We start from the raw sequence: 288358 nt of genomic DNA, 5'->3' as shown, positions 1-288358 counted from the left end.
CCCAGGCCTTACTTATCAGTGGCGTGCGGTGAGGTCAGAGGCTGGTGAGGCACTACAGCCAGAATGTCCGCAGAATCCTGCCGATGACCCCTACCGCCGCCAAGCCAATGCCCGCTACTGCCACTGAGCCGATGCCTGCTGCCACCGCCAATGGCTTACAAACTCGCCCACCATCAACTGACCCAGCCCTCCGCCACTAATTTGCACCTCAGTCCGATGCCGCCAATGCCTGCTGCCTGCCTGCTCATCATACTTGTGATATATTGTACATTTTTATAGAAAAAAAATAAAAATTAGTGTTTGGGAAGGGAGTGGGAGGAGGACATGAATGCAATTTTGTTGTCCAGGGCTTCCATTAACTTAATGGAGAAGGGTCTGAATGGGTTAAAAAATGTAAAAAAAAAAAAAAATGCGTGAGGTCCCCCCTCCTAAGTGTAACCAGCCTCGGGCTCTTTGAGCCGGTCCTGGTTGTTTAAATACTGGGAAAAAATTGGACAGGGGTTCCCCATATTTAGACAACCAGCACCGGGCTCTTAGACCGGTCCTGGTTCTAAAAATACGGGGGACAAAAGATGTAGGGGTCCCCCGTATTTTTAAAACCAGCACCGGGCTCCACTAGCCAGGGACATAATGCCACAGCCAGGGGACACATTTATGTAGGTCCCTGCGGCCGTGGCATTACCCCCCCAACTAGTCACCTCTGGCCGGGGTTCCCTGGAGGAGTGGGGACCCCTTAAATCAAGAGGTCCACCCCCTCCAGGCACCCAAGGGCCAGGGGTGAAGCCCGAGGCTGTCCCCAGCACCCCTGGGCGGTGGGTGCCAGGCTGATAGCCATAAGTGTGTATGAAAAAGAATATTGTTTTTTGTTGTGGAACTACAAGGCCCAGCAAGCCTCCCCCGCTTGCTGGTACTTAGAGAACCTCAAGTGCCAGCATTCGGGGAAATAACGGGCCCGCTGGTACCTGTAGTTCTACAACAACAAAAAATACCCAAATAAAAACACAACACACACACCGTGAAAGTAAAAATGTATTAAAACACACTGACACACTCACACATACTTACCTACATCCCACGCCGGTCACGTCCACTTGTCCATGTAGAATCCAATAGGTGGTTCCTGTAAAAATGAGAGAGAGATTACTTACCTACATCCCACGCCGGTCACGTCCACTTGTCAAGTAGAATCCAATAGGGCCGCTACCTGTAAAAATGAAAATTATACTTACAAACGAAGTAATCCACAGGAGGAGAGAGAGAATGAGAGAGAGAGAGAGAGAGAGAGAGAGAAATGAATGAATATTATGCACTCGCTGACGCGGGAAGACGTTAGCACAGACAGAGGAGAGTGCTGCTGCTAACTGGGAGGATGGAGCAGGCTCCCCCAATAGTTGTGAGCCTAGTAGCTGTACCCCTAGTAGCTTTGCCCCCTGTAGCAGTGCCCCGAGTAGTTGTGACCCCTGTAGTTATGCCCCCAGTTGCTGTGCCCCCTGTAGCTTTGCCCCTTGTGGCTGTGCCCCCAGTAGTTGTGACCCCTGTAGCTGTGCCCGTTGTAGCTGTGCCCCTTGTAGCAGTGCCCCTTGTAGCAGTGCCCCTTGTAGCTTTGCCCCCAGTCGCTGTGGCCCCTGTAGCTGTGCCCCCAGTCGCTGTGCCCCTTGTAGCTTTGACCCCAATAGCTGTGCCCCCAGTCGCTGTGCCCCTAGTAGTTGTGACCCCTGTAATTGTGCCCCCAGTTGCTGTGCCCCTTGTAGTTGTGCCCCCCCAGTTGCTGTGCCCCTGTTGCTGTGCCCCCCAGTTGCGGTGCCCCTGTTGCTGTGCCCCCCAGTTGCGGTTTTGCTGTGCCCTCCAGTTGCGGTGCCCCTGTTGCTGTGCCCCCCCTGTTGCGGTGCCCCTGTTGCTGTGCCCCCCAGTTGCGGTGCCCCTGTTGCTGTGCCCCCCAGTTGCGGTTTTGCTGTGCCCCCCAGTTGCGGTGCCCCTGTTGCTGTGCCCCCCAGTTGTGGTGCCCCTGTTGCTGTGCCCCCCAGTTGCGGTTTTGCTGTGCCCCCCAGTTGCGGTGCCCCTGTTGCTGTGCCCCCCAGTTGTGGTGCCCCTGTTGCTGTGCCCCCCAGTTGCGGTTTTGCTGTGCCCCCCAGTTGCGGTGCCCCTGTTGCTGTGCCCCCCAGTTGTGGTGCCCCTGTTGCTGTGTCCCCCAGTTGCGGTTTTGCTGTGCCCCCCAGTTGTGGTGCCCCTGTTGCTGTGCCCCCCAGTTGTGGTGCCCCTGTTGCTGTGCCCCCCAGTTGCGGCGCCCCTGTTGCTGTGCCCCTCAGTTGTGGTGCCCCTGTTGCTGTGCCCCCCAGTTGTGGTGCCCCTGTTGCTGTGCCCCTGTTGCTGTGCCCCCCAGTTGTGGTGCCCCTGTTGCTGTGCCCCCCAGTAGTTGTGGTGCCCCTGTTGCTGTGCCCCCCAGTTGTGGTGCCCCTGTTGCTGTGACTCCCAGTTGTGGTGCCCCAGTTGTGGTGCCCCTGTTGCTGTGCCCCCCAGTTTCGGTGCCCCTGTTGCTGCCCCCAAACACAAACACATTTGAAAAAAAAAAAACACACACACACACACATACATACTTACCGCTCCTGCAGCGCTGTCCTCCGTCCGTCCGCCGCCAGCTCGTCTCTTCTGTACTATGGGAGAGACGTCATGACTCATGACGTCTCTCCCATAGTAGCGGCGCTGGCTGCAGCGGGCGCCCACACAGGCCACGGCGCCTGCTGCAGCCGGGAAGGGGGTGATTGGACAGCGGATCCAGCACTGGATCCGCTGGGCCAATCACATCTGGGGCACTGACAGGGGTGTGCATTCATCGCACGCCCCTGTCATTGCGGCACCAATATAGGTGCCGCTTCCCCATTCATTTTCAATGGGCTTTCACAGCCCATTGCTGCGCCCCGCCCCCTGCCCGCCCCCCGCTGCCCGGAGTTTTAATGTTAGCAGCGGGAGGCACCTCTCCCGCTGCCGCCCACCCTCACAAGCAGCCACGGGGGGCAGGGGAATTATTAAAATAATGAAAAAAAATATTTATAACAGACTGTTATAAATATCTTTTTTTTATTATTTTAATCATTATGACACTGCCTCCCCTGCCTCCCCTGACTGCACGTCCCTGTTACTTATCCAGTGCGATAGAATCCTGCTGATCGGGGCCGGAGCTGACGTCAGACACCCTCCCTGAATACGCTTGGGCACACCTGCGTTTTTCCAGTCATTCACTGAACACGGTCAGTTGCCTCCCACAAACGGCCTCTTCCTGTCAATTTCCTTGCGAACGCCCATGTGAATGGATCATTTGCACCATGCAGTTGCTGACCGCCGTTGCCCGTTGTAGCTGTCTGACGCGCCGGCGCATTGCGGCACATATGCATTCGTAGTTCAGATCTGATTGCCCGCTGCGCGAAAACGCACAGCAGCGATCAGATCTGATTTAGGCCCATAGTTTTTACCAAGGTGCAAAATTGTACTGTCCCCTCACAGCCTCTTGCCATGAGGGGGCGAGGCCTAATGATGCAGATTGTTAGGCCCCACCCCCATTAGCCGCGATTTGCATCTAGGCTCCTCTCAGAGGAGATTATAAAAGCCCGCAAGCATGCTCATAACCCTGAATGAGACCCTTACAGCACATGTTGATGTGGTCAACTCTATCTCATGTATGGCCACATTAAGGGCCCTATTCAGAGTTGTATGCTAATCCTGTTGCACCTGTGTCTTTGTATGCAGATATTTTGCAAAATTATGCAAATGTAGCAGCCGCTGGGATTTGTATTAGGCCGCCCACCGACAGCTTTGCAAATCCAGGAGATTGCAAACAAAGCTTCTGTAGCAGATCAGCTGATTATAGAAAAAGTAAGACACCAGAGCCTCTGTAACTGTGTGCAGGATTGCAGTCACAGCCTTAAGCAACTCCCTAAAATGTTGTGACACACCTGCACTTCTGGCGCCGTTCGCCATTATCAGTCCCAAACAGGAAGTCACTTTGCAAATCCTGTCTGCGACCATCATCGCAGGACCGCCATGGCAGATGTGTAGTGCGTGTTAGACGTATGCACTGGGGCAAATAAAATCGCTCTACTGCGTACTAAAGCGACATCGTGTACAGCTCAGAGTCAGGCTCTGTCTTTATTCAGGCCGCAATTGTGCCTTTCTCTAAATCAGGCCCAGAGTTAGCTTCAGTGGGCGGGATGCAGCAACGCTAAACATGAGGCCAAACCTCTGAAAATGAAGTTTTCTGAGGTTTAGCCGCTTGCCGCATATGCACCAAGCTCCGGAATGTGATACATAATTAGAGATGTGCGGCGAGCACTTTTCGTGTTTTGTGTTTTAGTTTTGGTTCTGGTTCCAGCCTCGTGTTTTGGATCTATGATTGGTTTTGCCAAAACCACCCTTTCGTGTTTTGGTTTTGGATCTGGATGATTTTTGGAGAAAAAAAAACACAAAAACACTAAAATTCCAGAATTATGGGGTCATTTTGATTCTACGGTATTATTAACCTCAATAGCATTCATTTCCACTCACTTCCAGTCTATTCTGAACACCTCACAATATTGTTTTTAGGCCAAAAGGTTGCACCGAGGTGGCTGTATGACTAAGCTAAGCGACGCAAGTGTGCGGCACAAACACCTGGCCCATTTAGGAGTGGCACTGCAGGGGCAGACATGATGGCAGATTTAAAAAATAGGCCCCAAACAGCACATCATGCAAGGAAGAAAAAGAGGTGCAATGAGGTAGCTGTATGAATAAGATAAGCGACACAAGTGTGCGGCACAAACACCTGGCCCATCTAGGAGTGGCACTGCAGTGTCAGGCAGGATGGCACTTAAAAAAACTAAGCCCTGAACAGCACATGATGCAAAGAAGAACAAGAGGTGCAAGATGGAATTGTCCTTGGGCCCTCCCACACACCCTTATGTTGTATAAACTGGATATGCACACTTTAACAAACCAATCATTTCAGCGACAAGGTCTGCCACACGACTGTGCCTGAAATGACTGGTTTGTTTGGGCCCCCACCAAAAAAGAAGCAATCAATCTCTCCTTGCACAAACTGTCTCTACAGAGGCAAGATGTCGACCTCATCCTCCGATTCCTCACCCCTTTCACTGTGTACATCCTCCTCCTCACAGAGTATTAATTCGTCCCCACTGGAATTCACCATCACAGGTCCCTGTGTACTTTCTAGAGGCAATTGCTGGTAAAGGTCTTCCCGGAGGAATTTATAATTCATTTTGATGAACATCATCTTCTCCACATTTTGTGGAAGTAACCTCCTACGCCGATCGCTGACAAGGTTACCAGCTGCCATAAACACTCTTTCGGAATACACACTGGAAGGGAGGCAACTTAGGTAAAATAAAGCCAGTTTGTGCAAGGGCATCCAAATTGCCTCTTTTTCCTGCCAGTATACGTACGGACTGTCTGACATGCCTACTTGGATGCTGTCACTCATATAATCCTTCACCATTCTTTCAATGGTGACAGAATCATATGCAGTGACAGTAGACATTTACGTAATTGTTGGCAGGTCCTTCAATCCGGACCAGATGTCAACATTCACTCCTGACTGCCCTGCAAGGGCAAGGGGGGAAGGATGGTTAGAAGGTTGGAGGAGATTTTAAACTAGGAGCCTGGGGGGAGGGTTTAGCTAGAAACTATGGGTCATGCAGTGAGAATAGTGAGGATGGCGGTAGTAAACGAAATGGGGGAGAAGTTGGGGGGAGGGTAAGAGCAGGCGGTAAGGTTACTAACATGGGTACTAAAAGAGATTTTACCAAAGCACTAACCAATGACAATTACAGGTCATCATTGCTACATAAGGTGAAAGATGTCCCTAACGCAAGGGAAAATACTTATCTTAGTTGTATGTATGTAAACGCCAGAAGCATTACTGGTAAAAAGGGTGAACTAGAAATACTTGCAGCAAGCAAACAGTATGATATTATAGGCATTACTGAAACTTGGTGGGATGAATCTCATGATTGGACAGTCAATCTAGAGGGCTATACACTGTTTAGGAGAGACAGACTAAATAAAAAGGGTGAAGGGGTGTGTCTTTACGTAAAGCCGTTTTTAAAACCTGATATACGGGAAGATATTCAGGAGGGGACTGTAGACACTGTCGAGACATTATGGGTAGAAATTGCATGCAGGGAAAAAGGAATAAAAAAGTTAGTATTGGGTGTATGCTATACGCCGCCTGGTATCAACGCATCTGATGAGGAATTGTTACTAAAGCAAATTGAAAGAGCAGCAGGAGTAGGAGACAAAGTAGTGATGGGAGATTTTAACTATCCAGAGATAAACTAGAAAAACGATTCATGTGATACTGCTAGGGGCAATATGTTTTTAAACACACTTAATGATAACTACTTAGTCCAACTAATTGAGGAACCAACTAGGTACAATGCAATCTTAGACCTGGTATTAACAAACAATGGGGATTTGGTATCAGGTATTATAGTAGGGGAACCCATAGGAAACAGCGACCACAATATGGTCACATTCAATATCAGTTTCCATAAACAGCCCTATACTGGCACAACTAGGACTCTAAATTTTAGCAAAGCAAATTTTGAAAAGATGAGGGTATTTTTCAGGGATATTGAATGGGAAGGTTTGTTTTTAGGAAAAAATACTACGGAGAAATGGGAGGTACTAAAATTCCTGCTAGCTAAAAATACACTCAAATTTATTCCTATGAGCAGCAAAAAAACGAAAAAAAATCATAAACCGATGTGGCTTAACAAAAAGATTAAGGAATTTATGGGCAAGAAAAGGCGAGCATTTAAAAAATACAAATCTGACGGGGAAGCAGAGTAATTTCAGCACTATACGGAATGTAACAAAATTTGCAAAAAGGAAATAAGAGCGGCTAAAGTAGAAACTGAAAAACTAGTAGCAAAGGAAAGCAAAGTGAATCCCAAAAACGTATTTAAATACATTAATAGCAAGAGATTAAAGAAGGAGAGTATAGGCCGTTTAAAAGACAAGTTGGAAGGGAGGAGCAAAAATGATAATGACATAGCGGACACACTAAATGAGTTTTTTTCAACAGTATTTACTAGAGAGGACCCAATTCAGGGACTGACACACAATCTCAATAATGAGAATATCCCACTGATAGGTACTTATTTAAGCGAGGAAGTAGTCTGTGACCGATTAAAACATTTAAAGATTAATAAATCACCAGGGCCCGATGGTATTCACCCAAGGGTTCTAATGGAGCTTCACTCTGAACTGGCAAAACTGCTATTTTTGATCTTTAAGGATTCAGTTATATCAGGTATGGTTCCCAAAGACTGGCGTATAGCGGAAGTAGTGCCTATATTCAAAAAGGGAAGTAAAGCTGAACCAGGTAATTATAGACCAGTTAGTCTTACATCTATAGTGGGGAAAGTATTGGAAGGTATTCTAAGAGATAGTATTCAGAAGTTCCTTGAAGTCAATAAGGTCATTAAAAGGAATCAACATGGGTTTATGAAGGACAGATCCTGTCAAACCAACTTACTTGGCTTTTATGAAACAGTAAGCGCAAACCTAGATCAGGGTAAAAAGACGTGGATGTAATCTTTTTAGACTTTGCCAAAGCGTTCGATACTGTACCACACATGAGACTTATCTACAAGCTACAAGAATCAGGGCTAGGAAGCACAATATGCACTTGGGTAAAAAACTGGTTAGATAATAGGGAGCAGCGCGTTGTGGTTAATGGATCTTTTTCAACTTGGACTGAAGTACTAAGTGGTGTGCCGCAAGGCTCAGTATTAGGACCGCTATTGTTCAATATTTTCATTAACGACCTAACAGAAGGTCTAGAGAGCATGGTGTCAATTTTTGCAGATGATACCAAATTGTGTAAGGCTATAAATACAGAGGAGGATGCCGAGTCTCTACAGAACGACTTAGTTAAATTAGAAGCATGGGCAGCCAAATGGAGAATGCGCTTCAACACAGACAAGTGTAAGGTAATGCACTGTGGTAACAAGAACAAAAATTACACCTACCTACAAAATGGGGTAAAATTAGGGGATTCTGTACTGGAAAAGGACTTAGATGTCCTCATAGATAGCAAACTAAGCAGTAGTACCCAAAGTAGGACTGCAGCAAAGAAGGCTAATAAGATATTAGCATGCATAAAACGGGGTATTGATGCTAGGGACGAGAGTATTATACTCCCGTTATATAAATCACTAGTGAGGCCACACCTTGAATACTGTGTACAATTCTGGGCACCGTACTACAAAAAGGATATCCTGGAGCTAGAAAAGGTTCAGAGGAGGGCGACCAAACTAATTAAGGGCATGGAGACGATGGAATACAAGGAAAGGCTTGAAAGACTAGGCATGTTTACATTGGAAAAGCGGAGACTAAGAGGGGATATGATCAACATCTACAAATATATAAGGGGACAATACAAAGAGCTTGCGCAGGACCTGTCTTTGGTTAGATCAACACAGAGGACTCGTGGACACTCGCTCAGGTTAGAGGAGAGGAGATTCCGCACAATACGGCGTAAAGGCTTTTTCACGGTAAGGACAATACGTGTTTGGAATTCCCTGCCTGAGGGAGTTGTAATGGTGGAATCTGTCAACACCTTTAAGAATGGATTAGATAAATTCCTAATGGATAAGGATATCCAGGGGTATGGTGCATAGTCATGCATTATAGTTACTATAAATAGGGATAAAATGCAACGGCTGACATCAGCATCAGTCAGAAATTTTAGTCAAATCATCATGTATAGGAGACCACAAATAGGTTGAACTCGATGGACAATTGTCTTTTTTCAACCTCAGATACTATGTTACTATGTTACTATGCATCACCGCCAGCGGGTGGGCTAGGAAATCTTATCCTTTTCCTCGCAGCCCCAGTTGCGGGAGAAAATGAAGAAGGAGCTGTTGACAGGTCACGTTCCGCTTGAGTTGACAATTTTATCACCAGCAGGTCTTTGAACCTCTGCAGACTTGTGTCTGCCGGAAAAGAGAGATACAACGTAGGCTTTAAACCTAGGATCGAGCACAGTGGCCAAAATGTAGTGCTCTGATTTCAACAGATTGATCACCTTTGAATCCTGGCAAAGCGAATGAAGGGCTCCACCCACAAGTCCCACATACTTTGCAGAATTGCTCCATCTTAGCTCCTCCTTCAATTTCTCCACCTGCTTCTGCAAAAGCCTGATGAGGGAAATGACCTGACTCAAGCTGGCAGTGTCTGAAATGACTTCACATGTGGCAAGTTCGAAGGGTTGGAGAACCTTGCAGAAGACGGAAATCATTCTCCACTGCGCTTGAGTCAGGTGCATTCCCCCTCTGTATAGACTTGAATGGCCTTTTGCCGCTCCTCCATCCTCTGAAGCATATACAGTAGAGTGTTGAATTCCACCTCGTTACCACCTCTGGCAGGGCAGGTTCAGGAGTGTTTGATGGCGCTCCAGTCTTCGGCACGCGGTTGCTGAATGTCGAAAGTGGCCCGCAATTTTTCAGACCTCCGACAGCATCTTCTGCACGCCGCTGTCATTTTTCAAAAAATTCTGCACCACCAAATTAATTGTATGTGCAAAACATGGGACGTGCTGGAATTTGCCCAGATGTAATGCACGCACAATATTGGTGGCGTTGTCAGATATCACAAATCCCCAGGAGAGTCTAATTGGGGTAAGCCATTGTGCAATGTTGTCCCTTAGTTTCCGTAAGAGGTTGTCAGCGGTGTGCCTCTTACGGAAAGCGGTGATACATAACGTAGCCTGCCTAGGAACAAGTTAGCGTTTGCGAGATGCTGCTGCTGGTGCCGCTGCTGTTGTTGCCGCGGGAGGCCATACATCTACCCAGTGGGCTGTCACAGTCATACAGACCGTAGTCTGCCTTGTTTTACTTGTCCACATGTCCGTGGTTAAGTGAACAGTGGGTACAACTGCATTTATAAGGACACTGAGGACACTTTTTCTGACGCCTCTGTACATTCTCGGTATCGCCTGCCTAGTGAAGTGGAACCTAGATGGGATTTGATACCGGAGACACAGTATCTCAAACAATTCTCTAAGTCCCACTGAACTATGGGCGAATACCGGACGCACGTCTAACACCAACATAGCTGTCAAGGCCTCAGTTAACCGCTTTGCAAAAGGATGGCTGCTGTCATATTTCATCTTCCTCACAAAGGACTGTTGGACAGTCAATTGCTCAGTTGAAGTAGTACAAGTGGTCTTCCAACTTCCCCTCTGGGATGACGATCAACTCCCAGCAGCAACAACAGCAGTGGCAGCAACAGCAGATGTACCACTCAAGAATCCTCCGGAGGAATCCCAGTAGGAGAGGTCTCCTTAGTATTGCCAGTGACATGGCCTGCAGGACTACTGATGTTCCTGACTGAGGAGGAAGTTGATGTTGAGGGAGTTAGTGGTGTGGCTTGCAGGAGCTTAGGTACAATAGGAAGAAGGGATTTAGGTGTCAGTGGACTGCTTACGCTCTTACCCAAAGGTTCACAACTTGACACTGACTTCTGATGAATGCGCAGCAGGTGACGTATAAGGGAGGATGTTCCTAGGTGGTTAACGTCCTCACCCTTACTTATTACAGATTGACAGAGGCAACAGATGGCTTGACACCTGTTGTCCGGATTTGTGGAGAAATAATTCCACACTAAAGAGGTGGCTTTTTTGGTATTTTTCCCAGGCATCACAATGGGCTTATTCATCCCATGGACAACAGGTGTCTCCCCCCGGTGCCTGATTTAAACAAACCACATCACCATCAGAATCCTCATCGTCATCTTCCTCAGCGCCAGGAACACCCATATCCTCATCCTGGTGTACTTCAACAGTGACATCTTCAATTTGAATATCAGAAACTGGACTGTGGGTGCTACTTGCAGCACTTGCAGAGGGCATGCAAGTGGTGGAAAGAGCCACCTCTTTTCGTCCAGTGTTGGGAAGGTCAGGCATTGCAACCGCCGACACACTTGGACTCTCCTTGGGGATTTGTGATACCATGTTAGAACGCACAGATCTTTGCTGCACTTTTTTCAGCTTAACACATATCATTTTTCTAGCAGTAGGATGAGGGTTTCCATTGTCGTGTGAAGCTGAACCACTAGTCATGAACATACGCCAGGGCCTTAGCCGTTCCTCTCCACTCCGTGTCGTAAATGGCATATTAGCAAGTTTACGTTTCTCCTCAGACCATTTAAATTTATTTTTTTGGGTCTTTTTACTAAACTTTAGCTTTTTGGATTCTGCATGCCCTCTACTATTACATTGGGTATCGGCCTTGGCAGACGACGTTGATAGCATTTCATCGTCTATGTCATGACTAGTGGCAGCAGCTTCAGCACTAGGAGGAAGTGGTTGTGATCTTACCCTATTTTATCCTCCAAATTTTTGTTCTCCATTATTTTCCTGGAGTTCTATAACAGTAAGCGGTACAGGAGAGCATACATCTTCACCCACAGGGCAAACCATGTGAAAATGATTTGGATTAAATATTAATAACCCCTTTATTTGGAGTAAATAATATACAGCACAGGACAGCACCACTGAACGTATATATGGCAGCACCACTGGACTGGACTTATACTGCAGTACCACTGGACATATATGGCAGTATCACTGGACTGGATTTATATGCCAGTACAACTGGAATTATACGCAGGAAAACTGGAATTATATGGCAGTATCACTGGAATTATACGGCAGTACCACTGGATTTATACGGCAGTATCATTGGACTGGACTTATACGCCATTACCACTGGAATTTTACGGCAGTATCACTGGAATTATACAGCAGTACCACTGGAATTATACGGCAGGATCACTGGAATTATATGGCAGTACCAATGGATTTATACGTCAGTACCACTGGATTTATACGGCAGTACCACAGGACATATACGACAGTATCAATGGACTGGACTTATACGCCAGTACCACTGGAAATATACGGCAGGATCACTGGATTTATATGCCAGTACCACTGGAATTATATGGCAGGATCACTGTAATTATATGGCAGTACCACTGGACTTATACGGATGTAAAACCTGACATATTCGGCAGTATCACTGGACTGGACTTATACACTAGTACCACTGGAATTATATGGCAGGATCACTGGAATTATATGGCAGGATCATTGGACTTATACAGCAGGATCACTGCAATTATATGGCAGGAACACTGGAATTATACTTCAGTATCACTGGAATTATAAGGCAGTACCACTGGATTTATATGGCAGTACCACTGGACATATACGGCAGTATCACTGTACTGGACTTATATGCCAGTACCTCTGGAATTATATGGCAGGATCACTGGAATATGGTAGGATCACTGGAATTATACGGCAGTACCACTGGACTAGATTTATATGCCAGTACCACTGGAATTATATGGCAGGATCACTGGAATTATACGGTGGGATCACTGAAATTATATGGCAGTACCACTGGACTTAAACGGCAGTACCACTGGACATATACGGCAGTATCACTGGGCTGGATTTATACGCCAGTACCACAGTAATTATACAGCGGGATCACTGGAATTATACGGCAGAATCACTGGATTTATATGGCAGTACCACTGGATTTATACGGCAGTACCACTGGACATATATGGCAGTATCACTGTACTGGACTTATACGCCAGTACCACTGGAATTATACGGCAGGATCACAAGAATTATACGGCAGGATCACTGGAATTATACGGCAGTACCACTGGATTTATACAGCTTTACCACTAGACATATTCGGCAGTATCACTGGACTGGATTTATACACCAGTTCAACTGGAATTATACGCAGGAACACTGGAATTATATGGCAGTACCACTGGATTTATACGGCAGTACCGCTGGACATATACGGCAGTATCACTGGACTGTACTTATACGCCATTACCACTGGAATTATACGTCAGTATCACTGGAATTATACGGCAGTACCACTGGATTTATACGGCAGCACCACTGGACTGGACTTATACGCCAGTACCACTGGAATTATACAGCAGGATCACTGGACTTATACGCCAGTACCACTTGAATTATACAGCAGGATCACTGGAATTATACGGCAGTACCACTGGATTTATACGGCAGTACCACTGGACATATACGACAGTATCACTGGACTAGATTTATATGCCAGTACCACTGGAATTATACGGCAGGATCACTGGACTTTTACACCAGTACCACTGGAATTATACGGCAGGATCACTGGAATTATATGGCAGTACCACTGGATTTATACAACAGTACCACTGGATTTATACGGCAGTACAACAAAAACAAGAGTCCACCTTCCGCTGCGCTATCCGTAAGTCCTTAAATGGCGTTTCGATAACAATTATTCAAACAAAAGAAAACAGTCTCGAATTCTAGAGTCCATGAAGGGGAGTCATCCACAATCTGGGTAACTATAAGTGAATGGTACGTGGGGATCTTCAAATGACAGTACTTGACAGAAGTCTAATCTGCACGTGTGAATGGAAAATTCTGTATAGGTACGCACCGTACTCACATGTACAATGTGCGTGCTGTATCCATAAAGGTATCTTTCTCCCCCATGTAACTTGATCCTCCTCCTTCGTGGACTCCCCTCAAAAGTAAGGAAAGAGAAAAAGGGGTGGGGAACCCCAATGGTGTAATACGTTCAATATGATAAATCAGAAACACAGAACTGCCAAAGACGTTTTAAATCTTATTCGTAATTCGGAGCATACTCAACTCACATAGATAAAGACGTAATACTCCTATAAAGGTATCTTTCATCAATTGAGGAAAAAATGGGGGTGATGCGTACCCCAAACTCACGTTCTACAGGATTCCTGAAAGCACATCAGGGTTTCTTTAGAAGGTGATTTTCCTGCCTCTTCTCTGTTGCACTCTCCCCTGGGCCACCAGATGTATAGAACCCACAAAGAAGGAAGTTTTTTTAGGGTAATGTGTCCATTTATTGTTAAAAACAATTTAAAACAAACAATGTTTTCTTAAGGACATAATCCACCATGCAAACAAATGGGGGAACACATCCAAATACTGGGAGGTAGTTGTGAAAAAACAGACCTGGGGTGCGGTGCATCCGGATTCCCACACTCCTAAGTACTGATCTCCTGGGTATTGGGGTGTGCCTCCTTAACCACCAACGCGTTTCAACTCAAAAAGACTTTGTCAAGGTGTGTCTAGGTGGTGTGTTCTCTGGGTTTAAATACCTTGTGGCATGGTGGCATCCATTAAAGGGGGCGGGTCCAATGACCAAATCTAAAAAATCTATATGTAATTAATATACATGCTGCTTCATCTGAAATTGCTCAAACATATAGTGGCAGCATTAAAATAACCAAACTGCACTGTTCAAATAAGTGTATACTTTTAAACCAGCTAATTCCTGGTTTGTTTGCGTTCCACACACTGTGGAACGCACCTCACATCCGCCGGAAGTGCGGGCGGACATTACTGTTGCCATGGGGACGGATCTCGCCACCTCCTCGGCAACACCCCGCCTCAGTGATATTTCAAATTCCCCGTCCAGCTATGGATGGGGAGTCCATCTGTGGTGTGCGCTCCACGCTCCGTGGAGCGCACACAACTTCCGCCGGAAGTGACATCCGGGTGCGGGCGGGCATTCCTGTTCCCATAGCAACGGCTAAACGAAGCCGTTTCTATGGTGAGGCGCCGTGCATGTCCACAGATCGAACTGTGGGCAGCACATAGGTTGTTTATAGGTGTATATCATTACGTATGGGGTATGTAGTTTAAACATCCCACACTCTCCCGGATGTAGATTTTAATAGATGATGCACATGATCATTTTCATGCCACCTGGCAAGATACTGTGTATAGGAGCTGGCCCTGGGTATCCAGGAAGACTGAGGGGATATATAGGCACTACTCCTTTCCCCATATGACAAGGGTGGACTGTGCCAAAAATGTCCATATATGTGACCTAACCTATGTGATATAAAACTTCTAAAATCAACATATATTGGATCCTAAATTAATATTCTAAAAAATACTTTATGTAGAATTTCTTTAAAGGGATATTTCCACAGGCCCACATATATACGGCCTTTCTTCTTGGGAATATATCCCCAAGTACCCTATTAAAGACCACACAAAAGGGGGACAGACCATCATAATCCTAAACCCCGGACAGAGCCGGCCATAGGCATAGACAAACTAGGCAATTGCCTAGGGCATTTGATATGCCTAGGGGCATCGGCAGCTTCTGCTGATTAAAATGATATGCGGCATGCCTATATTCTGTATGTAGCATTTCATATGCAGATACAGCCACAGTCTCGCACAGTATATAGGCATGCTGCATATCAGTTTAATCAGCAGAAGCTGCGTGCGCATACTAGCCACATAGCAATGCAAATAAGATGCATTTTCATAAAAAAAAGGTGCCCGACGTTAGTATTGATGCAAGATTTGTGAGGACACATCTGTATCCAAGCAGATGCAGAGGTCACAGTGTTAGTGGCAGTGTGAGTGCTGTGTGCACGTGAGTGGGTTGGTTGTGCAGTAATGTTCGGAATATGTGTAAGGAGCATTATGTGTGTCATGTAAAAATGCATTAATAATGTGCAACATATGTGTAAAGGGCCACTATGTGTGTCATTATGTGTATAAGGGCATTAATAAGGTGCGGTATATGTGTAACAGGGTACTACTGTATGTGTGTCATTATGTGTATAGTGGCACTAATAATGTGCAGCAAATGTGTAGGGGGCACTATGTGTGTCATGTGTATAAGGGCATTAATAATGTGCGCCATATGTGTAAGGTACATTATGTGTAAAAGGGCATTAATAAAGGTTGTCATAATGGGTAAGGCGCATAATGTTTATAAGGACATTAAGGTGTCTCATATGTGTAAGGGGCATTACTGTGTGGAAAGGTGTATAAAATAAATGCATTACTAATGTGTGGCATTATGTGTATAACGTGCTCTACTATGTGGCATTGCGTATATAAAGGGCACTACTGTGTCGTCTAATGTGAATAAAGAGCAATAAGGTGTGGTGTAATGTGAATAAGGAGCAATTCAGTGTGATGTAATGTGAATAAGGGGCTCTACTGTGAGGAGTAACATTTATAAGGTAAAGTGATACTACTGTGGGATGTAATATGAATTATGGACACTATCGCAAGATAAAATGTGAATAAAGCTGCAGTACTGTGTGGCATAATTGGAATTGGGGTTACTATTGTGTGGCCATGCCCCTTCCCAGCAAGAAGATGCCCCTTTTTGGGCTGTACGTCAAATGTGCGAACTGTTCCTATTTAAAATATAGGGGGTACAAGGACTGCTATGGGTGAGGGGTGATGGTGCTGGGAAAGAGGTGCAAGGTCAGAGGCAGAACCAGCGGTGGTGCTAGGGGGCACCAGCCAAAATCTTGCCTAGGGCATCATATTGGTTAGGGCCGGCTCTGACCCCGGAGGTAGCCTCACCCCAGATCTGCCTTAATCACCACTCCACATCATATACAGCAATTGATAACGTAAGAATATAATTCCCCACCCACATCCCTTAGAGGAAAACTTATACTCCCTATGGGCAAAGGGAGATCAGACCGAAAGAGATCTAGCTTCCAACCATCCAGAGGAAGAATTACAGAAACCACTTGGTCTCAAAATCGAGGTTTAACCCCCTGGGATTCAAAGTTCCTAGTTTGAAGATGATCTCCATCTCTTTCCTGGCCAATCTCTACTCGGAGTCATTCTTCCTCCAGTTGTTCTTGACAGTATGGATCCCACAAAATGATACCAAGTCTGCTACATTGCATTTATGTGTGCTTTGAAAATGTGCCGACAGACCATGTGTAGGTAATCCTTTTTTGATATTCCTAACATTCTCGCTCATTCTCTCTTTGAGTTTCCGGGTCGTCCTACCTACATATTGCTTGTTGCATTTGCATTGTATTAGGTTGACGACGTTCTTACTGTCGCATGTGATAAAATCGTGGATGGGAAATTCTCTTGTCGTATTTGTGGACATATATTTTGTAATGGCTGAATTTGTACCTTTGCAGTTCTTGCACATTGTGCAGGAGCCGCACCTAAAGAATCCCTTTGATTTAATACCGTTCTTCTTCCGTCCATCTCCTAGTACACTATTGACCACTCGATTCTTGATGTTGTCGGCCTTCCGATAGATGAATATAGGTTTGTCAGTAATGTATTCCTGCAGAGTGGGGTCCTTAAGTAGAACCCCCCAATGTTTTCTTATAATACGTTCCAAATCCTTGTACTGACTATTGTATTTCGTGATGAACGTGACACCATTTCTGTTTCCCATTTCCTTCCTCTCCTTCTGGTTTCTTTTGTGCTGGATAAGTTCATCCCTGGTCCTTTTTCCATAGTCTGAGAATGAGCTGGTGATGTTATCCTCCTTATACCCCTTTCCAAGGAATTGTAATTTAAGCACTGTTCCTTGGTCCTTCGTAATCCTTAATTCTCGAGCAGTTCCTCCTCACTCTGTGGAACTGGCTTTTGGGTACTGACAATAACCAATTTTGATGGTGATTGCTATTATAAGGGATGAAAGAGTTACAATCTGTAGGTTTGATGAAGGTTTTCGTCTCTATCTTCCCATCATCCACCAAAATTGTCAAGTCCAAAAAATTGACCTGTTCTTTGTTCTTTTCAAATGTCAGTTTGATATTTCTTGTGTTCAGATTTAGTTGATCACATAAATTCTCAGGTGACTCAGAATCCCCCTTCCAGATGAAGAACATGTCATCAATATATCTCACCCAGAGCACCAGGTCAGCCCCCAGCTCACGCCCACTGTATATAGATTGTTCCTCCCAGTGGGCCATGAACAGGTTGGCATAACTGGGGGCGAACCTGGTGCCCATAGCCGTGCCATGCAGTTGTAAGTAGAAGGATTCCTCGAACCAGAAGAAATTATTCTTCAGTATCATTTCAATACTCTCCATGATAAACAGTTTATGTTCTGTATCGAAATCTTCCTTATCACGGCGGTGATTGAGAGAATCAACTCCCTGCACTGGGAGTCCGATGACACCATGGTAACGGCTGATGTAACATCTCTGTACACGGCCATTGACCACGAACATGGCCTAGAGGCCACAAAATTCTTCCTTGATAAGGAAGATTTCGATACAGAACATAAACTGTATTGAACGTATTACACCATTGGGGTTCCCCACCCCTTTTTCTCTTTCCTTGCTTTTGAGGGGAGTCCACGAAGGAGGAGGATCAAGTTACATGGGGGAGAAAGATACCTTTATGGATACAGCACGCACATTGTACATGTGAGTACGGTGCGTACCTACTGTATACAGAATTTTCCATTAACACGTTCAGATTAGACTTCTGTCAAGTACTGTCATTTGAAGATCCCCACGTACCATTCACTTATAGTTACCCAGATTGTGGATGACTCCCCTTCATGGACTCTAGAATTTGAGACTGTTTTCTTTTGTTTGAATAATTGTTATCAAAACGCCATTTAAGGACTTACGGATAGCACAGCGGAAGGTGGACTCTTGTTTTTGTTCTAGTGTTTTGGTGGAGAAAGAGTGACATCTCCCTGTACACCCTCACTGCTGTTATCTGTGGGCACAGTGTATACTCTCCTTTCTTTGTTGCATTATACGGCAGTACCACTGGACATATACGACAGTATCACTGGACTGGATTTATACGCCAGTACCACTGGAATTATACGGCAGGATCACTGGATTATTATGCCAGTACCACTGGAATTATATGGCAGGATCACTGTAATTATATGGCAGTACCACTGGACTTATAAGGCTGTACCACTTGACATATTCGGCAGTATCACTGGACTGGACTTATACACCAGTACCACTGGAATTATACGGCAGTACCACTGGATTTATACGGAAGTACCACTGGACATATATGGCAGTATCAATGGACTGGATTTATACGCCAGTGCCACTGGAATTATACGGTAGGATCACAGGAATTATACGGCAGGATCACTGGAATTATACGACAGTACCACTGGATTTATACGGCTGTACCACTTGACATATTCGGCAGTATCACTGGACTGGACTTATACACCAGTACCACTGGAATTATATGGCAGGATCACTGGAATTATATGGCAGGATCATTGGACATATACAGCAGGATCACTGCAATTATACGGCAGGAACACTGGAATTATACTTCAGTATCACTGGAATTATACGGCAGTACCACTGGATTTATACGGCAGTACCACTGGACATATACGACAGTATCACTGGACTAGACTTATATGCCAGTACCACTGGAATTATACGGCAGGATCACTGGACTTTTACGCCAGTACCACTGGAATTATACGCGGGATCACTGGAATTATACGGCAGGATCACTGGAATTATATGGCAGTACTACTGGACTTATACGGTAGTACCACTGGACATATATAGCAGTATCACTGGAATGGACTTATACATCAGTACCACTGGACTTATACAGCAGGATCACTGCAATTATACGTCAGGATCAATGGACTTATACGCCAGTACCACTGGAATTATACGGCAGGATCACTGGACTTATACGCCAGTACCACTGGAAATATACGGCAGGATCTCTGGATTTATACGGCAGTACCGCTGGACATATACGGCAGTATCAATGGACAAATATGGCAGTATCACTGGACATATACGGCAGTACGATTGGACATATACAGCAGCACAGGGAAACCACCACTGTACTGATGCAGACCAACACAGCACCACTGTAATGGACTGGACTTATACAGCAGCACTGGACATATGGCAGCAGAAGACACCACCACTGTGACTGGACTGATGCAGCACAAGACACTAACACTGAACTGATGCAGGACACTGAGGATGGAGACACATCCTCTCTCTACACTCTCCAATGCCGGAGTGAAAATGGCAGCGACGCGCGGCTCCTTATATGGAATCCAAGCCCTGCGATATGCCGGAGTCTACTGCGCATGCGCGTCGGCCATTTTTTAGGTGTTTCCTTACCACGATGGCAGTCCCGCCCAGCGGTGGACTTCAGAGAGGTGAGTATGAAAATATGGTGCAGTGTGTGTGGTGTGGGCCATCCTGGACCCATGGGCCCATGTGCACCGCACGCATTGCACCCATGATAGAAACGCCAATGCCCCCACGGCATGTGCGTCACTCAACGCATGCGCAGACGGACTCCTGGACCCTAAACCTGGAAGTCCCCACACTGCAAAGGCACAACTCTCATCGCAGAGCCATCCTTTGCTGAAATAATCATGCATACAGTGTTCATAAACGCTGATATGTGTGTGATGAGTGGCAGGGTGCGTGTCATGCATTCCACCCATTATAGAGATGAAAGAATATCACATCTGCACTGTGCTAATAGCCAATATATAAGTTGTTCAGAAGACTGAAGTAAAATCTGACATTATTGGATACATTGGCCCTCATTCCGAGTTGTTCGCTCGCTAGCTGCTTTTAGCACCATTGCACACGCTAAGCCGCCGCCTACTGGGAGTGAATCTTAGCTTTGAAGAATTGCAAATGAAAGATTAGCAGAATTGCGAATAGAAATTTCTTTGCAGTTTCTGAGTAGCTCGAGACTTACTCGGACACTGCGATCAGTTCAGTCAGTTTCGTTCCTGGTTTGACATCACAAACACACCCAGCGTTCGCCCAGACACTCCCCAGTTTCTCCAGACACTCCCAGAAACGGCTGCGTTTTTTCGCACACACCCATAAAATGGCCAGTTTCCGCCCAGAAACACCCACTTCCTGTCAATCACACTCCGATCACCAGAACGAAGAAATTTCTCCGTTAAGCCGTGAGTAAAATACCAAACTTTTTAGCAAATTTACTTGGCGCAGGCGCACTGCGAACGTTGCGCATGCGCAGTTTGCGACTAATCGCACCGATGCGAGGAAAAATAACGAGCGAACAACTCGGAATGAGGGCCATTATTTCCAACTGAAATGTTAGAAGAGTTTGTTGTAGTCAGAACATGACTAAGATATAGCAGCAGAAACTGTGAAAACAGATATTAAGGCTAGAAAACAACATATTACCATAGGGCGTAACTGATGGTTTCCATACAGTACATCTACGATGGTGGGGCGTATGCGTGGAATAGGTCCTGTGTAGAACTAAGTGCTTCTTGGCAGTTAGGCTGCAGCTATTAGGGGACAGGGAGTGGGTGGAGCTGGGCATGAGCCATCTCTCTCCCAGGACCAAAAGACATCTTTGTCAGAATTCAGAACAAAGTTCAAAGCCCCCCCCACACACACACACACACACACACAAACACTCACTTACCAGCCCCTGCATAAACCATTCCTGCTGCTATTTCCCTTTATCTAGCCATCCATATACCTCTAGATCAGGGGTGGGCAATTATTTCAGCTGGGGGGCCGCTTAACACTTCCAGCGAATATTCGAGGGCCACACACAAAATACTCAAAAAGAGTCCCCTTTTTACACATTACGGCAGACAGCGTGCCCTTTTTTACACAATACGGCAGACAGCGTCCCTCTTTTTACACATTACGGTAGACAGCGTCCCTCTTTTTACACATTACGGCAGACAGCGTGCCCTTTTTTACACATTACGGCACACAGCGTCCCTCTTTTTACACATTACGGCAGACAGCGTCCCTCTTTTTACACATTACGGCAGACATCGTCCCCCTTTTTTACACATTACGGCAGACAGCGTCCCTCTTTTTACACATTACGGCAGACAGCGTGCCCTTTTTTACACATTACGGCAGACATCGTCCCCCTTTTTTACACATTACGGCAGACATCGTCCCCCTTTTTACACATTACGGCAGACAGCATCCCCCATTTTTACACATTACGGCAGACAGCATCCCCCATTTTTACACATTAAGGCAGACAGTCCCTACCCCCCTTTCCTCCCCTCCCCTAAACCCATATTGCAGTTTTTAATCCCCCTCCCTCCCCACCCCTAAACCTATATGGCAGCTTAAGCACTGATCCAGGGGTTGGCTGGACAGGGGGTTTACCTGTTTGTCACCGTGACAAACGATCCCCGCTGTCCGAAGATCCGCGCTGCTGCTGGCCGGAGTCACCACTGATGTGGCCTCTCCTGCTCCGGCTCGCTGCCCGCCGCTTCTCCTCACTGGCCACCGCTTAATCTCCTCCTCACAGGCCGCCGCTCCTGGTCACTGCAGTGCCCGCTCCCCGTGCCGCCCAGCTAACAGAGGAAATCCCGGTCAGCTGACTCTGTGACGTGACCGGGATTTCCTCAGCGGCGCCGCGTCTGAGAGCAGTGCAATGACAAGCGGCCTGTCGGGCCGCTTGTCATTGCACTCTGGTGGGGCACAGCGGGCCAGGCAGGATCGGTCCGCGGGCCACATCCGGCCCGCGGGCCGCCTGTTGCCCACCCCTACTCTAGATTGTAAGCTCTTGCAAACAGGATCCGTAATTATTTAATTTACCGTCTAGATTATTAATTAACATTTATTTATGTAGCGCCAGCATATTCCATGGCACTTTATATATATATATTTATGTATAGTTAGATATTTGTCAGAGTTTGTGCTTATGTTGTCTTCGTGGTTTGTTGTATGTATCCCCTATGTACAGCACTTCAAGTATGGTGAAAATAAAAGATAATAAGAAATCATAATAAGTGTCTTGATTATAGAAATCCTGAAGTATTTTCTAATACTCAAGAACCAACCTGATAAGACATAACATTGTTACTCCACCAGGGGTCACTGTTGCCAAAGACTTTGCAAGCGCCGTGAAGCGAAACTGGACCAGGTAACAAAAAATTGAAAGTCCTAAAGGTGTTGTAGTTAGGAGTGTCTGGAGAGTCCATAAGTAAGTGGTGTTACCCATACTTCACTACCTGACCCTCTCCATGAGGGAGAAAATGCTCTGTTCCTGGACTTTCCTGGTAATGTATTATTGCCATCACCTGTGGTGAGCTAGTTAATTGATAAGAAAGGCGTTTCACCACAGTTTTAGTATAGGGCCCATTCATAATAAGCAGACTGATGGGGCTGACTAATCTTCAGCAAACACCAAAACACTGAAAGTATTCAGCGTTGCCTCTGGGAACCTCCAACATCTACAGGTGGGGTTGGTTTTGGGTAGGAGCATAGGGTTGCAAAGAAAGATCTGATTGAATCCCTTCATACTGTATGTGTTGGCCCAGTCATGCTCATGTGTGAACTTGAGGGGTTATTCAGAGTTGCTAGAAAACCCAAAAAGTTAACAATTGGGTTAAACCATACTGAACTGCAGCTGGGGCAGATATAACATGTGCAGAGAGAGTTAGATTTGGGTGGGGTGTGTTCAAACTGAAATCTAAATTGCAGTGTTGAAAAAAAGCAGCCAGTATTTACCCTGCACAGAAACAATATAAAACCCCCAAATCTAAATCTCTCTGCACGTTACATCTGCCCCTCCTGCAATGCAACATGGTTTTACCCGAATTGCTAATTTTTTGGTTTGCTAACAACTCTGAATAACCCCCTTGGTTCACTTATGTACACTAACACTCAGACCTGACAGTGTAAAGTTATGGCACCACCACATCGGAGCAATGCTGAATTACTATGGTCAGCAAATATCCACTGCCATAAGTGAGTTGGATATTTAATTATTGGGGTTCAATAAGCTAGTTAGTTCAATATGTCGATGATCTGCTTATTGCTGCACAGACAGAAGAGAAGTGAAAAAATAAGATTTTACTTACCGATAAATCTATTTCTCGTAGTCCGTAGTGGATGCTGGGGACTCCGTCAGGACCATGGGGATTAGCGGCTCCGCAGGAGACAGGGCACAAAAATAAAGCTTTAGGATCAGGTGGTGTGCACTGGCTCCTCCCCCTATGACCCTCCTCCAAGCCTCAGTTAGGATACTGTGCCCGGACGAGCGTACACAATAAGGAAGGATATTGAATCCCGGGTAAGACTCATACCAGCCACACTAATCACACCGTACAACTTGTGATCTGAACCCAGTTAACAGTATGACAAACGTAGGAGCCTCTGAACAGACGGCTCACAACAATAACAACCCGTTTTTTTTGTAACAATAACTATGTACAAGTATTGCAGACAATCCGCACTTGGGATGGGCGCCCAGCATCCACTACGGACTACGAGAAATAGATTTATCGGTAAGTAAAATCTTATTTTCTTTAACGTCCTAAGTGGATGCTGGGGACTCCGTCAGGACCATGGGGATTATACCAAAGCTCCCAAACGGGCGGGAGAGTGCGGATGACCCTGCAGCACCGAATGAGAGACTCCATGTCCTCCTCAGCCAGGGTATCAAATTTGTAGAATTTAGCAAACGTGTTTGCCCCTGACCAAGTAAATGCTCAGCAAAGTTGTAAAGCCGAGACCCCTCAGGCAGTCGCCCAAGATGAGCCCACTTCCTTGTGGAATGGGCTTTTTCTGATTTTGGCTGTGGCAAGCCTGCCACAGAATGTGCAAGCTGAATTGTACTTCAAATCCAGCGAGCAATCGTCTGCTTAGAAGCAGGAGCACCCATCTTGTTGGGTGCATACAGGCTAAACAGCGAGTCAGATTTTCTGACTCCAGTCGTCCTGGAAACATATATTTTCAGGGCCCTGACAACGTCAAGTAACTTGGAGTCCTCCAAGTCCCTAGTAGCCGCAGGTACCACAATAGGTTGGTTCATGTGAAAAACAGAAAACACCTTAAGGAGAAATTGAGGACGAGTCCTCAATTCTGCCCTGTCAGAATGAAAAATTAAGTAAGGGCTTTTATATGATAAAGCCGCCCATTCTGACACACGCCTGGCTGAAGCCAGGGCTAATAGAATCTTCACCTTCCATGTGAAATATTTTAAGTCCACAGTGGTGAGTGGATCAAACCAATGTGACTTTAGGAAACTCAAAACAACCTTGAGATCCCAAGGTGCCACTGGGGGCACAAAAGGAGGCTGTATATGCAGTACCCCTTTTACAAACGTCTGAACTTCAGGCACTGAAGCCAGTTCTTTCTGGAAGAAATTCGACAGGGTCGAAATTTGAACCTTAATGGACCCTAATTTTAGGCCCATAGACAGTCCTGTTTTCAGGAAATGTAGGAAACGACCCAGTTGGAATTCCTCTGTAGGGACCTTCTTGGCCTCACACCACGCAACATATTTTCGCCAAATGCGGTGAAAATGTTTTGCGGTTACATCCTTCCTGGCTTCGACCAGGGTAGGGATGACTTCATCTGGAATGCCCTTTCAGGATCCGGCGTTCAACTGCCATGCCGTCAAACGCAGCCGCGGTAAGTCTTGGAACAGACAAGGCCCCTGCTGGAGCAGGTCCTTTCTTAAAGGTAGAGGCCACGGTTCTTCCGTGAGCATCTCTTGAAGTTCCGGGTACCAAGTCCTTCTTGACCCATCCGGAACCACGAGTATCGTTCTTACTCATCTCCTTCTTATGATTCTCAGTACTTTTGGTATGAGATGCATAGGAGGGAACACATACCATGACTGGTACACCCACAGTGTTACCAGAGCGTCCCCCGCTATTGCCTGAGGGTCCCTTGACCTGGCGCAATATCTGTCTAGTTTTTTGTTCAGGCGGGACGCCATCATGTCCACCTTTGGTTTTTCCCAACGGTTTACAATCATGTGGAAGACTTCCCGCTGAAGTCCCCACTCTCCCGGGTGGAGGTTATGCCTGCTGAGGAAGTCTGCTTCCCAGTTTTCCACTCCCGGAATTAACACTACTGAGAGTGTTATCACATGATTTTTCGCCCAGCGAAGAATCCTTGCAGTTTCTGCCATTTCCCTCCTGCTTCTTGTGCCGCCCTGTCTGTTTTCGTGGGCGACTGCCGTGATGTTGTCCCACTGGATCAATACCGGCTGACCTTGAAGCAGAGGTCTTGCTAAGCTTAGAGCCTTGTAAATTGCCCTTAGCTCCAGTATATTTATGTGGAGAGAAGTCTCCAGACTTGATCACACTCCCTGGAAATTTTTTCCTTGTGTGACTGCTCCCCAGCCACTCAGGCTGGTATCCGTGGTCACCAGGACCCAGTCCTGAATGCCGAATCTGCGGCCCTTTCATAGATGAGCACTCTGCAGCCACCGCAGAAGAAACACCCTTGTCCTTGGAGACAGGGTTATCCGCTGATGCATCTGAAGATGCGATCCGGACCATTTTCCCAGCAGATCCCACTGAAAGGTACTTGCGTGAAATCTACCGAATGGGATCGCTTTGTAAGAAACCACCATTTTTCACAGGACCCTTTGTGCAATGATGCACTGATACTTTTCCTGGTTTTAGGAGGTTCCTGACTAGCTCGGATAACTCCCTGGCTTTCTTCTCCGGGAGAAAACATCCTTTTCTGGACTGTGTCCAGAATCATCCCTAGGAACATTAGACGTGTCGTCGGAAAAAACTGCGATTTTGGAATATTTAGAATCCACTCGTGTTGTCGTAGAACTACTTGAGATAGTGCTACTCCGACCGCCAACTGTTCTCTGGACCTTGCCCTTATCAGGAAAGCGTCCATATTTCTTTTAGGAAGAATCATCATTTCGGCCATTACCTTGGTAAAGACCCGGGGTGCCGTGGACAATCCAAACGGCAGCGTCTGAACTGATAGTGACAGTTCTGTACCACGAACCTGAGATACCCTTGGTGAGAAGGGCAAAATTTGGACTTGTAGGTAAGCGTCCCTGATATCCAGTGACACCATATCGTCCTGGTTCGCTATCACTGCTCTGAGTGACTCCATCTTGATTTGAACCCTTGTATGTAATTGTTCAAATCTTTTAGATCTCACCGAGCCGTTTGGCTTCAGTACCACAATATAGTGTGGAATAATACCCCTTCCCTTGCTGTAGGAGGGGTAGTTTGATTATCACGTGCTGGGAATACAGCCTGTGAATTTTTTTCCAATAGTGCCTCCCTGTCGGAGGGAGACGTTGGTAAAGCAGACTTCAGGAACTTGTGAGGGGAAGACGTCTCGAATTTCCAATGTACACCTGGGATACTACATGTAGGATCCAGGAGTCCACTTGCGAGTGAGCCCACTGCGTGCTGAAAATCTTGAGATGACCCCCCACCGCACCTGAGTCCGCTTGTATGGCCCCAGCGTCATGCTGCGGACTTGGCAGAAGCTGTGGAGGACTTCTGTTCCTGGGAATGGGCTGCCTGCTGCAGTCTTCTTCCCTTTCCTCTAACCCTGGGCAGATATGACTGGCCTTTTGCCCGCCTGCCTTTATGGGTACGAAAGGACTGAGACTGAAAAGACTGTGTCCTTTTCTGCTGAGATGTGACTTGGGGTAACAAAAGTGGATTTTCCAGCTGTTGCCATGGCCACCAGGTCCGATGGACCGCCCCTTTATACGGCAATTGCCGTCTGGAATCTGCATCACCTGACCACTGTCGTGTCTATAAACATCGTCTGGCAGATATGGACATCACATCTACTCTTGATGCCAGAATGCAAATATCCCTCTGCGCATCTCGCATATATAGAAATGCATCCTTAAAATGCTCTATAGTCAATAAAATATTGTTCCTGTCAAGGGTATCAATATTTTCAGTCAGGAAATCCGACCAAGCCCCCCCAGCGCTGCACATCCAGGCTGAGGCGATTGCTGGTCGTAGTATAACACCAGTATGTGTGTATATACTTCTTAGGATATTTTTCAGCTTCCTATCAGCTGGCTCCTTGAGGGCGGCCGTATCTGGAGACGGTAACGCCACTTGTTTTTATAAGCGTGTGAGCGCCTTATCCACCCTAAGGTGTGTTTCCCAACTCGCCCTCACTTCTGGCGGGAAAGGGTATACCTCCAATAATTTTCTATCGGAGGAAACCCACGTATCATCACACACTTTAATTTATCTGATTCAGGAAAACAACAAGTAGATTATTCCCACCCTACATAATACCCTTATTTGTGGTACTTGTAGTATCAGAAATATGTAACACCTCCTTCATTGCCCTTAACATGTAACGTGTGGCCCTAAAGGAAAATACGTTTGTTTCTTCACCGTCGACACTGAAGTCAGTGTCCGTGTCTGTGTCGACCAACTGAGGAAAATGGGCGTTTTTACAAGCCCCTGACGGTGTCTGAGACGCCTGGACAGGTACTAATTTGTTTGCCGGCCGTCTCATGTCGTCAACCGACCTTGCATCGTGTTGACATTATCACGTAATTCCTAAATAAGCCATCCATTCCGGTGTCGACTCCCTAGAGAGTGACATCACCAATACAGGCAATTTGCTCCGCCTCCTCACCAACATCGTCCTCCTACATGTCGACACACACGTACCGACACACAGCACACACACAGGGAATGCTCTGATAGAGGACAGGACCCCACTAGCCCTTTGGGGAGACAGAGGGAGAGTTTGCCAGCACACACCAAAAACGCTATAATTATACAGGGACAACCCCTTATACAAGTGTTTTCCCTTATAGCATTTTCACATATGTAATCATATCGCCAAATAAGTGCCCCCCCTCTCTGTTTTAACCCTGTTTCTGTAGTGCAGTGCAGGGGAGAGCCTGGGAGCCTTCCTCACAGCAGAGCTGAGCAGGAAAATGGCGCCGTGTGCTGAGGAGAATAGGCCCCGCCCCCTAAAACGGCGGGCTCTTCTCCCGGAGTTTGTGAGATCTGGCAGGGGTTAAATACATCCATATAGCCTCAAGGGCTAAATGTGATGTATTTTAGCCATAAAAAAGGTATAATACATTGCTGCCCAGAGCGCCCCCCCCAGCGCCCTGCACCCTCAGTGACCGCTGGTATGAAGTGTGCTGACAGCAATGGCGCACAGCTGCAGTGCTGTGCGCTACCTTATGAAGACTGAAAGTCTTCTGCCGCTTGTTTCTGGACCTCTGGACCTCTTCAACTTCGGCATCTGCAAGGGGGGTCGGCGGCACGGCTCCGGGACGAACCCCAGGGTGAGACCTGTGTTCCGACTCCCTCTGGAGCTAATGGTGTCCAGTAGCCTAAGAAGCAAATCCATCCTGCACGCAGGTGAGTTTACTTCTCTCCCCTAAGTCCCTCGTAGCAGTGAGCCTGTTGCCAGCAGGACTCACTGAAAATAAAAAACCTAAAAACTTTTTCTAAGCAGCTCTTTAGGAGAGCCACCTAGATTGCACCCTGCTCGGACGGCCACAAAAACCTAACTGAGGCTTGGAGGAGGGTCATAGGGGGAGGAGCCAGTGCACACCACCTGATCCTAAAGCTTTATTTTTGTGCCCTGTCTCCTGCGGAGCCGCTAATCCCCATGGTCCTGACGGAGTCCCCAGCATCCACTTAGGACGTTAGAGAAAAGGAAACAGCATCACTACTCATCTTTTTGGCAGAAGAAGATTGCAGAGCGTCAAAAGCCAAACTACAGCTAGTACAGAAAAGAGTTATCCTTTTAGGACACTGCATATCCCAAGGAACAAGGCATCTTACTGATGAAAGAACAAAAGCAATAACTCAAGCAAAAACCCCAAGAACATTAAAGGAAATCAGAGCTTTTCTGGGCCTTATTGGTTATTGCAGAGAATGGATACCCTCAGCTTCATTACTGATGCATCCCCTATATGAATTAACAAAAAAGGAGGCGTCAGCAGAAAACAGGGACACGATTGAAGAAGCAGTAAGAAAACTAAAGCAAGCCATAATAACAGCCCCAGCATTGGGATTGCCTGATTACAAAAAGCCTTTTAACCTATTCTGCCATGACAACAGAGGGCATTCTTTAGGGGTGCTCACCCAGAAATACGGACCAAAACAAAGACCAGTGGCATACTATTCAGCCCAGCTGGATCCAATTATCAGAGGAGCACCATCCTGTGTCCGAGCAGTGGCAGCAGCAGCAATACTGAAGGAAAAGGTGACAGACATCATTGTGCTTGATCATCCACTGTGTATACAAGTACCGCACGCGGTAACAGAAATACTAAGTCAAGAAAAAAAGCAAGCATCTTTCTGCAGCCAGACTTGCCAAATATGAAGTAGCACTATTAAGCGCCTCCCATGTCACCATCACAAGATGCACTGTACTAAACCCAGCTACACTCCTTCCCATCAACGATTCAAAAGAGGGGAGGAGAGGGGGAAATGGTAATGATGGTAAATCGTCAGATGAGGAGGAAAATGCTGCTACAGACGGAGAAAATACAACACAAACATTTCCACATGATTGCCTAGCCCTCATGGAATTAGAGACTTTACCTCTTCCTAATGTCCAAGATACACCACTGGACAATCCAGACATGAACCTGTTCGTCGATGGATCAAGATATTATGATAATGGATCCCCAAGGACAGGATATGCAGTAACAACTGAAACTGAAGTCATAGACTCTGGACCATTGCTACCAAGAATGTCAGCACAAGAAGCAGAACTCATAGCAATGACCAGAGCCTGCATACATGCTGAAAACATGACAGCTAACATCTAGTCCCAGGATTACGCTGTTATTTGGAAAAGTAGGGACTTCAAAGGTGCAAATGGAAAACCCATCAAACATGCCAGTTTGATTATGGAACTCTTCAGAGCATTGGAACTACCTAAAAGGATTGGCATAATCAAGGTACAAGCACATACTAAGAGCCAAACCATGGAAGCTAAAGGAAATGCATTTGCAGATGCAGAAGCCAAGAGAATTGCCTTACAATCAAAAGAACCTGAGCAAGTCTTAGTAGCTCAAGATGTGAAGCAAATGCCCAGTGAAGAGGAGCTGATCAAAATTCAACAACAAGCATCACAAGGAGAAATGGAGACGATTGGGGGCAGAAGAAGATGAACATGGACTTTGGAAGTCAAGAGAATTAAAGTACTGTCTACCAGCAGCTCTATTTCCACCTATGTTACAAGTAGCTCATGGACAAGTACATCATTCAAAGGAAGCCATGGTGAATAGAGTACAAGAGCATTGGATAGCTCCAGGCTTCAATAAAGCTGCAACAAACTTTGTAGCAGGATGCTGGATCTGTGGAATCAGCAATCCAGGCCAAAGAACCAAGACACCTCTAGGAACTATACCCAAAGTCTCTTACCCATTTCAAAGACTACAAATCAACTATATACAGTTGCCACGAAGTGGTCCATATGAATATGTACTAGTAACAACGGACATGTTTAGTCACTGGGCCGAAGCCTGGCCAGTAAGCAAAGCCACAGCAAAAACCATTGCAAAGAAACTGATAGCAGAAGTAGTATGTAGATTTGGGATACCTGAGGTTATAGAATCAGATAGAGGTACACATTTCACAGGAGAAGTCATGCAGCATATAATGAAAGATTTGGGGGTACAGCAGGCCTTCCACGTGCCTTACCGCCCCCAGGCGAGTGGGAGGGGGACATCTGAACTTTGACCTTAAGCTAAAACTACAGAAAATGATGACAGAAACCAAAAGAACTTGGCCAGAATGCCTACCTATAGTCTTGTTTAATATTAGGACCACACCCATGAGACCTAGTAAACTGACTCCATATGAAATATTGTTTGGGTCAGCTCTAAGAACAGGTTGTTATTATCCACAACAATTACAACATAATCATGGTGATTTAACAGGTTATGTACAGGAGGTCTGTAAAACATTGACTAACCTCCATTGCCGAGTGTTTTCTTCCATTCCAGACCCAGAAGGATCAGCTACGCATAAGCTAAATCCAGGAGATTGGGTCTATTTAAAGAGACATGTGAGAAAGACCTTTGAACCAAGATATGATGGTCCATATCAAGTGCTGCTAACCATGTCTACCTTAAATTAAGGTGAAAGGTCGTGATACCTGATTACATGCATCCCACTCGAAGAAGTTGACAGTGACTCTCCAGCCAGAAGAATGAAGTTGCTTATCCTTTGGTTGTTGTTAGGGATAATCCCCAAGGTTTGGACTATAAGTCCAGGGGACTGGTTTACGGAAAGGGAATAGTTCAGGCCTAGTGTAGGTAGAATAGGGAGAAAAAGTGGAATCAAAAAGAGGGGAAATGATGGTGTAGGAGCTTCCGCAGTATAGCAAATATATTGATTCACGCTTTTTTTGCATTGATTAAGATATTTACTGTTAAATCACAAAATGTGTTCGTGTATCCTTAAAAATATTGGACAGATATATTCAGACTATATACCTCGAATATCTTGTTTTAAAGCATGACGTGTTCAAGGACAAGGCAACGCCAGATGTATCCAAGGCTAATTGGAAAGAAGTTTATGTCCGAAAGACTGATAAACGAAGCACTAACCATTTTCTAGAATGTTCTAATTGCTAATTATAATCTTGTATGACAATTGATGTATTACAGTTTTTTGAGACATACATGGTGTATTCTGATTGGCTAAATGTATATGCAAACATGAATCCTTTGTCTTTAAGCTATAAAAATAAACCTTATATGGCCCCTAAGCCAGGTCAACTATGGACTGCTTAGGTTACACATGATCCTGTGTCACCTTTTCATTCACTGATCTCCAACCGGTTGCAAAAGAAACAGAATTCTGACTGAGGACTGCAGAGAGTTTATAGACCAGACCTGAATAGGTTAACATACCCTAACATTTTGGGAGCATCGTCCGGAGATATTCCAGCATCTCCTCCACTGGCAACAAATCCTCTGATCTTTCAGGAACCGCTGATAAATTAAAACCGGTAAGTGAGATTTAATGTGTAGATTTCTACCTGCTCATTTGAATCAGCGTTTCTTGAATGAATCTGCGGAAGTCCAGTCGGGAAGGTCAGAGAATATCTTAAAGAGCCCAGTGTCAGTCAGAAGAATTTTTTTTAAGGTACCATACATTTATGTTATATTGTTGAATTGTGGGTAAATATCTTCAGCTAATTTGTCACAAGTGTACAGGGGGAATTAATCAAATATCCAGAAAAAAGTTACATTTTTAAAAGGTGGCGTATGGCCAAGGTGTATTCTAATGCTGATAAACAGTTTGAATTGATAAATAACCAAAGAGGTATATGCAAATCTTGTACCTGTGTTGTTGTGTTAAGAAAATACAAAGGGTCCGTAGCACCGAGATTGGTGGCAATTACAAGCACTGAAGTCTCATTTGGTTATGTGGAAAATGATGATGAATTTTATTGTAAAATAGGTTGTCATTTAAAAAAAGGGAATTGTTGGAACATTACATTAAGAATGATTGATCTAACATCATAACCTATTGGCCTAGGAACCACATAATCCCAGGTCTATGACCCATGTGCCCGTGCAGCCTCAAACAGCTGCCGTGCACACAGATAACAGATATAGCATTTACTGTCATCCTTGTTTTTGGATCCTTGCACTGTTGTATGTACTCTGCCAATATGCTTTTGAAAAGGTGGGGGGGAGTCGGGTTGTCTGCTGAATAATGAAACCAGTGTCAGTAACTAGATTCTCCTGCACACATTGTACTGTATATATTGTATGTCCCTATGCAAGACAGTTAAGGGGTAGGATTGGGTCAGTAATAAAGAACAGCTACTGTCTGAAAGAGACACAAGGTGAACGTATTCCAAGGATAGTGGGGAGTTTACCAAGAACACAAGGAACAACAGGGGTACTGGTACAAGCTGGAGTCTATATAGGCAGAGGGATAGACCCTTGGAGTGACTTAACAATAATATTAGGGACGCATCTCAGTGATCCAGAAGAAATAATCTATTATGCAGGTCTCACTTGGGGAGCAGTACTAACAGATTTTCCACCAACACAGGGAGGAAGGGACAACACTACAACCCCAGTCATTTGTCCACAGACGGATTTAAGGAGCTCTTTAGGTACAAGGATAGAAGAGATTCTTCAGAGTCAGCGTCTCACAAGGAGATTTTAAGGAGTTACTAAAATACCACATCAGGATGGGTTCAAACCCGTGGATATTGTTAGTAACAGGGAGGGGAGGAAAGCTCTAAAAGGAGATTTTAAGTCCCTCATAAGGAGTTACTAAAATACCACATCAGGAGGGGTTCCGCGCACGTTCACCCAGGCATGGGAGCGCGGTCTGTAAAGATGTCAGGGCCCGACAAACCCGTGGATATTGTTAGTAACAGGGAGGGGAGGAAAGCTTTGGAAGGAATAAGTAAAATTTTCAAAAGAGCAGGTTTTCCGTCAGAAGGGACACTAGACTTAGAGAAATGGGAAAAATTTGCCTCCTGTAACAAGAGTTGGATAATTAAGCATAATTGTAGAGATCAAGTATCCATCTGGATCACTGTAGCACAAGAAAGAGAAAATGAAAAAAAATAAGAAAAGCCAAAGAAAAGAATGCCATACCGAAGGTAACAGTTCACGTTGTCCAGGAACAAAGCAAGTGGAAAATCAGAAGCCCAACGCAAGGGGTCACAGGAAGGAACTCAAAAGAAGGAACCAAGCAAGATGACAGAAAGTGTTATTTCTGCAAGCAAAAAGGACATTTCAAGAAGAATTGCAAAAAATACAAGGAATGGTGTGAAAACCAGCAAGAAAAACCTAAAGCATGAAGAAGTGGCTTCCCGAGGTACCTCCCTGCCAAAACACCATCTGAACAAGAAAATGATCAAGTGACCATTGTACTGCCAACAGGTCACCAATATCAATGCATTATAGACTCGGGAGCAAGCCGAACAATTTTAAAGCAGCAAGAGGTACCAAGTGAATTAATGACCACTGAGACCTAGTCCAGCAACAGCACCTCCACACTATACCCCACCCCTATACCCAGACATGCATGCACACCCAGGTACCCCTAGTATGAACAGAATTGAATCAGCTGCAAGCTCACTAACAGTGAAATTGAAAAGAGATGAACCAGGAAAAGAGTGGCGAATAATCAGCCCTATCTTGGAAGGATCTGTGGTTGAAAACCCGAATGATTTACCTGAGCTATGTGTACAGAGTATGCCCCAGTGTCCTGATACTTTATCACAAGAAACCCCAACAAGATTAAACCAAAGAAACTGGGCACCTAAAGTTCCCCTCATGTTTAAACGAGTGGTAGATACCTGGAATCAAGCTATGAGTCCAGTAAACAATTGTCCACAATCAGGAACTATAGGCGAAAGGGTGCAAATCAGGTGAAGAGGAGAAGCAAGGGGTCAAGACACAGCCTCTACAGCTTTTCATGCCCAGGTGCATAATGTACAGAATAAACTGACATATTTTCCAGAAAGATTGTGTCTGGTATGTCAGTTTTGCGTTCCAGAAGGATATGAACATTGCCCAAATTGTGGAAACTGGATTTCACCCCATGAACCACCATGCCAAGATATCTATGCGACTAGAAATACTGAAAGACGGTCATCATTGCCTGTTTCTCTGTATCCAGCACAAGTACAGAGAATACGCAACCCAGATAATGCAGCCAGGACAAAGGAACCATACATCGTACAGAGCCAACACCACAAACCATGGTATGGCAATGACCTCGCAAATATAGTTGCAGAGTCCCCAGATCCTAGAAAAAACCCAACAGCATTTTATGCCTATATGGAAAGAATTCAAACCATATGGACACCGGCATGGGTCGACTACCACCAGTTGTGTGAGGCTATACTAGGACCAGGAACTGCCCAAACAGTAAGCACCATGTTAAAAGCAGATGCAGTAGATGATTGCCCAGCCATAACGGACGTTCCGACAGAGGAAAATAGAACAACGTTTGAAAGTGGAAAGATGTACATGACAAGACTTAAGAGATGGTGTCATGCACAGACACTCAGGGCACCAGCAGCCCCAGACTTGAAACAGGAGAAGACTGAGTCCATCAGAACTTACTATGATAAAGTCACTATACGACACACAAGATGATAGAATATGAGGGTGTGCAACTCCTGTGTCGGCAACAGTGTACTCAGTCACCACTGGCAGTTCGATAAAAGTGACTTTACCCACAGGAGACACAAGGGTTTCAAGAGCTGTTTTTATGCACAACCAGATTCCTCTACGTTTACTTACAGATCAGGCCATTGCAACGACTGGATTGGGAGGTTAAGCCCTACCCCTGCAAGAAAGCAAAGATGTAACCTGAAATACAAGCTGCTATACAAGACTATCTCTCACAGGAAAAGTAAGACAAAGAGGAACAACAACTCCCAGCATGAACATCATTATGTTAAACACCAGCCTGGGTGGACTTGGACTAAGAAGATGACATGCCAGCAGCAGTGAGAAAGAATATGCAAGTAAAGAAAGGACAATGTATGAAGAATAATGAATGAATCATAAAGAGAGGTGATTGGAAAAAGAAAAGTTGAGAAACAATATGAAGGTCGCATGAAAGTTTGGAGACTAAAGGAAGTCTGCTTTAAGAAGGACAAAGAAAGACATCTGACAAGTGGTCAGTACTACATGGCAAGATTACAGAGATAATGCAATGATTTAAAGCAACAGAAGCTCCGGGGTTTAAAGCAAATAATAAGGAACAAGACAGAAAAAGTTCCAGAAGACAAATGAATGATGCTTCTTCTGCCAATATGAAGTACAAGCTTCTTCAGGTACTCCCCAGTGAACATAATGTCTCCAGAGGAAACAGCAGAAGGTATGATTACAGTCACCTTGCCCACTGGAGAAATACGTTTGTGCCTAATGAATACTGGAGCCAGCACACGCAGAAGACAGCAGAGGGAGATACCACAAGACCTGATGATATCAGAAATTCTTAAAAGGACAGGAGATGCAAGAACTACAGTCACCGATACCAGCCCAGTTCTTGACCTCGGAGTACATGTCCAGTGACTTTGCTGAAGCACAATGTACTAAAGCTTATCCAAGGAGAATACAGTACACACCAGCAGAAGTTTAACTTTCCAGCAACTTATCAAAGGAAAGAACAAAAAGCCATTTAGAAGCAAGTTAGAACAGAAGTTCAGTATTGGCTCATTCCCACAGTACCAGTTGTAAAAGAAAGGAAGCAATACTACTGGACCAGGATAGCCATGTGGAGGGGCTATATCACCAAGTGATTTATCCACAAAACACACAGCTAAATACAGGATGTGAATGAACTGCTGATTGCCACCACCACTAAAAGAAGTACCAAGAAGGGGCAGTGTCCTTAGTGAAGTTTCTGGAAGACCAAGACTGCAGAGCCTCAGAAGGAGAAATTGCAGCTAGTCAAGCAAGAGGTAATCTTCCTAGGAATCCCAAGGTACCCGACATCTAACAAAAGTGAGAAGGAAAAGATTCAGACTGCAAGCTAAGATGCCAACTAGTGTCAAGCAAGTCAGATGATCATTCCTGGGCCTAGTAGGACACTAAAGAAAATGGATACCTCTCGCACCAGTCTACATGCAAGCATTGTATGACAACACTGAAAGGGAGGAGGGTCCGCATCCTACATACAGCAACAGATGAATTAAGCTATTGAACAATTGGAAACAGCAGTTGCCTCATCTCAAGCCCTAGAACTACCTGACTATTAAAGAAGGAGGCCATAAATAGAAGTCCTTATGCAAAATCATGGACTGAGGTGAAGACCAGTGGCCTACAACTCAAGCAAGCTTGACAGCGGTAATCAAAGAGCACCTACCGGCATCAGAGCAGTGATAGCAGCAACAGTCCTAGAAGAGTATAAGAGCACAGGCATAGTGCTGAATCATGAACTTATCATCCAGGGTCCACATGCAGGTACAGAGAAGCTTCAACAAGCAAGAACCAGACACCTGTCAGTGGCAAGGCTGACCATGTATGAAGTAGCACTGCCAAAGTGCGACAAGTAACCATCAGACGATGTATTACCCTCAACTCAGCAACCCTTTTCTAGCATTAATCAATAAAGGTGTTGAATCTCAAGATTCAAAAGGAGTGAAAAACAGATTATCTACTGATGAATGGGAAAGCCAGAAGTTTCTAACATTCACTCACGAAGGTAAACAATATTGTTGGACACGATTACCCCAAGGGGGAGCAACCAGTCCATCAGATTTCTCAGAGGCAATGGCATTAATCCTGCAGAAATGGAGACCGCACTTTACAGACACCCAGTTAGTTCAATATGTCGATGATCTGCTTATTGCTGCACAGACAGAAGAGAAGTGAAAAAAGGAAACAGCATCACTACTCATCTTTTTGGCAGAAGAAGATTGCAGAGTGTCAAAAGCCAAACTACAGCTAGTACAGAAAAGAGTTATCTTTTTAGGACACTGCATATCCCAAGGAACAAGGCATCTTACTGATGAAAGAACAAAAGCAATAACTCAAGCAAAAACCCCAAGAACATTAAAGGAAATCAGAGCTTTTCTGGGCCTTATTGGTTATTGCAGAGAATGGATACCCTCAGCTTCATTACTGATGCATCCCCTATATGAATTAACAAAAAAGGAGGCGTCAGCAGAAAACAGGGACACCATTGAAGAAGCAGTAAGAAAACTAAAGCAAGCCATAATAACAGCCCCAGCATTGGGATTGCCTGATTACAAAAAGCCTTTTAACCTATTCTGCCATGACAACAGAGGGCATTCTTTAGGGGTGCTCACCCAGAAATACGGACCAAAACAAAGACCAGTGGCATACTATTCAGCCCAGCTGGATCCAATTATCAGAGGAGCACCATCCTGTGTCCGAGCAGTGGCAGCAGCAGCAATACTGAAGGAAAAGGTGACAGACATCATTGTGCTTGATCATCCACTGTGTATACAAGTACCGCACGCGGTAACAGAAATACTAAGTCAAGAAAAAAAGCAAGCATCTTTCTGCAGCCAGACTTGCCAAATATGAAGTAGCACTATTAAGCGCCTCCCATGTCACCATCACAAGATGCACTGTACTAAACCCAGCTACACTCCTTCCCATCAACGATTCAAAAGAGGGGAGGAGAGGGGGAAATGGTAATGATGGTAAATCGTCAGATGAGGAGGAAAATGCTGCTACAGACGGAGAAAATACAACACAAACATTTCCACATGATTGCCTAGCCCTCATGGAATTAGAGACTTTACCTCTTCCTAATGTCCAAGATACACCACTGGACAATCCAGACATGAACCTGTTCATCGATGGATCAAGATATTATGATAATGGATCCCCAAGGACAGGATATGCAGTAACAACTGAAACTGAAGTCATAGACTCTGGACCATTGCTACCAAGAATGTCAGCACAAGAAGCAGAACTCATAGCAATGACCAGAGCCTGCATACATGCTGAAAACATGACAGCTAACATCTAGTCCCAGGATTACGCTGTTATTTGGAAAAGTAGGGACTTCAAAGGTGCAAATGGAAAACCCATCAAACATGCCAGTTTGATTATGGAACTCTTCAGAGCATTGGAACTACCTAAAAGGATTGGCATAATCAAGGTACAAGCACATACTAAGAGCCAAACCATGGAAGCTAAAGGAAATGCATTTGCAGATGCAGAAGCCAAGAGAATTGCCTTACAATCAAAAGAACCTGAGCAAGTCTTAGTAGCTCAAGATGTGAAGCAAATGCCCAGTGAAGAGGACCTGATCAAAATTCAACAACAAGCATCACAAGGAGAAATGGAGACGATTGGGGGCAGAAGAAGATGAACATGGACTTTGGAAGTCAAGAGAATGAAAGTACTGTCTACCAGCAGCTCTATTTCCACCTATGTTACAAGTAGCTCATGGACAAGTACATCATTCAAAGGAAGCCATGGTGAATAGAGTACAAGAGCATTGGATAGCTCCAGGCTTCAATAAAGCTGCAACAAACTTTGTAGCAGGATGCTGGATCTGTGGAATCAGCAATCCAGGACAAAGAACCAAGACACCTCTAGGAACTATACCCAAAGCCTCTTACCCATTTCAAAGACTACAAATCAACTATATACAGTTGCCACGAAGTGGTCCATATGAATATGTACTAGTAACAACGGACATGTTTAGTCACTGGGCCGAAGCCTGGCCAGTAAGCAAAGCCACAGCAAAAACCACTGCAAAGAAACTGATAGCAGAAGTAGTATGTAGATTTGGGATACCTGAGGTTATAGAATCAGATAGAGGTACACATTTCACAGGAGAAGTCATGCAGCATATAATGAAAGATTTGGGGGTACAGCAGGCCTTCCACGTGCCTTACCGCCCCCAGACATCTGAACTTTGACCTTAAGCTAAAACTGCAGAAAATGATGACAGAAACCAAAAGAACTTGGCCAGAATGCCTACCTATAGTCTTGTTTAATATTAGGACCACACCCATGAGACCTAGTAAACTGACTCCATATGAAATATTGTTTGGGTCAGCTCTAAGAACAGGTTGTTATTATCCACAACAATTACAACATAATCATGGTGATTTAACAGGTTATGTACAGGAGGTCTGTAAAACATTGACTAACCTCCATTGCCGAGTGTTTTCTTCCATTCCAGACCCAGAAGGATCAGCTACGCATAAGCTAAATCCAGGAGATTGGGTCTATTTAAAGAGACATGTGAGAAAGACCTTTGAACCAAGATATGATGGTCCATATCAAGTGCTGCTAACCATGTCTACCTTAAATTAAGGTAAAAGGTCGTGATACCTGATTACATGCATCCCACTCGAAGAAGTTGACAGTGACTCTCCAGCCAGAAGAATGAAGTTGCTTATCCTTTGGTTGTTGTTAGGGGTAATCCCCAAGGTTTGGACTATAAGTCCAGGGGACTGGTTTACGGAAAGGGAATAGTTCAGGCCTAGTGTAGGTAGAATAGGGAGAAAAAGTGGAATCAAAAAGAGGGAAAATGATGGTGTAGGAGCTTCCGCAGTATAGCAAATATATTGATTCACGCTTTTTTTGCATTGATTAAGATATTTACTGTTAAATCACAAAATGTGTTCGTGTATCCTTAAAAATATTGTACAGATATATTCAGACTATATACCTCGAATATCTTGTTTTAAAGCATGACGTGTTCAAGGACAAGGCAACGCCAGATGTATCCAAGGCTAATTGGAAAGAAGTTTATGTCCGAAAGACTGATAAACGAAGCACTAACCATTTTCTAGAATGTTCTAATTGCTAATTATAATCTTGTATGACAATTGATGTATCACAGTTTTTTGAGACATACATGGTGTATTCTGATTGGCTAAATGTATTGGCAAACATGAATCCTTTGTCTTTAAGCTATAAAAATAAACCTTATATGGCCCCTAAGCCAGGTCAACTATGGACTGCTTAGGTTACACATGATCCTGTGTCACCTTTTCATTCACTGATCTCCAACCGGTTGCAAAAGAAACAGAATTCTGACTGATGACTGCAGAGAGTTTATAGACCAGACCTGAATAGGTTAACATAACCTAACACTGCAGTGTATGTACCTGCAGAAGATTTCCTATGACACTGCAGTGTATGTACCTGCAGAAGATTTCCTATGACACTGCAGTGTATGTACCTGCAGAAGATTTCCTATGACGCTGCAGTGTATGTACCTGCAGAAGATGTCCTATGACACTACAGTGTATGTACCTGCAGTCTGCAGAAGATTTCCTATGACACTGCAGTGTATGTACCTGCAGAAGATTTCCTATGACACTGCAGTGTATGTACATGCAGAAAATTTCCTATGACACTGCAGTGTATGTACCTGCACTAGATTTCCTATGACGCTGCAGTGTATGCACCTGCACTAGATTTCCTATGACGCTGCAATATATGTACCTGCAGAATATTTCCTATGACGCTGCAGTGTATGTACCTGCAGAAGATTTCCTATGACACTGCAGTGTATGTACATGCAGAAAATTTCCTATGACACTGCAGTGTATGTACCTGCAGAAGATTTCCTATGACGCTACAGCAGTGACGTGCAGTGAGGTCAGTAACTGGTGAGGCACTGACTGATGGCGGCGGCACCCCCTCTTTCCCCCCCCCCCACACACACACCTATACCCCAGCCCTGCACCCAGCAACCTCCCTCATGCACCCATACTTGCACCCAACCCTACCCCAGTCACAGTGGTGTAGCTAGAAATTTTTCTCCCCCAAGCCAAAACATTCTCTGGCGCCCCCCCCCCATAATTGGCACTAGTAAAGTGATGAATCTGTGCGCGCCATCGGCACGCACCACAAAAAGGGGCGTGGCCTTGCCTAAATGGGCGTGGCTTTGCATAAAAGGCATGGCATTGGAGGAAAATACTACCTTTTACCCCAGTTTTGCAACCTGCAGGAAAAAAATTTATCCTGATTCATGCCCCTTACATTATTTGTCATTTTTCCTCCTTATAGTAATGCCCAGTATACATTATGCCACACACTGCAATAGTCCTTAGACATTATGCCACACACCGTAATACCCTTGACACAATATGCCACACACCATAATGCCCCCAACACATTATGCCACACACCATAATGCCTGTGACACATTATGACACGCATCGCAATGCCCGTTATACATTATGCTACACACTGCAATGCCCCTGATACATTATACCACATACCACAATGCCTGTGATATAGTATACCACACACCGTAATGCCTGTGACACATACCGCAATGCCCGTTATACTCTATGCCACACACCGCAATGCCCGTTATACATTATGCCACACACTGCAATGCCCCGAGACATTATACCACATACCACAATGCCTGTGACATAGTATACCACACACCATAATGCCTGTGATATAGTATACCACACACCGTAATGCCTGTGACACATTATGACACACACCGCAATGCCCGTTATACATTATGCTACACACTGCAATGTCCCTGATACATTATACCACATACCACAATGCCTGTGATATAGTATACCACACACCGTAATGCCTGTGACACATACCACAATGCCTGTTATACTCTATGCCACACACCGCAATGCCCGTTATACATTATGCCACACATTGCAATGCCCCGAGACATTATACCACATACCACAATGCCCGTGATATAGTATACCACACACCATAATGCCTGTGATACATTATGCCACACACTGCAATGTCCGTGATACATTATGCCATACACTGCAATGACCCTGAGACATTATACCACATACCACAATGCCTGTGATATAGTATGCCACACACCGTAATGCCTGTGACACATTATGACACACACCGCAATGTCCGTGATACATTATGCCACACACCGCAATGCCCATTACACATTAAGTCCTACAGTAAGGCTTCTAATTACTTTTAAATTACCTGCTCGTTGCCAGGGGTGTCATGCTCTTGGTTCCATGCACGGTGCCAGGGGTTTTCATGCTCAGGGTGTCATGCTCGTTGCCAGGGGTTTCATGCGCTGGGTGTTATGCTTGTTGCCAGAGGTATCATTTGCTGGGTGTCAAGTGTGTTGCCAAGGGGTAATAGTCGTTGCCAGGGGTTTCATGCACTGGGTGTCATGCTCATTGCTAGGGGGTAATGCTTGTTGCCAGGGATTTCATGAGCTGGGTGTTGTGCTTGTATCCAGAGGGGTAATGCTTGTTGCTAGGCCTGTGCTCCCAGTGCCACATATGCCCCTAGTGCCAGATATTCCCCCACAGTGCCAGATACACATATGCCCCCAGTGCCCCATATGCACCCCCAATGCCAAGTACACATATACCCCCAGTGCCAAATATGCCCCCACCCCCAAGTACACATATACCCCCCAGTGCCAAATATGCCCCCCCCCCCAGTGCCAGGTACACCCCCTCCTCCCCGGGCTCCCCAGCTGCTGTGCTGTTTTGGGAAGGACACGTAGGGCACAGCACGCACCTCTCCTGTGTGTCCCTCCTGGGTCTCCGGCGGCAGCAGTGTGTCTGTTAAATGAAGTGCCGGTTCGTGAGCCAATCAGAGCTCACGAACCGGCACTTCATTTAACAGACACGCCGCTGCCACCGGAGTCCCAGGTGGACACACAGGAGAGGCGCGTGTTGTGCCCTCCGTGTCCTTCCCAAAATAGCAGCAATCAGTGGGGACAGCAGCGCCCCCGCAGCCCTGCGCCTCCAAGCGATTGCAGTGGCTGCGGGGCCCTAGTTACTCCACTGCCCAGTCACCTTTCCCCTCTCAGTTTATGTTGCAGCAGTGGGTCTGTCTGGGTCCTGTTCTGACTGAGCAGGAGCCGAATCTGCATGTCTGCATGAGCGCTGGAAGGGGGCTGCCAGACGATGAGGAGCCAGCTACATGAGGAGCAAGCAGAGGCAAACGCAGAATTTGTTGAGGGGGGTTTCCACATACAAAAACACACATATGTATATATACACACAAACACATACTGTATATATTTAAAAATAAATGACTAGCACTCTGTACAGCAATATAATGATGCCCAGGTGCCCGCCACACCGCAAAGATAATGATGTACATAACCAGGCTGGAGGCAATCACAGGACGTGTTAATGTTTAAAAAAATGCTACTTGCACCACTCTTTTACTCCAAAGTTTAAGTTCCTTTTTTATAAATTAACAAGTCCCGTGCCACCAGTCTGTATAACACAGTATAGCTAAACTTACATGTGTTGTGCTTCACGCAGAAGCAGGACAAGACCGTGCTGAGGATGAGACCGGGGCAAGGCACGCTGTAGTATTAGGCTCCGCCCACTCGTGATGCCATGATTCGCGGGTATATGAGGGGCGGGGCCAAAATACCGGGAGGGGCGTGGCTGCGATTGCTGGCCCACAGACAGCTTTTTAAAAGAAAATTGTCCTGTCTGGGGGGTTTCTGAGTACCCAGAAACCCCCCCTACGTGCGCTAGTGAGCTGCAGGGCAGCTGGACAGGCAGCTCGGCATAGTTGGGGGAGGTGGCCTAATCACAGACTGTGCCAACGCCCCTTAAAAAAAACAAAAAACAGCAGCAGGTACCGCAAGCCTGCAGAGTAGAGATTACGCAGCGGGTTACTGGTATTTCATCCAGGCGTGCAGACAGACAAATCCGCCCCTGGCTGACTCTATCTCTCTAACTCCCAGTACAGCACTGACAGTGACACAGTCCGTCACTGTCAGTGCTGAATCTGGTGCCCAATCACATCTGCCTTCAGTGACAGGGACGTGCTTTCATATGGGCTGAAAGCACGTCCCTACACTGAGGCACTTGTATAGGTGCCGCCTACAGTGATTTTCTTAATAGGCTTTTACAGCCATCAGCTCGGGCACGCCCCCTGACCACCCCCTGCTACCGGCAACTTTTAATTGTCAGCGGGAGGCACCGCTCTCGGTGCCTCTGAAATCAACTTAAACAGGTATTTTCTCTGAAAAAGATTACCATAATATAAAGAAGATACTTATAACACAGAATATGTGTCATAAGTATCTTCTTTGTATTATTTGAATCACTAATGACATGGGAGGCACTGCCTCCCCTGACTGCACGTCCTTGGCAGAAGCACTGTAGCTGCAGCGGTGGAGCAGAACACTGGGTGTCCGGTCCTGTGAAGCTAACTTCAGCCTCGTGGTCCTGTGCCTCCTTGTCTCCCAGGCCGCCTGTCTGTGCTGAAAGGGGGCGTGGCCACGGGTCCACGATTAGGCCACGCCTCCCGACTTTGCTGTTTGGTCTGTCTGACTCTGCATCTGTCTCTGCTACATCGCCTCTTCTTGAGGTAATGTTGGCACGAGGGGAGGGGGGAGGGGAGTTCTGTGTGTGTGTGCGGTGTGACTGTGAGGGGAGGGGGCGGGGGGGGGGTTCTGTGTGTGTGTGCGGTGTGACTGTAGGTGACAGGCTGTGTGCGTGTGTGTAGGGACTGTCTGCCATAATGTGTAATATGGGGAAGCTGTCTGCCGTAATGTGTAAAACGGGACGCTGTCTGCCGTAATGTGTAATATGGGGACGCTGTCTGCCGTAATGTGTAAAACAGGGGACGCTGTCTGCCGTAATGTGTAAAAAGGGGGACGCTGTCTGCCGTAATGTGTAATATAGGAACGCTGTATGCCGTAATGTGTAATAAGGGGACGCAATCTGCCGTAATGTGTAATAAGGGGACGCTGTCTGCCGTAATGTGTAAAAAGAAGACGCAGTCTGCCGTAATATGTAAAAAGGGGACGCTGTCTGCCGTAATGTGTTAAAAGGTGAATCTGTCTGCCATAATATGTAAAAGGGGCTCTACCTGGTGTAGTGGCGCAACTGTGCGGCGTAATTTGAATAATAGAGACTACTGTGCACAGTAATATGAATTGGTATTATTTTGTGGCCACACCCCTTCCCCATGAAGCCGCGCGCCTACATATTTTTTGCGCGCCTACGATGCGCACTGCCCCTGTTTTGCATAGAGGGGGGGGGGGCGCCGAGGCTATTTCTTGCACACAGCGCTAAAATGTCTAGTTACGGCACTGGCTGGTACATTATCTCCGTCCACTTTATCTGCATCCAAGGGGTCTATGCACTAAGCCTTGGAGAGAGACAAAGTGAACAGGGATAAAGCATCTGCCAATCATTTCCTAACTGCCATGTGACCGACACCGGAATCTCGACATTGGAGATCCCCACACTGGATGGGGTATTTTTCCACCCCCCCCACCCTACCCCACCCTACCCTAACCCTAAAAACTCTGGGGGTGGCGGCTGCAGCTAACCCTCAGGTTACCCCGATACTTATATCACCGATGCCGGCTGTCGGTGTTCTCCCGGGTGGTGTTGGGGTTCCAGTGTCAATCACACGACCGTCAGCATCCCATCCATCGGGATTGTAAACGCATCCTGTTACAAGCTGTGGGGCAGATGTATTAAGCCTGGAGAAGTGATAAAGCAGTGATAAGTGCAAGGTGATAACGCACAAGCCAATTAGCGCCTAACTGTAAATTTACATATTGGAGCTGATTGGCTGGTGCGTTATCACCTTGTACTTATCACTGCATTATCACTTCTCCAGGGTTAATACATCTGCCCCTGTGTTTGAAAAACTACAGTTAGGAGCCGATTTACTGGTACTGTATCTCCGTCCACTTTGTCTCTCTCAATGGCTTAGTACAGTGGTTCTCAAACTCTGGGCGAGATTCATCATCGCTTGCAGAGAGAGTGTATGGAGATAAAGTACCAACCAGTCGGCTTCTACTGTAGCTGTCATTTTTCAAACACAGCCTGTAACACGGCAGTTAGGAGCTGATTGGCTGATTTTCTCTCTCCATGTTATTATTCTCCGAGTGATGATGCATCACATTTTCCATGTCTTCTAACTGGGCACAGGTGTATGACCAACTGCCATATTTCAAAGATCAACAGTTGACCTGGAAAACATGAACTGTGTGGGGCCCTGGGGACAGAGTTTGATAACCACTGGCTTAGTACTGTACATAGGGGGTAATTCCAAGTTGATCGCAGCAGGAATTTTGTTAGCAGTTGGGCAAAACCATGGGAGTCATTCCGAGTTGTTCGCTCGGTAAATTTTTTCGCATCGCAGCGATTTTCCGCTTAGTGCGCATGCGCAATGTTCGCAGTGCGACTGCGCAAAGTAAATTTGCTATGCAGTTAGGTTTTTTACTCACGGTTTTTTCTTCGTTCTGGTGATCGTAATGTCATTGACAGGAAGTGGGTGTTTCTGGGCGGAAACTGACCGTTTTATGGGAGTGTGTGAAAAAACCCTACCGTTTCTGTGAAAAACGCGGGAGTGGCTGGAGAAACGGAGGAGTGTCTGGGCGAACGCTGGGTGTGTTTATGACGTCAAACCAGGAACGACAAGCACTGAACTGATCGCAGATGCCGAGTAAGTCTCGAGCTACTCAGAAACTGCACAGAGATGTCTTTTCGCTATATTGCGAATCTTTCGTTCGCAATTTTAAGAAGCTAAGATTCACTCCCAGTAGGCGGCGGCTTAGCGTGTGTAAAGCTGCTAAAAGCAGCTTGCGAGCGAACAACTCGGAATGAGGGCCCATGTGCACTGCAGGGTAGGCAGATATAACATGTGCGGAAAGAGTTAAATTTGGGTGGGTTATTTTATTTCTGTGCAGGGTAAATACTGGCTGCTTTGTTTTTACACTGCAAATTAGATTGCAGATTGAACACACCACACCCAAATCTAACTCTCTCTGCACATGTTAAATCTGCCTCCCCTGCAGTGCACATGGTTTTGCCCAACTGCTAACAAAAATCCTGCTGCGATCAACTTGTAATTACCCCCATAGGGCCTAATTCAGATCTGATCGCAGCAGCAAATTTGTTAGCTAATGGGCAAAACCATGTGCACTGCGGGGCAAGGGGGAAGGGGGCAGTAATAACGTGCTGAGAGAGTTATATTTGGATGGGGTGTGTTCAAACTGAAATCTAAATTGCAGTGTAAAAATAAAGCAGCCAGTATTTATCCTGCACAGAAACAATATAACACACCCAAATCTAAAGGGGGGTACACACGGAGAGATCCGTGCTTAAAATCTAAGCAATCTTGCTAGATTGCTTAGATTTTAAACACGGATCTGCCGTGTGTATGCCCTCCAGCGATAGCGATGCGCGGCCCCGCGCATCGCTATCGCCGATGCTAGATTGAGCCTGCATGCAGGCTCAATCTAGCGGGTCGCTCACTTCACCGTTGTGTGAAGTGAGCGGCCCCCCGTCGGCTTTCCCCCTCGCTCAGCACATCGCGCTGTGCTGAGCGGGGTGAGAGATGTGTGCTGAGCGGTCTGTGTTAAGATCGCTCAGCACACATCTCTCCCGTGAGTACCCCCCTTAACTCTCTCTGCACATGTTATATCTGCCTCCCCTGCAGTGCACATGGTTTTGCCCATTAGCTAACAAATTTGCTGCTGCGATCAGGTCTGAATTACCCCCATAGACCCCTATATCGCAAACCAGCATATTAGGAAGAAACAATGTCAGTCTGTATGATGACAACAATCTGTAATGAAATGTTAATGACAACAAAAAGATTGCTATATCAATAATAAACTGCTGAAGCTCTGTAAAGGGCGTTAGATTGAGTTCTTACAGTGTAATGATGAGGTTTCAAATCTCCTTTATCGAGAGTCAAAAAGGTTAAAGCAGTTCATGTATTGCCCAGGATGTTGGGGCTGAGCTCAGGCACTCTTTTATGATCCAATAGAGAAAGAGACTAATATTCAGATCATGCTGTAGGTACTGCATATGCATATGCATGCACAATGTATTTGGGACTCTCACCATTTAGGAAGAATTGGAGGGGACCCTATAGCAGATAAGTGCTGATGGTGTTAGCAGCGGGTGATGATTGTGTAGCCATGCAGCTGTGCGAGGGCAGTTGTGGTGAAGCCTCAAATGAGCTGATAGGCAGCAAGATGTAGAGATTGTGAAATCGTGCTAACATGTATGGGCAATTGCGGTAGAGTTCCAGATGTGCAAGGAGGAGAGAACTGTAGATGGCCAACAGTCACCTGATAATGCATTGCTTAATAATACCCCTTTTCCGCTGCCAACCTGGGTCCAGTGCAGGTCACTGAACACCAGTGATGTGCAATGAGGTGAGGCAAAGCCTTTCCTGTCATACTATTGTATACGCCAGAGTTTTGACTGTATAAAGTATATGAAAAATACATAGAATATTTCTCTGACGTCCTAGTGGATGCTGGGAACTCCGTAAGGACCATGGGGAATAGCGGCTCCGCAGGAGACTGGGCACAACTAAAGAAAGCTTTAGGACTACCTGGTGTGCACTGGCTCCTCCCTCTATGACCCTCCTCCAGACCTCAGTTAGAATTTTGTGCCCGGCTGAGCTGGATGCACACTAGGAGCTCTCCTGAGCTCTTAGAAAAAAAGTTTATTTTAGGTTTTTATTTTCAGTGAGATCTGCTGGCAACAGACACTCTGCTACGAGGGACTAAGGGGAGAGAAGCGAACCTACCTGCTTGCAGCTAGCTTGGGCTTCTAGGCTACTGGACACCATTAGCTCCAGAGGGATCGAACACAGGCCCAGCCTCGGTCGTCCGGTCCCGGAGCCGCGCCGCCGTCCCCCTTACAGAGCCAAAAGCAAGAAGAGGGTCCTGGAAATCGGCGGCAGAAGACTTCGGTCTTCATCAAGGTAGCGCACAGCACTGCAGCTGTGCGCCATTGCTTCCCATGCACACCTCACACTCCGGTCACTGATGGGTGCAGGGCGCTGGGGGGGGGGGGGGGGGGGGCGCCCTGGGCTGCAATATTGAGTACCTTGGCTGGCAAATAACACATAATATAATCATAGAGACTATATATGTGTAATATACCCCTGCCAGATATACATAGAAAAAAGCGGGAGAAGTCCGCCAAAAAAGGGGCGGGGCTATCTCCCTCAGCACACTGGCGCCATTTTCCCTCACAGCTCCGCTGGAAGGATAGCTCCCAGGCTCTCCCCTGCAGTTTCCAGACTACATAGGGTAAAAAAGAGAGGGGGGGCACTAAATTTAGGCGCAATATTGTGTATACAAGCAGCTATTGGGAAAAATCACTCAGTTACAGTGTTAATCGCTGTGTTATATAGCGCTGTTGGTGTGTGCTGGCATACTCTCTCTCTGTCTCCCCAAAGGGCTTTGTGGGGTCCTGTCCTCAGTCAGAGCATTCCCTGTGTGTGTGCGGTGTGTCGGTACGGCTGTGTCGACATGTTTGATGAGGAGGCTTATGTGGAGGCGGAGCAGGTGCCAATAAATGTGATGTCACCCCCTGCGGGGTCGACACCTGAGTGGATGGTTATGTGGAAGGAATTACGCGACAGTGTTGACTCCTTACATAAAAGTTTTGACGACATAGCAGATGTGGGACAGCCGGCTTCTCAGCCTGTGCCTGCCCAGACGTCTCTAAAACCATCAGGGGCTCTAAAACGCCCGCTACCTAAGATGGCAGACACAGATGTCGACACGGATACTGACTCCAGTGTCGACGATGATGAGACTAGTGTACATTCCAATAGAGCCACCCGGTACATGATTACGGCAATGAAAAATGTGTTGCATATTTCTGATATTACCCCAGGTACCACAAAAAAGGGTATTATGTTTGGGGAGAAAAAACTACCAGTGGTTTTTCCCCCATCTGATGAATTAAATGAATGAAGTGTGTGAAGAAGCGTGGGTTTCCCCCGATAAGAAACTGGTCATTTCTAAAAAGTTACTAATGGCGTACCCTTTCCCGCCAGAGGACAGGTCACGTTGGGAGACATCCCCTAGGGTGGATAAAGCGCTCACACGTCTGTCAAAAAAGGTGGCACTACCGTCACCGGACACGGCCGCCCTAAAGGAACCTGCAGATAGAAAGCAGGAGGCTATCCTGAAGTCTGTATATACACTCAGGAATTATACTGAGACCGGCTATTGCTTCAGCATGGATGTGCAGTGCTGCAGCTGCGTGGTCAGATTCCCTGTCGGAAAACATTGATACCCTAGACAGGGACACTATATTGCTAACCATAGAGCATATTAAAGACGCTGTCTTGTACATGAGAGATGCACAGAGGGATATTTGCCGGCTGGCATCTAAAATAAACGCAATGTCCATTTCTGCCAGGAGAGGATTGTGGACTCGGCAGTGGACTGGAGATGCAGATTCTAAAAGGCACATGGAAGTATTGCCTTACAAGGGTGAGGAGTTGTTTGGGGATGGTCTCTCGGACCTCGTTTCCACAGCGACAGCTGGGAAGTCAGCATTTTTACCCCATGTTCCCTCACAGCCAAAGAAAGCACCGTATTATCAGGTACAGTCCTTTCGGCCCCAGAAAGGCAAGCGGGTCAAAGGCGCTTCCTTTCTGCCCAGAGGCAGAGGTAGAGGAAAAAAGCTGCAACATACAGCCAGTTCCCAGGAACAAAAGTCCTCCCCCGCTTCCTCTAAGTCCACTGCATGACGCTGGGGCTCCACAGGCGGAGCCAGGTACGGTGGGGGCCCGTCTCAAGAACTTCAGCGACCAGTGGGCTCGCTCACGGGTGGATCCCTGGATTCTACAAGTAGTATCTCAGGGGTACAAGCTGGAATTCGAGACGTCTCCCCCTCGCCGTTTCCTCAAATCTGCCTTGCCGACAGCTCCCCCGGACAGGGAGGCAGTGCTGGAGGCGATTCACAAGCTGTATTCTCAGCAGGTGATAATCAAGGTACCCCTCCTTCAACAAGGACGGGGTTACTATTCCACAATGTTTGTGGTACCGAAACCGGACGGTTCGGTGAGACCCATTTTAAATTTAAAATCCTTGAACACTTATATAAGAAGGTTCAAGTTCAAAATGGAATCACTCAGGGCGGTGATTGCGAGCATGGACGAGGGGGATTCCATGGTATCACTGGACATCAAGGATGCTTACCTGCATGTCCCCATTTACCCTCCTCACCAGGAGTACCTCAGATTTGTGGTACAGGACTGTCATTACCAATTCCAGACGTTGCCGTTTGGTCTGTCCACGGCACCGAGGGTATTTACCAAGGTAATGGCCGAAATGATGATACTCCTTCGGAGAAAGGGAGTTTTAATTATCCCGTACTTGGACGATCTCCTTATAAAGGCGAGGTCCAGGGAACAGTTGTTGATCGGTGTAGCACTAGCTCGGGAAGTGCTACAACAGCACGGCTGGATCCTGTATATTCCAAAGTCGCAGCTGGTTCCTACAACGCGTCTACTGTTCCTGGGGATGGTTCTGGACACAGAACAGAAAAAAGTATTTCTCCCGGAGGAGAAGGCCAAGGAGTTGTCATCTCTAGTCAGAGACCTCCTAAAACCAAAACAGGTGTCGGTGCACCACTGCACGCGAGTCCTGGGAAAGATGGTGGCTTCTTACGAAGCAATTCCATTCGGAAGGTTCCATGCAAGGATCTTTCAGTGGGATCTGTTGGACAAATGGTCCGGATCGCATCTTCAGATGCATCGGCTGATAACCCTGTCTCCAAGGACCAGGGTGTCGCTGTTGTGGTGGCTGCAGAGTGCTCATCTTCTAGAGGGCCGCAGATTCGGCATACAGGACTGGGTCCTGGTGACCACGGATGCCAGCCTTCGAGGTTGGGGGGCAGTCACACAGGGAAGAAACTTCCAGGGACTATGGACAAGTCAGGAGACTTCCCTACACATAAATATTCTGGAACTAAGGGCCATTTACAATGCCCTAAGTCAGGCAAGACCCCTGCTTCAACACCAGCCGGTGCTGATCCAGTCAGACAACATCACGGCGGTCGCTCTTGTAAACCGACAGGGCGGCACAAGAAGCAGGATGGCAATGGCAGAAGCCACAAGGATTCTCCGATGGGCGGAAAATCATGTGTTAACACTGTCAGCAGTGTTCATTCCCGGAGTGGACAACTGGGAAGCAGACTTTCTCAGCAGACACGACCTCCACCCGGGAGAGTGGGGACTTCATCCAGAAGTCTTCCAAATGATTGTACACCGGTGGGAAAGGCCACAGGTGGACATGATGGCGTCCCGCCTCAACAAAAAGCTAAAAAGATATTGCGCCAGGTCAAGGGACCCTCAGGCGATAGCTGTGGACGCTCTGGTAACACCGTGGGTGTACCGGTCGGTGTATGTGTTCCCTCCTCTGCCTCTCATACCCAAGGTACTGAGACTAATAAGAAGGAGAGGAGTAAGAACTATACTCATTGTTCCGGATTGGCCAAGAAGAGCTTGGTACCCAGAACTTCAAGAAATGATCTCAGAGGACCCATGGCCTCTGCCGCTCAGACAGGACCTGCTGCAGCAGGGACCCTGTCTGTTCCAAGACTTACCGCGGCTGCGTTTGACGGCATGGTGGTTGAACGCCGGATCCTGAAGGAAAAGGGCATTCCGGAGGAAGTTATCCCTACGCTTATTAAAGCTAGGAAAGAAGTGACCGCAAACCATTATCACCGCATATGGCGGAAATATGTTGCGTGGTGTGAGGCCAGGAAGGCCCCAACGGAGGAATTTCAGCTAGGTCGATTTCTGCACTTCCTACAGTCAGGGGTGACTATGGGCCTGAAATTGGGTTCCATTAAGGTCCAGATTTCGGCTCTATCGAACCACTTAAAACCGTGGAACTAAAATATCTCACGTGGAAAGTGGTCATGCTGTTGGCCTTGGCTTCGGCCAGGGGTGTGTCAGAATTGGCGGCTTTGTCATGTAAAAGCCCTTATCTGATTTTCCATATGGATAGGGCGGAATTGAGGACTCGTCCCCAATTTCTCCCAAAGGTGGTTTCAGCGTTTCATTTGAACCAGCCTATTGTGGTGCCTGCGGCTACTCGTGACTTGGGGGACTCCAAGTTGCTGGACGTAGTCCGGGCCCTAAAAATCTATGTTTCCAGGACAGCTGGAGTCAGAAAGACTGACTCGCTATTTATCCTGCATGCGCCCAACAAGTTGGGTGCACCAGCTTCAAAGCAGACTATTGCTCGCTGGATCTGTAGCACGATTCAACTTGCACATTCTGCGGCTGGACTGCCGCATCCTAAATCTGTGAAAGCCCATTCCACGAGGAAGGGGGCTCTTCTTGGGCGGCTGCCCGAGGGGTCTCGGCTTTACAACTTTGCCGAGCAGCTACTTGGTCGGGGTCTAACACATTTGCTAAATTCTACAAGTTTGATACCCTGGCTGAGGAGGACCTAGAGTTCGCTCATTCGGTGCTGCAGAGTCATCCGCACTCTCCCGCCCGTTTGGGAGCTTTGGTATAATCCCCATGGTCCTTACGGAGTTCACAGCATCCACTAGGACGTCAGAGAAAATAAGATTTAACTCACCGGTAAATCTATTTCTCGTAGTCCGTAGTGGATGCTGGGCGCCCGTCCCAAGTGCGGATTGTCTGCAATACTTGTATATAGTTATTGTTTAACTAAAGGGTTATTGTTGAGCCATCTGTTGAGAGGCTCAGTTATATTTCATACTGTTAACTGGGTATAGTATCACAAGTTATACGGTGTGATTGGTGTGGCTGGTATGAGTCTTACCCGGGATTCAAAATCCTTTCCTTATTGTGTCAGCTCTTCCGGGCACAGTATCCTAACTGAGGTCTGGAGGAGGGTCATAGAGGGAGGAGCCAGTGCACACCAGGTAGTCCTAAAGCTTTCTTTAGTTGTGCCCAGTCTCCTGCGGAGCCGCTATTCCCCATGGTCCTTACGGAGTTCCCAGCATCCACTACGGACTACGAGAAATAGATTTACCGGTGAGTAAAATCTTATTATTAGAAGTATCTTCTTTGCGTTATTCTAATAATGTTTATAGTCAGAACTCTGGAGCAAAAAGTCTATGACAGATGAAGCAGTGCACCCCCTGCCTATCTTTTCTACTCGTTTCTGATTAACAATCACCAAATCTCCAGCACTATATACTGCTGCACCTGTGTATAATGCCCACATGTATACACTGCTGCACCTGTGTATAATGCTCACATGTATATACTGCTGCACCTATGTATAATGCCCACATCTATATACTGCTGCACCTGTGTATAATGCCCACATATATATACTGCTGCACCTATGTATAATGCCCACATGTATACACTGTTGCACCTGTGTATAATGCCCACATGTATATACTGCTGCAATTGTGTATAATACCCACATGTATATACTGCCGCACCTGTGTATAATGCCCAAATCTATATACTGCTGCACCTGTGTATAATGCCCATGTGTATATATTGCTACACATGTGTTTATTGCTTACATGTATATACTGCTGCACCTGTGTATAATGCCCACATGTATATACTGCTGCACCTGTGTATAATGCCCACATGTATATACTGCTGCACCTGTGTATAATGCCCACATGTATACACTGCTGCACCTGTGTATAATGCCCACATATATATACTGCTGCACCTGTGTATAATGCCCACATGTATATACTGCTGCACCTGTGTATAATGCCCACATGTATATACTGCTGCACCTGTGTATAATGCCCACATGTATACACTGCTGCACCTGTGTATAATGCACAAATCTATATACTGCTGTACCTGTGTATAATGCCCACGTGTATATACTGCTACACCTGTGTTTAATGCCCACAGTATATACTGCTGCACCTGTGTATAATGCCCACATGTATACACTGCTGCAGCTGTGTATAATGCACAAATCTATATACTGCTGTACCTGTGTATAATGCCCACGTGTATATACTGCTACACCTGTGTTTAATGCCCACATGTATATACTGCTGCACTTGTGTATAATGCCCATGTGTATATACTGCTACACTTGTGTTTAATGCCCACATGTATATACTGCTGCATCTGTGTATAATGCCCACATCTATATACTACTGCACCTGTGTATAATGCCCACATGTATATACTGTTGCACCTGTGTATAATGCCCACATATATATATACTGCTGCACCTGTGTATAATGCCCACATGTATACACTACTGCACCTGTGTATAATGCCCACATGTATATACTGCTGCACCTGTGTATAATGCCAACATGTATATACTGCTGCACCTGTGTATAATGCCCACGTGTATATACTGCTACACCTGTGTTTAATGCCCACATGTATATACTGCTGCACCTGTGTATAATGCCCACATGTATATACTGCTGTACCTGTGTATAATGCCTACATGTATATACAGCTGCACCTGTGTATAATGCCCAAATCTATATACTGCTGCACCTGTGTATAATACCCACATGTATACCCTGCTGCTCTTGAGTATAATGCCCACATGTTTATACTGCTGCACCTGTGTATAATACCCACATGTATACCCTGCTGCACTTGAGTATAATGCCCACATGTATATACTGCTGTACCTGTGTATAATGCCTACATGTATATACAGCTGCACCTGTGTATAATGCCCAAATCTATATACAGCTGCACCTGTGTATAATGCCCAAATCTATATACTGCTGCACCTGTGTATAATGCCCACATGTATACCCTGCTGCACTTGAGTATAATGCCCACATGTTTATACTGCTGCACCTGTGTATAATACCCACATGCACCCTTGGGCTCATATATTGTATAAATCTGGCCTTGGTACTAGCCAGTGCCTCCTCAGCCATTTTCCTCACTGCACATTCCTGCTGAACATGGGTTCCAAGCTGTGTCACAGCAGCTTGAAATGCTGTTTACACCACAGACTGGACCCAGCTTATAGCCAGGGATTCTCCTCTGCCGGCATTTGGGAATTACATAATTTCCAAGTGCCGGTGAGCTGACTCTCCATAGGATTGTAACTCATGATGGGCTAATCCCAGCTCAGGTTCCCTATTAGTGGGTAAACAATCCAATGCTTGGTGAATCCTGCTTCACAATGATAGGAAGAGCTGATATTGAAGGATCAAAAGCAACATCGTTATGAATGATTGGCCTGCACAAGCCAGAGTTATCCCTGTGGTAACTTTTCTGACACCTCCTGCTTAAAACCCAAAACGTCAGAATGATCATGAAGCCCCCCTTTTATTGTCTGTATTCATCTGAAAATCAAGATCAAGCGAGCTTTTGCTCTTGTGCTCCACGGGAGGTTTGTGTCCTCCCTGAGCTCGTCTTAGGACACCTGCGTTACAGTTTGACAGGTGTACTGCCCCAGTTAAACTCCCCACCTGCCTCACCCATTTACACTGTCCTGTTACCTGGGGCCTCTGCGGGTCCAACTCTACTCCATACCCGGGCTGGATTCCTGAGTCATCGGACCCGGGTTATTTTTCGGGAACTGTTTTCCACTGAGCCGTGACCCAGTACACTGGAAAAGGGTTATAACGGATGGTTCATGGTTCCATTTGTGAAGTCCTGAGATAGGTCAGTGCTTGGTCAGCAATATGCGTTTACTCAGTGCAAAATGACAGTGGTGGGTAAATTTACTGACCCTCATTAGCGTTTCTATAATGGGAGCAATGTGTGCGGTGCATGGGGGGGGCCCACACCACACACACTGCACCCATTTTAATACTTACCTGTCTGGAGTCCAGTCTCGGGCGATGCGATTGTGTCGAAAATCGCTGCCAAAATGGCCACCGTAGCCAAATTGGTCTCCGGATCATGGCAGGCGCCATGTTTCTGGAGACCTGCGCATGCGCAGTAGACTCTGGCACAATGTCATAGTCTATAGCGCTGTACAGAGGAGAAGGCCCACCCGGAGGTGCACACGGGCCCCCTCCTCTGTAAAAATGCCCCTAGAGACCCTCCAACATGACCCCTTCCATCAAGAACAAAATGCTCTGTCTCTGGACTACCAACATAATTTATGATTACTGTCCCCTGTGTTGAACTAGTTAATTGATGATAAAGGTGTTTCAACAAAGGTGATTGCAATCATAAATTAAATTCAGAAGCAGAGGATTTTGTACCACATAGGGCTGCCCGAAAGGCAGGGAGTGGCTTTCAACTGGAAGCGCTCTCTATGTTAATCATAGTCCATACTGGAAGGGGTGTGGTATGTTAGGTAGATAAGACTTTGGTCGACAGTGTCTAGGTCAACCACTATTGGTCGACAGTAAGTAGGTTGACATGGTTTCTAGGTCGACAGGGACTCTAGGTCGACATGTACTAGGTCGACCTGAGTTTTTTGACTGTTTTTGGCGTTGTTTTCTCCGTACAGTGACCGGGAACCCCAATTAGTGCACCGTGTCCCCTCGCATGGCTTGCCTTGCTCGCCATGCTTTGGGCAAGGTGCCTCGCTACGCTCAGCACAGGTTACCATTCCCAGTTGTAGTCCACGTGGATCGTAAAGTATAAAAAAGTTCTAAAAATGAAAAATTTTTGAAAAACCCATGTCGACCTTATGTCATGTCGACCTAGAACATGTCGACCTAGAGTCCATGTTGACCTAGAAACCATGTCAACCTACTTGCTGCCGACCAATAGTGGTCAACCTAGACAGTGTCGACCAACTTACTGTCGACCTAAAGACCAGATCCCACTGGCAGTCCCAAAGGGAGAAAACACCTCCTCCTTTCAGTATATATGTTCTAGGTCGACATGACATAAGGTCGACATGAGTTTTTTTTAAAAACTCTTAATTTTTACACAATTTTGACACAATTTTCTGTAATAAAAAAAAGAAACAAATAACATAATCTGATTAAAAAATAAGCATTTATTTGACTTTTTCGAGCTTTTCTATCAGCAAAGTGTACAGAAATATATATTTCATTTTAGATACAAAAAATATGTATATACATTTGTAACAAAATTGACTTTTTAACAAGTAACTAGAATATCCTGACATGGGCGATTCTATCGGTAACGTAAATATGTCACTTTGTCCCAAAGAGGTTTCTTCACACAAAGATACTGTATACACGTATGAGATCTGGACATATCTAGAAAGTTCCAAAATACAATAAAAAGTATATTGCTGCATTTTAGTGATTTTGTCACATACTGTATAAATAGTACAAGTTCAGTTTGGGGTAGATTCTCTAAAAATTGATTCTATCCTTTATTTACCAGATTTTGGAAAAATGAGACCTAGAACCTGATTGGTAGCTCTGGGCGACAAATCTACTTTTACTTTAGAAGTGTTAGGAAACTTTTCTCAGTTACTCTGAGGAGCTCTGCTACACAATCTAACGCAGAAATGAACGCCAAATTCTGCTAAGACCCCTTAATTGGTAGTCAGTCATTTCATCTAATAGATCTCACACCTGTATTGTCTTAAAAGTATTAATTCTTAATCAGATTTCAGTCACTTTTAACTGATATAAGATCCTGCTAGTGGAATGTGATACAGAATTCTATCAGCTATGCAATAATGCTCTGGCAGTGGAGCTGTTGCCTTCACGCAACGCAAGCTGCCATTTTGTAGGATGAACCATCTGACCAATGGGAGCTTGTGACATCACTGACTTCACTGTCTGCACCCCTATGCATAAAGGCACAGTACAAAATGGCCGCCTTAAGAGGCCAACAGTACCATTGCCAAAGCTACTGTACTCTGCATATGCTCAGTGCTATTATACTGATGAGTGTGACCACTGAGTGCTGTGGGTCTCCGTACCATGGTATCCAGTATGACAGCTATGACGTACCGTACGTATATACAGCATGTGGTACAATAAGCTGTGAGGCGGCTGCGGCTTTCCCTTTCCTGTAACGACATTAGCCCTCCTGTGTCACTGCTACATATTGGGGGGAGGCATTGTCTGTTAGTGATTGTACCTGTAGGCAGTGCAGTCCTGGCTGTAATCATCAAATAAATGGAGATAAATGGGGACAAGTGGTAAGAAATACTGTACACAAAGGGGGGCGCATGGCAGTGTCACCTAGCTGGTGTTACATGCATTTCAAATAAAATATGTAATAATGACAAAAGGGAGATATAAGACATGGAACAGGTCACCGCCCGCTGCAGGGCTATACAGACAGAAGGGTGTAATGATACATGGCTGTATACTCATTAGACTGCACCCATCTGGTGTTGTCACAGAGTTTACTCTTACTAAGGTAGGTATGTAAAACACTTGTGTAACACAAGATATGTAAGTTGAGTATGAAAAGGGCATCACTCACTAGTGCCTGCTCACCCCTGCTGTGTTGTACTTGCACGTGATCATCCCTGAATCTAATCCGCCTTTCTAAGTGAACGGGTACACAAGGGTTAAGATACGTGAAACTCAAAATGCTGGTACAAGTTCTACTCATGGGCTGTGCGACACACTTTACGCAGTGCGCCTATATAAGCTGTGCGTCCATCTCTAAATCACCCTTACAGAGTAACAGAGTATGTCCCACCTGTCACTGACTATTGGAAATAAATAAAAAGTAGTTCCACATTCTAACTCCCTAAATGCAGCAGAATATTATTATATCAAAAGTGAATATACATTAGTGCAACACAATTCTCTGTGCAGTTACAATAATAGGTAGGGTACAAGCTGATTGCTAAAGTGCTACTCATATCTACTGTACATAACAGGACGAGCTCAGGATAAAGGGATTACATTTCTATTCAAATCATTATTAATGAACAAATGCTGCAGACTATTTTTGTGAATAGTGAGACAATGGGGTCGATTTTATTCGGCAACTTAAGAATAGCGCCGGGAATTAGCTCCCGACGCTATTCAATTCAGCTCCAGTTAAGTCGGCGATGTCCCGTTCTCGCCGACTTAACAGGTAGTTTTGTCGGGAGAACGGGCATTCTCCGACTTAACTACCCGCGGCGATGCTGATTCCCGACAGAATCAGCCTCGCGCCGGCCGCGAGGCAGCACTTTTGTCGGGTTTCTTCTCTCATCCCCCGGGGATGAGAGAAGAATTCCCGACAATTGCGGGTCACTAGCAGCTGAATTGAATAGCGTCGGGAGCTAATTCCCGGCGCTATTCTTAAGTTGCCGAATAGAATCGACCCCAATGAGGGTTATTTACTAATGCTGGATGTGGGTCACGGGTGCATGTCTTCACGGAAACCATAGTCTCATAGGTTGCTACAGTTGAGTCTAGACTCTATACTATATGAGCAAAGTTAGTAAATAGCCATCAGCAACTCAACAAATTTAGCTTAATAAATTCTAGCAATTATCACAAGTATGGAATCTACAAATCCTGATATTCATTACCCAAAATGTTCTTAATGCGAGGTAACAAAAACAGGACAAATATTAAATTATTATTACTGCTGTTGAATGATAACATATATGATATACACAGAGAACATATATGATATACACAGAGATATATGTGAGGAGCAGTGGCGTATCTATAATGGGTGCAGTGTGTGCGATGCACACGGGCCCTTGGGTTCAGAGGGGGCCCAGACCGCACACACTGCACCCATTTCTTCTATACTTACCTTTCTGGTGTCCAGGTGTGGGCCCCCTCCTTTCCGGTTGTGTCTATGTTACCTTCGTGATCAGGACCTGGAAGTGACATAACGAGAGGGCAGGAGAGAACTTCCACCCTTACAGCACCTAAATGTTTTCTCCGTTTTCCATTCGTTTGAGGGTTTTGGGTCTTTTCTATGCACCATTGGACCCTCGCGGACTCGCCACACTTCGGGCTCGGTATCTCGCTTCGCTCGCCACAGATTACTATTCCAAATACTGAAGTTTGTGACATGGACCCAGGGGGTTATGGGAAAGGTCCTCTCCACGAAGGGAAACTAGACACTACCCCTCCTCTCCCGAGTCCCGTAGCCGGCAGCCGCAGCAGCGCTGTTAGTGCTCTGTCTGAGCACTAGAGACTTTGGCACAGTGCCAGAGTCTACAGCGCATCCGTAGGTCTCCAGAAAAATGGACGCCGTGCCAGAGTCTCTAGTGCTCAGACAGAGCGCTAACAGCGCTGCAGCCGGCTACAGGATGGGAAAGGAGGGGGCCCACAACCGGAGACTGCACACGGGTACCCTTCTCTCTAGATACGCCCCTGGTGAGGAGTGCTGCTTAATGATATCATTAATAAATGAATGCAGGGACAATAGGGAGAAAGACAGGGATAGACTGTATGTAACTATAATTACATTATTTCAGATATGGTTCTCTCCAAACTACTGACAAAATAGTCCAGGTATTCTAGATCATAGATGACATACCTGTACATGAATCAGCATTCTTATATGTTCCATTTATCACAGTGTTCCGGAACTGTCATGGTAATGTGCACTAAATAAAATGACTAGACATTTGTGAGCATGGAGTTACAGTATAGGCCACATACATCTGAGACGGACTGAGGAAATGCTCCAATCCCTAGACACCGGGCTACATGAAACAGCTTTGCTCCCTAGAAGTGGAATTGGGGTGCTACACAAAGTGCTCAAATATAAAAGATGGGAGCCAATCATGGCATGTTTCAAGCAAACCTATTTTACATCCCTTATTTTCCTGCACTTGGGGCTGCGTGAAAAACTCAAGAGAGCAGATGAAGCAATATGAAGATAAAAATACAGCAGTGTGTGATGTTCTCAAAGAAACGTGTCTCACGAAATTCCTAAAATAGAGCTTGATAACTCCTTCCAAAGACTCAAATAGAAATATATTCCACAGGGACACAAGCATTTCTTGATGCCCAACACAATAACTAGGACTGAGGTGAGACCAAGAGAACATAAAACATTTCTACACAGCATGGAAAATGACCCTTAGAAGCAATGACTGATGAGAGTGGTGGAACCCGTTGTCAGACCAAGATGGAGGCCTGTCCTTGTTGTGCACTGGACTTTGTAAAGAAGTATGGCTGCTCCATCACCATCCAGTAACCATTCAATTCATTAAAGGAATGCTCTGAGTCTGTTGATAGTTTCTGTGCTAACAAAAAAATAAATTTACATAGTTGTATCATATTATTAATGACTTGTCAAGCCATTCACAGGACATTGTTGTTATGGCTGCTCAGATGTCACACTTGGTCTTTGGTCACATGTCTATATTCCCATAACACACTGGGATATTGTGGCTCCTATTTAGCACAAATGTTATCTCAGTGGACTGGAACAGGAGACTCCTTTTAAAGTCAGAAGACCAGTGATATGTTTTGCTATGTAAATGCCTTTATATGGAAGGGGAATGTTCACCGAGTTGGTTAAGAGGCTAGTAAGAAAGCTAAGTGAAGACTAGAACTCTGTGGAAAGTACTGTATGGTAGAAACACAATGTTGAGACGCTAAGCCTTGTTAGCACAAACGTCATCTGGCTACTGTTTATTATCTGGATCCTAAGCCAGCCGAGAGTTCTTCCAATGTCCCATCTTCTAATGCAGCGCTGTAGCGCAGATTTTCCATGGATAGCCTTGTGTGCTCACGTCTTGGGCACATGACATACCGAATGGTGCTCTCTGGCTGGTGAACTTCTGCAGGGATAGTGCTGGCCTTTGAGAAAATGTCCTCTATGAAATCCTTGGCATCCAAGCCACCCACAGCTCCAAGTTCACCATCATCACTGAAGGAAGTGGAGTGGGCCTCTTCCATATTTACATAGAGAATCTCTTCAGGGTCTTTGGCTGGGGGTAAATTCTTGAGAATTTTCTCCAGTTCTCCATAGAGTGTTTCAAAGGATGGCCGGTCCTTGGAATTCAAATGCCAACAACTGGACATTAACTCGTACCTAGAGAGAGAAGAGAAATCACGGTCTTTGATCACACCAGATGCCATTTCTGCACTGACTTTCTACGAAGATTGAGTTCTATTTTATTTTTTTGACTTCTCGTTCTACAAATATACATGTTCGTAATCATCAATACATTGGGCCTTATTCAGACCTGATCGCAGCAAAAACCATGTGCACTGCAGGTGGGGCAGATATAAAATGTACAGAGAGAGATTTAGATTTGGGTGGGGTGTGTTCAAACTGAAATTTAAATTGCAGTGTAAAAATAAAGCAGCCAGTATTTACCCTGCACAGAAACAATATAACCCACCCAAATCTAACTCTCTCTGCACAAAGTCCCACACAGCTGAAAACTCACAGGCTGGTAAATTTCACTGGCCATCATTATGTGCTAACCTACTGTATATAATAAACAGGTACAAATGGCTAGTAGTAGATGCAAGATCAACCAATCAGCAGCTTTGTATCATTTTATAGTATGCAAATTATAGATGTTGCTTCAGTGCTGATTGGTTGCCATGGGCACATCTCCACTGGCTCACTTCTCAGCTCTTATCACTGCTTAGTAAATGTCCCCCTATGTCTCAGTAACAAGTTCAATTAAAAGATTTTATCAAAAAGTGAGACAAAAGTCTGTAATAATGCATTAGCAGGCATTATACACAAGTGTTACTAGCTGTAGCACACACAACTGACAATACATCAGGAAGGGGCTGCGGGTCAAGGCTTGGAGGGCCGCATTTGGCCCTAGGGACTACTGTTACTTGCCACTGATCTTAATAATAAGAACAGAGTCAAACTTAGTGCTCACAGCTCTTTTCGGAGTGTCTCAGATGTGCAAGGCATCTCATGCTGCATGGCGTACGCACAACCAGCAAGTGAGGAGACATCTGTTACATTTACATGTCATTTCTGTGTAGCGACACTGTCCCTAGTGGTTCATTCCTGTATTACAAATACTGATGGAATAAAACTCACAGTCCATCCAGACAATCCGGTGGTTGCTTCAGTCGATTCCCTTGTCTCAGATAATCATAAATTTCACTGTTCTCCACCCCAGGATAAGGCGTTTGGCCCCTTGTTGCGATCTCCCACATGGTGACTCCAAAGGACCACTGAAAATAAGAAAAGTAGATAAGTTTCCTTGCAGCTAGGGTGGCCAATCCTGGGATCAGGATCGGTGGGATCCCAGCATTTAGGCCAAAAATCGTCCGGGATTCAAATCCAGGATTAGAAGCTCCAATTCCGGGGATTACGGAATCAGGTGGTCCTTTGTTTTTTAATGCCGGGCAGCGTTGAACATCCTCAAGATGCTCAGACGCTGCCTGGCTCCCGACTCCCGACTCCCCCTGTGCAGCGTGACATGAAGTCAGAGATCACGCTGCGCAGTCAGCTGTCCGCCACCCGCCGCACAGACCATGCTGAGCTGGAAGAAGTTATCCACCCGCCCAGGTACCATGGTGGTGAGTTATGAGTGTGGGGCGGGGCGGGGACACAGGAAACCAATCCCGGGTATCCTGGGAATCCCAGGATTGACCATTTTTCAATCCCGATTAAAAAATGGCCTGGGATTGGCCAGCCTACTTACAGCTACCATAACACCACCATAAAACAGCTTAAAAACCTGATGTCAGAAGATTACTTAACTTTAACTTTTATATAGACTGAGCAATTATATAACATGTATAGATGGAGCAATGTCCTGATTAATATTACAAAGCATTTCCTTTTCAGGTCCAAGATCTGAGTGACCCTGGTGTTAGTAGACCAATGTCCTATGTACCAGGGGTGGACAACCTGTGGCTCACCGTCCGCTGGACTGGAAGGGCATGTTTGAGCTGTGAGTTCTCTTAACAGCAGGCGAGCCATTGCTAATGCTGACTTACACAGTCTCCCAGCATGAGACTGACCCCAGGGCTATTTTAACAGCTTTGTAGGCCCTTGGCAAAGCAATTCACTGGGGCCACTACCCACTGATTCATGGGAATATATTATAAAAAAAATCATAACTTACTCTTCGAGCAGTCTCTTGCAGTCTCTCCATATGCTTCCATACAATGAAAGGCTGTCAGCACTCTGATTGGTGGATAGTTCCAGCCATCTACCAATCAGCATGCTCACAGCCATTCACTATCTGGCTTAGGCTGGGAGGCAGGGAGAGAATGCTGCCTGGATGCTCTGATGGTGTGTAATTCACAACTGGGCAGCATTCTCTACCTGCCTCCCAAGAGGCATCAGAAGCACCAGTCCCCCAGCCCTCCCCTACTTGAAGGCACCTAGAATTGTGTGGCCCTGGGCAGCTGCCCAGCATGCCTATATGCTAAAATGGCCCTGACTGACCCATCTCTTACTCACCACATCACTCTTGGTTGTATAGACACGGTCAGCCAGACTCTCTATTGCAATCCATTTGACTGGCATTTTGGCAATCCGACCTTGCCGATAATAATCTCCATTGTAGATTTTCTTGGACAGACCAAAATCTGCCACGCAGACATTCATGTTCTCATTTAACCTGGATGAAGGCAAAAAGTGCAGATAAGAACCATGAACAATGTGTACGGTGGTGAGGCCTGAGATGTTGAAAAAGAGGATTTTGGTACTTACCGATAAATCCATTTCTCTGAATCCTCTAGGGGACACTGCAGTTCCACTTAGACATTAGGGTGTGAAGTCTGTGAACCGGAGGTGTGGCACAATCTTAAAAATTTGCATTGACTGCACAGCCGGCTCCTCCCCCTTCACGCCCCTCATGCCTCAGTTTTGAAAATTGGACCGAGAGATGAGGACACGTACGAGAGCCTATGGCGAGGAACCGAACCGTGCAACATGCCAAACAGCATCCAAGAACATCGTTAAAAGACAACCACCGCTGTTTATACGAACTGTATGAACAAGAACTATTAACACCGCAGGACTGACAGCACAGAGGCGGGCGTCCAGTGTCCCCTAGAGGATTCAGAGAAATGGATTTATCGGTAAGTACCAAAATCCTCTTTTCTCTTTCATCCACTAGGGGACACTGGAGTTCCACTTAGACATTAGGGGACGTCCCAAAGTTATCCCCCAGGGAGGGAGTGCTGTCTGTTGCCTGCAAAACCAAACGTCCGAAGTTAGAATTTTCAGACGCAAAGGTATCAAACTTATAAAATTTTGCGAACGTGTAGGCTGAGGACCACGTTGCCGCTCTGCAAAGTTGAGTAGTGGAAACCCCTTTGGCAGCCGCCCAGGAGGCACCCACTGATCTAGTGGTATGCGCACTTGTCCGCAATGGAACCTGTTTACCACTGGAAATATACGCTTGCCTAATAACAAGTCTAATCCATCGAGACAGGGACTGCTTAGAAGCCGGCCAACCTCTTTGGCCCATCATAAAGTACGAACAAATGATCTGACTTCCGAAAGGATGATGTAACTTGTATGTACACCCTTAAAGCTCGTACCACATCCAATGCCACATCCCCATCTGCTAGACTCTGGAAAGATGGGACTACATTGGTTGGTTTACCTGATTTTTTTTTTTTTTTTTAAACCCGAAACAACCTTAAGAAAGAACTCTGCTCTTGTACGGAGTTCCGCCCGATCCTCATGAAAAATCAAAAAGGTACCTTTGCCCGACAAGGCTCCCAACTCAGAGACCCGTCTAGCCGAAGCTAAGGCTAGCAACAACGTTACTTTCCAAGAAAGATATTTTATGTCTGTCCGAAGTAACGGTTCAAACAAAGGTGATTTTAAAAATTCCAACACCAAATCCAGGTCCCAAAGTGCCATGGGGTTACGAAAAGGGGGTTGTATCTGTAGAACCCCTAGCAAAAAAGTTTGAACCTCTGGCAAGGATGCCAACCGTAGTTGAAAAAGAGTTGAAAGAGCCGACACCTGAAACTTCAGAGATCCCAATCGCAGGCCTAATGTCAGACCTGCTTGAAGGAACAGTGAAAGTCTGAATAAGTGGAAGGATTTCGAGTCCCATCCACGTCCCTGACACCAGTCTATATATTTCTTCCAAAATCTGTAGTAATGTCCCGCCGTAACCGGCTTTCTAGTTGCAATCATCGTAGGAATATTCCTCTGTTTCTTAAGATCCGGGTTTCAACAGTCACACCGTCAAACGCCGTCTGTTCAGGTCTGGATGAAGAAACGGTCCTTGAGATAGTAGGTCCTCTCTTTAAGGCAACCTCCACGGGTCTTCTGACAGTAGTCCCTGCAGGTCCGAGTACCAACTCCTGCATGGCCAATCTGGTGCGATCAGAATCGCCCACACTCGTTCTCGTTTCAACCGTTTCAGTATCCTTGGTATGAGCGGGAAAGGAGGAAAGATGTACACCCTTTCGTAATCCCAAGGAAGTGTCAACGCATCTACTCCTTCTGCTGCAGTATCCCTTGTCCTGGATACATATCTGGGCAGCTGGTGGTTCCGCCTCGATGCCATGCGGTCGCTTTGTGGAAGACTCCATCTTCTCACTACCATCTTGAAAATCCTCAGATGAAGACACCACTCTCCCGGATGCGTGTCTTGTCGACTGAGATAATTTGCTTCCCCGTTTTCTAAACCTGGAATGCATATCTCCGAGAGTATGATGTTTCGCCTTTCCGCCCACACCAGGATCTTTATTGATTCCTTCAACGCCAGCCTACTCTTCGTTCCCCCTTGACGGTTTATGTAAGCCGTCGTCGTGACATTGTCCGACTGTATCCGTACCTACTGACTTATGACCAGGTCTTCGGCCAATAGAAGTGCGTTGTAAACAGCCCTTAGTTCCAGAATGTTTAAGGGTAAACTGTTCTCTTGAGGCGTCCACCTTCCCTGGAATTGATGGTCTTCCAGGACGGCACCCCAACCTCTGAAACTGGCGTCCGTCGTCAGAATCCTCCAGTCCCAAATGCTGAATCTCTTTCCTGCTGCGAGATTCTTGTGTATCAACCACCATGTGATGAACATACGTCCCTGTGGTTGAAGTCTGATTCTCCGATGAAGTAGCCAATGCGAACCTGCTCCTTGAGCAATGAGGTTCATCTGAAAGTGTCGGGAATGAAGTCTTCCATACTGGAGAGCCTCGACTGACGCTACCATCTTTTCTAAAAGTTGTACACAGAGATGGAAAGACACCGTCGGTGTCCCTAGTATCTGAGTCACCAACTTCCGTATGACCTGAATCTTGGACTCTGGTAGACAAATTCTCAATTTCCCCATGTCCAATATAAGACCTAGGAACTGAATCCTTTGCGTTGGAATGAGGTTGTATTACTTGAAGTTCACTATCCATCCGTGTTGATCAGAAATTGGTGAGATGTGTGAGAGGCGGCTTTGATGAGGAGATAGTCTAGGTAAGGTATTCTAGTGACTCCCCTTAATCTCAATTCTGCCACTATTACCACCATGATCTTGTGAAGATCCGTGGGGCTGAAGATAGACCAAATGGTAGAGCTCTGAATTGATAATGATCCTTCACCAATGCAAACTGTAGGTAAGCTTGGTGTAGGGACCAAATTGGGATATACAGGTATGCATCTTTTATGTCCATGGATATCATGAACTCCTTGTGTTCTAGACTTGCCCTGACCGACTGTATTGATTCCATCTTGAATCTGTAAATTCTTATAGGGTGCCAAACTCTGTATCAAACCCGAGTCTTCAAGTATTGCAGGTGGCCACTGCTCTCGTTAGGCCACAGCCAACCATTGGTTTAAACCTTTTAAATTTAGAAATCGGTCTGACTGTTTCGTCTGGCTTTGGCACGACCAAAAGACTGGAATAAAATCCCGTTTCTCTCTGAGGGGTAGGGACTGGAACAATGACCTTGAGAGGGCACCTAGGTAACCCTGTTGCAAAAAATTGACTGTGAGGTCTCTTGCTTTCTGGTTATCGCTTGTGAGCGGCCTCCGCATCTGCCCCGACGCGCCGGTCCACCAAAACCTCTTTCTCGGCCTCGAAAGGACTGAGATCTGAAAGAATTAAAAGTTGGTCCCGAATAACCTCTCTTAACCCGTGGAGTGGTTTTTGTATCAGGAGTGGGCAGGAATGTGGACTTCCCAGCTGTAGCTTGGGAATTCCCCTTGTCCAATTCTGGACCGAAAAGCGTGTCACCCTTAAAAGGACTAGCTTCCACTGCCTGTTTAGTGTCAGAATTTCCTTGCCATTCTCTAAGCCATAAAATTCTCCTAGCTGATATGGCCGATGTTCTACTGACATCCTTAGATGCCTGAAATAAATATGAAGCTGTCTCGAATGTGTTCCGTCAGATAAGTAATCTCTTTCAAGCTATTTTCCTCTTCAATAGCTTGTATAATATGGGAAGCCCATGCTCCCATGGCCTTGTTCACCCAAGCACAGATGAGTGTAGGTCTCTGTGCTGTACCTGCTGCTCCAAAAATCGACTTTAAAGTTGTGTCAACTATTACCTGAAACATCTTTTAAAGTTGTTACATTAAGTATCGGCAAAATATTCTCCTATGGAAGCATCCACTACCGGTGGATCTTCCCTTAGGTAAAAGATACGTTACCTGAAACATTTTTGGGGGGAATTGGAAGCGTTTATCAGGTTGTTTCCATGCCTCCTCCATTTGATTTTGGAGGGACTTAGGAATAGGAAACACTGCTGAGCGTGTTTCTGTGATTCAAATGAGTCGAATTCCTCAATTAAAGAATCAATACCTGAGATCGCTGAATCCTCTTCTGTGGAATCAGCATCCAGGTTAGGTTCACTTAACTCACCTTCCTCCGTATCCATAAGGAGACCCTCTTACCTGAACAACAGGAAAGGGTCTTTTAACTGCCTTGCGCACAATTGTGTCTGGTTGTGCGGGTGGCGTTAATCTGGTGAGAAATTCCTCCATTGTCTTTGAGCCCACTCTGATTGTGGCTTGCGTGATTCCGCCATCTCTTTGGATACTCTTTCGTAAGAACATCTGACCGTGATGGAGCACTGCTCCGTGGTTGTGCGGCCCTGTCTACGCAGGAGTCGCACACCCCCGAACTGCCAAACCTTGTGCTTTTCTTTTTACATTTCGTATACACGTAATAGGTCTTTGATGTCTTGTGCTTAGACATGATTAGCCCCTTTAGTTGACAATTAAACAATACTTTCACCCTTTATTCAGGAAAAGAAAGTTTGTAGTATGTGATGGGAGTGAAGTGTTTGGAACCGGCTGTAATAACTCCTCTGATTCAGAGAGGTAAAAAAATAAAATATAAAAATAAAAATTTAATTAATTAATAAATAAATTATCAAACAACAGCCGTTTAGCAGCCCTCACAAGCCCAGCTGTCAGTCAGCTACGATGATAGGGTTGTCCACGTACTCCCAGAATTTTCCTCAGGGTCTTTGAATAGAAGCCCTTGAAAATACAAGCAATAATAATAATTGTTATAATTTTTCCACAGGAGATCCTCACTTAAGCTATTCACCTAAGCTATCTATGTATATATATAAATTTGACCAGCAGGGGGAGCCTGAATACAACCTCTTACTATTGTTATACTATAAGAAAGGGGGCGGGATTATATATTACCTCAGGATGGCGCCTAAAAGTTAAAATTAAAATGGCCGCCACTCCATCTTTCTGTACAGTTCATCCCTGTGAAAACTACACCTTACCCCCTTTCATGCCCCTTTGGTCTTCCCTGCATTGTATAATTTCTAATAGTAGACGTAAATTACTACCTAACCTCTTCTCCCCTCTCCTCACGCGCCGCCCGGGAGTTCTATCTCTTTACCCGTGCGGCGCGTGTCTATCCGCTTCTATACGCGCCACCCGGCGGTTCCCGACGTAGTCATGGAGACCGGGATACCGCTCGGCACTGTTGCGCGTATACGCGGCTGTTCAGCAGGGCTCTTTCTAGACGCGCCGCCCGGCAGTTCCCGACGTAGTCATGGAGACCGGGACACCGCTCAGCACTGCCGCTCGGCTCTTATACGCGGCTGTTCAGCGGGGACAGAGGGAACTAAACGGAGGTATTGAGAGCTACCTCATGTTATTACTAGGGCCCTTAACAAGACCAGTACTCACTCAGACCTCCAGGATCTCCTGCGGAGAGATGCTGATCCCTTCAAAAGGGATCTTTGTCTCTCAGCTACACTCAAGCTTTTTGTCCCCCTTTTATTAGGTTGACTCAGCCTGTTTTTTCTATTATTTATTATTTTCTTTCAGGAGCTCCGCTCCTCAGTGCTAACACCTCTAGCACAATTTTCGAAACTGAGGCATGAGGGGCGTGAAGGGGGAGGAGCCGGCTGTGCAGTCAATGCAAATTTTTAAGATTGTGCCACACCTCCGGTTCACAGACTTCACACCCTAATGTCTAAGTGGAACTCCAGTGTCCCCTAGTGGATGAAAGAGAAAAGAGGATTAGGTCCAGCACACCGAAGAGGCAAGGAACACAGAAGAAAATAAGTTACGCACAGGTAAGGAAGAAGCAGATGAGAGGAGATGATGAGAGAAGATCAGCAAAGAACAGTGGACACATTGTGGGGGATAAACGGAAACTGTAACCCCGGGATGAAACCTCAACCCCTCTCTCCCAGGGAACTCACATGCAATTCCTGGCAGCCAGATCTCTGTGGATGAAGTTCTTGCTGCTTAGATATGCCATACCGCTTGCTATATTGGTCATAAACTTCACCAACGTCTGCGTTGGCAGGTACTGTGAAAGGTAATTAATGCAGGGTCAACAAGAGGAACCGAGCACACCTGTTACAGAGTCTTCACACTACCAGGCTAAGGAGGGGTTCCTATAAGAGTGGACCTCCAGTCACTAAAGGTCCACAACCAGACTAATGTGACCACTGACAGCAAGTCTAATGTGACAGACGGTCTCATATGATCACTGTTATAGCCAGTCTAATGTAACAACAGTCTAATGATCTCTGCGACCAGCTGTCCCGCTGATCACAATAGATAGTTTATAAACAGTAAAAGTTTGTCATTGTTTTACTCTCCGCTCCCTAATAGTACAACAGTTCTGTGTACATGACAGAAAATATTATCATCAAGTGTGAAAAAGGCTACAAATGTGCATCACCCGACCATTTCTTTTGTTACCTCCTTATTGTGCAATTTTATATCAGACTCACACAAGCTGGCTGCCGCAGCTCCTACCAGGAGGCCAGAACATCTTCGTCAGAAGGTTTGTTTATTATTTAATAGATTAGAACTAAAATGAGTTATATGGTTTAATGTTACCGCCTTTTATTGCGCTCTTATGCTGGGTACACACCTGGCCAACGGATTGTCCATTCTGCCAGTTCGCCGACCTATCTGGCAGTTGGTAAGTACATACACACGTACCAATCATCCGCCCAATGTGTCGTACTTGATGCCACATCTGGGCAGGCATTTAAATGTGCCCGCCCAGTTAAGATGTCAGTCACTGGAAGTTGATTGTCCACACACACAGCCAGATAGCCAGATATATATTTGCAGCAGATATATCAGCTGCAGGGCCGATGTGACATGTCTGTGAACAACGTCATTCACAAACACACACACATATCGGGGGCTCCCAATATATCAGTTGTTGGCTTGAACAGATGATATATCAGCCAGGGTGTACCCAGCTTTAGGTGGTAGTTAATAGGTTGATTTGTATTGCGGGAAATACAGACTGAGTTTTGTATAAGGATGACCTTTGTATTTGTTAAATAAACTGGAAGGATGAGTGTACACAGCAGCTGTGAGGCTTATTTTACTCTGTTTCTGCCGCTGTGAGTGCGGTACAGTATTCTAGAGACCCAAATGTAAGCTTGCTCAGAGGGGAGCTGATCACAGATTTGTCCTTCTCTGATCATGCGGATGCCAGTGCTTGGCGATGGCGTGTTTGTAGTTAGAAGTGGAATGGCGTATGATCAGTTCCACCTTGCAGATGAAGCACGGCCGATGGGCTAGTGATGGGGGGTGATATTATTAGGATGAGGTATTAATGAAGAATGGTGATGAGCGGAGTTTGATGAAGAATGAAAATGGTGAAAAGGCATTAATGACTGATGGAAGATGAGTTGTTAATGGTGAATGACACTAGAGATGAGCGGGTTCGGTTTCTCTGAATCCGAACCCGCCCGAACTTCATGTTTTTTTACACGGGTCCGAGCGACTCGGATCTTCCCGCCTTGCTCGGTTAACCCGAGCGCGCCCGAACGTCATCATCACGCTGTCGGATTCTCGCGAGGCTCGGATTCTATATAAGGAGCCGCGCGTCGCGGCCATTTTCACACGTGCATTGAGATTGATAGGGAGAGGACGTGGCTGGCGTCCTCTCCGTTTAGAAATTAAAATAGATAGGAGAGTGAGAGTGAGACACTTCATTTACTTACTGGAGCTTAGGAGGAGTTATACTAGTGACTGATGACCAGTGACCTGACCCACCAGTGCAGTTTTATAATTTATTATTATTTAATAATCCGTTCTGTTCTTGTTCTCTGCCTGAAAAAAACGATACACAGTGACTCAGTCACACTCACATACCATATCTGTGCTCAGCCCAGTGTGCTGCATCATCTATGTATAATATCTGACTGTGCTCACACAGCTTAATTGTGGGGGAGACTGGGGAGCAGTTATAGGTTATAGTAGGAGCCAGGAGTACATATTAAACAGTGCACACTTTTGCTGCCAGAGTGCCACTGCCAGTGTGACTGACCACTGACCACTGTGACCAGTGACCTGACCACACTGACCACCAGTATAGTATATTGTGATTGTCTGCCTGAAAAAGTACACTCGTCGTGTGACTTGTGTGGTGTTTTTTTATTCTATAAAAATTAAAAAACTCATTCTGCTGACAGACAGTGTCCAGCAGGTCCCTCATTATATAATATATACCTGTCCGGCTGCAGTAGTGATATATATATATTTTTTATATCATTATTTATCATCCAGTCTATACTAGCAGCAGACACAGTATGGTAGTTCACGGCTGTAGCTACCTCTGTGTCGGCACTCGGCAGTCCATCCATAATTGTATACCACCTACCCGTGGTTTTTTTTTTCTTTCTTCTTTATACATACTACATCTCATTATCATCCAGTCTATATTAGCAGCAGACACAGTACAGTACGGTAGTCCACGGCTGTAGCTACCTCTGTGTCGGCACTCGGCAGTCCATCCATAATTGTATACCACCTACCCGTGGTTTTTTTTTCTTTCTTCTTTATACATACTACATCTCATTATCATCCAGTCTATATTAGCAGCAGACACAGTACAGTACGGTAGTCCACGGCTGTAGCTACCTCTGTGTCGGCACTCGGCAGTCCATCCATAATTGTATACTAGTATCCATCCATCTCCATTGTTTACCTGAGGTGCCTTTTAGTTGTGCCTATTAAAATATGGAGAACAAAAATGTTGAGGTTCCAAAATTAGGGAAAGATCAAGATCCACTTCCACCTCGTGCTGAAGCTGCTGCCACTAGTCATGGCCGAGACGATGAAATGCCAGCAACGTCGTCTGCCAAGGCCGATGCCCAATGTCATAGTACAGAGCATGTCAAATCCAAAACACCAAATATCAGTAAAAAAAGGACTCCAAAACCTAAAATAAAATTGTCGGAGGAGAAGCGTAAACTTGCCAATATGCCATTTACCACACGGAGTGGCAAGGAACGGCTGAGGCCCTGGCCTATGTTCATGGCTAGTGGTTCAGCTTCACATGAGGATGGAAGCACTCAGCCTCTCGCTAAAAAACTGAAAAGACTCAAGCTGGCAAAAGCACCGCAAAGAACTGTGCGTTCTTCGAAATCCCAAATCCACAAGGAGAGTCCAATTGTGTCGGTTGCGATGCCTGACCTTCCCAACACTGGACGTGAAGAGCATGCGCCTTCCACCATTTGCACGCCCCCTGCAAGTGCTGGAAGGAGCACCCGCAGTCCAGTTCCTGATAGTCAGATTGAAGATGTCAGTGTTGAAGTACACCAGGATGAGGAGGATATGGGTGTTGCTGGCGCTGGGGAGGAAATTGACCAGGAGGATTCTGATGGTGAGGTGGTTTGTTTAAGTCAGGCACCCGGGGAGACACCTGTTGTCCGTGGGAGGAATATGGCCGTTGACATGCCTGGTGAAAATACCAAAAAAATCAGCTCTTCAGTGTGGAGGTATTTCAACAGAAAAGCAGACAACAGGTGTCAAGCCGTGTGTTGCCTTTGTCAAGCTGTAATAAGTAGGGGTAAGGACGTTAACCACCTCGGAACATCCTCCCTTATACGTCACCTGCAGCGCATTCATAATAAGTCAGTGACAAGTTCAAAAACTTTGGGCGACAGCAGAAGCAGTCCACTGACCAGTAAATCCCTTCCTCTTGTAACCAAGCTCACGCAAACCACCCCACCAACTCCCTCAGTGTCAATTTCCTCCTTCCCCAGGAATGCCAATAGTCCTGCAGGCCATGTCACTGGCAATTCTGACGAGTCCTCTCCTGCCTGGGATTCCTCCGATGCATCCTTGCGTGTAACGCCTACTGCTGCTGGCGCTGCTGTTGTTGCTGCTGGGAGTCGATGGTCATCCCAGAGGGGAAGTCGTAAGCCCACTTGTACTACTTCCAGTAAGCAATTGACTGTCCAACAGTCCTTTGCGAGGAAGATGAAATATCACAGCAGTCATCCTGCTGCAAAGCGGATAACTGAGGCCTTGACAACTATGTTGGTGTTAGACGTGCGTCCGGTATCCGCCGTTAGTTCACAGGGAACTAGACAATTTATTGAGGCAGTGTGCCCCCGTTACCAAATACCATCTAGGTTCCACTTCTCTAGGCAGGCGATACCGAGAATGTACACGGACGTCAGAAAAAGACTCACCAGTGTCCTAAAAAATGCAGTTGTACCCAATGTCCACTTAACCACGGACATGTGGACAAGTGGAGCAGGGCAGGGTCAGGACTATATGACTGTGACAGCCCACTGGGTAGATGTATGGACTCCCGCCGCAAGAACAGCAGCGGCGGCACCAGTAGCAGCATCTCGCAAACGCCAACTCTTTCCTAGGCAGGCTACGCTTTGTATCACCGCTTTCCAGAATACGCACACAGCTGAAAACCTCTTACGGCAACTGAGGAAGATCATCGCGGAATGGCTTACCCCAATTGGACTCTCCTGTGGATTTGTGGCATCGGACAACGCCAGCAATATTGTGTGTGCATTAAATATGGGCAAATTCCAGCACGTCCCATGTTTTGCACATACCTTGAATTTGGTGGTGCAGAATTTTTTAAAAAACGACAGGGGCGTGCAAGAGATGCTGTCGGTGGCCAGAAGAATTGCGGGACACTTTCGGCGTACAGGCACCACGTACAGAAGACTGGAGCACCACCAAAAACTACTGAACCTGCCCTGCCATCATCTGAAGCAAGAAGTGGTAACGAGGTGGAATTCAACCCTCTATATGCTTCAGAGGTTGGAGGAGCAGCAAAAGGCCATTCAAGCCTATACAATTGAGCACGATATAGGAGGTGGAATGCACCTGTCTCAAGTGCAGTGGAGAATGATTTCAACGTTGTGCAAGGTTCTGATGCCCTTTGAACTTGCCACACGTGAAGTCAGTTCAGACACTGCCAGCCTGAGTCAGGTCATTCCCCTCATCAGGCTTTTGCAGAAGAAGCTGGAGACATTGAAGGAGGAGCTAACACGGAGCGATTCCGCTAGGCATGTGGGACTTGTGGATGGAGCCCTTAATTCGCTTAACAAGGATTCACGGGTGGTCAATCTGTTGAAATCAGAGCACTACATTTTGGCCACCGTGCTCGATCCTAGATTTAAAGCCTACCTTGGATCTCTCTTTCCGGCAGACACAAGTCTGCTGGGGTTAAAAGACCTGCTGGTGAGAAAATTGTCAAGTCAAGCGGAACGCGACCTGTCAACATCTCCTCCTTCACATTCTCCCGCAACTGGGGGTGCGAGGAAAAGGCTCAGAATTCCGAGCCCACCCGCTGGCGGTGATGCAGGGCAGTCTGGAGCGACTGCTGATGCTGACATCTGGTCCGGACTGAAGGACCTGACAACGATTACGGACATGTCGTCTACTGTCACTGCATATGATTCTCTCACCATTGAAAGAATGGTGGAGGATTATATGAGTGACCGCATCCAAGTAGGCACGTCACACAGTCCGTACTTATACTGGCAGGAAAAAGAGGCAATTTGGAGGCCCTTGCACAAACTGGCTTTATTCTACCTAAGTTGCCCTCCCACAAGTGTGTACTCCGAAAGAGTGTTTAGTGCCGCCGCTCACCTTGTCAGCAATCGGCGTACGAGGTTACATCCAGAAAATGTGGAGAAGATGATGTTCATTAAAATGAATTATAATCAATTCCTCCGTGGAGACATTGACCAGCAGCAATTGCCTCCACAAAGTACACAGGGAGCTGAGATGGTGGATTCCAGTGGGGACGAATTGATAATCTGTGAGGAGGGGGATGTACACGGTGATATATCGGAGGATGATGATGAGGTGGACATCTTGCCTCTGTAGAGCCAGTTTGTGCAAGGAGAGATTAATTGCTTCTTTTTTGGTGGGGGTCCAAACCAACCCGTCATTTCAGTCACAGTCGTGTGGCAGACCCTGTCACTGAAATGATGGGTTGGTTAAAGTGTGCATGTCCTGTTTATACAACATAAGGGTGGGTGGGAGGGCCCAAGGACAATTCCATCTTGCACCTCTTTTTTCTTTAATTTTTCTTTGCGTCATGTGCTGTTTGGGGAGGGTTTTTTGGAAGGGACATCCTGCGTGACACTGCAGTGCCACTCCTAGATGGGCCCGGTGTTTGTGTCGGCCACTAGGGTCGCTTATCTTACTCACACAGCTACCTCATTGCGCCTCTTTTTTTCTTTGCGTCATGTGCTGTTTGGGGAGGGTTTTTTGGAAGGGACATCCTGCGTGACACTGCAGTGCCACTCCTAGATGGGCCCGGTGTTTGTGTCGGCCACTAGGGTCGCTTATCTTACTCACACAGCTACCTCATTGCGCCTCTTTTTTTCTTTGCGTCATGTGCTGTTTGGGGAGGTTTTTTTGGAAGGGACATCCTGCGTGACACTGCAGTGCCACTCCTAGATGGGCCCGGTGTTTGTGTCGGCCACTAGGGTCGCTTATCTTTTTTTTGTGTAAACTGTTTTTATTAGTCAAAGCAGTATTCAAAAACATTACAGAAACATTTTCAAAAACAAAAGGAGGGCATACAAAAATATCACATAGCCTATATTCATCAGTACACCACACATAGAGCGCCCTAAGCCGAAAAATATCTGTCTACATTTCTGACAACTTTAACGCTTATAAAAAAAAAAGGAGCATAATATCAAAACAGCATCAATGAATGGGAAAGAGAAAAAAGAGAGAGAAGAGAAGAGGAAAGGGGGATAAGTAAGAGAAGGTTAGGGTGGGCAGGGTCAGGTGTGACAGTCTGCATAGTGCGGGCAGACTATTTGGGGAGCGTATGGGCGTTCCCCACCAGTCCTGAGTCTGGGCCACAGTACAGAAACAACATTGTCAGAGTATGGGTATGGGTATAAATAATGATACAGGTATGGATATGGGCCCGTTTACCAACATGAGGGGGGTTATGTCGCAATATAGGACCGATACTGCGATGTGCCCTTAAAGTCGTACCAGGGAAACCAAATAGCTATGAAGTTAACTGTTTTCCCAGATGAGAAGGAAACCAGGTCTTCCATGTCCAAGAAGTGATCAATCTTTGTGAACCACATTTTAATTGAGGGTGGAGAGGTGGATCTCCAAAGAATTGGGATCACCGCTTTAGCAGCGTTGCAAAGGTGTCTTAACAGGGAATGTTTGTAGGAGTGTGATCCTGCGGGGGTATGATTAAGGAGCCAGAAATCTGGGTCTCTCGGGATTTCGTCGCCTACTATCTGTTCGGTGCATTTAAATACTTCTGCCCAGAATGGAGTTATAAGAGGGCAATCCCACCAAATATGTATAAAACTCCCTGGGGCATTTTTGCATCTCCAACACATATTCGAAAGAGAGGGAAACATTTTATTGAGAACACGAGGGGTCCTATACCACCTATATATAAGTTTATAAAGGGTCTCTAATGTCGAGATGCATAGAGAACTCGCCTGAGCGTTTTTAAACACGGATTCCCAGTTAATCTGAGTAGAGAGCCCCGACAATTCCCTCTCCCAGGAAGCCAAGAAGGTAGGAGGTTGTGTGAAGAAATTTTCCATAATCAACGTATAAATTTGTGAAATAGTATGCGTAGGTGAACTGGGGGAGATACATAGTTTCTCAAACCCAGTGAGGTCCCTAGTTACGTCAGAGAAGTTCTTGGGAGATGATATAAAATGGTGGACCTGCAGGAACCTCCAAAACTCAGCACTGTGTAGGTTCCAAGAGGATTGAACATCTGAAAAAGAGCGCACCCTACCCGAGCTCACCAGCTGACCGACTCTAAAGATCCCAGCTTCTGCCCATGGGGCGAAAGCAGTCCCTTGAAGGTCAGGGGCAAATTCGGAGTTATAGAGAAAAGAAGTTAAGGGGGGACCATTTAGAGGATATATGACTCTGGGATCTCAGCTTGGCCCATAATCTGAGCGTGGGGGAGACCGTGGGGTGTGATACCTTCGGGAGGGTAGGAAGCCAAGGTGCAATTTCAATATAATGTGGGAGACAGCCCTCTTCTAGAAGGACCCATTGTTTGCGATCCTTGGCACGTGTCCATTCCAGTATCCTATTCAAGTGTACTGCGTGGTAATAGTTAGGGATATGTGGGAGTTGTTGCCCCCCTTGATGTTTTCTCCTGAACAAAATGTCATGTTTAAATCTAGGTGTATTACCACCCCATACAAATGTACAGATGAGCCTCTGGACATCCCGAAGCCATAGTAGGGGGATGTGTATCGGAAGGGTCTGGAGAAAGAATAAAATCCTGGGGAGGGCATTCATTTTAACTACGTTGATCCTTCCGAACCAGGACAGTCTCAGCTTTTTCCATAACAGGAAGTCTAAACGAAGCTTAGACAATAGGGGTTTAAAATTTAGGGAGAACACTTTGGATAAGTCATTGGTCAGTAACACCCCCAAGTATTTTAATTTATGATCATGCCAGGTGAAGGGGAGGGCTTGTTTCAGGCTTTCTACTATAGCAGGAGGTGTAGTTAAGTTCATGGCAATAGATTTGGAATAATTTATTTTGAAGTTAGAGAGGACTCCAAACTTCTCAAACTCCATCATTAAGTTTGGCAAAGAGGTGACCGGATTCGTGATTATTGCGAGGAGATCATCGGCATATAATGCCAGTTTGTATTCGGTCCCCCTTACCAACAAGCCCGAAATATTTGGGTTAGCCCTAATGCTTCGGGCTAGTGTTTCCATGCAAAGGACAAAGAGCAATGGGGATAGCGGGCATCCCTGTCGCGTACCGTTGAAAATTGGAAAGGAGTCAGAAAGGGAGCCATTAATCCTAATTTTGGCGGATGGGGAGGTATAGAGGGATAAGATTCTGTGGAGACAGATGCTACCAAGTCCCAGATGCCTCAATATTCCGGTCATAAAATCCCAGTCCACTCTGTCAAAAGCTTTTTCTGCATCAGTCGACAGTAGGATAGATGGGGATGAAAGCTGGCCGGCATAGTGAATCATGCTGAGCACTTTGGAGGTATTGTCCCTGGCTTCTCGGCCTAAAACAAACCCAGCTTGATCTCCATGTATCAAGCCAGGCAACAGTAATTTAAGGCGGTTTGCAATCAATTTAGCGAAAAGCTTTATATCAATATTTAATAGGGAGATTGGGCGGTAGCTGGAGCAAAGACTGGGGTCCTTACCCTCTTTGGGTAGAACTGCAATATGGGCTTCGAGAGATTGTGGGGAGAAGGGCGTTTGATCTGATATGGTGTTAAAGGCTCTTGTGAGTATAGGGATTAATTTCTCCTTAAAAGCTTTGTAATAGGCAATAGTATATCCGTCGGGGCCGGGACTCTTGCCATTAGGAGAGGATTCAATAACTCTCTGAACCTCCTCAGTAGAAAACGGGGCGTCTAGATCTTCTACTTCTGTTGCGGTCAGTGTGGGGAAATGTAAGGTCCGTAAATAGTCGGCTATGGCTTTTTGATGGGACGACCTGTCGATTCTGCCGGTTGGGCCGGCGAGGTTATACAGAGTGGAATAATATGTCCTGAAGGCCCTGGCTATGTGAGATGTCTGGTGTTGGGGTTGGCCATGATTATTTTTAATTGTATGAAAAAAAGTAAGAGCACGTTGTTCTCTAAGTGCTTTGGCCAGTAATTTTCCAGGCTTATTGCCCCATTGATAGTATCTGCTACGGCACTTCCGATAAGAAAACTTGACTCTATCTGAGAGTAACTTATTCAGGGCCGCTCTAGCAGTTTCGAGATCAGCGTAGTGTTGTGGGGTTTGGGATTTTTTATGTAGAAGCTCTAGAGATTGTATTTTAGACAGTAAATCCTCTCGGAGTTTCTCCCTCTGCCTTTTGCGAAAGGATCCTATTTGGACACAAACCCCCCTGATGACACATTTATGGGCTTCCCATACTGAGACTTTGGAGATGTCATCTAAGTCATTGGTACAAATATAAGAGTCCAGAGCGTTGCCAGTTCGGGACTTACAGTCTGCATCTTGCAGGAAAGTGTCGTTAAAACGCCAGGACCATTGGCGATGTGCGTTGGGAGGTAAGCGTATGGTGAGGTTGACTGGGGCATGATCGGACCATACAATCTGTCCTATAGAGGCATCAGACAGAAGGTGTAAGTGTCGGTGACTCAAAAATAAATAATCAATCCTGGAATATGTCTGGTGTGGGTGTGAGAAATAGGTGTAATCTATATCAGTGGGGTGTGTCAATCTCCATGTGTCGATCAGCTGGTGGTCGAGCAGGGCACGCCTCATTCCCCTATGCTCCCTCTCTGACTTGCAGGAGATCTTTTTAGAATTGTCCTGGCGAGGATCCAGGGTCCAATTTAGATCACCTCCCATCACTACCACCCCCTCTAAAAGAGGCTCCGCGTCTTCTAGGACTAAGGATAGAAAGGAAGGTTGTTTAGCGTTAGGGGCATATATATTTAAAAAAGAGAAACGTTGGCCATGTATGTCGCATTTCACCAGCAACCCCCTACCCTCGGCTATTCTGTGGGAGGTTACATTGAGGACAGGCAGGTGGCGGGCAAGTAGGATGGCTACGCCTAGTGTCTTACCAGCCGAATTATTGGATAGGAAAACATGCGGGTAATAGTGACATTTTAGGGACGGCACGTGTCCCATCTTGAAGTGTGTTTCCTGAATAAAAGCAACGTCTATTTTCTCGTCTCTAAGCCATTTAAGAAGTTTAGACCTTTTTTCAGGGACATTCAGCCCTTTGACGTTAAGGGTAGTTACGTGTAAATCACTCACCCCCATTATCAGTCAGATCCAGTCGTTTCACGATAGTCTTCTCTTCGGCAGACCCTGGGAAAGGTGAGGGAAAGATAACAGGGGGGGGAGATAGGAAAAAAGGAGAAGCAAAGAAATAGAAAGAAAAAGCTGCGGCGGGGGAATCTCCGCCAAAAAGTACTTTAACATTAAACAGAAGTGGTGTTACTACAAAAACTGCTGCAAAAAGGACAGGAGCGGAATCTTGCCGACTCCCGGTCCAAAGAAACAGGGGATGCAGCATATTGGGGTCCTGCGGGGGGTTCAGGACAGCGACCACTCCCAAAATAGAAACTCGTTAAATATACGATATTACCGAGGTGTGCGTTAAGCACATGCGAAACCTGAAAAATAGAGCATACAAATATGTAGGTATATATATTGGCATAAGAGTGTACAGATAATCCTCAAGTTGTCAAACCGGGTATCAGTAGACTTTAGCGTCTGTACACTATTATCCATCTACATAAACAAGAACAACAACAAAAAAAAAAAAATAAAGAAAAAATATATAAACATAAAAACAAAAACCGATCACATTGGTGAACAACACATTGCACTATAAAGAAAGAGAAAAAATCAATGTATAACGTATTCAGCAAGCAAGTTTACAGCCACTCGGGACGAGGCATCTCATTCAAGGAGGCTTCGAAGGTCGTGAGCCAGGAGTGGATCCCCGCATCCGCGGGGTGCGAACCTGCTGCCACGCGTCATCTGGAGGGAGCACAACAGGCAAGTCCGGAAGGTGGTGAAAGGTGTCCCAGTCAGGAACCGGAACCGGAGGGATACCCAGGATCGTGAAGAAAGCCTGTAAGTCCGACGGTCTAGAAAGACTCGCAATTTTGCCGCCATGAGAGACCTGGAGGGAGAATGGAAAGCCCCATCTGTATTTCAGCTCGAGCTTCCTGAGAGAGTCTGTAAGAGGTTTCAAGGCGCGACGTTGTTGTAAGGTTGACCAGGCAAGGTCAGGAAATATCTGGATCTTGTCGCCTTGAAAGTCAATGCTGTCCAGTTGACGTGCCGACCTCATTATTTCCTCTTTTTGGGCGTAATAGTGGAGCCTACAAATTACGTCCCGTGGTCTGTCGGAGGGCAAGCCTCGAGGACGAAGGGCTCTGTGAGCTCTATCGAATATAATGTCTTTGTTCGGGTCCAGGTCGATGAGTTCCCCAAATATCTTAGATAAGGCATCTACCAGGTCTGTTTGCTGGACGTTCTCAGGCAGGCCTCTGACTCTAATATTATTTCGCCGGCCGCGATTATCCATGTCCTCAATGCGTGACTTTAAGAAGGAGATATCGTCCCGTTGGTGAGATAGCACTTCCCGAAATTTAGTCAAAGAGTCCACAGTAGACGATTCATGGCGTTCCAGGACATCAACTCGGGTCGCGATTTGAGACATATCTTGTCGGAGCGCCGTCACTTCCTGAGTGATGGTGGATAGTAAACGAGACTCCAAGGCTGAGAAGTCTTGTTTCGTAGGAAGTGATCGTACATGAGACAATATTTCACTTATCTCCGCAGATAGAGAGAGGGCCTGTGGGGGCTCCGGAGTCCCAGGGGAGGCCATGCCGTCCACCGGGTCTTGTAAACTCGAGAAGGTCGGGACGTTAGCAGAAGCAGGGGGAGTCGAGGTTGGAGAAGTTAGGAACTGACGTAGATCTGATGAGCGTCGATTCGCGTCCGGCTTAGTCTTGGCCTTCTTTTTTTTCTTTATCCCTTTCACCATGAGATCGGTCTTTAGAGAAAGCAGTTTAGAATTACACTGTCACATATCCTCGGCACTATGAAGCATGAGGGCCGTCACCGTGCAAGAACCCCCCTCGTGGTCTTAGGGTAGCATCAGGCAGGCATGCATGAGGCTAAGGGCCCATTCTTTCACTTGCAGTGGTGGTACCTCTGATATTTCCCGATGGGGGTGTAGTTACCGGACCCCAGGCCACTGAGTAGAAGGTCAGCCAGCAAATGTACTGAGTTGTTAAATGGATGGATGGATGGATGAGTGGGTGAGGGGAGCACTGTGACTGTTTGTATAATGTGCCCAGGCCAATATGGCCCAGATTTGTGGGACCCCCCTCTTCCCCTAATACACAGGTGCTGCAGAGAAAGTTCAGTGTCTCACACTGATTTCAAGATGGCCGCCGAGCGTCTTCTATCTCGTCCCGGCCGCCGGGCTGCCGGGTCCCCGCCGGGCGGATGCACAGCAGTGGGAGCTGAGAGGAAGGAGACACAACTAGCCGCGGCAAGCGGCCGGCGGCAGGAGAGACTACGGAGCTCCGTGCAGCGTCTACGGCCCGAGCAGCGGGTCCCGGAGCCGTCCCCGGCCTAATGCTCAAATCGAGGCCCCGGCTTCTCCCAGCCCCGCAGGCCGCAATCCGCGGGAGCAGTTAAAACTGCTCCCCGATTCCGCGGCACTTCGGGGGTCCCAGCCGGGGGACACAAGGAGGGCAGCAGAGGGAATAGGGCGGCCTAGGAGGCGCAGATGCAAGGGGAATAAGTGATTTTGCTTATGAATCTGAGGAGCTCTCACCAAGCATGTCTGCTTCCTTCAGACCCCAGACCACGCCCCCCAGGGTCGCTTATCTTACTCACACAGCTACCTCATTGCGCCTCTTTTTTTCTTTGCGTCATGTGCTGTTTGGGGAGGGTTTTTTGGAAGGGACATCCTGCGTGACACTGCAGTGACACTCCTAGATGGGCCCGGTGTTTGTGTCGGCCACTAGGGTCGCTTATCTTACTCACACAGCTACCTCATTGCGCCTCTTTTTTTCTTTGCGTCATGTGCTGTTTGGGGAGGGTTTTTTGGAAGGGACATCCTGCGTGACACTGCAGTGACACTCCTAGATGGGCCCGGTGTTTGTGTCGGCCACTAGGGTCGCTTAGCTTAGTCATCCAGCGACCTAGGTGCAAATTTTAGGACTAAAAATATTGTGAGGTGTGAGGTATTCAGAATAGACTGAAAATGAGTGTAAATTATGGTTTTTGAGGTTAATAATACTTTGGGATCAAAATGACCCCCAAATTCTATGATTTAAGCTGTTTTTTAGTGTTTTTTGAAAAAAACACCCGAATCCAAAACACACCCGAATCCGACAAAAAAAATTCGGTTAGGTTTTGCCAAAACGCGGTCGAACCCAAAACACGGCCGCGGAACCGAACCCAAAACCAAAACACAAAACCCGAAAAATTTCCGGCGCTCATCTCTAAATGACACTAAGGTTAGATGTGGATGGTTAATAAGGAAGGATGAGGGGTTAATGATTGATATTGTTTATACTGGATGGAGGGTTAATGCTGGCTAGTGGAGGAGTTAATCAATGAGCCAGTGGGATTGGAAGGGGGGCCCACCAGAGGCGGAACTTACATTGGTGCAGCTGGTGCATTGCACTGGGGTCTGTGAGGACTATGAGTCCCACTGCTGCACAGACCAGCAATGAGTTATCAGAGCAGAGGCACTTGTGTTCCTGCCCCCACCAAGCTATATGTCGCCTGTTCTCCGCACTGCTCAGGATATTGTGCTTGTACCTCTATCACCTAATGTCTCTCCCTGTCACCCTCTCCCTCCCCCTGCCTTCCGCTGTTACCCTCTGCCTCCCCTTGCCTTTCATTGTCAGCATCTGTCACTCTGTGTCCACATCTGCCTTCTGTTATCACTCTCTGCCTCTCCCTGTCACCAACTGTTATGTGGCATATTGTGAAATTCAGACCTGATTGCTAGGCTGTGTTTTCTCACAGCCTGCGATCAGGTCTGAACTGCGTCTGCGTATGCACCGCAATGCGCAGGCATGATGGACCACAGCGCGCAGGCGCGACGGACTGCAGCAACAGGGATCGGGGCATAGCGACAGGATAGTGCAAAAAAAGCGATCACACAGGCAATCGCAAGGTGACTGACAGGAAGAGGGCATTTGTGGGTGGCAACTGACCATTTAATGGAGTGTCTGGAAAAACGCAGGCGCGCCCAAGCATTGGAAGGGAGGGTGTCTGACGTCAATTCCGGTCCTGGACAGGCTGAAGTGATCGCAGCGGCTAAGTAAGTCCTGGGCTGCGCAGAGACTGCTCTGCTACACATGCGATCGCACACTTGCACAGCTCAAATACCCCCTCCCCCTGTAGGCGGCGACTATCCAATCGCAGGGCTGCAAAAATCGCTGCTCAGTGATCAGGTCTGAATTAGGCCCTTTGTTTTGGAGTGGAGGAGGGGGTCCAAAATTATATTTTTGCACCTGCGCCCACCACTCACAAGTTCCGCCACATGGATATTGTACTGGGTCATACCTCCCAACATGACCCTCTCCAGGAGGGACAAATTGCTCTGCTCCTGGACTTTCTGCATAATGTATGATTGCCGGCACCTGTGTTGAACATGTTAATGGATAAGAAAGATGTTTCAGCACAGGTGATGGCAATTATACATTAAGAGGGAAATCCAGGAGCAGAGCAATCTGTCCCTCCTGGAGAGGGTCATGTTGGGAGGTATGCTGGGCTTTGCATTTGCCCGCTGCCCCTGCCAAACAAGAATAGCTGGAAGCTAAGACCCAGGAAAGCTTAAAGCACTATGGCCCTCATTCCGAGTTGTTCGCTCGCTAGCTGCTTTTACCAGCATTGCACACGCTAGGCCGCCGCCCTCTGGGAGTGTATCTTAGTTTAGCAGAATAGCGAACGAAAGATTAGCAGAATTGCTACTAAATAATTCTTTGCAGTTTTTGAGTAGCTCCAGACCTACTCACAGATTGCGATCAGTTCAGTCCGTTTAGTTCCTGGTTTGACGTCACAAACACGCCCTGCGTTCGGCCAGCCACTCCCCCGTTTCTCCAGACACTCCCGCGTTTTTCCCTGACACGCCTGCATTTTTTAGCCAACGCCGTGAAAACCCTGAGTTGCCACTCAGAAACGCCCCTTTCCTGTCAATCATTTACCGAACAGCAGTGCGACTGAAAAGCGTCGTACGAACACCAGCAAATCTACTAAGGTTTGTGTTAAATAACTTAGCGCATGCACTCTGCGTGCCATGCGCATGCGCATTTAGCAACAAATCGCAGCATAGCGAAAATCGGCAACGAGCGAACAACTCGGAATGACCACCAATATTCAAAGTGACTGCTAATAACAGCAATTAGTTGCATAAGGAGTTATTATATTGTTTCAAAATACATCAGAACTCTCTTTTTATATAGATATGTTTTACAAGTTTACACATATATTAGCATTTGTTGTGCATTATAGATTGGTGAGAGTAGCTGTACGTACCAGGGGGGCGTCTCCCAGCCGCGAGTACAGGAGGAAGCTGTGCAGGTCCCCATGTTTCATAAAGGGTAAAATGACCACAGGAGATGGGTAGCCCTCGTTCTCTGTATTCTGCAGACACACCCCTAGATTACGGAGAGAGTCTCATGAGATTAACAGTAAAACACTGTTATATGTTATTTTAATCCTGTGTTTATTTCCATTCAATATTTTTTAACCATGTTTTTCATGTTTGGTTAATAATTTCTACCACACAGACCCCTTTATTCACCTATTACCATGTAATAGCAGGCGTTACACAGGGCAGTATGTGAGCCCATCCAACTACAGAAACCATTATACTGGCTTTTATTATTATTATTATTATTATTATTATTATTATTATTATTACTATTTATGTTAAGTTTTCATTGGCAACAAATAGCATAAATATAAAACAAACAAAACATATAATTAAATTGAATTTTAAAGGGACTTTCCAGGCAGAATCATTGTGTGCCCTGGTTTGGTACTTCATGCGCCCGGCGCTGGTGATACCATAGGGGCTTATACAGAGATGAACAGAAACGCAGCCACCTATCCGCAACATTATGCAGATGCCACTGCACAGCCCTGTTGGGAAAGTGTACAGGCAAATGACCAGTCCAGTGACTTAACCAGCCGTTGTAGTTAATTGGCTCAAGTGATTGTACAGCAGTACTCACTGTCACACTACTTGGATGAGTGATGGAGAGGAGCCTGGAGCAGAGCAGGGGTGTAGGCAGCTCACCAGATGGTGACTGTCTTCTTGGTAAAAGGTAGTGGTGCAGGGTTCTGGTACAGTGGTCACAAGTGGGTAAACACGCGGGTCTCAAGAAGAGGAGGAAGTTCCGTCCTCTTACAGTCTGACAAGATGGCGCTGTGCATCCACATATACACTATCAGTGGCCATCTTGGTTAGGGAATTAAGTTTCCCTAGAGGAGCCATTTTGTTGGAGACTGAGCAGTAGCGCATTCCACTTCTAACAGGCCTTCCCTGGTGTACATCCATGCATCCGAATGTGTAAGAACTGAGACAGTCACTGTCAGTGTCCCTAGGTGCTCAAATGCTGATTGGTGTGTCTTTAGATGCCACCATCTGTCAGGTGCAGCTTCTCCAACTATGTATGGCATCCTGTGTGGGTGGTTGAGCGTCTGTGTACACAACCACTTTCATCGACATGCCCAATATACTCCTATAACACGCCCCCTAAAGAACGGACCATCTCTATGCATGTGATAAGCACCCTTCTTGTCACTGCCCAGGAACGCCCATCACTTTTCCAAGACATTTCTGGGACCACCCATCTTAACTGCAACTGCGCCTATATGTGTACACTCTGTGTAATGCACTCACTATTGAAGCGTTTAGGGATTTTCACACACGTGCAGTAGCACGTCGCACAACTACGTGGGCATCAGCATAGCGTGCTGCTGTGGATCATGCCCATGATGTCACCCAGCAAGCGCAGTGGGAAGCTACAGAGGACCAGGAAGTTGGTTTCCAGACACAAGCTTGGCTTTATGTGGCTTTCTTTGCAGCGTGGTACTCCTCCAGGCACCTCACACCAGACTATGGGGCAGATTTATTAAGCTCGGTGAAGTGATAAATTGGAAGGTGATCAAGTACCAGCCAGTCAGCTCCTAACTGTCATTTTTCAAACCCAGCCTGTGACATGGCAGTTAGGATCTGATTGGCTGGTACTTTATCACCTTCCACTTTATCACTTCACCGAGCTTAATAAATCTGCCCCTATCTTACTTGTTTGTCAGGGTGTCTCTTCCCTGGTGCAGCCTCCGTACGTGGACACATATCTGTTGTCTTTTTGGTCAGCAATACAAGTCAAAATTGAAACAATTACCGGGAACCTGATATAGTTACTGTTGGTTGCCGGCTAAGAGGCGACGCCTAATGTTCTTGTATGTGATGATTGGCTGTATGTGGGTTACCTCATTATTGCCATTATGTAAAGCTGCCTTATTATTTCTAAAAGAAAATAAATTGTATTTCTCAGTTTTGCTTCTCAAAAAGGTACATGTTCTGTACCAAATGACACTGCGTGTACTGTTGACACGTCCAGACATAAATTGAAAAACACTTTGGTAATGCAGACCCGCCCGAAATCAGATGGCTTCAAGTGTAGAAAAATATTTTGTTAGTATCTAGAGATCTGTCTTCAAGAATGATAAATTGTAGAGGAGGAGTAGGAGGAGGGTGGAGAGAGCTTAGCTTATCCAGTGGCAGATGTTGGCTTACTAGGAGATGTTGTATTGTAGTTCTGCCACTAGATGGCAGTAAAGGACAGAACACTGGTATAAACAACTGGTTCTCAACCTTAACCCTCAAGCTACCCTAACAGGTCATGTTTGAGGATTTATGTCTGTGGAAGCAGGTGGGATAATTATTACTGACCCAGCAAATAGATTAACTCACCTGTGCATGATTAAAGACATCCACAAAACATGACCTACAGTATTGGCGTTACTTTAGGACTGGAGTTGAGAACCCCTGCTCCAAACAATCTTAATACTGAACTGCTCCATCCAGCTCTGTAACCCACAGGGTTCTGCAATTACCATTATAGGCGTTTTCAACTCTTGCATTACTGATTGTTTCCTTGCAGCTCATTGCCCCCACACTTCTGATACTAATTTCTGATGTGTTTTAACTCTTTAATAAGCAGTCTGGGCTGATAGGTGGGTCATCTCTTATTTGCACAGGTTGTAAAGTCCTATATTCAGTCCTAGGATTTATGCACCTGTTGCCTAGACAGGGCAGAAACAGCCATTTTGTGTGATGGGCAAATAGATAAGACAAGGCGGCCTATCGGTTCTCTAGGGACCTGTGACATTGCACAGGCGGTGATTCTGACTGCTGAATTATATTCATATTTCATACAAATACATATGATCAGTTAATTGTTCATTTTTCATAACAGGTAGGCAGCAATTTCTTTGGCTGAACTAAATGCATACTTGCCTACCTAACCCTCTCCATGAGGGAGAAAATGCTCTGTTCCTGGACTTTCCTGGTAATGTAAGATTGCCATCACCTGTGGTGAATCACCTTTCTTATCAATTAACTAGCTCACCACAGGTGATGGCAATCATACATTACCAGGAAAGTCCAGGAACAGAGCATTTGCTCCCTCATGGAGAGGGTCAGGTAGGCAAGTATGACTAAATCAGGGCTGGCCAAACCGGTCCTCGAGATCTACCAACAGTTCATGTTTTCCAGGCCTCCTGGAGATCTGTAGAATTGTCAGTTAGGAATGAATGCAGCACATCTTAATTAGTAATGACTACACCTGTGCACCAGCTAGGTGGTCTGGAAAATGTGTACTGTTGGTAGATCTCGAGGACTGGTTTGGCCAGCCCTGGACTAAATGCTTAAGACTGCACTAATCAAATCACTAGGAGCTACTGTAATGCATAGTTGCCGACTTTTGGGCTGCTCTCTCCGGGAGAGAGCAGCCAGTCGGCTCAGCAGGGGGGCGGGCAGTGAGCTGATGTGAGGAGAGAGGGCGGGCCGGAGGCGGCACGGGGCGGGCCAAAGGAGAGGGGGCGTGGCTGCTGGATCGCGTCATGCAAGCCATGCCCCCCACTGTGTAATGCCGCAATTACCGGCATTATACAGTGGAGGGCGTGGATTGCATGACGCGATTCAACAAGAATCGCATCATCGCCTGCCCGGACCGCCCACTTCACTTGCTAAGTGGGCAGCCGGGCAGGGGGGGACCCCTGTAATCGGGAGACTTGCCTGCTCTTCCGGGGGGCCGGGAGGGTCACCGATTTTCGGGAGCCTCCCGGCCATTCCGGGAGGGTAGGCAAGTATGCTGTAATGTCATCACTGTGTGTTGTCTACTGAATTAATAGGTTGCATTTATATGAAGATTTGTTCCACCTGCCGAATGACTGCCTCTTTTTATAAATTGAAAAACTGCATTTACATCCATCTGAGAGTAAAAGAACGGTAATGGTGTAATATGCATACCTCCCAACATGTCCCCCTCCAGGAGGGACACAATGCTCTGCTTCTTAATTTAAGATTGCTGGCACCTGTGTTGAACAGGTTAATGGATAAGAAAGGTGTTTCAGCACAGGTGATGGCAATCATAAATTAAGAGAAAAGTCCAGGAACAGAGCATTCTGTCCCTCCTGGAGAGGGTCATGTTGGGAGGTATGATATGGGGGGAGAGTAGTGGAGCGATAGTAGTGTAATGTGTGGGCAGAGTGATAGGTGTGATAGTGGTATAATGTGAGGGGAGAGCGGTGTGTGTGATAGTAGTGTAATGTGTGGGCAGAGTGATAGGTGTGATAGCGGTATATGTGCAGTATGAGGAGAGTGATAGGTGTGATAGTGGTGTAATGTGTGGGGAGAGTGATAGTGGTGTAATGTGTAGGGAGAGTGATAGGTGTGATAGTGGTGTAATGTGTAGGGAGAGTGATAGGTGTGATAGTGGTGTAATGTGTGGGGAGAGTGATAGTGGTATAATGTGTGGGGAGAGTGATAGTGGTGTAATGTGTAGGGAGAGTGATAGGTGTGATAGTGGTATAATGTGAGGGGAGAGTGATAGGTGTGATAGTGGTGTAATGTGTGGGGAGAGTGATAGGTGTGATAGTGGTGTAATGTGTGGGGAGAGTGATAGGTGTGATAGTGGTGTAATGTGTAGGGAGAGTGATAGGTGTGATAGTGATGTAATGTGTGGGGAGAGTGATAGGTGTGATAGTGGTATAATGTGAGGGGAGAGTGATAGGTGTGATAGTGGTATAATGTGTGGGGAGAGTGATAGGTGTGATAGTGGTATAATGTGAGGGGAGAGTGATAGGTGTGATAGTGGTATAATGTGTGGGGAGAGTGATAGGTGTGATAGTGGTATAATGTGAGGGGAGAGTGATAGGTGTGATAGTGGTATAATGTGAGGGGAGAGTGATAGGTGTGATAGTGGTGTAATGTGTAGGGAGAGTGATAGGTGTTATAGTGGTATAATGTGAGGGGAGAGTGATAGGTGTGATAGTAGTATAATGTGAGGGGAGAGTGATAGGTGTGATAGTGGTGTAATGTGTGGGGAGAGTGATAGGTGTGATAGTGGTATAATGTGAGGGGAGAGTGATAGGTGTGATAGTGGTATAATGTGAGGGGAGAGTGATAGGTGTGATAGTGGTGTAATGTGTGGGGAGAGTGATAGGTGTGATGGTGTAATATGAGGTGAGAGTGGTGGGGTTGATAGTGGTGTAATATGGGGAGTATGTATGTATACATAATATGTAGTATGGGGAGAGTTGTTGGGCGATAAAGGTGTAATGTGTGGGGAGAGTTGTTGGGCGATAGGTGTGTAATGTGTGGGGAGAGGGGTGGGAATGGTAGTGGTAAAATGTGTGGGGGAGGGGTGGGAATGGTAGTGGTAAAATGTGTGGGGGAGGGGTGGGAATGGTAGTGGTATAATGTGTGGGGAGAGGGGTGCATAGGATGGCAGTGGCTTCATGCATTTGGAGACTATTTATTGATGTAATGGGGGTGGAAAATAATGACGATAAAGGGTTAAAAAAAAAGGATCTACAGTGTTTATTAGTTGCTTGGCTCACCAAGGGATGAATAGTATTTATCCATTATCCAAACACAGCCCAACTCTCCAGGATCCACCACAGCTGAAACTGAGCTTAAGACATACAGTATCTCTCAACATGATCCTCTCCAGGAGGGACAAAAGCTCTGCTCCTGGACTTCCCTCTTAATTTATGATTGCCTCCACCTGTTTTGAACAGGTTAATGTATAAGAAGGGTGGTTCATCACAGGTACCGGCAATCATACATTAAGAGGGAAGTCCAGGAGCAGAGCATTCTGTCCCTCCTGGAGAGGGTCATGTTGGGAGGAATGCTTAAGATGCCAGCAGGTAGTGACAGCTGTAAGAACAGGTCAGACAGATTTGAGGGACTGTGTCATGCACTCAGGAATTTGTCTATACTGCAGGGAGGTCAGTCTCTATTCATGTTGGTTGGCTGTAAGGGGGAGTAGCAAGGACCTGTGCAAACCGTTGCTAGTGTGTTTGAAGGGTAAGAGGCTGGGGGATGGACTAACACTGTAATAAAGATATAGCTGTTCAATCTCATATATCTAGCTGTTGGACGGCACCCTCCTGTTGATATATCGCTGTCTACTGACAGTTTGGCCACATGCTCCACATTCAGACGTGCTGTGTGGCCAACAAGAAGATATCGTATGCGGCACTGTGCATGTTAATGATGAACGGAATAAGATGTTATTCCTTATTCATTACATTGTACAGTGTGTACTGGCAATCTGGCATGGACCAGGATGAATGGAATTTGTCCCGACCATCAGCAAGATTACTGGTCGACCTAGTGTGAACCCGGCCTAAGGCTACTTTCCAGGGGCCCATTTAAATCCCAATCTGCCCTTGTTGAGAGATTTTGAATACTCAAAATATACAGTATAACGTAAATTACGCAACCAAGGTCTAGTTTTAAACTTAATTGCCTAATAATAAAAAGGAAACATATTCATATTTCTCATGAAGACATGCTAACCCCTTTCCACAATATGATTGATATTCACATCACTTCTACTTACAATTGCAACTAAATCATTTACCCACAACATGCATGCAAGTCAGACAGGCATGTTGATTACTGATTATCATGGGTCAGAGCACATCATGGCTTATATCGTCATATTATAAGACCTCGTAGGTTTGTTTTACAGCACATTTTAGTGCAGGTACATTGCCCTGTGAGGGTCAGTTTATTGCAAGTAACTAGCAGCTGGTCAGGTGACCTGTACAGTAAGGGCAGGGTGGAGATGGAAGAATGGGTAAGTCAGTCACACAAACAAAGGGCCACAACACAGAGTCTATGTAATAAATCAAAGCAGATCATGTAACCTTACATATGAAAGCCTGTGTTTAACAGGCTTGTTGGACATACAGTAGGCCCAATTTTTATTCCTATGTGACCATGACCACTTTATACACCATGATTCTCTACTGATTGCCTCCCCTCTATGCCTAAAGTGTGATATGCGCCTATAGATGTGGCGGCGGCTTTTGGTTGGGAACCTTATCACTCACCAAGAAGACGCATGACATTTGGATGATCAAATTCTTTCATGCAGACGGCCTCACTCAGAAAGTCTTCCATCTCAGTGCGGGTGCAGATAGCGACTGGGAGAGTAGGAGAACAATACAGGCAAGATGAAAAATTTATAATACATTAAAAATGCAGGATCCCTCCCACTGCAGGGTGACCCAGTCAGAGGGAAGCTATGAAATATATAGTATGTCCCTCCCGTTGCAGGGTGACCCAGTCAGAGGGAAGCTATGAAATATATAGTATGTCCCTCCCACTGCAGGGTGACCCAGTCAGAGGGAAGCTATGAAATATATAGTATGTCCCTCCCGTTTCAGGGTGACCCAGTCAGAGGGAAGCTACGAGATATGTAGTCTGTCCCACCCACTGCAGGGTGACCCAGTCAGAGGGAAGCTATGAAATATATAGTATGTCCCTCCCGTTGCAGGGTAACCCAGTCAGAGGGAAGCTATGAAATATATAGTATGTCCCTCCCGTTGCAGGGTGACCCAGTCAGAGGGAAGCTACGAGATATGTAGTCTGTCCCACCCACTGCAGGGTGACCCAGTCAGAGGGAAGCTATGAAATATATAGTATGTCCCTCCCGTTGCAGGGTGACCCAGTCAGAGGGAAGCTATGAGATATGTAGTCTGTCCCACCCACTGCAGGATGAGCCAGTCAGAGGGAAGCTATGACATACATAGTCTGTCCCTCCCACTACAGGGTGACCCAGTCAGAGGGAAGCTACGAGATATGTAGTCTGTCCCTCCCACTACAGGGTAACGCAGCCAGAGGGAAGCTATGAGATATGTAGTATGTGCCTCCCACTGCAGGGTGACCCAGTCAGAGGGAAGCTATGAGATACTGTATGTAGACTGTCCCTCCTACTGCAGGGTGATCCAGTCAGAGGAAAGCTATAAGAAATGTAGTCTGTCCCTCCCACTGCAGGGTGATGCAGTCAGAGGGAAGCTATGAGATATGTAGTCTGTCCCTCCCACTGCAGGGTGACGCAGTCAGAGGGAAGCTATGAGATATGTAGTCTGTCCCTCCCACTGCAGGGTGATGCAGTCAGAGGGAAGCTATGAGATATGTAGTCTGTCCCTCCCACTGCAGGGTGACGCAGTCAGAGGGAAGCTATGAGATATGTAGTCTGTCCCTCCAACTGCAGGGTGACCCAGTCAGAAGTAAGCTATGAGATATACAGTATGTCCCTCCCACTGCAGGGTGACCCAGAAATAGATTGTCACTTACTCTTCATGGTCTTTACGGCCACCTTCAGGATGTAGTCATCTTGATTTAATTGTCCCTCCATGACAGAGCCAAACTCTCCTGAGGATTCAAAAACATGATCAGATTAGTTTTTCTCCCATTGTCTATAACCAATAACCAAACCCCAGACCTCCTATGTAGTAATGTACAAATACAACACCCTCTACTTACCCATCACTAATACCCCTTTCACACCGCATACCGCGGGTCACACCCAGGAGATGTACACGGGTGCTTCCCAGGTGCGACTCGCTCAGGCCCCTTTCACACTGTTGTCCCCAGCCCGGTAAATTGCCGGGTTGGTGTCACACGTGCGGAGGAAATAGGCAGTGATAAACAAGGATAGGTGCTACCTATTGCAGAGTTTCTTGGTGGGCTGTATGATAAGGTCACAAAGCAATATTGACCCAAGGTCAGGAGGTCAAATTGAAGAAAAAGAAAATACTGTATGTGAGGATGTGTGGACTGTACAGAGGGGATGTAATTAGATATTAATAATTATGTGGGTAATTTGTACCTGGCTCATCGCCCTTTGGCTCCCCTGCTTTTAGGGTCCCAGAATATTGGTACACTGACATTTGGGACAAAGACATCGTCATTTTTCTGCTTATTCTAGTGCCATCTCATTTATTCCCTGAGATTCAGGTGATGGAATTTAAATATACTGTATAAAGCTTTTCTGAAATTGAAATATAATATATCTGGCACAGATACTGTATATATTTGCTGCGTTCTTCCCCAGCCGCTGGGTTAATGAGCGGCCCTACAGGAATAGCTGAGGAAGAGCTGGCTAGAGATCAGTCTCCCAGGAGAGAGTAAGAGGAAGCCATTAGACCAAGGGCTGTTTTCCGATAGCTTTTCCAGACTGTGTAGGATAAGACAGGGAACGGAAGTAGAGCATGCAAGGCTCGTGTTACTGTGTGACGGTTCCCACACACACAGGAAAATACACTGCGGTTCAGACAGTGGGAACTGGTCTCAATGACTGTATAGTAAGTCTGACAGTGGAGATCTGGTGAACAAGGTTTGTAGTAGGGAGACCAGTGTCAGCAGAAATCAGTTTTAATCAGTGTATTCTCTTTACTGTTACTAGTTACACTCAATATAAAGCAAATGTACTAACTGGGAATCTGCCTCAGATAAGTTTAATTACTGTAAACGTCACATTCAGCAGGAATCAGACCATTGTTATGAAGTACGGTATATAATTGTACATAGGGGTATTTATAGTGGGTGCAGGAAATGGCAAGGAGAGGAGAATGGGAGGAAGAGGGGAATGAGAAGGAAAGAAGGGGAGAATTTGAAGATCTGGAAAGAAAATGGCAGTGGGAAGCAGAGAGAAAAGAGGAGGATGAGAAGTAGAGGACAAGGGAATGACAATGAGAAGAGATGGGAATGGCAAGTTATGCAGATGGACGTAGACCAGTGGTTCCCAAACTGTGTGCCATGGCTCCCTGGAGTGCCTTGAGACACTTGCAGGGGTGCCCTGAGTTGGTGGTCTAGGACCAATTAAAATTATTTATGGCCAATGTAATAGGCAAAACCAGTGCTGGTGGCTTCCAGTTATAAAATTTGTGGACAAACAGAAGCAAATCTTGTCCCTCACCTCTTAATTAAACCTAAGGATGGCATATAAACACTTAAGTTAATATTGTTTTTTAATTTCTCAAGTAGAAACATTTGGCCTAGGGGTGCCATGAAAAAAATTCTGATACTCTAGGATGGCGTGATTTTAAACAGTTTGGGAACCTTTGGGAACCACTGATGTAGACAATGACTATATTAACAGTCAAAATGTCACCACCAGAATGTCAAATTTTACCATGTTGGCACACAAAATCACATATCTACACACTGTAGTCATATTGTCTACAATATAAATATAATGGTTAGAGTTAGTATCAGGTTAAGGCTTGGGGTTAAGGTTATCATTAACGATGAAAACAGATGTTGCCATTGTGAGCATATCAACTTTATAGCATAATGACCATATCAACATTTGACACAGAGTACCTGTTGACATTGTAGATTCCACAGCATGACTGTCGACATCTTGAAAATCGACATTCATAGAAAACCCATGAAAGGATAATAGAATGGAGAGAAGAATGGGCAGGAGGGGGGAGAAGATGATTGGGGAGAGGGGTGCGGAGGGGATAGAAGATAATTGGGGAGGGGCGAGAAGATGATTGGGGAGGGGCGAGGGGAGAAAGGATGATTGGGGAGGGGGGGATTATTGGGTAGAGGGGAGAGAAGACGACTGGGTGGAGGGGAGGGGTGAGAAGATGCTTGGGGAGAGGGGAGGGGAGAGAAGCAGATTGGGGAGAGAGGAGTGGAAAGGAGATAAAGCTGGTGAAAACTTTTGCAGCCCAGCACAAACTATTTTTGTGGCATATCCATGTATTATCCCATAAAACCAAGTGCAGCAACCCAAAAAGGAGACATACTACATCACCAAAGAACACATGCGCTGTGGTTTTACACTTTTTTGATTTCTAGATAACACTTTACTAGTAACCATATACATTCATCAGGATACAGACCAGTTAATTACATCCCGTCTTTTTAATAGCAGCAACAATTTCCAAATGAGTGCTTCTACCCACCTTCCCCAAGGGTCTTGCCAAGTGTCAATTTGTGCCGGTCCACCATAACGTCTCGGAGCTTCTCTTTAAGGTCATCGCTAATTCCCAGCCGGTTCACTGAAAGATGGAGTAATGCTATGGTTCATTTGGATATACAAGTGATACACAAGTGTTCTAACAAAGATACACTGTGCAGCTTCTCAGTAAGAGTGGGCTAATTTAAGGGGCTGTGAATGAACCTGAAATAATGATTTTTCATTATTATCACCCAGCAGAGGTTTGTGAAATAAGGGCTCTGCAGGAATTAATGCACTCAAGGTCTGATGTAAAACTGCAAGTAAATTGGACATTGCAGGAAAAGGCTGTGTATGGCAAAATGTATTTTCCCACATATGTACGTATCTTTGTGTGCTATACTATAAGTCATCCTCATCAGATAGATGCAAGTTATGCTCTGCAAACAGGCACACATTCACTGCTGCATCTGCCCTTCTGCCTTTAATCCTCTCTCATCGCATCACAGTGAATAGAAACACTCACTTTTTGTAGAATTGGGGGAAAACCCCTTTTACACAGCAAAACTTGTTTTATCCAACTGACCCCTATCGCTGAGTGAAGTATTAGATTCCATAAAAATCAGCACCCGCCCCTCTGATTCCAGAACAAACATGTACTAAAGTCACAGCAGAGATGACCATGGCTGGGAGGAGGGTGCCACAGTAACTATGGAGCAGTCTGGATCCCAATGTTATCCAGAACAAAACATGAGCAGTCATTTCCTGATGTTCAGCCAGATTCCCTGCAGACTCCCCCAGATCATGTGTGCATCAGTCTGGTTTGAGCCCAACCTGTGTCACCGCAAAGTCCCTGCACTGCAGACCATCACCTCCAAACACACACATGGGGCTCTCCTGACATCTGGCAGATGAATCAGCAAGTAACACCAAGCAGTATAGTCATGAAATATTCAGATGCTACGTAAGCATGTATTCGGCTAAAATCTGCAATCTATTCTATTAGAAAGAAACAGACTGACACGCAACTTAAGTTGTTATTCATCCATTTACTGTATTGCTAGAAAAGCCCCTTTCCTTTCCTCTTCCCAAGTTTTTTTTTTTTTACTTATTAATATCTGCTTGAATATAAATATTTCCTGTGATTTGTTTTGATATATTTTGTTTCATTTAAAAAAAATTAAATCATGGTGTTGTCAAAAATATACAAACATTATATACAGTATGTATATATTTTTATGGGGTAAAGCCAAGGAAATATTTGTAGTTTTCCAAATGTATCCACTAGGGGAGCTGTTTCATTAGAATCTACATTTCTATTTAATTGTTAGAGAAAGTAGGATGGCAGCTCCCATTAATGCTAGGAATAAAAAGAAAGTTTATTATGGAGAATTTCTAAAATATGTTTCACTAAACTTCTATAGTAAACTAAAGTAACACTAATACATATATATATATATATATATATATATATATTACTAAAGTATATGTGTGCTTAGCTCTCGGAAACCATGTCCGTCTGCCAGCTCTCTAGAATAAAGCATGAAAAAAATCTCTCCAGTGGTACTGCAGCACGCCAGACTACCCCTATTCCACTAGCTCTTAGAAACACGGGTAAATGCGCGGGGGCGCACATTTACCCATGTTTTTCCCTAGTGGAAAAGGGTCCCCAGGCAAATTCCTGGATCAAGTGATCCGGGAAACCTACCCTGGTAGCTAGCCGGGTTGAACACGTGTTCAACCCGGCTAGCTGTCTAGTGTGAACGGGAGCCGTGTCGAGGCGACACGGCTCCCGTTCACAGTGTATGGGAGGGCGACGCTTGGAGATCATGTGATCTCCCAGTGCCGCCCCTGCCGTATCACTAGCCGCGTCACAAACCCGGCAATTCAAGTGATTCGGGAATCCTACCCTGGTAGCTAGCCGGGTTGAACACGTGTTCAACCCGGCTAGCTGTCTAGTGTGAACGGGAGCCGTGTCGAGGCGACACGGCTCCCGTTCACAGTGTATGGGAGGGCGGCGCTGGGAGGTCCTGTGATCTCCCAGCGCCGCCCCTGCCGCGTCATTAGCCGCGTCACCAACCCGGCAATTGCCGGGTTGGTGAGCGCTGTCTTTAGGGGGCTGTAGCATGGGTCGCCGCAGTGTCAGGCGACACGGCTGCGACCCGTGCTACAGTAGTGGAAAAGGGGTACTCCCATGTTTCATGCATGGCGGCAGGCAGAGGGAGGAAACACTAAGGAGCAGCACATGGTCCCCCTGTTTGGGAGTGACGTGGAGCAATGTGGCAGTGTTGTGTTTAGAGTAAAGGCTTATTCACGGGTGGGCTTCAGTATGCCGGCTGTCGGGATCCCAGCGCACAGTATACCGGCGCCGGAATCCCGACAGCCGGCATACCGACACTTATTCTCCCTTGTGGGGGTCCACAACCCCCCTGGAGGGAGAATAAAATAGCGTGGCGCATGTAGCGCGCCACCATGCCCTCAGCGCGGCGAGCACAGCGAGCCCGCAAGGAGCTCATTTGCGCTCGCCACACTGTTGGTATGCCGGTGGTCGGGCTCCCGGCGCCGGTATGCTGGTCGCCGGGAGCCCGATCGCCGGCATACCATACTACACCTTATTCACATGTATGCACTGGGAGAATGGGAAATGCACATTAACTGTAATGCAGTATGTAAACATGCATTAGCAATTCACTTTTTAAAGTGTTTCCCATTTTCTTTATATAGCTGTGCATGTTGACTAAATGTGAAATGTGGCATTATTATTAGAATACAATGGTGGGAACAAACTCATAACAAATATTTTTTTCTATTTTTAAATCCGTTTTCCGCTGTGAATGAGCAATACATTTGAACCATTTGCTGAACAGGGGGAAAAGGGATTCTAATAAGGCTATCTTAGTTTGTGTTTGTTTAATGCATGAATACAGTGGTAATGTTACAATTTCTAGCAACTTAGCATAGACCCCTCCCATTGCACAGATCCCTTTGGCAGTCATTGGACCACATCCTTTTACTGGCCTCATGGCTGTGGTGCGTATTCTGTCTACAGGGCCCGGCTAGGAAGCCAGGCATTCTCTAGCACTGTGTGTGTGCCCGCAACCTTTAGGCAGCACAGAAATACCAACGTTCCTGAAATTGGTGGGAGCATCACACCAAACCGTAGGTGTTACCTGAGAATCAGCATCCAGATAAAAGGGATACAGATAAGCATTTAACACTAGGACCATAACTAGAGTCCTGCTTGCGGCTGTATAAAAGAAGACAGCGAAGGTGACTCCGCACTGTTTCTCGTGTTCATGGGATTGGGTCATTATTACTGGTCAGCAGTGAAGGTGGAGAGGAGGCAATGCCAAAGCCAACTGTGAGGAGGAGAAAGCAAAGGGGGTGAACAGAGGGGAATTTAGTGCTAAGCACAGCTGGAATAGAATGTTATGGGGCCCTAAGCAACATATTAGTAGAGGCCAGGGGCCCCTTCATTCACCTGTCTGTAAAAAAAGTAAAAAAAATAAAAATTAAAAATAAAATATATATATATATATATATATACAATGAAAGAAGAGGCGGCACTCAGAGTCTTGGTAGCGGTGTCAAACTTGTATTACGTGCAATCATATATATATATACGGGTTAGGGAAATCTGGGCTCTTCATTGCCCACTGGGTGCTAGGTGCTATCCTAGGGTGCGTATTGATGATCTGGCTATGGTGCTGAGAGGGAGGCAATAGTGAAAGTGAGGGGAATAGTCAATGATATGAGTACTGTAGGGAGGTGTCAGTGACAAGAGGGAGATCAGGAAACCAACACTGAAATTGGAGAGAACAAGAACAGTGGTGAGATGAACGACAGAAAAGAGAAGAGAAAGGAAGGCAGCCAAGAAGAAGAGAGTATTGACTGCATAGGAGAGAAAAGAGTTAAACATCTGGGGAGGGGTGGACCTAGCTGTAAGGAAAGTACAGCCTTCTTTAAGGGGAGGGCTTGATATATATAGGGAAGGCGAAGCCATTTTAAGCCTCTTGGTGATTTGGTTTGGTGAGTGCTGCAGTGCCAGCAAATTTTGTTTATTGCTCTCGCTGTGTCACTAAGATATACTTTCCCCTCTCTTTTGTACTCTCCTCTCCAGTATCCCAAGGTCCCTTACTGTTTAATTATAACTGAAGCATTGTGGCTGCTGGTATGTCCGCTCGCCCCCAACGCGTGCTAAGGGCCCCGGCTCGGTTCCGTGGGTCGGACGGCCGTGCGGGCCCTGAGGCGGCGGTGGGCGGTGTGGGGGACGGGGCTCCGTCCCCTAGGGCCTCATCAGATGCGCCCACAGGCAGCGCTGGCGGGGCCCGGGCGGACTCGCCGCCGGGTGCCGAGTCGGGCACTCCGGCCAGACGGGGGCGGCGTGGGGGACCAGAGGTCCCTGCAGGCCGCTCGAGGGTCGGCGGGCGGCGGCCGTCCCCGCCGGGAGCCGCCGAGCCCGGATTCATGGCGGGCGCCCGCGGGCGCGCGCGTGCGCGCCGCGGGGGGCCTCAGTGTGCAGCAGGCGCAGTCTCTCCTTCCCCGCCGCGGTCGGCTGTTCGGGCCGGGCGGGGGGAGAGGATGCTTCAGGGAGCTGGCGGTCGCCGCGCGGGGACTATTCAGGAGCCTCGCGCGGCGGCCGAACAGGAGGAGCAGTCCGGGAGGCCGTTGGCGGGTGGACGTGGGGCACGCGCTCGAGGTGCGCGCGCGCCCACGCTCGCTCCGGGCGCCGCTGGCCGCGCACGTGCGCGCGCAGCGGCGCCAGCAGTGCACAGAGCAACCTCTTCTTCTCCCCGGATGCCGGAGTTCGGCAGGGGGAGAGACAGGTTGAGGGGGGTGCAGCGTGTGCCTCGGGGAGGCAGCGCTGGGAGCACGGTCAGCATTAATAATGATGGGGGCACAGCAGGACCGGCAAGGGGTGGCCGTCAGCAACAGGCGGGTGCACCCTCTGCTGGTCAGATGACACGCGGGGGAGCACGCGCGGGGGGGCAGCAGGTCCCTGTCACTGTCGCCGGACGCGGCGGGGCCCGCGGCAGGAGGGGTGACAGAGAATGGGTCAGCGGCCGCAGGGCCGCGGCCCGGGCAGCTGTACAAGTCAGCGGGTCCTCCCCCGGATCAGGGGATTCTTCTCCTTCCCTGGATAGGGAAGAGGAAGGATCGGAGAGGGAGAGCCTCTGGGCCGGCCGGGGGGCTCTTGCCTTCGGGTCAGAACAGGAGGGGCGGGACCCCCGGGACGTGTCGGGCGGTCAAAGGGCGCGGGCTCGCGCCCAACCAAGGACCGGTCGTCCTTTGGGCGGCGTTTCCGGGGGTCGTGCCGCATGGGATTCCCCTGGGGCCATAGCGTCGGCACTGGCCACGGTGGCGCAGGCTCTTGTGCCATTAGCTGCAGTGGCCTCCCCCAGGACAACGGCGGATTCCGGCCGAGCTGCAGGGCGCAGGGGGTCAGACAAGGTCAGGTCATCAGCGGCGCAGCGAGTGGCAAGAGCCTGCCGAGAGCTGGGGGCTGCAGCGGCGGAGCTGGAGCTAGGGCCAGACCGCGAGCGGCAGGGAGGCTCGGGCCCTGCGCATTCCACACGGGGTGCCCGGCGTGCGCCGCACGCGCGGGCCGGGCCCTCTTTTGTTTTGTCTTCCACAGAGGACCAAGGTGAAAGGGACTCGGCAGACTTCGCGGTGGACGAGGATTGGAATGAAGACGACGAACAATCTGAGTCGGAGAGGTCGACGGCATCCGGTGAGTTGGTGCAGTCTTTTTCAAATTCCACCGCGAGCTCGAGTTCGCGTAGCTCTTCATCCTCCTCCTCATCCTCCTCTTTGGCGTCACAAGCGTCCGACGCGGATAGTACTGCTAGGGCAAGGAGGGAGGCCGAGAAACTTGCCAAAAGGGCGGCAAAGCAGCAGAAGAGGCGCAAGCGACGCAGGCGAATGAGTGTAGAGGAGCGTAGGGCAAAGAAGCGGCGCGATCTGCCGGGGGTAGTGCCCTGCGAGTACACCGCAGTTATGAGGGGGCTGCGAGATAGCTGCCGCAAGAAGATACGTAGGGGTGACTTCGTGGACTTATTCGTCTTGACTAGGGCCATGAAGAGGGACTACAAAGCGGCGGCCGCTAAGACGGGCATGGGGACAGAAGCTTTCCGGTCTTTTGATAATTGGCTGGCCGGTTTCTGGGTGTTTGCGGCATGCTATTTGGAGGATAGGCCGGAAGAACACATGAATATTATCCGGTACCTGCATCTCGTGCATGACATGCAGCGCACGTCCGCGGGCTCGGAATGGCGGCAGTATGACCAAGAGTTTCGGGAGAAACAAGATGGGCTGCGGGTCATGGATTTTGGTTTCAAAGATGTGGAGGTCTGGCTCAAAGTGACCCGGGCATCACAACAGGAGGCGGAGCCCCAGAAACAGGGAACAGGTGTGCGTCGCGCGGGGTCATCAGCCCAGGGGGCGGTCGCGGACGGAGGAATTGCCAGGACAGGCGGATTGGCCGCTCGCGGGGGCGGGCGGTCTGCTACTCGGGGGAAATGCTTCGCTTTTAACAGCGGAACATGTTCCTATGGCAAGCAGTGTCGGTTTCGTCACTCCTGCCAGCATTGTGGAGGAGCCCACCCAGCCTCCTCTTGTTTCAAAGGGGGGCGACAGGGAAACAGGGGAAAGCAGGCTTACTCGAAGCAGGCCGCGAGCGGGACCGCTCAGCAGAGCCCCAACGCCAGTTAAGTTGGAAACGATGGGCAAATGGTTGGATATGTATCCAAATAGAACGGATGCGAAGTTTTTGTTAGACGGTTTTAAGTTTGGTTTTCGCTTGCCTGTTGCAAGCGAGGTATCAGTGCGGGCACAGAGAAACCTCCAGTCTGCACGGGCCTTGCCGACTGTCCTGCGGGAGAAAGTAGATAAGGAGGTCAGGTTGGGCAGGATGGAGGGGCCTTTTAGATCACCCCCGGTGGATGACTTGGTCATCTCCCCGGTCGGGGTGGTTCCGAAGAAGACCCCGGGCGCTTTTCGGCTCATACAGCATTTGTCTTACCCGCCAGGGGCATCGGTCAACGACGCAATACCACCGGCTTATTGCTCGGTGGTGTATCAGTCATTTGACGAGGCGCTGGAGATGGTCCGCAGCTACGGGAGCGGGGCCCTCATGGCTAAGATCGATGTTGAGTCAGCCTTTAGATTATTGCCATTGCATCCTGACTCATTCCGTTTCATGGGTTTCCGGATTGGGACGGAGTATTTCATCGACAAATGTCTGCCTATGGGATGTTCCGTTTCATGCTCATTTTTCGAACGCTTTAGCACTTTCCTTCATTGGTGTGTGGAGTCGACGTCAGGCGGCCACGGGGTTGCACATTACTTCGACGATTTCCTATGCGCGGGTCCGGCGAACGACACAAGTTGCGCCGATTTGTTGTTTAGCACCCAGGCTCTCTTTTACCACTTCGGTGTTCCTGTAGCCGGGGACAAAACGGAGGGTCCGGACTCCTGTTTATCGTTCTTGGGGATTGAAATTGACACAGTGGCGGGGGAGTGTCGCTTGCCTCAGGACAAAGTGTCGAAGCTCCGCGAAACCATTTGCCGGTTCAAAGGCTCGCGTAAGGTCACGCTGCGTCAGGCGCAGTCCTTGCTGGGCATGCTTAACTTTGCTTGTCGGGTAATTCCGATGGCAGGGTTTTCTGCCGGAAGCTCGAGAGGGCAACGGCGGGGTGTGCCAGGCCTCATCATTTCGTTCGATTGTCCTCTGAATTAAAAAGGGATCTGGCCGTATGGGCTTCGTTCCTGGAGGATTTCAACGGGGTGAGCATATGGCAAGCGCCAGCCGTAGACAGCGACCGGTTGCAGCTGTTTACCGATGCCGCAGGTGCCTATGGTTTTGGTTGTTTTTTGGAGGGATCGTGGTGTGTGGCATCTTGGCCGGAAAGCTGGCATAGTGAGGGCCTTACAAGAGATCTGTTGCTACAGGAGCTTTTTCCCATTATGGTAGCTCTGGAAGTTTGGGGCGACCGGTTGGCTAATCGCAGCATAGTGTTTAGATGCGACAATCTGGGCGTAGTGCATGCGATTAATAACCAGAGGGCGAAATCGCTAGTGGTTCTGAGGGTGCTCGGGCAGTTGCTTCTGACATGCTTGCGTAGGAATCTGTTGTTCCGGGCGCAGCATGTTCCCGGTTTGGAAAACGAAATCGCAGATGCATTGTCGCGGGGACAGTGGGAGAGGTTTTGGGTTTTGGCACCCGAGGCCGAAGAGCAGGGTTTTCACTGTCCTGGTTATGTTTGGCAGGTGATCGGGCCGGACTGGAAGGTCTAGCGTTGCGGTCAGTAGCGCCGGCCACGCTCAAGGCGTACGGACAAGCGTGGAGCGAGTGGGAGGAGTTTGTCCAGGGTCGTCAGCATCAAGGTAAGAGCAAGCATCGGCTGATGCTTTCTTTTATGTGGCAGCTCTACGTTTCCGGTAGGTCACGAGCGGTGGTGTCCCGGTACTTGGCTGGCGTCTCATTCTTCTGCAAGCTGCGAGGCGTCCCGGATGTAACGAAAAGCGAGGTTCTACGGAAGGCTATGAAAGGGTGGGCGCGAGTTGCGCCGATGCCGCCAGATAGGAGGCGGCCCATCGATGCGGCTTTGTTGCCGGCCGTCATCGAGGCGGTGGGGCGAGTAGCGTCGTCCAGGTTTGAGGCGCTTTTGTTCCGTTTAGCCTTCTCGATGGCTTACCACGGGGCTTTTCGAGTTTCTGAGTTGGTAGCGCCTTCCAAGAGGTCGGAATCGCGCATGCTGGTCGGCGACGTGGTTGTGGGTGAGAGGTCCTTGCTGTGCAGATTGCGGCGCTCCAAGACGGATCAAGTGGGGAGAGGGCGCTGGGTTACGATGGTTCCAGCGCTGGAAGAAAGCGTTTGCCCAGTGGGTCTGGCAATGCAATATGTGGTAGTGCGACCCGCTAAGGAGGGGTCATGGCTATTGCATTATGACGGGCTGCCAGTCACAAAATACCAGTTCCGGTGGATGCTGGGTCGCTGTCTGACGGGCTTGGGCCTCTCACCTGCTGCTTTCGGTACCCATTCCTTTCGGATAGGCGCGGCGACGTCGGCAGCTGCGGCGGGTTTCTCCAGAACTGAGATCCAGGCGGTGGGGCGATGGAAGTCATCCAGTTACAGGCGATATATTCGCCCCGTCACGTGAGGGGGCGCCCGGCGCTTGGGGCATTGTTAATTGCAATTCGTTATGCTGTTTCAGTTCTGTGTTTTATGGAGTTGTGCGTTTGTTAATGTTTGTTCCCCCTTTTTATCCTACTCAGGGATTAGCTACTCGCCGTTGCCGGCATGAGTCGGCAGCGGGGGTCTGGAGTTATTTGCGATTTTTTGCCTGACTTGACGGACTGAATTCTAATCTTTAATTCGGCTAATTTGGTCTAATCAGAGTCCCTCAGCAGGTCTTTACGTTTCACCTCCAGCTGAGTTATTACATGTGTTTCCCATTTTATACCCCCCCCCCCCTGTTTTTATTTCGTTTATTTTTATTTGTTCTTCCCCCTTTGTGTCTCTAATTGCACTTCTAAATTGGCAACGAAGCATGGTGCAGTCGGCTAGGCCGTGACTGCTGCAATAGCGAGTCCTAAAGTTTTCTTTTTTGGCAGATCCTTCAGTATAAACAATGAATAAGCCTCTTAGTAATCAATTCTACCCCTCTTTTTCCCTTCAGGATGGTTTGAAGACAATTTGACCATTTGGGTGGTTGGCCACTCTTACATTTACTGGGCTGCCAGGTTTGTGGCCTCGGAAGGGTCGCAGGCATTGTTTGGAATACAGGGTGTCAGATGGCTTGGCTGGCGCGGAATGATGTGGGGTGAGCTGAAGAGTAGGTTAGTGAGTCAGGCCAGCAGGCATGGAGTCCCTAAAGTTTTGGTTGTCCATCTAGGTGGCAACGACTTGGGGAAGAGGACATCCTTGGAGCTGCGGTGGGCCATGATACAGGATCTGGCAAGTGTGACCGCGCAATGGACCAATTGTGTGTTGGTTTTTTCCATGATGGTGCCGAGATTGTGTTGGAGGGGTGTGGCGGATGGTCGCCGGATTGATGAGGCCCGGAAAAAGGTGAATGGAGCAGTCGCAAAGTGGGTGCTGTCCCACGGTGGGAGGGTGGTTCGCCACCCGAGGATACGGTTCAGAGACAGCCACCTTTTCCGGCGCGATAGAGTACATCTATCCGATGAGGGGATGATGTTTTTTCTGGAGGATCTAGGTTTCGCTTTGCAGGAGTTAGGGTAGGTTTATGGTGGCGGTGCGAAAGACTTTGGGGATGAGTCTTTCGCTGTTGGCGGAAAAGAACGGCAGTTTCGTATGGTAGAGAAAACTGTAGTGTTTTACAGTTGGTTGTGGTTTAGGTGCACTCACCTCCATCGACTTATGGCCGCTTGACCACCCGTCCGGGAAGGCAGCGGCAGGGCACCCAGGAGCGGTGGGTAGTCACTGTTGGGGGTTGAGTTGTCACCTATTACCGGTTTATGGTAAGCTTTTAGTAAATTTATAGGTTTGAGTTATTTAAGTTTAATTTAGATTAAGTGAGCCGTTCTTTTGGGCCGCCACCATATGCCAGCTGGAGCGGCATATTAAATTAATCTCTTTATTACAGGTTTCCTAATGGTTAGGGACAAATAAATAGCTAGCAATTTTCTGCCAAATTCAAGTCTCAGTGTCGTTATTTCTGGTTATGGTTATGAATGCTTTACTTTCAAAGAAAGGGGTCCACCAAATATCACTAAGATGTTTAGAAGAGAGTATTGACTGCATAGGAGAGAAAAGAGTTAAACATCTGGGGAGGGGTGGACCTAGCTGTAAGGAAAGTACAGCCTTCTTTAAGGGGAGGGCTTGATATATATAGGGAAGGCGAAGCCATTTTAAGCCTCTTGGTGATTTGGTTTCCCACCCTCCCGCCCTGGTAGTTGGAAATTGTGGCACGTGGTGCTTTGGCTCTAAGTTGTTGGCTGTTTTCGTTGGCTATTTATTGGCGGAAAAGAACGGCAGTTTCGTATGGTAGAGAAAACTGTAGTGTTTTACAGTTGGTTGTGGTTTAGGTGCACTCACCTCCATCGACTTATGGCCGCTTGACCACCCGTCCGGGAAGGCAGCGGCAGGGCACCCAGGAGCGGTGGGTAGTCACTGTTGGGGGTTGAGTTGTCACCTATTACCGGTTTATGGTAAGCTTTTAGTAAATTTATAGGTTTGAGTTATTTAAGTTTAATTTAGATTAAGTGAGCCGTTCTTTTGGGCCGCCACCATATGCCAGCTGGAGCGGCATATTAAATTAATCTCTTTATTACAGGTTTCCTAATGGTTAGGGACAAATAAATAGCTAGCAATTTTCTGCCAAATTCAAGTCTCAGTGTCGTTATTTCTGGTTATGGTTATGAATGCTTTACTTTCAAAGAAAGGGGTCCACCAAATATCACTAAGATGTTTAGCAGTAATGGATTATAGAGGGCTAACAGCTCTTCTTGTCCTGAGTTACTGGTGTGGGTGAGTGTGTTACTGGTGTGGGTGAGTGTGTTACTGGTGTGGGTGAGTGTGTAAGCATATTTTGTACAGTATCTGGCTGGTGAGCTTGTATGTGTGCTGTAGGTACAGACAGAGCACCTAATTCACTTTTGTACACAATGCCGATGTTTTCCCAACGGAGCGATTATCAGCAGACTGCGCATGTGCTGCAATCCCATGGTACACGCGCCAATGTACCTCTGCAATAGTGCTCACACTGACATTTTATACACATAGTGATTGACAGGAAGGGACTGGTTGGGGGAGTTACTGCTGGAGTGGCTGCTAAAGCGCAGGCGCGTCATGGACATTTTTGAGGCCTGTATCTGCCTTCAGCTGGAATCATGTACATAGAGAAACAAGGCGCCAGAGTCACTACTTCTGCGGCCAGTCTGCATAGCCATAGGTCAACCCTAGGAGTCAATGTTCCTCGTTCTTGCGTCGGCGCTGTGTATGCATCGGCAGTAACTGAGTACTTTGCGATGGCTCCGGTGGGTGTCTATATCCTTATCTGGGCGGCAGCTTCACATGCGAGGATAAGCAGATCCATAGCCTTGCATTTCGCAGCTGCGTAGGGTTTAATGCACTAACATAATTTTGGCCTAGAGTGCGCTGTGATTGCGTGTATGTGAATGTATGGAGGAGGTGTGTGTTTAAGGGAACAGTGCGCATTTACAGTACATGCAATCTAAATCAAACCTGTGTCCAAGACATGCTCATTTTATTTTACTTTTTCAGTTTGTTTACCATCAAGGAGAATATTCAATTGATGTCGGATCCTCTCCAACGGAGAGGATGCAACACGTCACTATTCAATGCTGGCCGGAAACAGCGAGCATTCCAACAAATGCAGAATCTGCATCAGCGGCAAACTGCCACATTTTCGACAGAAACACGTGGGCCAATCCACATGTTTTACGACAAGTGCCAGATTTTTCGGACATTGAAAAAAGTAACTTCCATTGAATAGGTCGAATGTAAATTCGACCTAAAACTGTCAAAAAGTGCAGTCCGACCGTCGGAAAAACCTGCACGAATTGAATATACCCCCAAATCAGATATGCCGACTTACAAGTAGCTTCCGTGGTTCTGCGGCTGTAAGACTTTCTCACTCTGTAACGGACCACGAGTTCTCCCTGCTCCACAGTTGGCACAAAGGCCTCTCTGCAAACATATATAAAACAGCAATAGTGTTAGTTTTATTTGTCTAATGTTTATCACGGGTCTTATTACACAAAGACCTTCCGCACTCACCCATATCGTGTTTCCTTCTTTCGAAGGCGTGCCAAAAACACAGCGACTATGATGGCACCAAAAATTGCCACAGCAACAACAAGCAACACGTACCACCAGTGCCAGGAGAAGACAGATGCCGGACTATCTTTGACAGCTGTTGGAAAAGACAAAGGAATTTTGGTAAGGTGAATCAGGGGGAATCAGTCAGTTATGAAGCATCAAGTACAGTAGATTCCACCAACTGCAGCGTTTCACAGGCAGAAAGCTATAGATCAAGGAGTTTAAGTGTCAAAAGGGAGATGTGAGATATAACGTTTGTCCCTCCCACTTAAAGGTTGCACAAAACTGTAGGGTGATACTCAGGGAAGTGAGCTATAGATATAGAATCTGTCCCTCCCACTGCAGGGTGATACTCAGGGAAATGAGCTATAGATATAGAATCTGTCCCTCCCACTGCAGGGTGATACTCAGGAAGTGAGCTATAGATATAGAATCTGTCCCTCCCACTGCAGGGTGATACTCAGGGAAATGAGCTATAGATATAGAATCTGTCCCTCCCACTGCAGGGTGATACTCAGGGAAGTGAGCTATAGATATAGAATCTGCCCCTCCCACTGCAGGGTGATACTCAACGACGTGAGCTATGATATATGGGGCATATTAAGCAATGAGTTTTAGCAATTTAAAACTATTGCATATGATAAATGGTGCTCCAGCCACTCAGCTCCAGTCATTTTTCAGACACATGACAATTAGGAGCTGATTGGCTGAAACAATATCATACACAGCAAAATTTAAATTGCTAAAACTCGTTAATAAATGGGCCCCACAGAGTCTGTCCCTCCAAGACAGAGAAGAGCTATGAGGAGGCTTGCCATGCTATCCCTTAAAACTGGGATGCTCATGACTTACACAGGTTCTGTGACGGGCTTTCCCTGCTTTTATGCGGCTAGAGAACCTGTGTAATTCATGAGTGTCCCGGTTTAAAGGTAAAGTATGGTAAGCCTAGCCGGTATCCAGTCTCTAGGTCGACCACACTTAGGTCGACAGTCACTAGGTCAACCACTATTGGTCGACATGCATTAGGTCAACATGGTTTGTAGGTCGACATGGTGACTAGGTTGACATGTTCTAGGTCAACATGAGTTTTTCACGATTTTTTCAATTTTTGGAAATTTTTCATACTTTACGATCCACGTGGACTACAATTGGGAACGGTAATCTGTGCCGAGCGCAGCCGCAGTGGAGCGAGGCACCTTGCCCGAAACTCGCGAGCCATGAGAGGGGACATGGTGCACTAATTGGGGTTCCCGGTCACTCTACGAAGATAACGACACAATTAGAAAAAAAAAAAAATCTCATGTCGACCTTGGTCACGATGACCTATTTTGGGTGTCGACTTAGTTACTGTCGACCAGTAGTGGTCGACCTAGACCCTGTCGAACAAAGTGTGGTCGACACTACAAACCACACCCAGCCTGGCCTAGATAAGACATCTGTCACTCCCACGGCAGGGTGACACATGCATAAGATATGGAGATATGAGATATGCAGTCTGGTCTCAATGTGAGGAAACACAGAGAGATGGTATCCATGGCATATGGAGTCTGTCCTCTCATTTGCAGGGTGGCACAGGAGGGCTCATTATTGAGACATGACACTTTTCATTCCTATTAAAGACAGAAGGGACATCTAACAGCCACACATGTATGAACTCCCAGCATGCTCCGCTCTGTTCCTCACCTTCAGCTGGATTTATATCTGAAAGAGAAAGAGAGACAGATCAGACATCAGAGAATAAAGGACAAGCACAATACAGCAGCAACTTCCGCATGCTACTAACTCACCATAACTTAAGACTGAAGCAACTACTGGGTCACTCCATGGGCCATCCCCGGCAACTGTGTAGGAGGATATCCGGACTGTCAGGTTATCCACAGGATGCAAAATCTCCAGTGTTACTTCATTGGTCAGCCCAGCATCCATCACAACCTGAGTAATACAAAAGGGTGGTCTTCAGTATGCCGACTGATGGGATCCCGGCGCACAGTATACCGGCGCCGGGATCCCGACAGCCGGCATACTGACACTTATTCTCCCTCGTGGGGGTCCACAACCCCCCCTGGAGGGAGAATAAAATAGTGTGGAGCGCATAGCGCGCGACCGTGCCCGTAGCGTGGCGAGCGCAGCGAGCCCGCAAGGGGCTCATTTGCGCTCGCCACACTGTCGGTAAGCCGGCGGTCGGGCTCCCGGCGCCGGTATGCTGGTCGCCGGGAGCCCGACCGCCGGCATATCGTAGTGAACCCATACAGAACATTATACAGTTCATTACATGCAGATAAAACCAAGGTCTAATACAGACATCATTATACCATAACATGTATACACACAGCCCAGATCCAGTACAAACACTACTACACCATAACATGTATACACACAGCCCAGATCCAGTACAGACACTACTACACCATAACATGTATACACACAGCCCAGATCCAGTACAGACACTACTACACCATGACATGTATACACACAGCCCAGATCCAGCACAGATACTACTACACCATAACATGTATACACACAGCCCAGATCCAGTACAAACACTACTACACCATAACGTGTATACACACAGCCCAGATCCAGTACAGACACTACTACACTGTAACATGTATACACACAGCCCAGATCCAGTACAGACACTACTACACCATGACATGTATACACACAGCCCAGGCCCAGTACAGACACTACTACACTGTAACATGTATACACACAGCCCAGATCCAGTACAGACACTACTACACCATGACATGTATACACACAGCCCAGATCCAGCACAGATACTACTACACCATAACATGTATACACACAGCCCAGATCCAGTACAAACACTACTACACCATAACGTGTATACACACAGCCCAGGCCCAGTACAGACACTACTACACTGTAACATGTATACACACAGCCCAGATCCAGTACAGACACTACTACACCATGACATGTATACACACAGCCCAGATCCAGCACAGACACTACTACACCATAACATGTATACACACAGCCCAGATCCAGCACAGACACTACTACACCATAACATGTATACACACAGCCCAGATCCAGCACAGACACTACTACACCATGACATGTATACACACAGCCCAGATCCAGCACAGACACTACTACACCATGACATGTATACACACAGCCCAGATCCAGCACAGACACTACTACACCATGACATGTATACACACAGCCCAGGTCCAGCACAGACACTAATACACCATGACATGTATACACACCGCCCAGATCCAGCACAGACACTACTACACCATTACATGTATACACACAGCCCAGATCCAGCACAGACACTACTACACCATAACATGTATACACTAGAGATGAGCGGGTTCGGTTTCTCTGAATCCGAACCCGCCAGAACTTCATGTTTTTTTTCACGAGTCCGAGCGACTCGGATCTTCCCGCCTTGCTCGGTTAACCCGAGCGCGCCCGAACGTCATCATGACGCTGTCGGATTCTCGCGAGGCTCGGATTCTATCGCGAGACTCGGATTCTATATAAGGAGCCGCGCGTCGCCGCCATTTTCACACGTGCATTGAGATTGATAGGGAGAGGACGTGGCTGGCGTCCTCTCCGTTTAGACACTTGATTTACTAATTTTGGGGAGCATTAGGAGTACTCAGTAGTGTACAGTGCAGAGTTTTGCTGATAGTGACCAGTGACCACCACTTTTATTTATAATCCGTTCTCTGCCTGAAAAAAGCGATACACAGCACACAGTGACTCAGTCACATACATACCATATCTGTGTGCACTGCTCAGGCTCAGGCCAGTGTGCTGCATCATCTATATATATTATATATCTGTCTGACTGCTCAGCTCACACAGCTTATAATTGTGGGGGAGACTGGGGAGCACTACTGCAGTGCCAGTTATAGGTTATAGCAGGAGCCAGGAGTACATAATATTATATTAAAATTAAACAGTGCACACTTTTGCTGCAGGAGTGCCACTGCCAGTGTGACTAGTGACCAGTGACCTGACCACCAGTATATAATATTAGTAGTATACTATCTCTTTATCAACACAGTACACAGTACAGTGCGGTAGTTCACGGCTGTGGCTACCTCTGTGTCGGCACTCGGCAGCCCGTCCATAATTGTATATACCAGTGACCTAACCGTGGTTTTTTTTTCTTTCTTTATACATACATACTAGTTACGAGTATACTATCTCTTTATCAACCAGTCTATATATTAGCAGCAGACACAGTACAGTGCGGTAGTTCATGGCTGTGGCTACCTCTGTGTCGGCACTCGGCAGCCCGTCCATAATTGTATATACCAGTGACCTAACCGTGGTTTTTTTTCTTTCTTTATACATACATACTAGTTACGAGTATACTATCTCTTTATCAACCAGTCTATATATTAGCAGCAGACACAGTACAGTGCGGTAGTTCACGGCTGTGGCTACCTCTGTGTCGGCACTCGGCAGCCCGTCCATAATTGTATATACCAGTGACCTAACCGTGGTTTTTTTTTCTTTCTTTATACATACATACTAGTTACGAGTATACTATCTCTTTATCAACCAGTCTATATATTAGCAGCAGACACAGTACAGTGCGGTAGTTCACGGCTGTGGCTACCTCTGTGTCGGCACTCGGCAGCCCGTCCATAATTGTATATACCAGTGACCTAACCGTGGTTTTTTTTTCTTTCTTTATACATACATACTAGTTACGAGTATACTATCTCTTTATCAACCAGTCTATATATTAGCAGCAGACACAGTACAGTGCGGTAGTTCACGGCTGTGGCTACCTCTGTGTCGGCACTCGGCAGCCCGTCCATAATTGTATATACCAGTGACCTAACCGTGGTTTTTTTTTCTTTCTTTATACATACATACTAGTTACGAGTATACTATCTCTTTATCAACCAGTCTATATATTAGCAGCAGACACAGTACAGTGCGGTAGTTCACGGCTGTGGCTACCTCTGTGTCGGCACTCGGCAGCCCGTCCATAATTGTATATACCAGTGACCTAACCGTGGTTTTTTTTTCTTTCTTTATACATACATACTAGTTACGAGTATACTATCTCTTTATCAACCAGTCTATATATTAGCAGCAGACACAGTACAGTGCGGTAGTTCACGGCTGTGGCTACCTCTGTGTCGGCACTCGGCAGCCCGTCCATAATTGTATATACCAGTGACCTAACCGTGGTTTTTTTTTCTTTCTTTATACATACATACTAGTTACGAGTATACTATCTCTTTATCAACCAGTCTATATATTAGCAGCAGACACAGTACAGTGCGGTAGTTCACGGCTGTGGCTACCTCTGTGTCGGCACTCGGCAGCCCGTCCATAATTGTATATACCAGTGACCTAACCGTGGTTTTTTTTTCTTTCTTTATACATACATACTAGTTACGAGTATACTATCTCTTTATCAACCAGTCTATATATTAGCAGCAGACACAGTACAGTGCGGTAGTTCACGGCTGTGGCTACCTCTGTGTCGGCACTCGGCAGCCCGTCCATAATTGTATATACCAGTGACCTAACCGTGGTTTTTTTTTCTTTCTTTATACATACATACTAGTTACGAGTATACTATCTCTTTATCAACCAGTCTATATATTAGCAGCAGACACAGTACAGTGCGGTAGTTCACGGCTGTGGCTACCTCTGTGTCGGCACTCGGCAGCCCGTCCATAATTGTATATACCAGTGACCTAACCGTGGTTTTTTTTTCTTTCTTTATACATACATACTAGTTACGAGTATACTATCTCTTTATCAACCAGTCTATATATTAGCAGCAGACACAGTACAGTGCGGTAGTTCACGGCTGTGGCTACCTCTGTGTCGGCACTCGGCAGCCCGTCCATAATTGTATATACCACCTAACCGTGGTTTTTTTTTCTTTCTTTATACATACATACTAGTTACGAGTAGAGATGAGCGCCTGAAATTTTTCGGGTTTTGTGTTTTGGTTTTGGGTTCGGTTCCGCGGCCGTGTTTTGGGTTCGAACGCGTTTTGGCAAAACCTCACCGAATTATTTTTGTCGGATTCGGGTGTGTTTTGGATTCGGGTGTTTTTTTCCAAAAACACTAAAAAACAGCTTAAATCATAGAATTTGGGGGTCATTTTGATCCCAAAGTATTATTAACCTCAAAAACCATAATTTACACTCATTTTCAGTCTATTCTGAATACCTCACACCTCACAATATTATTTTTAGTCCTAAAATTTGCACCGAGGTCGCTGTGTGAGTAAGATAAGCGACCCTAGTGGCCGACACAAACACCGGGCCCATCTAGGAGTGGCACTGCAGTGTCACGCAGGATGTCCCTTCCAAAAAACCCTCCCCAAACAGCACATGACGCAAAGAAAAAAAGAGGCGCAATGAGGTAGCTGTGTGAGTAAGATTAGCGACCCTAGTGGCCGACACAAACACCGGGCCCATCTAGGAGTGGCACTGCAGTGTCACGCAGGATGGCCCTTCCAAAAAACCCTCCCCAAACAGCACATGACGCAAAGAAAAAAAGAGGCGAAATGAGGTAGCTGACTGTGTGAGTAAGATTAGCGACCCTAGTGGCCGACACAAACACCGGGCACATCTAGGAGTGGCACTGCAGTGTCACGCAGGATGTCCCTTCCAAAAAACCCTCCCCAAACAGCACATGACGCAAAGAAAAAAAGAGGCGCAATGAGGTAGCTGTGTGAGTAAGATTAGCGACCCTAGTGGCCGACACAAACACCGGGCACATCTAGGAGTGGCACTGCAGTGTCACGCAGGATGTCCCTTCCAAAAAACCCTCCCCAAACAGCACATGACGCAAAGAAAAAAAGAGGCGCAATGAGGTAGCTGTGTGAGTAAGATTAGCGACCCTAGTGGCCGACACAAACACCGGGCCCATCTAGGAGTGGCACTGCAGTGTCACGCAGGATGTCCCTTCCAAAAAACCCTCCCCAATCAGCACATGATGCAAAGAAAAAGAAAAGAAAAAAGAGGTGCAAGATGGAATTATCCTTGGGCCCTCCCACCCACCCTTATGTTGTATAAACAAAACAGGACATGCACACTTTAACCAACCCATCATTTCAGTGACAGGGTCTGCCACACGACTGTGACTGATATGACGGGTTGGTTTGGACCCCCCCCAAAAAAGAAGCAATTAATCTCTCCTTGCACAAACTGGCTCTACAGAGGCAAGATGTCCACCTCATCTTCACCCTCCGATATATCACCGTGTACATCCCCCTCCTCACAGATTATCAATTCGTCCCCACTGGAATCCACCATCTCAGCTCCCTGTGTACTTTGTGGAGGCAATTGCTGCTGGTCAATGTCTCCGCGGAGGAATTGATTATAATTCATTTTAATGAACATCATCTTCTCCACATTTTCTGGATGTAACCTTGTACGCCGATTGCTGACAAGGTGAGCGGCGGCACTAAACACTCTTTCTGAGTACACACTTGTGGGAGGGCAACTTAGGTAGAATAAAGCCAGTTTGTGCAAGGGCCTCCAAATTGCCTCTTTTTCCTGCCAGTATAAGTACGGACTGTGTGACGTGCCTACTTGGATGCGGTCACTCATATAATCCTCCACCATTCTATCAATGTTGAGAGAATCATATGCAGTGACAGTAGACGACATGTCCGTAATCGTTGTCAGGTCCTTCAGTCCGGACCAGATGTCAGCATCAGCAGTCGCTCCAGACTGCCCTGCATCACCGCCAGCGGGTGGGCTCGGAATTCTGAGCCTTTTCCTCGCACCCCCAGTTGCGGGAGAATGTGAAGGAGGAGATGTTGACAGGTCGCGTTCCGCTTGACTTGACAATTTTGTCACCAGCAGGTCTTTCAACCCCAGCAGACCTGTGTCTGCCGGAAAGAGAGATCCAAGGTAGGCTTTAAATCTAGGATCGAGCACGGTGGCCAAAATGTAGTGCTCTGATTTCAACAGATTGACCACCCGTGAATCCTTGTTAAGCGAATTAAGGGCTGCATCCACAAGTCCCACATGCCTAGCGGAATCGCTCCGTGTTAGCTCCTTCTTCAATGCCTCCAGCTTCTTCTGCAAAAGCCTGATGAGGGGAATGACCTGACTCAGGCTGGCAGTGTCTGAACTGACTTCACGTGTGGCAAGTTCAAAGGGCATCAGAACCTTGCACAACGTTGAAATCATTCTCCACTGCACTTGAGACAGGTGCATTCCATCTCCTATATCGTGCTCAATTGTATAGGCTTGAATGGCCTTTTGCTGCTCCTCCAACCTCTGAAGCATATAGAGGGTTGAATTCCACCTCGTTACCACTTCTTGCTTCAGATGATGGCAGGGCAGGTTCAGTAGTTTTTGGTGGTGCTCCAGTCTTCTGTACGTGGTGCCTGTACGCCGAAAGTGTCCCGCAATTTTTCTGGCCACCGACAGCATCTCTTGCACGCCCCTGTCGTTTTTTAAAAAATTCTGCACCACCAAATTCAAGGTATGTGCAAAACATGGGACGTGCTGGAATTTGCCCATATTTAATGCACACACAATATTGCTGGCGTTGTCCGATGCCACAAATCCACAGGAGAGTCCAATTGGGGTAAGCCATTCCGCGATGATCTTCCTCAGTTGCCGTAAGAGGTTTTCAGCTGTGTGCGTATTCTGGAAAGCGGTGATACAAAGCGTAGCCTGCCTAGGAAAGAGTTGGCGTTTGCGAGATGCTGCTACTGGTGCCGCCGCTGCTGTTCTTGCGGCGGGAGTCCATACATCTACCCAGTGGGCTGTCACAGTCATATAGTCCTGACCCTGCCCTGCTCCACTTGTCCACATGTCCGTGGTTAAGTGGACATTGGGTACAACTGCATTTTTTAGGACACTGGTGAGTCTTTTTCTGACGTCCGTGTACATTCTCGGTATCGCCTGCCTAGAGAAGTGGAACCTAGATGGTATTTGGTAACGGGGGCACACTGCCTCAATAAATTGTCTAGTTCCCTGTGAACTAACGGCGGATACCGGACGCACGTCTAACACCAACATAGTTGTCAAGGACTCAGTTATCCGCTTTGCAGTAGGATGACTGCTGTGATATTTCATCTTCCTCGCAAAGGACTGTTGAACAGTCAATTGCTTACTGGAAGTAGTACAAGTGGGCTTACGACTTCCCCTCTGGGATGACCATCGACTCCCAGCGGCAACAACAGCAGCGCCAGCAGCAGTAGGCGTTACACGCAAGGATGCATCGGAGGAATCCCAGGCAGGAGAGGACTCGTCAGACTTGCCAGTGACATGGCCTGCAGGACTATTGGCATTCCTGGGGAAGGAGGAAATTGACACTGAGGGAGTTGGTGGGGTGGTTTGCGTGAGCTTGGTTACAAGAGGAAGGGATTTACTGGTCAGTGGACTGCTTCCGCTGTCACCCAAAGTTTTTGAACTTGTCACTGACTTATTATGAATGCGCTGCAGGTGACGTATAAGGGAGGATGTTCCGAGGTGGTTAACGTCCTTACCCCTACTTATTACAGCTTGACAAAGGGAACACACGGCTTGACACCTGTTGTCCGCATTTCTGGTGAAATACCTCCACACCGAAGAGCTGATTTTTTTGGTATTTTCACCTGGCATGTCAACGGCCATATTCCTCCCACGGACAACAGGTGTCTCCCCGGGTGCCTGACTTAAACAAACCACCTCACCATCAGAATCCTCCTGGTCAATTTCCTCCCCAGCGCCAGCAACACCCATATCCTCCTCATCCTGGTGTACTTCAACACTGACATCTTCAATCTGACTATCAGGAACTGGACTGCGGGTGCTCCTTCCAGCACTTGCAGGGGGCATGCAAATAGTGGAAGGCGCATGCTCTTCACGTCCAGTGTTGGGAAGGTCAGGCATCGCAAACGACACAATTGGACTCTCCTTGTGGATTTGGGATTTCAAAGAACGCACAGTTCTTTGCGGTGCTTTTGCCAGCTTGAGTCTTTTCAGTTTTCTAGCGAGAGGCTGAGTGCTTCCATCCTCATGTGAAGCTGAACCACTAGCCATGAACATAGGCCAGGGCCTCAGCCGTTCCTTGCCACTCCGTGTGGTAAATGGCATATTGGCAAGTTTACGCTTCTCCTCCGACAATTTTATTTTAGGTTTTGGAGTCCTTTTTTTTCTGATATTTGGTGTTTTGGATTTGACATGCTCTGTACTATGACATTGGGCATCGGCCTTGGCAGACGACGTTGCTGGCATTTCATCGTCTCGGCCATGACTAGTGGCAGCAGCTTCAGCACGAGGTGGAAGTGGATCTTGATCTTTCCCTAATTTTGGAACCTCAACTTTTTTGTTCTCCATATTTTATAGGCAGAACTAAAAGGCACCTCAGGTAAACAATGGAGATGGATGGATTGGATACTAGTATACAATTATGGACGGACTGCCACGGTTAGGTGGTATAAAAAAAACACGGTTAGGTGGTATATAATACAATTATGGATGGACGGACTGCCTGCCGAGTGCCGACACAGAGGTAGCCACAGCCGTGAACTACCGCACTGTACACTGGTTGATAAAGAGATAGTAGTATACTCGTAACAACTAGTATGACGACGGTATAAAGAATGAAAAAAAAACCACGGTTAGGTGGTATATATTATAATACAATTATGGTTGGACGGACTGCCTGCCGAGTGCCGACACAGAGGTAGCCACAGCCGTGAACTACCGCACTGTACACTGGTTGATAAAGAGATAGTAGTATACTCGTAACAACTAGTATGACGACGGTATAAAGAATGAAAAAAAAACCACGGTTAGGTGGTATATAATACAATTATGGTTGGACGGACTGCCTGCCGAGTGCCGACACAGAGGTAGCCACAGCCGTGAACTACCGCACTGTACACTGGTTGATAAAGAGATAGTAGTATACTCGTAACAACTAGTATGACGACGGTATAAAGAATGAAAAAAAAACCACGGTTAGGTGGTATATATTATAATACAATTATGGATGGACGGACTGCCTGCCGAGTGCCGACACAGAGGTAGCCACAGCCGTGAACTACCGCACTGTACACTGGTTGATAAAGAGATAGTAGTATACTCGTAACAACAACTAGTATGACGACGGTATAAAGAATGAAAAAAAAACCACGGTTAGGTGGTATATATTATAATACAATTATGGTTGGACGGACTGCCTGCCGAGTGCCGACACAGAGGTAGCCACAGCCGTGAACTACCGCACTGTACACTGGTTGATAAAGAGATAGTAGTATACTCGTAACAACTAGTATGACGACGGTATAAAGAATGAAAAAAAAACCACGGTTAGGTGGTATATAATACAATTATGGTTGGACGGACTGCCTGCCGAGTGCCGACACAGAGGTAGCCACAGCCGTGAACTACCGCACTGTACACTGGTTGATAAAGAGATAGTAGTATACTCGTAACAACTAGTATGACGACGGTATAAAGAATGAAAAAAAAACCACGGTTAGGTGGTATATATTATAATACAATTATGGTTGGACGGACTGCCTGCCGAGTGCCGACACAGAGGTAGCCACAGCCGTGAACTACCGCACTGTACACTGGTTGATAAAGAGATAGTAGTATACTCGTAACAACTAGTATGACGACGGTATAAAGAATGAAAAAAAAACCACGGTTAGGTGGTATATATTATAATACAATTATGGATGGACGGACTGCCTGCCGAGTGCCGACACAGAGGTAGCCACAGCCGTGAACTACCGCACTGTACACTGGTTGATAAAGAGATAGTAGTATACTCGTAACAACTAGTATGACGACGGTATAAAGAATGAAAAAAAAACCACGGTTAGGTGGTATATAATACAATTATGGTTGGACGGACTGCCTGCCGAGTGCCGACACAGAGGTAGCCACAGCCGTGAACTACCGCACTGTACACTGGTTGATAAAGAGATAGTAGTATACTCGTAACAACAACTAGTATGACGACGGTATAAAGAATGAAAAAAAAACCACGGTTAGGTGGTATATATTATAATACAATTATGGATGGACGGACTGCCTGCCGAGTGCCGACACAGAGGTAGCCACAGCCGTGAACTACCGCACTGTACTGTGTCTGCTGCTAATATAGACTGGTTGATAAAGAGATAGTATACAATACTACTAATATACTGGTGGTCAGGCACTGGTCACCACTAGTCACACTGGCAGTGGCACTCCTGCAGCAAAAGTGTGCACTGTTTAATTTTAATATAATATTATTTATCATGTACTCCTGGCTCCTGCTATAACAACCTGCAGTGCTCCCCAGTCTCCCCCACAATTATAAGCTTTATATACAATACATTGATGTGCAGCACACTGGGCTGAGCAGTGCACACAGACTGAGTCACTGTGTGACTGTGTATCGTTTTTTTCAGGCAGAGAACGGATATATTAAATAAAACAAACAACTGCACTGTCTCTGGTGGTCACTGGTCACTGTGGTCGTCAGTCACTAAACTCTGTCTGCACTCTCTTCTAATCTACAGTATCACAGCAATCTCTCTCTCTCTCTCTCTTCTAAATCTAATCTAAATGGAGAGGACGCCAGCCACGTCCTCTCCCTATCAATCTCAATGCACGTGTGAAAATGGCGGCGACGCGCGGCTCCTTATATAGAATCCGAGTCTCGCGAGAATCCGACAGCGTCATGATGACGTTCGGGCGCGCTCGGGTTAACCGAGCAAGGCGGGAAGATCCGAGTCGCTCGGACCCGTGAAAAAAAAAAGTGAAGTTCGTGCGGGTTCGGATTCAAAGAAACCGAACCCGCTCATCTCTAGTTACGAGTATACTATCTCTTTATCAACCAGTCTATATATTAGCAGCAGACACAGTACAGTGCGGTAGTTCACGGCTGTGGCTACCTCTGTGTCGGCACTCGGCAGCCCGTCCATAATTGTATATACCACCTAACCGTGGTTTTTTTTTCTTTCTTTATACATACATACTAGTTACGAGTATACTATCTCTTTATCAACCAGTCTATATATTAGCAGCAGACACAGTACAGTGCGGTAGTTCACGGCTGTGGCTACCTCTGTGTCGGCACTCCGCAGCCCGTCCATAATTGTATATACCAGTGACCTAACCGTGGTTTTTTTTTCTTTCTTTATACATACATACTAGTTACGAGTATACTATCTCTTTATCAACCAGTCTATATATTAGCAGCAGACACAGTACAGTGCGGTAGTTCACGGCTGTGGCTACCTCTGTGTCGGCACTCGGCAGCCCGTCCATAATTGTATACTAGTATCCAATCCATCCATCTCCATTGTTTACCTGAGGTGCCTTTTAGTTGTGCCTATTAAAATATGGAGAACAAAAATGTTGAGGTTCCAAAATTAGGGAAAGATCAAGATCCACTTCCACCTCGTGCTGAAGCTGCTGCCACTAGTCATGGCCGAGACGATGAAATGCCAGCAACGTCGTCTGCCAAGGCCGATGCCCAATGGCATAGTACAGAGCATGTCAAAACCAAAACACCAAATATCAGTAAAAAAAGGACTCCAAAACCTAAAATAAAATTGTCGGAGGAGAAGCGTAAACTTGCCAATATGCCATTTACCACACGGAGTGGCAAGGAACGGCTGAGGCCCTGGCCTATGTTCATGGCTAGTGGTTCAGCTTCACATGAGGATGGAAGCACTCAGCCTCTCGCTAGAAAACTGAAAAGACTCAAGCTGGCAAAAGCACCGCAAAGAACTGTGCGTTCTTTGAAATCCCAAATCCACAAGGAGAGTCCAATTGTGTCGGTTGCGATGCCTGACCTTCCCAACACTGGACGTGAAGAGCATGCGCCTTCCACCATTTGCACGCCCCCTGCAAGTGCTGGAAGGAGCACCCGCAGTCCAGTTCCTGATAGTCAGATTGAAGATGTCAGTGTTGAAGTACACCAGGATGAGGAGGATATGGGTGTTGCTGGCGCTGGGGAGGAAATTGACCAGGAGGATTCTGATGGTGAGGTGGTTTGTTTAAGTCAGGCACCCGGGGAGACACCTGTTGTCCGTGGGAGGAATATGGCCGTTGACATGCCAGGTGAAAATACCAAAAAAATCAGCTCTTCGGTGTGGAGGTATTTCACCAGAAATGCGGACAACAGGTGTCAAGCCGTGTGTTCCCTTTGTCAAGCTGTAATAAGTAGGGGTAAGGACGTTAACCACCTCGGAACATCCTCCCTTATACGTCACCTGCAGCGCATTCATAATAAGTCAGTGACAAGTTCAAAAACTTTGGGTGACAGCGGAAGCAGTCCACTGACCAGTAAATCCCTTCCTCTTGTAACCAAGCTCACGCAAACCACCCCACCAACTCCCTCAGTGTCAATTTCCTCCTTCCCCAGGAATGCCAATAGTCCTGCAGGCCATGTCACTGGCAAGTCTGACGAGTCCTCTCCTGCCTGGGATTCCTCCGATGCATCCTTGCGTGTAACGCCTACTGCTGCTGGCGCTGCTGTTGTTGCCGCTGGGAGTCGATGGTCATCCCAGAGGGGAAGTCGTAAGCCCACTTGTACTACTTCCAGTAAGCAATTGACTGTTCAACAGTCCTTTGCGAGGAAGATGAAATATCACAGCAGTCATCCTACTGCAAAGCGGATAACTGAGTCCTTGACAACTATGTTGGTGTTAGACGTGCGTCCGGTATCCGCCGTTAGTTCACAGGGAACTAGACAATTTATTGAGGCAGTGTGCCCCCGTTACCAAATACCATCTAGGTTCCACTTCTCTAGGCAGGCGATACCGAGAATGTACACGGACGTCAGAAAAAGACTCACCAGTGTCCTAAAAAATGCAGTTGTACCCAATGTCCACTTAACCACGGACATGTGGACAAGTGGAGCAGGGCAGGGTCAGGACTATATGACTGTGACAGCCCACTGGGTAGATGTATGGACTCCCGCCGCAAGAACAGCAGCGGCGGCACCAGTAGCAGCATCTCGCAAACGCCAACTCTTTCCTAGGCAGGCTACGCTTTGTATCACCGCTTTCCAGAATACGCACACAGCTGAAAACCTCTTACGGCAACTGAGGAAGATCATCGCGGAATGGCTTACCCCAATTGGACTCTCCTGTGGATTTGTGGCATCGGACAACGCCAGCAATATTGTGTGTGCATTAAATATGGGCAAATTCCAGCACGTCCCATGTTTTGCACATACCTTGAATTTGGTGGTGCAGAATTTTTTTAAAAACGACAGGGGCGTGCAAGAGATGCTGTCGGTGGCCAGAAAAATTGCGGGACACTTTCGGCGTACAGGCACCACGTACAGAAGACTGGAGCACCACCAAAAACTACTGAACCTGCCCTGCCATCATCTGAAGCAAGAAGTGGTAACGAGGTGGAATTCAACCCTCTATATGCTTCAGAGGTTGGAGGAGCAGCAAAAGGCCATTCAAGCCTATACAATTGAGCACGATATAGGAGATGGAATGCACCTGTCTCAAGTGCAGTGGAGAATGATTTCAACGTTGTGCAAGGTTCTGATGCCCTTTGAACTTGCCACACGTGAAGTCAGTTCAGACACTGCCAGCCTGAGTCAGGTCATTCCCCTCATCAGGCTTTTGCAGAAGAAGCTGGAGGCATTGAAGAAGGAGCTAAAAGGGAGCGATTCCGCTAGGCATGTGGGACTTGTGGATGCAGCCCTTAATTCGCTTAACAAGGATTCACGGGTGGTCAATCTGTTGAAATCAGAGCACTACATTTTGGCCACCGTGCTCGATCCTAGATTTAAAGCCTACCTTGGATCTCTCTTTCCGGCAGACACAGGTCTGCTGGGGTTGAAAGACCTGCTGGTGACAAAATTGTCAAGTCAAGCGGAACGCGACCTGTCAACATCTCCTCCTTCACATTCTCCCGCAACTGGGGGTGCGAGGAAAAGGCTCAGAATTCCGAGCCCACCCGCTGGCGGTGATGCAGGGCAGTCTGGAGCGACTGCTGATGCTGACATCTGGTCCGGACTGAAGGACCTGACAACGATTACGGACATGTCGTCTACTGTCACTGCATATGATTCTCTCAACATTGATAGAATGGTTATAGTGGAGGGATAAGGGTACCGGCGACCAATGTTGTGTAAATATGCAAATAATTAATATTAAAAGCTTAAGATTTATGAGCCAAAAAATATAAAATCGAACAAACAGTTTTAATAGCATATATAGATGAAATACATAAAAGGTCATATAATATCCGAATCAGGTAAAAAGGTAACAAGGTAAAAGACTTAGCTTTAAAATAGGCAAGGGGGTCACTGCAGGGAACCCAACGCGTTTCGTCACATCAGACTTCTTCAAAGGGTAAGGACTGAGTGAGCTGGCAAGCCTTTTTATAGCTCTAACAGGTAATGTTGTGGGTGTGTGATAACATCATAGATCATGTGACCAATGAAAAATCATTAAAAGGTATTATGACAAGGGGACAGACAGGATGCTTCAGTGTGGCCTGGCCCCAGGTAGTATGGGTCATAGTGGTCATTGCAAAGTGAAAAACGAATGTTTGTAGTAAATAATAATGTTCAGAGAAGCTTTAGAAAGGTAAATTGTGGCACTTCCGCCACACTTCCGGTGACGGAGGTAGCGCGTCATGTGATCTCGGACATTTCCGCCCCACTTCCGGTTGGTTCGTGCGCATGCGCCGGCGGCGAATCCTGTGCACTGCGCATGTGTCCCACATCCAGGGCGGCGGCAGACGTGCTGTCTGGTCTCAGAAGGGATGTGTGTCCTTTGTTTCAAATAGCAGAGCGTCCATTTTGTAGGGGCTGAATTCCATAGGAAATATAGTGATTGCGGCGGCCATATTTCCGGAGTCTAAAGAGACTCAATCGTTGTGATTTTTTGGTGTCCATGGAAACCGTTACATGTAAATAAAACAGACAGGAAAACAGGTGAAATCTACGTAGTGGCCTTCCATACATGCGATATCTTAGTAATTTTAAACATTTTAAACATCAGAGCGGCCACATTTGTGCAAGACTCTACCAATTGGAAGAGTTAAATTAAATTATGATGAATAATAAAATATAATAAAATACAACATAATAATAAAGGTGAAGCTGGTTGTAGTATATTAATAAGTATATTAATAAATAAATAAATAAGAGGTGAGTTCATAGTACCATGGATTATTGAATGTGGTAAGGAAGGTTAACAAGTGCAGGCTATAGTGAGGAGAGACAGGTCGGTGTGGAAAGTGAACGAGGTGCAAAATAAGATACTAAGATTGCTGCTTTTGTTGCAGGTGTTTATAGGAGTGTGTCCTCCATATACAATATAACAAAATATAACAAAGGAAAGAAAGACAAGGGTAAAAAGATACACATATATATATATAATATCCAGAGCATATATAGGTGGCAAGTGCAACACGTGAGTCACATGTGTATCGGGTGATCAGCAGAACGGTTACTGGTTGGCTTGGCGTCATTAGCCTGTCCTTACAGCACCCGATCTTCCCGGATAGTCACCCTCTCTGGTACTGGTCGGGCCCCAAAACACTGCTTAGCTTCCAAGGTCGGACGAGATTGGGCGTGCCAGTGTGGTTTGACCGTATGTACAATTAGACGTCGTAACACCAGTGCATGACCGCATGATACTTGAGATACAGCTTTATTCGTGAATACAGAAAGGCACATACAGGACTAAAAGGAGGGAGTTGTGAGGAAGAGAGGATGGGTACGGCACCTCATAGGAAGGGGGCAATTTCATATCCCTCGTTCAGACCCCTTGGTTGCAAGGTCTGCAGCTGGAATATCCAGTACATCTCCCTTCTCGAGAGTTTGTTCGCGAGGTCACCTCCTCTTTCTCCCAAGCGCACGTGCTCGATGGCCTTGAAGGTGAGATCTTCAGGATTGGAGTTGTGCCATGTCAAAAAATGTCTTGAAACAGTGTGGCTCTCCACTTTGTTCTTAATGTTGCGAACGTGCTCCTGGATCCTTGTTTTAAGGAGTCTTTTGGTCTTGCCCACATATTTCTTTTTGCAGGGGCATTCAAGCAAGTAGACTACGGACGTGCTGTTGCAATTCATGAAGTCTTTGATGGTAAACTGTTTCTTTTCATCCATGTCGCTGAAAGTTTTCCGGTTCGGATGCAAGTATCTGCAAACGTTACATTTGCCACACTTAAAAGACCCTACACATTTGGGCATCATGTTGTTCCTGATCTGGTTCTCTTTCAGGAGGCTCGGGGCAAGGTGGTCCTTCAGATTCTTAGATTTCTTAAAAATGAGGACTGGTTCGGGCGGTAGGATGTCCTTTAGTACCGGGTCCATGAGGAGGATATTCCAGTGGTTCCTAAGTGAGTTCCTAATGGTCTTCTCGTGTTGGCTGTAAGTGGTAATGAAGGCAACCGAATTCCTACTGGTGTCCTTTGGTTTGTATTTTAGGAGGTCCTTCCTGTCCAATCTCCTTGTCTTCGCTAGGGCTTCCTCCAGAATAGGTCCCGGGTATTCTTTGTCCTTGAATCTTTTGCTATAGATCTCTAGTTGGTCCTCACAGTCCTGGGAATTCGTGCAGTTCCTTTTCACCCTTGAGAACTGTGATGCTGGTATGTTGTCCTTCCACTTCCGGAGGTGGTTGCTCTGGTAGTGCAAGTAACTGTTCATATCCACCTCTTTGATAAAGTTTTTTGTGGTGATCCTTCCATTCTCGCTAGTTAAAACCAAGTCCAGATATTCAACTGATTTAACATCGAGTTTTGAGGTAAAAGTTAGGTTAAGATCATTGCTTCCCAGTGTGTTTAAAAATTCATTAAAAGATTCTGCAGAGCCGTTCCAAATGATTAAGATATCGTCGATGTATCGTTTGTACAGTATCACATTTTCCTTAAAAGCACCAGAGTTATAAACATGCGTCTCCTCCCAACGTCCCATAAATAGATTAGCAAAGCTCGGAGCAAAAATAGTCCCCATTGCTGTGCCACAGCGTTGTAGGTAAAACTGGTTAAGAAACTTAAAATAATTGCAGCTGAGGATAAAAAGCATAAGATCACAAATAAAATCTCGGTGGATGGGGGTCAGGTCTGGATCGTTGTCCAGGTAACCCCTGCACGCAGCTATGCCTTTAGAATGCTCGATGCACGTATACAGGGATTGGACATCCACAGTTGCCCATAGGTATGTGTCCTTCCATTCCACCATGTTGAGTATATTGAGTATCGATGTCGTGTCCTTAAGGTACGATGGCAATGCTGTGACATGTTTCTTCAAAAAGATATCAACATACTCTGATAGATTGGAGGTCAGAGAGCCTATGCCCGCCACTATTGGTCTCCCTGGCGGGTTTATCAATGATTTGTGGACCTTCGGTAAAAAGTAAAAAATGGGGGTAATTGGATCTGATCGCAGGAGATACTGGTACTCTTCCTTATTTATCACATTGTTTCGAAGGCCATACAAGAGTTTGGTCCTCAACTCTTCCACAAATGGTTCCTTCGGATCGCTCTGTAATGGTACATAGGAATTAGTATCTCCAAGGAGTCTCAGTGCCTCTTTGGTATAGAGGTCACGTGTTGCACTTGCCACCTTGCCATATATATATGCTCTGGATATTATATATATATATGTGTATCTTTTTACCCTTGTCTTTCTTTCCTTTGTTATATTTTGTTATATTGTATATGGAGGACACACTCCTATAAACACCTGCAACAAAAGCAGCAATCTTAGTATCTTATTTTGCACCTCGTTCACTTTCCACACCGACCTGTCTCTCCTCACTATAGCCTGCACTTGTTAACCTTCCTTACCACATTCAATAATCCATGGTACTATGAACTCACCTCTTATTTATTTATTTATTAATATACTTATTAATATACTACAACCAGCTTCACCTTTATTATTATGTTGTATTTTATTATATTTTATTATTCATCATAATTTAATTTAACTCTTCCAATTGGTAGAGTCTTGCACAAATGTGGCCGCTCTGATGTTTAAAATGTTTAAAATTACTAAGATATCGCATGTATGGAAGGCCACTACGTAGATTTCACCTGTTTTCCTGTCTGTTTTATTTACATGTAACGGTTTCCATGGACACCAAAAAATCACAACGATTGAGTCTCTTTAGACTCCGGAAATATGGCCGCCGCAATCACTATATTTCCTATGGAATTCAGCCCCTACAAAATGGACGCTCTGCTATTTGAAACAAAGGACACACATCCCTTCTGAGACCAGACAGCACGTCTGCCGCCGCCCTGGATGTGGGACACATGCGCAGTGCACAGGATTCGCCGCCGGCGCATGCGCACGAACCAACCGGAAGTGGGGCGGAAATGTCCGAGATCACATGACGCGCTACCTCCGTCACCGGAAGTGTGGCGGAAGTGCCACAATTTACCTTTCTAAAGCTTCTCTGAACATTATTATTTACTACAAACATTCGTTTTTCACTTTGCAATGACCACTATGACCCATACTACCTGGGGCCAGGCCACACTGAAGCATCCTGTCTGTCCCCTTGTCATAATACCTTTTAATGATTTTTCATTGGTCACATGATCTATGATGTTATCACACACCCACAACATTACCTGTTAGAGCTATAAAAAGGCTTGCCAGCTCACTCAGTCCTTACCCTTTGAAGAAGTCTGATGTGACGAAACGCGTTGGGTTCCCTGCAGTGACCCCCTTGCCTATTTTAAAGCTAAGTCTTTTACCTTGTTACCTTTTTACCTGATTCGGATATTATATGACCTTTTATGTATTTCATCTATATATGCTATTAAAACTGTTTGTTCGATTTTATATTTTTTGGCTCATAAATCTTAAGCTTTTAATATTAATTATTTGCATATTTACACAACATTGGTCGCCGGTACCCTTATCCCTCCACTATATCTTTTCTCTGGCAGCACCGTACTAGTGCTGCACCCTTAAGGGGTGGCTGACACCTCTAACAAGGTGGTTGTGTATCTTATACCTTTTTATTACATCATATATCTTTTTATTACAACATATAAATCAAGTTAGTACTGAGACTATACCCCACAAGTGGCGCTGTATCACCCTTTTGCAATACAATTATCTTTTTGGTACACTGATATAGCAGCCTGGTGAGCATAAACGTCCAGTCTTTCAGAAAAATGTTTAGAAACACTGACCGCACAGGCAAACGAAATGATTTATGCCAAAAAATATTTAATGAAAACAAACAGGTAGACACTCCAACACCCATACAAGACCTTGATGACCTGTTTTGGGGTATGGAGAAACTACTTACGAAGGAAGTCAAAGCCTGGTGGGATATGAAAGGACTAGAGCACTATATCACAGTCAACAGAGTACCCAGGGGCTTAAGACTATTAAAACAACCTACGTCGGGTACGATGGACACAGACTTCATAGAAGAATGGGACTCCATCTTACACAGATGTTCAATCGACCCCTTGAAACTCCTTATCCGCAAAAAGAAGGATGATCTGGCGAAACTAGAGGTTGAAATAAAGGCGAAAGAATCCGAAATGACCGACTATAAGGACAAGGAGGACTATCTTATTAACGAAAAGGTGCTTAACAAAAAATTGGAGCACATAGAAGGGGAGGTCATCAAAGGGAAGGAGAAGAAGTTTCTCCGAGACAAAAACGACTACATTAAAGGACAGACGAAGAATTGGAGCAGATTCAAGGCCCCCGGCCACCCACCCAATGGAACAGGGAAATACCAATGGAAAACGATACCGAGCAAAGAGAAGAGAACAAGGATCAACAGTGAGGATTCCCCATTTAACCCACACATCAAAACAACAAACAGATTTTCTACATTACAAAGAAGAGATTCCACGGGGGACCAGGATTTTTTATCAGTAAGAACAGGCGCAAGAGCCAAAGACATGATACGAAACTCAGTGAGGGAAGACAGCAGACAGGCTTCACCTTTGAAAAGAAGACTCGCAGAGGAAGAGGAAAACGGGGCGGTAGGAGGGAGAGACCAGAAAAGAAGAAACCTGCACTAACCGAACCAAGGGATAAAGGCATCTTCAACTTGTCTAAACACGTTCTAACAAACCCAGAGCTAACACTACTTAGCAGAGGCTTGTCTTTTGCACCCACGAACAGTTTGAATAAGTTCGAGACCTTCATTGACCTGAACAAGTTTGTAAGGAAATTAACATTAAAAAGACACTTCCTGCGTAAAGAGGATGCCGTTATAAGCAACTATGAGGAACGTTCCAAGTCAGGCTTGAAACCAGTATCAAAATACTATCCCCTAGAATCCAAGGGAACAAACGTCAGTATTTTCTATGACATGGTGAAGAAGGACCTTTGTGAAACTGAACAAAAACCAGCTGAAGGAAAAAACTTGGGGAACCGTGAATGCGAAGCACTGAAGAAACTGCAGAAAAATAACAACATAGTCATAAAACCGGCTGACAAAGGGGGAGGACTGGTCATTATGGACCGTGACCTCTATACCAAAGAGGCACTGAGACTCCTTGGAGATACTAATTCCTATGTACCATTACAGAGCGATCCGAAGGAACCATTTGTGGAAGAGTTGAGGACCAAACTCTTGTATGGCCTTCGAAACAATGTGATAAATAAGGAAGAGTACCAGTATCTCCTGCGATCAGATCCAATTACCCCCATTTTTTACTTTTTACCGAAGGTCCACAAATCATTGATAAACCCGCCAGGGAGACCAATAGTGGCGGGCATAGGCTCTCTGACCTCCAATCTATCAGAGTATGTTGATATCTTTTTGAAGAAACATGTCACAGCATTGCCATCGTACCTTAAGGACACGACATCGATACTCAATATACTCAACATGGTGGAATGGAAGGACACATACCTATGGGCAACTGTGGATGTCCAATCCCTGTATACGTGCATCGAGCATTCTAAAGGCATAGCTGCGTGCAGGGGTTACCTGGACAACGATCCAGACCTGACCCCCATCCACCGAGATTTTATTTGTGATCTTATGCTTTTTATCCTCAGCTGCAATTATTTTAAGTTTCTTAACCAGTTTTACCTACAACGCTGTGGCACAGCAATGGGGACTATTTTTGCTCCGAGCTTTGCTAATCTATTTATGGGACGTTGGGAGGAGACGCATGTTTATAACTCTGGTGCTTTTAAGGAAAATGTGATACTGTACAAACGATACATCGACGATATCTTAATCATTTGGAACGGCTCTGCAGAATCTTTTAATGAATTTTTAAACACACTGGGAAGCAATGATCTTAACCTAACTTTTACCTCAAAACTCGATGTTAAATCAGTTGAATATCTGGACTTGGTTTTAACTAGCGAGAATGGAAGGATCACCACAAAAAACTTTATCAAAGAGGTGGATATGAACAGTTACTTGCACTACCAGAGCAACCACCTCCGGAAGTGGAAGGACAACATACCAGCATCACAGTTCTCAAGGGTGAAAAGGAACTGCACGAATTCCCAGGACTGTGAGGACCAACTAGAGATCTATAGCAAAAGATTCAAGGACAAAGAATACCCGGGACCTATTCTGGAGGAAGCCCTAGCGAAGACAAGGAGATTGGACAGGAAGGACCTCCTAAAATACAAACCAAAGGACACCAGTAGGAATTCGGTTGCCTTCATTACCACTTACAGCCAACACGAGAAGACCATTAGGAACTCACTTAGGAACCACTGGAATATCCTCCTCATGGACCCGGTACTAAAGGACATCCTACCGCCCGAACCAGTCCTCATTTTTAAGAAATCTAAGAATCTGAAGGACCACCTTGCCCCGAGCCTCCTGAAAGAGAACCAGATCAGGAACAACATGATGCCCAAATGTGTAGGGTCTTTTAAGTGTGGCAAATGTAACGTTTGCAGATACTTGCATCCGAACCGGAAAACTTTCAGCGACATGGATGAAAAGAAACAGTTTACCATCAAAGACTTCATGAATTGCAACAGCACGTCCGTAGTCTACTTGCTTGAATGCCCCTGCAAAAAGAAATATGTGGGCAAGACCAAAAGACTCCTTAAAACAAGGATCCAGGAGCACGTTCGCAACATTAAGAACAAAGTGGAGAGCCACACTGTTTCAAGACATTTTTTGACATGGCACAACTCCAATCCTGAAGATCTCACCTTCAAGGCCATCGAGCACGTGCGCTTGGGAGAAAGAGGAGGTGACCTCGCGAACAAACTCTCGAGAAGGGAGATGTACTGGATATTCCAGCTGCAGACCTTGCAACCAAGGGGTCTGAACGAGGGATATGAAATTGCCCCCTTCCTATGAGGTGCCGTACCCATCCTCTCTTCCTCACAACTCCCTCCTTTTAGTCCTGTATGTGCCTTTCTGTATTCACGAATAAAGCTGTATCTCAAGTATCATGCGGTCATGCACTGGTGTTACGACGTCTAATTGTACATACGGTCAAACCACACTGGCACGCCCAATCTCGTCCGACCTTGGAAGCTAAGCAGTGTTTTGGGGCCCGACCAGTACCAGAGAGGGTGACTATCCGGGAAGATCGGGTGCTGTAAGGACAGGCTAATGACGCCAAGCCAACCAGTAACCGTTCTGCTGATCACCCGATACACATGTGACTCACGTGTTGCACTTGCCACCTTGCCATATATATATGCTCTGGATATTATATATATATATGTGTATCTTTTTACCCTTGTCTTTCTTTCCTTTGTTATATTTTGTTATATTGTATATGGAGGACACACTCCTATAAACACCTGCAACAAAAGCAGCAATCTTAGTATCTTATTTTGCACCTCGTTCACTTTCCACACCGACCTGTCTCTCCTCACTATAGCCTGCACTTGTTAACCTTCCTTACCACATTCAATAATCCATGGTACTATGAACTCACCTCTTATTTATTTATTTATTAATATACTTATTAATATACTACAACCAGCTTCACCTTTATTATTATGTTGTATTTTATTATATTTTATTATTCATCATAATTTAATTTAACTCTTCCAATTGGTAGAGTCTTGCACAAATGTGGCCGCTCTGATGTTTAAAATGTTTAAAATTACTAAGATATCGCATGTATGGAAGGCCACTACGTAGATTTCACCTGTTTTCCTGTCTGTTTTATTTACATGTAACGGTTTCCATGGACACCAAAAAATCACAACGATTGAGTCTCTTTAGACTCCGGAAATATGGCCGCCGCAATCACTATATTTCCTATGGAATTCAGCCCCTACAAAATGGACGCTCTGCTATTTGAAACAAAGGACACACATCCCTTCTGAGACCAGACAGCACGTCTGCCGCCGCCCTGGATGTGGGACACATGCGCAGTGCACAGGATTCGCCGCCGGCGCATGCGCACGAACCAACCGGAAGTGGGGCGGAAATGTCCGAGATCACATGACGCGCTACCTCCGTCACCGGAAGTGTGGCGGAAGTGCCACAATTTACCTTTCTAAAGCTTCTCTGAACATTATTATTTACTACAAACATTCGTTTTTCACTTTGCAATGACCACTATGACCCATACTACCTGGGGCCAGGCCACACTGAAGCATCCTGTCTGTCCCCTTGTCATAATACCTTTTAATGATTTTTTCATTGGTCACATGATCTATGATGTTATCACACACCCACAACATTACCTGTTAGAGCTATAAAAAGGCTTGCCAGCTCACTCAGTCCTTACCCTTTGAAGAAGTCTGATGTGACGAAACGCGTTGGGTTCCCTGCAGTGACCCCCTTGCCTATTTTAAAGCTAAGTCTTTTACCTTGTTACCTTTTTACCTGATTCGGATATTATATGACCTTTTATGTATTTCATCTATATATGCTATTAAAACTGTTTGTTCGATTTTATATTTTTTGGCTCATAAATCTTAAGCTTTTAATATTAATTATTTGCATATTTACACAACATTGGTCGCCGGTACCCTTATCCCTCCACTATATCTTTTCTCTGGCAGCACCGTACTAGTGCTGCACCCTTAAGGGGTGGCTGACACCTCTAACAAGGTGGTTGTGTATCTTATACCTTTTTATTACATCATATATCTTTTTATTACAACATATAAATCAAGTTAGTACTGAGACTATACCCCACAAGTGGCGCTGTATCACCCTTTTGCAATTGATAGAATGGTGGAGGATTATATGAGTGACCGCATCCAAGTAGGCACGTCACACAGTCCGTACTTATACTGGCAGGAAAAAGAGGCAATTTGGAGGCCCTTGCACAAACTGGCTTTATTCTACCTAAGTTGCCCTCCCACAAGTGTGTACTCCGAAAGAGTGTTTAGTGCCGCCGCTCACCTTGTCAGCAATCGGCGTACGAGGTTACATCCAGAAAATGTGGAGAAGATGATGTTCATTAAAATGAATTATAATCAATTCCTCCGCGGAGACATTGACCAGCAGCAATTGCCTCCACAAAGTACACAGGGAGCTGAGATGGTGGATTCCAGTGGGGACGAATTGATAATCTGTGAGGAGGGGGATGTACACGGTGATATATCGGAGGGTGAAGATGAGGTGGACATCTTGCCTCTGTAGAGCCAGTTTGTGCAAGGAGAGATTAATTGCTTCTTTTTTGGGGGGGGTCCAAACCAACCCGTCATATCAGTCACAGTCGTGTGGCAGACCCTGTCACTGAAATGATGGGTTGGTTAAAGTGTGCATGTCCTGTTTTGTTTATACAACATAAGGGTGGGTGGGAGGGCCCAAGGATAATTCCATCTTGCACCTCTTTTTTCTTTTCTTTTTCTTTGCATCATGTGCTGATTGGGTAGGGTTTTTTGGAAGGGACATCCTGCGTGACACTGCAGTGCCACTCCTAGATGGGCCCGGTGTTTGTGTCGGCCACTAGGGTCGCTAATCTTACTCACACAGCTACCTCATTGCGCCTCTTTTTTTCTTTGCGTCATGTGCTGTTTGGGGAGGGTTTTTTGGAAGGGACATCCTGCGTGACACTGCAGTGCCACTCCTAGATGTGCCCGGTGTTTGTGTCGGCCACTAGGGTCGCTAATCTTACTCACACAGCTACCTCATTGCGCCTCTTTTTTTCTTTGCGTCATGTGCTGTTTGGGGAGGGTTTTTTGGAAGGGACATCCTGCGTGACACTGCAGTGCCACTCCTAGATGGGCCCGGTGTTTGTGTCGGCCACTAGGGTCGCTAATCTTACTCACACAGTCAGCTACCTCATTGCGCCTCTTTTTTTCTTTGCGTCATGTGCTGTTTGGGGAGGGTTTTTTGGAAGGGCCATCCTGCGTGACACTGCAGTGCCACTCCTAGATGGGCCCGGTGTTTGTGTCGGCCACTAGGGTCGCTAATCTTACTCACACAGTCAGCTACCTCATTGCGCCTCTTTTTTTCTTTGCGTCATGTGCTGTTTGGGGAGGGTTTTTTGGAAGGGCCATCCTGCGTGACACTGCAGTGCCACTCCTAGATGGGCCCGGTGTTTGTGTCGGCCACTAGGGTCGCTAATCTTACTCACACAGCTACCTCATTGCGCCTCTTTTTTTCTTTGCGTCATGTGCTGTTTGGGGAGGGTTTTTTGGAAGGGACATCCTGCGTGACACTGCAGTGCCACTCCTAGATGGGCCCGGTGTTTGTGTCGGCCACTAGGGTCGCTTATCTTACTCACACAGCGACCTCGGTGCAAATTTTAGGACTAAAAATAATATTGTGAGGTGTGAGGTATTCAGAATAGACTGAAAATGAGTGTAAATTATGGTTTTTGAGGTTAATAATACTTTGGGATCAAAATGACCCCCAAATTCTATGATTTAAGCTGTTTTTTAGTGTTTTTGGAAAAAAACACCCGAATCCAAAACACACCCGAATCCGACAAAAATAATTCGGTGAGGTTTTGCCAAAACGCGTTCGAACCCAAAACACGGCCGCGGAACCGAACCCAAAACCAAAACACAAAACCCGAAAAATTTCAGGCGCTCATCTCTAGTATACACACAGCCCAGATCCAGCACAGATACTACTCCACCATGACATGTATACACACAGCCCAGATCCAGCACAAACACTACTACACCATGACATGTGTACACACAGCCCAGATCCAGCACAGATACTACTCCACCATGACATGTATACACACAGCCCAGATCCAGCACAAACACTACTACACCATAACGTGTATACACACAGCCCAGGCCCAGTACAGACACTACTACACTGTAACATGTATACACACAACCCAGATCCAGTACAGACACTACTACACCATGACATGTATACACACAGCCCAGATCCAGCACAGACACTACTACACCATAACATGTATACACACAGCCCAGATCCAGCACAGACACTACTACACCATAACATGTATACACACAGCCCAGATCCAGCACAGACACTACTACACCATGACATGTATACACACAGCCCAGATCCAGCACAGACACTACTACACCATGACATGTATACACACAGCCCAGATCCAGCACAGACACTACTACACCATGACATGTATACACACAGCCCAGGTCCAGCACAGACACTAATACACCATGACATGTATACACACAGCCCAGATCCAGCACAGACACTACTACACCATTACATGTATACACACAGCCCAGATCCAGCACAGACACTACTACACCATAACATGTATACACACAGCCCAGATCCAGCACAGATACTACTCCACCATGACATGTATACACACAGCCCAGATCCAGCACAAACACTACTACACCATGACATATATACACACAGCCCAGATCCAGCACAGGCACTACTACACCATGACATGTGTACACACAGCCCAGATCCAGCACAGACACTACTACACCATAACGTGTATACACACAGCCCAGATCCAGCACAGACACTACTACACCATTACATGTATACACACAGCCCAGATCCAGCACAGACACTACTACACCATGACATGTATACACACAGCCCAGATTCAGCACAGACACTACTACACCATTACATGTATACACACAGCCCAGATCCAGCACAGACACTACTACACCATAACATGTATACACACAGCCCAGATCCAGCACAGATACTACTACACCATAACATGTATACACACAGCCCAGATCCAGCACAAACACTACTACACCATTACATGTATACACACAGCCCAGATCCTGCACAGACACTACTACACCATAACATGTATACACACAGCCCAGATCCAGCACAAACACTACTACACCATGACATGTATACACACAGCCCAGATCCAGCACAGATACTACTACACCATAACATGTATACACACAGTCCAGATCCAGCACAGATACTACTCCACCATGACATGTATACACACAGCCCAGATCCAGCACAGACACTACTACACCATGACATGTATACACACAGCCCAGGTCCAGCACAGACACTACTACACCATAACGTGTATACACACAGCCCAGATCCAGCACAGACACTACTACACCATGACATGTATAATACACACAGCCCAGATCCAGCACAGACTCTACTACACCATTACATGTATACACACAGCCCAGATCCAGCACAGGCACTACTACACCATAACATGTAAACACACCCCAGGTCCAGCACAGACACTACTACACCATAACATGTATACACACAGCCCAGATCCAGCACAGACGCTACTACACCGTGACATGTATACACACAGCCCAGATCCAGCACAGACACTACTACACCATTACATGTATACACACAGCCCAGGTCCAGCACAGACACTACTACACCATAACATGTATACACACAGCCCAGATCCAGCACAGACACTACTACACCATGACATGTATACACACAGCCCAGGCCCAGCACAGATACTACTACACCATGACATGTATACACACAGCCCAGGTCCAGCACAGATACTACTACACCATGACATGTATACACACAGCCCAGATCCAGCACAGACACTACTACACCATAACATGTATACACACAGCCCAGATCCAGCACAGACACTACTACACCATGACATGTATACACACAGCCCAGGCCCAGCACAGATACTACTACACCATGACATGTATACACACAGCCCAGGTCCAGCACAGATACTACTACACCGTGACATGTATACACACAGCCCAGGTACAGCATAGAAACTACTACACCGTGACAGGTATACACACAGCCCAGATCCAGCACAGACACTACTACACCGTAACGTGTATACACACAGCCCAGATCCAGTACAGACACTACTACACCATAACATGTATACACACAGCCCAGGTCCAGTACAGACACTACTACACCGTAACGTGTATACACACAGCCCAGATCCAGTACAGACACTAATACACCATGACATGTATACACACAGCCCAGGTCCAGCACATACACTACTACACCATAACATGTATACACACAGCCCAGATCCAGCACAGACACTACTACACCAAAACATGTATACACACAGCCCAGATCCAGTACAGACACTACTACACCATGACATGTATACACACAGCCCAGGTCCAGCACATACACTACTACACCATAACATGTATAGACACAGCCCAGATCCAGCACAGACACTACTACACCATGACATGTATACACACAACCCAGATCCAGCACAGACACTACTACACCATGACATGTATACACACAGCCCAGGTCCAGCACAGACACTACCACACCATGACATGTATACACACAGCCCAGGTACAGCATAGAAACTACTACACCATGACATGTATACACACAGCCCAGGTCCAGCACAGACACTTCTACACCATGACATGTATATACACAGCCCAGATCCAGCACAGACACTACTACACCATGACATGTATACACACAACCCAGATCCAGCACAGACACTACTACACCATGACATGTATACACACAGCCCAGGTCCAGCACAGACACTACTACACCATGACATGTATACACACAGCCCAGGCCCAGTACAGACACTACTACACCATGTCATGTATACACACATCCCAGATCCAGCACAGACACTACTACACCGTAACGTGTATACACACAGCCCAGATCCAGTACAGACACTACTACACCATAACATGTATACACACAGCCCAGATCCAGTACAGACACTACTACACCATGACATGTATACACACAGCCCAGGTCCAGTACAGACACTACTACACCATGACATGTATACACACAGCCCAGATCCAGCACAGACACTACTACACCATAACATGTATACACACAGCCCAGGTCCAGTACAGGCACTACTACACCATTACATGTATACACACAGCCCAGATCCAGCACAGACACTACTACACCATGACATGTATACACACAGCCCAGATCCAGCACAGACACTACTACACCATGACATGTATACTATACACACAGCCCAGATCCAGCACAGACACTACTACACCGTGACATGTATATATACACACAGCCCAGGCCCAGTACAGACGCTACTACACCATGTCATGTATACACACAGCCCAGATCCAGCACAGACACTACTACACCATAACATGTATACATACAGCCCAGATCCAGCACAAACACTACTACACCATGACATGTATACACACAGCCCAGATCCAGCACAGACACTACTACACCATGACATGTATACTATACACACAGCCCAGATCCAGCACAGACACTACTACACCGTGACATGTATACACACACAGCCCAGGCCCAGTACAGACGCTACTACACCATGTCATGTATACACACAGCCCAGATCCAGCACAGACACTACTACATTATAACATGTATACATACAGCCCAGATCCAGCACAAACACTACTACACCATAACGTGTATACACACAGCCCAGGTCCAGCACAGACACTACTACACCATAACGTGTATACACACAGCCCAAGCCCAGTACAGACACTACTACACCATAACATGTATACACACAGCCCAGGCCCAGTACAGACACTACTACACCATGACATGTATACACACAGCCCAGGCCCAGAACAGACACTACTACACCATGTCATGTATACACACAGCCCAGGTCCAGTACAGACACTACTACACCATAACATGTATACACACAGCCCAGATCCAGCACAGACACTACTACACCATGACATGTGTACACACAGCCCAGATCCAGTACAGACACTACTACACCATAACATGTATACACACAGCCCAGGTCCAGCACAGACACTACTACACCATTACACCATAACATGTATACACACAGCCCAGGTCCAGCACAGACACTACTACACCATGACATGTATACACACAGCCTAGGTCCAACACAGACACTACTACACCATTACACCATAACATGTATACACACAGCCCAGGTCCAGCACAGACACTACTACACCATAACATGTATACACACAGCCCAGGTCCAGCACAGACACTACTACACCATGACATGTATACACACAGCCTAGGTCCAGCACAGACACTACTACACCATTACGCCATAACATGTATACACACAGCCCAGATCCAGTACAGACACTACTACACCATAACATGTATACACACAGTCCAGGTCTAGCACAGACACTACTACACCATAACATGTATACACACAGCCCAGGTCCAGCACAGACACTACTACAACATTACACCATAACATGTATACACTAGAGATGAGCGCCTGAAATTTTTCGGGTTTTGTGTTTTGGTTTTGGGTTCGGTTCCGCGGCCGTGTTTTGGGTTCGAACGCGTTTTGGCAAAACCTCACCGAATTATTTTTGTCGGATTCGGGTGTGTTTTGGATTCGGGTGTTTTTTTCCAAAAACACTAAAAAACAGCTTAAATCATAGAATTTGGGGGTCATTTTGATCCCAAAGTATTATTAACCTCAAAAACCATAATTTACACTCATTTTCAGTCTATTCTGAATACCTCACACCTCACAATATTATTTTTAGTCCTAAAATTTGCACCGAGGTCGCTGTGTGAGTAAGATAAGCGACCCTAGTGGCCGACACAAACACCGGGCCCATCTAGGAGTGGCACTGCAGTGTCACGCAGGATGTCCCTTCCAAAAAACCCTCCCCAAACAGCACATGACGCAAAGAAAAAAAGAGGCGCAATGAGGTAGCTGTGTGAGTAAGATTAGCGACCCTAGTGGCCGACACAAACACCGGGCCCATCTAGGAGTGGCACTGCAGTGTCACGCAGGATGGCCCTTCCAAAAAACCCTCCCCAAACAGCACATGACGCAAAGAAAAAAAGAGGCGCAATGAGGTAGCTGACTGTGTGAGTAAGATTAGCGACCCTAGTGGCCGACACAAACACCGGGCCCATCTAGGAGTGGCACTGCAGTGTCACGCAGGATGTCCCTTCCAAAAAACCCTCCCCAAACAGCACATGACGCAAAGAAAAAAAGAGGCTTTTTACTGATATTTGGTGTTTTGGATTTGACATGCTCTGTACTATGACATTTGGCATCGGCCTTGGCAGACGACGTTGCTGGCATTTCATCGTCTCGGCCATGACTAGTGGCAGCAGCTTCAGCACGAGGTGGAAGTGGATCTTGATCTTTCCCTAATTTTGGAACCTCAACATTTTTGTTCTACATATTTTAATAGGCACAACTAAAAGGCACCTCAGGTAAACAATGGAGATGGATGGATTGGATACTAGTATACAATTATGGACGGGCTGCCGAGTGCCGACACAGAGGTAGCCACAGCCGTGAACTACCGCACTGTACTGTGTCTGCTGCTAATATATAGACTGGTTGATAAAGAGATAGTATACTCGTAACTAGTATGTATGTATAAAGAAAGAAAAAAAAACCACGGTTAGGTGGTATATACAATTATGGACGGGCTGCCGAGTGCCGACACAGAGGTAGCCACAGCCGTGAACTACCGCACTGTACTGTGTCTGCTGCTAATATAGACTGGTTGATAAAGAGATAGTATACTCGTAACTAGTATGTATGTATAAAGAAAGAAAAAAAAACCACGGTTAGGTGGTATATACAATTATGGACGGGCTGCCGAGTGCCGACACAGAGGTAGCCACAGCCGTGAACTACCGCACTGTACTGTGTCTGCTGCTAATATATAGACTGGTTGATAAAGAGATAGTATACTCGTAACTAGTATGTATGTATAAAGAAAGAAAAAAAAACCACGGTTAGGTCACTGGTATATACAATTATGGACGGGCTGCCGAGTGCCGACACAGAGGTAGCCACAGCCGTGAACTACCGCACTGTACTGTGTCTGCTGCTAATATATAGACTGGTTGATAAAGAGATAGTATACTCGTAACTAGTATGTATGTATAAAGAAAGAAAAAAAAAACACGGTTAGGTGGTATATACAATTATGGACGGGCTGCCGAGTGCCGACACAGAGGTAGCCACAGCCGTGAACTACCGCACTGTACTGTGTCTGCTGCTAATATAGACTGGTTGATAAAGAGATAGTATACTCGTAACTAGTATGTATGTATAAAGAAAGAAAAAAAAACCACGGTTAGGTCACTGGTATATACAATTATGGACGGGCTGCCGAGTGCCGACACAGAGGTAGCCACAGCCGTGAACTACCGCACTGTACTGTGTCTGCTGCTAATATATAGACTGGTTGATAAAGAGATAGTATACTCGTAACTAGTATGTATGTATAAAGAAAGAAAAAAAAACCACGGTTAGGTCACTGGTATATACAATTATGGACGGGCTGCGGAGTGCCGACACAGAGGTAGCCACAGCCGTGAACTACCGCACTGTACTGTGTCTGCTGCTAATATATAGACTGGTTGATAAAGAGATAGTATACTCGTAACTAGTATGTATGTATAAAGAAAGAAAAAAAAACCACGGTTAGGTCACTGGTATATACAATTATGGACGGGCTGCCGAGTGCCGACACAGAGGTAGCCACAGCTGTGAACTACCGCACTGTACTGTGTCTGCTGCTAATATAGACTGGTTGATAAAGAGATAGTATACTACTAATATTATATACTGGTGGTCAGGTCACTGGTCACTAGTCACACTGGCAGTGGCACTCCTGCAGCAAAAGTGTGCACTGTTTAATTTTAATATAATATTATGTACTCCTGGCTCCTGCTATAACCTATAACTGGCACTGCAGTAGTGCTCCCCAGTCTCCCCCACAATTATAAGCTGTGTGAGCTGAGCAGTCAGACAGATATATAATATATATAGATGATGCAGCACACTGGCCTGAGCCTGAGCAGTGCACACAGATATGGTATGTATGTGACTGAGTCACTGTGTGCTGTGTATCGCTTTTTTCAGGCAGAGAACGGATTATAAATAAAAGTGGTGGTCACTGGTCACTATCAGCAAAACTCTGCACTGTACACTACTGAGTACTCCTAATGCTCCCCAAAATTAGTAAATCAAGTGTCTAAACGGAGAGGACGCCAGCCACGTCCTCTCCCTATCAATCTCAATGCACGTGTGAAAATGGCGGCGACGCGCGGCTCCTTATATAGAATCCGAGTCTCGCGATAGAATCCGAGCCTCGCGAGAATCCGACAGCGTCATGATGACGTTCGGGCGCGCTCGGGTTAACCGAGCAAGGCGGGAAGATCCGAGTCGCTCGGACTCGTGAAAAAAAACATGAAGTTCTGGCGGGTTCGGATTCAGAGAAACCGAACCCGCTCATCTCTAGTATACACACAGCCCAGATCCAGCACAGACACTACAACACCATGACATGTATACACACAGCCCAGGTCCAGCACAGACACTACTACACCATAACGTGTATACACACAGCCCAGATCCAGCACAGACACTACTACACCATGACATGTATAATACACACAGCCCAGATCCAGCACAGACACTACTACACCATTACATGTATACACACAGCCCAGATCCAGCACAGGCACTACTACACCATAACATGTAAACACACCCCAGGTCCAGCACAGACACTACTACACCATAACATGTATACACACAGCCCAGATCCAGCACAGACACTACTACACCGTGACATGTATACACACAGCCCAGATCCAGCACAGACACTACTACACCATTACATGTATACACACAGCCCAGGTCCAGCACAGACACTACTACACCATAACATGTATACACACAGCCCAGATCCAGCACAGACACTACTACACCATGACATGTATACACACAGCCCAGGCCCAGCACAGATACTACTACACTATGACATGTATACACACAGCCCAGGTCCAGCACAGATACTACTACACCATGACATGTATACACACAGCCCAGATCCAGCACAGACACTACTACACCATAACATGTATACACACAGCCCAGATCCAGCACAGACACTACTACACCATGACATGTATACACACAGCCCAGGCCCAGCACAGATACTACTACACCATGACATGTATACACACAGCCCAGGTCCAGCACAGATACTACTACACCATGACATGTATACACACAGCCCAGGTACAGCATAGAAACTACTACACCGTGACAGGTATACACACAGCCCAGATCCAGCACAGACACTACTACACCGTAACGTGTATACACACAGCCCAGATCCAGTACAGACACTACTACACCATAACATGTATACACACAGCCCAGGTCCAGTACAGACACTACTACACCGTAACGTGTATACACACAGCCCAGATCCAGTACAGACACTACTACACCATGACATGTATACACACAGCCCAGGTCCAGCACATACACTACTACACCATAACATGTATACACACAGCCCAGATCCAGCACAGACACTACTACACCATAACATGTATACACACAGCCCTGATCCAGTACAGACACTACTACACCATGACATGTATACACACAGCCCAGGTCCAGCACATACACTACTACACCATAACATGTATACACACAGCCCAGATCCAGCACAGACACTACTACACCATGACATGTATACACACAACCCAGATCCAGCACAGACACTACTACACCATGACATGTATACACACAGCCCAGGTCCAGCACAGACACTACCACACCATGACATGTATACACACAGCCCAGGTACAGCATAGAAACTACTACACCATGACATGTATACACACAGCCCAGGTCCAGCACAGACACTTCTACACCATGACATGTATATACACAGCCCAGATCCAGCACAGACACTACTACACCATGACATGTATACACACAACCCAGATCCAGCACAGACACTACTACACCATGACATGTATACACACAGCCCAGGTCCAGCACAGACACTACTACACCATGACATGTATACACACAGCCCAGGCCCAGTACAGACACTACTACACCATGTCATGTATACACACAGCCCAGATCCAGCACAGACACTACTACACCGTAACGTGTATACACACAGCCCAGATCCAGCACAGACACTACTACACCATAACATGTATACACACAGCCCAGATCCAGTACAGACACTACTACACCATGACATGTATACACACAGCCCAGGTCCAGTACAGACACTACTACACCATAACATGTATACATACAGCCCAGATCCAGCACAGACACTACTACACCATGACATGTATACACACAGCCCAGATCCAGCACAGACACTACTACACCATGACATGTATACTATACACACAGCCCAGATCCAGCACAGACACTACTACACCGTGACATGTATACACACAGCCCAGGCCCAGTACAGACGCTACTACACCATGTCATGTATACACACAGCCCAGATCCAGCACAGACACTACTACACCATAACATGTATACATACAGCCCAGATCCAGCACAAACACTACTACACCATGACATGTATACACACAGCCCAGATCCAGCACAGACACTACTACACCATGACATGTATACTATACACACAGCCCAGATCCAGCACAGACACTACTACACCGTGACATGTATACACACACAGCCCAGGCCCAGTACAGACGCTACTACACCATGTCATGTATACACACAGCCCAGATCCAGCACAGACACTACTACATTATAACATGTATACATACAGCCCAGATCCAGCACAAACACTACTACACCATAACGTGTATACACACAGCCCAGGTCCAGCACAGACACTACTACACCATAACGTGTATACACACAGCCCAAGCCCAGTACAGACACTACTACACCATAACATGTATACACACAGCCCAGGCCCAGTACAGACACTACTACACCATGACATGTATACACACAGCCCAGGCTCAGTACAGACACTACTACACCATGTCATGTATACACACAGCCCAGGTCCAGTACAGACACTACTACACCATAACATGTATACACACAGCCCAGATCCAGCACAGACACTACTACACCATGACATGTGTACACACAGCCCAGATCCAGTACAGACACTACTACACCATAACATGTATACACACAGCCCAGGTCCAGCACAGACACTACTACACCATTACACCATAACATGTATACACACAGCCCAGGTTCAGCACAGACACTACTACACCATGACATGTATACACACAGCCTAGGTCCAACACAGACACTACTACACCATTACACCATAACATGTATACACACAGCCCAGGTCCAGCACAGACTCTACTACACCATAACATGTATACACACAGCCCAGGTCCAGCACAGACACTACTACACCATGACATGTATACACACAGCCTAGGTCCAGCACAGACACTACTACACCATTACACCATAACATGTATACACACAGCCCAGATCCAGTACAGACACTACTACACCATAACATGTATACACACAGCCCAGGTCTAGCACAGACACTACTACACCATAACATGTATACACACAGCCCAGGTCCAGCACAGACACTACTACAACATTACACCATAACATGTATACACACAGCCCAGATCCAGCACAGACACTACAACACCATGACATGTATACACACAGCCCAGGTCCAGCACAGACACTACTACACCATAACGTGTATACACACAGCCCAGATCCAGCACAGACACTACTACACCATGACATGTATAATACACACAGCCCAGATCCAGCACAGACACTACTACACCATTACATGTATACACACAGCCCAGATCCAGCACAGGCACTACTACACCATAACATGTAAACACACCCCAGGTCCAGCACAGACACTACTACACCATAACATGTATACACACAGCCCAGATCCAGCACAGACACTACTACACCGTGACATGTATACACACAGCCCAGATCCAGCACAGACACTACTACACCATTACATGTATACACACAGCCCAGGTCCAGCACAGACACTACTACACCATAACATGTATACACACAGCCCAGATCCAGCACAGACACTACTACACCATGACATGTATACACACAGCCCAGGCCCAGCACAGATACTACTACACTATGACATGTATACACACAGCCCAGGTCCAGCACAGATACTACTACACCATGACATGTATACACACAGCCCAGATCCAGCACAGACACTACTACACCATAACATGTATACACACAGCCCAGATCCAGCACAGACACTACTACACCATGACATGTATACACACAGCCCAGGCCCAGCACAGATACTACTACACCATGACATGTATACACACAGCCCAGGTCCAGCACAGATACTACTACACCATGACATGTATACACACAACCCAGGTACAGCATAGAAACTACTACACCGTGACAGGTATACACACAGCCCAGATCCAGCACAGACACTACTACACCGTAACGTGTATACACACAGCCCAGATCCAGTACAGACACTACTACACCATAACATGTATACACACAGCCCAGGTCCAGTACAGACACTACTACACCGTAACGTGTATACACACAGCCCAGATCCAGTACAGACACTACTACACCATGACATGTATACACACAGCCCAGGTCCAGCACATACACTACTACACCATAACATGTATACACACAGCCCAGATCCAGCACAGACACTACTACACCATAACATGTATACACACAGCCCAGATCCAGTACAGACACTACTACACCATGACATGTATACACACAGCCCAGGTCCAGCACATACACTACTACACCATAACATGTATACACACAGCCCAGATCCAGCACAGACACTACTACACCATGACATGTATACACACAACCCAGATCCAGCACAGACACTACTACACCATGACATGTATACACACAGCCCAGGTCCAGCACAGACACTACCACACCATGACATGTATACACACAGCCCAGGTACAGCATAGAAACTACTACACCATGACATGTATACACACAGCCCAGGTCCAGCACAGACACTTCTACACCATGACATGTATATACACAGCCCAGATCCAGCACAGACACTACTACACCATGACATGTATACACACAACCCAGATCCAGCACAGACACTACTACACCATGACATGTATACACACAGCCCAGGTCCAGCACAGACACTACTACACCATGACATGTATACACACAGTCCAGACCCAGTACAGACACTACTACACCATGTCATGTATACACACAGCCCAGATCCAGCACAGACACTACTACACCGTAACGTGTATACACACAGCCCAGATCCAGTACAGACACTACTACACCATAACATGTATACACACAGCCCAGATCCAGTACAGACACTACTACACCATGACATGTATACACACAGCCCAGGTCCAGTACAGACACTACTACACCATGACATGTATACACACAGCCCAGATCCAGCACAGACACTACTACACCATAACATGTATACACACAGCCCAGGTCAAGTACAGACACTACTACACCATAACATGTATACACACAGCCCAGGCCCAGTACAGACACTACTACACCATGACATGTATACACACAGCCCAGATCCAGCACAGACACTACCACACCATGACATGTATACACACAGCCCAGGTCCAGCACAGACACTACCACACCATGACATGTATACACACAGCCCAGGTCCAGCACAGACACTACTACACCATGACATATATACACAGCCCAGATCCAGCACAGACACTACTACACCATAACATGTATACACAGCCCATGCCCAGTACAGACACTACTACACCATGTCATGTATACACACAGCCCAGATCCAGCACAGACACTACTACACCATCACATGTATACACACAGCCCAGATCCAGCACAGACACTACTACACCATGACATGTATACACACAGCCCAGATCCAGCACAGACACTACTACACCATGACATGTATACTATACACACAGCCCAGATCCAGCACAGACACTACTACACCGTGACATGTATACACACAGCCCAGGCCCAGTACAGACGCTACTACACCATGTCATGTATACACACAGCCCAGATCCAGCACAGACACTACTACACCATAACATGTATACATACAGCCCAGATCCAGCACAAACACTAACTACACCATGACATGTATACACACAGCCCAAGCCCAGTACAGACACTACTACACCATAACATGTATACACACAGCCCAGGCCCAGTACAGACACTACTACACCATGACATGTATACACACAGCCCAGGCCCAGTACAGACACTACTACACCATGTCATGTATACACACAGCCCAGGTCGAGTACAGACACTACTACACCATAACATGTATACACACAGCCCAGATCCAGCACAGACACTACTACACCATGACATGTGTACACACAGCCCAGATACAGCACAGACACTACTACACCATAACATGTATACACAAAGCCCAGGTCCAGCACAGACACTACTATACCATTACACCATAACATGTATACACACAGCCTAGGTCCAGCACAGACACTACTACACCATGACATGTATACACACAGCCTAGGTCCAACACAGACACTACTACACCATTACACCATAACATGTATACACACAGCCCAGGTCCAGCACAGACACTACTACACCATGACATGTATACACACAGCCTAGGTCCAGCACAGACACTACTACACCATTACACCATAACATGTATACACACAGCCCAGATCCAGTACAGACACTACTACACCATAACATGTATACACACAGCCCAGGTCTAGCACAGACACTACTACACCATAACATGTATACACACAGCCCAGGTCCAGCACAGACACTACTACACCATTACACCATAACATGTATACACACAGCCCAGGTCCAGCACAGACACTACTACACCATAACATGTATACACACAGCCCAGGTCCAGTACAGACACTACTACACCATGATATGTATACAGTTACACACAGCCCAGATCCAGCACAGACACTACTACACCATAACATGTGTACACACAGCCCAGGTCCAGCACAGACACTACTACACCATAACATGTATACACACAGCCCAGATCCAGCACAGACACTACTACACCATGACATGTATACACACAGCCCAGATCCAGCACATACACTACTACACCGTGACATGTATACACACAGCCCAGATCCAGCACAAACACTATTACACCATTACATGTATACACACAGCCCAGGTCCAGCACAGACACTACTACACCATTACACCATAACATGTATACACACAGCCCAGGTCCAGCACAGACACTACTACACCATAACATGTATACAAACAGCCCAGATCCAGCACAGACACTACTACACCATGACATGTATACACACAGCCCAGATCCAGCACAAACACTATTACACCATGACATGTATACACACAGCCCAGATCCAGCACATACACTACTACACCATTACATGTATACACACAGCCCAGGTCCAGCACAGACACTACTACACCATTACACCATAACATGTATACACACAGCCCAGGTCCAGCACAGACACTACTACACCATGACATGTATACACACAGCCCAGATCCAGCACAGATACTACTACACCATGACATGTATACACACAGCCCAGATCTAGCACATACACTACTACACCATTACACCATTACATGTATACACACAGCCCAGGTCCAGCACAGGCACTACTACACCATGACATGTATACACACAGCCCAGATCCAGTACAGACACTACTACACCATAACATGTATACACACAGCCCAGGCCCAGTACAGACACTACTGCACCGTGACATGTATACACACAGCCCAGATCCAGCACAGACACTACTACACCGTGACATGTATACACACAGCCCAGATCCAGCACATACACTACTACACCATAACATGTATACACACAGCCCAGATCCAGCACAGATACTACTACACCATGACATGTATACACACAGCCCAGATCCAGCACATACACTACTACACCATTACACCATAACATGTATACACACAGCCCAGGTCCAGCACAGACACTACTACACCATGACATGTATACACACAGCCCAGGTCCAGCACAGACACTACTACACCATGACATGTATACATACAGCCCAGGTCCAGCACAGACACTACTACACCATAACATGTATACACACAGCCCAGGTCCAGCACAGACACTACTACACCATAACATGTATACAGACAGCCCAGATCCAGCACAAACACTACTACACCATGACATGTATACACACAGCCCAGGTCCAGCACAGACACTACTACACCATGACATGTATACACACAGCCCAGGTCCAGCACAGACACTACTACACCATGACATGTATACACACAGCCAAGGCCCAGCACAGACACTATTACACCATGACATGTGTACACACAGCCCAGATCCAGCACAAACACTATTACACCATAACATGTATACACACAGCCCAGATCCAGCACAAACACTACTACACCATAACATGTATACACACAGCCCAGGCCCAGCACAGACACTACTACACCATAACATGTATACACACAGCCCAGATCCAGCACAAACACTATTACACCATAACATGTATACACACAGCCCAGGTCCAGCACAGACACTACTACACCATGACATGTATACACACAGCCCAGATCCAGCACACACTACTACACCATTACACCATAACATGTATACACACAGCCCAGGTCCAGCACAGACACTACTACACCATTACACCATATCATGTATACACACAGCCCAGATCCAGCACAAACACTACTGCACCGTGACATGTATACACACAGCCCAGGTCCAGCACAGACACTACTACACCAATACACCATAACATGTATACACACAGCCCAGGTCCAACACAGACACTACTACACCATGACATGTATACACACAGCCCAGGTCCAGCATAGACACTACTACACCATGACATGTGTACACACAACCCATGTCCAACACAGACACTACTACACCAATACACCATAACATGTATACACACAACCCATGTCCAACACAGACACTACTACACCGTGACAGGTATACACACAGCCCAGGTCCAGCATAGACACTACTACACCATGACATGTGTACACACAACCCATGTCCAACACAGACACTACTACACCGTGACAGGTATACACACAGACCAGGTCCAGCACAGACACTACTACACCATTACATGTATACACACAGCCCAGATCCAGCACAAACACTATTACACCATGACATGTATACACACAGCCCAGGTCCAGCACAGACACAACTACACCATAACATGTATACACACAGCCCAGGTCCAGCACAGACACTACTACACCGTGACAGGTATACACACAGCCCAGATCCAGCACAGACACTACTACTCCATGACATGTATACACACAGCCCAGGTCCAGCACAGACACAACTACACCATAACATGTATACACACAGCCCAGGTCCAGCACAGACACTACTACACCGTGACAGGTATACACACAGCCCAGATCCAGCACAGACACTACTACACCATGACATGTGTACACACAGCCCAGGTCCAGCACAAACACTACTACACCATGACATGTACACACACAGCCCAGGTCCAGCACAGACACTACTACACCATAACATGTGTACACACAGCCCAGTTCCAGCACAAACACTACTACACCATGACATGTACACACACAGCCCAGGTCCAGCACAGACACTACTACACCATGACATGTGTACACACAGCCCAGATCCAGCACAAACACTACTACACCATGACATGTATACACACAGCCCAGGTCCAGCACAGACACTACTACACCGTGACAGGTATACACACAGCCCAGGTCCAGCACAGACACTACTACACCGTGACAGGTATACACACAGCCCAGGTCTAGCACAGACACTACTACACCATAACATGTATACACACAGCCCAGGTCCAGCACAGACTACACCATTACACCATAACATGTATACACACAGCCCAGGTCCAGCACAGACACTACTACACCATAACATGTATACACACAGCCCAGGTCCAGTACAGACACTACTACACCATGATATGTATACAGTTACACACAGCCCAGATCCAGCACAGACACTACTACACCATAACATGTGTACACACAGCCCAGGTCCAGCACAGACACTACTACACCATAACATGTATACACACAGCCCAGATCCAGCACAGACACTACTACACCATGACATGTATACACACAGCCCAGATCCAGCACATACACTACTACACCGTGACATGTATACACACAGCCCAGATCCAGCACAAACACTATTACACCATGACATGTATACACACAGCCCAGGTCCAGCACAGACACTACTACACCATTACACCATAACATGTATACACACAGCCCAGGTCCAGCACAGACACTACTACACCATAACATGTATACACACAGCCCAGATCCAGCACAGACACTACTACACCATGACATGTATACACACAGCCCAGATCCAGCACAAACACTATTACACCATGACATGTATACACACAGCCCAGATCCAGCACATACACTACTACAACATTACATGTATACACACAGCCCAGGTCCAGCACAGACACTACTACACCATTACACCATAACATGTATACACACAGCCCAGGTCCAGCACAGACACTACTACACCATGACATGTATACACACAGCCCAGATCCAGCACAGATACTACTACACCATGACATGTATACACACAGCCCAGATCCAGCACATACACTACTACACCATTACACCATTACATGTATACACACAGCCCAGGTCCAGCACAGGCACTACTACACCATGACATGTATACACACAGCCCAGATCGAGTACAGACACTACTACACCATAACATGTATACACACAGCCCAGGCCCAGTACAGACACTACTGCACCGTGACATGTATACACACAGCCCAGATCCAGCACAGACACTACTACACCGTGACATGTATACACACAGCCCAGATCCAGCACATACACTACTACACCATAACATGTATACACACAGCCCAGATCCAGCACAGATACTACTACACCATGACATGTATACACACAGCCCAGATCTAGCACATACACTACTACACCATTACACCATAACATGTATACACACAGCCCAGGTCCAGCACAGACACTACTACACCATGACATGTATACACACAGCCCAGGTCCAGCACAGACACTACTACACCATGACATGTATACATACAGCCCAGGTCCAGCACAGACACTACTACACCATAACATGTATACACACAGCCCAGGTCCAGCACAGACACTACTACACCATAACATGTATACAGACAGCCCAGATCCAGCACAAACACTACTACACCATGACATGTATACACACAGCCCAGGTCCAGCACAGACACTACTACACCATGACATGTATACACACAGCCCAGGTCCAGCACAGACACTACTACACCATGACATGTATACACACAGCCCAGGCCCAGCACAGACACTACTACACCATGACATGTGTACACACAGCCCAGATCCAGCACAAACACTATTACACCATAACATGTATACACACAGCCCAGATCCAGCACAAACACTACTACACCATAACATGTATACACACAGCCCAGGCCCAGCACAGACACTACTACACCATAACATGTATACACACAGCCCAGATCCAGCACAAACACTATTACACCATAACATGTATACACACAGCCCAGGTCCAGCACAGACACTACTACACCATGACATGTATACACACAGCCCAGATCCAGCACACAGTACTACACCATTACACCATAACATGTATACACACAGCCCAGGTCCAGCACAGACACTACTACACCATTACACCATATCATGTATACACACAGCCCAGATCCAGCACAAACACTACTGCACCGTGACATGTATACACACAGCCCAGGTCCAGCACAGACACTACTACACCAATACACCATAACATGTATACACACAGCCCAGGTCCAACACAGACACTACTACACCATGACATGTATACACACAGCCCAGGTCCAGCATAGACACTACTACACCATGACATGTGTACACACAACCCATGTCCAACACAGACACTACTACACCAATACACCATAACATGTATACACACAACCCATGTCCAACACAGACACTACTACACCGTGACAGGTATACACACAGCCCAGGTCCAGCATAGACACTACTACACCATGACATGTGTACACACAACCCATGTCCAACACAGACACTACTACACCGTGACAGGTATACACACAGACCAGGTCCAGCACAGACACTACTACACCATTACATGTATACACACAGCCCAGATCCAGCACAAACACTATTACACCATGACATGTATACACACAGCCCAGGTCCAGCACAGACACAACTACACCATAACATGTATACACACAGCCCAGGTCCAGCACAGACACTACTACACCGTGACAGGTATACACACAGCCCAGATCCAGCACAGACACTACTACTCCATGACATGTATACACACAGCCCAGGTCCAGCACAGACACAACTACACCATAACATGTATACACACAGCCCAGGTCCAGCACAGACACTACTACACCGTGACAGGTATACACACAGCCCAGATCCAGCACAGACACTACTACACCATGACATGTGTACACACAGCCCAGGTCCAGCACAAACACTACTACACCATGACATGTACACACACAGCCCAGGTCCAGCACAGACACTACTACACCATAACATGTGTACACACAGCCCAGTTCCAGCACAAACACTACTACACCATGACATGTACACACACAGCCCAGGTCCAGCACAGACACTACTACACCATGACATGTGTACACACAGCCCAGATCCAGCACAAACACTACTACACCATGACATGTATACACACAGCCCAGGTCCAGCACAGACACTACTACACCGTGACAGGTATACACACAGCCCAGGTCCAGCACAGACACTACTACACCGTGACAGGTATACACACAGCCCAGGTCTAGCACAGACACTACTACACCGTGACATGTATACACACAGCCTAGGTCCAGCACAGACACTACTACACCGTGACAGGTATACACACAGCCCAGGTCCAGCACAGACACTACTACACCATGACATGTCTACACACAACCCATGTCCAACACAGACACTACTACACCGTGACAGGTATACACACAGCCCAGGTCCAGCACAGACACTACTGCACCGTGACAGGTATACACACAGCCCAGGTCCAGCACAGACACTACTACACCATGACATGTGTACACACAACCCATGTCCAACACAGACACTACTACACCGTGACATGTATACACACAGCCCAGATCCGGCACAAACACTACTACACCATAACATGTATACACACAGCCCAGATCCAGCACAGACACTACTACACCATAACATGTATACACACAGCCCAGGTCCAGCACAGACACTACTACACCATAACATGTGTACACACAGCCCAGATCCAGCACAAACACTACTACACCATGACATGTATACACACAGCCCAGGTCCAGCACAGACACTACTACACCGTGACAGGTATACACACAGCCCAGGTCCAGCACAGACACTACTACATTGTGACAGGTATACACACAGCCCAGGTCTAGCACAGACACTACTACACCGTGACATGTATACACACAGCCTAGGTCCAGCACAAACACTACTACACCATAACATGTATACACACAGCCCAGATCCAGCACAGACACTACTACACCATGACATGTATACACACAGCCCAGATCCAGCACAGACACTACTACACCGTGACAGGTATACACACAGCCCAGGTCTAGCACAGACACTACTACACCATGACATGTGTACACACAACCCATGTCCAACACAGACACTTCTACACCGTGAAAGGTATACACACAGACCATGTCCAGCACAGACACTACTACACCGTGACAGGTATACACACAGCCCAGATCCAGCACAAACACTACTACACCATAACATGTATACACACAGCCCAGATCCAGCACAGACACTACTACAGCATTACACCATAACATGTATACACACAGCCCAGGTCCAGCACAGACACTACTACACCATAACATGTGTACACACAGCCCAGATCCAGCACAAACACTACTACACCATGACATGTATACACACAGCCCAGGTCCAGCACAGACACTACTACACCGTGACAGGTATACACACAGCCCAGGTCCAGCACAGACACTACTACACCGTGACAGGTATACACACAGCCCAGGTCTAGCACAGACACTACTACACCGTGACATGTATACACACAGCCTAGGTCCAGCACAGACACTACTACACCGTGACAGGTATACACACAGCCCAGGTCCAGCACAGACACTACTACACCATGACATGTGTACACACAACCCATGTCCAACACAGACACTACTACACCGTGACAGGTATACACACAGCCCAGGTCCAGCACAGACACTACTACACCGTGACAGGTATACACACAGCCCAGGTCCAGCACAGACACTACTACACCATGACATGTGTACACACAACCCATGTCCAGCACAGACACTACTACACCGTGACAGGTATACACACAGCCCAGATCCAGCACAGACACTACTACACCATAACATGTATACATACAGCCCAGATCCAGCACAAACACTACTACACCATAACATGTATACACACAGCCCAGATCCAGCACACACTACTACACCATTACACCATAACATGTATACACACAGCCCAGGTCCAGCACAGACACTACTACACCATTACACCATAACATGTATACACACAGCCCAGGCCCAGTACAGACACTACTGCACCGTAACATGTATACACACAGCCCAGGTCCAGCACAGACACTACTACACCGTGACAGGTATACACACAGCCCAGATCCAGCACAGACACTACTACACCATGACATGTATACACACAGCCCAGATCCAGCACAAACACTATTACACCATGACATGTATACACACAGCCCAGATCCAGCACATACACTACTACAACATTACATGTATACACACAGCCCAGGTCCAGCACAGACACTACTACACCATTACACCATAACATGTATACACACAGCCCAGGTCCAGCACAGACACTACTACACCATGACATGTATACACACAGCCCAGATCCAGCACAGATACTACTACACCATGACATGTATACACACAGCCCAGATCCAGCACATACACTACTACACCATTACACCATTACATGTATACACACAGCCCAGGTCCAGCACAGGCACTACTACACCATGACATGTATACACACAGCCCAGATCGAGTACAGACACTACTACACCATAACATGTATACACACAGCCCAGGCCCAGTACAGACACTACTGCACCGTGACATGTATACACACAGCCCAGATCCAGCACAGACACTACTACACCGTGACATGTATACACACAGCCCAGATCCAGCACATACACTACTACACCATAACATGTATACACACAGCCCAGATCCAGCACAGATACTACTACACCATGACATGTATACACACAGCCCAGATCCAGCACATACACTACTACACCATTACACCATAACATGTATACACACAGCCCAGGTCCAGCACAGACACTACTACACCATGACATGTATACACACAGCCCAGGTCCAGCACAGACACTACTACACCATGACATGTATACATACAGCCCAGGTCCAGCACAGACACTACTACACCATAACATGTATACACACAGCCCAGGTCCAGCACAGACACTACTACACCATAACATGTATACAGACAGCCCAGATCCAGCACAAACACTACTACACCATGACATGTATACACACAGCCCAGGTCCAGCACAGACACTACTACACCATGACATGTATACACACAGCCCAGGTCCAGCACAGACACTACTACACCATGACATGTATACACACAGCCCAGGCCCAGCACAGACACTACTACACCATGACATGTGTACACACAGCCCAGATCCAGCACAAACACTATTACACCATAACATGTATACACACAGCCCAGATCCAGCACAAACACTACTACACCATAACATGTATACACACAGCCCAGGCCCAGCACAGACACTACTACACCATAACATGTATACACACAGCCCAGATCCAGCACAAACACTATTACACCATAACATGTATACACACAGCCCAGGTCCAGCACAGACACTACTACACCATGACATGTATACACACAGCCCAGATCCAGCACACAGTACTACACCATTACACCATAACATGTATACACACAGCCCAGGTCCAGCACAGACACTACTACACCATTACACCATATCATGTATACACACAGCCCAGATCCAGCACAAACACTACTGCACCGTGACATGTATACACACAGCCCAGGTCCAGCACAGACACTACTACACCAATACACCATAACATGTATACACACAGCCCAGGTCCAACACAGACACTACTACACCATGACATGTATACACACAGCCCAGGTCCAGCATAGACACTACTACACCATGACATGTGTACACACAACCCATGTCCAACACAGACACTACTACACCAATACACCATAACATGTATACACACAACCCATGTCCAACACAGACACTACTACACCGTGACAGGTATACACACAGCCCAGGTCCAGCATAGACACTACTACACCATGACATGTGTACACACAACCCATGTCCAACACAGACACTACTACACCGTGACAGGTATACACACAGACCAGGTCCAGCACAGACACTACTACACCATTACATGTATACACACAGCCCAGATCCAGCACAAACACTATTACACCATGACATGTATACACACAGCCCAGGTCCAGCACAGACACAACTACACCATAACATGTATACACACAGCCCAGGTCCAGCACAGACACTACTACACCGTGACAGGTATACACACAGCCCAGATCCAGCACAGACACTACTACTCCATGACATGTATACACACAGCCCAGGTCCAGCACAGACACAACTACACCATAACATGTATACACACAGCCCAGGTCCAGCACAGACACTACTACACCGTGACAGGTATACACACAGCCCAGATCCAGCACAGACACTACTACACCATGACATGTGTACACACAGCCCAGGTCCAGCACAAACACTACTACACCATGACATGTACACACACAGCCCAGGTCCAGCACAGACACTACTACACCATAACATGTGTACACACAGCCCAGTTCCAGCACAAACACTACTACACCATGACATGTACACACACAGCCCAGGTCCAGCACAGACACTACTACACCATGACATGTGTACACACAGCCCAGATCCAGCACAAACACTACTACACCATGACATGTATACACACAGCCCAGGTCCAGCACAGACACTACTACACCGTGACAGGTATACACACAGCCCAGGTCCAGCACAGACACTACTACACCGTGACAGGTATACACACAGCCCAGGTCTAGCACAGACACTACTACACCGTGACATGTATACACACAGCCTAGGTCCAGCACAGACACTACTACACCGTGACAGGTATACACACAGCCCAGGTCCAGCACAGACACTACTACACCATGACATGTCTACACACAACCCATGTCCAACACAGACACTACTACACCGTGACAGGTATACACACAGCCCAGGTCCAGCACAGACACTACTGCACCGTGACAGGTATACACACAGCCCAGGTCCAGCACAGACACTACTACACCATGACATGTGTACACACAACCCATGTCCAACACAGACACTACTACACCGTGACATGTATACACACAGCCCAGATCCGGCACAAACACTACTACACCATAACATGTATACACACAGCCCAGATCCAGCACAGACACTACTACACCATAACATGTATACACACAGCCCAGGTCCAGCACAGACACTACTACACCATAACATGTGTACACACAGCCCAGATCCAGCACAAACACTACTACACCATGACATGTATACACACAGCCCAGGTCCAGCACAGACACTACTACACCGTGACAGGTATACACACAGCCCAGGTCCAGCACAGACACTACTACATTGTGACAGGTATACACACAGCCCAGGTCTAGCACAGACACTACTACACCGTGACATGTATACACACAGCCTAGGTCCAGCACAAACACTACTACACCATAACATGTATACACACAGCCCAGATCCAGCACAGACACTACTACACCATGACATGTATACACACAGCCCAGATCCAGCACAGACACTACTACACCGTGACAGGTATACACACAGCCCAGGTCTAGCACAGACACTACTACACCATGACATGTGTACACACAACCCATGTCCAACACAGACACTTCTACACCGTGAAAGGTATACACACAGACCATGTCCAGCACAGACACTACTACACCGTGACAGGTATACACACAGCCCAGATCCAGCACAAACACTACTACACCATAACATGTATACACACAGCCCAGATCCAGCACAGACACTACTACAGCATTACACCATAACATGTATACACACAGCCCAGGTCCAGCACAGACACTACTACACCATAACATGTGTACACACAGCCCAGATCCAGCACAAACACTACTACACCATGACATGTATACACACAGCCCAGGTCCAGCACAGACACTACTACACCGTGACAGGTATACACACAGCCCAGGTCCAGCACAGACACTACTACACCGTGACAGGTATACACACAGCCCAGGTCTAGCACAGACACTACTACACCGTGACATGTATACACACAGCCTAGGTCCAGCACAGACACTACTACACCGTGACAGGTATACACACAGCCCAGGTCCAGCACAGACACTACTACACCATGACATGTGTACACACAACCCATGTCCAACACAGACACTACTACACCGTGACAGGTATACACACAGCCCAGGTCCAGCACAGACACTACTACACCGTGACAGGTATACACACAGCCCAGGTCCAGCACAGACACTACTACACCATGACATGTGTACACACAACCCATGTCCAGCACAGACACTACTACACCGTGACAGGTATACACACAGCCCAGATCCAGCACAGACACTACTACACCATAACATGTATACATACAGCCCAGATCCAGCACAAACACTACTACACCATAACATGTATACACACAGCCCAGATCCAGCACACACTACTACACCATTACACCATAACATGTATACACACAGCCCAGGACCAGCACAGACACTACTACACCATTACACCATAACATGTATACACACAGCCCAGGCCCAGTACAGACACTACTGCACCGTGACATGTATACACACAGCCCAGGTCCAGCACAGACACTACTACACCGTGACAGGTATACACACAGCCCAGGTCTAGCACAGACACTATTACACCATGACTTGTATACACACAGCCCAGGTCCAGCACAGACACTACTACACCATGACAGGTATACACACAGCCCAGGTCCAGCACAGACACTACTACACCGTGACAGGTATACACACAGCCCAGGTCCAGCACAGACACTACTACACCATGACATGTCTACACACAACCCATGTCCAACACAGACACTACTACACCATGACATGTGTACACACAACCCATGTCCAACACAGACACTACTACACCGTGACAGGTATACACACAGACCATGTCCAGCACAGACACTACTACACCGTGACAGGTATACACACAGCCCAGATCCAGCACAAACACTACTACACCATAACATGTATACACACAGCCCAGTTCCAGCACAGACACTACTACACCATTACACCATAACATGTATACACACAGCCCAGGTCCAGCGCAGACACTACTACACCATTACACCATAACATGTATACACACAGCCCAGACCCAGTACAGACACTACTGCACCGTGACATGTATACACACAGCCCAGGTCCAGCACAGACACTACTACACCGTGACAGGTATACACACAGCCCAGGTCCAGCACAGACACTACTACACCGTGACAGGTATACACACAGCCCAGGTCTAGCGCAGACACTATTACACCATGACATGTATACACACAGCCCAGGTCCAGCACAGACACTACTACACCATGACAGGTATACACACAGCCCAGGTCCAGCACAGACACTACTACACCGTGACATGTATACACACAGCCCAGGTCCAGCACAGACACTACTACACCATGACATGTATACACACAGCCCAGATCCAGTACAGACACTACTACACCATGACATGTATACACACAGCCCAGGTCCAGCACAGACACTACTACACCGTGACAGGTATACACACAGCCCAGATCCAGCACAGACACTACTACACCATTACACCATAACATGTATACACACAGCCCAGGTCTAGCACAGACACTATTACACCATGACATGTATACAGTACACACAGCCCAGGTCCAGCACAGACACTACTACACCATGACAGGTATACACACAGCCCAGGTCCAGCACAGACACTACTACACCGTGACAGGTATACACACAGCCCAGATCCAGTACAGACACTACTACACCATGACATGTATACACACAGCCCAGGTCCAGCACAGACACTACTACACCATGACATGTATACACACAGCCCAGGTCCAGCACAGACACTACTACACCATAACATGTATACACACAGCCCAGGTCTAGCACAGACACTACTACACCATAACAGGTATACACACAGCCCAGATCCAGCACATACACTACTACACCATGACATGTATACACACAGCCCAGGTCCAGCACAGACACTTCTACACCATAACAGGTATACACACAGCCCAGATCCAGCACATACACGACTACACCATAACATGTATACACACAGCCCAGATCCAGCACAGACACTACTACACCATAACAGGTATACACACAGCCCAGATCCAGCACAGACACTACTACACCATGACAGGTATACACACAGCCCAGATCCAGCACAAACACTACTACACCATGACATGTATACACACAGCCCAGGTCCAGCACAGACACTACTACTCCATGACATGTATACACACAGCCCAGGTCCAGCACAGACACTACTACACCATGACATGTATACACACAGCCCAGGTCCAGCACAGACACTACTACACCATAACATGTATACACACAGCCCAGGTCTAGCACAGACACTACTACACCATAACAGGTATACACACAGCCCAGATCCAGCACATACACTACTACACCATGACATGTATACACACAGCCCAGGTCCAGCACAGACACTTCTACACCATAACAGGTATACACACAGCCCAGATCCAGCACATACACGACTACACCATAACATGTATACACACAGCCCAGATCCAGCACAGACACTACTACACCATAACAGGTATACACACAGCCCAGATCCAGCACAGACACTACTACACCATGACAGGTATACACACAGCCCAGATCCAGCACAAACACTACTACACCATGACATGTATACACACAGCCCAGGTCCAGCACAGACACTACTACTCCATGACATGTATACACACAGCCCAGGTCCAGCACAGACACTACTACACCATAACATGTATACACACAGCCCAGATCCAGCACAAACACTACTACACCATGACATGTATACACACAGCCCAGATCCAGCACAGACACTACTACACCATAACATGTATACACACAGCCCAGGTCCAGCACAGATACTACTACACCATGACATGTATACACACAGCCCAGATCCAGCACAGACACTACTACACCATGACATGTGTACACACAGCCCAGGTCCAGCACAGACACTACTACACCATAACATGTATACACACAGCCCAGATCCAGCACAGACACTACTACACCATAACATGTATACACACAGCCCAGATCCAGCACAGACACTACTACACCATTACACCATAACATGTATACACACAGCCCAGATCCAGCACAGACACTACTACACTGTGACATATATACACACAGCCCAGATCCAGCACAGACACTACTACACTGTGACATGTATACACACAGCCCAGGTCCAGCACAGACACTACTACACCATAACATGTATACACACAGCCCAGATCCAGCACAAACACTACTACACCATGACATGTATAATACACACAGCCCAGATCCAGCACAGACACTACTACACCATGACATGTATACACACAGCCCAGGTCCAGCACAAACACTACTACACCATAACATGTGTACACACAGCCCAGATCCAGTATGCTCTGCGCACCTCAGGTTGGTCCTTGGTTTGATATGCCAGTTTGTACCCTCGTAATACTCCATTTAATGCTGCTCTTGGCTCTCTCCACGTCACAAACGTAACAGTCTCGTTCTTTGTTGCAGTTATATTTTCAGGGGGACCAGATGGAACTATAAGAGGGGGGATATAAATGTGGTAAGCAAGCACATGACATGTATACTAAAACCTGCTATCTCTGCCCTTCTCTCCCTGAGCTCCCGTTACTACAGTACATAGGAGTAACTGGGGTGTACAGTGACCACAACTAATGTACCTGCAAGAATCTGCACTTATCAGGCAGCATTGATACAGGTACAGTATACAGTACAATTATTCCTACACAGACATTAACTAACAATCGTTTCATTTACATAAAGTATAGTTACTCATTTAGGGACATTATACATCTGACTAATCTCGTAACAAAAATTATAAATAGTTTTTAACCTAACCTGTGTAATGTAACAATGATTTACATTGTTTTAAAATGTCACGGGAATTACACACTTAAGCATTAGTATTAAAGCGTCACTTGTGTCAGCAAGATTATTTACAGCATAGTAACAACTATAATGGGTATATTTACTAAAGATCGATTTTAATCGATTTCCATTCATTTCAGATTGATTAAACTCGATCGTAATCGATGTTGGGCTCTCAGGGTTAAATGATAATTCACATATTTATTAACAGATGATTTTTTAATATTTATTTTAAAATGTTAGCAAACGTGTGTTTTAGTCCTGGAAGCCCAACATCGATTAAGATCAATTTTAAATGATCTGAAATGGATGGAAATTGATTAAAGTCAGCCTTTAGTAAATATACCCCTAAGAACTACATATCTATCACAGTGGCCTGCCACAGTACACAACTGCGTGTTCCAGAGAGGCAGAAAAGGGGACAAAGCATAACGTGGGGGCAATGGCTAAAGCTGGCGTGAAACCATTTGACATCTCGTGGAATTGGAAAGGCACTGACAGCTACTGGGACTGCGACAGGAATGCTGACACAGGGAGAATTGCTTGTGTCTTGTATACTAATGACCATGAGGGACTGAAAAAAAGCCCCTCTGAAAGGCTCAGTTGCTTTCATTCCTCTGCCAAGGAAAGAGCAGACAATGAGGGTCCGCAGACAGAGGAGGGACATGTAGCAAATGGTGATTGGGGCAAAGAAAAAGAATAAGTAACAGAGACACAAAGACGGGGAAAGTAGACATAACAGAGACAGAAAGAGATATTTAAAGATGGAGACACAAGGGTAAATTGACTAAAGCTTCTAAAACATAGAATTGATTATGTTGCCCATAGCAACCAATCAGATGCAGTCTATCATTTCTAAAAGGCAATATAGAAATGATAAACAGCATCTGATTGGTTACTATGGGCAACCTCACCGATTCACTGTTTTAGAAGCTTTCGTAAATTTACCCCATACAATGAAAACAGAGAAAAAGTTGGTCATAAATTATTCATCTTTCTCAGGTATACAGTATATACGCTGGTGTCCTGGCCTGTATCTGTTCACAATTACACATGTATGCCCTTACTGTACTCGGAATAAGGTAGAATACCCCTTCCCTTCTCCGTCCTGCCTCTCCAGGAGAAGGCGGGTCTAAGATCCTGCATCAGATGAATCTGCCCAGCAATCTGTGGGTGCACACATAGGCAAATTCACTCAGCATATGCTATGCACACTAGTATAGTACTCGCTCTGCGTCATCCACAAAGACTGCTAGGGGCCTATTTATCAATTAGCATGTTTGGGATATAACACCCGATTTCAGGGGTAAGTATCCCCTGAATTTTAAGTACCCTCTTATTTTTGATCACAGAAACAGCTCCCATAGGTTTTTGTGGTGGCTGTTTTTTTTTGTTTGTTAGTTTTTTGCTCAATTTGACCAAGATCCAGAGCTTGACCCTGGTAGCTAACATCATCTCCAGATGGCATTAGCCGCAGTAGACTATGGGCTACATTCCAAAACAGTTACCAGTAGAGAGAGCCCAAGCACTCCCCAGTCGCCCAGGTTCCATATGAGAAGCATTATACCCCTTTCAGACCACCTGAGGTGGGTCGCACCCGGAATCCTGACACGTGTGCTTCCCGGATGCGACCTGCCTCAGGCCCCTCGCCGCCGCTGTTCCTAACCCGGCATTTTGCTGGGATGGTGATGACAACGGTGACGTGGCAGGGGGCGGCACTTAGAGATCACATGATCACCAACAATCGGCCGTCCACACATAGGGAACAGGAAACGGGTCGATGCAACCAGGCTTCCCGTTCACACAACACAGCGAGAACGTGTTCAACCCTGCAAGCTACCCGAATTGGAATGCTGGGTCACAAGACCCGGATTATTCCAAATGGGCCATTTCTGATCGCACAGCAACATGGGTTATGTGCACTCATGTGCAATAACCTGTGTTCAAAGCAGGCGGTCTAAGGGGGTAATTCAGACCTGATTGCTAGGCTGCATTTTCTCACAGCCTGCGATCAGGTCCGAACTGCGCATGCATATGCACCGCAATGCGCAAGCGCGTCGCAGGGGTACAAAGCGGATCGCCGCTCAGCAATGGGTTTGTGCAACGGATCCATTTGCACGGGCAATCACAAGGAGATTGACAGGAAGAAGGCGTTTCTGGGTGTCAACTGACCGTTTTCAGGGAGGGGTTGGAAAAAAGCAGGCGTATCCAAGCATTTGCAGGGAGGGTTCCTGACGTCAATTCCTGTCCCGGACAGGCTGATGTGATCGCAGCGGCTGAGTAAGCCCTGGGCTGCACAGAGACTGCACAAGATCTGTTTGTACAGCTCTGCTACACATGCGTTTGCACACTTGCACAGCTAAAATACACTCCCCCTGTAGGCGGCGACTATCTGAACGCAGCACTGCAAAAATCACCTGCTAGCGATCAGGTCTGAATTAGGCCCTAAAAGAGGTATTAGTAGTCACTTCACTTTTACCACACCGCAGAGACAGGCTACCGATGGAATATACATCACTAAGAAATTAATATTATAGGGTTTAAGACCCAATAATAAATATGCCCCAAAGAGAGACAGAGGGAGATTTATCAAGCCTCCAAGAGCGATAAAGTACCAACAAACAGCCTCTGTCATTTTTCTAACACAGCCTGTAAAATGGCAGTTAGATGCTGATTGGTTGGAACTTTATCTCTCTCTCCAAGGCTTGATACATCTACCCCAGAAAGAGAAAAGGAGATAAAAGGGGAAATGATGACAATAAAAGAGAGTGAAAGGAGAAAGCAATATTAGAAAGCATTTGTACTATCTATGCTAAAAAAAACTCTTACCTCCTTCCATGGTTTCCATGTCAACCCAGTCTGTCCAGTGGGACACCCCTTCACTGCTTAGGCAGGCCACACGGACGTTATACATGGTGAAGGGGGTCAGGCCACTGATTACATGGCTGTATGGGGGCACATTGATGTTCTGATTGTATATCTTGTGGTGGGGAAGAGGGCTGTGGTGGTTCTGGGAGACAGTAGCCTAGAGAAGCGAAAGAAGATATTGTAGGTATACATCTTGTACAAAACCATATAGGTCTGGCCTCCTTCATACTATATAGCACACTGATTCAGCATTAGACTATGGGGTAACATGCATTTCCAATATCATTGCTCAATCTTACTATGACTTTTTCCTAATATGACCCAGAGCACAATAGCATCCTCCTAATCCATGCTGGACATATTTAGTAGTAACCCATCAATAGAGACATGTATGCTTGTACATACCTCCCAACATTTATGAAGGTGAATTTGGGACATTTGCGCGGCACGATCTCGGAAAGGGGGTGTGAGCTATGAGAAAGTAGTAGGGATGGCCATCGACCATCGATGATTCCTAATCATCGAGGTTTCAGCCCGATGTCAAATGGTTTTGCCATCGATGGAGAGAACCAGATAGTTTCCCACCATCAATGGCTTAGCATAAACAAATATTTTTTTTTATATTTTTTTTACAAGATGCCGGGACACTGAGCATAGCTCCACCCCCAACATCCATGAAGCCCCGCCCCCAAGCTGTGATTGGCCCACAGGTTATTCACAGAAATAACAGGGATGACCATTGATGAATGAAACCATCAATGTTCTCCCGTAGCATAGTTAGTGAACATGGATGACCACTCACAGTTTCGCCATTGATGGCGAACACACCGATGGCCATCCCTAGAAAGGGGGCGTGGCTTCACGGAAGTGCAGCGATTGTGAGCCACGCCCCTGTTTTCATCACTGAGTGGGCATGCCCAGCTCTCTGTGAGCTGCTGGCATGTCCCCGCTCCCTCTGACTCCTGTGAATAGACACTGTGTGCATGCACAAACTAGCGCTCATCCCGCTGCCGGCATACTGGTGGCCGGGATACCGCTATCGGTGTACTGACGGCTGGCATCCCGGCCTTCGGTATTTCACACGGAACCCCTATGGCCAATAGTAAAGTGGCTGAAGTTGGGGGGTGGAGCCAAGCCACAGCAGTAAAAGCCCATTGAAAAAAATGAGAAGAGGCAGCTGTACATCTGATTCACTGACAGGACCGCGCCTCCAGCCCACATCAAAGCATGCCCCTCTCAGTGAGGCAGATGTGATTGGACAGCGGATCCAGCACTGAGCTGTGAATATATCCAGCTGTCAGTGCTGAGCCCCGGCTCTCTCCCTTCCCGCACATCATTTTGTCCCGGAACTTTGGAAGGAGCCTCAGCACCGCATCACTCAGCGCAACATTGCACAGCACCTTGGCCCAAGACCTCTGTCTCCCCATCTCTACAACATATCGATTGAATTAAACATTCACCAGCAGCGGACACATCTATAACATATCTGCCCTGTTCTCAATTAATAAAAGACCGATACAAAAATATCAGGATTCCTAAATAAAAGATCAGAAACTATATACCATATAATACAATCTTGTGCTTTCATGAGAGTAACAAACATCAATAGTGTGATGCCAAACACCAATAGAAATGAATCATCCTTTTAATCTGCATTATTGGAGTGAGTAAAACTGTAACACATGTGAATCAGGTCATCTTTTCAGGAAACAGGCATATTTATATAATGCCACTCTTGTTCTGCTTTCTGTACTTAGAATGAAAAGTCCCAATCAAGCCACATCTTCCAGTAAAAGAGGAACTGGGGGAATAAGAGGAAAACAAAACTGGAGTTCCTATGTATTACAGAGGAAGCTTTAGTGGCCGTAGCTGTTGTAGAGTTGGGGATCAGTAAGATTTGCCGGCGCACAGGATCCTAGCGGTCGTAATACCGACGCCGGGATCCCGATGTTTGAGAAGCCGACAGGGGTGAGTAAGGGGTGTTCCCCCCTCTCCCCAACCCCCTAACCTTAACCCTCTCTACCCACAGCCTAACCCTCACCTTCACCCTTGTTGCCTAGCCCTAACCACCCCCCGTAGGTGCCAAAACCTAACCCCCTGTCCCCGATGCCTATATCTAACCGCCCCCCACCGCAGCCTAACCCTCCGAGGGGGGGAGGTCTAACCCTAATCCCCCCTCCCCGCAGCCTAACCCCCCTTGGATGCAGTCTTAACTGCCGGGATAGCGACAGCCGGGATCCTGACTGCATCCCATAGAGTTGGACCAACGTTTATGAGAATGGAGAATATCAGTTCACTAGTGACCCAATGTGACATAGTCAGTGGGCATAACCATAAAACAATAATTCTATACACAGTCATAGTACATTCTGTATACAACCAAAATAATTATTTAGCGCTGATTAATGTGTTTACTAGACCTTATAAGGTTATAGGTCTATAAGGTTCTAAGGTTATAAATGGGCACATTTCCTTTACTCATTATTTAATGCGTTCTAAGTATAAACAAAAGGACTTGACTTGGGCTTTGCTGTGCCCAGGGCCATCTTAATAGCATACTAGGCCCTGGGCTGGCACAGCAATGCACTGGGGCCCCTACACACCCATTCATGGGAACCAATTTTAAAAAAACCATAACTTGCCCCTCCTTCAGTTCCACGCCTTCTCTCACTACATGTTTATGTGCAGTGAATGACCAATCAGCATGCTGACAGCCATTCACTGTCTGGCTGCAGGCTGGGAGGCAGGTAGAGATAGGCTGCCTGGCCGCTCCAATTGTGTGACCACCACCTGCCCTAGATCAGCACTGATCAGAGATGAGGACAGGAGAGGTAAGTGTATTTGCTGGAAAGACACAAGGGGGGAGGAATCCATACGGAGACAAGACACAGAGGAGGGGCCAGGCAGCCATGGAAAGACACGGGGAGAGGCAGCCGAGACACAGGGGGTAGGCAGCCATGGGGAGACACAGGGGGAGAGACAGCCATGGGGAGACACAGGGGGAGAGACAGCCATGGGGAGACACAGGGGGAGAGGCAGCCATGGGGAGACACAAGGGGAGAGACAGTAATCCTCCCACTGTATAAATCATTGGTACGGCCGCATCTTGAATATTGTGCACAGTTCTGGGCACCACACTATAAAAGAGACATATTAGAACTTGAAAAGGTTGATTAAGGGTTTGGAGACACTGGACTATGAGGAGAGGCTTTCTAGGTTAGATATGTTTACACTAGAAATGAGACGACTAATGCTGGGTACACACTGATAGATATATCTGCAGATATACTGTATCTATGGATGGATCCGTCGGGACTGACGTCAGGAACTAAAGTGGGCATTTACACACGCCCGTCAAGTTCAGCCATCAGTCACCGTCGGCTGCTGCAGCTTGTGTATGGTTGGTCGGCTGACCGCCCATACACACACAGCAATGCGCCAATATATTGTTAGATATATTGGCCGTCGGCTGTGCTGCAGGGCCGACGTGATTTGTCTGTGAAAGATGGCGTTCACAGACATATCGCTCGTACACACTGACTGACGGACCCACGATATATCGGCTGTTCAATAGAACGGCCGATATATCGGCCAGAGGAGATATGATTAATATTTACAAATATATAAAGGGGCAATATGTGGAGCTATCAGGTGATTTGTTTATTAAGAGACCTCTACACAAAACGTGCGGACATTCACTAAGGCTTGAGGAGAGGAAATTTCATACTTAGCGCAGGAAGAGATTATTCACAGTAAGGGCAATACGGATGTGGAATTCTCTGCCAGAGAAGGTTGTAATGGCGGACTCAGTCAATGCGTTTAAAAATGGGTTAGATAAATTTCTAGCGGAAAAAGATATCCGAGGATATAGCCTTTAATCAGAATAGAATAGGGAATATAATACAATTCAGGTTGAACTCGACAGACAACTTGTCTTTTCTCAACCTCGCTAACTATGTTACTATATTACTATATTACTATTACTCCCTATACAGACACGGGACACTACACCCCCAACACAGCCTGACCCCTGGACATGAGCACAATACATGATGTGATTTCCTTTCGCTTAACTCTTGAGTCAGTGGAGAAGTAAGAAGTTGAACTCAGCAATAGTGCTTCCTCTTTCACTGCCTGTTTATACAGCATGGACACGAAAATGTCATTCCTGCAACTTTACATCCACCACTAAAAGAGAGACAGTGAACTCATTGTGTAAGCTATGTTTTGCCAGAATGGCTTGCTGTTTCTGTTTCTGTTCTATTGTATGGAACCTATCAAACACAGTAAGCCCTCATTCAGTACTGATCGCTTCTGCGATCACCTACGCAGTTTCCTGATTATCTGTAAACTGCGCAGGTGCAGGACCCATTCTGCGCATGTGCAGAACGGTTCCTGCATGATCGCAGAGGCATTCGTGGGCGGGGACGGCCAGCGGTGCTGAAAATGGGGGTCTGAAGATGAGATTTCTTTGCCTCGCAAGGCCCCTTCCAATGGCCAGCCTGCGGAAGCTGTGGCTTACTCAGCTGGCCGTTTGCAGGGAACATCGGTCGCCATGTTGATCCCAACTACGGGCCTAAGTCAGAGGTTGATGCTGCACAGACGCTGAGTCTTTGTATGCAGTGACTGTGGTAACATATGCTAATGCCACAGCAGGGGCCCGATGTAATGACGCCCAGGTTCAGCGACCGTGTGGGTTGCCGGCTGAACTCAGACTTTTTTTTAAAGGGGCAATCGCTTACAAGGCATAAACATGCACTGATCCTTCTCATCCAACCTGATGGAGCTTGAGAGGTGCTGCAAAGAGGAATGGGTGAAACTGCCTAAAGATAGGTGTGCCAAGCTTGTGGCATCACATTCAAACAGACTTGAGGCTGTAATTGCTGCCAAAGGTGCATCAACAAAGTATTGAGCAAAGGCTGTGAATACTTATGTACATGTGATTTCTTAGTTTTTTATTTTTAATAAATTTGCAAAAAACTTTTTTCACGTTGTGATTATGGGGTATTGGGGGTCATTCCGAGTTGACTGCTCGCTAGCTACTTTTAGCAGCCGTGCAAATGCATAGTCGCCGCCCACGGGGGAGTGTATTTTGCTTTGCAGGAGTGCGAACGACTGTGCAGCTGAGTGGTACAAAAACATTTTGTGCAAAACAAGACCAGCCCTGTAGTTACTTATTCTGTGCGATGATTGCAGCGACGAAGGTCCCGGAATTGACGTCAGATACCCGCCCTGCAAACGCCTGGACACGCCTGCGTTTTCCCAAACACTCCCAGAAAACGGTCAGTTGACACCCATAAACCCTCTCCCTGTCAATCTCCTTGCGATCGGAATGGAATCTTTGCTAGATCCAGTGCACAGCAGCGATGCTCTTTGTGCCCGTACGACGCGCGTGCGCATTGTGGCACATACGCGTGTCCAGTTTTGCCGTTTTTTTACCTGATCGCTGCGAAAATCGTCAGCGAGCGATCAACTCGGAATGACCCCCATTGTTTGTAGCATTTTGTGAGAAAAAATGAATTTATTCCATTTTGCAATAAGGCTGTAACATAACAAAATGTGGAAAAAGTGAAGCGCTGTGAATACTTTCCAGATGCACTGTAAATTAGTGATGAGCACCGGAAATTTTTCGGGTTTTGTGTTTTGGTTTTGGGTTCGGTTCCGCTGCCGTGTTTTGGGTTCGAACGCGTTTTGGCAAAACCTCACCGAATTTTTTTTGTCGGATTCGGGTGTGTTTTGGATTCGGGTGTTTTTTTCAAAAAACCCTAAAAAACAGCTTAAATCATAGAATTTGGGGGTCATTTTGATCCCAAAGTATTATTAACCTCAATAACCATAATTTCCACTCATTTTCAGTCTATTCTGAACACCTCACACCTCACAATATTATTTTTAGTCCTAAAATTTGCACCGAGGTCGCTGGATGTCTAAGCTAAGCGACCCAAGTGGCCGACACAAACACCTGGCCCATCTAGGAGTGGCACTGCAGTGTCACGCAGGATGGCCCTTCCAAAAAACACTCCCCAAACAGCACATGACGCAAAGAAAAAAAGAGGCGCAATGAGGTAGCTGTGTGAGTAAGCTAAGCGACCCTAGTGGCCGACACAAACACCTGGCCCATCTAGGAGTGGCACTGCAGTGTCACGCAGGATGGCCCTTCCAAAAAACCCTCCCCAAACAGCACATGACGCAAAGAAAAAAAGAGGCGCAATGAGGTAGCTGTGTGAGTAAGCTAAGCGACCCTAGTGGCCGACACAAACACCTGGCCCATCTAGGAGTGGCACTGCAGTGTCACGCAGGATGGCCCTTCCAAAAAACACTCCCCAAACAGCACATGACGCAAAGAAAAAAAGAGGCGCAATGAGGTAGCTGTGTGAGTAAGCTAAGCGACCCTAGTGGCCGACACAAACACCTGGCCCATCTAGGAGTGGCACTGCAGTGTCACGCAGGATGGCCCTTCCAAAAAACACCCCCCAAACAGCACATGACGCAAAGAAAAATGAAAGAAAAAAGAGGTGCAAGATGGAATTGTCCTTGGGCCCTCCCACCCACCCTTATGTTGTATAAACAGGACATGCACACTTTAACCAACCCATCATTTCAGTGACAGGGACTGCCACACGACTGTGACTGAAATGACGGGTTGGTTTGGACCCCCACCAAAAAAGAAGCAATTAATCTCTCCTTGCACAAACTGGCTCTACAGAGGCAAGATGTCCACCTCATCATCATCCTCCGATATATCACCGTGTACATCCCCCTCCTCACAGATTATCAATTCGTCCCCACTGGAATCCACCATCACAGCTCCCTGTGTACTTTGTGGAGGCAATTGCTGCTGGTGAATGTCTCCACGGAGGAATTGATTATAATTCATTTTAATGAACATCATCTTCTCATTTTAATGAACATCATCTTCTCCACATTTTCTGGATGTAACCTCGTACGCCGATTGCTGACAAGGTGAGCGGCGGCACTAAACACTCTTTCGGAGTACACACTTGTGGGAGGGCAACTTAGGTAGAATAAAGCCAGTTTGTGCAAGGGCCTCCAAATTGCCTCTTTTTCCTGCCAGTATAAGTACGGACTGTCTGACGTGCCTACTTGGATGCGGTCACTCATATAATCCTCCACCATTCTTTCAATGGGGAGAGAATCATATGCAGTGACAGTAGACGACATGTCCGTAATCGTTGTCAGGTCCTTCAGTCCGGACCAGATGTCAGCATCAGCAGTCGCTCCAGACTGCCCTGCATCACCGCCAGCGGGTGGGCTCGGAATTCTGAGCCTTTTCCTTGCACCCCCAGTTGCGGAAGAATGTGAAGGAGGAGATGTTGACAGGTCGCGTTCCGCTTGACTTGACAATTTTGTCACCAGCAGTTCTTTGAACCCCAGCAGACTTGTGTCTGCCGGAAAGAGAGATCCAAGGTAGGTTTTAAATCTAGGATCGAGCACGGTGGCCAAAATGTAGTGCTCTGATTTCAACAGATTGACCACCCGTGAATCCTTGTTAAGCGAATTAAGGGCTCCATCCACAAGTCCCACATGCCTAGCGGAATCGCTCTGTGTTAGCTCCTCCTTCAATGTCTCCAGCTTCTTCTGCAAAAGCCTGATGAGGGGAATGACAACGTTGAAATCATTCTCCACTGCGCTTGAGACAGGTGCATTCCACCTCCTATATCGTGCTCAGTTGTATAGGCTTGAATGGCCTTTTGCTGCTCCTCCAACCTCTGAAGCATATAGAGGGTTGAATTCCACCTCGTTACCACTTCTTGCTTCAGATGATGGCAGGGCAGGTTCAGGCGTTTTTGGTGGTGCTCCAGTCTTCTGTACGTGGTGCCTGTACGCCGAAAGTGTCCCGCAATTCTTCTGGCCACCGACAGCATCTCTTGCACGCCCCTCTCGTTTTTTAAATAATTCTGCACCACCAAATTCAAGGTATGTGCAAAACATGGGACGTGCTGGAATTTGCCCAGATTTAATGCACACACAATATTGCTGGCGTTGTCCGATGCCACAAATCCACAGGAGAGTCCAATTGGGGTAAGCCATTCCGCGATGATCTTCCTCAGTTGCCGTAAGAGGTTTTCAGCTGTGTGCGTATTCTGGAAAGCGGTGATACAAAGCGTAGCCTGCCTAGGAAAGAGTTGGCGTTTGCGAGATGCTGCTACTGGTGCCGCCGCTGCTGTTCTTGCGGCGGGAGTCCATACATCTACCCAGTGGGCTGTCACAGTCATATAGTCCTGAGCCTGCCCTGCTCCACTTGTCCACATGTCCGTGGTTAAGTGGACATTGGGTACAACTGCATTTTTTAGGACACTGGTGAGTCTTTTTCTGAGGTCTGTGTACATTTTCGGTATCGCCTGCCTAGAGAAATGGAACCTAGATGGTATTTGGTACCGGGGACACAGTACCTCCAACAAGTCTCTAGTTGGCTCTGCAGTAATGATGGATACCGGAACCACGTTTCTCACCGCCCAGGATGCCAAGGCCTCAGTTATCCGCTTTGCAGCAGGATGACTGCTGTGATATTTCATCTTCCTCGCAAAGGACTGTTGGACAGTCAATTGCTTGGTGGAAGTAGTAAAAGTGGTCTTACGAGTACGACTTCCCCTCTGGGATGACCATCGACTCCCAGCAGCAACAACAGCAGCGCCAGCAGCAGTAGGCGTTACACGCAAGGATGCATCGGAGGAATCCCAGGCAGGAGAGGACTCGTCAGAATTGCCAGTGACATGGCCTGCAGGACTATTGGCATTCCTGGGGAAGGAGGAAATTGACACTGAGGAAGTTGGTGGGGTGGTTTGCGTGAGCTTGGTTACAAGAGGAAGGGATTTACTGGTCAGTGGACTGCTTCCGCTGTCGCCCAAAGTTTTTGAACTTGTCACTGACTTATGATGAATGCGCTGCAGGTGACGTATAAGGGAGGATGTTCCGAGGTGGTTAACGTCCTTACCCCTACTTATTACAGCTTGACAAAGGCAACACACGGCTTAACAAATGTTGTCCGCATTTCTGTTGAAATACTTCCACACCGAAGAGCTGATTTTTTTGGTATTTTCACCAGGCATGTCAATGGCCCTATTCCTCCCACGGACAACAGGTGTCTCCCCGGGTGCCTGACTTAAACAAACCACCTCACCATCAGAATCCTCCTGGTCAATTTCCTCCCCAGCGCCAGCAACACCCATATCCTCCTCATCCTGGTGTACTTCAACACTGACATCTTCAATCTGACTATCAGGAACTGGACTGCGGGTGCTCCTTCCAGCACTTGCAGGGGGCGTGCAAATGGTGGAAGGCGCATGCTCTTCACGTCCAGTGTTGGGAAGGTCAGGCATCGCAAACGACACAATTGGACTCTCCTTGTGGATTTGTGATTTCGAAGAACCCACAGTTCTTTGCTGTGCTTTTGCCAGCTTAAGTCTTTTCATTTTTCTAGCGAGAGGCTGAGTGCTTCCATCCTCATGTGAAGCTGAACCACTAGCCATGAACATAGGCCAGGGCCTCAGCCGTTCCTTGCCACTCCGTGTGGTAAATGGCATATTGGCAAGTTTACGCTTCTCCTCCGACAATTTTATTTTAGATTTTTGAGTCCTTTTTTTACTGATATTTGGTGTTTTGGATTTTACATGCTCTGTACTATGACATTGGGCATCGGCCTTGGCAGACGACGTTGCTGGCATTTCAACGTCTCGGCCATGACTAGTGGCAGCAGCTTCAGCACGAGGTGGAAGTCGATCTTGATCTTTCCCTATTTTTGGAACCTCAACATTTTTGTTCTCCATATTTTAATAGGCACAACTAAAAGGCACCTCAGGTAAACAATGGAGATGGATGGATACTAGTATACTTATGGATGGACGAGCGACTGCTGACACAGAGGTAGCTACAGCCGTGGACTACCGTACTGCGTCTGCTGCTAATATAGACTGGATGATAATGATATAAAAAATATATATATATCACTACTGCAGCCGGACAGGTATATATTATATAATGACGGACCTGCTGGACACTGTCAGCACTGCAGACTCCTAAAGTAAGCTACTAGAATCAAGAAGATAGAAAAAAAAAAAAACACCACAGGTAGGTGGTATACAATTATGGATGGACGAGCGACTGCCGACACAGAGGTAGCTACAGCCGTGGACTACCGTACTGCGTCTGCTGCTAATATAGACTGGATGATAATGATATAAAAAATATATATATATCACTACTGCAGCCGGACAGGTATATATTATATAATGACGGACCTGCTGGACACTGTCAGCACTGCAGACTCCTAAAGTAAGCTACTAGTATCAAGAAGATAGAAAAAAAAAACACCACAGGTAGGTGGTATACAATTATGGATGGACGAGCGACTGCTGACACAGAGGTAGCTACAGCCGTGGACTACCGTACTGCGTCTGCTGCTAATATAGACTGGATGATAATGATATAAAAAATATATATATATCACTACTGCAGCCGGACAGGTATATATTATATAATGACGGACCTGCTGGACACTGTCAGCACTGCAGACTCCTAAAGTAAGCTACTAGTATCAAGAAGATAGAAAAAAAAAAAACACAACAGGTAGGTGGTATACAATTATGGATGGACGAGCGACTGCCGACACAGAGATAGCTACAGCCGTGGACTACCGTACTGCGTCTGCTGCTATATAGACTGGATGATAATGATATAAAAAATATATATATATCACTACTGCAGCCGGACAGGTATATATTATATAATGACGGACCTGCTAGACACTGTCAGCAGCACTGCAGACTCCTAAAGTAAGCTACTAGTAGTATCAAGAAGATAGAAAGAAAAAAAACACCACAGGTAGGTGGTATACAATTATGGATGGTCGAGCGACTGCCGACACAGAGGTAGCTACAGCCGTGGACTACCGTACTGCGTCTGCTGCTAATATAGACTGGATGATAATGATATAAAAAATATATATATATATCACTACTGCAGCCGGACAGGTATATATTATAATGACGGACCTGCTGGACACTGTCAGCACTGCAGACTCCTAAAGTAAGCTACTAGTATCAAGAAGATAGAAAGAAAAAAAAACACCACAGGTAGGTGGTATACAATTATGGATGGACGAGCGACTGCCGACACAGAGGTAGCTACAGCCGTGGACTACCGTACTGCGTCTGCTGCTACTATAGACTGGATGATAATGATATAAAAAATATATATATATATCACTACTGCAGCCGGACAGGTATATATTATATAATTAATGACGGACCTGCTGGACACTGTCAGCAGAATGCGTTTATAGAATAAAAACACCACACGACGAGTGTTTAACTTTTTCAGGCAGACAATCACAATATACTGGTGGTCAGACAGTGGTCACTGGTCAGTCACACTGGCAGTGGCACTCTGGCAGCAAAAGTGTGCACTGTTAAATAATATGTACTCCTGCTACTGCTCCCCAGTCTCCCCCACAATTAAGCTGTGTGAGCACTGAGCACTCAGCACAGTCAGATATACATAGATGATGCAGCACACTGAGGCTGAGCACAGATATGGTATACTGTTACTGTGTCACTGTGTATCGTTTTTTTTCAGGCAGAGAACGGATTATATTAAATAATAATATAATAAAACTGCACTGGTGGTCACTGGTCAGTCACTAGTAAACTCTGCACTCTCTGAGTACTCCTAAGCTCCAGTAAATCAAGTGTCTCACTCTCACTCTCTCTCTTCTAATCTAAATGGAGAGGACGCCAGCCACGTCCTCTCCCTATGAATCTCAATGCACGTGTGAAAATGGCGGCGACGCGCGGCTCCTTATATAGAATCCGAGTCTCGCGATAGAATCCGAGCCTCGCGAGAATCCGACAGCGGGATGATGACGTTCGGGCGCGCTCGGGTTAACCGAGCAAGGCGGGAAGATCCGAGTCTGCCTCGGACCCGTGTAAAAAGGCTGAAGTTCGGGGGGGGGGGGTTCGGATTCCGAGGAACCGAACCCGCTCATCTCTAGTATACAGTATATAAGCTGGTGTCCTGGCCTGTATCTGTTCACAATTACACAAGTATGCCCTTACTGTACTCGGAATAAGGTAGAATACCCCTTCCCTTCTCCGTCCTGCCTCTCCAGGGGTTCGGATTCCGAGGAACCGAACCCGCTCATCACTAACGGACACTACTGCGCGGTGTAATGTAACTAGCGAACACTACTGTGCAGTGTAATGTGACTAACGGACACTACTATGCGTGTAATGTGACTAATCGACACTACTGTGCGGTGTAATGGGAATAACGAACACTACTCTGCGGTGTAATGTGACTAACGGACACTACTATGCGTGTGATGTGACTAATGGACACTACTATGCGGTGTAATTTGAATAACAGACACTACTATGCGGTATAATTTGACTAATGGACACTACTATGCGGTGTAATGTGACTAGCGAACACTACTGTGCTGGGGAGGCGGGGTCATATTAGCATTTGCTGATGAAGGGGGTTCATAGTAATGTGTAAAAGGGTGCCCTACCTGGCGCAAAGTGTAAAAGGGAACTCTACCTGGCTCAGTATGTAAAAGAGTACTCTACCTCGCGCAATGTGTAAAAGGGTGCTCTACCTGGAATAATGTGCAACTGGCTCTACCTGGTGCAATATGTAAAAGGGGTCTCTACCTGGCATAATGTATATAACTGGTATTACAGTGTGGCGTAATTTTGAATAATGGAGACTACTGTGCATCGTAATTATTTTACAGCGCTATACTTTACGTAATTTTTTTATGCCCCTATATTTTTGCGGCGTGCCTTCCACGCACTGTCCATGTTGTGGATCTTGAGGGGGGGGGGGGGACCAAAATATCTAGTTACAGCCTTGAGGATGAGATCGGTCACATTTGTATTTGTAGAAAGGCGCAAAATTGATAGTTTGCAGGAGGGTGCCGAACACCCTAGCACCGGCCCTGCGCCCCTGTCATCTGGCCCAACCCTAATTGCCATCCGGCCGGCCCCCACTCATCCGGCCCTTAGACTCGGGACGGGTGCATAGGTATAGGCAGAGAATGGGACTACTTGCAAATGTGCGCTTGTGGGGGGAGGGGGGGATCAGTGCCCACTGACCCCCGCCCCCCATCCTCCCTCCCCCCCACACACACACACACACACACACACACACACACACACACACACACACACACACAATCCAGCTTCTCTAGTGGTGATCAGGCTGCAAGATTTAAATGAATTGTATAATTTGTTATCCAAACATACTGCATAAAAATGTTTAATTGTTCAATAATTGTACAACCAAATCAACGCAATAGTGGCCAATTTAGTGTCATCTAATCTTTTTCCATGTGCTGTACAATGTGTCACCCCCTCATCTGTAAGCCACTTGCCTAAATATGTCAACCCCCACGTTCATCACCCCTCCCTCAGCCCAATACAGGGCATGTACTAAATAGACTGATCTCTGCTTGGGGGATTTGTCACACATTGTCTGGTATTATTGATTATTCCTGTGTCACCGATGCTATCCCCCATGCTTCACCACAAACAAACCCTCCACTGGAATGTAACGGATGTCATTAGATCCCATTATTTGGTAATTGAATACTCAGTAGCGATGGGTAAACAGCACAGGTGATATCATTTATGGCATATGGCTGTCATTAAAACAATCTGGTCCTGCCAGGCAGAACTGACCCAATAGACATATCACTATTGTTATTATTACACTATAGACCTAGCAGGACCAACCAATTAGACATATCACGGTTATTATTACACTATGGCCCTCATTCTGAGTTGATCGCTCGCTAGCTGCTTTTAGCAGCAGTGCAAACGCTAGGCTGCCGCCCTCTGGGAGTGTATCTTAGCTTAGCAGAAGTGCGAACGAAAGATTAGCAGAACTGCTCGTAAAAATTTTCATGCAGTTTCTGAGCAGCTCGAAACTTACTCCAACCTTGCGATCACTGCAGACTGTTTAGTTCCTGGTTTGACGCCACAAACACGCCCTGCGTTCGGCCAGCCACTCCCCCGTTTCTTCAGCCACGCCTGCATTTTTATCTGGCACGCCTCCCTGAAAACGCTCAGTTTCCACCCAGAAACACCCACATCCTGTCAATCACACAACGATCAGCAGTGCGACTGAAAAGCGTCGCTCGACCTTGTGTAAAATTGCATAGTTTTGTGTAAAAGTACTTCGAACGTGCGTACTGCGGCCCGAAGTGCCGCTTTTTCAACTAATCGCCGTGCTGCGAACGATAGCAGCTAGCGATCAACTCGGAATGAGGGCCTATAGACCTAGGCAGGACTGACCCAATAGACATATCACTATTGCTATTATTACACTATAGACCTAGGCAGGACTGGCCCAATAGACATATCACTCTTGTTATTATTACACTATAGACCTAGGCAGGACTGACCCAATAGACATATCACTATTGTTATTTTTACACTATAGACCTAGGCAGGACTGACCCAACAGATATATCATGGTTTTTATTACACTATAGACCTAGGCAGGACCAACCAATTTGACATTCAGATGTGTCCACATACATCTTTGCTATATCCCGCCATATAAAGCACAGTTTTGCATGCCATAGACTGAGATATTTAGCCATGCCTTGTGATTTTTCTTAATTTGCTTCTTTAATATGTTACTTTATACATATTCTATTATGACAAACAAAAATTTTAAAGTTCATTCACTCGCAACTAGTGAAAAACAGCCGAGCCGTGTTTTAAATGTTGTGCCAAATTTGAAAAAAAGCAAAGATGTAAGTGGACATATCTGTATCACTGTTATTACACTATAGACCTAGGCAGGACTGAACCATTAAACATATCACGGTTATTATTACACTATAGACCTAGGCAGGACTGAACCATTAGACATATCACGGTTATTATTACACTATAGCCCTAGGCAGGACTGACCAATTAGACATATCACTGTTATTATTACACTATAGACCTAGGCAGGACTGAACCATTAAACATATCACGGTTATTATTACACTATAGACCTAGGCAGGACTGACCCATTAGACATATCACTGTTATTACTACACTATGGTCCTAGGAACTTTTGACCCAATTGTCATTAGTACTGTGTACTCTGGTCTAAGAAAGACTGCCGGGTCCACCAGAAGCTCAAAAGTTTCTTTCCGCAAGCGGTCCACCTACTGAACTCCTGAACACTGACTGACTAGTATATATATATATATATATATATAGTATACCTATCTGTATGACTTTACTTGCTCCCCCTCCCCCACCTGCTTATGTTACCTACTCAGCTGTTGTATAGCAAACCGAAGACAAATTCCTAGTATACATAAGTATAACTCGCCAATAAAGCTGGTTCTGATGAGGCTCTGGTTTTTTAGCCAATCAGAGCTTACGGACCGGCAGCTCCTGATTGGCTGCCGGTCCGTGAGCTCTGATTGGCTAACGAACTGGCGCCTCATTTGAGATACCCGCTGCTGGAGACCGGACTCACTTCACTGAACATTGAGGGGTCAGAGAGGCGTGCGCTGCGCTCTCCTCCCCTCACATAGAAGCAACAACAGAGGCAGCAGTGAGCAGCAGGGGGGGCAATGTGTATCTGTCACTGTGGGGCAATGTATCTGGCACTGTCTGGCATATGTGTATCTGGCACTGTGGGGCATATGTGTATCTGGCACTGTGGGGCGATGTGTATCTGGCACTGGAGAGTAATGTGTATCTGGCACTGCCGGTCCGCGAGCTCTGATTGGCTAACGAATCGGTGCCTCATTTGAGATACCTGTCGCTGGAGGCCGGACTCACTTCACTGAACATTGAGGGGTCGGAGAGGTGCGCGCTGCACTCTCCTCCCCTCACATAGCAGCAACAACAGAGGCAGCGGTGAGCAGAAGGGGGGGCACTGGGGGCAATGTGTATCTGGCACTGTGGGGCAATGTGTATCTGGCACTGTAGGAGCATAGCTGGCACTGGGGGCATATGTGTATCTGGCACTGTGGGGCATATGTGTATCTGGCACTGTGGGGTAATGTGTATCTGGCACTGTGGGGCAATGTGTATCTGGCACTGTGGAGTAATGTGTATCTGGCACTGTGTGGCAATGTGTATCTGGAACTGGGGCATATGTGTATCTGGAACTGGGGCATATGTGTATCTGGCACTGGGGGCATATGTGTATCTGGCACTGTGGGGCATATGTGTATCTGGCACTGTGGAGTAATGTGTATCTGGCACTGTGGGGCAATGTGTATCTGGCACTGTGGGGTATATGTGTATCTGGCACTGTGGGGCATATGTGTATCTGGTACTACAGGGCATATGTGTATCTGGCACTGTAGGGCATTTGTGTATCTGGCACTGTGGGGCAATGTGTATCTGGCACTGTAGGAGCATATCTGGCACTGGGGGCATATGTGTATCTGGCACTGTGGGGCAATGTGTATCTGGCACTGTAGGAGCATATCTGGCACTGTGGGGCATATGTATATCTGGCACTGTGGGGCATATGTGTATCTGGCACTGTGGGGCATATATGTATCTGGCACTGTGGGGCAATGTATATCTGGCACTGTGGGGCAATGTGTATCTGGCACTGTGGAGTAATGTGTATCTGGCACTGTGTGGCAATGTGTATCTGGCACTGTGGGGCATATGTGTATCTAGCACTGTAGGGCATATGTGTATCTGGCGCTGTGGGGCAATGTGTATCTGGCATTGTGGGGCATTTGTGTATCTGGCACTGTGGGGCAATGTGTATCTGGCACTGTTGGGCAATGTGTATCTGGCACTGTGGGGTAATGTGTATCTGGCGCTGTAGGGCAATGTGTATCTGGCACTGTGGGACAATGTGTATCTGGCACTGTGGAGCATATGTGTATCTGGCACTGTAGGAGCATGTCTGGTACTGGGGGCATATGTGTACCTGGCACTGTGGAGGCATATGTGTATCTGGCACTGTGGGAGCATATCTGGCACTGTGGGAGCATATATGGCACTGCTGGGAGCATTTCTGTATCTAGCACTGTGGGACAATTGTGTATCTGGCACTGTGGGGCATATGTGTGTCTGACACTGGGGGCATATCAGGCACTGTAGGAGCATATCTGGCACTGTGGGGGCATATATGTATCTGGCACTGTGGGGGAGTATCTGGAACTGTGGGGGCAAATGTGTATCTTGCAATGTGGGGGCATATGTGTATCTGGCACTATTGGGGTCATATGTGTATCTGGCCCCCCATATGTGTATCATGCCCCCATTTCCATTGGCCACATCCCATGTGGCATCTGGCCACATCCATTTTTGGCGTGCGCGCCTTCGGCACACAGTACCACTAATACATTTTTTCTACTTGCACCACTGCTTATTAAGCATATCATTATCATGGGGCGATGTTTCAAACCTTTATAGGAATACAAGTGGAGAAGTTGCCCATAGCAACCAACCAGGTTGTAGCTATCATTTATCTAGTACATTCCATAAAATAATAGAATCTGGTGGGTTGTAATGGCCGACTTCTCCACTCGTCCTGTTTCAAAGATTTGATACCTCTCCCCCTGTGGTCCTAGGAGGTGGTGAGCCATTAACATGTCATTGTCAAATGACTCGGGACACGGCAGGGAGCTCCCTGCCAGCGCGCAGGAGCTGCACAGGCAGGGAGCTACTCGTCGGGTGCAAAAGCTTTGCCGCCGTGCAATGCTTTTGGACCCTTGCGAGGAGGGGGAGGGCGAGCCAGACATGCAGGGCGGACTAGCCCTGTGCTGGGTGTCCTCCCCATGTCTGAGTAAATGATTGTAGATGTGCTAAATCTACGATCAGATCTGAATTAGGTCCAGTGTCTGAGAGCTGACTTCTGCTCGCTGCCTATGGCCCCCTATGCCCCCATGCATCTGAGTGGGACATGGCAATAAACATTGACTTAGGTACTCTTAGGGAAAAATACTAAAGTGGCTGAAATTAAGAATGTTCTTGTCCCACTGTCTCCTCCACCCTCTTCCAGTGAATGTCCACCAATGATATTGTGGTTAGTCAATCCTACACTACTGTGCACTCACCTGTATAGTACACACATTCACTTTGTGAACACCGCTCTCCCCAGGCTGCCACGATATCTCCAGCTGAGTTGTACTCCTGGTCACCAGACTCAGTTCCTTTGGTCTCCTGGGTAGAACTAGAAGGAGCAGAGAAAGAGAAACTTGTCTTACTGATCTCAGTCACCATCTACATATCACAGTCTCTGGATTGTCTTCCCAAGAATCTCTCAAGTCAGCTACAGTAATGTTTTCACAATTGCAAATGAATATTTATCAAGATAGCGTGTCTGACTAAGGGTGTGTACACACGGTGAGATTTTTTCTCCCGATTATGACTATATAGTCAGAATCGGAAGAAAAGTTAGTGCAGATCGCAAGGTGACAGTCACCTTGCGATCCCGATTCGATGCCGATGCGCGGTCCCGCGCGGTCGGCATCGAAAGAAAAGATAGACTGTGCAGGCAAGTCAATTTTGGCTATCTCTATAGAAGAGATAGTCAAAATTGACACTTAGCCAAAATCGCACATAGCCAGTATCACAAGCGCACTCATTATGTGCTTGCGATACTGACTATGTGCCGACCCGGCCAAGTCAGCCAAGTCTTGCAAGTACTTGTGTAGCTAAGGTTGAAGTGGGAGGACAATAAGTATCAAATCAAGGCACATAAAAGTTAACCACTGACTCCTGTCAAACTAGTGTGGTGTCATACACGTGTGGTATTCATGTGACCGACGGTCACATGACCTCCCCCAAAATCCCGCTCACTCACTATCCCGACGGTCGGCATGCCAACCAACAGGGACTATTTCCACTTGTGGGTATCCACGACAGCCATAGAGTGGGAATAGAACCCGTGGCGACCCCAGGTCGCCACCGAAACCCACAAGGGGCTTGCTGCACTCATCCCTCCCTACCGGGATCCCGGCGTCGGTATGCTGACCGACGGTCAGCCATACCACACCCTCATACATACCTGCTGTATTTGAAACAAGCTTCATACATCCATCTTGATTGGCAGATAAATAATTCAGTTTAGAGGAACATAGCTTGTGCTAATGTAAGTATCTCCAGTTGTGAAAAGTTCATATATAACTTCTACACAAATGTAGTCTCTGAATGTCATTGGATAGTAACAAGTATTGTAGTTTAGTGATCCTATGAGAAATACGGAATTTACATATACTGTATACACAAAAAGACACATTTAGGATTATATGCTGGATGTGGCTATCACAGGGTACATATGCAAACAGTTTTGCTGCTAGCATTCTGCAGACACACAATGTACTGGACAGTTCGAATTGTACATTGTATTGTCCCCCCATGATTGTGTGTATACAGTCTGCCCCCCCCCCCCCCCCCCCCCCACACACACACACACACACACACTGCAGCAGCATAAAATGGTTTCTCAGGTACAAATATTGCACCCAGCTACTACATTTGCACCCAGCTACTAACAGCAGGCTAGTGAAGGTTTGCATGACACAGAAAGAAACATTAGATTGGAGGGAATTATGATAAATTGCATAACAGCAGTAATGAAGCAGTTAACATAAGCCCGCAGTCTCCCCCCCATGTCCTCCCCCAGATGCCAGTGAGGTTAGTGGGCACTGAGTCAGGGCCACGCTGGATCTAAACAAGTGAATCAGCCACATTCCTCCTACAGGAAACTTCCACTAGAATGTGTCACCAACTCAGGAGACAGGTGGGAATGATTAGTGTGAAACCGCAGGTTTTAGGTTCATGTAACGGTCTTCAAAACCTACACCTTACCATCTATCATGTACAGTATATATAGGCTTACCATATCCCTTTAATCATTATCTGATTGTCCAACCGAGTAGAGGATCTTACTTCTTCCTCACTGTATAACATCACATAGATTCTGATATAATCCAAACTATAGAATACATGGTTTTATCTTCCCCACACTGTACAATACAGGGTCTGCTCTCTACCCCACAGTGAGTGTACAATTCAGGGTCTGATCTCCCCCACACTGTACAATACAGGGTCTGATCTCCCCACACTGTACAATACTAGTGATGAGCGCCTGAAATTTTTCGGGTTTTGTGTTTTGGTTTTGGGTTCGGTTCCGCGGCCGTGTTTTGGGTTCGACCGCGTTTTGGCAAAACCTCACCGAATTTTTTTTGTCGGATTCGGGTGTGTTTTGGATTCGGGTGTTTTTTTCAAAAAACCCTAAAAAACAGCTTAAATCATAGAATATGGGGGTCATTTTGATCCCATATTATTATTAACCTCAAAAACCATAATTTCCACTCATTTTCAGTCTATTCTGAATACCTCACACCTCACAATATTATTTTAAGTCCTAAAATTTGCACCGAGGTCGCTGGATGACTAAGCTAAGCGACCCTAGTGGCCGACACAAACACCTGGCCCATCTAGGAGTGGCACTGCAGTGTCACGCAGGATGTCCCTTCCAAAAAACCCTCCCCAAACAGCACATGACGCAAAGAAAAAAAGAGGCGCAATGAGGTAGCTGTGTGAGTAAGATTAGCGACCCTAGTGGCCGACACAAACACCGGGCCCATTTAGGAGTGGCACTGCAGTGTCACGCAGGATGTCCCTTCCAAAAAACCCTCCCCAAACAGCACATGACGCAAAGAAAAAAAGAGGCGCAATGAGGTAGCTGTGTGAGTAAGATTAGCGACCCTAGTGGCCGACACAAACACTGGGCCCATCTAGGAGTGGCACTGCAGTGTCACGTAGGATGTCCCTTCCAAAAAACCCTCCCCAAACAGCACATGACGCAAAGAAAAAAAGAGGCGCAATGAGGTAGCTGTGTGAGTAAGATTAGCGACCGTAGTGGCCGACACAAACACCGGGCCCATTTAGGAGTGGCACTGCAGTGTCACGCAGGATGTCCCTTCCAAAAAACCCTCCCCAAACAGCACATGACGCAAAGAAAAAAAGAGGCGCAATGAGGTAGCTGTGTGAGTAAGATTAGCGACCCTAGTGGCCGACACAAACACCGGGCCCATCTAGGAGTGGCACTGCAGTGTCACGCAGGATGTCCCTTCCAAAAAACCCTCCCCAAACAGCACATGACGCAAAGAAAAAAAGAGGCGCAATGAGGTAGCTGTGTGAGTAAGATTAGCGACCGTAGTGGCCGACACAAACACCGGGCCCATTTAGGAGTGGCACTGCAGTGTCACGCAGGATGTCCCTTCCAAAAAAACCCTCCCCAAACAGCACATGACACAAAGAAAAATAAAAGAAAAAAGAGGTGCAAGATGGAATTGTCCTTGGGCCCTCCCACCCACCCTTATGTTGTATAAACAAAACAGGACATGCACACTTTAACCAACCCATCATTTCAGTGACAGGGTCTGCCACACGACTGTGACTGATATGACGGGTTGGTTTGGACCCCCCCCAAAAAAGAAGCAATTAATCTCTCCTTGCACAAACTGGCTCTACAGAGGCAAGATGTCCACCTCATCATCATCCTCCGATATATCACCGTGTACATCCCCCTCCTCACAGATTATCAATTCGTCCCCACTGGAATCCACCATCTCAGCTCCCTGTGTACTTTGTGGAGGCAATTGCTGCTGGTCAATGTCTCCGCGGAGGAATTGATTATAATTCATTTTAATGAACATCATCTTCTCCACATTTTCTGGATGTAACCTCGTACGCCGATTGCTGACAAGGTGAGCGGCGGCACTAAACACTCTTTCGGAGTACACACTTGTGGGAGGGCAACTTAGGTAGAATAAAGCCAGTTTGTGCAAGGGCCTCCAAATTGCCTCTTTTTCCTGCCAGTATAAGTACGGACTGTCTGACGTGCCTACTTGGATGCGGTCACTCATATAATCCTCCACCATTCTTTCAATGGTGAGAGAATCATATGCAGTGACAGTAGACGACATGTCAGTAATCGTTGGCAGGTCCTTCAGTCCGGACCAGATGTCAGCATCAGCAGTCGCTCCAGACTGCCCTGCATCACCGCCAGCGGGTGGGCTCGGAATTCTGAGCCTTTTCCTCGCACCCCCAGTTGCGGGAGAATGTGAAGGAGGAGATGTTGACAGGTCGCGTTCCGCTTGACTTGACAATTTTCTCACCAGCAGGTCTTTCAACCCCAGCATACTTGTGTCTGCCGGAAAGAGAGATCCAAGGTAGGCTTTAAATCTAGGATCGAGCATGGTGGCCAAAATGTAGTGCTCTGATTTCAACAGATTGACCACCCGTGAATCCTTGTTAAGCGAATTAAGGGCTCCATCCACAAGTCCCACATGCCTAGCGGAATCGCTCCGTGTTAGCTCCTCCTTCAATGTCTCCAGCTTCTTCTGCAAAAGCCTGATGAGGGGAATGACCTGACTCAGGCTGGCAGTGTCTGAACTGACTTCACGTGTGGCAAGTTCAAAGGGCAGCAGAACCTTGCACAACGTTGAAATCATTCTCCACTGCGCTTGAGACAGGTGCATTCCACCTCCTATATCGTGCTCAATTGTATAGGCTTGAATGGCCTTTTGCTGCTCCTCCAACCTCTGAAGCATATAGAGGGTTGAATTCCACCTCGTTACCACTTCTTGCTTCAGATGATGGCAGGGCAGGTTCAGTAGTTTTTGGTGGTGCTCCAGTCTTCTGTACGTGGTGCCTGTACGCCGAAAGTGTCCCGCAATTCTTCTGGCCACCGACAGCATCTCTTGCACGCCCCTGTCGTTTTTTAAATAATTCTGCACCACCAAATTCAAGGTATGTGCAAAACATGGGACGTGCTGGAATTTGCCCATATTTAATGCACACACAATATTGCTGGCGTTGTCCGATGCCACAAATCCACAGGAGAGTCCAATTGGGGTAAGCCATTCCGCGATGATCTTCCTCAGTTGCCGTAAGAGGTTTTCAGCTGTGTGCGTATTCTGGAAAGCGGTGATACAAAGCGTAGCCTGCCTAGGAAAGAGTTGGCGTTTGCGAGATGCTGCTACTGGTGCCGCCGCTGCTGTTCTTGCGGCGGGAGTCCATACATCTACCCAGTGGGCTGTCACAGTCATATAGTCCTGACCCTGCCCTGCTCCACTTGTCCACATGTCCGTGGTTAAGTGGACATTGGGTACAGCTGCATTTTTTAGGACACTGGTGACTCTTTTTCTGAGGTCTGTGTACATTTTCGGTATCGCCTGCCTAGAGAAATGGAACCTAGATGGTATTTGGTACCGGGGACACAGTACCTCCAACAAGTCTCTAGTTGGCTCTGCAGTAATGATGGATACCGGAACCACGTTTCTCACCACCCAGGATGCCAAGGCCTCAGTTATCCGCTTTGCAGTAGGATGACTGCTGTGATATTTCATCTTCCTCGCAAAGGACTGTTGGACAGTCAATTGCTTGGTGGAAGTAGTAAAAGTGGTCTTACGACTTCCCCTCTGGGATGACCATCGACTCCCAGCAGCAACAACAGCAGCGCCAGCAGCAGTAGGCGTTACACGCAAGGATGCATCGGAGGAATCCCAGGCAGGAGAGGAATCATCAGAATTGCCAGTGACATGGCCTGCAGGACTATTGGCATTCCTGGGGAAGGAGGAAATTGACACTGAGGGAGTTGGTGGGGTGGTTTGCGTGAGCTTGGTTACAAGAGGAAGGGATTTACTGGTCAGTGGACTGCTTCCGCTGTCACCCAAAGTTTTTGAACTTGTCACTGACTTATTATGAATGCGCTGCAGGTGACGTATAAGGGAGGATGTTCCGAGGTGGTTAACGTCCTTACCCCTACTTATTACAGCTTGACAAAGGGAACACACGGCTTGACACCTGTTGTCCGCATTTCTGTTGAAATACCTCCACACCGAAGAGCTGATTTTTTTGGTATTTTCACCAGGCATGTCAATGGCCATATTCCTCCCACGGACAACAGGTGTCTCCCCGGGTGCCTGACTTAAACAAACCACCTCACCATCAGAATCCTCCTGGTCAATTTCCTCCCCAGCGCCAGCAACACCCATATCCTCCTCATCCTGGTGTACTTCAACACTGACATCTTCAATCTGACTATCAGGAACTGGACTGCGGGTGCTCCTTCCAGCACTTGCAGGGGGCGTGCAAATGGTGGAAGGCGCATGCTCTTCACGTCCAGTGTTGGGAAGGTCAGGCATCGCAACCGACACAATTGGACTCTCCTTGTGGATTTGGGATTTCGAAGAACGCACAGTTCTTTGCGGTGCTACTGCTTTTGCCAGCTTGAGTCTTTTCATTTTTCTAGCGAGAGGCTGAGTGCCTCCATCCTCATGTGAAGCTGAACCACTAGCCATGAACATAGGCCAGGGCCTCAGCCGTTCCTTGCCACTCCGTGTGGTAAATGGCATATTGGCAAGTTTACGCTTCTCCTCCGACAATTTTATTTTAGGTTTTGGAGTCCTTTTTTTACTGATATTTGGTGTTTTGGATTTGACATGCTCTGTACTATGACATTGGGCATCGGCCTTGGCAGACGACGTTGCTGGCATTTCATCGTCTCGGCCATGACTAGTGGCAGCAGCTTCAGCACGAGGTGGAAGTGGATCTTGATCTTTCCCTAATTTTGGAACCTCAACATTTTTGTTCTCCATATTTTAATAGGCACAACTAAAAGGCACCTCAGGTAAACAATGGAGATGGATGGATACTAGTATACAATTATGGACGGACTGCCGAGTGCCGACACAGAGGTAGCTACAGCCGTGGACTACCGTACTGTACTGTGTCTGCTGCTAATATAGACTGGTTGATAAAGAGATGTAGTAGTATGTATGTATAAAGAAGAAAGAAAAAAAAACCACGGGTAGGTGGTATACAATTATGGACGGACTGCCGAGTGCCGACACAGAGGTAGCTACAGCCGTGAACTACCGTACTGTACTGTGTCTGCTGCTAATATAGACTGGTTGATAAAGAGATGTAGTAGTATGTATGTATAAAGAAGAAAGAAAAAAAAACCACGGGTAGGTGGTATACAATTATGGACGGACTGCCGAGTGCCGACACAGAGGTAGCTACAGCCGTGGACTACCGTACTGTACTGTGTCTGCTGCTAATATAGACTGGTTGATAAAGAGATGTAGTAGTATGTATGTATAAAGAAGAAAGAAAAAAAAACCACGGGTAGGTGGTATACAATTATGGACGGACTGCCGAGTGCCGACACAGAGGTAGCTACAGCCGTGAACTACCGTACTGTACTGTGTCTGCTGCTAATATAGACTGGTTGATAAAGAGATGTAGTAGTATGTATGTATAAAGAAGAAAGAAAAAAAAACCACGGGTAGGTGGTATACAATTATGGACGGACTGCCGAGTGCCGACACAGAGGTAGCTACAGCCGTGGACTACCGTACTGTACTGTGTCTGCTGCTAATATAGACTGGTTGATAAAGAGATGTAGTAGTATGTATGTATAAAGAAGAAAGAAAAAAAAACCACGGGTAGGTGGTATACAATTATGGACGGACTGCCGAGTGCCGACACAGAGGTAGCTACAGCCGTGAACTACCGTACTGTACTGTGTCTGCTGCTAATATAGACTGGTTGATAAAGAGATGTAGTAGTATGTATGTATAAAGAAGAAAGAAAAAAAAACCACGGGTAGGTGGTATACAATTATGGACGGACTGCCGAGTGCCGACACAGAGGTAGCTACAGCCGTGGACTACCGTACTGTACTGTGTCTGCTGCTAATATAGACTGGTTGATAAAGAGATGTAGTAGTATGTATGTATAAAGAAGAAAGAAAAAAAAACCTCGGGTAGGTGGTATACAATTATGGACGGACTGCCGAGTGCCGACACAGAGGTAGCTACAGCCGTGAACTACCGTACTGTACTGTGTCTGCTGCTAATATAGACTGGTTGATAAAGAGATGTAGTAGTATGTATGTATAAAGAAGAAAGAAAAAAAAACCACGGGTAGGTGGTATACAATTATGGATGGACTGCCGAGTGCCGACACAGAGGTAGCTACAGCCGTGGACTACCGTACTGTGTCTGCTGCGACTGGATGATAAATAATGATATAAAAAATATATATATATCACTACTGCAGCCGGACAGGTATATATTATATAATGACGGACCTGCTGGACACTGTCTGTCAGCAGAATGAGTTTTTTATAGAATAAAAAAAAAAACACCACACAAGTGAAGTCACACGACGAGTGTTTAACTTTTTCAGGCAATCACAATATAGTATACTACTAACTATACTGGTGGTCAGTGTGGTCAGGTCACTGGTCAGTCACACTGGCAGTGGCACTCCTGCAGCAAAAGTGTGCACTGTTTAATTTTAATATAATATGTACTCCTGGCTCCTGCTATAACCTATAACTGGCACTGCAGTGCTCCCCAGTCTCCCCCACAATTATAAGCTGTGTGAGCTGAGCACAGTCAGATATATATACATAGATGATGCAGCACACTGGGCTGAGCAGTGCACACAGATATGGTATGTGACTGAGTCACTGTGTGTATCGTTTTTTTCAGGCAGAGAACGGATATATTAAATAAAACAAAACTGCACTGTCTGGTGGTCACTGTGGTCAGTCACTAGTAAACTCTGCACTCTCTACACTTCTACAGTACTCCTAAGCTCCAGTAAATCAGGTCAATCTCTCTCTCTCTCTTCTAATCTAAATGGAGAGGACGCCAGCCACGTCCTCTCCCTATCAATCTCAATGCACGTGTGAAAATGGCGGCGACGCGCGGCTCCTTATATAGAATCCGAGTCTCGCGAGAATCCGACAGCGTCATGATGACGTTCGGGCGCGCTCGGGTTAACCGAGCAAGGCGGGAGGATCCGAGTCTGCTCGGACCCGTGAAAAAAACCATGAAGTTCGGGCGGGTTCGGATTCAGAGAAACCGAACCCGCTCATCTCTATACAATACAGGCTCTGATCTCTCCCACACTGTACAATACAGGGTCTGATCTCCCCCACACTGTACAATACAGGGTCTGATCTCCCCCACACTGTACAATACAGGCTCTGATCTCCCCACACTGTACAATACAGGCTCTGATCTCTCCCACACTGTACAATACAGGGTCTGATCTCCCCCACACTGTACAATACAGGGTCTGATCTCCCCCACACTGTACAATACAGGGTCTGATCTGCCCACACTGTACAATACAGGGTCTGACCTCCCCCACACTGTACAATACAGGGTCTGATCTCCCCACACTGTACAATACAGGGTCTGATCTCCCCACACTGTACAATACAGGCTCTGATCTCCCCCACACTGTACAATACAGGGTCTGATCTCCGCACTGTGTACAATACAGGATCTGATCTCCCCACACTGTACAATACAGGGTCTGATCTCCCCCACACTGTACAAAACAGGGTCTGATCTCCCCACACTGTACAATACAGGCTCTGATCTCCCCACACTGTACAATACAGGCTCTGATCTCTCCCACACTGTACAATACAGGGTCTGATCTCCCCCACACTGTACAATACAGGCTCTGATCTCTCCCACACTGTACAATACAGGCTCTGATCTCCCCACACTGTACAATACGGGCTCTGATCTCTCCCACACTGTACAATACAGGGTCTGATCTCCCCCACACTGTACAATACAGGGTCTGATCTCCCCCACACTGTACAATACAGGGTCTGATCTCCCCACACTGTACAATACAGGGTCTGACCTCCCCCACACTGTACAATACAGGGTCTGATCTCCCCACACTGTACAATACAGGGTCTGACCTCCCCCACACTGTACAATACAGGGTCTGATCTCCCCACACTGTACAATACAGGGTCTGATCTCCCCCACGCTGTACAATACAGGCTCTGATCTCCCTCACACTGTACAATACAGGGTCTGATCTCCGCACTGTGTACAATACAGGATCTGATCTCCCCACACTGTACAATACAGGGTCTGATCTCCCCCACACTGTACAATACAGGGTCTGATCTCCCCACACTGTACAATACAGGGTCTGATCTCCCCCATACTGTACAATACAGGGTCTGATATCCCCACACTGTACAATACAGGGTCTGATCTCCCCACAATGTACAATACAGGGTCTGATCTCCCCACAATGTACAATACAGGGTCTGATCTCCCCACACTGTACAATACAGGGTCTGACCTCCCCCACACTGTACAATACAGGGTCTGATCTCCCCCACACTGTACAATACAGGCTCTGATCTCCCCACACTGTACAATACAGGCTCTGATCTCTCCCACACTGTACAATACAGGGTCTGATCTCCCCCACACTGTACAATACAGGGTCTGATCTCCCCCACACTGTACAATACAGGGTCTGATCTCCCCACACTGTACAATACAGGGTCTGACCTCCCCCACACTGTACAATACAGGGTCTGATCTCCCCACACTGTACAATACAGGGTCTGATCTCCCCACACTGTACAATACAGGCTCTGATCTCCCCCACACTGTACAATACAGGGTCTGATCTCCGCACTGTGTACAATACAGGATCTGATCTCCCCACACTGTACAATACAGGGTCTGATCTCCCCACACTGTACAATACAGGCTCTGATCTCCCCACACTGTACAATACAGGCTCTGATCTCTCCCACACTGTACAATACAGGGTCTGATCTCCCCCACACTGTACAATACAGGCTCTGATCTCTCCCACACTGTACAATACAGGCTCTGATCTCCCCACACTGTACAATACAGGCTCTGATCTCCCCCACAGTGAGTGTACAATATAGGGTCTAATCTCCCCACACTGTACAATGCAGATTCTGATCTCCCCCATACTGTACAATACAGGGTCTGATCTCCCCCACACTGTACAATACAGGGTCTGATCTCCCCATACTGTACAATACAGGCCCTGATGCCCCCCACACTGTACAATTCAGGGTCTGATCTCCCCCCACTGTACAATACAGGGTCTGATCTCCCCCACACTGTACAGTACAGGGTCTGATCTCCCCCACACTGTACAATACAGGGTCTGACCTCCCCCACACTGTACAATACAGGGTCTGATCTCCCCACACTGTACAATACAGGGTCTGATCTCCCCCACGCTGTACAATACAGGCTCTGATCTCCCTCACACTGTACAATACAGGGTCTGATCTCCGCACTGTGTACAATACAGGGTCTAATCTCCCCACACTGTACAATACAGGGTCTGATCTCCCCCATGCTGTACAATACAGGGTCTGATCTCCCCCACACTGTACAGTACAGGGTCTGATCTCCCCCACGCTGTACAATACAGGGTCTAATCTCCCCACACTACAATACAGGGTCTGATCTCCCCCACGCTGTACAATAAAAGGTCTGATCTCCCCCACACTGTACAATACAGGCTCTGATCTCCCCACACTGTACAATACAGGGTCTGATCTCCCCACACTGTACAATACAGGGTCTGATCTCCCCACACTGTACAAAATAGGCTCTGATATCCCCCACACTGTACAATACAGGCTCTGATCAACCACACACTGTACAATACAGGCTCTGATCTCCCCCACACTGTACAATACAGGGTCTGATCTCCCCCACACTATACAATACAGGGTCTGATCTCCCCACGCTGTACAATACAGGCTCTGATCTCCCCACACTGTACAATACAGGCTCTGATCTCCCCACACTGTACAATACAGGGTCTGATCTCCCCCACACTGTACAATACAGGGTCTGATCTCCCCCACACTGTACAATACAGGGTCTGATCTCCCCACACTGTACAATACAGGGTCTGATCTCCCCTGCACTGTACAATACAGGGTCTGATCTCCCCTGCACTGTACAATACAGGGTCTGATCTCCCCCACATGGTACAATACAGGGTCTTATCTCCCCACACTGTACAATACAGGGTCTGATCTCCCCCACACTGTACAATACAGGGTCTGATCTCCCCCACACTGTACAATACAGGGTCTGATCTCCCCTGCACTGTACAATACAGGGTCTGATCTCCCCCACATGGTACAATACAGGGTCTTATCTCCCCACACTGTACAATACAGGGTCTGATCTCCCCCACACTGTACAGTACAGGGTCTGATCTCCCCACAATGTACAATACAGGGTCTGATCTCCCCCACACTGTACAATACAGGGTCTGATCTCCCCACAATGTACAGTACAGGGTCTGATCTCCCCCACACTGTACAATACAGGATCTGATCTCCCCACGCTGTACAATACAGGGTCTGATCTCCCCACGCTGTACAATACATGGTCTGATCTCCCCACACTGTACAATGCAGAGTCTGATCTCCCCCACACTGTACAATACAGGGTCTGATCTCCCCACACTGTACAATACAGGCTCTGATCTCCCCACACTGTACAATACAGGCTCTGATCTCCCCACACTGTACAATACATGGTCTGATCTCCCCCACACTGTACAATACAGGCTCTGATCTCCCCCACACTGTACAATACAGAGTCTGATCTCCCCCACACTGTACAATACAGGCTCTGATCTCCCCACACTGTACAATACATGGTCTGATCTCCCCCACACTGTACAATACAGGCTCTGATCTCCCCCACACTGTACAATACAGAGTATGATCTCCCCCACACTGTACAATCCAGGCTCTGATCTCCCCCACTCTGTACAATACAGAGTCTGATCTCCCCACACTGTACAATACAGGGTCTGATCTCCCCACACTGTACAATACAGGATCTGATCTCGCCCACACTGTACAATACAGGGTCTGATCTCCCCACACTGTACAATACAGGCTCTGATCTCCCCACACTGTACAATGCAGAGTCTGATCTCCCCCACACTGTACAATACAGGCTCTGATCTCCCCACGCTGTACAATACATGGTCTGATCTCCCCACACTGTACAATACAGGGTCTGATCTCCCCATACTGTACAATACAGAGTCTGATCTCCCCCACACTGTACAATACAGGGTCTGATCTCCCCACACAGTACAATACAGGCTCTGATCTCCCCCACACTGTACAATACAGGGTCTGATCTTCCCCACACTGTACAATACAGGCTGTGATCTCCCCACAATGTACAATACAGGCTCTGATCTCCCCCACACTGTACAATACAGGGTCTGATCTCCCCCACACTGTACAATACAGGGTGTGATCTCCCCACACTGTACAATGCAGGGTCTGATCTCCACTGCACTGTACAACAGGGCCGTAACTACCTGTGTGCCTGGTGTGCCTGGCACACAGCGCAGTTGCCCTGAGGGCGCAACGGCCAGCGGCATGTAATGAGTCAAATTGACTACATACTGCCTCTACTGTGTGTGCCGCGCTGTGGAGGAGAGAGCAGCGCCGGAGGCAGCGGAGAAGGAGGAGATGGGACGGGGATTGGAGCCACAGAAGCGCTATGTCATTGGTAGTAAGCGCCGCTGCAGCTGTCCCCTCTCCTTCCGTATTGGCTGCCCGGCGCTGCTGTGGATGCTGGGATGCGGTTCCTTCATCCCAGCATCCACAGCAGCGCCGGGCAGCCAATATGGAAGGAGAGGGGACAGCTGCAGCGGCGCTTACTACCAATGAAATAGCGCTGCTGCGGCTTCAGTCCCCCTCCCTCGTCCTCCTTCTCCCCTGCCTCCGGAGCTGCCAGCACGAGGAGCCTGACTGCCAGCGGGAGAGATGGTAAGTATCTCTTTCTCTCTCTCTCTCTCTCTCTGTCTCTCTGTCTCTCTCTATCTTGTCTGCCGTTATGTGTAAAAGGGGGACTGTGCCTGCCGCAATGTGTAAAAAGGGGGACTGACTGCCGTTATGTGTAAAAAGGGGGATGCTGTCTGCCGCAATGTGTAAAAAAGGGGACTGGCTGCCGTCATGTGTAAGAAGGGGGACTGTGCCTGCAGTAATGTGTAAAAAGGGGACGCTGTCTGCCGTAATGTGTAAAAAGGGGGGCGCTGTCTGCCGTAATGTGTAAAAAGGGGACGCTGTCTGCCGTAATGTGTAAAAAGGGGACGCTGTCTGCCGTAATGTGTAAAAAGGGAACGCTGTCTGCCGTAATGTGTAAAAAGGGAACGCTGTCTGCCGTAATGTGTAAAAGGGGCTCTACCTGGTGTAGTAGCGCTACTGTGCAGCGTAATTTGAATAATGGAGACTACTGTGCACCGTAGTATGGATTGGTATTATTTTGTGGCCACGCCCCTTCCCCATGAAGCCACGCCCTATATATTTTTCGTGCGCCTACGTTGCGCACTGCCCCTATCTTGCATGGGGGCGCCAATGCCGTTTCTTGCACACAGCGCTAAAATGCCTAGTTTCGGCACTGCTGTACAATACAGGGTCTGATCTCCCCTGCACTGTAAAATCCCGACTCTATCTCCCCCACAATGTACAGTACTGTACACAGTACCAAAAATGATCCCACAACATAGTAAAATACAAGCAACACCGTACATACAAATACCTCCCAATGTATAATGAATATGGATTTGCTGCAATTTGATTCAATGCTGCATACACCATAATGAAGACCTTTCCTTGCTTTATAGGCTACCTTTAATAGTTGCGGTTCTTGATGTGCTGACGCCTTTTTCATTATGAGCTTCGCAGGAAAACGTAGAGGACTTATTGAGACCTAGAGGGGAGAACAGGAAACAATGTGTACAATACACAATAATACAATGATGCTCCATGCACAGGAGGAACAGATTTATAATCAGATCCAAGGTTATGCTGTAATCACATGCATAGCGGGTTTTCATTATTAACTTGTTTTATTTATTTTTTTAACATGAGAGTGCTACATTTTACAATGAAAAATAAAGCATTCCTAGGGTGACAATGGCACTTTGGGGACAAATAAATAAACCTTATTGCTAGTATTTCTATTAAACTCTCATTTACATGACAAAAAAAACCCTAAATGACAATTTTAGCTTTGCATAAAAAGTCAATCTTGTGATTCTTTCACTAGAGAGAAGGTTATAATAACAGGAACAGCTCAAACTTTTTTTTCTTTAAACAAGAACATTTTTTCTTCGGCGTTGTAATACATGCACCTGTTTTTATCATAGTTGCAAGGTTGGATCTAGACCTTGTGGCGCCCAGGGCGAAAAAATAGGGGCGTGGCTTCATGGAGAAGGGGCATGGTCAGTTATGCCCCCTGTAGCTGTGCCCTCAGTAGTTGTGCCCCCAGTACTGTGTCCCCTGAAGCGTTGTGCCCCCAGTAGTATTGCCCCCAGTACTGTGCCCCCTGTAGAGTTGTGCCCCCTAGTTGCGCCGCTTACAAAAAAAAAAAAATTAATACTCACAATCCCCGCTCCTGCTTCCCAACCGCTGCTGCCCTCCGTCTCCAGCCACCGGCGCCACTCCTCGGATCTATGGGAGAGACGTCATGATGTCTCTCCCATAGCACCGCATAGACACTAGAGGTCAATTAAGACCTCCAGTGTCTATGTGCCGCTCCCACAATGCAGTGCGGTGCGCGATGACTTCATCGCAAACCACATAGCACTGCATCTACACAACACCGGGCGGCACCAGTAGCGGATCTTGCCATGGCGGCGGCGCCCTCCGGATGGAGGCGGCACCCTCCGGAAGGCAACGCCCCGGGCAAAAATCCTGCTTGCCCGTAGCAAGATCCGCTACTGCATAGTTGCTTACCCCCCACCGGAATGACCAGGAGACTCCAATATCTGACATTTCTTCCAGAAGAACTTACCTACCTGGAGGGTAAAATAGGGAAAGATCAAGATCCACTTCCACCTCGTGCTGAAGCTGCTGCCACTAGTCATGGACGAGATGATGAAATGCCATCAACGTCGTCTGCCAAGGCCGATGCACAATGTCATAGTAGAGAGCATGTAAAATCCAAAAAAATAAAGCTCAGTAAAATGACCCAAAAATCTAAATCAAAATCGTCTGAGGAGAAGCGTAAACTTGCCAATGTGCCATTTACGACACGGAGTGGCAAGGAATGGCTGAGGCCCTGGCCTATGTTCAAGGCTAGTGGTTCAGCTTCACCTGAGGATGGAAGCACTCATCCTCCTGCTAGAAAACTTAAAAGAGTTAAGATGGCAAAAGCACAGCAAAGAACTGTGCGTTCTTCTAAATCACAAATACCCAAGGAGAGTCCAATTGTGTCGGTTGCGATGCCTGACCTTCCCAACACTGGACGGGAAGAGGTTGCGCCTTCCACCATTTGCACACCCCCTGCAATTGCTTGAAGGAGCACCCGCAGTCCAGTTCCTGATAGTCAAATTGAAGATGTCACTGTTGAAGTACATCAGGATGAGGATATGGGTGTTGCTGGCGCTGGGGAGGAAATTGACAAGGAGGATTCTGATGGTGAGGTGGTTTGTTTAAGTCAGGCACCCGGGGAGACACCTGTTGTCCGTGGGAGGAATATGGCCATTGACATGCCTGGTCAAAATACAAAAAAAAATCAGCTCTTCGGTGTGGAATTATTTCAACAGAAATGCGGACAACTGGTGTCAAGCCGTGTGTTGCCTTTGTCAAGCTGTAATAAGTAGGGGTAAGGACGTTAACCACCTAGGAACATCCTCCCTTATACGTCACCTGGACCGCATTCATCAGAAGTCAGTGACAAGTTCAAAAACTTTGGATGACAGCGGAAGCAGTCCACTGACCACTAAATCCCTTCCTCTTGTAATCAAGCTCCTGCAAACCACACCACCAACTCCCTCAGTGTCAATTTCCTCCTTACACAGGAAAGCCAATAGTCCTGCAGGCCATGTCACTGGCAAGTCTGACGAGTCCTCTCCTGCCTGGGATTCCTCCAATGCATCCTTGAGTGTAACGCCTCCTGCTGCTGGCGCTGCTGTTGTTGCTGCTGGGAGTCGATCGTCATCCCAGAGGGGAAGTCGGAAGACTACTTGTACTGCTTCCAGTAAGCAATTGACTGTCCAACAGTCCTTTGCGAGGAAGATGAAATATCACAGCAGTCATCCTGCTGCAAAGCGGATAACTCAGGCCTTGGCAGCCTGGGCGATGAGATACGTGTTTCCGGTATCCACCGTTAATTCACAGGCAACTAGAGACTTGATTGAGGTACTGTGTCCCCGGTACCAAATACCATCTAGGTTCCATTTCTCTAGGCAGGTGAAAATGTACACAGACGTCAGAAAAAGAGTCACCAGTGTCCTAAAAAATGCAGTTGTACCCAATGTCCACTTAACCACGGACATGTGGACAAGTGGAGCAGCGCAGACTCAGGACTATGTGACTGTGACAGCCCACTGGGTAGATGTATTGCCTCCCGCAGCAAGAACAGCAGCGGTGGCACCAGTAGCAGCATCTCGCAAACGCCGACTCGTTCCTAGGCAGGCTACGTTTTGTATCACCGCTAAGAGGCACACAGCTGACAACCTCTTACGGAAACTGAGGAACATCATCGCAGAATGGCTTACCCCAATTGGACTCTCCTGGGGATTTGTGACATCGGACAACGCCACCAATATTGTGCGTGCATTACATCTGAGCAAATTCCAGCACGTCCCATGTTTTGCACATACATTGAATTTGGTGGTGCAGAATTATTTAAAAATGACAGGGGCGTGCAAGAGATGCTGTCGGTGGCCCGAAGAATTGCGGCCCACTTTCGGCATTCAGCCACCGCGTGCCGAAGACTGGAGCACCAGCAAACAGTCCTGAACCTGCCCTGCCATCATCTGAAGCAAGAGGTGGTAACGAGGTGGAATTCAACCCTCTATATGCTTCAGAGGATGGCGGAGCAGCAAAAGGCCATTCAAGCCTATACATCTGCCTACGATATAGGCAAAGGAGGGGGAATGCACCTGACTCAAGCGCAGTGGAGAATGATTTCAACGTTGTGCAAGGTTCTGCAACCCTTTGAACTTGCCACACGTGAAGTCAGTTCAGACACTGCCAGCCTGAGTCAGGTCATTCCCCTCATCAGGCTTTTGCAGAAGAAGCTGGAGACATTGAAGGAGGAGCTAAAACAGAGCGATTCCGCTAGGCATGTGGGACTTGTGGATGGAGCCCATAATTCGCTTAACCAGGATTCACGGGTGGTCAATCTGTTGAAATCAGAGCACTACATTTTGGCCACCGTGCTCGATCCTAGATTTAAAACCTACGTTGTATCTCTCTTTCCGGCAGACACAAGTCTGCAGAGGTTCAAAGACCTGCTGGTGAGAAAATTGTCAAGTCAAGCGGACTGTGACCCGTCAACAGCTCCTCCTTCACATTCTCCCGCAACTGGGGCAGCGAGGAAAAGGCTAAGAATTCCGAGCCCACCCGCTGGCGGTGATGCAGGGCAGTCTGGAGCGAGTGCTGACATCTGGTCCGGACTGAAGGACCTGCCAACGATTACTGACATGTCGTCTACTGTCACTGCATATGATTCTCTCACCATTGAAAGAATGGTGGAGGATTATATGAGTGACCGTATCCAAGTAGGCACGTCAGACAGTCCGTACGTATACTGGCAGGAAAAAGAGGCCATTTGGAGGCCCTTGCAGAAACTGGCTTTATTTTACCTAAATTGCCCCCCCTCCAGTGTGTACTCTAAAGAGTATTTAGTGCAGCCGCTCATCTTGTCAGCAATCGGCGTACGAGGTTACTTCCATAAAATGTGGAGAAGATGATGTTCATCAAAATGAATTATAATCAATTCCTCCGTGGAGACATTCACCAGCAATTGCCTCCAGAAAGTACACAGGGACCTGAGATGGTGGATTCCAGTGGGGACGAATTAATAATCTGTGAGGAGGGGGATGTACACAGTGAAAGGGGTGAGGAATCGGACGATGAGGAGGAGGTGGACATCTTGCCTCTGTAGAGCCAGTTTGTGCAAGGAGAGATTGATTGCTTCTTTTTTGGTGGGGGCCCAAACCAACCAGTCATTTCAGTCACAGTTGTGTGGCAGACCCTGTCGCTGAAATGATGGGTTTGTTAAAGTGTGCATGTTCTGTTTATACAACATAAGGGTGGGTGGGAGGGCCCAAGGACAATTCCATCTTGCACCTCTTTTTTCTTTCATTTTTATTTGCATCCTGTGCTGTTTGGGGACTATTTTTTTGAAGTGCCATCCTGCCTGACACTGCAGTGCCACTCCTAGATGGGCCAGGTGTTTGTGTCGGCCACTTGGGTCGCTTAGCTTAGCCATCCAGCGACCTTGGTGCACCTCTTTTTTTCTTTGCATCATGTGCTGTTTGGGGACTATTTTTTTTAAGTGCCATCCTGTCTGACACTGCAGTGCCACTCCTAGATGGGCCAGGTGTTTGTGTCGGCCACTTGGGTCGCTTAGCTTAGTCACACAGCTACCTCATTGCGCCTCTTTTTTTCTTTGCATCATGTGCTGTTTGGGGACTATTTTTTTGGAGTGCCATCCTGTCTGACACTGCAGTGCCACTCCTATATGGGCCAGGTGTTTGTGTCGGCCACTTGGGTCGCTTAGCTTAGTCATCCAGCGACCTCTGTGCAAATTTTAGGACTAAAAATAATATTGTGAGTTGTTCAGAATAGACTGAAAATGAGTGGAAATTATGGTTATTGAGGTTAATAATACTATGGGATCAAAATGACCCCCAAATTCTATGATTTAAGCTGTTTTTGAGGGGTTTTTGTAAAAAAACACCCGAATCCAAAACACACCCGAATCCGACAAAGAATTTTCAGGGAGGTTTTGCCAAAACGCGTCCGAATCAAAACACGGCTGCGGAACCGAATCCAAAACCAAAACACAAAACCCGAAAAATTTCCAGTGCACATCACTAATCTGCATAGACTGGTCTGACTGAGTTCTAACTCGGGGGTCTATTCATGAAGCAGCGAAAAGAGAGGAGAAGTGAGCCAGTGGAGAAGTTGCCCATGGCAACCAATCAGCTGCGCTGTATAATTTTTTAGTATGCAAATTATAAATGTTACTTCAATGCTAATTGGTTGCCATGCAACTTCTCCACTGGCTTACCGCACTGTTTTCACTGCTTCATAAATAAATTCCTAAACGCTTACCACCCTGGGCACGTATCACCAAGGGCACTGCTCAGCTGGCATGTAGATATTTTATTGTTCAGTTACAGTAATAAGAAATTCTTTTTATGGCTGGGACTAGGGCTTTAATAACAAGTACTGTATGCCCTTAGTCCTGCCTGTGTAACTCAAACTGTAAAGTCATAGGCGTTTTCTATAATGGATAGAGTGTTTGCGGTCAAACGGGCCGCTGGGTCCACACCGCGAACCATGCATTCATATTTAATTACTTATCTCTCCGGAGTCCCGCGTAGGCCCTGCTGATGGCGGAGAAATCACTCGGAAAATGGAGTGGCGGCCATTTTCCCAGTGATTTGCACATGAGCAGTAAAGACTTGTCTCCGGGAACATGGCAGGCGACATGTTTCCGGAGTTTACGGTGCCGCTGAGAGCAGGGGGCTTACAGAGAGGAATCTGCACATGGGTCCCGTCCTCTTTAAAGCTGCCCCTGTGTATATTACACAGTGGGACTACGTAAGTGTGGTTTTTCAGGAAAGCATAACAATGCTAATTGAGCATTAAACTTATTCCAGCGTTAGGAAAAATAGATTCAAAATGTATTGAAAAGTAAAAATAAACATAATAAAATCCAGCTCACATACTAACAAACCACACTAATTACAGACAGATGCAAAGCCTCATAACAAAGCCTCACGCCATGATATAAGACAGGTCTCTCATGTATAATATGCAGAGTTTATAGGGTAGTAACATCTCATCATGTCTTCTGACCAATTTTCCAGGAGCGTTTTTCAGTCACGTGTGTTTTCCTGCCGTACAGTCACATTTACCCTGTATATTTATTTATTATTATGCCTTGTGGCATTTTTAGCTGTCTATAATATCGCCTCTTATGACCAGATGTACAGTATTACACCCCATGGGCAAATGTATTCTTCTTTCTACAGTATATCTCACGCTTTGCATAGGAAAGTTACGCCAAGACAGCATGGGTGTAGGCCTAGATAGATTGGGAGAATCCATATTTGTAGCGAAAAAAGACATATTTGCCATAGTCTGCTTCATAAATAGATCCCTACAATTGGATTTACATATTTTTGGAATAGTTTGTCTATACTGTATGTCACAGCAACCCAGCAATATATAAAGAATTAATTTGACCGTCTCAAATGAATGGACTATATTACTGTATGTATACTCTGTGCAATAACAAGGTGAATGACCACAATATGTACTTACAGGTGGTTATACTCTACAGATTCCCTTGTTGTATTGTCCTGGTCTGCATTCACACTCTTATCATTGATGAACACAGAATCAAATGTATTCTTTCTTCCGGCATGTTCAGTGGTCAAATGAGGGCAGTCATTACTGTGAGCAGCTACCATATTATATTGTTGTTGTGACAATGACTCATGTGATCATTCCAAGCCAGTGTATTGAAAGGTGGCAGCTTAATGATGATGATGACCCCTTAAGTTTCTCAGAAGCAGTCCCAGTGGGATGCATACCTCCCAACTGTCCCAATTTACGGGCACACGTGGCTTAGCCGCGCTGGAGTCCCGATTTCATATTTTTTAATGTTGGGAGGTATGGTGATGCCTTCAGCATCTCTGCGCGGTCGGGATGCCAGTGGTCATGTGACCGTCGCCGGAATCCCGACATCACTCAAAAGACTGGCTCTGGAACACTGAAAGCCAACATCCTGGTTAGGGGGTTTCCCCTGTACCCCTGTGGGCCAGTCCGAACTTGGCCCTAGCCGCCACCCCCGGAGGGTTAGGGTAGGGGAGGGTTAAAATACTTACCCCCTCTGGTGTTGGGATCTTCATTGTCGGGATGACACTAGAGATGAGCGGATTCGGTTTTACTCGGATTTACTCGGTTCTCAAAATGGCATCTGATTGGCTATCCAAAACACGTGACATCCGTGAGCCAATAAGATGCCGTTTTGAGAACCGAGTAAATCCGAGTAAAACCGAATCCGCTCATCTCTAGATGACACTGTTGGTCATGTGACTAATGGCATCGCAACTGATGGACTGATATACCGGACCCATTCCAGTGTGTGAGCTTTCAGATGCCTTACTCGTAGACCCCCACAGTGTGTATTGGGAAGAGGGACAGTGGGGGTAATTCAGAGTTGATCACAGCAGCAAATTTGTTAGCAGTTGGGCAAAACGCACACATACAAGCTCAACAGCCAGACACTGTACAAAATATGGGCCCGCATATTTGCGCAAATGTGTGCTAAGAACTTCAATTATACTCCATTTTAATTGTGAGAGTTTATTTAAATTATTTTTACTATCAGTGTTCTTAGTGCTAGGAGTGTGCATCTGCATCTCTCTTCCTCCAGCATAGTATTAGAAGCCTCAGCATAATAGCACCTCTTGAAATCTTTAGTATTAGGGTGTGCAGTCCAGGCCCCCCTTTTTTCCACTGTACAAAATATGCTTACACACTCACCCACACCAGTAACACACTCACCCACACCAGTAGCACAGGACTAGAGACCTAATCGCAGCAGAAATTTGTTAGCTAATGGGCAAAACCATGTGCAGGAAGGGGGGGGGGGGCAGATGCAACATGTGCAGATTTGGGTGGGGTGTATTTAACTGAAATTTAAATTGCAGTGTAAAAATAAAGCTGCCATTATTTACCCTGCGCAGAAACAATATGACCCACCCAAATCTAACTCTCTCTGCAAATGTCATATCTGCCCCCCCCCACCTGCAGTGCACATGGTTTTGCTCAACTGCCAACAAATTTGCTGCTGCGATCAACTCTGAAATTCCCCCAGTATCTTTTATTCTTGGGAATGCAGCACTGGACTGTGATATCATAGCCAAGCACCACGCTCCCTGTCCATTACAAAGATGGAGGACAGCACAATTCTGAGCTGTCATCTGGTGCACCTTCGCCAGAAATGTATCAAACATTCTAAAGAGTGGACAAGTGGAGAAGTTGCCCATAGCAACTAATCAACTATAAAGTTTACTTTATAAATGCTTCTTCAAGTACATCCAGTTCTCACGGGTTCTGGTCATATGACCGGCGCTCGTGATCCCAGTGGTAACCATGCCGTCGCCGGGATTCCGAGCAATCAAAATGCCGGCAAACAGTATGCCAACCCACAGGCACTATTCCCACGACACCCATAGAGTGGGAATAGAATCTGTGGCGAGTGCAGCGAGCCACGAGCCCGCAAGGGGCTTTGTTGCGCTCGCCCCCTCTCCCGGGGTCGGTATGCTGACCGTCGGGATCTCCAGCACCGGTCTGCCAGCCCCAACCCATTTCTCACAGCTGCATACCTCCCAAAATCTTGTAATTGAGATTCAAGACTGTTGCGCACTGAAGACGCAACTGTCCAAGAAGGGGGTATGGCTGTGATGAAACGGGCCTTGGCTGCATAGGAAATGCCATGTCCACGAGCCCCGCACCCTGTTCTTCATCATTGTGGGGGCATGCCCGGTGCTCCGGAAAGCTGCTGGCCATGCCTCCAGTCGCTTTCGCCAGAGAATAGACGCTGTGTGCTTGTACACAGCATCTATTCACCGCTGCTCTGCTGAGCAGAGCAGCAAGTGAGAAGGGACCCCCAAACTAACCCCCCAACCCCTCCAACTGCTCCTCGGACACAAGGAACGTACCCAAAAAACTGGACTGTCCCACAAAAATCGGGACAGTTGGGAGCCATGAGGCTGTCCCAGTCTATGCAGTGCAGTCTCAATTTGAGGTCTGTATATAGCTGTCCTGTCACCGGACATGTCTGTCCTGTGGTTGGAAAGTTGCGAGGTAGCTTAACTTCTACTCTGCCCTGCTACTAGTGTGTGCGGCAATGAATGGGTGTTTGGATATGAGGTTATGAAGGAACAGCAAAGTTCCAATAGCACTGCACCAGTTTCCACGGAAGATAGGGCTTCAGCGATTTGATAATAGGCTCGAATGTAACTAAAGATTCCTGTTAATAAATATATCAGCATTAATAAGTTTGTACTGGAAAGAAGCAGATACAGAGAATCACGTCTGTTGCTGGGCAGGAGAGACTGGCACACCTGGTCCTACTCTTGATTTGATATTAGTTTAGGCACTGCTTACATAATGTTCTTCCTCAGGGCAGTCATTATGTTTCCCAATACTTCCCTAGGAGAGACTGGTATGTCTAACTGTTCTATATTAGATGAGCTAATAACTGAAACACTCCAAAATAAACACGTAATACGTCATGCCCTGCGTCAGCCTCCACAGCGGAGAGGACTTGAAGATTATGGAAATGGGAAAAAAAGACAGAAATGGGAACAGCCTGTCCTGCTGCTCTGTGAAACTGAACCAAGGCCCCAATCCCGCTTTTCTGTCACTTTAGGCTTAATTCTATAAATAGAAACAGGGTACAGTAACTTTGGGGGGGACTGGTAAGCGACGTTGTATAATGTAGGGCTGTGTATATACCCAGTATGGATCTGTGACATGTGGGACTGCACCAGGGACAAGGAAACTATTTCAAATCAACCACACACAGCACATATACTGAGCTCTGTCTGTATGCGGTACGCCTGTACTGACCCACAGCTGTGTGTGTATATATCATAGGGCGGTAGTGCCTGTACTGAGCTATGGCTGTGTGTGTATACATGTCATAGTATTACGCTGTGTGTGGTGTTGTGCTGTGTGTACATGTCAGGGTGTTGTGCTGTGTGTATATGTCAGGGTGTTGTGCTGTGTGTACCTGTCAGGTTGTTGTGTTGTGTGCATCAGTCAGGGTGTTTTGCTGTGTGTACCTGACTGTCAGGGTGCTGTGCTGTGTGTACATGTCAGGGAGTTGTGCTGTGTGTACATGTCAGAGTATTACGCTGTGTGTACCTGTCAGGTTGTTGTGTTGTGTGCATCAGTCATGGCGTTGTGCTGTGTGTACCTGTCAGGGTGTTGTGCTGTGTGTACCTGTCATGGTGCGGTGCTGTGTGTACATGTCAGGGTGCTGTGCTGTGTGTACCTGTCAGGGTGCGGTGCTGTGTGTACATGTCAGGGTGTTGTGATGTGTGTAGTGCACGTTGCTACATTGTTTATTAGTGTTAGGAACATTGCGGGTTAAAGTAATTGTTTTCCAGCATTTAGTTACATTAATTGTGTGTAAATTTAGCTGTGAGGAACTGCTACTAATGATGATGTGCCCAGAGAGCGTGAGATTGAGTAAGTGAGCATACCACAGGGAGAGGAATGTGAGGCAGACAATGAGTGAGGGGGGGACAGGGGGGAATAGATGCAGTCTGGGAAGGGAGGGTTATGGAGGACCTAAATACCAGAGACAGGGGAGAGATAACACACAGACTCATCCCTGACAGTCTCCTCCTGTCACTTGTGCTGGACATAAGACCATCGTGCTCACATGTTCCTGGGTAGCGTGGTCCGAAATCCCCCCTCCCTTCCCTCAGCTGGGCACCAGATCTCCCCCTCTATGCCAGATGTGCTGTGGAGGGATTGGAGCATCTGGGACTGATCAGACCTTGGTTTACCCCCCCTCCCTAGACAGAGCAATGGAGACAACAACACAGCTGCCTTGTGGTCATCCCACTGACGTTCTTATGGAACAGAACTCCCAGCATCTCAGGGCTGCTCTATTATGTAATACTGCCTGTGATTAACAGGGGGACATGACAAACACTAATATACAGCATAGTTACCTACCCTCCCTTATTCTGCAGGAGACTCCCTGATATAGTAGCAATCTCCCTCACTCCCTGAATAGACCAGCAATCTCCCTGATTGTACCTTACCCCAATTATACCCCTTTTTCACCGCCAGCATATAACACAGGATATTGCACATGAACGTGCATAACTCGTGATGCTGGTTGGTGTAAAAGGGTTGAGTTGGAATAATCTGGGTCGAGTGGCCCGGTATTCCAACTCGAGTAGTTTGCAGGGTTGAATATGGGCAAACTGTGCTGTGTAAACGGGAGCGACCCGGATGTAAAAGCAGTATTATGTAGCTATTACACTCTTGGAGGGGGAGAATTCAGAGATACACACATTCATATGGGCTCATGAGTCCCATTTCCCTGCATTGGTTATAGGCACAATGATCCTTATGGCTACATGCATTTTAACTAAATTTTCTCGTTGCCACTTACAGTATATGGAACCTCTTGTAAGACACAGTACAGGAACAAAAAAATCCTTAAAAATATCAGTGCCTTTTCTTCAACAGGTAGATATTACCTGTTGGGGCTCATTTACATTTCAATATGTCATTTTCATAACACGCCTCTCCGATGTAGCAGTACGCGTCCGCACCTATAGGTGGTCCTTTCATAATCTCCCTGAAATGCTTTTTTAAAAGTAGGCAAGTATGATACACAGTACAGTCCTAGCAAGGGCGGACCCTATTAAGCAGCACAGTTGGCTTAGTGGTTAGCATAGCAGCCTCACAGCAGTTTTTTTTCTCCTGGTACTCCAATTTCATCTCATACTCTAAAATCATACAGGTAGATGAACTGGCTTCTCAGAAAAAAAAACTCTGTTGTATATGTGTGTCCATGCGATTTGTCCATGTGAATAGACTGTAAGCTCCTCTGAGCAGGGATTTATGTGAATGACTGAAATATATCCGAGGGTGTGGGGGACTACCTGAAAAATTGGGCATCTCCCGCAGGTTCCAGGAGAGCAGACAAGTACTATATGATTTGTTTGCACTGTATAAACTGTTAATAGTCAAATAACTACACACTAGGGCTAAGAAGAACTGATCTATGCTACAGTATATTGTTATTAGTAAACATTGTGCCTCAAAATAAGGCTCGCCACTGTGTTTTGGGGATCTCTGCACGTCTGGAGCCCCGGGCAGGCAATGTGCTTCTGGTTTACATTTCATTTCTCACTTCCACCCATTTGCCAACTCTGCAAACTTTTAGCTTCCTTTAGGCTTTCAAGACAGATGTCAGTGGAAATTTTGAATTTCCTACAGAAAAGAAAGAAATATAAGAGATCTAAAAACAGGATGAGAAGGAAAAGTCCCTGGAACACAGTCTCAAAGTGGGGAAAAGTAATGAGGGGGGTGAGGGCAGAGAGCTCATTCTCCTGTCCAGCCTGATGGTCCTAATTATTACCAGCACTCTGTCTAGATCAGTTACTAAACTCTCTCTAAACAGGTCACGTATGAAAGAGATCACTGGATGAAAACACATGATCAGTGGTCCAATCAATCTATGGGGTTTATTTACTAAGCCTCGGAGAGAGATAAGGTGGCCGGAGATTAAAGGTCAATTTACTAAGCCTTGGAGAGAGATAAGGGGCCAGATGCATCATCGCTTGGAAAGTGATAAAATAGAGAGTGAAAAAGTACCAGCCAATCAGCTCCTAACTACCATTTTTCAAACACAGCCTGTGACATGGCAGTTAGGAGCTGATTGGCTGGTACTTTTTCACACTCCATTTTATCACTTTCCAAGCGATGATGCATCTAGCCCCGTGTATGGAGATAAAGTACCAGCCAATCCGCTCCTAACAGCCATGTTGCATTGAAAAATGACAGTTACAGTAGGAGCTGATTAGCACGTACTTTATCTCTGGCCACTTTATCTCTTTCCAAGGCTTAGTAAATATATCACCAGTAACCTAGTTACACCACACTGTCTAGACATTCTGCAGTCACATTCGTAAAATTATGTTGCAACTTTATTTGGACATTGGATTGGAAAGTCTCCAAGGCTACGAGCGTACCCTCAAACCTCACCTCTTCTGTCAGTCGATATTTACCAATGCTGTATGCTTGAAGAAAATCACAAACGACCGCTCTTATGATAAGATGATAGGACTTCCGAGTTTATGACCCAGGAGTCCTATCTGTGCATGCGTTGGCTGATGCACACACTACGAAGGGTGCTCGGAGGGATCTTGATTGGATCCCTCTCAGAGGGCAATGCGAAAAGAAGTCCATAGGTTTCTATTGGGTAAAGTCATCTAAAGAGGGTGTTACACACCGTGTCCAAGCCCCGGAGCTTGATGCACATGCAAAAAGCAGTAAAACCTCTGAAAACTACATTTTCAAGAGTTTGACCACAATAACTGCATTGATGCTCCCCCCTATGTGTGTCTGCCCCTACCTTCCAGAATGTAAGTTCTCACGAGCAGGGTTCTCTGCCCTGGAGTTTCCTAACCATGTGCCCCTCTCTAGCTGTTACTCCTGCCTCATGCATGTGCTAATTTCCACTGAGGCTCATTGTCTTCTCAGTAGCTGGGGCGAGATGTAATAGGGTCCGAGATCGAGATCGCTGGAAGTGCAGGATGCAGGGTGATCTCTGTCCCTTTAAAAAAAGTCAATCACTTGTGAGTGATTGCCCTTTAAAAAGGTCCAAGATCTTCCGGCATCTCGCACCTATGGTGATCTCAGATCCTATTACACCTCGCTCTGGACCTGCAATTCCATTCTGTTTATACTCTGTTGATTTGTTGTTGATTGTCATTGTATATTTTTGTATTGTGGAATTATGTATTTGTTGTTGACAAAGATAACACAAATGGTTTAGCAGCTTTTATTTAGACATTGGATTGTCCTGTGTATTGGAAAATAGACTGACTAGCACCAGGACCCCAATGATGTCATGGTAATTGCACTAGGAATTGCACAAATAATTGTACACTATTGCATGCGTAATTGTTCAGATGGGATGTGGTCAATTTACCTACAATCAAATACCATCAACCATTGAGTGATGGTCAAAATACCGACAAGGAAAAAAAAAAGACATGGTCAAAATCCCGACATTCAAAACAGCGACAAAGTCAAAATACCGACAATTAAAATGTCAACAGGTCAAAAATTCAACGTGAGTTTTTCATGATTTTCTCATTGAAACTGACTTTTTCATACTTTACCATCCCAGTGGACCTGGAGGGGGAATACAATAGTGTTCCGAGCGCAGGGAGGCACCGTGCCCTTGAGAGGGGACGTGCTACACTTATAAGGTGTCCATGTCGACCTATGTCGACATACACACACAAAAAACCCAATGAAAAACTTGTGTCGGGGGGGGGGCGTGGCCTGGCCTGTGAGCTGTGAGGAGGTGATCTCAGAGAGCTCCTGCCGGCCCTGCTCTTTTTAATACAATAAAACCGCTTTAGGGGGTCCTTAATCCCTCTAATATATATTACTGCCTCCCTCTATCATCTGGGACCAGAGGGTCTGGGTTGCGGAGCCGGGGAGCCCTTTTAAGGGTTCATGCAGGTTGCGGCCCTCCCCTTCATAGAGAGCCGGGGACTGTGGTGTGATTTCCCCCCGGCCGGAAGTGCGGGTGTGCGGGCCGATCGGCGGCGGAGCTCGGGAAGGACAACTTCTACCGACCATTCCCACGCCTGTCCTGTGCCTGGCTGGCCTGCTGCGGGAACCCCCCGTCGCCTGCGCTACACGGAGCGGAGACTCGGCGCACGGAGCGGGGACCCGCTACTCAGCGCGGACGCGTCTCCCGCGCGCCGGAGGCTGGGAGGCCGCACGCAAAGCCCCTCTCTCCCCCCTGGCTGTGAGCCGCCTTATCACCTGCGGTTTCACTCACCCTCCCCGCCAACGATCCGGCTCGCTCCGGGGGCTCCTGGTGCCTCTGTTGTGGAGGCCTTGCTTGGGGGACTGGCGGCGCCATTTCGGTTGTGGGCTGTACGCCCACACTACAGATAATAAACGGGGCTGGGGGGAATCGGGGCCCTGGTTCCTACACCCCCCCCCCCACACTGCAGAGTTCTACCTCGGGGGCGTGGCCTGGAGGCTGACCTGACGGGTGGCGTTTCCCATAAGCGCCCAGGGACCTGGGAGTTCTTGACTTGCTCCGCCTGCACGGCAGACGCTACCTGAGCAGAGGAAGAGACGAGGGACCCTGGTGAAGCCTTGCCGGGAGCCCCAGAGCCCGGGCGGTGGCCATCTTGGATTGCGAGTGTTATAAAGAAAAGCGGCGGTGTTCTGGCGGCGGGGTCCCTCAGAGCCCAGGTGAGCCTCACACGCCACCCCCACCTGCATAAGCCGCTTTCCTCTCCTCTCCCCTCCCTGCGACCTCCTGTCGGACTGCTCCCTCACCTGCTGCGGACAGTCCACCAGACCTACAACGGCCCTCTGCCCTCTGTCCACATACAACCGTCCCCTGGGGTTGTAGCCCCGTGCTCTGGACGACTCCACCTGTTACCCGACTACCCCCCACGCACCCTGCACAACCCCTTCTTGCCCTCTGGAGCTGAAACCGTTCCCATAAGGGCCCATCAACCACGGCCCACGGCTACGCCCGGCCCTGCACACTGTTTATATCGGGCACTGTAGCGGCCCAGCTTGGGACTGCGCAAGTGGGACTCACTGGTGTCCTTGCGGATCGCCCTGTGTCCTGTGAGCGCTACACAGATTTCCTCTCTGCCAGGTGAATCCTACTTGGGGTGCATACTCCGAATCCCTCTCCCCCCCCCTATAGAGGCTCTCTGTCTCCCCCGTTACATACCTCCACTAATTGACACCCCCCTCCGTCGGAGCTCCCCGAAGTTTGCCACAAGCTGCCAACGCTGTTGCTCCACGCAGTAATGCAATACCTCGTGCTCTCGTCCTCCGTTGCTCTCCGTGAGGCCACCTGATGATCACCTGAGACCAGTCCGCGGGGAGTGACTGCTCCCTGGGAGCCATGCTGATCTATGTATCTTCTTGATTCTGACGCATCTTGAGTTTATTGCAAACACCCTCCTTGCTATCTCCCTGGAACATGAGGCGTACCTCGAAATCCTCGAAATGGAGCAACAACAACAACCGATCTCAAAAATCCACGAGATCTCAAGCAGACCTGAGGCCTTTCCTTCATCCATCAATATCCCCACAGATGGAGAGCCGTTCTTCACCCCACCCCCCGACGTCTCCCTCTGCCTCCTCGATCTCAAATCCGGCTGACGACATGGCTGACCCCGGTACGGCGGGAGGCCGGGACCTCCGGGAAATTCTGACCTTCATGAAGTCACTTCCCACTAAGCAAGACCTTCAAGACACCATTAGGAATGAGCTCGCCTCCATTAAAAGCGAAATCTCACACCTGTCTGATCGCGTAGTGAACTTGGAAGAAGACCAAGAAGCCAATGTCTCCTGTATGTCCTTGTTGAGAGACTCCATCTCTGCTCAATCCAAGGAAATCCGTGCTTTACAGTCTAGGATGACGGATATCGATAACAGAGGCAGACGGAATAATATCCGCATCCGTGGTCTCCCGGAAGACGTTTCACAGTCTGGGTAGTGGATGCCCTGACCAAGATATTTAGCGAACTCTTGAATAAAGATTCAGGCAACATTATCACTTTTGACAGAGCCCACAGAGCCCTCCGACCGAGAGGCCTCACCACCGACAGGCCCCGAGACGTCATTTGCCGGCTTAATTATTTCTCCCAGAAAGAGGAGATTATGTCCAAAGCCCGTCAACTGGCCAAAATTGATTTCAACGGCTCCGACATCAACCTCTATCAAGATCTTTCCTGGTACACGCTCCAGCAACGGAAATCCTTGAAACCCCTAACAGACGAACTGAGGAAACGTCAACTGCGGTATCGATGGGGTTTCCCCTTTAACCTCCAAGCTTGCTCCTGTGGAAAATGGTTCACCCTGTCTTCTCATGCAGACCTCTCCTCATTCTGCTCTTCATTAGGTCTACCTCCGTTGGACATTCCAGATTGGGAGTTTTCTCTCCCTGATGTCCCTCTCCCTGAAAGGGCTCCTGACCTACAACCATGGCATGAGGTACGCGGCGCCAAGAAGAGAAGCCAACCGAACGCTTCCCCCTCCAAGCCTACCTTGCGCTGAGGACTCTTCTGTTTTAATGTTACTGTTTTTGCTTCTTTCAAGAGTCTCTTATTACTACAACAGTGGTGGAGGGTACTCCTTCTTCTACAAGAGTTCTCACATATGCTTCTCGTTAAATCTCTGACTGTTGAGGGATGTTATTACTAACTAACCAATCTGTCTGTTTGAGCTGGCCGGTTGGTGGTGGGGGCTGTGGATCATTCTGCTGCCCCTGTTGCCCGCCGTCCGGTCCTCTTAATGCAAGTTATTTTTGTTTTGTTTTTTTCCTTCCTTTTTGTGTCAGTTTTGGGCATATTTTTTCACCATGGCTCCTGGCGCGGTTCACTCCCGTTCCCCCATTGAACCCGCCCTTGGCTCACTGCCAGTAGGGAGGCTGAAAGTACTACGGTTCATTCTCCCCCCTGCGGGTCTTCTTCTGATGTTATTACATTGTTATTGTATCTTTTTTTACTTTGTCTCTTTTTCCATGCCTACTCCTCTTCCTCCCCCTTTTCTATCCTTCCACTTTCAGGTTTATAGAAATTCGCTCTATTTCACTCCACCATGAGTGTCCCTGGGAGGATTAAAGTGCTGTTCCTTAACACGCGTGGTCTTAACACGCCGGAGAAGAGATCTAGCCTTTTACGTTTACTGAGGTCTGAAAGGGCAGATGTTGCGTTAGTACAAGAAACCCATTTTAAAGTTGAAATTCGTAATCCCTCTCTTACCAGTCGCTATTTCCCCACGGCATATTACAGCAATACCCCAGGTAGCAAGTCCAAGGGAGTGGCTATTATTTTCTCCAAGGATTTACGCATTTCTGACGTATCCACACATACGGTGGATTCGGGTAGACTCCTCCTCTTGACTTGTAAACTCTTTGAACAACTGTTTACTTTTGCAGTGATGTATGCCCCAAACCAGGCCCAATTGTCTTTTTTCAATTCCCATCTCCCGAGATTGGACTCTCTGTTCCAAGGCATTACTGTCTTGGGTGGGGACTTCAATTGGACTTTGGACCCCAGTACTGACACATCATCCCAAACCCCTAGATTTGTTGCATCTAAATATCGCCATATCAAACGGTTACTTCATACACAACAACTAGCTGACTCCTGGAGAACCCTCAACCCCTCGGGTCGTGACTATTCCTTCTATTCACACCCCCATCGGGTTTATTCCCGCATAGATTACTTGTTCCTTAGCCATAGACACCTCCTGCTTCTCATAGACGCCACTATCGGCTCTATCACCTGGTCAGACCACGCTCCGGTGACGTTGACTCTAGATCTCCCTCACGGTCCCCGCAAACAATGGACCTGGAGACTCAATGAGTCCCTTCTCTACGACACACTTTGTAAAGATGCCTTAGAAAAGGCTATAGACGATTATATTGCCACGAATGACACAGGCGATGTCTCTCACCTAACTATGTGGGAGGCACATAAGTGTGTACTCCGGGGCAAGCTGATCCAACTAGGCACTTATAAGAAGAAGCAGAGGCAGTCTCTGATCTCAGGTCTTCTAACTAGGATTCACGCCCTCGAGACCTCTCACAAGGCATCATTGTCAGATAGGACCCTAGTGGAATTGACGGAAGCCCGCTCACAGTTGAATAAACTCCTGTCGGATAATATAATTCTCTCCATCCGTAAATGTAACCAGAAATACTATCAGTGGGGTAATAAACCTGGCCGAGTCCTAGCTCAGGCTATACGTACTCAACACTCGGCCTCGTTTATTGGCTCTGTGAAGGATGCCAAGGGAGTCCCCAAATTTAAATCACCTGAGATTGGCGCGTGCTTTGCACGGTTTTACGCCTTGCTCTACAACTTAGAAAGTGCCCCCCCGGGTGCAGACCCCCGCCTTTCACTCCAAAAAATAAGGGACTATCTGCGGTCCATAGAGTATCCCGTTCTCCCGCCCTCGAAACTTAGCTTGCTGGAAGCCCCTTTCACTGCCCAAGAACTGGATCACGCCATTTCCTCTATGCCATCCGGGAAAAGCCCTGGCCCTGACGGCTTCACTATTGCATACTATAAGGTGTTTACGGATAGACTGATTCCCCTACTTCTTAGAGCATTCAACTCCATTTCATCTGGCTCTCATTTTTCCAGTGACTCTCTGGAGGCCCATGTTTCGGTGATACCGAAGCAGGGCAAAGACCCCTCGGTTTGCTCCAGTTATAGGCCCATCTCCCTCCTGAATGTGGATCTTAAGATCTATGCGAAGATCCTGGCCAATAGATTGAAGACGTTGATACCTCTCTTAGTTCACAATGACCAGGTTGGTTTTGTTATGGGCCGAGAGGCTAAAGACAATACAACCAAAATCCTTAATCTTATCCACTTAGCTTCCCACAGTTCTACTCCCACAATCCTACTCTCTACTGATGCCGAAAAGGCATTTGATAGGGTCAGTTGGAAATTTCTGACCTCAATTTTAGAGCACATTGGCTTAGGTCCCAATGCACTTGCTTGGATACTAGCCCTCTACGACTCTCCGACTGCAAAGGTACGCGTAAATGGCACCCTGTCTGCACCATTCACCATAAGCAATGGCACTAGGCAAGGCTGCCCACTATCTCCATTGATCTTTATGCTCTGTATTGAAGTGCTAGCTAGAGCCATACGAGCTAAGCAGGACATCAGAGGTTTTGTTGAGGGAGATGGAGAGTACAAATTAGCACTGTTTGCCGACGACCTTTTAGCCATAGTATCCCATCCCACCGACTCCTTACCACACCTGATGGACGAGCTTGACCTCTATGGACAACTTTCCAACTTCAAAATGAATTACTCTAAATCTAGCGCTCTTAATATTTCCACCCCTGCAGAGTCCGTAGTAGTCCTTAAACGTTCTTTCCCCTTCTCATGGCAATCTTCTCATATAACATACCTCGGTGTAAAGTTGTCCGCTAGTGAGTCCCAGCTGTTCCTGTTAAATTATTTGCCTCTTTTGCAAACAATTCGGAATGATTATTCTAGATGGAATATGAGATATCTATCTTGGTTTGGGAGGATAAATATAGTTAAGATGAATACCCTTCCTAAACTATTGTACGTAATGCAGGCCCTCCCAGTACGCATCCCAGAGTCCTGGTTCCGATCCATTTCGCGATTGATCCAACAGTTTGTCTGGCAACGGAGGAGACCTAGACTTAAACGCTTCCACTTGACTAAATCAATCAAAAATGGCGGCCTCAAACTTCCCGATATAAAACATTATTACCATGCCATTCTTCTAAGCAGAATTATAGATTGGACGAGAAGTCGCGAGCTCAAACAATGGGTGGTACTGGAGGGCCTGTACGTGCAGCAATTCCCGGAAATATTCCCTTGGCTCCCCTCCTTCCCGAAGTTACTCCTCCCCCATCCCACTATTGCTCCCACGCTAGCCGCCTGGAAAACACTACGGGGTCTTCCCTCCATCTCATCCAAATTTGGCCCCTTGACATCTTTTCTGGCCAACCCTGAGTTTCCACCGGGTCTTAACCCCGCCCACTTTTCTCAATGGGCTGTTACAGGATTGTTCAGGGTCGGCCAGATGGTGTCGGCGACTGGAGTCAAACAGTTCACAGACTTGAGGGCGAGGTGGGACATCCCTCAACAGGACTTTTGGAAGTTTCTACAGATAAGGCACTTCTTGACAACTAATACTAGACTTCACAGCGCCGCCAGGGAGTTGACCCTATTTGAGAAGCTTTGCGTTGCAACCCTAGACCCGACCCACACTATTTCCACGCTATATAAAATTGTTTGCCATTCCCGACCTGTCGATACCCCGCCCTTTGCTGTGGCCTGGGAGAGAGACTTGTGCATCTCCTTATCATCTAGAGATTGGGAAAGAATTTTCTTAAAAACTCACTTGAGCTCTGTCTGTGTCCAGGTCCGGGAGACACAATACAAAGTTGTGACAAGGTGGTATAGACACCCCTCCCTCCTCCATGCTATGTATCCCTCCTCGCCAGCCCACTGCTGGCGTTGTTCCTCCACAACTGGCTCCCTCTTACACATTTGGCGGACTTGCTCCATGATCCAACCATTTTGGCGGGAGGTTGTGCTCATTTCTCAGGACATTCTTAAAACTCAGATTCCCTCAGACCCTGCATTTTGGCTTATTAACCACTCTAATATTCCAGTGTCCCAATACAAACACTCATTACTGCATCATCTCAGCAATGCAGCACGTGCTGTAATCCCGGCCATGTGGAGGTCCCAACCCCCCCCCCCTACACGTCGTGCATTGTTCGCTAAACTGGACTATTTTATGAGAATGGAAGACTTGTTTCTCGCATCGATAGGCAAGTCTGGCGAATTTGATTCTACTTGGCTCCCTTGGTTGGAATACAAGGCCTCCCAGGCCTACTTAGCCACTCCCTTGGATAGCAGTTAATATCCCTATAGCTCTGTTTGTATACCTCAATAAGTGGTACCTCTTACTTCCTCTTGTCCCCTTCTCTCCTTTTCTTCCTTCCTACTTTTCCTTGCTTCTTTACTCAATGCCTAATGGCTACCTTTCCCTGGTTCTCTTTTAGTATTTATACTTCTTAGTATATAAGAACACAATTTATTGTTGATGTACAGTGCAGCTCACAGCAGGCACACCATAGCCACCCTACGATATTGTATTACAGTATCCCCAGATCCTTAGATGTTGTGCTCTATCTGCCAGCCCACTTTGCTGCTGCTACCTTTGAAGGTTCTGTATTTCTCTGCTGGCTTGCTATCCTTGCTCTAAGCATTTTTACATTTAGATCTGTGACTATATACTTTATTGGTATCAATGTTTCTAAATTTGAATATGTCTGTGTTCTTTTTTAATTTTTATGTCTTTGAAATCTTTAATAAAAATCGATTGTACAAAGAAAAAGAAAAACTTGTGTCAACTTTTTGACCTGACGACATTTTAAATGTCGCTATTTTGACCTTGTTGGTATTTTGACCTTGTCCGTATTATGACCATCGGCCAATTGTTGTCGGGATTTTGATTGTAGGTATTTCATACTAAACCTGTTCAGATTGATTGTTAAATTGGACATTGCTAAGAATATCCTGAAAACATTTTTTAAAAATGCATACTGGGGTAGGGAGAATGTTGTGGAGCACAGGGCTTCATGTTTGTACGCATGTGCACTCACAATTGCAATTTTCTAGGCTAAGGAACTGCTAATGGGGGTCATTCCGAGTTGATTGCTAGCTGAAAATGTTCGCTGCGCAGCGATGAAACTAAAAAACGGCACTTCTGCGCCTGCGTATGCGGCGCACGTGCTACGTACTTTCACAACGGCCAATGTAGTTTTACACAAGGTCTAGCGAAGCTTTTCAGTCTCACTGCCAGCCGCAGAGTGATTGACAGGAAGTGGGCATTTCTGGGTGGCAACTGACCGTTTTCAGGAAGTGGTCGAAAAAATGCAGGCGTGCCAGGAAAAACGCAGGCATGGCTGGACGAACGCAGGGCGTGTTCGTGACGTCAAAACAGGAATTGAACAGTCTGAAGTGATCGCAAGCGCTGAGTAGGTCTGAAGCTACTCTGAAACTGCACAAAAACATTTTGTAGCCGCTCTGCGATCCTTTCGTTTGCACTTCTGCTAAGATAAAATACACTCCCAGTGGGCGGCGACTTAGCGTTTGCATGGCTGCTACAAAAAGCTAGCGAGCGAACAACTCGGAATGACCCCCAATGTTAGCAAGTGAAGCTGGCACCCAGAATTGCATACACATTCACAGCCTGTACACAAAAATGAGGAACATCGAGGTTAAGGGTAGTCCTATGGCTACGCAGACTGGCCGTGGCAGTAGCAACACTGTCACCATGTTTCTCTACGTACATGATCGCAGCTGAAGGCAGATACATGCCTCAAAAATGGCCATAACACAGCTGCGTTTTTGCTGCCACTCCCCGTTAACTCCCCCAAGCGGCCACTTCCTGTCACTCTGCAATGAAATCCGCTCTGCGAGCGCAGTCGCAAAATTACCTTGGCACGTACGTGCTGCGATCGTAGCACATGTGCAATCTGCTGATAAAACGCTGTGTTGCGTGAACTTCAGCCATTGCATATGAACATTAGACCCACTGTTCTAGATGCTGTAAAAGAGAGTGGGAAGAATACCATTTTCTTATAGAGGAATAAGATACTAGTAGTAGTACCTTAACCATCTAGAGAGAGGTAAGATATGGAATCAGCCTGCTGTGGTCTGCAGTGGCTATAATGCTGTGGCTAAGGCGAGCTCAGGGAGGACAGAAACCTCCCGTGGAGCAGCTATGGAGCAGAAGGGCTATGGAGCAGAAGGGTTTATGTTGTGGAGCAGAAGGGTTTATGTTGTGGAGCAGAAGGGTTTATGTTGTGGAGCAGAAGGGTTTATGTTGTGCTTCTATCATCATAAAACAGGTCTGCAAATAGGATAATATACTGGCTGTCGGGATTCCGGCGTACAGGAGACCGATGCCAGAATCCTAACAGCTGGTGAAATACGGACGCCCGGAATTTCAACACATGCTCAGTATTCTCACTCGGTTGGTTGGTCCACGCCACCAAGCAAATGGGAATAGAAGCTTTGGCGAGCAAAGTGAGCCACCGGGTCCGATGTGTGGAGAGCGCAGCGTGGAGAGCGCTGCCTCGCTCCCGGGTTTCTGTCTGCTGGGGTATCACATGTATCCTCTGCAAAGAGCTACATGGAACTAATGATTTGTTGTCTGTCATAACGGTATAATTTACTAAGATAAAGTAATCAGCTGAACTAATCTTCTTAATATTATGGGGGTTATACAGGTCGCGACTGCAATATTCCCATGCCTGACGCCAGTGCGCAAGCGCAGGTCCCGTCCTGTGAATGCGCGACACGTCCAATGCGATCACATGCATTGGCTGAGAACACCTCTACCCGATTGACAGGTATAGGCATTTGCTAGGCGGGCAGGGGCGGCGACGAACCATTGCGGGGGGCGGCACAGGTAAAATGGGGGCAGGTTGGCGGCATTTTTGGGCCGGCTGCGTGACATTATGGAAAAAATGGCGTCAGACTAGCTGCAGCTGAAGGGGGTCATCCACAACTGCTGTGACCACAATTGGATTGTGACTGCAGCCGCGGGGCGGGAGTTAGCATGCTGTGCGGCCTTACCCTGCGATGGGCGGCCCCCAGCATGCTACAGTAGGGATTGCAGATTCTGCTTTATAGCAGAATCTGCAATCCGTGCTGAATACCCCCCCCCCCCCACCCCTATGCTCAGTTTGAATACAAGTATCTATTTCGGAGGGGATCCAGTCTCTAGATCGACAATAACTAGGTCGACACTATCTAGGTCGACCAGTATTGGTCGACAGTAACTAGGCCGACAGGGTTTCTAGGTTGACATGTTCTAGGTCGACGGGTCAAAAGATCGACCTGTTTTTCACAATTTTTTTCTTTTTTTGAACCTTTTCATACTTAACGATCTATGTGGACTACAACTGGGAACGGTAACCTGTGCCGAGCGCAGCGGTTGTGGAGCGAAGCACCTTTCCCGAAGCTCGCTCGCCATCAGTGGCGTACGTTCGTCCCAGTTGCCCGGAGGCAAGATAAATATTGGTGCCCCCCTATTTCCTATATCAAGATAAATATGTGTGTGTGTGTGTGTGTGTGTGTGTGTGTGTGTGTGTGTGTGTGTGTGTGTGTGTGTGTGTGTGTGTGTGTGTGTGTGGTGTTCTGAAAAAAAAATGTATATAATGTATTTATACATTTAATTGTCTTTTATTTTAAATCACACATTTCTTAGCAGTCATACCCAGGATTAGAACCCATGACCTGTTACACTGACAGCAGACACTTTACTGATGGAGTTATTTGCTCCTGTACAGGAAGCATGAGAATTCTAACTATATGAAGTTATGTGTAATTGTCAGAGAAGTATCTTCATATAGTTAGACTTCTCATATTTCCTATACAGGAGCAAACAGCTCCATTAATAAGGTGTCTGCTTTCAGTGTAATGGGTTGTGGTTTCTAATCCTGGGTGTGATACTTGTAAAATGTGTATAATAAAGAGGGTGTGATGTGTAAGGTGCAGGGGCCAGTGAGGAAGTCGGCCACTGAAAAGACAGCGGCAGCTATCAATTAACTTAATTCAATGGTGTCACAAAATGGGAGGAGAGGTGCCCCTTCAGAGCAGGAGCCCGGCGGCAGATGACTCCGTTGCCTCCCAGAGTTCTGCCTCTACTCGCCATGCAAGGGGACACGGTGCACTAATTGGGGTTCCCGGTCACTCTACGAAGAAAACGACATAAAAAAAATCCTGTCGACTTAGTTACTGTCGACCAATAGTGGTCGACCTAGACACTGTCGACCTAGTTACTATCTACCTTCCATACCACACCCATTTCGGAGATACACATCTCTGAGAGAGGAGTGTAGTGTTTCATGAAGAACTTGATTTCAAACACAGAACTTTATAACTATAAACAATGCAGCCATTTTGCTTACACAAGATGAATCATCTGCTTGAGGCTTTGTCATAAAGGAGATCTAAAACCAAGTTGCTTGTATCAGATGTATAAAGTGTTTGGCAAGGAAATTAAATATCGCAAAAATAATAGGTACTTTCCAGCATGGTTACAGGAATCCCAGACGGTATCCGAAGAGCTGTCAGAATTGAGTGGAGTTTATTGAGAAATACCACATAAAAGTATTTTAATCATATCTGGAATTTAATTGTGTGGTTTTTCACCATGTATCACTGCCATTGTATATGTGAGTGTGGCAGATCGCGATTGGTCGGGACTCAGTCAGTGGGGGAAAGCCACGCCATGCTGCCAGCTGATTGGCATAACAGCTGAGCAGTGGCCAGAGTCTCACCAGACTCAAATTGCAACTACCGATGCCTGCCGCACCACCGAACAGTACACAGATACCTGGACATTCCTCGTCCGTACTCCGGACAGTATGGTGGATTTCCGGACTGTCCGGAGTAATCCCGAATGGGAAGTAAATCAAGGCGCCCCACTGGAGCTAGGTCGCATATGCCCAGGGCCTGTCCTGCCTTACATTACATGCTAACAGAGGCAGTATGATCTCCGTATTCTTAATTATCTTCTATACACAGTAAAAGTCATTTCCATTTATTTTGATATATACGAGTTATTTGTAAGATGTGATCTTCACATATATGAGTGTTACATTCAGTAATTGTTGCTGGAAATCATGGAACTATGAAAAAAACCCTAATAAAAAGTGTTTTATGTCAAATGATTTAGGACACACATGAATGGGCTGCAGGACAAAGGAGCTAACACCCAACAATCAGTCAATTTTTTGGGAGAAGACCAGAAGAAGAAGGCTCTCTGACAGGGTCTACTACGTTATGCCGGCGCTTGGGATCCCAGCCACCGGCATGCAGGCAGTGGGGTGAGCGCAAAAGAGCCCCTTGTGGGGCTCTGCAAGAGGGAGAATAGTTGTCGGTATGCCGGCTGTCGGGATTCCGGCGTCGGTATGGTGAGCGACGGGATCCCGACAGCCGGCATATCAAATGCCTCCCCTCTGACAAACCCCTGTACTGCAGACTGATAACAGCCCCTCAGACAGGCCTCTCACCTCTCACTTGAAGCAGCGAAGGCGTCAATGCCAGTTCATCATCCAGGGAGTTCAGGGGGACCCCGTCTTGCAGCCATATCATGCTCACAGGTTCAGGGGGCCCATGAGCATCACAGCTGAGATTAAAGGGCACATTGGGATTCACATGCATGTCCTGGGGCTCATCGGTAAAGAGCGGCAGACCTGGGGGTAACAAAGGAAATGAAATGAGTACATTATTAACGAGCCCTGGAATATACTTTCACGGTTCCCTCACACTAGCTTAGTCCAGAAAGTCTAATACCCACAGAACACGTTACATAATCTCAGTTATGGCAAATTGTAGCCAAGTATTTTACATGATTAAGGGGGAGATGTACTAAGCAGTGATAAAAGTAGAGAAGTGAGCCAGTGAAGAAGTTGCCCATGGCAACCAATCAGCATTGACGTAACATTTCTAATTTGCATACTATACAATTGTACGGAGCAGCTGATTGGTTGCCATGGGAAATTTCTCCACTGGCTCACTTCTCCACTTTTATCACTGCTTAGTACATGTCCCCCTAAGAATGTTTTAGTTATCAAAGCCGATGCAACAAACTATTTATAACCAACATAAATCTAATAAACAGTAAGGGGGATTCTTTTTATCAGTAATTTGTGTTTTAAATGATTTCTTCATTGTCTTACCTTCCAGTTTTAAGTATGCTGTATCAGAATAGATTTCCACGCCAGAGACCGAACACTGATACCAGCCTGCATCTGACAGCTGTAGTGAGTGGATTCTGCGGAGAGAAGGGGAATGGAAATGTTATCAGCTAAACGTTATTGTGATGTCAATACTTTCATGGAACAGGTACAAGAAAAGATGTGAATAAAATAACACAGAACTCTGTGTGTGTGGGGGGGGGGGAAAGGGTAGGCGGGTCTGTGTCCAATCAGGACAGTGCAGCAGGAGAGGATAGATGTAGGGACGGATGTTTGTGCATGTGAAGTAGCGACCCCTACCACCATTCTCAATGTTAGAAAGGTGAATTCAGCTTTATGGTGACATTATATGGCCATCACTTCCACAGCATCCACAGATGGATACCTGCCATCGAATGGTGAAAACGCTACCATCACAAGAAAAACGTAGATGGTGTTAAACCAGCAAATATCAATGTCCATCCCTAAGTGTAAGTACATGTAATTTTTTTTTAATGATTACAATCGGCTATCGCCATTCCGAGAGGCCATCACAATACACATTAATAGGCTTCCCCATGCAACTTTTTGCCAGCCATAAACCTTACATGTACAGACCTATCACAATCAAAAATGTATGTTTGTGACGGCAGTAGGCTTTATGTCCTCTGATACATCTTCATCCCAGGGGTATATTTACAAAGATTCGTGTTTTTGCCGTTTTTAAGGGTGTTTGATCTCGAATGGTATCGGGTGCATTTTACTGCAACTTTTTGAATCCTGATATGGTCATTCACTAAGCTGCCTACTTTTCCAAATTCGTATTTTCCGATGTCGATGTGATTTGTAATGTCAGGCAGTGTTTTACGGGAGTGATGAGTAAAACACTGCCTGACAAAACACAAGGAATCCCAGCCGGATCTGTGAGATCCGTGCAGGGCTTCATTGTGTACCTTAAAAAGGTGTTTAAATTGTTTTAAAATCTGAAAAAAATTGCGTGGGGTCCCCCCTGCTAAGCATAACCAACCTCGGGCTCTTTGAGCCGGTCCTGGTTGAAACAATATGGGGAAAAAAATGACAGGGGTTCCCCCATATTTGATCAACCAGCACCGGGCTCTACGCCTGGTCCTGGTGCCAAAAATACGGGGGACAAAAAGCGTAGGGGTCCCCCGTATTTTTGGAACCAGCACCGGGCTCCACTAGTCAGAGAGATAATGCCACAGCCGGGGGACACTCTGCAGGACAGGTAGAGGTGTAGTGATAAATACGTGTGTATGTGGGGGGGGGGGGGGGGTTTGTAGTACAGGAAAGGTGGAGCTGTATGGGAATATGGAGCTGCAATACAAACTGAAGTTAGCATCCAAATAGGAAAGATGTGCATGTGGGATTATCACAGGAATGCTAAACAGGATAAAACATAGTACTGTATAGTGACAGGACGGCCGCACCACAAGACATTGCTTCCTATAATCTTGCTTCATTTTCCTTCCACTTTCTGACCTGAACTTTTTACTCTACACTTCCTTTCCTGTGAAATCAGTGTACCTCCTACATTCTGCTCAGACTATCTCTGTATAAAGGAATGGAATGCTCCACAACTGGTTACACTAGACTTTACATTCCTGTTGGGATATACAGAATGTCCTGTTAGTTTACACTGCATGATGGTGACTGGACATCTTGTTATTTGTAGTATCATGTAAGGTGGCCTTTAATGTTGATAGTTGCCGTATTGTGTTTTGCTTTTCATGACTTGTATACATTTCCTCTTTTGTTATACTGTCCCATAGCTGAAATACTCTGGCATTTTTCAGCAACTCTGTCACATTATCCTTCATATCTAGAATTTTCTATAGCAATGATTGGCGGATGGAGGAATCATCATGGTAGATGATGGCACAAGGGCTATAGACATGGCTCTCTAATCAAGAATTTCACTAACCTCAGTTCGCTGATGACCAACCAGGTATCTTCTTCATGTGGCATCTGGAACTGGTTGATGTCGGCAAAGTCCAAAGCTTCCCCATCTCTCAGCCACTCTATATCCGGTATCACCCCATCACCAATCACCGAGCAACGAATCACAACGTCCTTCCCGAGCGAAGAGGTGATGTTGGTTGGGTTGGTCTTGAAATGAATGTCTACGACATAAAAGCACGTGGTTAGTTCATTTACTTTGGAATGTCTTTATGTCTAGGAATTGGGAAATGTCAGAGAATTTAGGAAATTATGAGTGTAATCTCAGGATTACTCAGCCAAGTCCTCCTTACTCTGTGTTCTTCACTCTCCTAGCGCCACTTGCTCTAAGTTTTTCACAATTACTGTCAGACGTTTAAGCCCCCACATTGCTGACTTTTTTTACATTTTTATTTATAAACCAAAACTTTTATTTAATAACCAAAACTTTTATTTAATTCATCTCTGTGACATTTTATTTTTTCCAGTCAAAATACAATTCAATGCAAAAAAAATTTATTCTAAAACAAAAACAAATTGACCATAGAATGAACTCGCTGAATGATGTTCTCTTAAGGATTTCACCTTGTTATGACTTAGATTTATTGGCTTATAGATGTCATATAGTAACGTTTCTTAGATACATGGCATAACGTTTCATACAGCTGTTAATTTTCATGGCCGTGGGATTTAACACAACACCGCTCTGTAGTCATGACCATTGCAAAGCTGTGTTAGATCCAAGGACAAACATATAACTGTGTCTCATCATATAAAGACATAGCTGAAATTATAGAAGGGAGCCAGGGAAATTAAGTCATGTATAGATAGCAAAGGTTACAGGAAGCAGGATCGGACTGGCCTACAGGGGTACAGGGAAAATCTCATTTGATCCCCACGCCTTGTGGGCCCACTCTATTCATGCCTACTGTCCCGGATCCTGCAGCAGGCACCCAGTTTTTTGGGTAGTCCCTCACAGCCCTGGAAGAGTGAGCACCCCTTCCACATTCTGCCCACTTCCCAGTAGAATGTGAAGATAAATACATAAAACCGCAGACCCATCGGAGGGGACGGGGTCTAATGACGCAATTATATGCTAATCACGTCATTTTAGCCCCACCCCTTAGACCCTGGGTCTAAGAATTCCACCAAAGGGCATGGGTTTGCGAAGCCATCTGGTGGTGTTTGCAGAAGAGCATGCATTCGTGCCAACTAATGGGAGAAGAGCAAACACAGCTCGTTCCGTGCTAAGTATGGATTAAGCCAAATTAGGTTTTGTACAGAGAAAAACAAAAACAAGATTCAGGATTTGCTGCCTCTACTCCAATCTAGGTTCACATCCAACTTGCAAAAAGATCTCCAAAATCAGGAGCATTGACATTCTCTGGGAAGACCATTTAGAGCACCCGTATAAAACCAAAGCAGCTTCCAGAGCAGCTCGGCTGTGTTTCACAAATAACCTTCATTGTATGTAAAGATCCCATTGTCCTAGAGAAGCACTGTGATGAAATACCGAACCTTTGACCGATAATGCACTGTGGTTAAAGCACTCTTTTCTCTACAGTGATGAATGGGCTTTCTCATGCACTTGCTGTGTGCTCTTGCCAAAGACCTACTGACTCACTCACCAAACACTGTCATCGCATCTCTACAGCTTTCCTTGAAATCTCTTTGTATTAATTTACAAGCTAACCTCCGGCAATAACGAACACAGCAGAAGTAGATGCTTTTCATTGTTCTATTTCATTACTACACATTATTCAAATAATTATTTAGATTATTAGATTATTTCATCACTATTCAAATCACACGTTTGCTATCATGTAGACGGACATAAATCAACATATAAGAGTCTTGCAAAGAGCACTGTTCAGTTATAAAGCGTTCTCTTTATCAAACTGAAGAAACCGGAATCACCCTTTGGACGAAAACCTATTCTCCTATTCCTCAAGGATTATGGTAGTTCTTGTTCTGTTTTTGCCTTCATTCCTGGAGATAGTTGACCTGGATGGTGCAGCCAGGTCAGCCCAGTGTGGGGGGAAGAGTTACAGAAAAGTGGATGGACCGTGATTACCGGCATTGTGAAATGGGACCAGCATGGCTTCCCACTTGCATATTCACGAACCCTCACAATACCCTTACAGATTCTTAATGTAGCACAAGGTAGTAATACATGTCTGGCCTCCAAATGGTGGGCATATATAGGGGCCAATGCAGAGTTGAATGGAACTTGCCCGTATGCAGACATTAGCCCACATGTAGAATTGTACTCATACAAGCGACCAGACTGCCCCTACCCATATGCTCGGTTTCATAGCCATTGCCATTCTCAGTTCAATTCTGCAGCAGCTCACAGTTGACGCCCTGAATGTGGTCATCTGCTGTCAATCGACTCAAATGTCAGTATTAGCCCACGGGTGGCCGCTTTCCACAGTCTGCGCCATCATCATCATCATCAGTGCATAATTCATAGATAAATACTTGTTTAAAAAAACTGGAAAAGTTATTCTTGGTTGCAGTGTCGGATTGGGGCATGTAGGGCCCACCGGGGGAATGCTGTGGTAGGGGCCTATGTTAGGGGTGTGGCCAGTCCGCAGAGGGGGTGTGGCCTGCCACCTCATTGGTTTGACTAACCATTAGAAAGTGCAACATTTGGGCCCCTTCATAAATATATACAGTAAATTCAACTGCTGCATGCATGATAATGTACCAGATTACTAACAGATTAATAACCGCAACGCACTGTAGAAAATACACCATAGTCCAGTATAAGGTAACATATGTATGATGTAAAATTCAAGTGCACAGTCTGGAACCTGATCCTTAGAGCAGGAGGTGGGGCCCCCCAGGCAGTGGGGGCCCCCGGTGGTTTCCCCTGTACCCGTGTGGGCCAGTCCAAGCCTGCTTGGTTGTACTTCCTAGAGTGTGCTGCCAGGGCAGCTAACCAGTACTGCTGCCCTTCTCCTCACCAACCTGCACTCTGCTTCTCTGACCTCTTTCCTCAGTCACCTATAATATGCAGGGGTCGAATTAAGGGATGAGGACGCCCCTAGGCACAACAGTAAAGGCTGCCCCCCCCCCCCATCATTTTATTATTTTCATTGATTGGTTATAAACCCTTATTTGATGACTGTCAATTTAATAGAATAATAAAGTAGCCACTATCTATGAAATAATTTTATTATTAATTATGTATACGTATTTGCTAAGTAGAACAGCTTACTGGGGCAGTATGTTCATGACCTACCTGTTTACACGCCACTCAAGATGGCATATGGTACAGTACAGTGGAAATATTTTGCTACTGGTACATTTCAGGCTGACAGTAACAAAACATGCATCCAAGTGCCACCCCCCAAACAAGTGCAGCCCCTAGGCACGTGCCTCACGTTCCTAATGGGAAATTCACGACTGATAATATGCACCACGTCCGCCTTTCTCCTTGGTACCTGCCCTTCTTCCCACCACTAATTCCATCTTGTTTTATCCCCTATTACAGGTTGAGTATCCCATATCCAAATATTCCGAAATATGGAATATTCCGAAATACGGACTTTTTTGAGTGAGAGTGAGTTAGTGAAACCTTTGTTTTTCGATGGCTCAATGTACACAAACTTTGTTTAATACACAAAGTTATTAAAACTATTGTATTAAATGACCTTCAGGCTGTGTGTATAAGGTGTATATGAAACATAAATTAATTGTGTGAATGTAGACACACTTTGTTCAATGCACAAAGTTACCAAAAATATTGGCTAAAAATACCTTCCGGCTATGTGTATAAGGTGTATATGTAACAAAAATACATTCTGTGCTTAGATTTAGGTCCTATCACCATGATATCTCATTATGGTATGCAATTATTCCAAAATACGGAAAAATCCGATATCCAAAATACCTCTGGTCCCAAGCATTTTGGATAAGGGATACTCAACCTGTACTACAAAAACAGTCAAATTCAGGGCTGTTAATTGTGAATGCACTGTACTGACTCGTGATCTTTGAATGTTCTGCCAATGACAAATATGGTCTATCAGGATGGTCTACATTACCTTTGTATTGTTATTACTTGTTGTTTTTAACAAATAAAATACAGAAATAATAAAACATATGATTTATAGTAGTTTTGAAACCTGTTTAGTAGAAGACCTCTACACTCCCATGTGTTGTTCTCTTCTGAGTACACTTACAGAAGTCATCTGGAACTCATCTGGATCTACATATTTGTCAGAGTGGACATCGGTCCTGTTATTTGGGGGTCAAGAAAGATGGACCCATATTTGGCCAAGCTTAGATGCTTTGTGGTTAGATCACGCTTTTCTTTCTAATGATGAATGAGCCACCTCATGCACTAGCTGTGTCTTGCCAAAGATCCACTGACTCATTCAACAGACGCTGCAATTCCATTGTCTATAGTTTTCTTGAAAATTCTCCATTCTCTTGCTACTGGTTAACTGCTGGCAACAGTGAGCTCAGTGAGAGCAGAATCTTATCATACACATCAACACGTTTGCTGTCATATAGATGGACATAGAACAACATTCAATAGAGTATCATTGTAATTACAACAGTCTAAATACTTTTTAATCTTGGCTTACAAGTGCAGTGTACATTATCAGTGCAGTGTGACCAGTCTGAACTTACAAACAAAACAACTGTTATACTGGTCACAAACTCCGTAACATGCTCATCCAGTATTGTGGATCATGTTTAACCCATACTGGCCTACTCTCCCGGGACAGCTGGGAGGCTCACGAAAATCGAGTGGTACTCCCAGCTCCCTGGGAACGTGGGCAAATCTCCCGGATCCTGCCTCCACTGGCAACAAATCCCCACCCGTAGCCACCGGCACCCCCTTGCACCCGACCGCAAAAGTGGGCAGTCTTGGCGACTGATTATGCGATTTGCGCTGAATCGTGTCATTGTAGCCCGCCTCCTGCTTTACAATGCTGGTAATCTGGACATTGTGGAGCTGCCCTGATGCGGTCAAGTGTCCACACCCCTGAACCGCCCACATTGGATAATAATAATAATAACAATAATAATAATAATTTTATTTATATAGCGCTTCTCTCCAGCAGGACTCAAAGTCATTTTACATACATCAGAAACATGGTACATTGTACAAAGGTATTGGAATGACATCAAATTTAAAAACATACAGAAATAATTAAGAGAAACTAAACCTAGGGCGCACAATAAGTATACTGCATGGTTGGTGCAGACATTCTGGGTAATAACTCCTATATAAGTTATATATTCCACCCATGAAAGGCACCAGGTGAGGCAGCCATCTTGGGTGCACTACGTAGGATTACCCTGGATAGAATAGGTCACTCTCAGAAGAAATGACACAAAATGGGTGGTTGCCACATCCTAGCACTAGGGGTAGTGTCCCAACATAACCGTCAGATCCATGTCATTCTTCATTCTATCCATGAGCGTACCAGGTAGGCAGCCATGTTGAGTGCACTACAAAGGTTATGCTATGGGACATAATCCATATATGGACCTGAAGCACATGTGGGGATAAAAAAGATGCGGGCACTATAGCACCTCTGCTAAAATATACAAAAGCTACAGGAGGTGTCTTGAGTTAAAAGCATACTTCCGGGAGGCTCACAAAAATTGAGTGGCACTCCCGACCTCCCGGAATAGTGAACAAGTATCTTGAGATTAGTGGCACTGTGTAGAGGGGGCGGGGCCACAATGACGTGCAGCATCCTTGTTGTGGTAAGACCCTCATATTATACATATACCACAGCACCAATGTACGCCATAGTCCTGCCAGGTTTTCTATCCTGTCCATTCAGTTCTAATGTATTTTTATTGGAATTTGACTGAATGGTCATTCAAACTGACCATGCATGTGGGTCTCATTTGGAACAAATCATCTAAACTGCCATCGTTTGTGGATTCAGTTGTAATGCCCAACATAATATGGTGGTGCTATTTTACAAATACAGTGCCTTGCTAAAGTATTCACCCCCCTTGGCTTATTACCTATTTTGTTACAGTACAACCTATAATTTAATTTTTTTTTTAATCTGAATTTTATGTGATGGATCTGCACAAAATAGTCTATGTTGGTGAAATGAAATGAGAAAAATGTATATAAAAAAGAATTTTTATAAATACAAATTTTAAAATTGGCACGTGCATATGTATTAACCCCCTTTGCTATGAAGCCCCTCAAAAGTTCTGGTGCAACCAATTACCTTCAGAAGTCACATAATTAGTGAAATGAAATCCACCTGTGTGCAATCTAATACCGCTTTCACACCTGAAATTGCGGGTCGCAGCCGGGAGCCTGGCACGGGTGCTACCCGGCTACCCGGTTAAACACGTATTCAAACCCGCAAACTTCCTGAGTTGGAATATCAGGTCACTCGAACCGGACTATTCCAACTCGACCCTTTTACACCAGCCAGAAACACGGGTTATGCACGTTCCTGTGCAATAACCCGTGTTACTAGCTGGCGGTGTAAAAGGGGTAGGGGTATTAGTGTCACATGATCTGTCAGTATAAACACACCTTTTCTGAAAGGCCCCAGAGGCTGCAACACCACTAAGCAAGAGGCATCACACCATGAAGACCAAGGAGCTCTCCAAACAAGTCAGGGACAAAGTTGTTGAGAAGTACAAGTCAGGGTTGGGTTATAAAAAAATATCCAAATCTTTGATGATCCCCCGGAGCACCATCAAATCCATCATCTTCAAATGGAAAGAACATGGTACCACAACAAACCTGCCAAGAGAGGGCTGGCAACCAAAACTCACAGACCGGGCAAGGAGGGCATTAATCAGAGTGGTAGCACAGAGACCAAAGGTAACCCTGAAGGAGCTGCAGAGTTCTACAGCAGAGACTGGTGTATCTGCGCATGTGACCACAATAAGCCGTACACTCCATAGAGCTGGGCTTTATGGAAGAGCGGCCAGAAAAAAGCCATTACTTAGTGTTAAAAATAAGAAGGCACGTTTTGAGTTTGCCAAAAGGCATATGGACGACTCCCCAAACGTATGGAGGAAGGTGCTCTGGTCAGATGAGACTAAAATTTAACTTTTCGGCCACCAAGGAAAATGCTATGTCTGGCGCAAACACATCCCATCACCCCAAGAACACCATCCCCACAGTGAAACATGGTGGTGGCAGAATTATGCTGTGGGGATGTTATTCAGCAGCAGGGACTGGTAAATTGTTCCAAGTCGAGGGAAAGATAGATGGTGCTAAATACAGGGATATTCTTGAGCAAAACCTGTTTCAGTCTGCTTGTAATTTGAGACTGGGACGGAGGTTCACCTTCCAGCAGGACGATGACCCGAAGCATACTGCTAAAGCAACACTCGAGTGGTTTAAGGGGAAACATTTAAATGTGTTGGAATGGCCTAGTCAAAGCCCAGATCTCAATCCAATTGAGAATCTATGGTCAGGCTTGAAGATTACTGTTCACAAGCGAAAACCATCCAACAAGAAGGAGCTGGAGCAGTTTTGCCTTGAGGAATGGCCAAAGATCCCAGTGGCAAGATGTGGCAAGCTCATGGAGACTTATCCAAAGTGACTTGCAGCTGCAATTGCCACAAAAGGTGGCTCTACAAAGTACTGACTTCAGGGGGGGGGGGGGGGGGGGGCTAGTTATGCTTGCTGAAATTTTCTGTTATTTTGCCCTATTTGTTTTTTGCTTCACGATGAAAAGCAAAACAAAAACATCTTCAAAGTTGTAGGCATGTTCTGTGAATGAAATGATGTAAATCTTCAAACAATCCATTTTAATTCCGGGTTGTCAGGCAACAAAACATGAAAAATGCAAAGGGGGGTGAATACTTTAGCAAGGCACTGTACATGTTCATTAAAAAAAAAATGATGGACACTCGAGGATTATTTTTATGAATTGAATAATCTACCTAAATCCTTTTTTGTTTTGTTTCTTTTGGTGTGCTTTATTAGATTGTGGGTCTAATTCAGAGATGTACGTGACCCTATACTGTACTTATATTGAGTTGTGGATTTTACCTATTGGCTACGGGACTGTAGCCCGCCCCTCCCAATCCTCATATAACCTGACACTTTCAGGGACTGCCTAGCAGTGGCTGTGAATTCCCATTGGAAGCACTCCCTGCTTATCACAGACAGACAGGCAGTGACACTGGGAGGAGTTTTCTTCCCCTGAGACTGCCATAGCAGAGAGAACACTTCTCATGGGAAGCCACTCCCCTGCCATTACGGAAGCCTAATCTGACTTCTAGAGGCTGCGGCCGATGCTGCGATCCCCAGACATAGCAGCGGATTACAGAGGCCGGTAGTAGGCGTCTTTTAACCATACCTGCCAACATTTGGGCAGCCAGGGCGGCACAGTGGAGGTGTGGCGTAACAAGGGGGCGTGGCAGAAGAAAGTGATGAAGAATAGGGGGTGGAACAGGGGGCATGACCATACCTCATATCAGATCCAGTCCCATTCTTAAATCCAGCATTTTTGCATTGTAAACATTAAAAAGAAGCAAAAAAGTTAAAAAAACATAAGCTGACATAAACAACTTACTCGCGCTGGCATCAAGTATCCTCTGAAGACTTGGAACTTGTCCTTTCACCATGAACCATTTCCTAATATTACAACATAAGTCACTTCTGTGTTATATGACCCACTAACCAGAAACTGTCCCTTCCACTGGCTTTGCTACCAGCTCTCTACTACCGTCTATAGGGGGTAATTCCAAGTTGATCGCAGCAGGAAATTTTTTAGCAGTTGGGCAAAACCATGTGCACTGCAGGGGGGCAGATAGAACATTTGCAGAGAGAGTTAGATTTGGGTGGGTTATTTTGTTTCTGTGCAGGGTAAATACTGGCTGCTTTATTTTTACACTGCAAATTAGATTGCAGATTGAACACACCACACCCAAATCTATCTCTCTCTGCACATGTTATATCTGCCCAGAGCCGGCCATAGGCATAGGCAAACTAGGCAATTGCCTAGGGCATTTGATATGCCTAGGGGCATCATCAGCTTCTGCTGATTAAAATGATATGCGACATGCCTATATTCTGTATGTAGCATTTCATATGCAGATACAGCCACAGTCTCACACAGTATATTGGCATGCTGCATATCAGTTTAATCATCAGAAGCTGCTTGTGCATCCTAGCCACATAACAATGCAAATAAGATGCATTTTCATAAAAAAAAGGTGCCCAACATTAGCATTGAGGCAAGATTTATGAGGACACATCTGTATCCAAGCAGAGGCAGAGGTCACAGTGTTAGTGGCAGTGTGAGTGCTGTGTGCATGTGAGTGGGTTCGTTGTGCAGTGGTGTTCGGAATATGTGTAAGGAGCATTATGTGTGTCATGTAAAAATGCATTAATAATGTGCAACATATGTGTAAAAGGGCACTATGTGTGTCATTATGTGTATAAGGGCATTAATAATGTGCGGCATATGTGTAACAGGGTACTACTGTATGTTGTCATTATGTGTATAGGGGCACTAATAATGTGCAGCAAATGTGTAGGGGGCACTGTGTGTGTCATTATGTGTATAAGGGCATTAATAATGTGCGGCATATGTGTAAGGGACATTATGTGTAAAAGGGCATTAATAAAGGTTGTCATTATGTGTAAGGCGCATTCTATTTATAAGGACATTAATAATGTGTCTCATATGTGTAAGGGGCATTACTGTGTGGAATTATGTGTATAAATGCATTACTAATGTGTGGCATTATGTGTATAAGGTGCTCTACTATGTGGCGTTGCATATAGAAAGGGCACTACTGTGTCATCTAATGTGAATAAAGAGCAATAGGGTGTGGTGTTATGTGAATAATGAGCAATTCAGTGTGATGTAATGTGAATAAGGGGCTCTACTGTGAGGAGTAACGTTTATAAGGTAAAGTGATACTACTGTGGGATGTAATATGAATTATGGACACTATCGCATGATCAAATGTGAATAAAGTTGCAGTACTGTGTGGCGTAATTGGAATTGGGGTTACTATTGTGTGGCCATGCCCCTTGCCAGCAAAAACACACCCCTTTTTGGGCTGTGCGCCAAATGTGCGAACTGTTCCTATTTAAAATATAGGGGGTACAAACACCAAAATAAGGACTGCTATGGGTGAGGGGTGATGGTGCTGGGAAAGAGGTGCAAGGTCAGAGGCGGAACCAGCGGTGGTGCTAGGGGGCACCAGCCAAAATCTTGCCTAGGGCATCATATTGGTTAGGGCCGGCTCTGTATCTGCCTCCCCTGCAGTGCACATGGTTTTGCCCAATTGCTAACAGAATTCCTGCTGCGATCAACTTGGAATTACCCCCATAGTCTCTACTATGACATACTAATAAAGGAAAGGCAGGACGCACCACAAAAACTGCCAGTTTAAAAATAAAGCTGGTTTTTGCTCCCAGTTTCGCGTTAGGAAATAAAGGCAATTGTACACATTTTTTATTTTCAGTACACAATCAGCTATTAAAATGGTCACTCAGTGTCTGAAAATACACTATTGAGGGTTATATCATATAGACATGGCTGTTCCATATTAAAGTAATCAACCGAAAATATGCTAGAAAGTAAGATGGAAAATTCCAATAAATATATGCTTTAATAAAACAATCCGCCAGTTCTCCAGTGACGATTTTACTTTGTGATTCTTGTTTTTTGACGTGACACTAGTGGAAAATTCCTCTGTAGAGCCTAAGATGCCAAAAATAAGGTGACCTCCGGGCCTCAATAAATTTGCCCAGATAGATTAGCCATCTACTGCATGTCTTATAGTAGTTCAGAATCAACAGATATGTATCTAGAGCAGGCTCACTGTATGTATTATGATGAAGTTACAAGATCTAGATTTTTTTCTCTTTTACCAAGTACAATATCTCTATTTTGCTTAAATACTAGTCAGATATCTAGACCAGTAGCTTTTTGTTTTTTGTACTGGGCACAATTTCAGTATTTGTACTCATTCTCAAACATCCACTTCAAGATGGTACCACTGGTGGTTAACCCCGATAGAATGAACCCATCGACAGGGTAACCATTGGTGGTTTCTCCCACTGATGGTCATCAATGATTTATTATTCACCAGGCAGTGGACCAATCAGAGGTGGGAGCAAGGTTTAGCAGGTCGTGTTTCATGGTGGAGCTAGGCTCCGTGTCCCAGCACCAAGTAGAAAGAAGTAAAAATCCATTGAGGGGCTCTGTACCATCTGTGGCAAAATGATTACCACTAACAGCCAACCATTTATGGTTGTGAGCCATCAATGGTAGGTGGCCATCCCTACTTTAGGACACCACACATTGCTAGTTAGCACTCCCCCTGTAGTAATTAGGTGAGTACTTATCCTATCTGACCTAACAGTCTACTGGAAATAAATCCCAACACTCCTGACTATACTGGGAGATGTATCAAGCCTTCTAAAGAGTGACAAAGAGGACAAGTGGCGCACTTGCGTATACCAGCCAATCAGCTTCTGGATAGCATTCATCAAGTACAATCTATAAAATGATAGATTAAGGGGGTCATTCCGAGTTGATCGCTCGCTAGCTAGTTTTAGCAGCCGTGCAAACGCTATGCCGCCGTCCACTGGGAGTGTATTTTAGCTTAGCAGAAGTGCGAACGGTTGTATCGCAGAGCGCCTGCAAAATATTTTTGTGTAGTTTCAGAGTAGCTCAAAACCTACTCAGCGCTTGCGATCACTTCAGACTATTCAGTTCCGGATTTGACGTCACAAATTCGCCCAGCCACGCCTGCATTTTTCCGCACACTCCCTGAAAACTGTCAGTTGCCACCCAGAAACGCCCACTTCATGTCAATCACTCTGCAGCAAGCAGCGCGACTGAAATGCATCGCTAGACCCTGTGCAAAACGACATCGTTCATTGTGCCCGTACGTCGCGCGTGCGCATTACGCCACATACGCATGCGCAGAACTGCCATTTTCTAGCCTGATCGCTGCGCTGCAAACAAATTCAGCTAGCGATCAACTTGGAATGACCCCCATAGGGTGACTGATTGCTATGGGTAACTTTTCCACTTGCCCTTTTCTCCAAAAAGGTTTGATACATCTGCCCCATCATTTGACACAAGCAAAGCAGCCATTTTGTAATTTAAAATTCAGGACTGACTGCACATAAAGCTTAAAATAAGGGCTGCCATCTAAATGACATTGACCTCGGACATGTCTTATTTGGTGCAATTGATATTACGTCTCAGAACTCATGCATTCAATATTGGGATTCAACAATTTCTCTATGGGGGCCGTTGAGGCAGGGGTTAAAGTGGGGGGGGGAACGAGGTGGAACTGAGTTCCACCACCTGTAATGGTAGGGGGAACTAGTTCCACCACCTCCATTGCCCTGCACAGTAATTCCAACAGAAAAACTTGCCCAATCATCTACATCAAAAGATGTAGGTGGCACTAGTGTTATTGATGAGCTGCAGCCACCTCCTTCTTACACAGGTCGTGGTGGCTCCATGGTCCTCCTCCATTTACAGCCCACCCCTCCTAGTACTCACACATGCAGTGTCTATTGAACAGCAGTCATCCCCTCCTCAGGTCCAAGTGGCTTCATTTTCTAGCACGGCGTATGTTAAGTCATGCTGTCACTGCTGCTGGAGTGAAGAGGCGCATACTCTGTATATCTTGAAGACAAGCTCAGAGGGGGCTGGAGGGACAAGAGAGTGGGGAAGCTGTGTATAAGGGGTACTATTGTAGGCAATATGTAAATAAGCAGCACTACTGTGGTCATTATGTGTAACGGGCACTACAACTGTGGCCATTATGTGTAAAGGGCACTACAACTGTGGCCATTGTGTGTAAGGGGCACTACTACTGTGGGAATTGTGTATAAAGGGCACTACTGTGGGCATTGTATATTAGGGGTATAGTGTAATGTGAATAAAGGGCACTACTAAGTGACATAACTTGAATAAGGGGCATTACTATGAGATTGAATATGAATCATGGGCACTACATACAGTTTAATGTGAATAAGATTGTGCCCCTATGTGGTGTAATTTGAATTTGGTGGAATTGGGGGTAATAATAAGATTTTACTCACCGGTAAATCTATTTCTCGTAGTCCGTAGTGGATGCTGGGAACTCCGAAAGGACCAGGGGGAATAGCGGCTCCGCAGGAGTCTGGGCACAACTAAAAGAAAGCTTTTAGACTACCTGGTGTGCACTGGCTCCTCCCACTATGACCCTCCTCCAAGCCTCAGTTAGGATACTGTGCCCGGAAGAGCTGACACAATAAGGAAGGATTTTTGAATCCCGGGTAAGACTCATACCAGCCACACCAATCACACCGTATAACACGTGATACCATATCCAGTTAACAGTATGAAACATAACTGAGCCTCTCAACAGATGGCTCATAACAATAACCCGTTAGTGAACAATAACTATGTACAATTATTGCAGACAATCCGCACTTGGGACGGGCGCCCAGCATCCACTACGGACTACGAGAAATAGATTTACCGGTGAGTAAAATCTTATTTTCTCTAACGTCCTAGTGGATGCTGGGAACTCCGAAATGACCATGGGGATTATACCAAAGCTCCCAAACTGGCGGGAGAGTGCAGATGACTCTGCAGCACCGAATGAGAGAACTCAAGGTCCTCCTCAGCCAGGGTATCAAATTTGTAGAATTTAGCAAACGTGTTTGCCCCTGACCAAGTAGCAGCTCGGCAAAGTTGTAAAGCCGAGACCCCTCGGGCAGCCGCACAAGATGAGCCCATCTTCCTTGTAGAATGGGCTTTAACTGATTTAGGACGCGGCAGTCCAACCGCAGAATGCGCCAGCTGAATTGTGCTACAAATCCAGCGAGCAATAGTCTGCTTAGAAGCAGGAGCACCCAGTTTGTTGGGTGCATACAGGATAAATAGCGAGTCAGTTTTCCTGACTCCAGCTGTCCTGGAAACATAAATTTTCAAGGCCCTGACTACGTCCAGCAACTTGGAATCCTCCAAGTCGCTAGTAGCCGCAGGCACTACAATAGGTTGGTTCAAGTGAAAAGCTGATACCACCTTAGGGAGAAACTGGGGACGAGTCCTCAATTCTGCCCTATCCATATGGAAAATCAGATAAGGGCTTTTAAATGACAAAGCCGCCAATTCTTATACACGCCTGGCCGAAGCCAAGGCCAATAACATGACCACTTTCCACGTGAGATATTTTAGATCCACGGTCTTTAGTGGCTCCAACCAATGTGATTTTAGGAAATTCAACACCACGATGAGATCCCAGGGTGCCACTGGAGGCACAAAAGGGGGCTGAATATGCAGCACTCCTTTTACAAATGTCTGAACTTCAGGTAGTGAAGCTAGTTCTTTTTGGAAGAAAATCGACAGAGCCGATATCTGCACCTTAATGGAGCCTAATTTTAGGCCCATAGACACTCCTGCCTGTAGGAAGTGCAGAAATCGACCCAGCTGAAATTCCTCTGTTGGGGCCTTATTGGCCTCACACCAAGCAACATATTTCCGCCATATGCGGTGATAATGTTTTACAGTTACATCTTTCCTGGCTTTAATCAGCGTAGGAATGACATCCTCCGGAATGCCCTTTTCCTTTAGGATCCGGTGTTCAACCGCCATGCCGTCAAACGCAGCCGCGGTAAGTCTTGGAACAGACAGAGCCCCTGCTGCAGCAGGTCCTGTCTGAGCGGCAGAGGCCATGGGTCCTCTGAGATCATCTCTTGAAGTTCCGGTACCACGCTCTTCTTGGCCAATCCGGAACCACGAGTATTGTCCTTACTCCTCGTTTTCTTATTATTCTCAGTACCTTTGGTATGAGAGGCAGAGGAGGGAACACATAAACCGACTGGTACACCCACGGTGTCACTAGAGCGTCCACCGCTATCGCCTGAGGGTCCCTTGACCTGGCGCAATATCTCTCTAGTTTTTTGTTTAGGCGGGACGCCATCATGTCCACCTGTGGCCGTTCCCAACGATTTACAATCAGTGTGAAGACTTCTGGATGAAGTCCCCACTCTCCCGGGTGGAGGTCGTGCCTGCTGAGGAAGTCTGCTTCCCAGTTGTCCACTCCCGGAATGAACACTGCTGACAGTGCTAGCACGTGATTTTCCACCCATCGGAGAATCCTTGTGGCTTCTGCCATTGCCGTCCTGCTTCTTGTGCCGCCCTGTCGGTTTACATGGGCGACCGCCATGATGTTGTCTGACTGGATCAGTACCGGCTGGTGTAAAAGCAGGGGTTTTGCCTGACTTGGGGCATTGTAAATGGCCCTTAGTTCTTGAATATTTATGTGTAGGGAAGTCTCCTGACTCGACCATAGTCCTTGGAAGTTTCTTCCCTGTGTGACTGCTCCCCAGCCTCGAAGGCTGGCATCCGTGGTCACCAGGACCCAGTCCTGTATGCCGAATCTGCGGCCCTCTAGAAGATGAGCACTCTGCAGCCACCACAGCAGAGACACCCTGGTTCTTGGAGACAGGGTTATTAGCCGATGCATCTGAAGATGCGATCCGGACCATTGGTCCAACAGGTCCCACTGAAAGATTCTGGCATGGAACCTGCCGAAAGGAATTGCTTTGTAAGAAGCCACCATCTTTCCCAGGACTCGCGTGCAGTGATGTACCGACACCTGTTTTGGTTTCAGGAGGTTTCTGACAAGAGATGACAGCTCCTTGGCTTTTTCCTCCGGGAGAAACACTTTTTTCTGGACTGTGTCCAGAATCATTCCCAGGAACAGTAGACGTGTCGTCGGAACCAGCTGTGACTTTGGAATATTCAGAATCCAACCGTGCTGGTGTAGCACCTCCTGAGATAGTGTTACTCCTACCAACAACTGCTCCCTGGATCTCGCCTTTATTAGGAGATCGTCCAAGTATGGGATAATTAAAACTCCCTTTTTTCGAAGGAGTATCATCATTTCCGCCATTGCCTTGGTAAACACCCTCGGTGCCGTGGACAGACCAAACGGCAGCGTCTGGAATTGGTAATGGCAATTTTGTACCGCAAATCTGAGGTACTCCTGGTGAGGATGATAAATGGGGACATGCAGGTAAGCATCCTTGATGTCCAGGGATACCATGTAATCCCCCTCGTCTAGACTTGCAATAACCGCCCTGAGCGATTCCATCTTGAACTTGAATTTTTTTATGTATGTGTTCAAGGATTTCAAATTTAAAATGGGTCTCACCGAACCGTCCGGTTTCGGTACCACAAACAGTGTGGAATAGTAACCCCGTCCTTGTTGAAGTAGGGGCACCTTGACTATCACCTGCTGGGAATACAGCTTGTGAATTGCCTCTAGCACAGCCTCCCTGTCCGAGGGAGTTGTTGGCAAGGCAGATTTGAGGAAACGGCGGGGGGGAGACGCCTCGAATTCCAGCTTATACCCCTGAGATACTACTTGAAAGATCCAGGGATCCACCTGTGAGCGAGCCCACTGATCGCTGAAATTTTTGAGGCGGCCCCCCACCGTACCTGGCTCTGCCTGTGGAGCCCCACCGTCATGCGGCGGACTTGGAAGAAGCGGGGGAGGACTTTTGCTCCTGGGAACCAGCTGTTTGTTGCAGCCTTTTTCCCCTACCTCTGCCTCTGGACAGAAAGGACCCGCCTTTTCCTCGCCTGTTTTTCTGGGTCCGAAAGGACTGTACCTGATAAAACGGCGCTTTTTTAGGCTGTGAGGGAACATGGGGTAAAAATGCTGACTTCCCAGCTGTTGCTGTGGAAACGAGGTCCGAGAGACCATCCCCGAATAACTCCTCACCCTTATAAGGCAAAACTTCCATGTGCCTTTTGGAATCTGCATCCCCTGTCCACTGCCGAGTCCATAAGCCTCTCCTAGCAGAAATGGACAATGCACTTATTTTAGATGCCAGCCGGCAGATCTCCCTCTGTGCATCTCTCATGTATAAGACTGAGTCTTTTATATGCTCTATGGTTAGCAGAATAGGGTCCCTGTCTAGGGTGTCAATATTTTCTGACAGGGAATCTGACCATGCAGCGGCAGCACTGCACATCCATGCTGACGCAATAGCTGGTCTAAGTATAATGCCTGTGTGTGTATATATAGACTTCAGGATCGCCTCCTGCTTTCTATTCGCAGGCTCCTTCAGGGCGGCTGTATCCGGAGACGGAAGTGCCACCTTTTTAGACAAACGTGTGAGCGCATTATCCACCCTAGGAGGTGTTTCCCAACGTGCCCTATCCTCTGGCGGGAAAGGGAACGCCATTAGTAATTTTTTTGAGATTATCAATCTTTTATCAGGGAAAGCCCACGCTTCTTCACACACTTCATTTAATTCTTCAGATGGGGGAAAAACTACGGGTAGTTTTTTCTCCCCAAACATAATACCCTTTTTGGTACCTGGGTTTATATCTGAAATGTGTAACACCTCTTTCATTGCCTCAATCATGCAACGAATGGCCTTAGTGGACATTAGATTAGACTCATCGTCGTCGACACTGGTATCAGTATCCGTGTCGACATCTGCGTCTGCCATCTGAGGTAGCGGGCGTTTTAGAGCCCCTGATGGCCTTTGAGACACCTGGGCAGGCACGAGCTGAGAAGCTGGCTGTCCCGCAGTTGGCATGTCGTCAAATTTTTTGTGTAAGGAGTCGACACTCGCACGTAATTCCTTCCATAAAACCATCCACTCAGGTGTCTGCCCCGCAGGGGGTGACATCACTTCTATAGGCATCTGCTCCGCCTCCACATAATTTTCCTCCTCAAACATGTCGACACAGCCGTACCGACACACCGCACACACACCGGGAATGCTTTAACAGAGGACAGGACCCCACAGAAGCCCTTTGGGGAGACAGAGAGAGAGTATGCCAGCACACACCAGAGCGCTATATAATGCAGGGACTAACTGAATTATGTCCCCTATAGCTGCTATAATATTTACTGCGCCTAAATTTAGTGCCCCCCCTCTCTTTTTTACCCTTTTCTGTAGTGTAGACTGCAGGGGAGAGCCAGGGAGCTTCCTTCCAGCGGAACTGTGAGGGAAAAATGGCGCCAGTGTGCTGAGAGAGATAGCCCCGCCCCTTTTTCGCGGACTATTCTCCCGCTTTTTTAAGGATTCTGGCAGGGGTAATTATCACATATATAGCCTCTGGGGCTATATATTGTGATTGTTTTGCCAGCCAAGGTGTTTTTATTGCTGCTCAGGGCGCCACCCCCCAGCGCCCTGCACCCTCAGTGACCGGAGTGTGAAGTGTGTAAGAGAAGCAATGGCGCACAGCTGCAGTGCTGTGCGCTACCTTGGTGAAGACAGAAGTCTTCATGCCGCCGATTTTCCGGACTTCTTCTTGCTTCTGGCTCTGTAAGGGGGACGGCGGCGCGGCTCCGGGACCGAACACCAAGGCCAGTTCCATGCGGTCGATCCCTCTGGAGCTAATGGTGTCCAGTAGCCTAAGAAGCCCAAGCTAGCTGCAAGCAGGTAGGTTCGCTTCTTCTCCCCTTAGTCCCTCGTTGCAGTGAGCCTGTTGCCAGCAGGTCTCACTGTAAAATAAAAAACCTAAAATATACTTTCTTTCTAAGAGCTCAGGAGAGCCCCTAGTGTGCATCCAGCTCGGCCGGGCACAAAAATCTAACTGAGGCTTGGAGGAGGGTCATAGTGGGAGGAGCCAGTGCACACCAGGTAGTCTAAAAGCTTTCTTTTAGTTGTGCCCAGACTCCTGCAGAGCCGCTATTCCCCCTGGTCCTTTCGGAGTTCCCAGCATCCACTAGGACGTTAGAGAAATTATGTGACCACGCTACTCCATTGTGAGATCAATGCCCCTTAGAAAGTATGGTATTTAGGGTACTAATTTACAGTTTGCGGGGGGGGGGGGGGGGGGGGTTGGTGTCCGGGTAAATGAGTTCCACCACCTCTCCAGGGCCACCTTAAGCCCTGCGTTGGGGCATAGACAATAGATACCCCCAAGATAATTTGACCACAGCATATAGACACTTGTCACCATTTGCAGAGGTGCACTGATTGTACATAGGGCCTCCACCCACCAGTGGCCCCACCCACTAGCATCGGGACCCGGAACAGCTCTTGATGACCCTGTATGTATGTAACAGTCAAACAGCTGACTCCTGCATAGTTGATTCAGTTTTGTTAGATTGCAGCTACAGTATGTAACATTCAGGATGTAAAGGTGGGTACACACTGACAGATATATCTGCCGATCAATTGATCTGCAGATATATCTATGGACGGATCGGGCAGTGTGTTGAGCATACACACTGCCCGATCCGTCGGGGACTGACGTCATGAACTGGGCGGGCGTGTACACACGCCCGCCCAGTTCAGCTGTCAATCACCGCCGGCTGCTGCAGCATGTGTACGGGCGGTCGGCCGACCGCCCGTACACACACAGCGACGCGCCAATATATTGGTAGATATATTACCCATCGGCTGTGTTGCGGGGCCGACGCGATACGTCTGTGAACGACGGAATTCACAGACGTATTGGCCATACACACTGGACGACGGACCTGCGATATATCGGCCTTTCAAGAGAACGGCCAATATATCGGCCAGTGTGTACCCACCTTTAGTATCTCAATTTAGACAAACTGCATTATTTTAATACATTCAAATGAAACCAGAACCTGTATCACACTAGATATGGAACTTAAATATAGCACATTTGTAAATATTTATTCTTAATTCTAATTCTTAATGATTATTTATTCATCATTTTTTATTCTAAAATGAGAAGTAACTTTGAGAAGTAATTTTGTCAGTTTTACTTATACTTCAGACCTGATTGCTCCTCTGTGAATTTGCAGAGGTCTGCGATTAAATAATCGCCACCCAGACAGAGTGAAAATCCGCCCCGTGCAAGTCTGCGTACGCCTTGCGAAAATCTCTGCAAACGCCGGTCAGCTGCAAATCCATTCGCAACTCACTCACCATCGAATGATTTTCCAGTCTGTGCAGTATTTGCGTAGCCCAGGACTTACTCCTACAGTGCGATAGAATCAGGCTGATCGGGGCTGGAGCTGATGTCACACACACCCTGCGTTTTTCCTGACACTCCCAGAAAACGGCCAGTTACCACCCCCAAACTCCCACTTCCTGTAAATCAACTTACGTACGCCTAGCAATCAAACAATTTGCTGGATTTTTTCGCAATTTGGCCTCGCGCATGCGCACTACGATCCGTTCGCATGCGCAGTTGATCGATTATCGGCCGCCTGGCGAATTTGCAATCAGGTCTGAATCAGCCCCCAAAGTATCACGGTAAGTTCTATTTCTTTGTAGATTGTTTTGTGGAAAGGAGAAATCATTTCATTGTTGGAGATGTTTCAGGAAATAATTATTAATTAGTGCTGAGCATCATGGAAAATGTAGTTCACACAGATGAGTCAAGTTTCACACAAGCTGAATTATGCCGTAGAATTGGCTGTTTCACAGATACAGCGAAGTTTCGGCAATACCAATTTCTGCTTTTGCTTCTACGTTACAGGGACTGGCATTCAGCACAGCATTAGTAAATTCAGAATGTTACATTTTGCGCAATTTATAGTCTATATTTAGGACATCTTAATTCATTCCGTTCAGTTGTGTGGTTGAGATCTGGGGCCTGAATCATGTTTGTAAGTAAAGCAAAAACAGCATGTAACTTTGTGTCTGAAACAAACCATATTGCCAGGGAAGCAAATGCATTTATATTTTTTCTGTGCAGGGTACATACTTTTGCATGTAGCCCACAAATGTCGGACATCTTTATTTACACTGCAATTCAGATTTCATTTGAACGCACCCCACCCAAATCTAACTCTCTCTGCACATGTTCCATCTACACCACCTGCAGTGCAGCATGGTTTTGCCCAGTTGCCTGCTTTTTTGCTTGAATCAGACCCATAGAGTGGGATGTACTGTATCAATCAAACAATGTGGATCATTTTCTAAGGTTTGCCACAAAACATATTATTCCCCATAAGTACTAAAATGGTCCAGAGAAGATATCCTTACACTTCTACGGGTCTGTGATGTTCCCATATGCATCAAGCTACAGAAAGCGTAATGTTCTGGAACTTGTGCGGATGGATGATATTGCCTGTAGAAGTCTATGAGCTCCTTTATGCAATCAGGACGTGCGGTGAGATTGCAATGAGTCTCCTTCCCTGCGGCTGGTGTAGTCCAATGTCTGCGCATGCACAGAAGGACTCCTGGGTCATAAACCTGGAAGTCAGTACTTCACCAGGACAGCTCTACGGTATCCGGTCTTTAGGTGGACAACACTTAGGTGAACACTCATTAGGTTGACCACTATTGGTCGACATGCACTAGGTCGACATGGTCATTAGGATGACATGGTCATTAGTTCGACGTGGCAAAGGTCAACACATGAAAAGGTCGACATGAGTTTTTCTAAAAAAAAATTCCTTTTTTGAAACTTTTTCATACTTTACGATCCACGTGGACTACGATTGGGAACGGTAACCTGTGTCGGGTGCAGCAGCAGCGGAGTGAGGTACCTTGCCCGAAGCACGCGAGCCATGTGAGGGGACACGGTGCACTAACTGGGGTTCCCCCTTACTTTACGAAGAAAACGACACCAAAAAAACTCATGTCGACCCTTTTCCATGTCGACCTAATGGCCATGTCGACCCAATGCATGTTGACCAATAGTGGTCGACCTAATGACTGTCGACTTAAGTGTGGTTGACCTAATGACCCATACCCCCTGTCCTCTTCAGGAAACTACCAGAGAGGATGCTGCAGCAGCATACAAGTATGATGTAAATGTTTCCTAAGGATCTGTAAAGTGAAATTATAACCAGTGCTAACATGTAACGATGCCCTGCAATACATCTCCCTGCCCATCTGATAAATGTCCAGTTCCTGTTTCTAATGAGTTATCTTTCAGCGATTGTGCGCTGTTGGTTTTCGCCATCAGAGAGTACAATTAGTTATTTATTACAATGTAGAAAGTTAGAGGAACATGTCAAACCCAAATAAGGTACAAAAAAATCTCCTGTGTTAGGAGTTCTCCTAAAGTTTGACATTTGGGAGATGTGTGAGTGAGAGTGGCCCATTGTTAGATGCCCTGGGAATGACTCAGATTAGTTGCTGCTGAATGATTCAGATTAACGCTTTCCTTACAAAACAATTACTAAGAATTGAGAGACTCACTACACAGCAGTAAACTGTGGTACCCAGCCGACAGATTAGAATTTAGCAACATTCATTTATTTTATTAGCAGTTATTTCTATAGCGTATATATATATCCCACTTTACAATAAACATTTTTATTACTTCTGTTATTTGCAGAGAATATTTAGTCATTCACATCGTTCCCTGCCCCAGTAGAGCCTGCAATCTACATTCCCTACCATGTGAACATACTTACCGATATGTTTTTGCAGAGCCGGCCCTAACCAAGTTATGCCCTAGGCAAGATTTTGGCTTGTGCCCTCTAGCACTGCCGCTAGTTCCGCCTCTGACCATGTACCCCTTTCCCAGCACCATCACCACTCACCCATAGCAGTCCTTATTTTTGGTGCTCCTACCCCCTATATTTTAAATAGGAACAGTGTGCACATTCGGTGTGCAGCCAATAACCGGGGCGTGTTCTTGCTGGGAAGGGGCATGGCCACACAATAATACCCCCAGTTGAAATTACGCCACACAGTACTGCAACTTTGTTCACATTATATCATGCAATAGTGTCTCTTATTCACATTACACCACACCATATTGCTCTTTATTCACATTAGACCACACAAAGTAGTACACCTTATACACATAATGCCACACATACGCTACAAAGTAGTACACCTCATACACATAATGCCACACATTAGTAATGCATTTCGTATGCAGATAGAGCCGCAGTCACACACAGAATATAGGCATGCTGCATATCAGCAGAAGCTGCTTGTGCCCCTAGGCATTCCAAATGCCCTAGGCATTTTCCTAGTATGCCTATGCCTAGGGCCGGCTCTGTGTTTTTGGCTAGTGGGTGCAAACACAGGGAGAATGTCCAAACTCCATGCAGATAGGGCACGGCTGGGTAAGACCCTCAGTGCTGTAAACAATGTTAATCCACTATGCTGTCCACAAACATTTTTAAGTAAAGTTTACTTTTTTTTTTTTTACTTCAGTCATTTTTATTAACATTTTACACAAAAAAGAACAGCAAACAAAGAAGAGGAAGAGAGTATATAGAAAATAAAAAAGGAAGAGGGAGGAAGGGAAACAAAATCAAATATTATATAAGACATATACTTAGACAGATACAATATCATACCTCCCAACTGTCCTAATTTCAGCAGGACAGTCCCGCTATTCAAACACTGTCCCGCTGTCCCTCCCACGGGCCACAGTGTCCCACGGGTGGTGGGGCAGTTGGGAGAACCAGTGATCACCACTGCTCTGCCCTGCAGCTGGCAGTCACTGAACAGTGCATGGAGGTGAGGAAGGGGCTGCCCAGCTGCTTGGGGAGCGCTGGGCACGCCCCCAAAATAGCAAAAACTGGGGTCGTAGCGCAATGCCCCGCCCCTGTCCCCTGATACTCTGCCCATTTTAGAGAGGGCCCGGCCCCTTTCCAGCAGCGGACACGCCTTCGGCGCAGCATGTCCCGCACTGGGGTTAACAGAAGTTAGGAGGTATGCGATATATAGGTCCCAATGATAAAGATACAAAAAGAAGGACATATCCACACTTACACAAGCAACTAAAGGACCTGGATCAGACAGCCTGCTGTATCAATACTGGGGAACATGGACATAACTACAGTGGGTGCAAGGGCTGCCATTGCTATGGGGCTCAGAGGCTTACAGGGGCCTGAACCCAGGTTATAAAGTTGCATACAATTTCCCGAATCTGCCTGCTAATCAATTAGTTCATATCCATCGCCCAGCCTGAATAGTGTGAAATTGTATTTTCAGTAAGAGATGCGTATAGTCAGGGCTTAAAGTGGTCCTGGAGAGGTGGTGGAACTCATTTACCCGGACACCAACCCCCCCCCGCCCGTCCCCCCCTCGCCCCCCGCAGCTCATCGGTAACAGTAGCGCCACCTGTATCATCGATTGATTGTAGATGATGGGGCAAGTTTTTCTGTTGGAATTACTGTGCATGGCAATGGAGGTGATGGAACCAGTTCCCCCTACCATTACAGGTGGTGGAACTCACCTCGTCCCCCCCCCCCCCTCGTCCCCCCCCCCCCACACACACACACTTTAACCCCTGCGTATAGTGGATGTTAGAATGGTAAGGGGGCACTGTAATGTGGCACAATAAGAACTGGAGGCCACTGTAATGTGTCATAATCTGATCTGCTCATTGTAATGTGGAGGGCAGTATAATGTTACTTAATAAGAACAGGAGAACTGCAATGTCTCAATATGAAATGGGGGCACTATAGTGTGGCATAATATGATCTGGGGCACTGTAACGTGGCATAGTTTGAACTGGAGGGCACTTTAATGTGGCTTAATATGAACTGGGGGCACTGCATGGCATAATATGAATTGGGGATACTGTGTGTGTAACATCATCAACATGGAACTACGATTGTTCATAAAATAGACTAGGGCACTACTATGGGGCATAATATTAACTACGGCAATATTATGGTTCAGAAAATGAACTAGAGCACTATTATGGGGCATATAATTAATAATAATAATAATAATAATAATAATAATGTGTCTCTTAAGAATCATTGGGACAGGAGCCCCTTCAATATGTTGCTATGGGGACCCTGAAGTTTTGTTTATGCCCCTGACGGGGAGCATCAGAAACATTAGCGTGTTTAAGGGCACGAATGCTGACCAGTCCTGCAACATGATGGGGTGCAGCAAGTGAAGGGTCAATGTGAAATGCGCACAGCTGTTATCTTTAGACCGTAAGGGACGTATTTACTAAAGTGCAAGTTTTTAGAAGTGGAGATGTTGCAGATAGCAACCAATCGTATGCTAGCTATTATCTTCTAGAAGGTGCTAGGTGAGTGATAATATCTAGAATATGATTGGTTGCCATGGGCAACATCTCTATTTCTAAAAACCCGCTGTTTAGTAAATATACCCCTAAGTTCTCACGAACAGGGCCCTCTACCTTCATGTGCTTGTTCTTCCATCACTTATACCAGCACCAAACCTTTGGCTGCGGCCGTTCTGCTGCTTATTTGGGTCTTATCATAACTTACAACATCCCAGGCTTCACAAATTGGATCTTGAGTGCTCTGAAAAAGGGGTGGGACCTCACAGGAACAGGGCAGGGCCTTGTGTCAAATCCCTGTTTTTATCACTGTGGGGGCTTGCCCAGCACTCTCAGAGACTATGGGGGCGATTCAGAGCTGATCGTACGATTAGATTCTCAGACATGCAGGGGGACGCCCAGCACAGGGCTAGCTCCCCCCGCAAGGGTGCAAAAGCAGTTAAAGAATAATAGCTGGTTGTAGTAGCATATTATAGAAGGATGGCGGTCATTTGGTTCGCCATGAGTTAGGCTGACATACATTGGGTCGACATGCATTAGATCGCCATGGTCATTAGGTTGACATGTACTAGGTGGACATGGAAAAAGGTCAACATGAGTTTTTCATAATTTCATTTTTTGACCTTTTTCATACTTAACGATCCACGTGGACTACAATTGGGAACGGTAACCTGTGCCTAGTGCAGCGGAAGCGGAGCCAGGCACCGTGCCCGAAGCATGGTGAGCAAAGCAAGCCATGCGAGGGGTCAAAGTGCACTAATTGCGGTTCCCCATCACTTTTCAAAGAAAACCACACCAAAAAAGTAAAAAAACTCATGTCGACCTTTTCACATGTCAACCTAGCACATGTCGACCTAATGACCACATTGACCTAGTGATCATGTCGACCTAATGCATGTCGACCCGATGTACAGTATGTCGACCTAATGAACCACCCCATTATAGAAGAATGGTGGTGGAGGGGAAGTAGGGGGAGTGTTTAGTGCAGTGAGCGACAGCATATGATTGGCAGAATGAATGCTCCACTCCTTTCAAAGCTGTCCTGTTTCGATGTTGTCACATATTCAGTGGTCAGCATTTAACGACACTTGTGTGTACCTCCTTAAAGAATCTTATCACTGTGTACTTCCAAATCACCAAACTTAACTCTATTCATGAAGTAGTGAAACGAGTGGAGAAGTGAGCCAGTGGCGTTTCCCTTCAGCACTGAAGTAACATTTATCAAGTACAGTCTATAAAATTATACGTTGCACCTGACTGGTTCTATAAAATTATACGTAGCACCTGATTGGTTCTATAAAATTATACGTAGCACATGATTGGTTGCCATGCGCAACTTCTTCATTGACTTACTTCTCCACACTTTTCACTGCTTCATGAATAGACCCCATAATCTACAATGCTATGCGATAGAGAAGTGTTGGAGAAATTGCAGATCCTGATAACCGGTATCCGGACTCTGGGTCAACAGCACTTAGGTCAACACACCTTAGATCGACGACTATTGGTCGACAGTGACTAGGTCGACACCATAAATAGGTCAACACGTCTATTAAGGCAACATGAACAAGGTCGACATGGAACAAGGTCGACATGAGTTTTTCACTTTTTTATTTTTTTACTTTTTCATGCTTTACGATCCACATGGACTACAATTGGGAACGGTAACTTTGCACGAAGCATGGCGAGCGCAGCAAGCCATGCGAGGGGACACTGTGCACTAAATGGGGTTCCCGGTCACTTTACGAAGAGAACGACACCAAAAAAAACATATAAAACTCATGTCGTTTTCCATGTCGACCTAATGGCTGTGTCGACCTACTCACTGTCGAACAATAGGCATCGACCAAATGTGTGTCGACCAAGACACTGTCGACCCTGAGTCCCATACCCCTGATAACCATATTTTACCTAAATCCAGGGCCGTAATTAGGGATATGCAAGCATGGGGGTGACACTGTTGCTGCCCCACTACCCTTGCTTCTGACTAGAAGGGTGCATGAAATGCCAGGTGCAGCCAGTATCGCTGCTGCAGTGCCACATGGCGCATACTTTGGATGCTCCAGGCATGCACCCTGCAGTCTATACAGTCCCTGTACAGCCGCTTGGTGCGTCCTCAGGACTCTCCATGCAGTGCTGCACTTCCTGGTGTTGGCGCACTGCTGCCCTGTTATGCCTGTGCCTAAAATAATTTCCCAAGCCCTATTTTTATTGTGACCATAATAAATGCATGGTTTACTATCTCTGCACCTATAACATTTACCACAAGACCAGTATGTCATTGTTCTCTGAATATTGCACTCAAATCAGGGCCTGGAGAAGATGGGTAAATGCTGCAAAAACTGCATTTGTTTGCAATATTAAGGGATTCTCCACTATTTATTATTTCCTGCATGATGCGATGGTAATTGCTTACTGCTGCTGGACACAGATCCTAAAGTTTCAATTGATGTAAAATAAACATACATGTTAAATAAAACATAGGCAGTGGCACACACAGGGAGGGGTTTTGAATACCCAGAAAACCCCATTGATGGACCATTTTTTTTCTGAGATGGAAAAGTCTCTATGATAGCCGATGTTTATTTTTGTTGTTGTTTTTTTTACAATGGCATGTATTTGGACTTTAATAATGCAGTTGTCATTATGTTTAAACAGTACTAGGGTCACCTATCACACGTACAGTGCATTAATGTAGTATACAGACAGAATCGCCGTCCTGTGCTTAAATATTATACATTTGTTACATTACACTGCATCCCCAGAACTGTGGTGCATCCACTACAGTGCATTGCTCTTATCAATCGACTAAAACATCTTCAGATACTGGAAAAAGAAAATGCGTGTCACTGTTCAGGTAGCAGGGGTATGATGTTTACAGCTGTATCCATGAGGACTATGTACTATCAAAGAGCATACAAGAACCCATAAGCATACAATAAGAATTCTGCCTTTATTGTCGATCATGCCTTTATTGTCGACCATGCATCAGGTCAATCACCGGCTGTCCGCATCTTGGTGGTCAGGAGACCGACGCCGGGATCCTGACAGCTGGAATACCGGCGGCGAGCGCAGTGTGTCCAAATTGCGGGCTCAAAGGTCGCCACAGGATTTTTTCCCCCCTGCGAGTGGTGGCGTGGATTCTGGGCGGTGGACGGCATTTCGACTGCCGGTATTTCACCGGGTGTTGGGATTCCGGTGTCGGTGTCCTGACAGCCGGGATCCCGACAGCCGGCAAAATTAATGCCTCCCGTCAATCACAGGTAATTTTCTGACTGCTCATTGTGAGTCCAGTCTTTCTTAAGGCCAGTACTCACTGGCCGATGTGAGAGAGATGTGTGCTGAGCGAACCGCTCATCACACATCTCTCCCGCCGCTCAGCACAGCGCGATGTGTGCTGAGCGTGCGGGGGGAAACGGGGGGGGGGGGGGGGGGCAGGGGCGCACACTTCAACCAGCGGGCTAATCTAGCAGCAGCGATAGCGATGTGCGGGGCTGCGCATCGCTATCGCTGTATGGGGTACACACGGAGCGATAATGCTTTAATTCTAAGCAATCTAGTCAGATTGCTTAGAATATCGCTCCGTGAGTACCCCCCTTTAGTATATGACTATCAATGTGTCTAACAGCAAACAAGGTGCAACATAATCTCTGTGGAGATGATACAATGTACTTCCAGGCTCAAAGTTCCCTCCCTTCTCCATCAAAGAATGTGCTGGGCAAGTTCTTTTGTTATGTGTAACAATGAAAACATTACAGCAAAGTGCAGAATCGCTGATGGCCATGAGCAAGTGCTGTATTTTCCTGCACTGCTACAATAGAGGGCAGGTTCAATTAGCTGGAATATCTGTTACTACAGGAGGGAGGCCTTGCTTGTTTTGTGCTTGCACCTCTATCGGACTCGGGCAAAAAAAGAAAGGTTCTCCTGCCCAGACAACCTGGTAATATTAGTGCTCAAGGTTCTAATGGACCTCGTGACAAACTGAATTTGCCCCTAACAGTGATTTCCAAGTTGAATACCTCTGTCATTCACAAAGTGTGTACCATAGCCAGATTAAGGTAGGGATGCAGGGCATACTGTACCCCGGGCCCCCCTTTGTCAGTGGGCCCCCCGGCCAGAGCACACTGACATCACTAGCTTTCCCTCTTAAGCAGCAGCAGAACCAGCAACCAGAATGCGAGCAGGACAGTATGCAGTGCAGGCAGAGACACAGGAATATTATGTTCCATGAGCTACCGACGGAGCTTTCTGACCAGAGGAGAGATATGAGGGGGAGAGAGCTGTAAGTGACACAGGGATCCCAGCTTCTCCTCTTCCCTGATTGGGTGTCTGAGTCTTGTATAAACAATTATGTAACTAAACCATTTGGGTCTAGAGAGAGTCCTCCTGAGTCCTTTCCCAGTGTGTAAGTAGTACAGAGGCTGCTGCTATTCTTGCATGTGACAAGATAAATAATTTTATTTTTCTATGTGTATTTTAAGGTTAAGTTGTCTTTGTTCCACTACAAGAATTTGTTTTTTAAATTGTTATCTTTCAAAGGTGGATCTATAAACAGTACCCAGCCATTATTAAACTATTAGCTTAAAACTAATATACACCATTGGTTTAAATTTATTATACACAACCCATACCTCCCACCATGACCCATTCCAGGAGAGACAACATGCTCTCTACCTGGACTTCCTTCTTAATTTATGATTGCAATCACCTGTGTTGAAATACCTTTCTTATCAATTAAATAAATAGTTCAACACAGGTGATGCCAACCATATATTAAGTGGGAAACCAGGTAGAGAGCATTTTGTCCCTCCTTGAATGGGACATGTTGGGAGGTATGCACAATCTAATAAACACCCCCAACCTTCCATCGAGGCCCCCCTGTCTTAAGTGCCCCGAGCACCCCCAAGGATTAATCCGGCCCTGATGGGTACTCATGGAGAAGTCTGGGTTGAACAAATTTTGCAGTGGACAATGGGGAACCTGGACCGTTGAATTTTGTTTTTTGCTGAGATTTGTTTGACAATACTGTAGGTACCCATAACACCCAGCCCATGAACTGAAGCCTGCAGAAGTCTTTCATTCCAGCTTGTTATACCACTTTCAGATCGCAAATGCCGGGTCGCACCCGGAAATTGGAAACGGTTCTTTTCCGGGTGCAACCCAGCGTTGGACCCTGAGAACTGGCTTCCCAACCCGGCAATATGCCAGGTCTGGTTGCCATGGGGACGGGAGCCGCGGCGGCATTGAGGGCAGGAGCAGAGGCGGCGCTGGTAGATCATCTCTGCACAGCCTCTCCCTATGCTGTGAACGGGTACCAATATACCGGGTCAATACCAGGTTATTTGTGTGGTCTGAAAGGGGTATTAGTGGAGGTCATATGTTTTAAAAGGCAATGTATGTCCATAGGGGCTCTATTAGTAAGGGTCAAACAAGCAAGCTATTGAGAGAAAAGTGTAAATGGTTCCAATGATAAGGGGTGCAGCCAAACTGTATGCTTAGTATTGATATTTTTTATGTGCAATATATGCTTCTTTGAAATCAGTGATAGTGCACATGTGATGCTCAGATACCCAGAAGCTTGCTCATACGATGCATGCACATGTGTTATGCAGACCAGTGTAAGAGCAATTGTGCATTTATATAGATGTGCTGAGCTTTACATTGGTGATGAGACCTAATGTACGAAGTGCAAGGTCTAAGTCCAACCATGTATTACGAGGAGGTGAGAGGTATTTGTCTATATTTCTGTGTATTAGGAGGAGGTACAATGCATGTGTCCTGATGTCTGTGTATTAGGAGGAGGTGAGAGGTATGTGTACTGATGTCTGTGTATTAGGAGGAGGTACAAAGCATGTGTCCTGATGTCTGTGTATTAGGAGGAGGTCAGAGGTATGTGTACTGATGTCTGTGTATTAGGAGGAGGTACAATGCATTTGTCCTGATGTCTGTGTATTAGGAGGAGGTGAGAGGTCTGTGTCCTGATATCTGTGTGTTAGGAGGAGTTGAGAGGTGTGTGTCCCAATGTCTGCATTAGGAGGAGGTGAGAGGTCTGTGTCCTGATGTCTGTGTATTAGGAGTAGGTAAGAGCTCTGTGTCCTGAAGTCTGTGTATTAGGATGAGGTGAGATGTCTGTGTCCTGATGCCTGTGTATTAGAAGGGGAGAGGTCTGTGTCCTGATATCTGTGTGTTAGGAGGAGTTGAGAGGTATGTGTTCTGATGTCTGTGTATTAGGAGTAGGTAAGAGGTATGTGTCCTGAAGTCTGTGTATTAGGATGAGGTGAGAGGTCTGTGTCCTGATGCCTGTGTATTAGAAGGGGAGAGGTCTGTGTCCTGATATCTGTGTGTTAGGAGGAGTTGAGAGGTATGTGTCCTGATGTCTGTGTATTAGGAGTAGGTAAGAGGTATGTGTCCTGAAGTCTGTGTATTAGGATGAGGTGAGAGGTCTGTGTCCTGATGCCTGTGTATTAGAAGGTGAGAGGTCTGTGTCCTGATATCTGTGTATTAGGAGGTGAGAGATCTGTATCCTGATGTATGTGTATTAGGAGGAGGTGAGAGGTCTGTGCCCCCCTGATGTCTGTGTATTAGGAGGAGGTGAGAAGTCAGTGTGTCCTGATGTCTGTGTATTAGGAGGAGGTGAGAAGTCAGTGTGTCCTGATGTCTGTGTATTAGGAGGAGGTGAGAAGTCAGTGTGTCCTGATGTCTGTGTAGTAGGAAGAGGTGAGAGGTCTGTGTACTGATATCTGTGTATTAAGTTGAGGTGTCTGTGTATTAGGAACAGGTGACAGGACTGTGTTCTGTTATGGATGTATAAAGAATAGGTTGGAGGTTTTAGCATTTGGAGGCGCAGTTGTCTCTCTTGCCTGTCTAGTCTCAGACTACACATTCTTTCCATTGTTTCTCTGTCTTTGCTCTGATAATCAGTAGACAATAGCTTTGTTTGTACTCACCATTCTGTGCTAATACAGCTCCCAGTATTCCCATGAAAAACGGCACCCAAAACACTAGTCGCATCCTGCTGACAAGACGTTCTCCGCTCCACATCCCACACAGCACTTGAGATGTTAACTCTTCATCTGAGCCACAAAAAAAATCAAACTCCTCAAAAACTTTTTGCCAAAATGTCTATAAATTAAACAATTAACAAATATCCCAAAAATTCCAGGTTTGTTGCTGCAATCCCAAAGCACCTCAACAGGAGTGAGAAATCCTCACAGTAAACAATCACATCCAGTAGGTATAAAACACAAAATAAACATCCCAACTATACAACACAATGTCAAATAAATCCAGCTTTCAAAAGTATAAATAATAATTATAACATTAACTTTGAGTAGTTAAGTTTCAGCAAAGAGAGAGAAAATCTCTGTTGAAGAGTTGGGAAAAGTGAGTTTTAGAGTACACGGTCAGATGGGTGGGTGAGCCAGAGGGGAGGATTGTAGTCTGCCCCTTCATTTGTGACTCACACACCCACTGTAAGACTTTGTACAATAGCAGAGGGGAAGCATTCCTTTGTAGGAGCTCATAGTACAGAAGAGGGGAGGGAGGAGCCTGAAGTATTAGTAAATCTCAGAAGATCAGAGGACTGTAGCATTCATTCTATCTATACTAACAGCTATGTGTCGTCTTATGAGCAGTGCGCCGGGGCAGCTGTGCATTGCACAAGGCATTTCATAGTTTTTAAGTTGTCTGGAATTCTCTCCCTCTTCCCGTCAGACTCTCCACCTCTCTACAAAGCTTCAAACGGCCTCTCCAAACCAACTTCTTCATCAAAGCCATCCAGTCCTCAAACTATGGGGTACATTTACTAAGCAGTGATAAGAGCGGAGAAGTGAACCAGTGGAGATATTTCCCCATCAACCAATCAGCAGCTCTGTATCATTTTATAGTGTGCAAATTATAGATGTTACTTCAGTGCTGATTGGTTGCCATGGGCAACTTCTCCACTGGCTCACTTCTCCGCTCTTATCACTGCTTAGTAACTGTACCCCTAAACCACTGTCCCGTGCTCACTGCCTACCCCATCTGTGTCGCCCCTGTTTGTTTGCACCTCCCCTTTACATTGTAACCTCTCATAAGCGGGACCATCTTCTCTAATGTGCTTTTTCTGTTCCCATCATGGCCCTAACTGTGTGGAGTTTGTATATTCTCCCCGTGCTTGCGTGGGTTTCCTCCGGGTGCTCCAATTTCCTCCCACAATCCAAAAATATACTGGTAGGTTAATTGGCTTCCAACAAAATGAATCCTAGTGTGAATGTGTGTGATGTGTACATGTGGTAGGGAATGTATATTTCACACCCTTTTCACATTATTTCAGTATCACTTACATGTATTATAGGGCTTTTGGAGCAGTTTTCACGAAAAACTGCACTAAACCCTTAAATTGTCTTTTTTTTTTAGTAACCCAGATCGCATTCCCCATACTTATATAATGAGAAATGCGATCTGGCCCGAATTTACAAAAAAAAAATGTAAAAAAATACCGCAGTGTGCCTTGTGATCATTTTGTGAGCTCAGGCTGGCGAATTCACAGGGCAGCACTGCCATGTGCCCCCTTTTGCCTAGCTTTCTCTGCCCATGGCAGAGAGCTGTGAGAGACCTAGCTCCAGTGATCAGCAATGTGTGTCCGATGCAAGCTGATCACAGTGATAAAAAACAAACAAACCATACTTACCAGCCCCAGAAGCCGGTGTCCACTGCTCCGGTGAGCGCTGCCGGTTGCCGGGTCCCCCATATGCTGCGCTGTGACCCCAGTGCAGTAAAGTGACACTGCAAAGTGGCAGCGCACATTACAGTACTGTGCTGTGACCCCTGGAAGAATGACCTAGTGCCCAGCAGCGGACACTGGTCTGGTAAGTATAAAATCCGAGGGAGGGGGCTCTTTTGCACACGGGGGCAGTCGTGGCGGTAGCGACGAGCAGCAGCGTATTACCAAAAATACCCCGATGATGCTGTGGAGAGGCATCGTAGGAAGCTCTGTCTCTGCATGCTATAATTGATACATCCATGCGATGTACTCAATTATCGCAGTGCGAGTTGGGCCGAGATTATCACCTGTCATCTGCATCATCAGATGCGGATGGTGATAAATAGGCCCCATAGATGGTAAGCTCCACTGGGGCAGAGACTGATGTGACTGGCCAAATATTCTCTGTAAAGCGCTGCGGAATATGTGTGTCCTACATAAATAACTGATAATAAATAAAATAAATATTCCATATTCTCTACAATGGCACCTAACCTTTGGGCGCTGCCGTCCTGCTGCTTTATTGATTGTTATGTCGGCTGATGCAGAAATGTTTATATACCATGTATTTGTCCTTCATTGCCTTGTACTGTATATCACATATCTTGTTTTGCTGATATGTTCATGTATTTTGTTAGGCACAGTGGAACCCTTGTGGCACCATATAAAGGATAATAATAATAAAAGATATGAATCATGGACAACACTGGTAAATGGTGAGAGAAGTATACTCAAACAAAAGGGACTATTTATTATTTAAGAGTCAATAGCAATATTATTTTATCAACACTAATTGCAGCTATAAATGAACCACAATGCTTTAAATAATAAATTACTTGGTAATACTAGCCTGGAGTGGTAAGGGTTAATTTAAGGCTAGTCACTGGGAATATGGTCACTCATGCACAGCGGAAAGCCCAGAATTGGTAAGAAAAAAAAAAGAAGTTCAAATAGATTTACATATTAAAAATACAGTATATACTATAAAACTGTAGAACATAAAAAATAATATATTTTTCCACTATTTTGCTTTAGTTATCTTAGACTTTGACGGCAGCTAAGAACCACTTTGCCCATCTAGTTGGTCCCTTTTTTAACCATAATGGGGTCTATTCATGAAGCAGTGAAAAGAGTGGAGAAGTGAGCCAGCGGAGAAGTTGCCCATGACAACCAATCAGCCTTGAAGTAAAATTTGTAATTTGCATACTATACATATGTACGGAGCAGCTGATTGGTTGCCATGGAGAACTTTTCCACAGGCTCACTTCTCCACTCTTTTCACTGCTTCATGAATAGACCCCATTGTTACCTCAAACCTTACTTAGGGGGACATGTACTAAGCAGTGATAAGAGCGGAGAAGTGAGCCAGTGGAGAAGTTGCCCATGGCAACCAATCAGCACTGGCGTAACATCTATAATTTGCATACTATAAAATGATACAGAGCTGCTGATTGGTTGATGGGGCAACTTCTCCACTGGCTCACTTCTCCGCTCTTATCACTGCTTAGTAAGTGTACCCCTTAGGGTCTAATTCAGGTTGGACCGCAAATCGCAATCCAACCAGAATTTTTACAATCGGCCCACGAGTGCATGCGCAATGCCCGTCCTGCGCATGTGCCCACACTTTCTGAGGAGGGCCACAGAAAATGCGTTTGCCTCTGCCTGTCAATCAGGCAGAGGTTGGCGGGGGCGGGAGGGAGGGTGGACAATGCTCCGTCTCCAGGGAGGAGACGGAGCGTTGTGGGGCCGGTGTGGCATGAACGGGGGGTGGAGGCAGCCGAATGGGGGCGTGATCTCGGTGGATGCATGAAGTCACACACAAGGACTCTTGTGGGTGCAAAGGAGCCGTCCCCTTTTTCTACTAACAAGCAGAAATTGCGGGGGGGGGGGGGGGGGGGGGCGAATTTGCTATCCTAAAGGGGGGTAGACACGGAGAGATCCGTGCTTAAAATCTAAAGTTAAGCACAGATCTCTCCGTGTGTATGCCCCACGGCGTTAGCAATGCGCTGCCCCGCACGCCGCTATCGCAGGTGCTAGATTGGCCTGCATGCATGAAATGGGCGATGTGCTAGATTGTTCTAGCACATCGCCCATTCCACCCGCTGGGTGCAATGAGAGACACCCCCCCCCCCCCTCCTTGCTCAGCACACATCGTGCTGTGCTGAGCGGGGGAGAGATGTGTGCTGAGCGGTCTGTGCTAGATCACTCAGCACACATTGCTGTCCGTGTTTACTGCCCTTTACTGAATTAGGACCATAATCATTATTTCTTTGTAAGGATATCCTTATATCTAACCCATGGAGATAACAGATGACATGATTTTGGCAGTGCATGCACCTTGATTATTAGAAGGGAAGCTGCAGACAGTCGTGTAACTACTATAGGTGCAGGGGATGCGATTGCTATGGTGCCCAGGCTGCCCGCCGCTTCCACTGCACCAAGTCAGTCACGCTGCAGTACCACAATGCTTCTCACAGAGGCAGCTCTGTGTGTGTGTGTGTGTAGCAGAGGCAGAATGCAGTGAGAAGGTGCTGCTGCAGTACGTGCAGTGTCCGTAAGGAGTCGCGGTGACAGCAGAGTCGGTGCAGCAGGCGGGGGAAGTCATCAACTTGTTTCAGCCACTGCTGGGTGCCTGAGCTGCTGGGCACAGCGCACCTCATTTCCCCGGGACCAGCCACAGCAGCAGCACCTCCCCATCATGGGAGCCCCAGGCCATGACACGGAACCAGAGACGAGCGCAGCAGGAGGATGTTGCCTTCCAAGGAGTGGCTGTACGAGCTGTAGCTGCTCTACTTGGCCAAGCAAGCAGTCCCAGGTCAGTACTAACATCCCATGTCCCCAGCCCAGTGCCCCACCCCCCCAATCTGACCAACCTTCAACTATCCCATTGACTTCCCCTTCTCCATCCCAGTGGCCCCCATCATCCCAGTGTCTCTCTCCATGCCAGTCCAGTGTCTCTCCGCCTCCCTCCCCAATCGACCAACTGCTCTCCTCCACCTAACCCCCCCCCCCCCAGACAGTACAATCACAGTGTCCTCCCACCTCATCCCCACTTGCTCACTGGCCCCTCACTTGCTCACTGACCCCCCATCTCAGTATCCCCCCCTTCCCTCCCCATCCAGCTCACTGCACCATCTCACTGCTCCTCCCACCTAGAATCTCATCCAGCCCAGTGTCCCGCTTATATCTATCCCCCCACCACTTTTCCTCCTCCAGCTTGGTGTACTGTACATATTCACATTGCATCTATATGCATCTAACACTCTCTCAAACTACCGTCCCATCTCTCAGCTCCCATGCCCCTCCAAGCTACTTAAGAGACTTGACTACACTCGCCTCACACAATTTCTTAACTCACACAGCTTACTGGACCCACTTCAGTCAGGATTTTGTGCCAAACACTCCACAGAGACAGCACTGACTAGGGTTATGAATGATCTGGTCACTGTTAAATGTAAAGACCATTACTCACTACTTATACCCCTTTTCCACTAGCGTAGCACGGGTCGCAGCCGTGTCGCCTGACACGGCTGCGACCCGTGCTACAGCCCCCTGCAGACAGCGCTCACCAACCCGGCAATTGCCGGGTTGGTGACGCGCTAGTGACGCGGCAGGGGCGGCGCTGGGAGATCACATGTTCTCCCAGCGCTGCCCTCCCTATGCATTGTGAACGGGAGCCGCGTCGCCTCGACACGGCTCCCGTTCACACTAGACAGCTTACCGGGTTGAACACGTGTTCAACCCGGCTAGCTACCAGGGTAGGATTCCTGGATTACTTGATCTGGAAATTTACCGGGGGACCTGTTTCCACTAGGGAAAAACACGGGTAAATGCGCGCCCCCGCGCATTTACCCGTGTTTAAAAATGCTAGTGGAAAAGCGGTATAATTCTCCTTGATCTCTCTGCTGCTTTTGACACAGTTGACCACTCTTTTCTAATACAAACACTACAATCCCTAGATCTTCAGGACACAGCCCTTTCTTGGTTCTCATGCTACTTATCTAATCGCTCCTTCAGTGTTCGTTTCTCTGATTCCACCTCCTCTTCGCTATCTCTCTCAGTTGGAGTACCGCAAGGCTCAGTCTTGGGTCCTCTGCTTTTCTCTATCTATACCACATCTCTTGGCAAACTAATCAACTGTTTCGGATTTCAGCATCATCTGTATGCGTATGATACTCCAATCTACCTATCCTCCCCTGATTTGTCACCATCTGTATTGGGCCGTGTCACTGAATGCCTTCCTGCCATTTCATCTTGGATGACATCTAGCCACCTCAAACTTAATATTTCCAGAGCAGAATTAATTATATTTCCACCGGCCAATAGTAGTTACCAACCTGATATCTCTATCACTGTTGATAACTTGGCAATCATCCCTACCCCACAAGCTCGCTGCCTAGGTGTCATTCTTGACTCTGATCTGTCCTTTGTTCCCCACATTCAAGCTGTCTCAAGATCATGTTACATACCTGTACATCTAAGAAACATAGGGGCTCATTCCGAGTTGTTCGCTTGCTAGCTGCTTTTAGCAGCCGTGCAAACGCTATGCCACCTCCCACTGGGAGTGTATTTTAGCTTAGCAGAAGTGCGAACGAAAGGATCGCACAGCGGCTACAAAATAATTTTGTGCAGTTTCAGAGTAGCTTCAGACCTACTCAGCGCTTGCGATCACTTCAGACTAGTCAGTTCCTGTTTTGATGTCACGAACACGCCCTGCGTTCGGCCAGCCATGCCTGCGTTTTTCCTGGCACGCCTGCGTTTTTTCAAAAACTCCCTGAAAACAGCCAGTTGACACCCAGAAACGCCCACTTCATGTCAATCACTCTGCGGCCACCAGTGCGACTGAAAAGCTTCGCTAGACCTTGTGTGAAACTACATTGGTCGTTGTGAAAGTACGTCGCGTGTGCATATTGCGCCACATACGCATGCGCAGAAGTGCCGTTTTTTTGCATCATCACAGCGCAGCGAACATTTTCAGCTAGTGATCAACTCGGAATGACCACCATAGCCAAAATACGACCATACTGTGTTTTACACAAGACACTGCTAAAACTCTAATCCGTGCTCTAATATATGTACAGTATAACTGACACCTCAGCCTCCATCCTGTCTATTCCCGTTCTCTACTCTGCTGGACCCCTCCCCCTCTGCTTTTCTAACCCCAACATTTTGTTATGGGGCCCACAAAGGTCTAGTTACACTCCTGGCTGCTAAGAATGTGTTATCCCTATGGAATGTAGTTATGTGACTGGCGGTCTGACTATACCGACACCGGGATCCCAACCAATTAATAGCTTGACAGTCGGCATGCCGACTGACAGAGACTATTCCCGCTTGTGGGCGTCCACGACACCCATAGAGTGGGAATAGAACCTGTGGCGAGTGCAGTGAGCCACTGAGCCCGTTGCATGGTGTGTGCAGCAAGGCCGCAAGGGGCTTTGTTGCACCCCCCCTCACCCCGTGGCAATCTAAAGCTTGGGATCCCGGCGTCGGTATTGTGGCCGGCGAGATCCCAAACGCCTGGTGGTCACCCGGACCCAACCCATCCTCATGGTAACCCTATATGTACTTTGAGAAGTATACCCCAAAATGTGGTGACACCGACACTTGTTAGATTGCGGCATAATTATTAAAGGGCTTTCACCAGCCTGTACAGCAAGGGGTCACCGATGGTTAAAGCGCTGCTATCACTGGTGTAATCCATGTTACCAATAAAATATGTCCTGAGCTGGGAACAAAAGATAGGCAACTATTGCAGTTCTTACTACTTGGATTGCATGGAGTGCAGTGCCATGACGAGTATCTGTACCCGTGTCCTTGCTCAAGGAAGAAGAAACCTGTAAGCCAAGTGTGCAGTATATTCTCAGTCAGGTTGATGTCACATGCAGAAAGTACTGTTTTTTGAACCTAAAGTACTGGAATGCTAACATCGGTGTACAACTCATCTGGAGTGCTTTGCTTTTTGTGACCGACAGACAGACAGACCTTTTCTTCTGATGATAGTAATGTTTCTGTTCTCTTGTGGTATACTGTGGTATACTCTATCGGGTTCCAGAGACAGGAAGAACCAAGAGAAATCATTAAAAAAAGAATAAAACAAGCATCTGCCAACTTGTCCAGGATATGGAAGCTACTATATAAATCTTGTATCAACTTGTAGCTAATAAACAGAGTATCCTCTGTTAGAAATCAGACAGGAACATCCAAACTAGTCTTTAGCACCAAGATGCTGGCTCCTGGGTTCATACAAATCGTAGTGGGGTTTTTATCAAAGCTTGGAGAGAGATAATGGGGCCGATTCAGACCTGGGTGCTGCTACGACAGCGGTCGCAGACTGAAGGCCGGTGATGTGTGCACATGCACAGCAGCTGCATTGTGCGTGCGCACACAGTAAGATGTGACGGCATGTCACTTGTGCGAACTCCTCTGCCTGATTGACAGGCAGAGGTGTTTGCGGGGTGGAAGGGGGCATCGAGGTGGCATTAAAGGGGGAGCCGACTCAGCGTTGGGGGAGGGCGCTGTCCTGACAATGCAGGCATGTCTGGACCGTTTGCGGGTTGTGGCGGCTATATGACATCACACGCAGCTGATGCAACCCGAAATATGGTGAGTAGAAGCCTGCCTGCACTACTAAAAACATGCGAAAGTATCGCCACCGTGCAATGCTTTTGCATGTATGCGGGGGGAGGGGGGGGATGCTGGATCCGAGATGCGGAACGGGCTTGCCCTGTGCTGGCTGTCCCCCCCCATATGGTTGAGAATTTGATCATAGATGTGCGTTTTTTTCACACATCTACGATCAGGTCTGAATTACCCCCAATATTGTGAGAGAGAAGGAACCGACCAATCAGCTTCTTACTGTCATTTACATACCTGGGAGCCACCCCCAGGATCTCCCATTAGCACTACAAGGAACAGCATGCCTTCCAAATGCTCCCATTCAGTGCCTTCTCACACATACAGACAAACAGCGGTAGCAGCATTTGGAAGGCATGCTGTTCCTTGTAGTGCGAATGGGAGATCCTGGGGGTGGCTCCCAGGTAAGTTAGCCCTCTGTCTGGATGCGTTTTAGTATGAGCCTTTATCAGGAGGCCTTACTGTAGACAAATCACATGGCCCTATGTGGCACTGCCATCATGTAGGTTGGAAGCCTTGACGCGGCCTGCAGCTAAACATGTCTTTGCAAACGCATGTGACCAATTTCTCTGAAATTTTGAAAACAGCAGTTTTTAGATCTTTATCCACATTTTGTATTTATTACATCCTGCCCTAAGCATGTTTTGAGCTGCAAACAAATAGGCTGTAGCTATAGGCAGCCACGGAAGAGATTTTCTATCTTATGCTAATGCAAGACTCCATAGTGCTAATATATGGATTCATGTGTATGCAAGCAGAAATCCATGGGACCCATTGATTTTACACCAGCTGCCATAACCTTAATCGTTACTATCATCACTAGCACCAGCTCCATGCTACGTGTGACGTGATCTATGTGCAAATAACTATAGGACTCTGAGGAGCTGTAGAAGTGTGTCTTTACTCACTGCAATCATGTTGAATCATACTTGCCTACTTTTGAAAACCAGGTTCAGGGACATTATAGTTCGTAGTAGAATGTGCCAGATGTAGTACGGCGCATGATTGAGGGGGTATGTCATGGTCCATCCAAATGGCGTGTCTATGCTTAAATGTTTGCTGCAAGATATTTCTATATCACATCAGTAACAATATATTTTTGGAAATTTTACAAGTATTGATATTAACATTGTTGCCTGCTATACTGGATTTGTTGTTTGCAATTATTCACTGTGATGTTTCTTTTCTCTCTCTCAGCACAATATACATGATAAGGATTCAGTATGAGATCCAGGTTGTCAGGATGCCAGTGGTCACATGACTGACACCAGCATACCGACCTTGAAGATCTCGATGTCGGAGGGGGTAAGTATTTAAGACTCTAATAAAATACTCACCTGTACTTGCTGTCACTAACGGTCTTTCCGGAGGGGATGTCAGGCTATGTGGAACTCAGTGGATAGTGCCGACCATTGACCAATCCATATTATGCAGCACAGTCTGTCAGAGTGCTCTACTGGTTATGATGGCTTCACAACATAATTAAATGGATCTCTTAACTACAGTTTTTTGTCTTATTTGGCCTTTATCAACAATAATCAAATAAATCAGCTCAGGCGATAGTTTTCTTTTTTTTAATTCTATTTTTTTTTTTTTTTTTAGTGTTTAGTATTTTTCTTTTAAGGTTTTTTAGGAGGCCTCTTTATCTATTACTGGATGAACTTTGTACAAGTTTATGGGACTGTGTAAAGGTGTCTGTGCCTTTTTCAGCCAGACACCCTACCGTTCAGTGCTGAAGAACAGGCCTGATGTCGCAAGAAAGTGCTAACGTGTTCTGGGCCAGGTCTAGACCAAATGGTTCTCGGTGAGATATACTTTTGGCGCTGCCCCCTTCACACACTCACTGCCCCCACAGTCTCACTCAGTCAGTGCCCTAAAACCTCACACACATGCAGATCCATAGCCTCCCTCACACACACTCACTGCCCCCATAGCCTCACTCATTCAGTGCCCCCATAGCCTCACTCACTCAGTGCTCCCATAACCTCACACACATGCAGATCCATAGCCTCACACACAATCACTACCCCCATAGGCCTCACTCACTCAGTGCCCCCATAGCCTCACTCACTCAGTGCTCCCATAACCTCACACACATGCAGATCCATAGCCTCACACACACTCACTGCCCCCATAGCCTCACTCATTCAGTGCCCCCATAGCCTCACTCACTCAGTGCTCCCATAACCTCACACACATGCAGATCCATAGCCTCACACACACTCACTGCCCCCATAGCCTCACTCACTCAGTGCCCCCATAGCTGCACTCACTCAGTGCTCCCATAACCTCACACACATGCAGATCCATAGCCTCACACACACTCACTGCCCCCATAGCATCACTCACTCAGTGCCCCCATAGCTGCACTCACTTAGTGCTCCCATAACCTCACACACATGCAGATCCATAGCCTCACACACACTCACTGCCCCCATAGCCTCACTCACTTAGTGCCCCCTTAACTCACATACATACGGACCCATAGTCTCACACACACACATTGCCCCATAGCCCCACACACATACTGCCTCCATAGCCACACACACACACACACACACACACACACACACACACACACACACACACACTGCCCCCATAGCCTCAGCCAGGGACGTGCTGTAAGGTGAATGGCTCAGGATGCACTGGTTAGTCCATCGGCAGAGAAAGCTGGGCAAAGGGTGCAGATCGCAGTGCTGTCCTGTGATCTCGCCAATTATCACAGGGCACACTGCAGTATTTTTTTACATTGCTTTTTTTTTGTAAATTCGGCCACATAGCATTCCCCATACTTATAATGGGAATGTGATGTGGCTTACTAAAAAAATTACAATTAAATTTTCATGAAAACTGCTCCAAATGCACTTTAATAGATTCAGGTGATACTAAAACAATGTAAAAAGGGTGTGAAAACACCCTTTTTCACATTGTTTTAGTAAAAATAATGTTAATAAATAGGCCCTTATCTTCTGCCCAACTGACTCCCCCCCATGACTAGGGAAAACCTTGGATAAAGTCCTTGTCCTTTGCTAAATAATCCTCTTAATACTTATTCTTGTGCAGTATTTAAAGTTCAAAAAATGACATTGTAACTGGGTTCAGTAAGCTGTAAGCATAACATGATAGAGACACCAAGGTCCATCATTCCAGACGGAACCAAGGACAATTGTTTTTGAGCACTGACTCAGCTGCAACATTTAGTTATGTGACCGGTGTCCCTGGAAATAATCTGCAAATTGAGATTAGTCTGATAATGTACTTTGTTTTATAGCATGGACTGCACTGTACATACCATAGGAGTAACCTGTTAAACCTGACACTGTGTTTGGCTCATTTTGGGCAGATTCTCTTGATAAAGGATCCCGACCTCTTGACCCGGAAGGTTAGAACAACACATGTAACCCTATAGGAGGGGGTGTGAATGAAACTTTGATCATATCCCTAGAGGGCTGCGGAGAGTATGTCCTAGCTATAAGTGACAAGGAATCTCAGGTATGTCATCTTCTAGCCAGCTAATGTCCAGGGACAGCATGGGTGGCATGTTAATGGCTTAAGGCTCTAGGATGTTTCAGATTCATTTGACAAGACTGTTCTGTCAGACACAGGGAGCAATGATTAATAAGGGTATCCGTTCAGATGGTCGACCATGTTATGGTCGACAGTCATTAGGTCAACCACTATTGGTTGACATTGAGTTAAAAAACTCATGTCGACCTTTTCATGGGTCGACCTTTCATGTGTCGACAATGTGCCCATGTCGACCATGTCAATGTCGACCAATAGTGGTCGACCTAATGACTGTCGACCATACCATGGTCGACCATTCGAACCATTAATAAGTGTGAGCCATGGAAATGGGACATTCATCGTGTGCGCTAATATATATATATATATAATGCATGCGGCTGTGCGGCATCACCCCCCCCCCCCCCCCCCACCACCTCCTCTTGGGCAGCGCTCACACTGATTCATCTATAAGAGAGCATATTTACTACATTTTGCAGTATATCACTGAAAATAAAGATTACTTATCACAGACAGTAGTTTGTAGCACTAAGGAATCTTTATGAAAAAGTACCATTACTGAGTGGCCAAGACGGGCTCCTATCAAAAATCCTGTATCCAGGGCCGGATTAAGCCTTTGGGGGGCCCAGGGCACTTAACACAGGGGCGCCCTCCCCCTCTTGTTAGCAACTACCCCATGGCTGTGCCCCACCCCCGTTCAACCATAACAAGACTGAATGATGCACGCACCTTCCTGTCCAGGAGGGTTTCATGCTGCCAGGGGAAAAGGAGTGCAGTGAGTCCCTTGCATGCGGCTGTGTGGCATCACCCCCCCCCACCACCACCACCTCCTCTTGGGCAGCGCTCACACTGATTCATCTATAATCTCCAGCCTCCTCTGCTGCTAGGAGAGCTGCTGCTGAGGCTGGAGATGAGGATAGATGTAGGAGGGCCGCTGGAGATAGGGGGACCCAGGATACTTACCCCCTGCTCCCCCCCCCCCCCAGTCCAGCTCTGCCTGCATCGATAGTTCAGTAATGTCACCTATGCTGTCACTTTCCATCCTGCTTTGGACTACAAGCGCACTACTGAACATGTACCGGCAACACTGTAACCCATAGACAACTATGGTCAAATGCAATCCTTAGATGGGTTAGCTGCGTGGACCAAGATCCAGAGTGTTTTGCATTCAGGAGTTTGGTAAATCCAACTAATGGCGGCATCAGTGTCAGGGACACTCGGTGCAGCCAATAGCCACCCTGCTTAAAAAGGAGGTGTATCTTAGCAGTCTGGGGGGCTTGGCCTTGTAGAAGTCCCTTGTTTTCGCCACTATGAGGGTGTCGCCTCACAGGAAGCAGCCCTGTTACATCACTCTGGGGTCATGCCCAGCATACCCAAAGGTGCTAGGCCGCCTCTAGAGATTCTGGCTGAGCTGCCAGCTCCTTCTCAGTAACAGGAGCCTGGCAGGGCCGGTTCAAGGGCGCTCTGCGCCCCGGGCAGGAAATGGGGCGTGGCCTAATACAGGGGGCGTGGTCAATTACGCCCCCTGTACATTAAAAGCGCTGCTTGAATGCTGAGCGGTGCGCGATGACGTCATCGCGCACCGCACAGCAAAAGGTCCTCTCCACGAAGGGAAACTAGACGCTATGAGTCTAGTTCCCTTCGTAGAGAGGACCTTTGCTGTGCGGTGCGCGATGACGTCATTGCGCACCGCTCAGCAAAGTTACTCTCCAGGAAGGGAAACTAGACGCATAGCGTCTAGTTCCCTTCAGGAGGCGGACAGGGACGGGGATGGGGACGGGGACGGCAGCGGAGGCGGACAGGGACACAGCGGGCAGCAGTGGCGGATCTTGCCACGGTGCGGTGTCCTCCGGATGGCGCCAGCGCCCTCCGGAAGGCGGCGCCCCGGGCAAAAGTCCTGCTTGCCCGTGGCAAGATCCGCCACTGGAGCCTGGTGCTGCAGGATAATGTCACACTGCAGCACCTGGCTTCTGTCACTGCAGAGGAGCTGGCATTTTGGTGTCACGACCTGGAAGGGTGACATACGGGTGTGGTCCGCACCCTTCACACCCCTTGTAACGCTTTTGAGTCTAACAACATAGCAGTCCCCATAGACACCTAGGGCTGCTTTGCAGTCAGCAATGAAGGGACTGTAAGTAGATCCTTTGCTATAGAGAGATACCAGCTGAACTGCAGAGGATCCAGATATATCTGCTATATAAGGAATGGAACCCTGCTAAATGCAGCATATGATGGGGTCTACTAAAGTAACATTCATATGTAAGATGATAAATCCCCCATGTACAACTTTTGGGTAAACAGTCAGTGTTAGAGATCTGTGCGGACCCCTGTGTTTTGGTTTTACCAAAACCGCCCTGATTGTTTTGTTTTTGTTTTCCGGTTTTGACAAAACCACCCTCACCTGTTTTAGTGTTGGATCTGGATGTTGCTTTTTCAAAAATGTCTAAAAACAGCTAAAATCACATAAGTTATGCCTGTTTCTGTTCCTACAGTATTATTAACCTCAATAACATTAATTTCCAGTCAAGTTTGACCACATCACAGCTCACAAAATTGTTCACCAACATTGGGCAAAGGCTGTCTGGCTAAACTAAGCAACCGAGCAGTGGCACAAACACACAGCAGTTATTTAAAAATGTGTTGCAAATTAGTAATGTATTAGTAATAACCAATGATGGATTTGCCTGCGATAGTGGTGAGAGCACTTCCCATGGGAAGCCACTCCCCTGCTATAATGTCAGCCCTATCTACCGTCTATGGGCTGTGGCTTATGCAGTCCCTAGAAACCAGACTGTTTAGCAGTGCCAGAGTTTAGCCCTGCCACAGACCTAGGCCCTCTCCCCCCAAAATACAGCCCATATTGAAAAGAAAAGTGGTGCAAGATGGAATTGTCGTTGGGCCCTCTCACCCTCTCTTATGTTGGATATTAAAAAGGACATGCACAGTTTAACAAGCCAAGCACCTCGGCCACCGGGACTTTGGCTTTTTGCGGCTGAAGTGTTTGGTTTGTTTGGGCCCCCACAAAACAAGCTACCAGTGGGAACAGTTGGAAGATGTCATTCTCCTCATCAGATTTCTCACACTCATCGGTTTCTCACACTCATCATCACACAATATTAGCTCATCCCCAATGGAATCCACCATGACAGAAGTCGCTGTACTTTAACGTAATTGGCGTGAAAGGTCTTCCTCACGGCATTTGTAGTTAATTTTTATGAACATCAACCTGTCCATATTTTTAGGAAGTAGGCTCCTACGCCGATTACTCACAATGTTCCTGGCTGTGCTAAACACTCTTTCCGAGTAATCACTGGAGGATGGGCAGCTTAAGTAATGCAAAGCTACCTTGTACAAGGGGCTCCAAATTGTCTTTTTTTTCCCTACCTATATTCAAAGGGACTCTGTGACATGCTAATTTGTACATTGTTGTTAAAATAATCCTCCACCATTCTAATGCCTGAACCTGGACAACACACACAAGTTTTAATTTCCTTTTTGTTAACACAGTGCCTGCCCTGAACACACAACACAGTGCCTTATAGCGCTGCAGCCCACAGTGGCCCTGTGGTTTAAAAATAAAATAAAAAAAATATTAATAGCGATTGACAGTTTTGACACAGTGCACCTTTACTAGCTTTGCCTTTAAGTGCTCAATTTATTTGATACAGCCATGCCCCCCCTCCTCCATTTTGTGCTGCCATGTGTAAACTAGCATTACAGCTGAGCTTTTATATTCTATATCCTCTTAACTGACAAAGTAGGGATGGCCATCGGTGTGTTCACCATCGATGATTGCCATCATTGATGAAACTGTGAGTGGACATCGATGGTCACTAACTATGGTATGAGAAACCATCGATGGTTGCAGCCACCGATGGTCATTCCTGTAATTTCCACAGCCCAGGGGCGGGGCTTTGTAGGTGACGGAAGCGAAGCTTTGTTCCATGTCCAGCCACCTTGCAAAAAATAGTAATATTTGTTTATGCTGCAACATCGATGGAGAGAAACCATCTGGTTCTCTCCTATTGATGGCAAAATCATTCGACATCAGCCTTAAACCATCGATGATTAGGAATCGTCGATGGTCGATGGCCATCCCTATTACAAAGTCACAGCAGTGCTGCAGGCCATAGCCCTTCACCGACACACAGAGGCGGATCCAGAAGAAAATGACAGGGTTGGTCCCCATGATACGTGAAGGGGGGAGGTTAGCGGAGACAGGTATATTTATGTGTGCCCTGAAAATGGGCTTGGTATTGCTACAGAGGGGCATTGGCTTACAGGATATGCCATCCCCATGAGGCACACCCCAGGGACGTGCAGTCAGGGGAGGCAGGGGAGGCAGTGCCTCCCCTGTCATTAATGATTAAGTTAATACAAAGAAGATGCATATGACACATATTCTGTGTCATATGTATCTTCTTAATATTATTCTTTACATTGCTCCCCTCTGTATGTGTTTGGGAGGCACCGATCATGGTGCCTCCCGTTGTCACTGGGGACAGTATGGGGAGCGGGGGGCGGGCACGGGCGTGGACTAGCCATGGGCTGTAAAAGCCCATTGAAAATATATGGGAAAGCGGCACCATTAGAGGTGCCGCTTTCCTACAGGGACGTGCTTTCAACCTATGAAAGCACGTCCCTGTCAGTGAGGCCACAGTGATTGGCCAGCGGATCCGTCACTGGATCCGCTGTCAATCACTGTGTCGGCGACGCTGGCGGAGGAGGTGCGGGCGGCTGGATGGGGCGATGGTGCGGGCGGCGGGATGCGGCGGTGGTGCGGGCGGCGGCGGTGCGGGTGGCGGGTTGTACCTTTATCTGCAGAGTTTGGCAGCGGAGCGGTTCCAGTTTCAAAAATGGCGCCTCAGCGTCATTTTTGAAATTCAAGATGGCCGCCGCGAGCCAATCACGGCTCGCCGCGTCATCGCCCCGCCCCCTCCAGCTGACTTATATAAGTCAGCGCGAGGCGGAGGAGAGTCAGTCCGACGGCGGAGGAGGAGCAGTGAAGAGCTCCTGAAGAAAGAAGACGCCGGAAGTCCTGGCTGGGCGGCGGCTATGCAAAAGAGCATAGCAGCCGCCGCCCACCAGGTGAAGACGCTGGAAGCCCTGGGGGGGGTGGCGCCCCCCAGGTGAAGACGCCGGAAGCCCTGGGAAGGCGGCGGCCACGCAAAAGAGCTTAAAGGCCGCCGCCCCCAGGTGAAGACCCAGTTTAATAAAGCTTATTTTTGTGTGGTGCTTTATTTTAATATTTTCTTTACAGGTGGACAACAGGTGCCAGCGGGCCCTTTATGTCAGGGCATGCTGGCACTTGTGGTTCTCCAAGTGCCAGCATGCTGGGGCAGGCTTGCTGGGACCTGTAGGCTACCTGTAAAGAACAATATTACTATTCTTTGCAGGTGGACTACAGGTGCCAGCAGGCCCTTTATGTCCGGGCATGCTGGCACTTGTGGTTCTCCAAGTGCCAGCATGCTGGGGCAGGCTTGCTGGGACCTGTAGGCCACCTGTAAAGAACAATATTAACACACAATGAACCCCGCACCCACCGCCACCAGGGGTGCGGGGCATAGCACTGGGCTATCAGCCCAGTGCTGGTTATTGCTCGGGAGGGGGGACCCCATTTTTATTTTTTGGGGTTCCCACTTTCCGAGGAATTCCAACCCTGGGCTGACTGGCTGGGGGGGCAGATTAATGTTATGGCAGGGGGACACCACACTGAGTGTCTCCCCTGCTATGGCATTACTCCCCCTGGCTGGTTCTGCCTAGGGCTGGTTTTACTGATGTGTTGGGGGACCACACTTTTTTTTTTTGGGAGGGGGGGGGGGGGGGGGGGGGGGGAGGGCTTGTTAGCTGCCAGTGCCTCCCCAACCAGTGACCTCACCGCACGTCACTGGCACACCCCTCATTTTTGTCATGCTGGAGGCTTGGCGTACATACAAAAAGAAGGTCATCCCCCTTACATGCTAGCCATGCCATGGGTATTGACTCCTGGGCAATGACTGCATCCTCCGGGTGGCTGTTCCAAGTAATGGCAGCAACCTGGCTACTCTAAACAGTCTGCGCCTTGGCTAAAGAACATGTTATACTGTCAGTCATTAAAGTGGAGAAAGTGCAGTTAAAAAATAGGATTTTAATACCTACCGGTAAATCCTTTTCTCTTAGTCCGTAGAGGATGCTGGGGACTCCAAAAGGACCATGGGGTATAGACGGGATCCGCAGGAGACATGGGCACACTATAAGACTTTGAATGGGTGTGAACCTGCTCCTCCCTCTATGCCCCTCCTCCAGACTCCAGTTAGAGAACTGTGCCCAGGGAGACGGACATTTCGAGGAAAGAATTTATTGTTTAAACACGGTGAGTGTCATACCAGCTCACACCTCGAACATGCAGCAGAACGTGGCATTCAATAGAACACCAGCCAACGGCATGAAAAATATACAGCAATATGCTAACCAAAAATGTAACACAACCCGTGTGTAAACCCGACCAATAATAGCATACCGCATGCCATGGCATGAATAACGTCAGCAACAGACTTGACTGAAAGAAACACCACATGAGTGTAACCACAACCAATAGCTGCAGATACAGTACGCACTGGGACAGGCGCTCAGCATCCTCTACGGACTAAGAGAAAAGGATTTACTGGTAGGTATTAAAATCCTATTTTCTCCTACGTCCTAGAGGATGCTGGGGACTCCAAAAGGACCATGGGGTTTATACCAAAGCTCCAGACCGGGCGGGAGAGTGCGGACGACTCTGCAGCACCGCTTGAGCAAACATGAGGTCCTCATCAGCCAGAGTATCAAACTTGTAGAACTTAGCAAAAGTGTTTGAACCCGATCAAGTAGCTGCTTGGCAAAATTGAACCGCCGAGACTCCACGGGCATCCGCCCAAGAAGAGCCCACCTTCCTGGTAGAATGGGCCTTCACCGACTTCGGTAACGGCAATCCAGCCGTAGAATGAGCATGCCGAATGGTATCACAGATCCAGCGTGCAACAGTCTGCTTAGAAGCAGGAACCCCAATTTTGTTGGGAGCATACAGGATAAACAGAGCCTCTGTTTTCCCAATCTGAGCCATTCTGGCGACATAAATATTAGAGATGAGCGGGTTCGGTTCCTCGGAATCCGAACCCGCCCGAACTTCAGGTTTTTTTACACGGGGCCGAGCGACTCGGATCTTCCCGCCTTGCTCGGTTAACCCGAGCGCGCCCGAACGTCATCATCCCGCTGTCGGATTCTCGCGAGGCTCGGATTCTATCGCGAGCCTCGGATTCTATATAAGGAGCCGCGCGTCGCCGCCATTTTCACACGTGCATTGAGATTGATAGGGAGAGGACGTGGCTGGTGTCCTCTCCGTTTAGAGTGACTAGAGTACTAGAGAGAGACACAAATTTTGGGGAGCATATAGGAGGAGTACTACTTGCTGCTGATAGTGTGACCAGTGACCAGTGCCACCAGTTTAATTAATCCGTTCTCTGCCTGAAAAAAAACGATACACAGTGTGACACAGTCACACATACCATATCTGTGCTCAGCCCAGTGTGCTGCATCATATACTGTATATCATTATCTGACTGCTGAGTGCTCACTGCTCACACAGCTTAATTGTGGGGGAGACTGGGGAGCAGTTATAGCAGGAGTACATATTTTAAGTACAGTACACACTTTTGCTGCCAGAGTGCCACTGCCAGTGTGACTGACCAGTGACCACTGACCACCAGTATTGTGATTGTCTGCTGACCACCAGTATAGTGTGATTGTCTGCCTGAAAAAGTTAAACACTCGTCGTGTGGTGTTTTTATAAACGCATTCTGCAGACAGTGTCCAGCAGGTCCGTCATTACATAATATATACCTGTCCGGCTGCAGTACTAGTGTGATATATATATATATATATTTTAATTTTATCTCATTATCATCCAGTCTATATTAGCAGCAGACACAGTACGGTAGTCCACGGCTGTAGCTACCTCTGTGTCGGACTCGGCAGTCGCTCGTCCATCCATAATTGTATACCACCTACCCGTGGTTTTTTTTTTTCTATCTTCTTGATACTAGTAGCTTACTTTAGGAGTCTGCAGTGCTGAGTCTGACAGACAGTGTCCAGCAGGTCCGTCATTACATAATATATACCTGTCCGGCTGCAGTACTAGTGTGATATATATATATATATTTTAATTTTATCTCATTATCATCCAGTCTATATTAGCAGCAGACACAGTACGGTAGTCCACGGCTGTAGCTACCTCTGTGTCGGCAGTCGCTCGTCCATCCATAATTGTATACCACCTTCCCGTGGTTTTTTTTTTTTTCTATCTTCTTGATACTAGTAGCTTACTTTAGGAGTCTGCAGTGCTGAGTCTGACAGACAGTGTCCAGCAGGTCCGTCATTACATAATATATACCTGTCTGGCTGCAGTACTAGTGTGATATATATATATATTTTAATTTTATCTCATTATCATCCAGTCTATATTAGCAGCAGACACAGTACGGTAGTCCACGGCTGTAGCTACCTCTGTGTCGGCAGTCGCTCGTCCATCCATAATTGTATACCACCTACCCGTGGTTTTTTTTTTTTTTCTATCTTCTTGATACTAGTAGCTTACTTTAGGAGTCTGCAGTGCTGACAGACAGTGTCCAGCAGGTCCGTCATTACATAATATATACCTGTCCGGCTGCAGTACTAGTGTGATATATATATATATATTTTAATTTTATCTCATTATCATCCAGTCTATATTAGCAGCAGACACAGTACGGTAGTCCATGGCTGTAGCTACCTCTGTGTCGGCAGTCGCTCGTCCATCCATAAGTATACTAGTATCCATCCATCTCCATTGTTTACCTGAGGTGCCTTTTAGTTGTGCCTATTAAAATATGGAGAACAAAAATGTTGAGGTTCCAAAAATAGGGAAAGATCAAGATCGACTTCCACCTCGTGCTGAAGCTGCTGCCACTAGTCATGGCCGAGACGATGAAATGCCAGCAACGTCGTCTGCCAAGGCCAATGCCCAATGTCATAGTACAGAGCATGTAAAATCCAAAACACCAAATATCAGTAAAAAAAGGACTCAAAAATCTAAAATAAAATTGTCGGAGGAGAAGCGTAAACTTGCCAATATGCAATTTACCACACGGAGTGGCAAGGAACGGCTGAGGCCCTGGCCTATGTTCATGGCTAGTGGTTCAGCTTCACATGAGGATGGAAGCACTCAGCCTCTCGCTAGAAAAATGAAAAGTGTTTTTTGGAAGGGCCATCCTGCGTGACACTGCAGTGCCACTCCTAGATGGGCCAGGTGTTTGTGTCGGCCACTAGGGTCGCTTATCTTACTCACACAGCTACCTCATTGCGCCTCTTTTTTTCTTTGCGTCATGTGCTGTTTGGGGAGTGTTTTTTGGAAGGGCCATCCTGCGTGACACTGCAGTGCCACTCCTAGATGGGCCAGGTGTTTGTGTCGGCCACTAGGGTCGCTTATCTTACTAACACAGCTACCTCATTGCGCCTCTTTTTTTCTTTGCGTCATGTGCTGTTTGGGGAGTGTTTTTTGGAAGGGCCATCCTGCGTGACACTGCAGTGCCACTCCTAGATGGGCCAGGTGTTTGTGTCGGCCACTAGGGTCGCTTATCTTACTCACACAGCTACCTCATTGCGCCTCTTTTTTTCTTTGCGTCATGTGCTGTTTGGGGAGTGTTTTTGGAAGGGCCATCCTGCGTGACACTGCAGTGCCACTCCTAGATGGGCCAGGTGTTTGTGTCGGCCACTAGGGTCGCTTAGCTTAGTCATCCAGCGACCTCGGTGCAAATTTTAGGACTAAAAATAATATTGTGAGGTGTGAGGTGTTCAAAATAGACTGAAAATGAGTGGAAATTATGGTTTTTGAGGTTAATAATACTTTGGGATCAAAATGACCCCCAAATTCTATGATTCAAGC

The 288358-nt window shown here is 46.7% G+C and overlaps 1 protein-coding gene across 1 annotated transcript; it reads right to left on the bottom strand.

Moving 5' to 3' along the window:
* Positions 1 to 58745: 58745 nt before the first annotated feature.
* AXL (AXL receptor tyrosine kinase) lies at positions 58746 to 266940 on the bottom strand. Its single transcript, XM_063937829.1, has 20 exons — positions 266465 to 266940; positions 234596 to 234794; positions 232657 to 232751; positions 231988 to 232170; positions 205225 to 205305; positions 190753 to 190868; positions 172650 to 172845; positions 169330 to 169469; positions 113881 to 114025; positions 113777 to 113794; positions 112052 to 112187; positions 111870 to 111961; positions 99293 to 99388; positions 96669 to 96746; positions 95420 to 95512; positions 88316 to 88437; positions 72235 to 72344; positions 66062 to 66221; positions 64685 to 64821; positions 58746 to 63703 (listed from the first exon to the last, which is right to left on the bottom strand). The coding sequence occupies exons 1-20, from the start codon at positions 266556 to 266558 to the stop codon at positions 63304 to 63306; spliced, it is 2691 nt and encodes an 896-aa protein (XP_063793899.1). The 5' UTR covers positions 266559 to 266940; the 3' UTR covers positions 58746 to 63303.
* Between the last annotated feature and the right edge of the window lie 21418 nt (positions 266941 to 288358).

The sequence above is a fragment of the Pseudophryne corroboree genome, chromosome 8 (assembly GCF_028390025.1).
Source record: "Pseudophryne corroboree isolate aPseCor3 chromosome 8, aPseCor3.hap2, whole genome shotgun sequence".
In the NCBI taxonomy this organism is placed as follows: Eukaryota; Metazoa; Chordata; class Amphibia; order Anura; family Myobatrachidae; genus Pseudophryne; species Pseudophryne corroboree.
Note: the sequence above shows the minus strand (reverse complement) of the source record. Positions and strands in the feature narration are given on the sequence as shown.

Coding starts and splice junctions, on each gene's coding strand:
- AXL (XM_063937829.1), bottom strand. CDS start 266,558: ATGTGGAGCGGAGAACGTCTTGTCAGCAGGATGCGACTAGTGTTTTGG. Junction 234,795..266,464: donor AGCTGTATTAGCACAGAATG/GTGAGTACAAAC, acceptor TTTATGTCGTAG/ACATTCATTTCAAGACCAAC. Junction 232,752..234,595: donor TTGGTCATCAGCGAACTGAG/GTTAGTGAAATT, acceptor TTCTCTCCGCAG/AATCCACTCACTACAGCTGT.